The sequence below is a fragment of the Panthera leo genome, chromosome A1 (genome assembly GCF_018350215.1).
Source record: "Panthera leo isolate Ple1 chromosome A1, P.leo_Ple1_pat1.1, whole genome shotgun sequence".
NCBI lineage: Eukaryota > Metazoa > Chordata > Mammalia > Carnivora > Felidae > Panthera > Panthera leo.
Window position 1 is genome coordinate 132,816,856 of NC_056679.1, and position 288,358 is coordinate 133,105,213.

General features: G+C 37.2%; 2 protein-coding genes across 16 annotated transcripts; both read left to right on the plus strand.

Moving 5' to 3' along the window:
* The first annotated feature begins 43,232 nt into the window (after positions 1-43,232).
* On the plus strand, positions 43,233-172,143 carry ERBIN (erbb2 interacting protein). 11 transcript variants are annotated; one of them, XM_042940382.1, is made up of 27 exons: positions 43,233-43,728; positions 86,002-86,049; positions 90,769-90,966; positions 94,364-94,481; positions 109,659-109,737; positions 111,308-111,397; positions 113,447-113,503; positions 117,587-117,650; positions 121,155-121,229; positions 122,056-122,200; positions 123,699-123,771; positions 124,104-124,233; positions 124,540-124,655; positions 126,545-126,614; positions 134,221-134,320; positions 142,214-142,335; positions 142,961-143,134; positions 144,529-144,714; positions 151,903-152,017; positions 154,028-154,214; positions 156,215-157,763; positions 161,673-161,816; positions 164,500-164,619; positions 167,241-167,450; positions 168,533-168,625; positions 169,786-169,860; positions 170,647-172,143. In XM_042940382.1, exons 3-27 carry the CDS (start codon positions 90,778-90,780, stop codon positions 170,752-170,754), a joined length of 4,389 nt encoding a protein of 1,462 aa, XP_042796316.1. In that variant the 5' UTR covers positions 43,233-43,728; positions 86,002-86,049; positions 90,769-90,777; the 3' UTR covers positions 170,755-172,143. The 11 variants fall into 11 exon arrangements, with proteins under 11 accessions (XP_042796316.1, XP_042796324.1, XP_042796335.1 ...); XM_042940390.1 differs by having other exon boundaries at positions 167,322-167,450; XM_042940409.1 differs by lacking the exon at positions 43,233-43,728 and adding an exon at positions 82,471-82,543.
* Positions 172,144-219,360: 47,217 nt separating this feature from the next.
* Positions 219,361-265,887, plus strand: SREK1 (splicing regulatory glutamic acid and lysine rich protein 1). Of its 5 annotated transcripts, none has more exons than XM_042940419.1 (12): positions 219,361-219,629; positions 228,583-228,716; positions 234,259-234,374; positions 239,740-239,904; positions 240,046-240,224; positions 241,431-241,561; positions 242,440-242,554; positions 247,315-247,434; positions 247,809-248,177; positions 251,547-251,642; positions 262,486-262,627; positions 263,696-265,887. In XM_042940419.1, exons 1-12 carry the CDS (start codon positions 219,469-219,471, stop codon positions 263,843-263,845), a joined length of 1,878 nt encoding a protein of 625 aa, XP_042796353.1. In that variant the 5' UTR covers positions 219,361-219,468; the 3' UTR covers positions 263,846-265,887. The 5 variants fall into 5 exon arrangements, with proteins under 5 accessions (XP_042796353.1, XP_042796350.1, XP_042796365.1 ...); XM_042940416.1 differs by having other exon boundaries at positions 219,362-219,629; positions 262,483-262,627; XM_042940425.1 differs by lacking the exons at positions 219,361-219,629; positions 228,583-228,716 and adding exons at positions 231,175-231,305; positions 233,849-233,972 and having other exon boundaries at positions 262,483-262,627.
* Positions 265,888-288,358: the final 22,471 nt, after the last annotated feature.

Consider the following 288,358-nt stretch of genomic DNA (forward strand, 5'->3'; position numbering starts at 1 on the left):
GTATTGTAATGAATTATTAGAGAAACATATTATTGTCAGTTTGATAGTATGAAATAGATGTAATTACTGGAAAACTGAAAAGAATCTACAGAGGAATTATTAGAATTAATGTGAGAAAAAAAAAGAATTAATGTGAGAATTCAGTAAAATTGCTAGATAAAAATCAACATTTATTGTATTTCTGAACACCAGCAACAAGCTGTCGGGAAACACCATTTTACGATAGCAACAAGAACTATAAAGAACCCTGGCATAAATCTAACAAAACATATGCAAGACTTGTGTGGAGATAATTATAAACTTTATTGACAGCCATCAAAGAAGATTTCGGGGGCGCCTGGGTGGCTCAGTCAGTTAAGCATCCAACTTTGACTCAGGTCATGATCTCATAGTTGGGCTCCACATTGACGGAACTTGAGATTCTTTCTCCCTCTCTCTGCCCCTTCCACATGTGTTTTTCTCTCTCTTTCTCTCTAAAAATAAATAATAAACTTGAAAAAACAGAGTTCAATATCTGGAAAGAAATCACTTTTTTAGACGGGGATTCAGTATTTTTTTAAAGTTATTTATTTTTGTATTTATTTTGAGAGAGACAGAGACAGCGCAAGTAGGGAAAGGGCAGAGAGAGAGGGAGACAGAGAATTCCAAGCAGGCTCTGCACTGCCAGCTCAGAGCCCAACGTGGGGCTTGAAACCATGAACCCAAAGCTCCGGGAACATAACCTGAGCCAAATCCAAGAGTCAGACGCTTAACCGACTAAGCACTCAGACGTCCCAGGAAGACTCAGTATTTTTAGAAAACTCACAAAACAAGTCTGTAGCTACAGGAGAGGAACGGTGATTATGACAGTGTGGTATTGGTGGAAGAATAGGCAAAGAGACTGGTGGAACACAATGGAGAGCCCCCACACAATCAACACATTATGGAAAGTTGATTTCTGGCCGTGTCATGAAACCACTGAAGACGATTGTCTTGCCCAGAGTGATGCACTCTCCCTGCGGCCAATAAGTGGTCACGTGGGGCTGTACAGCCCTAGGCCCTGGCCCCGTGTGGACAACGAAGTGCCTCAGATTCAAAGCTCCCGGTGAGTGAGCTGAAGCTTTCCTTGCGATTTCATCACAGCCCACCTTCCTCCCCTGTTTAGCCCTGCTTCATCCCCTTCCTTTTCCCATGCACACTGTCTCAGAGTCTGCTTCCCCAGTGGAATATGAACCGGCATAAGCACTTTCCAAAACAGTTTGGAATTACTCGGTAAGGTGGAAGATGCATAAACCTTACAACTTAAATTCCAGTCCTAGGTATATACTCTAGAGACATTCTCACCCAAAAAATTTACAGCAGAGTTCTTCTTGGTGGAGAGAGATGATGATGTCATCGGGAAGGTTGCCATGTGGGCTTCTAAGGCAGAGCAAAGATTAAATTCACACAAACAAGGATGACATACAGAGGAGTGCTCCTATAAAATGAAGAGATGGAGAGCTGACTTGTCTCAGGGACCATTACTTTGTTTTCAAGTGCTGAGGGACGTGAGGGTGAGCTCCCTGGCAGTTAACAGAATCCAGAACAGTTGCACCGTCTCCAGAAGGGGAGTCTGGAAGTGGGTTTTGAAGCCTGCTTAAAGTTTGAACTAGTGGGAGGGAGGCTGAGGGGACAGGCTGAGGTAAGGGGGACAGTACCAGCACAGGCTCTCTAAGCTGGCCGAAGCACAAAGAGCCGAGGGTATAGTTAGAATTTTTGCTACATAGGGGCACCTGGGTGGTTCAGTCGGTTAAGCGTCCGACTTCGGGTCAGGTCATGATCTTACAGTTTTTGACAGTGCGGGGCCTGCTTGGGATTCTCTCTCCCTCTCTCTCTGCCCCTCTCCCGCTTGCTCTCTCTCTCTCTCTCTCTCTCTCTCTCTCTCTCTCCCCCCTCTCAATATAAATAAATAAGCTTAAGTAAAAAGAATTTTTGCCATGTAGAATGGGGCCAGATAATGGAATAGCTGGAAAGCCAATTAAAATGATGCATATTTGGTTCATTGGGAAGAAGAGCAGAGGAGGGGAATCCTGGAAGAGGTATTTCAGGAAGGGATTCCCGCACAGTTCCTGTTCCTGGGGGCAGGATTTTCACCTGTATGAACATGTGCTCTTGTCCCAACTGGGAAAAAAATGCTTGTAATAAATGGCAATGGTGAATAAGACCAGCAGCTAACTTGGAACAATGTCTTAACTTAATTAATTACCGGCATCTATTTGATTGTCCAGTTTGGTGCTGGTCTCTGACGAGCAGTGTGTTCTCAGAGGCAGCTGTTGTTTCTGACGGCGTTGTTGTCTTTGCATGCTAAAATGGTTAACGTTGTCCTTAAATGACTGCATGGAGAGCTGCTCTGTCTTTCTGATTACAATAGCATCTATGTCTGATCTTAGACAAGCCGCGCTTATATTCACGGATCTACTGATTGCAGTGGGAGAGTCCATCCTGCCATTCTGTTATGTGCACTGTGCCACTGACACATTATATTTTTCTCAAAGCTGAAAGCCATGAAGGTACTAGACAAGGTCTCACATCCTGAAAAGGTTCAATGTTGCTTTTGTTTCCAGCGCCTATTACCTCTTTGGAAGACGCTTGATTAAAATACAGTGTTACTGGGCCTAAGGTTTCAGGTTAATCCCTTGGTGAGAGTTAGTTTTCTTTAGTTTCTCTGGCTTCAGATGGTATTTCTAGTGATTGCTTTGGCTCCTTTCACAAAAATGGGGCCACACAACAATCCATCCCTGTAGTTTAATTCCACTGTAGTTTCTGGAGCTAATCCTCTTCTTAAACCAGGGAAATCACAGAACCTGGGCTGTTAGTTCCATGGTGTCCAGCAAAATAGTTGCTGTATCTGGTCCCCTTCAGTTACTGCAACTTCCAGACAGGATAGGACACTGGTCTTGCTTTTTGTGACCAAGTCTCTTTAGTCCTTGTAAGTAGCTAGTCTTATCTCTGTATATATCCCTTTCCTTTAGGGTTCCAGACTTTCCCACCTCACTCCCAAATCTCAGGAAATGCCCTCTACCCATCCTGAATGCCCCTGTATGGGACTGTGTTATGTACCACCATGTCCTCATGTCCTCCAACCACTAGAGAAAATGCAAAGCGACCCCTCCATACACCGTTTCCCAAGGAAGAGGAGCTCACAGGTAAACTGGCCAACATACTTGGGCTATATAACTTGCGTGGTGTGTGTGTGTGTGTGTGTGTGTGTGTGCACGCACCATGTGTGTGGTGGAAGGAAAGGAAAATGGGGTTAAAAACAAGTAAGTAAAATAAGTTTTTTTCTACTTCATTTTGAAGTGTAACATACATAAAGTATAGAAATTTTTAAAAAGTTTTTAATGTTTGTTTATTTTTGAGAGAGAGAGAGAGACAGAGTGCAAACAGGGGAGGGACAGAGAGAGGGACCCACAGAATCTGAAGCAGGCTCCAGGCTCTGAGCTGTCAGCAAAGAACCCAATGCCAGGATCAAACCCACGAACTATGAGCTGATGACCTGAGCCAAAGTCGGACACAACCAACTGAGCCACGCGGGTGCCCCCATAAAGTATAGAAATTTTAAATGTATACTTTCACGAATTTTTACATATTAGATACACTCAGGTCACTCCTATACAGATCAAGATACAGAACCTTCCTCACTGCCCAGAAAGAGGTCCTGAATCCCTTTCCAGGCAGTATCTACCACCCCCACAAGCCTGTACCCAGAAATAATTAGTATTCTGACATCTGTCACCATATGTTAGTTTTGCTGTTCTTGACCCTCATATAAATGGAGTAATACAGTATGTTCTTTTTGTTTCTGGCTTCTTTTGCTCATTGTTATGTCTGTAGTATTCATCCATGTTGTTAGTCTGTGTTCTTTTAATGGGTTCATTTCTGGGGGGTTTCTTGCCCCTTGGCTCATTTCACTATTGGAGTGTGAAACCAGTATTTAGTACTGGGGCTAGAGGAGAGAGCAGCTCAGAGGAGAAGCACTCTCTGTGGCTGCCACACAATCTACACAGCTGTAAGACATAAGGATCCGTGTAGGCTTTAAGACCAAAGCTTAATAGTGACCTTCCCAGAGCACTGCAGTGGACACCTGGATAGTGACCAAACTTTCCATCTTGCCTTGATTAGTGCTGTGTCCCATATATCTTTGGCATCTTCCTTATTATATTCCTCTGAAAACGATGCTTGCCTTGGGTTCTCCCCAATCATCTGATCTTCTGGGAAGGTCTGACTACAGATCCTGCTGATTCCTAACCCGTTCGCTGTTCTCATTCCTGACCAAAGAGTAAAAGAGTAGAGCTGGTTTAGGACAAATCCACTCTTATTCTTTAGCAGAGCAAGCCCTACTGAAGGGGGTGCTGTAGCATTCCTACCGTTGACAAAGGGCAGCTCATTAATTTAGCGTAAAATTTATTATCTCATTGATGTCAGCCCTTATCCTAGTCTTCCAAAAGATACATTAACTTTCTGACACTTTGTTCTTTTTCCGTGTGTAAGTAATTAATTGATATCCTGGTACAAAACTTTGTACCCCTTCTAGTCTATGCATTCAAACACTTAGTTTAATTTTTTTTTACATTTATTTATTTTGAGAGAGACCGAGATAGCGTGAGTGGGGGAGGGGCAGAGAGAGAGGGAGACAAAGAATCCCAAGCAGGCTCTGCACTGTCAGCGCAGACCCCCCATGCGGGGCTCAAACCTACAGACCTGTGAGATTGTGACCTGAGCCGAAATAAAGAGTCAGAGGCTTAACTGACTGAGACACCCAAGAGCCCTTTAAATACTTAGTTTAAATGTTAGGCTCTCATTTTATAAGAAAGGGCTGTGGATCCACTCTTTGTCTGCTCTCTGAACCCACATACCCCTCAAAGTAGAGAGAAGAAAAAGAGAACATGAGTCTTGTGGTGTCTCCCATTAATCCCTGAGTTCATCTTTGATACAATCTTCCTGGAGCTTTTACTGCAGAAACACTTCATTGTCACCTAATCACCTATTTTCTTTTCCCAGTAAATAACCTGCACTTTCTACTACTATCTTCTTCTGAAAAGGTTTGTGATTCCTTAGCTGCTTACCTATGGAGGAAAGTCAGGGTGTGGGGGTGGTTGGGGAGGGTTTGGTGGTGGGTATGTGTGTGCGTCTCCAATGAAACTCTAGTTATTGTTGGCTTTTATTACCACATTTCGAAGAATCCTTCACATTTCATTCTTGTCCAGGTACGGATGCTGTCACAGGTTTTAGAAAGAACTTGGCTGATCTACATCCAAGTTTTATTTGAGCCTCTGTCTTCCTCATAAGGTTAGCCTTCCTAGGATAGCGCTATGGCAGCTTCTCAGTAAGCGACAACTACACGTGTCAGCAGAGAGACACCGACACAGAGGATATTGACGAGTGTAGTTGACAGGACTCGTTCCCTCTTTACCCCTGCTTGGGGAACTAATTGCTGCTCTGCTGCTGGGACCCATTTACCACTTGATTCATAATCCCCCCAAAGGGAAAATAAATTGTGTGATCGGTAAGACTTTTCTTGACACAGAGTCAAATATAGAGGCTGGCCTGGTGAAGATCGTATTTTTTGTTTGTTTGTTTTATAAAGGGCTTAGAACTTCAAGAAGGAGTGAAACAAAAGCTCAAACCACATAGTTTGAGCACCCATGGTGTACCCGGGAATACAAAGGTTGCTGAGGAAAAGATCCCTGTTTTCACAACTGACGGACACGTTGGCATAAATGAGATGCACTAGATTTGATGTGGTAAGTGTGGTAATGAAAGGAGGAAACTTAGTGCTGTGCTGGCAGAGAGGTGAGGGTCAACTCAGCCTGGACAATCAGTAGACCCCACAGAGACATGGCTAACCAAAGAAATGGGCAGAGGGGCCTAAGTGACTCAGTCGGTTAAGCATCTGACTTCAGCTCAGGTCAAGATCTCGCCCTTACTGAGTGCAAGCCCCGCATCGGGCTCTGTGCTGACAGCTCAGAGCCTGGAGCCTGCTTCAGATTCTGTCTCCCTCTCTCTTCCCCTCCCCCATTCATGGTCGCTCACTCTCTCTCTCTCAAAAATAAACATTTTTAAAAATTTAAAAGGAAAGAAATGGGCAGACAGGAAAATTGACAAAAGCAGGATTCTCTGTAACCAATACTCAGTTTGTGTACTCTGAGAAGTGGACCATCAGACCTTACTGTTTGGGACATTTTCCAGGAGGGGAGAGAAAGAAGGATTGAGCAGAGGGGATGAGTCAAGTTGCAGTGCAAGCCTCGGCCAGTTCCTTGGGGAGCTCTAGAGCTTAAATATTCTCTCAGAGCTGTCCCACATGAGACCACATGAGCCAGGCCTTTATATCCTCGCCTCAGCCATTCACTGGGTATGGGCCACTCCAGAAGGATGTGACCTGGAGTGGCGTGGATTTCTGCAGCCCAGGCCATCCCTACAAGAACTGACAGCTGAAGGCTGTCTGTCAGTTGTATTCTCAGATGACCCCTTTGTGCTTCATGTATATCCCTCAGGCCTTTCTTCCTCAGAAGGGGAAGGCTAGCAAAACAAATTTTACCCGCTATTGCTGAGCCTAGTCGTGGGGCTGCAACTAATACTCAATGTATCTCTTCTTCACTAATGATTCTGGAATGCCCTCACCCTCAGCTGGCATCTGTGCTGGTTTGGGTGGTGTAGCTGGTGGCATGACCATTCCCAAGGGGAATCCTTCTCAGGCTACAGATCCTTACCTCATCTCTCTCATCTATTTCCACCGCTATTTGGCAAGGGCATAACAAGAGGTACCCAAGTAGATCACCGGAGTTCTACAACCTGTTCCTCCATGCCCCCATTGTGGAATAGTGGCGCTACCCCCTCTTGATGATCAGCGCCAATTATTCCTGCCTGAATAAAGACTCCTCTTCATGTTCGCTCGTCCCTTAACACAAGAAGCTTGAAATGCTCAGGGACAGCCTGCTTATAGTTTAATGGGGGTTCTTCTTGTTTTCCTTGGGGAAAAAGGTTTCCCTTTGGGGATTGGCATCCCTAACCCTGAAGACCCTAATGTAATGGAAATGGACAGCACAAATTCCCTAGGTGGATTACTGGAATGATGGTAAGTAGGATCATTCATGCTTTAACTTTTTGGCTCTCAGTCTCATGAATTTTATCTATTGGGGCACTGCATCCTGAAGGATGGTGCCTCATCCTTATAAACTATTGGCTCTGAGCTGGCACTTAAGCATGTCTTGAGCAAGCCGTTCCAAATCTCTATCTAGAGATCTCTATCTCTATCCAGATCTCTATCCAGAAAGCCAGTAGCTTCTGGTTGGCGTGGTATATGGTAAAGCCAGGGGAATCCCACGGTTATAGGTCCACTCTCACATTTCCTTTGCTGTGAAGTGGGTCCTCAGTGTGATGGCCGTTTTGTGGGATCCCATGTTAGTGGATCAAATGTTCTATAAGCTCTTAGAAAGTGATGCTAGGAGAGGCTCTGTAGACAAAAAAAAAAAAAAAAAAAAAAAAAAAAAAGCTAACATATAACCAGAATATTTGCATATTCTGTCAGAAAAAAAAATTAATGGAAGGATTCCATTGTATTCAATTCTTACCAAGGTGCTATTTGGTATCCCCTCTTTGGGAAATAATGCTGCAATAGTGGCTCAACATTGCTTTCGTTTGCTGACATGTTTCTCATGTGGCAGTGACACTCTTGATCAGATTCAGTAAATGACAGCCCATGCCATTGGGCTCATACACAGCCTCCATCTTTCTCTATGGCTCTGTCCATGTGCCCATGATGCCAGCACTGGTGTGGTCAATGACAGAGCCAAGTCGTTTCGTCTCTTTAGTTGTTTAGCAACTCTTTCATGGTGGTTTCTCCCTAGTAGGTGTTAATGCATGAAACAAAAATCTTCACATTCTATGCCAACTCTCATAGGTCCATCCACAAATATATATGCTCCTTAATGAGAAATCCTCTCACAGCACCAAAAAGCAATCATTTCCGTTTAACCTCTGGGAACTCATTATTCAGACTTTCCCAGTCTAACCTTCGTATAACTTTCCCCACAAGGACTACCACCCAACTGACAGCAGAACTCAGTGTCAAGATTCTTTTCAACCATTTTTAGAAAGAGACACCATTTAAGCTTGCTCTCCATAAAAGGGCAGTAATTTATTACTTCCACCTGTCTTCAAATATTCTAAGACTTCTGTCCCTGATGCTGTTTATCTTTGAGGAATGTTAGGCTGTGGTATAAAATTTGATGTTTAGAATGTGTAACTTGGCAAGGCAGGTGAAAGTTTTCTACCTTCAGGGATTAATATCCATTACAGGAAGGTGGATGCAAAACAAAGCGTTCTTATTCTGAGGGATGATTTTCATCATGAATTTTTAAGCCATTCAAAAAAATATTGTGAATTGACCCTTTAAATTTGGAAAAGATCTTTTACATTCTGTAACTATCTCTAACATTGAAAGATATTAAAATGTTGGTATTAAATTTCATTGCTGAAAGCATCTCCCCCCTTCGTTTTGTACATGAGCAAAGGATGAAATTATTTCTGACACCTACAATAAAAAGTATATTGTTGCTGAATAAAGGGTTGTTATTAGAAAGAAGTTACCCAACCAGTTAGGCCTGTGGCAGTTGCATAAACAAGGCCATGTTCCCTGTTAATGCTAGTATCGCACAAACACTGTGGGCTCACAGGTACACTAACCACAATCCAACTTGGTTTACAGGTTTATAAGGGTGTTTCTGCCTAGTGATCTTGTTCTGATGTACAACATGAAAGGTCTTGGCACTGCAAGAAGTCTTGGTCATCAACATCTCCCCATTTTAGCTACTCTCACCAATTCATCACACAATCATGAAGGCAAAAGACAGAATAGATGCAGAGGCAGTGACTATGGTTGTGGAGAAAATGTCCTGCACCAGGAATCGTAGACCACAGTTTTATTCCTGATTTTGTCTTTTAGACAAGCCAGTTAATATCTCTGAACTCAAATATACTCATCTGTAAAATGGGCTCATATTAATGATTGCAGAGTATCAGTCAGGGTCAAATGAGTTTTCACATATTCAGTGTAAAAGTTCAGTGTTACAGACCTTAAAACAAAGTTGTAAAGAACTTCCTGTGGTTGGTTCACTTCCTTCAAGGTTGGAGATATTGTAGAAGCATATTTTGGTTCCTTTGCATTTCATTTTTCCAGGATGCTTGGCTTTGGACCATGAGTCACCATTCTACCCCTCTTGTTTCTACCTGCCCTTTCCCCCTCTTTTTCCTCCTCGTTGGTTCTACATCCCATTCATAGCCATGAGAGAGTGAAGGAACGTCAGAGGAAACAAAAGAAAAGGCTCAGTTGAGTCAGGGAAGTACCTTGTCCTAGAGAAGTGTCTACGTGCTGTTCCATGGCTTTCTCCAAAAAATAATACATAGCTAGTACTCTACCTGTATTATATTCTTCCATGGTCTGCGGTTGTTAGAAGTGAAAATTCAGTGCATGAATGCACTTAACTGAAACCCACCTCACTGGACACTGATGAATGTAACTGGGGTATCAGTCCTTTGTCAAATCAAAGGAAAGAATTAAGCATCAATTCTCTGTTTAGTAGGCTTAGTTGAGGAGGAAACTGTTCTTCTTAACAGAAGATTTTCAGCTAATAAACGTGGAAGCAATGATAAGATTATAAAATAATCGTTTGAAACCACTGAAATAACTGATTCAGGCCAAAATCATCAGTGGTTGATAGCATTATTTTTTTTTAAGTTTATTTATTTTGAGAAAGAGAGAGAGCACGCATGGGAGGGGCAGGGAGACAGGGAGCAAGGGAATCCCAAGCAGGGTCTGCACTGTCAGTGCAGAATCAGATGTGGGGCTTGAACCTACCAACAGTGAGATCATGACATGAGCCAAAATCAAGAGTAGGTCACTTAACCAACGGAGACATCCAGATGCTAGATGATAGTATTATCAGAAAGGCTGACGGGGAACTTTACAGTGGAGGGGTCAGGCTGCCCCCATGTGAATCCTCTGATGATCTTAGCATCACCAAGACTGGAATGAACACACATTGTGGGCCTCCTCATACAGTGTAATCAGAAACTCACAGTGTCTCCTATGAAGTGTTCTTGCAATAATAACTTTTTAAAAAATGAACTTGAATATAATCAAGCCTCTAGAACTAACTTCCATTCATAGCAAATATGGGAGATAGAGAAATAAGTTAAATGATGCCACAAAGAAGCAAACAGATCATTTCAGGATGTGGGCATTCCGCAGGGCAGCTTACCTGGTTTCTGCAACTAGCCAAGACCAGTGGGTGGGGAAGAGGAAGCAGCTCCTCCAGGGAAGGCTGCACCACAGCCAGGTGCCACGTGTTCTGATTCTGATTGGAACAAATCAACTATGAAAACAGTTTTTTAAAAAATAATCTGAGATGGGGCACCTGGGTGGCTCAGTTGTTTAAAGCATCTGATCTTGATTTCCACTCAGGTCATGATCTCAATGTCATGGGTCTGAGCCCCATGTGAGGCTCTGTGCTAAGTGTGGAGCCTGCTTGGGATTCTCTCTCTCCCTCTCTCTTCCCCTCCCCCCACTCTCAAAATAAATAAATAAACATTTAAAAAATAATCTGACAAACTTTATTAAGGAGTGGATTTTAGATCCTATAAAGGCATTATTGTTAAAATTTTGACACAATGATGGCATTATGACTATGATTTAAAAGTTCCTATTTTTAGAGATTCATAGGTCAAGTGTGCAGGGATGAGATGACTTCATGTCTGAGATGTACTTTTTGAAAGTTCAGCAAGGGCAAAAACAGGGACAAATAAATGTTGCAAAATCTTTATAATTGTGTGATTATGATTATATGTAATTATAATCAGGATGATGGGTATATGGAGGTTTATTGTACTATTCTTGCTATGCTTATGTGTGTTTGGATTTTTTTACAGAAATTCCAAATGAGAAAGAGAAAGAAGGCAAAAAAACAAGGGCATATACTGATTTGGGAGGACATGTAAACACTGTAAAACCTAAGAACCAAAGTTTAGACAACTTTAACTTTTTATAGGAGCTCACAGGTTTTAAATATCCTATTATGGAGGAAAAATGTGTGTGTGTGTGTGTGTGTGTGTGTGTGTATGTGTGTTTATATTTCTAATTCCTTAAATAGCAAACGACAAATTTTCTCTCTCTCTATATATATATATATATAAATAATGCTTATTTATTTTATATATTATATTATATTATATATTATATTATAGTTATATTAAAATATTAAATATTAATCATTAATAACTAATGTTAAAATATTAAATATTAAATTATAATGTCAATATCACATGTTGTAATATTATTATATTATATAAAATATATTATATTATATAAAATATATTATATATAAATATTATATTTATATATAAAATATATTATATATACTATATATAATATATGTATAATGTTTATTTTATTTTTGAGAGAGAGAGAGAGAGAGCGTGAGCAGGGGAGGGGAAGAGATAGTGAGGGAGACAGAGAATCCCAGGCAGGATCAGAGCCCAATGTGGAGCTCAAACTCATGAACTGTGAGATCATGACCTGAGCCAAAACCAAGAGTCAGATGCTTAACCGACTAAGCCACCTGGGCACCCCGCGACAAATCTAGTCTTTAGCAAAACGATAAAGTTCCTATAGCCAGTACAGGTTCCGAGACAGACAACCCACATGCAATATATGAGATAAATATCTTAATCTCACTGCATTAAAAAAAAAGTCTTCATTTAAATTTTTAAAAAATATTTATTCATTTTTGAGAGACAGAGAAACAGAGCACAAGCAGGGGAGGGGCAGAGAGAAGAGGGAGACACAGAATCGGAAGCAGGCTCCAGGCTCTGAGCTATCAGCACAGCCTGATGTGGGGCTCAAACTCATGAACTATGAAATCATGACCTGAGTCAGACACTTAACCGACTGAGCCACCCAGGTGCTCCCCAAATGTCTTCGTTTAAAAATAACACTTAATAATTATTGCTGATGTAAACACCAAAACATAGACATATACCCTAGAACAGATGTGTTATTAGTTCACTGTAACTGTATACATGGAGATTCAAATGTACCAAACCAGACAAGAACTGGTTTGGTACCTTGCCCTGCATGACAAAATGCCAGATCCCTGGGAATTAGAAGACCTGAGAGTCATCCCTCCCCTGCTGCTGACGTGTTATATGACCTTGGGCATGTTCATTCACTTCTCTTGGCCTTGTTCCCCCTTCTACCGAATGTGCATAATACTTTCCATCCACTTACCTTGGGGAAATGGTGAGGACTAATGAGAAAACATCAGTGAAGTGCTTTGAGCTCCTTAGGAAAAAAAAATACTGTCTCAGTACTACAGTGTATGACGTTTTTATTTTGACAGAGAACCACATGAGGTTTCTGATTTGTAGATAACAAACCAAGCTTTATAATCATCAACAAACACCATGTAGATCACATTTCTTAACAAGGAATGCTGTCCAAATAACTTTTTAATTGAACCCAGTTTCAATTCACATTTAACCCTCATAGTTTCACTAGAAAGGCTGTGCAAATTGCAATTAAGCAGAGGTTTGCAGGATTTCAGCTATTCACTGAAAGGTCTGGAATGAAAGGTTTAAAAACCCTGAATTCTAGTTGGATGTGACTGTTATAAATTCTGATTTTAATTGAGATAACCACATGGGAACAGAATAGGTTAAAATTAGTAATTACTTTAATTTTAGTTCTTAAACAAAATTACTGTCTAATCCCCCATTGCATAGGAACAGTAAAAAAATTAAAATGTCCAGGGAATATTGATTCTTTCCCTAGATCACTGTCAGCAAGGTTATTTCTAAGCTCTTCCTCAATTAAGGAAATAGAATATACAAGAAATGCATTTTAATATATCAACAAATCATTCTGGGCATTGAAATGCTGAAAAGCACAAACACATGGTTTTAGTTTAAGCAGGAGAGGTTAAAACATAATTATAAAACATAGTTATTTCTTTCCCTTTTAACTCCTTCCTCCTCAGTTTATAAATTCAAGAATATTTAGACAAAGTCAATCACTTGCTTAGAACCCTCCAGTGGCTTCCCAGAGCACTGTTTATTAAACCCAAACTCCCGAGCAGCTTCTGCCCACTTCCTTCTTTTCGTCACAGCCATGCCTTCCCTGTTCACATGGCTTTTTCTTCTGTTCCTTGAACTTGCAAATTTATTCTTTGCCCTTGCTGTTCCTTCCAACAGGATTACTCTTCCTTCATTTCATTACATGCCTGCCTCCTTTTCACTATTCACACCGCAGCTCAAATGTTTCTTCTTGAAAGAGGCCTCCAGTGACCCCTATTGTAAGTAGCTACCTCCCTACCCCCACCCTCTATACATCACTCTCTTTTGGCATCATAACATTGATCGTTTTCTGATTTTATCTTCTTGATTTATTCGTTTGCTTGTTGTCTGACTCTTCTATTCAGCAGGGGTACTATCTCCTGCTCACCTCTGTTTCTGGCATATTAGCGTAGAAATATTGTAACTATTCAACCCATTCGTTCAAGAACTAACTTCCCGTGCCTGTTTTTCTGGAATCTAAGGTTGAAACTATCTAATCCCTAGAAGAGTACTCCAACAAGGAACAGAATAGCAAACTCACTTTGCCTAGGTTATAACCCATTTTATTTTTTTTTTTTATTTTTTTTTTTTTTTTATTTTTATTTTTTTTTCAACGTTTATTTATTTTTGGGACAGAGAGAGACAGAGCATGAACGGGGGAGGGACAGAGAGAGAGGGAGACACAGAATCGGAAACAGGCTCCAGGCTCTGAGCCATCAGCCCAGAGCCTGACGCGGGGCTCGAACTCACGGACCGTGAGATCGTGACCTGGCTGAAGTCGGACGCTTAACCGACTGCGCCACCCAGGCGCCCCAGGTTATAACCCATTTTAAAGATGAAATTGCTTCGGTTGGAATCAGCGATTAGAGGCTTTTTACAAGCTGCATGCCTCAGACTCTTGAGGAAACAGCTGGCTATAGTCAGTTTAATCTAGGCCGGGCCCTCTACCAAAAATCAGAGTGCTGGTTTTCTTTCCTTTTTTTTTTTTTTTAACGTGAATTTATTTTAGAGAGAGAGAGAGTGTGGGTGGGGGAGGGACAGAGAGAGAGAGGGAGACACAGAATCTGAAGCAGGCTCCAGGCTCTGAGCTGTCAGCACAGAGCCCCACACAGGGGTCAAGCCCACGAACTGTGAGATCATGACCTGAGCTGAAGTCAGACGTTTAACCGACTGAGCCAGGCGCCCCAATTTTCTTCAATCTGGCCCAGGTCTGCAGGTTTACATGCTACCCAAGCAATCAGAATAGCTCAAGCTTTATTTGCAAATGGTCTAGCCATCAGGAAACCTGTTACTTCTATAACTTGATTCATTGGTTCAACAAATCTTAATTGAGAATGTGCTGGTTCTAGAACTTTACTAGGTTCTTTACAAGACAAGGTCACTTCAAAAGAGATGTAAAAGTAAACAAGACATTGTATCTGTCCTTAGGGAGCTAACAATCTAACAAATAAATTAAAAAATTAAAACACAGGGGGAAGTGAGGCATGTAATGGGAATATAGCAAGGTCCCTTACTCAATCTAGGGCAAGAATGATGCTGGGAAGGCTTCCCAGGGAACATGCCACTTACAATGAGATCTGAGACTGAGTGTAGCTGATAACGAGTATCAGGTGATGCAGAGAAGCCAGAGTGTTCTAATGGGTGTAGTATATGCAAAGACCAGGAAATAATAGAGCACACAAAAAGAAGCTCATTGTGGCTACAAGATTTGGGGGAAGGGGAGGTGGGAGGAGCTGTAATATAGAAATGAGCAGGGACCAGATCATGAAAATCTTATAAAGCCAAGTTGAGAAATTTGGACTTAATTCCGAGGGCAGTGGACAACCAATACATTATTTGCAGCATGAGAGTGACATGATCAGATTTGTGTAGCTGATCACTCTAGCTACAAAGTGCAAATTGAATCTTCCAGGACAGAGACCAAAGGCAAGGAAATGATTTAGAATCTTTTTGCAGTAATTGAGGTGAGAAATGTTAGTGGTCTTTACTGTTAGTGGCAATGGTGATGATGAGAAGTGATTTTAGATATGTTTAGCAAGTAGAATTGACAAGACTTGGCATTTGGATATGGGGGATGATGAACAGGGATGGGTCAGAGATGACAGGTTGCTGGCTTGGGAAACTAGGCCAATAGTGGGGCCATTCACCCAGGTAGTAAATCAAATGAGAGAAGGGTATGGGAAGAAGTTAAGCTTTGAATTCCTAGCACTGAGTCGCTTCTAGTACATTTTTTCATTCATTCATTTATTTATTTTCAGAGAGAGAGAGAGAGAGAGAGACTGTGCACACACATATGTGCACAAGAGCAATGAGTCAGGGAGAGGCAGAGAGAGGGAGAGAGAAAATCCCAAGCAGTCTCCTCATTGTCGATGCAGAGCCCAATTCGGGGCTCCGTCTCACTAAGTGTGAGATCATGACCTGAGCCAAGATCAAGAGTTGGACACACAACTGACTGAGCCACCCAGGCACCTCACTTCTGGTACATTTACATGGAGATATTTAGCTGGCAGTTGGTCGTCTGAGATTCAGGAGGGAAGTCTGTCTGGGCAAGAGATGTCAAACTGGAAGCCACTAGCATCGAGGTGGTAACTGAAGCCATGAGAGTGGATAAGATCTACTGTTCTTCATGGGGTAGAGTGGAAAAAACAATCAGCTGATTTTTTAAAAAGCAATTGACTTTTTCAATGAGAATGGCTAGAAAAGAATAGAAATATGCTACCAGAAAGATTGAAGCAGTGTATCTTTACTGCTGCTAGAATTTAGAGGTTTCAGGGGCTCTTGCGTGGCTTGGTTGGTTAAGCGGCTGACTTCAGCACAGGTCATGATCTCATGGCTCATGAATTCGAGCCCAGCGTCAGTCTCTGTGCTGACAGCTCAGAGCCCGGAGCCTGCTTCAGATTCTGTGTCTCCCTCTCTCTCTGCCCCTTCCCTGCTCATGCTCTCTCTTTCAAAAATAAATAAACATTAAAAAAAAAAAAAGAATTTAGAGTCTTTTAAGTTCAAGGCTAAGTGCCCAAGATGGCTCAAAATTTTGAGTGACCAAGTAGTGAACAGGTGAGAAAATTGTCTTTTGGGGAAATTCTATATTACTGATTGAGGGAGCTGAAGCTTCTTGCCATGTTTCTTTTACCTAATGAGCTTTTTAGCAAGTGCTTTGAGATGTACAAATTTTTATTGTACTGGCTATTGCTTCCAGAGTTTTACCTCTGTCCATCTGCTTCCAAGAATTCAATGCCCCTGCAAACCAGTACAGCAGCTCTCAGGCAAACTGTCAAGAAATGAAGTTAACTTTGCTTTACCGGAAGGACAATTTTCCAAGATGGTTGTTCAAACTTTTATAAAGGAAAAAAGTGCATAAAATCTGGAGACTTTGTTTGGGTAAGAAATGCTACAGGAGAAAAGGCGTGGAAGGTAAAAATGGTTTTTGAACTGCTTTGTTGTTTTCTCAGGCATCACGAACATGAGAAGGAAGTAAGAGCATTTACGGAGTATCTAGTTTCTCTGCCATTACCTAATTTAAATGAATAGACACAAAATGTAGTACCATCTGCAGGCTGTTGGAAACTGATTTCTATCATATCCCATTTGTATCAGATGTGCGGTTATGTTAGGGGCCCTAATTCATGTTCTGAATATAACATACAAGTGCAGAATAAGACAAAAATTGGTAGCCACACAAGTCTGGGGACTGTGTAAGAGTTTTCTATAGAGTTACATCCAGAAAGAAGAATGACCTTCGACTGAAAAGACCAGAAGCAGAGCCATTAATACAGGTTCATATGGGGACAGTATATTGATTCATTTCATAAATTGAGAACTTAGAAACTTTAAGCATCTATGGGGCGCCTGGGTGGCTCAGTCGGTTAAGCGGCCGACTTTGGCTCAGGTCATGATCTCGCGGTCCATGAGTTCGAGCCCCGCGTCGGGCTGTGTGCTGATAGCTCAGCGCCTGGAGCCTGTTTCAGATTCTGCATCTCCCTCTCTCTGACCCTCCCCTGTTCATGCTCTGTCTCTCTCTGTCTCAAAAATAAATAAACGTTAAAAAAAAAAATTTAAAAAAAAAGAAAATTTAAGCATCTAGAAGAGAAGCAAAAGATACGTTAAATACATCAGACCTATTTTTAAAGTTTATTAATTTTTGTTAATTATATGAAAAATATAGCTCTACCTCTTGTAGAAACATAGGGAAAAAAATGAAAGAAAACAAAAACTAACCATAATCCAACATCCCATCAACCTTAATATTTTGCTGTGTTTCCTTCCATTCTTTTCTCCAAGTATGTGTATGTTTATGTGAGTATATGTGTATTTAAGACATAGTGTTTCATATTACAGCCTAGTTGACACTGTAGTGACTCTTAAGATTGTTGGTTATATCAAATTTCATATTTGCTTTTTCCCTGAAAAGGAAGAAAAATGTTTCAAATCTTAAAATTGAGGAACTATAGGGATTCCGGGCTGGCTCAGTCAGTGGAGCATGTGACTCTTGATCTTGGGTTGTAAGATCAAGCCCCATATTGGGTGTAGGGGTTACTTAAGAATAAAATCTTACAAAATGTGGTGCCTGGGTGGCTCAGTCAGTTAAGCATCCAACTCTTGATTTCAGCTCAGGTCGTGATCCCAGGTTCGTGGGATTGAGTCCCACATCAGGCTCCACACTGCGTGTGGAGCCTGCTTAAGATTCTCTCTCTCTGCCCCTCTGCCCCACTCGATCTCTCTCAAATACAAAATAAATAAAAATAAATAAATACAAGGGGCGCCTGGGTGACTCAGTCGGTTAGGCGTCTGACTTCGGCTCAGGTCATGATCTCACAGTCCATGGGTTCGAGCCCTGCGTCGGGCTCTGGGCTGATGGCTCAGAGCCTGGAGCCTGTTTCCGATTCTGTGTCTCCCTCTCTCTCTGCCCCTCCCCCGTTCATGCTCTGTCTCTCTCTGTCCCAAAAATAAATTAAAAAAAAAAAAAAGTTGAAAAAAAAAGTAAATAAATACAAAAAAATAATATTGTCCTATTTGGTAGTAAAGACTCGCCTGGCAGGAACCATGGAAAAGAGGGGGATCTTACCAGTTTAATTTACTAAACTGTGTTAATATAGTTTTGTTCATGAATATTGTCTTTATTGAATTCCTGGAAGGAAGGCATTAGAATACTTCCTTTGAGTTGAGGGTATGTTTATATCCAGGGCACACATTAATAAGACTGGCTCTGTGGTTAGAGAATTTTATAATATGAGAATACCGGGACATCTAATTTCTTTGATTAGGACTTTATTAAATTTTCTTGAAAGTCACCTTGCTTGCCGCCATTCTTTCTCTTACAGCTCCTGCCTCTGCACAAAATACTCTGAAACAACCTCTTTTCAGTTTATAGTATTTCATCCTCATAATAGCACATGCCTTTACCCCTGAATAAAATTGTATGAAATTCAATTCTTATAAAATCATTCGTTACAGTTTCTAATGTTTTAAGTTTTTTTGAAAAAGATGTTATGCTTTTTTTTTTTTTTTTGAGAGAGAGTGAGTGCAAGTGGGAGAGGGGCAGAGAGAGAGGGAGAGAGAATCCCAAGCAGACTCTGTGCTGTCAGTGCAGAGTCCGATGCAGGGCTCGAACTCACAAACCGTGAGATGGTGACTTGGACCAAAATCAAGCATCAGATACTTGATCTACTGAGCCACCCAGGTGCCCCAACATTTAAGAACTTTTTAGGAGCCTGTGACCTAAAGTGTTTTGTAAATACCATAAGAGGTAGATTAAGACTAACTCACCAATTGTTCTGCCACTGTCTCAAATTTCCTATCCTTTTACTCTTTGTTCAGTACACTTCTTGTTCTAGTCTAGTCAAACAGAAAACCCTTTACTATACCCATTATTCTCCTCTCTCCACCCCAGCTGCATTGTGTCAAACAGTCTTTCATTGTGTCCTGGAAAATCATTTCTATTTTATTCTTCAAAATATTTTAAAAACCAACCTCTTCTAAGAAAGGAACCCTAAAACACTCTAACCTTTGGAAATAATTTAAAGGGACTCCGAATGTTGTGGAATCCTGGTCTTTGTTTTCTTTTTGCCCTATTTCCCCTCAAATCTGAAGCCAACTCTTCCTATGCCTTTTTCAGTTTCAAAAGACAGTACATTCTTTGAGATCTTGCCTTTTGCAACAACCTGGATGAAACTCGAGTGTAATCATGCTAAGTGAAATAAGTCAGTCAGAGAAAGATAAATACCATATGACTTCACTTGAATGTGAAATTTGGGAAACAAAATAGATGAGCAAACAAAGAAAAAGAGACAAACAAAAAAACAGACTCTTGGGACGCCCGGGTGGCTCAGTCAGTTGAGCGTCCGACTCCGGCTCTGGTCACGATCTCACAGTTTGTGAGTTTGAGCCCCGCGTTGGGCTCTGTGCTGACGGCTCAGAGCCTGGAGCCTGCTTCGGATTCTGTGTCTCCCTCTCTCTCTCTGTCCCATCCCCACTCATGCTCTGTCTCTCTCTGTCTTAAAAATAAATAAAACATTAATTTTTTTTTTCTAAATCAGCCTCTTAAATGTCGAGAACAAATTAGTGGTTGCTAGGGAGTGGGGGGTTGGGGGTGTGGGGAGGGTTGAGACACATGAAGGGAAGCAAGAGGACACTTATCTTCATGAGCACTGAGAAATGTATAGAATTGTTGAGTCATTGTACATGTAAAACTAATGTAACATTGTATGTTTATTATGCCTTAACTTAAAAAAGAAAAGAAAAAAAATTCAGTACATTCTCTTCAGTGTGTAAACATGACTAACATAGATGCCTCTTTATGGTTAAGTTCTTCTTCCCATCAGATCTGAAGTGTCCCTTAAAGCTTCCATCCGTGTGTATTTCCTACTAATAAAATGAGATTAACTATTTCCTTATCTGCATAACAGCTGTTCAAATGCAGAACACAATTATGCCTACCGCATTTCCTTTTCTTGTCCATAATAAACTCCTCCAGTTTCTTCATTTTTTTCCGTTTGTAACATATTCTCTTTCAGTCCTTTGGCTAAGATCAAATGTGTACATGTGGTATGGTTTCCAAATATTTCATCAACTTGGTTGCCCTTAGCTTATCATTATCTGTCTTAACAAGGCTCATATCACCAAATATAAAATTCCATCTTAGAGTAAACTTTCCAAATTAGTAGGACCCAGAGCTTGACCCAGGCCAGGATTTTTAGGCTGGTTGTAGGAGTGGACCTTGCTGCTTGGGTCTGGGAGGTATAAGCAAAAAAATATTTGATGGCCGCTTCCAATTTTAGTGTGGACCAGAAGTAAGGGACAATTCAAAATGTCAAGTAAGGGGAGGGCAAAATTGGACCCGAAGCAAAACATTAGTCATCCAGAATGGTTAAATTGGAATGTTTTAATGTGTTCTTGTTAGTTGTCTCTATGGGGTAAAGCTTACATATTTCCAGGACAATAAAACACAAGAACACAGAGATAAGGAGCTGAATCGAGGCATCAGTCAAGGAGAGAGAAGTGAAAGATGCTAAGCTGTTTTGAACAGAGCTTGTATGGCTTTGAATGGGATATTCTGTGTTTATTAACAGCCTCAGATGGCTTTTGCCTTTTTAACTAGAGCATCACTCTGTGGGCTCAGCTGTGATTATGCTCAGGTCTCTCATATGAACTGTGGCCATTAACAGGACACAATTCTTCCCTTGTGTGATTTATTTTTTCCTTTAAATTCAGGAATTTCTATTTATCCCCATTAGAATTCCTTTTCTGAGCATTCTACCTGGTTTAGAGCTTAAGTGCTTTGATGTTGAACTGCCCGGGCTTGGAACTCAGTTCATCCATTTTCTAGCTATGATGTTGGGCAAACTGTTTTATCTTGTAAATATTTTCTTAAATAACACTTTTTTCTTACTAACCATATTGTCTCTAACTTAGTCTTACTAACCTTTGTCTCTAACTTAGTCATGTGACATCTCTCTTGCCAGGCATTGTGTTAGATACACAATAAATACCTTTTCTGGGGTGTTCATTGAATTGACTAATAAAATTGTTGCACACATTAGTTACAGTAGCTTCAAGAATCAACCCCTGGACACATCTCTTTTTTTTTTTTATGTTTATTTATTTTTGAGAGACAGAGAGAGAAGTCAGAGCACATGCAGGGGAGGGGCAGAGAGAGAGGGAGACACAGAATCTGAAGCAAGCTCCAGGCTCTGAGCTGTCAGCACAGAGCCCTATATGGAACTCAAAATCAAAAACTGCGATATCACGACCTGAGCTGAGGTTGGACACTTAACTGACTGAGCCACCCAGGCACCCCATGGACACATCTCTCAACTCTAACTTTTTCTTTAAGTGGGTAAGTAGATAGATACCTATTAATGAATATACGAAGATTATGATTGTTGAAACTGATACAAATACAAGTTAGTAAACTTTTCTCAATCCACAAGCACATCTGTTTAACTTTTTTGTTAAATGTTTCACGGTGACTGAGAACAAACTGAGGGTTGATGGGGGGTGGGAGGGAGGGGAGGGTGGGTGATGGGTATTGAGGAGGGCACCTTTTGGGATGAGCACTGGGTGTTGTATGGAAACCAATTTGACAGTAAACTTCATATATTGAAAAAAAAATGTTTCACGGTGGACACACAGCAGAGTTCAAGACCCAGTCAGTATCATTAACAGAAGAACAAGAAGAAATACAGTTAACATATGTATTCTCCTAAAGAATGTACCCTTTTCAGCCTGTATTTTTTTTCCCCAGAGAATCACTATTTTTAATAATTCTAACTGAAAATAACCCACCAGTAGAGAAATTAATTGTGGGATATTAACTTATTGGAATAATACATGGCAATAAAAACAAGAACAAATTACAGTCACACAGAACAACCTGGATGAGTCTCACCAAGTAATGCCAAGTGAGAGAAGCCAGACACGAAATAACACACATTCTATTATTCCACTTAAATAAAGTACAAAAACAGGCAAAAGTTATCAACGCTATTAGAAATCAGCCTAGTGACTATCCTTGAGGGAGTAGGTGGGTAGAAGGGGTTCTGTAGGGGTCTAGCCTGTATTTTGTACTTATTCATGTACCGTGCCGTTGTCAACACTTAAGATTTTCCGATAGAAATAGAGTTTTGTCTATAAACTACATACAAAACACATAAAAGAGGCTAAAACGTCCTTTGCCTAAATGCATCAGAAATGCTATGAAATACGTTTCAGTTAGAGGTGATTACTCCATCTTTCTGAAAATCTTTACTCATCAGGTCTATAGCTTCTCAGGCTCTGTGTGCTTGTTGGAATTTGGTTGCCTGACCCAAGCATCCAGCAGACTTTCTGCTAGACCAGCTGTCAATGAATGAAAAACAAGAAGCTCTCAACTGTACCGCGTGTGTTAGGTCATTCAGTTCTATAAAAGGAATGCTTGATTTGATCATCAGTGGCTGGGGTCTGGCAGCCGGAAGGTGACTGCAGCCATGTCCTGTATTTATATCAACCTCAATCACTCACTGTCTACCAACTGAGAAACTTGGTTCTAATAAGATGCTCTCAGCCTTATATTTGATTTCCATAAATTACTTGTTTATTATCTGCACTGCAGATAATGTGCAGTAAATTTTCTTCGTCCTGGGTCAGCTTCTTCTGGTGCTCTTTCACTCCACGTTCCCTACCGCCCAGCTGGGGTGTGCCAGCAGAAAAGTCACACTAACTTTAATATTGCTGTAAATCAGTGATTTTCAACTGGGACTGATTTTTGCCTCCCAGGGGACATTTTTGGTTGTCACAATTGACGCCTGGTGATAGAAGCCAGAGATGCTGGTGACATCCTACAATACAAAGGGTACCCACCACAAAAAGTGATCGGGTCTAAAATATCAGTAGTCTTAAAGCTGAGAAACCTTGGCCTACGTAAGGATAAAATAAGGAAGCAATTTACAATTAACATGTATATTTCAAGTTGAAATATGAGTGATTTGGGGGTCAGCTTCTGTTCTGGATTCTCTACTGCTTCTCTTCATGGACAAGATAGTGGACATCGAATATACATTCACTATTCCTTGCGCGTGTCTTTCACTGGTAAACACCCCTCATATAATAACACCCGTCATATAACTAATAAATAAAGTTTATTGTTTATTTTGAGAAAGAGAGAAAGAGAGAGAGAGAGAATGAGCAGGGCAGAAGCAGAGAGATAGGGAGAGAGAGAGAATCTCAAGCGGGCTCTGCACTGTGCGTGTGAAGCCGGATGCAGGGCTCGAACTCACGAACCACAAGATAATGACCTGAGCCGAAACCAAGAGTCACCCAATTGCCCTGACACTCCTTCTTTTTAAGTGGGAATGTCTAATGCTGGTCATTTGTACCATGGCTAAGGGAATATTTGTGGATGGTAGAAATTTATGTGAAGAAAGTTTTCATAGTCTTAACTACGAGTATGGAAAATATCTTCAATGTCAAACCTTTTGGACTCCAAGAGGTTTAAGCCTCAGGATTTTCTGGTTTCTGCATGTTCACCCAATTTTTATATATTCTTTCTATACCTCAAAGGCCTCTTTCATTATCCTCCTTTGACCCTGATTAACTGAGTTACTTGCCTGCTCAGACTTCAGTTCTGCACGACTGGCCAAATTCTTGGCGTGAAACTTGCTTTCTCATTCTCATCGTAAAAGTATTGTTAATATTGATAAATTTTAATTGCTTTTCACACTTCTTTCGAGAGTGGCCTTGTGATGCTCTTAAATTTACATTTGTCTCAACGGCTCTGCAAATAGCATTCTTTCTTTTACATGAAGAAATTACATTTTTATTTGGGAAAATTAAGTCAGTACAATGTGAAGTTAGAAGCAGGCTCCCTGTAGAGACACTTTTCATTTCGTGGCTCTTCATGTACACCTCAAACTCTCAGTAGCTTACTGCATCCTGAACTTGAGTCTTCAGTGTTTAGAGGGTCAGTTGAAAGGGCCCAAGAAATGTGCTCTTATTAATAGTCCCTCTAGGAGTGTGACCACATGTCTGGTTCAGAATTGAAATGCATAACAGCATCCAAAGGAATGGATTGATTCCAGGATTCTTGCAGGAGCTCTAAGCCATGCCAGAAGACCATAGTGGATCCAAATTCTACCAACTCTTAACCAAAACTCACTCCTGAGAACTTTGGAGTACAATCAAGAAATAAGGAGTGGGTCCAAGGAGCAGCAGGCTATGATAGGAATATACTAACAAAGCATATGTCAAGCTTCTAAATGAGAAGAATGTGAGAGGTGACTATGTTTCTTAAAGTCAGGCCTAACTTGGGGTGCCTGGGAGGCTCAGTCGATTAAGCTTCCGACCTCGGCTCAGGTCATGATCTCACAGTGCGTGAGTTCGAGCCCCACATCGGACTCTGTGCTGATAGCCCAGAGCCTCAAGCCTGCTTTAGATTCTGTATCTCCCTCTCTCTCTCCCCCTCTCCCACTTGCACTCTGTCTCCCTCTCTCTCAAAAATAAATAAACATTAAAATTAAAAAAAAAAAAAAAGTCAGGCCTAACTCAAACCCTGATCTTCTCCCCAGACCCTGGAGACTCCAAACTTGTGGGGTTTAGAAAGATAACTGTGTGATTTCCCCCCAGCATTTCCAGAAAGCTGCTGACCTCATCTTGGAAAAATGTGCTCAAAAGTCATCCTAACTTGCACCTTCCTGTTGACTCTGTCTCTAGCCGAAATTGAACAAATGTACCATAATCATCATTATTTGACGTGACCATTAAATCCATAAGAATAATAATCACAGGAACAATTTCCATGAAAATTGAATTAACCAATTATTAAACATAGCAGAAACATGCAAGTTTTAAAGTAAACATGGTGGGCATCTTAAGTAAGCTCATATCTGAAAAGTTCTGAAAGAATTTTTTATAACCACAAAGATGTTGTGTAACTGGTCCCTATATGGCAATACAGAGGCGGCATAGTCTAACTACTCTAACATGGTGGTTAAGAGCAATGATTTGGTGTCAGACAGACCATTGGTGAAATCCTGGGTTTGCTGCTTAGTAGCTGAGTGGTCTTAGACAAGTGACTTAAACTTTCTTAGCCTCAGTTTCTTCATATGAAAAATGGAGATAATAATGGTTCCTTATCTCATGGGCTTTTGGTAATATTAAATAATATCTTGTGTGTAAAATATTTATTCAATCCCCCAATAAATATTACTTTATATTTAATCTTTCTATGCAAGCAAGTAATAATGTTTTGGACATCTGTCTAAAGCACATAACTGAAGAGGTGCCTAGCTAGCTGAGTTGGTAGAGCATGTGATTTTTAATCTCGGGGTCCTGAGTTTGAGCCCCACAGTGGGGAGATTACTAGAAAAATAAAATAAAATAAACCAAAAAATATAACTGAAGTATGGCAAGATCATGGTACTTAGGGAATTTCATTTAATACTAGGGATAATTTGTAGGAACTTTTTCTACCTTCTTTATTTTTTAAAAAACGTTTATTTATTTATTTTGAGAGAGAGAGAGAGAGAGAGAGAGAGAGAGAAAATGTGAGCAGAGGAGGGGCAGAGAGAATCCCAAGCAGGATTCACACTGTCAGCATGGAGACCTACTCCCTACTCGGGGCTTGATCCCATGAACTGTGAGATCATGACCTGACCCAAAACCAAGAGTTGGAGCCCCCCTGGCCCCCCTACTTTTATTTTTTTATTGTGGCAAAATATACATAACAAAAAACTTACCATTTTAACTATTTTTAAGTGTGCAATTCACTAGTATCAAGTATGATCACAATGTAATGCAACCATCATCACTATCTATTTCCAGAACTTTTTCATCATCGCAAACAAAAATTCTATACTTATAACAATAATTCTGTTATTCATCTAGTCAATTTGAATGACTATTTTATTATTTTTCTATACAAAGAAGGCACATTTCCCTTTAATATTCCCTTTAATATTATGCAAGTATATCATAAATACAGAAGAAAATACAGATAAAAATTAAAAATTAAAATTAAATCATTTGAAATTTCATTCTTCACCAGTAAATACATTGATATTTTGGTATATCATATTGCTGCTTTTTGTCTTGAAAAATATATATATAATGGAAATATATATAATGGAATCCTATTGTGAATCTTATTTTCTTTTCTAAAAAGAATCTTTTAGGGGCATCTGGCTGGCTCAGTCTGTGAAGCATGCAACTACTATGTGTGTAAAAATTTACTTAAAAAATAATATCTTAAAGAAAAAAATATTTAAATTAGGTAAGCACATTTCAGTAGAAGTGGTAAATAACCATACAGGAGAGAGACAGAGAGTACTTCTGCGTTAGAAACAAGGCTTTGATGGTGGAGCCCCTGGTTGGCTCAGTTGATAGAACATGATCTCCTGGTGGTGCTTTTGGCCCATGTTGGGTGTGGTGCCTACTTTAACAAAAAAAAAAAAAAAAGGCTTAAAAAAATTTTTTAATGCTTATTTATTTATTTTTTTAATATGAAATTTATTGTCAAATTGGTTTCCATACAACACCCACTGCTCATCCCAACAGGTGCCCTCCTCAATGCCCATCACCCAGTTTCCCCTCCCTCCCACCCCCCATCAACCCTCAGTTTATTCTCAGTTTTTAAGAGTCTCTTATGGTTTGCCTCCCTCTCTGTAACTTCCCCCCCTCCCCTCCGCCATGCTCTTGTGTTAAGTTTCTCAGGATCCACATAAGAGTGAAAATATATGGTATCTGTCTTTCTCTGTATGACTTATTTCACTTACCATAACCCTCTCCAGTTCCATCCACGTTGTTACAAAAGGACATATTTCCTTCTTTCTCATTGCCAAGTAGTATTCCATTGTGTATATAAACCACAACTTCTTTATCCATTCATCAGTTGATGGACATTTAGGCTCTTTCCATAATTTGGCTATTGTTGAAAGTGCTGCTATAAACATTGGGGTACAAGTGCCCCTATGCATCAGCACTCCTGTACCCCTTGGGTAAATTCCTACCAAAAAAAAAAAAAAAGGCTTTGATGGGGAAGCAGTGAGGGGCAAAAGGCCAAAATGACTTGTTTTTATGACGACAGTTGCATCTGAACACTAATTCTTCCTTAATTCACAGCTGTCAGGATCCTAAGAATTACTGTAGCAATTCATCCTGAACCCTAATTGTCATCCCTCACACTCTCTCAAAATAACGTAAACAAATGAAAATCTTTTAAAAACATAACACTAAACCAAAACTAATAAAAAATGGCCATCTCAAAAAAGAAATAAACAGAGTGGTGGGGGAAAAAATGAAACAGCTTCTCTGAATGTATCTTGTTGTATATCATTTGACCACATAAAGTATATCAATGTTGCACATATTCAAAAAATTAAAAAAATGTTTTTAAAGCAATCTATAAAAATTAAAAACAGACTGAAACAAATGAAACTAACCTGAACTGAACTGAATGAATGAATTGAAACAAATGAACTTAATATCAAGTCCCTAACACAAAAGACACTAAACTAAACTAAAAAGATACAAAGAAAAGAATTATTTCAGGGGCACCTGGGTGGCTCAGTCAGTTAAGCTTCTGACTCTTGATTTCCACTCAGGTCATGATCTCACAGTTTATGACGCTGTTCCCCACATCAGGCTCTGCACTGACAGCATGGAACCTGCTTGGGACTCTCTCTCTCTCTCTCTCTCTCTCTCTCTCTCTCTCTCTCTCCCCCTCCCTCCCTCCCTTGCTTGTGCTCTATTTCTCTCTCTCAAAATAAATAAACATGAAAAAAAAAAGAAAATAATTATTTCAAGAGTATACCTTAACAGAACATATTCTAAGAACCAGTAGAAGTACAAAGAAATCATAAGCTGTATTCTGTATCTAATTCTTAGAGGGAATATTGATATTATTCTGGAACCATTTTAAACACACTATAGATTAATGCAAATAAGTAATTATGTTGATCTTAGGAAAAGATTTTCAGTGTAAGAGAAACATGTAGAAAATCAAAGAACTTAAGAAAAATCCTATGGGATTACATTGTTATAATGTTATAATGTTAACAATGTAACAATGTTAAATTTGAATTGGCTATACTATCAGCATTTTTTTCTTTTTCAAATTTACATGTTTCCTAGCACTATTTATTGAAAAGGTCTAGGAGCAGTGACATCCCAGTAGCGATGCTGAAATACTTGACTGTGGCAACAATCATCATTGAGTGAAACCATTAGTAGAAAGGCAGATGCGAACTTTACCATGAGGGATAATAAGGCTTTCGGCAAGATTGATCAATCTTAGCACCTTGGAAAGTGAAACAACAGATATTATGTGTCTCCTGATGTGATGCATTATGAAGCACACAGCACTTATGCATATCCCTGTGGGAGGGAAAATGCTGACCCTGAATCTAATCAATTCTTTTGATCCAACTTTCATTTACAGTAAATACAGGGGATAAAGGAGCAAGTTAAATGACACCACAAAAAAGCAAACATTCTTCAGACATTATCTGGTTTCTGCAACTAGTTAATGGGTTGGGGGTGGGGGGAAGGTCGGAGAAGTGACCTTTTTAGAAAAAAAGATGCTAACAGGCACGATAACTAAATGCTATATGTAGAGACATTGTTTGAATTCTTATTCTGAGAACTATAAAAACACACTTTTGATGCAATCAAACATTTTGATTATGGTCTGGATATTAGACGATGCCAGAGAATTATTGTTAATTTTGTTAAGGGTGATGATGACATTTCAGTTATGTAAGAAAATGTTTATTTTTGTAGATGTTCATACTGAAGTATCATATGATACTTGACATGACACAATGTCTGGGATGCAGGATAAAGTTTGATCGCAGAAAAAAAAGAGAGCAGATGAAGCAAATGTGGCAAAAGTTTTAATGTGTTGAATTTGGATAATATACATCAGAAACCATTGTATAGGCTCCCTACTCTGGAATATATTTGCAATTTTTCAATACAAAAATTTTTAAGTGAAAAACTATTTATATCTGTTCTGGTTACCACTGCTGTGTAACAGAGTACCCCAACATTTATTGGCTTAAATACAATAAAATATTGTATCTCATATTTTCTCTGGGTCAGAAGTTTGGGGAGGGCTTGCCATTGCAGTTCCAGCCCTTGTAATTTCTCGTGTGATTGTTGCTGCGGCTGTAACAGATATGGGGAGGGGTAGGGCAAGGTGGGAAGGGAGGCTGGAAGAACTTGAGACTGGCCAGTCAGCTTTCTCAATTGCCATATATAGTCACAGAGCCTTTCTGTGTGCTCTCGCCATGTAGGCTAATTTGACCTTTCTCATACACGATGGCCTCAGGGAAGACAGAATGTTTAGTTGGTAGCTGATGTCTTCAAAAGCGAATATTTCAGTGGACAAAGTAGGAGCGTGTTGCCTTTTGTGTCCTCACCTGGGAAATCACATAGTGTCATCTCTGTCCTCTATTAGTTGAAGCAGAATCAAAAGTTAGCCCATTTACAAGGACCGAGGTCAAAGACTGCCCTTTTGATGAGAGGAATATTAAAGGGCTTGTAGATATTTTTTTAACTGCCACACCATCCCATATATCTGATGAACAGTCCCCAACTCAAAAGATCACAAAAGAATTGGGGTGCCGGGGTGGCTCTGTCGGTCAAGAATCCCAACTCTTGACTTCGACTCAGGTCATGATCTCAGGGTTCATGAGTTCAAGCCCCTTGTCAGGCTCTGTGCTGGCAGTGTGGAGCCTGCTTGGGATTCTCTCTCTCTCCCTCTCTCTGTCCCTCACCCTCTCTTTTTCTTTCAAAATGAATAAATATACTTAAAAAAAAAAAAAAGAATTGATGGTCTTTTTGTAATGGTGACTACCAAGTGGGGCTTTCTGATTCCTAGAACCATGGAACAACTGATTCTTCTTGAAATTGCCATATAAATCATAGATTTATGTAAAGCTTCTTAACTTGATATCTCTTAAATTACATTATGAGATATGACATGTGAAATGCCCAGCCTAGTGCTGGGTCTGGAATAGACACTCTATAAATGTTGATATGTAATGCCTGTTTGAATTCCTAAAGAAATTGCTACTGTTGGCATGCACCATTAATAAATAGTAGTTGGTATAGCTTTGTGATTTTCTGAAAGGTCTGGCACTCTTACAATCAAAGAAGTGAACCTCTGTAGAAATTTATTCTAAAATGTTGCAGCTGGGCAATGGTTGGAGATAATAGGGAGTGAGTGTTGGGTAGGCCAGAATGCCTATTTTGTTTTTACTTTCCATCAGCTCTTGCTGTCCCCAGATTGCCTTTTTGAAAACTTTCCTGAGCAATAGAAAAACAGGAGCATCTCCCTTATATGAAGTATGAATGTGTCATGCCAAAGCTTTTTATAGAATACTAATGATGTTTAGGATCCAATCTGTTTTAAAATATTTCTGAGGATTAAGCAAAACATACACCAGATTTTCAAGTCTATAAGAAACTGCAGATTTTCTTTTTGAATCTTAAAAGTCAAAAAGAGAAGCTAAAATGATGATATTAGACACTAAAATTAAATTGTAATGTAAATTAGTGTCCAATTTCACAAGCTGATAGAAGTGTTAGTCAGATAGTTACTATAGTTATTCAAAGAAAAATACCTAATATTGTGTTTCCCTTAAAAGGAATTTATTATTTTCCTATTCTAATATTTTCTTTTCCTTTAAATTACAAGTCACATAAACAATGGGCTAATTATAAATTGTGAATATTCATTTGTTAAAACATTTTTATTGATATTACTATATTACTTGAGAACAATAAAATTACATTGTAGTGTTCAAACTCTTCACTAATATAGATTGCTTACCCTTCCAACAATTACGTAAAATTCAGTGCTTTCGCTTTTCCTGTTTAGCAGCCTCTACTTACCCAGGGATATTTGTGGAATTGATATTTAGTTCCACATAGCTTAGTCTAAGAGCTTAATAATTCCATGTTCTCAGTCAATTATGATATATCATAGGTCATAAAATTTCATTGGTTCAAAGGTTGTTGACTGAATTTATTTGTGATTTTTATATCATAGGAAAAAAACCCTCAAAAACTGTAAACAAATGAGGCTAGATTGGTTGAAAATTCTCTACATTTCCTGCAAAATGGCTTATTTACCTTCTAAATCATGTTCTATAAGCAAAATGCTTTTTTGTAGATGCCATGTCATTGAAATCAAGAGCAGGGATTTAAAAAAAAGAGAGAGGTACTACATATATATTCTTTATTACCTTCTTTGTGGAATATGTTCTGGCAAAATAGAAGGCATTACAGAAATCATTTGACTGAGGAAGAAATTCTACTCTGCACAAAACTCTCATTGATGTCAGTGGGAGTTCTGTGAATGGAACAAATGTTGAACTTGACCCCGTAATGTTTAAACTGCAATCCTCCCTGCTCTTGGCAGAGTCTGGCTTCCCACTGAAAGGCGTTGTAGTCTGTGCAGGGATTACACAGCGGGTTAATAGTCTAGTTTTTTGCTTCCTTTGGAGCAACAGATGAAACACATAATACCTTCCTTTAGGGCTATTACATACTTTTAAACACAAAGGACTTTAAATGAGGTGGTGTGAGAAAGTAAAAAGTAGAGTCTATGGATGGAAATTTATGTTGGTAATGATTTTTACATCACCTTCTCTAGTAGTGGCTCAGCAGCATCAATGAGTCATACATACATTAAAGAAAAAGAGAAGAACCTCAAGATATTAGACGCCATTTAGTATATCAGTATTGAAGCCAGGTTCACTCTGTTTTTGTTATACTGCATTAGACATCCGTGAAGAACAATTATCAGCCAGATTCCAATGCAAATGGTTTTTGGTAAAATGAGTTGGGATGGTTATAGATGAGGTTAAAAGAAAACATAGTATCAACACCTCAGAGGGAACTACTGCAGAACCGAATTGGAAGGGCTAATTTTTAATCCAGTCCCATGAATAAAGAAGATGTGACTCTAGTTGTCTATCTAGCATAGTCATAGCTACTACACAAAAATGAGCATTATGTTCTGAAGAAAAGGCCTTGAAACCACCTAGTCTCCACAGATATGCTCAGGGACTTGAATAACATCATTCCCGGGGCCCTATTTTTAGTAGTTTGTATTTGGTGGAATATTTTTTTTTTCGTTTTGTATACTTTGTAAGCCCTTTATTTTCTACGATGCATATTACATTGATTTTATAATAGAGAAACAAGAAGAAAAGAAAGGGACTAGCTTTTGTTTTAAAGGAACAGAGCAAGAAGACTAAGAAACAGGAAGTATTTCAAGTTGAAATTAAAACTGCTTTTGTTTTTATTCGACGGCAGGTTGAGAATTACAAAAAAGAAAAAAACCCCAACGATCAAAAGTGAGAATGTTGGCTTTATATACGGGTGTGAAAAAGCTACTGGTACAGGTGTTAAAAGTGGTTACAGGACAACACAGAATTTAATGGTTGCCATTTATGCTCTGGCTTCAGGTTGCTGGGTTCATATCCTAGCTCTACAAATTCCTACCTCGGTGATCTTGTATAGGCAGGTTATCTATTAACCGGCAGCATAACTTATTATGCTGATAAGAGGAGGAGGGAAGTCAGGGCTTGGGAGAAGTTCATGCAGGCCAGGTGGTGCTGCTTGGATCAGCTGTACAAGTCAGATATTTGCTTCCACGAGTAGCTAAGAAGGACACTTGGGAGGCATGAGCCTCAGGGTTCCGGGGCAATGTCAGAGTAGCCCTCTGTTCCATTGACCTAGGAGGTCCTGGTACAGCAGGACTCTGCTTCCTAGAGGTATCAGACTTACCCAGAAACTGGCCTCGAGTGGTTTTCTTTCTTTCTTTTTACGAATTCACAGGTATTATTATTATTTTTTTTATGGTATACATTTTGGGGGTTTCTTTGTTTTATTTGTAGTTTATCCTATGTCATTTCATCTTTTGGTTTTTTTACTTTTTCCCCTCATAGATATAGTGCATTGAAATCTATTTCATTTTCTGGCTTTTAGGAGGGTTTAAGTGTACATTTTTTCTACTTGCTCTTTTTAATGATTTTTTAAAATATGTATGTATGTATGTAAACTCTGCACCCCACATGGGGATCAAACTCATGACCCCAAGATATCAATAGTTGTATGCTCTACAAAGTGAGCCAGCTAGGCACCCCTCTTTTTAGTAATTTCTGACTCTCATTTTCTCTCTCCTTTCATCTGCTGTTTTTCTACAAACTTATTTCAATCCTTTAAAAATATTTTGCTTCACTTTCTCGTTTTAGATATGATCTCTATTTAAAAATTGTTTACAGCCTACTTTTTTCTCTTCTTGTCCTACCCAATCCCATTTTTTTTCCTGTATTGTCCTTGGAAAACTTGGCAGCTAGACCAAGGAGGTGTGAAGAGTAGAGAGAGTTGACATTAGTAATTGAGGCAGACTTTTTTCTGCCTCTTCCTCACACCCATGGTTACTCCTGCACTTTTACTCCTTAGATCCTTTCACAGGATTCTCCAGCCCTAACAGAATCTCAGTCTGTTAATTTCAGGGCCTTGAACTCATTACTTTTTGATTTGCTAGAACAATTTGCTACCATCTCACACTGTTCAGCACTTATTTGAGTACCCTAGTTCCTTAAAATCTATGATTTCCAAAGTATATAACCTTAATTTGAGCACAACGTGGCAAATGCGTATCTAGAGGCCTGGTGGGCTGACCTAGAGGAATGTGCCCAAAGAGGGGCCCACCAGCATATGCCCAGCCTGACCCTTCCCTATAGACATTCATGGAGAGCAGCACCACCAGGAACTGTATCTAGTTTCTGGGACATTATATAAGTCAATTAAATTTCAATTTAGCTGTCAGATAGTGGCTCACTTCCCTTCTGTCAAAGTCAGAAGATCATGCTTTGATATAACCCTCTGGGGTTCCTTTTGATCATTGAGAGATCTAAAAAGGAGCTACCACTCCAACTACAACAACAATAGAAGGGCACCTGGATGGCTCAGTTGGTTAAGTGTCTGACTTTGGCTCAGGTCATAAACTTATGACTTGTAGGTTCAAGCCCCGCATTGGTCTGCTAACAGCTCAGATTCTGCTTCAGATTCTGTGTCTCCCTCTCTCTCTGCCCCTCCCACACTCACCTGTCTCTGTCTCTCAAAAATAAATAAATGTTTACAAAAAATTAAAAATAAACAGTAGCAAAAGCTGGCTGGACTTTCAGTTATCTTGGTTTAAAAAATTTTTTTAATGTTAATTTTACTTTTGAGAGAAGGACAGAGACAGAGTGTAAGTGGGGAGGGGCAGAGAGAGAGAGGGGGACACAGAAGTCGAAGCAGGTTCCAGGCCCTGAGCTGTCAGCACAGGGCCCGATGCAAGGCTGGAACCCATGAATCATGAGATCATGACCTAAGCCAAAGTCAGATGCTTAACTGACTAAGCCATCCAGGCACCCCTATCTTGGTTTTTCAATGGGATTTTTCCTCACCTGATTTTTAAGGCCATTACATATTTCAAATGTTTATTGGCTCTTTGTATTATGTATGTGTGTGTGTGTGTGTGTGTGTATGAACTGCTGATTTATATCTTTTGTAAATACTTCTATTGGATTAATATTTTGTTCTGGATTTATAAGAGCCTTTTACGTATTATAAATATTAGCTATTGTTTCTGATATATTGTATCTTTTCTCAAACTGTCATTTACCTTTTAACTTTGTGTATAGTGTCTTTTGCCAACAGAAATTCTATAAACTTAAGTAGTTCTGTCAAATTTTTCTCTGGTGCTTTCTGGTTATTTCATGTTTGGGTTACTGTGCAGTGGCAATGTGGTATAAAAGAACACATATTGAGATGGGAGAGACTTAGGTTCTAATTATGGTTCTGCCTCTAACCAGTAGTATTGACTTTGGACAAGTCTTCAAATTTAAGTTCTCTCACCTATAAAATGCAGCTGGACTAGAAACCAGATGACCTCTTAAGGTCCCTTCATGCATATTCAAACACTACTGAAAACATTCAGATTCTAAAGTTCTAAAAGCTTATTATCTTTAAGTAGGCCAAAGATTCTCCCCCAAACTAACATTTCTGATTTGCCTAGCAACATTTCATGCTGTAAAATCTAGCCATGTCTGACCTAACAAAGCTGAATTTTGGACGTTTGAATTAATGACTTGAATTTTTATATAAAATTTGATGAGTTTATACCTACTCTTTTAGGTTATAGACTTTATAGAAAATAGAGACTGCATTTGATATGTACTCTAAAGTATGCATACTATATAGCCACTAAGTCAACGGACATAGAATATGGCTTATGATATTTTATTATAATAATAATGAAATGTGTTACCACTGATGGAACAGGAAAAAAAGATAGTTTCTTTAAAATTTTTTTAATATTTACTTATTCTTGAAAAAGAGACAGAGTGTGAGCAGGAGAGAGGCAGAGAGGAAGACACAGAATCAGAAACAGGCTCCAGGCTCTGAGCTGTTAGCACAGAGCTCCAAGCAGGGCTCAAATTCATGAACCATGAGACCATGATCTGAGCCGAAGTTGGACGCTTAACTGACTGAGCCACTCAGGCTCCCCAATAGTTTTTATTTATGTAATATTTATAGTGTGCTTTCATATGCATCATTTCATTGCTGCCCAAGATAACCCTATGAGGTAGATAAGAAAGGGCTTATCTTTCCCTGTTATAGATCATGAATTATTGCACAGAGATTAAATCATTTATCCAAGGTCATCAGCTACTAAATGCTAATGCCAGTGCCAGAACTTTTCTGAAAGATGGTAAGATTGATGACAAAGAACTTATTAGCTAAAGTTTCATTATGACAGAAGACAAAATAGAAATATGTATGAGATATGGTGGCTGGAAATTACATAGATGAAATAAAATATCAAGAATGAAAAAGAGGGGCACCTGGGTGGCTCAGTCAGTTAAGCGTCCAACTCTTGATTTCAGCTCAAGTCATGATCTCATGGTTCATGGCTTCAAGCCCTACGTCAGGCTCTGTGCTGACAGTGTAGAGCCTGCTTGGGATTCTCTGACTCCCTCTCTCCCTGCCCTTGAGGGGCACACACTCTCCCCCACCCCCCTCCCCCAAATAAATAAAAACATTTTAAAAAAGAATGAAAAAGAAAAAATACGTTGAAAATTATCACAAAATATTTGAAAACAATTTCTTCTCTACATATGTATTTCTTTTTTCTTAATGTTTATTTATTTTTGAGAGAGAGACAGAATGTGAGTGGGGGAGGGGCAGAGAGAGATGGAGACACAGAATTGGAAGCAGGCTCCAGGCTCCAAGCTGTCAGCACAGAGCCTGATGCAGGGCTCGAACTCACAAACCGTGAGACCAGGACCTGAGCCCAAGTCAAATGCTCACCCAATTGAGCCATCCAGCACACCCTACATATTTATTTCTATGCAAAGAATTACAAATCCTTTGGAAGGAAAGTGACATTTCTATTAATAGTTTGGCATGCTGTATAAGAAGGAAATATGAAAAATATACAATATAAAGTTTTGTATAAGAAAACAGAAGCCTTCAGAGCAAGTTTCCAGAGGTAGAAGGAAGACAAACTTAGCATCTATTTTCAAGGAAAACTGGAAGATTTAAAAACTAAGAAAACTAAAATACTATATGATTTATCTCATGGTTGGCATTAATTTAATGGCAGAAAAACAAAGGTAATGGGCTAGGGAGAACAAAAGTGAGAGGAAACATTTTAAAATGTTATTATTTAGATCAACATTTTTCAAGGCAAATTTGCAATCAATTCCCAGAAAGTACATTTCTTTCCAAAGGAAGAACATATGACTGTTAAAGTGTATCCAGAATTATTTTAGAAAATCCAATTGAGAAGTATCATTTTCCAAATACTGATTGAACCAGAGTTAAGTGAGATTTCTCCAGTATTCTGATTATGATATTATTGTCATGGACAATATAGAGATGATTTACTCTTACTTCGAAATAGGAATGATATGTCGCTTGGCTAACCTAGTTTTTATGTGACATAGTTGTCATTTAGAGCAGGGCATTTAGCATCTTACTGCATCCCCACTTGTGCTACATACTCATGTATTGGCCAATTTCATGTCATATATGATGCTAAACAGTTCTTCAAAAAAACAAAATACTACAGGGGTGCTGGTTGACTTAGTCAATTAGGCATCCAACTTTTGATTTTGACTCAGGTCAAGATCTCACTGTGCGAGAGATCAAGCCCCACGTTGGGCTCCATGATGATAGTGTGGACAGTGCTCGGGATCCTCTCTCTCTCTCTCTCTGTGCCCCGCCCCCCCCCCCCCCCCCCCGGCCATCTCACTCTCTATCTCTCTCAAAATAAATAAACTTTACTACAATTTTTTTTAATGTTTTTATTTATTTTTGAGAGAGAGAGAGAGAGAGAGAGCTCTCAGAACGTGAGCAGGGGAGGAGTAGAGAGAGAGAGGGAGACACAGAACCTGAAGCAGGCTCCAAGCTCCGAGCTGTCAGCATAGAGCCTGATGCGGGGCTCAAACCCATGAAATGTGAGATCATGACCTGAATCGAAGTTGGATGCTTACTTAACCAACTGAGCCACCCAGATGCCCCCGAATAAATAAACTTTAAAAAGGCTGTTTGACTGGCCTAGTAGGTTGAATGTCTGACTCTTGATTTCAGCTCAGGTCATGATCTCATGGTTTGTGAGTTCTAGCCCACCCTCAGGCTCCTCACTGACAGTGCAGATCCTACGTGGGATTCTGTCTCTCCCTCTGCCCCTCTCCTGCTCTCTCTCTGAAACAAATAAATAAACTTAAAACAAACAAGCAAATAAACACTACAGAAAAATGTAAAGTCAAGTGTGGGGTTGAGTAAGAAAACAGTTTTGTTTACCCAAAGAAAGGTAGTATTCTTAAGAGAAAGCCTGCATCGAAGGGCAATAAATAGCAGTATTTAAATGTTTCTTTTGTTGATTTAAAACTGTTATAATTTAGAAGGAAGTGTGCATATTGTAATATGATTGACATAGATTATGATTCATACCAGGGAGGATGTGACAGGAGAAGTGATCAGAAGGGAGTAGTCAAGTTGGAAGTGATAGGGTAGCTATTTGTTTTAGTTGGTCCTGGACAGTCCTGGTTTTACATCTGTTGTCTCTGTTTAATTGTTATTAATATCTGCTTTTTCTTTCCAAAGTATTTTAGTTTGAATGATACACTATATGGCCACCTTAGAAATGATGGAAGCATGGTACATATTATCAGTACATTTTAAAGTGTACTACGAATAATAGCTAACACTTCTATGTGCTAAGCACTTTATGACCATTGTCCTATGTAGTCCTCCCAATAATCTATGAGGCAGTTAGTATTATAGTCCCCATTGTAGAGGTGAGGAAGCTCAAGTTTATGTTTATAGGTGTTCAGGAACTTGCCCAAGGTCACTCAGTAGTCAAGTTTCTAGTATAAGCCATTTGTTTCAGAGGTCACACAAATAATCACCATTCATTATTTATTTTATTCCCACTTAAAAAAATCATAAGACATCTGAAAGAAATTTAATTTTGATAGGCTACAAAATGTATAGAATGGAAAAAAAGATTATTAAGCATATACTAGGGAAAAAACTTAAAAACTTTTCATAAAGGTTTTCACAAGAGGCACACTTATCTCTCAAAAATATTATTGAAAATATGTTGGAGGGGTGCCTGGGTGTCTCAGTAGGTAAGTGTCTGACTTCAGCTCAGGTCGCGATTTCACGGTTGGTGAGTTCAGGCCCCACATCGGGCTCTGTGCTGACAGCTCAGAGCCTGGAGCCTACTTTGGATTCTGTGTCTTCCTCTCTCTATGCCCCTTCCCCACTCAAGCACACGCGCGCGCGCACACACACACACACACACACACACACGCACACACACACACACACACTCTCTCTCTCTCTCTCTCAGAAATAAACAAACATTTAAAAAAATAATAAAAAAGAAAATATGTTGGAAAGGCATGCTATGGGAGGGATGATTCCATTCCTGAAGTATTATAAAATCTTTAATTTTGGTTCCTGTATGTATTACCTCTTTTGAACTCAAGTGTCCGTTTCCCACACACTTGCTACCCTAACCTCTGCCCTCTCTATCAAGAGGCAAAGATGGAAGTGAAAATAGGGAAGTCATTATAAAAATACATGTTATAATGTATTTTGAAAAACTTTTAGTGTTTTATTTTTGAGAGAGAGAGACCAAGCATGAGCAGGGGAGGGGCAGAGAGAGAGGAGACACAGAATCTGAAGCAGGCTCCTGGCTCTGAGCTGTCAGCACAGAGCGTGATGCAGGGGCTCGAACTCATAAACTGTGAGATCATGACCTGAGCCGAAGTCTGAGGCTCCACCAACTGAGCCACCCAGGCGCCCCTTAATGTATTTTGATCTAATTGATCTAATGCTTCTAGACTTTTAAAAAAATCTAACTCTATTCTAGTCCTCAGATTCATTTTCCCCAAATACTCCTGTGATAAAGACTCTGGTTTTAGGTAACCAGTTCTTCACTAGGTGTTGAGAAAGAAAGAAGAATGATCATCCTGAAGTTTGCTTTTCTTCTGCTTACTTTCTTTTTGCGCTGCTTCTGTGTAGCTGCTTGGTTGCCATGGGGGAAATGACAGATAGACCTTTTTTAAAACAGTGGATAGACTCTTTGCTGAGACTTCCCCCCCCCCCCCCCCCCCCGATGCTGTGTGCATTCCCTGGAATGCTTAAGACCTTAAGACTTTCCTTCAGATATGTGGCTTATCTCTAGCAGACAGTAATTCCTCTCCTAAGCCCAGCCATTGGGAAGGGGAATCCCAAGGAAAGAATTCCCTGCCCTTCATTAGAGAATTATTTAGAGAATCACAATGGGGAAGATGAAGCTATACTATCTACAGTTATTAGCTTCCTCTCTAAGGTAGTCCTGGAGTTTGTTTAATCATTACAGAATCACAGTTAGGCAGGCTTATTTAAGGAGGGGTTTTAGTTCTCCTTTTAATCATAATTGAAATGTTAAGTCCATCTTAGTTGAACTGTGGGAGGATTTTCAAAGGAAACTAACCTGTAAAGTACAGAACAAGAATGCCTTGTAATAAAAGAACAAATGGAAGATTTGGCTATATCTGTATGTGCTGCTCATATGAGTTAGAACTAAGTAGTCAGTGATGAGTAACAAAGATGAATCATTGTTTCTGATTATTGAATACCCTGATCATATAGCTGTCATTTCACCCTTCTATATGAGCACACAGAATTCCTGTTGAAAGTACTTTATAAAGGTATTATTAAAGAAATATTTGTCAAAATAGGTATTATCGATAAGTATATCCTGGCTCCCACCCTCTTAAGGTCAGTGTTTTCAGGGTCATTCCCACAGTACACATAGGACTTATTTAACAATCGAATGGGAGGCACTTTATTATCTATCTTCATATATTGCCCCATAGAATGAAACCACATTTCCCTCTCCTACCTTCTCAGCATCAGCATATGCTATCGCTATATTCTCTCCCATCAAAAGCTGCTTTGGGGAAACAATCTGATGAATTAGGTATAAATGACTAAGGCTTAAATATTACCTTTCCCAGGATTATGGCTTTGTGCTAGAGAAATAAACTCAAAGGGATTAAACACCAGTGGCAAAATTTTAGGTGAGTTGGAGAAGGGGTTTTTGTTATAGAAACTTTTCCAGCCTAAAATCAGTCAGATTGGTCCCCAGTAAGGATTTAAATGGGTGGTGGGGGGTGTGGAGGGAAGGCGAGGGACAAGGCAGGTCCTAACCTGGAGAGACTTGCCTGTTCCTACTATTTAGGTTTGGGAAGGGGTGGTGGTGGTTAGGCTTACATGAATCTACGATGCCACATTTACAGGGGTCTTGAACCAACCTGAGACTAAAGGCAACACTGGAATTCCAGATTCCAGTGGGTCTCATTTGGTATGGGAGATACTCTGCCCTGGGATGCTTTAGTAGAATGACCCTTTCAGTTCAGGGCTATACTACTGAGTTAGGTCTGACTCAAACCAGTTTTTGAAAAGGGAGTAGGAAATCCTTGTGACGATTAAAAATCATGTAAACAATACACCAAATTCAGATTTTACACAACAGCTAAGATTCATATTCACATAAGATGGCTTAACTAGCTTGGTGTTGCTATTACACCTGGCTGTCATTTCGTTTCCTAGTTTTAGTTAAATGCTCTTTTACCTCCAGCGCAGCACTAAGTCTGAACACTTTGATGCTACTTGGGGAAACTTCAACTTCTGCTCTACCTTAAAGAGCTACCTGTTAATTCCAGCAGTTCTGGAAGTAGTTAAAATGCTGTCACACTAACAGAATGTCTTGAACAGCTCTGTAGTTATTTCAAGCGTTTTCACTAGCCTACAACTCACTTTGGTAAATAATTCTTTGATGGACTTTATGAAGCCCTTCCTTTGGATGCAAGCCAAAAATTATCTATAGGGCATACAGTTCTTTCTTCAAACTTGGTAATAAATAATTATCTCTGGAACACAGACGGAAGAACTGAAGCGATGACTTCGGGGACACAGAGACTAATTACCATCATTGTACACAGTTAAGTACAGCAGAGACTGGGGGGCGGGGAATGGTTTGTTCCGTATCCATTACGTTCCTTCTCCAGTAAAGCAAGGCCGTCTTGTCTGTTAACATATTTAGAGCAGTAACTGCAAAAATGTGCAATGTTATGGTTGAAGCGTTTTATGCCATATGTGTTGATGGAATGCTTAAGAGTCTCTCTCTGCAATAAACGCAAACCCTGCCAGACTGAATTATTAGGGCCAGCGCAATTCAAGACTGCACCACCGAAACCGCTGAGGTTGGAAGCCTACGTCGCATTCGGAGTGTGTCCAACGCTTCCTCTAACAAAGGCACTATCTTGAGGCAATTTCGCGGGCCATTTTCCCCCTCCCAGCGCCAGCTTTGTCTCCTCGCCGGTGTGAGGCTGAGACTTGGAGAAGCCCCAGCTGCTTTACAGTGCGAGCAAGCTCTGAGCAAGGGCCAGCGTGGGAAGCTCCACCGAGCCGCCGCTGTGGTTTCCTGCAAACTGAGCGTGCCATTAGAGGAAGTTGGAGTGCTGCAGTTGAAAGACATACCTGCAGCCTTAAAATCGGGCTGGACTTGAACCCTACGCATCGACTACTGTCGTATAAAGGAAACTCAGTCGGCCGGGGACGTCGGAGGCCCGGGGGCTCTCAGTCTCCACCGCTGGTGGCGGAGGAGTCGGGGTCGGCGTCGCCAGCGTCCCCCCACCTCAGGAGGCTGGGGGCGGCAGGCAGGCCTCCCCGGGCCTGGGCCTGAGAGGGCCTGACGCCGCGCCTCGCACACGAACCCCCCTCGCCGCTGCCGCCGCCGCCGGCCCCTCCCCGCAAGGCCCCGGGCCCACCGCCCCCCGCCGCCCCCCGCCGCCCCCCGCCGCAGCCGCCGCCGACGTCTGCCCGCGCCGCCCCCGCGCGCGGTGACTGGCTCGCGCCGGCCTCCAGCCCGGCAGTTGGCGGTTGAGGCGAAGCCGGCGGGAGGCCGCCCCGCCCCCGCCAAGGAGCAGTCGCGCGCAGTCTCTTCCCCCTCACCGCTGGGGCGGTGGCGCTGTTGCCGCCGCGGCCTGTGAGGCAGTAACTCCCCTCCGCCCCAGCTCCCTTCCTCCTCCTTTCTCTCCTCTCTCTCCCTCCCCTCCCACCCCTCCCCTCCCCTCGCAGTCTCTCGCTCGAGTGAATGTGGCGCGGCGGCGCGGGACGCAGCCTCGGCCCCTGCCGCGGCCCCGCGAGCTCGTGAGGAGACCCAGCCGCCGCCTGCCCCCACCTCCTGCGCTTCCCCGGGGAGCCACCGTCGCCGGGGAAGAAGAACGAGGAGGGGAGCGAAGGGACGGCGGCGGGAAAACGGGAGAGGGAGGAGAAGAGGGTTCGAGGGCAAGTAGAAAAGGCGGGGAGGGACGGACGGAAGAACGGACGGCCCGACAGACTGCCCGGGGAGGGGGCCGCCTTCGAGCTTGCCCGGCCCCTCGGCTCCGGCCCCGGGCGGCCGCGGCGGCGACGGCGGCGGCGCGGGCGAAGGGCGCGGCAGGCTCTATCGAGACAATAACCCCACCGCCCGGCTCTGGGGGCGGCGGCGAGGAGGAGCTGGCGGCCTAGCGCGGCCGAGGCTCGCCCAGCGCCCCGGCGGCATCTTGGCCCCTGCCGGCCGGGTTCCGCCGCCGTCGGGTGTGCGGGGCGCGCCGGGTGCCCGGAGCCCGAGGCTCTCGGCTGAGGCCCCGTGCCCTCCCCCTCCCCGGCGCGCGCGGAGCTGGTTTTCCGGGTTCCCCTGGACCGAGCTGGATTCTGCTTCTGCGCCAAGGCAGGAAGTGAGTTTCGCACGGTAATTCCGGGCGGTGTCACGAGTGAAAAGTTTTTTTTCGGCGGAGATCCTAGTTGGGGCTGGGAAACTCCTGCATAACTCGAGACCAGGAAACCGGCGCGTTTCCCAACCCCCTCCAAAGCCACCTACTCGTCCTACTGCGGGAGGCCACTCCACATCCGCTCTCACCGGAGAGAGAAATTCGGCTGGATCCAAAGTGACTAATGAAGGGAAGGAAATCATGTCAGGCGAAGCCTTGAAAAAGCTGCCCTGAGACACTGCCCGACCGAAAGGTAATTTTCACGAAAAGCGTCTAAGAGTTAAAAAGCTCTTGGGCCGGGAAAGAGAGGATACTTTAGTGTTTCTCACTTCTTCCCAAGTTGCCCTAGATTAATCTTTTGTAGTGTCGGACTGGATAGTCTTTCAGGTGCTAAAGAGTAGAACTGATTTTTCCTCCTTTCTACCATCTGGTAGAAAGACTCTGGTTACTTTAGAAGAGATTGTAAGAATGTGGTGAGACGAAAAGTTTTGAGCAATCGGAAGAAAGAGTGCCTTTGTTCAGCACTAGGTCCAGAAGTTTTAGTTTCCTAGAACATACGCAATGTATAGTTTTTATTAAGTTGCTGAACCTGGCAACTTGTGTTTTGGAAAAAAGTTAGGTCTCTGCAGCGACGGATTTACTGTTGACGAGATGGCTGCCACATTTGTTTATCCTGCTACCGATTATTTGACTTCTGCGTTAATTATATATATAGTTGTTGTTGTTTTAGTTTCAGCCCTTAGAGATGTATTTGGTTGGATTTTGTAAACAAATGAACTTTGCTATTCTTTGTGTTTTTTTAGCTGGATAATGTATTTCTTCAGTAACTGGTTCCTTTCAGACACTTCCAGTCATATAATACTTGTTTGGTTAATTAATCGAAAGCAAGCGCCTGCGTAATTTTTCTTATAACTGACCTAAGTAGGAGTAGGGGAGAGTAGTTAAGTATTACGGATAGAGTTGTAATTAAAGAACAAAGTAGTTTGATCTGTTAGGGTTTCTCTGCAGTTAAGACCAGAACGTATAGAAAGGGAAGTAAAATGCTTAAAACGATTTTCATGAGAGTCATATTGATTGTAATAAACATCTGTCCTTTTTGAATAGTACAGTGTTTACATTTTGGTAGTGGCCCAAATGTTTTGGCCGGTTCTGCCTAGTAAGTGATAGGTACCTACTCTGGGGGCAGGAATTAGTGAAGCATGGGAGACATTCCGCCAGTCAGTTACAAACACTTCTAAACCAATCGGTAGTCTTTATAGATAAAAGGGAGTTTCTTCGCAACAAACACAATTGGCTTCTTTATTGGTGTTTTGTTAGGCTTAAATTTTGTTTTTCTCAGTACTTTTGTGGTAAAGGAGGTGTAATACTGTGCTTTTGAATAAATATTGAATACGTCTGGCATCCTGTTGGTAATTATATTTCAGCTATAAATTAATATCTAGTTTGCTCATGCTACCCCATGAAAAATAGTTGGCATTCTTTAGTTCAGAGAAAAGCTAGCTTTGGAGAGCAGGATCAAATAATTTCACAACTTGTTATTATGTTAAGTACATTTCAAAATGGGAGTCTTTTGACTATCTGTTAATATATATTGTGATTTTGTTCCCCCAGAGTGTAGTCTCTGGAGATCCTTTATAAAAATTGTTTGTTTGTTTTATTTATTTGTATTGGTAAGATTGTGAACCATCAGGTCATTCCTGTTAGGTCCAAGTAGCTTTATCAAGGAATTTAAAGTGTATAACTGATCTGCTTTGTAATTTTGGAACGTAATGTTAGGCAAGGAGAGAGGTTATTCTTGGGCATCTGAAAGAGCAGAAGAAAATAGATGGCATTGAACTTCATTTTCCTTATATGGCTTATCCTTGGCCTCAGAGCAACAGAGCCTTAATAGAGCAAGTCTTTTATAGAGAATTATCACTTTGTGAAGATGTTTCTCTGCATTAGTAAATTTTACAAGTGAAAAGTATAGTAGCACTTGGAAATGACTGCTTAAAACCCTGTTTTTAGATCAAGTTCTTGATTTTTTTTTTTTTTGAGGGATCAGAAGTAAGTTTAGATACAGACAGCACACTTTAAAAATGTGAAATGTTCACCTTTATAGAACCTTTGATTCCTTTTGTCCCATAAAGGCAAAATTTACTTTGTGGTTTACTGAGAATTTTGTTAGTTTAGTCCCGAATTAACTTAATGAATTTTAAGCTTTATGCTATTGTCAAAGTGTACATATTTTCAAATCCTTGTTTAAAATGTGATCATGGTGTGAAAAGAGGTTAAAGAAAGATGATAATCAGTTAAAATATTTTCAAGTGACCTTTCATTTTGAGTATTCTTCTTAGCATTCTATGGGTTTTCTTAGATTAAATTGGCAAATCTAGAGTACTTCCAAAGGTTTTGTTTACATTGCCCAAGATACATATTTCATGTCACTCTTTATGGAAGGTACTTAGGAGTTTTCAATAGTGATAACCTTAATCCTTCAACTAATTAATTCAAATAGTATGAAGTCCATCTGCTATTTGAGGTGAAACTATTGCACGCTTGTATGAAAAGCTTACAGTGGTTCAAATATGGAAACCAAATTTTTATTGCATGCTATTTCTTAATGAAGTGATAACTGTAGTTAGAGAAATTATACATATATCATTAATAAATGTCTAAATTTACTTTTAATTCAATAGTGATATTGAACTCTTTGTAGTAAATGATAACTTAAAGAAGCAATAATTTCAGAAAATTAGGTGCATATTTCAGTATTTATTTTAAATGTTTATAGGTAACATAATTTAGAGTCTAAGCTGTTTGGGTTTAGAATAGATTATGGCAGTGTTTACAAAGTATTTGGCTTTATGCAGTATTTTAGTGATGTTGGATAGCAAAGTAATTTTCTTTTTTGTGAGTGCTGTGTAGCCAGATTCTTTTTAAACATGCTTTGTTGCTTGCATTTTTCATTTTGACTCTTTCCATTGCCCATCTATTTCCCTGTTAGGTGCTTTTCTTCTAAAGAGGTCTTTCTCTTTTCCTTTCCTGACAACATTAATTGTACTTGTGCTTTGCTGTTCAAAATAGATGATTCAGTTTTTGCATGTACAGTTTGCTCTTGCCATAGAAATGTGTACATGAATTATGCTCTATAATACATACTTTTGAATTTTGTAAGGAAATAAGCTCAGCACTTCTGATCCCCTGACTCCACATTTTTTGTTTCTTTCTTGGTGCCTTTCATCACTAACTCTTGACCCCATGCTACACTCATTGTTCAGATTTACCTTTAGCTTTCTGCTCAGTCTTATGTTTCCTAATTGTAAAAAAGCTGTTATTACGCTTTCTTTTCTAATTTCTTTAGCTTCCTATTTTTCTGGTTCAGTTCTTTGACTTCCCCTATTTTTTCCATGTTCAGCTGTTGTTTTTTGATATGTTGTCCTTCTCCTGTTTTCTAAACTTGGAGTCCATACTCATCACCTAAGAAAACTGTTCACAATATAGTAGAAAAAAATTTATTCGGGGGCACCTGGGTAGATCTAGTTGCTTAAGCATCCTCTTGGTTTCTGCTCAGGTAATGATCTCAGGTTTAGTGAGTTCAGTTTCCGCCTCGGGCTCTGTGCTGACTGTGCAGAGCCTGCTTGGGATCCTCTCTCCTTCTCTCTGCCCCTCCCCTGCTTGTGTGCTCTTTCTTTCTCTCAAAATAAATTTAAAAACTTAAAAAAAAAAAAAAAGAGAAAAAATTTATATGCCCCATTTAATTATAAGTATCTCTTTTGCATTCCTATTCAGTTTACATGCCAGTGTTTTAACCTGATGCTCATTAATATATTTTGTTTTTATTTATGTTTACTGAACTCTTTTTTTGTTTGTTTTTTGAATACCCCTGGAGTTACCTGTTCAGATAACATCAGGTTAATGACTGTATTAAGACTCTGTACAAACCCCTATACCTTCTTGTTTGATTATGCTTTTGACCTCTTAAAACATACAAGCTTATATCTCTGTGTTTTTCTTCTCCGTTTTGTTCCTTTCCTTTCTGTCCTACCTCTCAAGTTAGATGTCTTTTCTGTCCTAAAATTTTGAAATTGCCTTCCTTTGTTTTTATGAAATAAGCACAGTGGAAATCTATCATCATTTAATTCTTGTCACTTTAAATTTTGTTCCAGGTACCATTGGTTGAAGCTTTATAAAGCTTGCAGGCTTTATAAATTATAGTATGTAAGACAATAGATTATCTAAAAATTAAGTTAGTAAACAACACTATCTAGAGATTATTCATGATTTTACATATATAGAATGTAGTATGAAAAAGTAGAAAATAAAAAGACAAGTAGTCAAAGTAGGTGTGGTAATATTTGGGGACATCAATTCTAGGGACATCTTTATTCAGAGCCCATTTTTGGTACGTAGTGAATGGTTTGCTGGCTTTTTGCTGTACTAGGAGTGAGAAAGGCAGCCTGTGAAATATGACCTTTGGTGTTATCCAGAGGAATATGAAAACGGAGAGAAGACTGAATAACTTAGGAAATAGGGTAGTCTCAGACAACTTGCTTTGGGACAGTGTGCCTTATACATTGCATTTGTCCTTTGGCAAATTCACTCTATTATAGCATAGTATAATTACAAATAATAGTAGTAGACCTAAGGCAACTGTTCCAAACTTTTTGTTCTTAGGATCCATTTATACTCTTACCAATTACTGAGAACTTCACTGAGCTTTGGTTTTTGTGGGTTATATTTATTTTATTTTCCATATTAGAAAATTTTAAATACCAGTTTGTTTAAAAACCATAAACCATTACTTGTTATGATGACATCAATTTAATAAAATAAAACAAAACTATTTTCCAAAACAAATCTTAAGCAAAAAGAGTGACACTGTTAAATATTTTTGTAAGTCTCTTAATGTCTGGTTAAGTAGAAAACAGCTTGATTCTCGTATCTACTTATATATTCAATCTTATAATATGTTGTTTTGGTTGAGGTATATGAAGAAAATCCAGCATTATACAGTTATGTGGTTGGAAAAGGAAGGAGTATTTTCATAGCCTTTTTAGATATGGTGGATATTCCTTGATACCACACCAAAATTTCTTAAAGGATAGCTTCAGTGCCCATTCTAACAGTATATCACTGAATTTTCCATATCTTGTTATCTGAAAATCCTTTGGTTTATCTTGCACTTTGAGTGAATCTTTTACCTGCTTATGATTTTGTGACGTTGTTTGAGAAATACTGGTTCATTGAGTTATATGTGTTCCAAATGTTGATGCATTTTACTAGGTAGTAACAAACAAAAGAAAAAAATTGTTAATATCCCCACTAATTCCATCAAAAAAGTCTAGTATTGTGAAGCTGTCAAGTTCAGGGTGACAGGTAAACATTTTCCACATTTCTAAATTTTCACTTGGAAGTTTGAATATTAATCATTGGTAACAGATACTGTTAGTGTGTTTCCCTTGAAGTTGCAGGCTTAGTTGGTTTATTTTTGAGAAAATGTCTTTCAGATTCCTAAGTCTACAAGCATAGTTTTGTCATTTGTTCTTTTAGGTCAAAATGGTGTTTCATGAGAAAAAGGCTAATTTAGCTCATAATTTGAAGTAATTATATAAGTGCTTTTCCTCAACATTGCCATTCCTTCACATAAAATGTGACAAAGACATCTATTAAATAGTTAAGATTTAATAAAATTATTATTTAAAAAAATTTTTTTTAACATTTATTTATTTTTTGAGAGACAGAGAGAGACAGAGCATGAGCAGGCGAGGGGCAGAGAGAGAGGGAGACACAGAATCTGAAGCAGGCTCCAGGCTCCGAGCTGTCAGCACAGAGCCTGACACGGGTCTCAAACCCACAAACTGTGAGTCCATGACCTGAGCCAAAGTCAGACGCTCGACTGACTGAGCCACCAAGGTGCCCCAATAAAATCATTATTTTTAATGTTTATTTTTTGAGAGAGAGGGAGACAGAGTGTGAGTGGGAAAGAGGCAGAGAGAGAAAAGGAGACAAAGAATCTGAAGTAGGCTTCAGGCTCTGAACTGTAAGCACAGAGCCCAATGCTGGGTTCCAACTCTTGAACTGTGAGGTCATGATCTGAGCTGAAGTCGGGCACTTAACCTGTTGAGTCACCCAGGCTCCCCAAAATTATTTTTCTTAAAGTTTATTTACTTATTTTGAGAGAGAGAGAGGAGAGGGCCAGAGAGAGAGGGAGAGAGAGAGAATCCTAAGCAGGCTCCACACTGTCAGTACAGAGCTCAAGGTGAGGCTGCAACTCATGTACAGTAAGATCATGACCTGAGTGGATATAAAGAGTCTGTCGCTTAACTGACTGAGCCACCCAGGTGCTCTGTAAAATTATTTTTTACTGCTTTATTAAAGATATTAATTGAAAGTGGCACTTAAAAAGAATCTGGAAATTGACTATAGAGAACAAACTGATAATACTGGAGGGGAGGTGTGGGTTAAACAGATGGTGGGTATTAAAGACGGCACTTGGGATGAGCACTGGGTGTTACAAGTAATGAATCACTAAATTCCACACCTAAAACTAATATTTAAAAAAAATTTTTTTTAATGTTTATTTATTTTTGAGAGAGAGAGAGAGAAAGAGACAGAGCACGAGCAGGGGAGAGGGAGACAGAATCCAAAACAGGCTCCAGGCTCTGAGCTGTCAGCACAGAGCCTGACGTGGGGCTTGAACTCACAAACTGTGAGATCATGACCTGAGCCGAAGCCAGACGCACAACCAACTGAGCCACCCAGGTGCCCCCTTAAAACTAATATTTTGCTGTATGTTAACTAGCTGGACTTTAAATAAAAACTTGGAAAAAAAAAGAACTCTGGGAGTATGAAGTATTGCTTGTATAGCTTGATGCCAGTGCCTTTTCACTAAGGTGCTAGCAATTTTGCCCACCATATTTTTGCACCATTGCTGTTGATATAATGGGAAAGGGCAAATGATGTTTCAGTATTATTATGAAAGTCGTTTTGATCTTGAAGACGCTTTGAAAGTGTCTTAGGACTTCCAAGGTCCGTGGAGCACACTTTGCACTTTGAAAACTTTAGGTGAATGTTGGGATTTATGGAGCTTTCATAACTTCTTTTGAGAGAGAGACAGAGAGAGAGAGAGAGAGAGAGAGAGAGAGAGAGAGAGAGTGTGTGTGTGTGTGTGTGTGTGTGTGTGTGTGTGTCTGTGTGCTGGTATTACATTCTGAAAGAATCCTGAGCCTTGATATTTTAGCTCATCAATTTGGTCTTCAGTTCTTTTCAATTACTTTATGTAGTGGGAAGAATAGAGATTCTGGGAACTCTTGCTTTTTCATAGGAGTTGATTTTTTCTTTGTAGTTTTGTTTTTGGTTTACTTGTAACCTGTTGAATCTCTGAGATAAAACTTTGTACGTGGTCTCTTTTTTTCCCCCTCTATTAACAGTATAGGAGATTTGATCTTTTTGTGCTTGGTATATCCATCCTGCTTCTGGTTTTTCCTAAAGTGTCAGAGTTTTCATTGTGGTTAAAGGTTTCTATTATGGTCCAGATTGCATGGTATTGGTCATTTCATGGTATTCCCCCAGCCCATGTAAATCCCTGTTATTCTGGCTTTGGTGTATTTATTTAGGTAATGGCTTTCTCCTTTAGGCTATGTGGGTAGCTTGTCCTCTTACACGTGTTTCCTGTCCCTCAGGGGGATAATATTCCACTGTTTTCACAATTATCCTGCCCAAGTGTCAGATCTCCCACAGTACAGAGAGCTTGCTGGAGGCCTTAACCATGCAGCTGTTCTTCTATGGTTTTATTACCTGGCTCACTGCCCAGGACACACTTCTCCTGATCCTTCTTGGTAAGGAAACTTACTCTTTTTGGAGATCCCTCTTTATGCTTCTTTTGTGTATGTGGTTCCTCATATGTGTTGTGTTCTGTTGTAATCTCCCCACCCCCATTCATTTTGGATTCTTTACAAATTCCATTCTATGTTATTATCTGTAGATATACCCCTCCCTGATACTGCTATAGATTTTTTGTAATTTTTCTTTCATATTTAAAAGTTTGGAATAATGACAAATATACAGAAAAGTTGGAAACATAATACAAAGAACTTTTGTGTTCCTGAACTGTATGACAGTAAGTTGCCTACCCAGTAGATAGTCTATTACCCCCTAATACTTTAATGTTTATTTTTTTTTACAAATAGGGACATTATGCTATGTAACAACATTATAACTATCAAAATTAGGAAGTTAACAAAGAATGCGTTACTAACAGCTAAATCTCACCAGTGTCCCTCTGTCTTTTAAAGCAAACAGATCCACTTTAGAATCTTGGATTACATTTAGTTGTGACGTCTTTTAATTTCTTTTAATCCAGTTTCTGTGTTTACTTTCAAGGATTTGGCACTTTTGAAGATTATAGATCTAGTTATTTTGTAGAGTCTGTGATGTCTTTATGATTAGATCTTTGATCAGATTTTCATTAGATCCTTGATTAAATTTATATATTTATGATCAGATCTTTGGCAGGGTTACCATGGAAGTGATGCTGTATTCTTCTCCTTGCCTTTTATCAGGTGGTAGGCAATTTCAGTTTTCCTGTTATTGATGATAGTCATTGATTATGTGATTATAGTTGTAATTACCAGATACCTCCTATGTCAAGGTATCCTTTCCTCATTTGTAATTAATAAATATTTGGGGGGGGTAGATACTTTGGAACTATGTAAACATTTTGTTTCTTATTTTTAACTTATTTATATCTACATGGATCATGGTTAGCTATTCCATTCTCTGGGTTATAATCCATTATCATTTATTTTGATACTCAAATTGTTCTTGATTTGTCTAGTGAGAACCCCTTCCAGCTGGTTTATTTTACTTTTTTCCTTGTTGTTAAACTTGCCTTCTTGAGTACTTCTTTGTATTTAGCATAATATGGTGTTCCAGAGTTACTGTTCAACTAGTGTCAGTTATTTTTAGGGGAAAATGGTACTTAGAAGCCAAGATCTTAGCAGTTCATTGCTCTTGGGGTGTTGCTGCCCTCAGGCCTTCTTTGTATATAAAGCTAGGGGATATTTTTTTCTTTTTTAAAGCTTATTTATTTATTTTGAGAGAGAGAGAGAGAGAGAGAGAGAGAGAGAGAGAGAGAGAGAAAGAATTCCAAGCGGGCTCTGCACTGTCAACGTGGAGCCTGATGCAGGCCTCGAACCCATGAACCGTGATATCATGACCTGAGTTGAAACCAAGAGTCGGATGCCCAGCCAACTGAGCCATGCAGGCGCTCCAGCTAAGGGATATTTTTATATGTACACACATATACATTCACATTTAGCATATATTTCTTTTTTTTTTTTTTTAAGTTTTATTTATTCATTTTGATAGAGAGGGTGTGAGCGAGGAAGGAGCAGAGAGAGGGAGAGGGAGAGCATCCCAAGCAGGCTCCGCACTCAGTACTGAGCCTGATATGGGGCTCAAATTCATAAACGGTGAGATCATGACCTGAGGTGAAATCAAGATTTGCCTGCTTAACTGACTGAGCCACCCAGGTACCCCACGAGTATATTTCAATAAATGTAAAATGATTTCTTAACAATACATCCAATTCTGATGCAATGCAACAGGGTTCATTTCTTGTGTTTTCCCTTTCCATAGTTGAATTTATCTTTGACACCGAGAACTAGTTTTGTTTCTATACTTTTTTTGATGAGGGAGATGAAGTAAACATTTATTCACACAGACATTTCAGATAGAAGCTCTGTGGTCAAATTAATTTTCAAAGTATTTCTAAAGGGATAAAATTCTAAAGTGTAGTATTTGTTACAATACATTTAGATGAAATATTTCATTCCTTAGTAATCCCAGGTTACTATGTGAAAAGTGGCTGGAAAGAGTCAGTCCTTTTAGTGTTTACCCTGGTATGTCCTTGTGGAGGTAATGTTGGAGCTCACTTTTAGTAGAGTACAGTGATTTTGATGTAACTGTGTTCCACATTGAGGTTGTATGGTTTGCATGATTCCAAAGTTTGATGCATGGATCTATCTTCTTGTTAATGATGTCCTTGGAATTTTGAACCTTAGACTAAATCTAGAGTCTGGAGGGATAGGTAGGGATCAGATTGTTTTGTTTGTATTAGGACCAATGCAAGAAACCTGTAATTTCCTTGCCAAGGCTATCACTTAGCCTAGAGTAAGTTGGTTTGACTTCCCCATCCCTGGAGATTTTGAAGTGATTTAAGAAGTATACTAGGATATCTTTTTGTGACTGCAATTAAGATTTACTCTTAGTCTTCTAGGAAAAGATAAGGATCCTGGCAGCAGCACATAAATTCTTTGGATGTCCTGTTAATCTCTGGGAACTTCAAAGATTTTGTTAATTATCCTGGGAGTAACTGCAGAATAACAGAAGCTGTGTATAGTAGACGCACTTTGATTTGTCAGAGATACTTGATATCAACATAGTGTCTTGTCTGCTCTTTTGAAAACCATCCCCAAGCCAGAAACCCTGGGAATTTTCTTCTTGACGTTAGTTACTGAAATCAGTACTACTTCTATCAGTTCTTTCCTTTAAGTATCTATAGAGTGAGATATTTTAAGGTAGGCTAGGAAGGCTGGTAAGGTACAAAGCAGTGAGAGGCTTTTGGTAGGCAAAGGGCTAAAAATTATGGTAAATTTTTTTCTGATAATAAAAATTCAAATACAGAACCATATAGCAAACCATAATCCCATCTTCTAGAGATACTCATATCAGTGTGTTATATGTTCTCTGAACACTTCTGTATGTATTCTACTGAGGCAGTGAGCATATATATATATATATACATATATATATATATATATGAGCATATATATATATATGTATATATATATATGTATTTTTAAATATAAATGGGAGAATGTATTTCATTTATGTGGAGCTATAGTACGCATATATATGTGTTAATTAGCATTAGGATTATTTCTGTGTTGTTATACATGACAGTACTGTACAGAGTATGTGTTCTCTGCGCATAAATGTTTGTACTTTTTTTAAAAAATTTTTTGGTAATGTTTATTTTTGAGACAGAGAGAGATAGAGCAAGAATGGAGGAGGGTCAGAGAGAGAGGGAGACACAGAATCAGAAGCAGGCTCCAGGCTCTGAGCTGTCAGCCAAGAGCCCGACGCGGGGCTCGAACTCACGGACTGTGAGATCATGACCGGAGCCGAAGTCGGACGCTTAACCGACTGAGCCACCCAAGCGCCCCTAAATGTTTGTGCTTTTATATGATTTTTTTTTTCTGTTGGATAAATACCCAAATTGCATTTGCTATGTGTGTACTTAAAATTGATTGATAGAGGGGCACCTGGGTGGCTCAGTCGGTTGAGCATCCGACTTTGGCTCAGGTCATGATCTCGCGGTGTGTGAGTTCGAGCCCCGCATCGGGCTCTGTGCTGACAGCTCAGAGCCTGAAGCCTGCTTCAGATTCTGTGTCTCTCTCTCTCTCTGCCCCTCCCCTGCTCATGCACTGTCTCTCTCTGTCTCAAAAATAAATAAAAACATTAAAAAAAATTAAAAAAAAAAAAATTGATTGATAGAAGCAAATTCCTTCTGAAGATTTTGTATCAATTTATATTTCCACCAATAGTATGTAAGAGTACCTTTCTATTTTTTTTATATTAAGTATAATTTATTGTCAGATTCGTTTCCATACAACACCCAGTGCTCATCCCAACAGGTACCCTCCTCAGTACCCATCACCCACTTTCCCCTCTCTCCCACCCCCCATCAACCCTCAGTTTGTTCTCTGTATTTAAGTCTCTTATGGTTTGCCTCCCTCTCTGTAACTCCCCCCCCCCCCCCGCCATGTTTCTCTGTTAAGTTTCTCAGGATCCACATATGAGTGAAAACATATGGTAACTGTCTTTCTCTGCCTGACTTGTTTCACTTAGCATAATACCCTCCAGTTCCATTCACGTTGCTGCAAATGGCATGATTTCATTCTTTCTCATTGCCAAATAGTATTCCATTGTATATATAAACCACAATTTCTTTATCCATTCATCAGTTGATGGATGTTTAGGCTCTTTGCATAATTTGGCTATTGTTGAGACTGCTGCTATAAACATTGGGGTACAAGTGCCCCTATGCATCAGTACTCCTGTATCCCTTGGGTAAATTCCTAGCAGTGCTATTGCTGGGTCATAGGGTAGGTCTATTTTTAATTTTTTGAGGAACCTCCACACTTCTCCAGAGCAGCTGCACCAGTTTGCATTTCCACCAACAGTGCAAGAGGGTTCCCGTTTCTCCACATCCTCTCCAGCCTCTATAGTCTCCTGATTTGTTCATTTTAGCCTAAGAATACCTTTCTAAGTCCATTCTTGAACAAATTGGATACTAGCTATCTTAAAATACTTGTGCAAATCTGAAACCGGTAATAAGAACACAGGCTTTGGAGTCAGATTGCCTAGTTTTAAATGTACTACTTACTAATTGTGATGTTGGCAAGTTCAGTATAAGAATTCTTTTAGGAATATTACATTTTTGTGTGCCTTTTGTGTTTCACGTGGATTTAGTTGGTTTGTTGCTTATATGCTTTAGTTATGGTGTTTGCCATATAGAAGTTTAAATTTCAGTGTAATCAAATTAGTCAATATTTATTTTGGGGTTTAATGATATTTTTGGAAAGGATGTGTGCCAAGATTATAAATATAATAACCTAAGTTTTGGCTTAATGAGTGAAATAATCATTTGGATTTATTCTTAACCATGTTTTTATCTAGTTATATCACCATTTGTTGGGTAAATCATCTTTTTAACTAAAGTTCTATCTTTATCAATAGTAAATTTCCACATATACTTATGTCAAGATTTTCTTTTTGTTGTCTTTTTTGTTATAATACACTGTTGTCTTGATTTTTTTCCTTCATTTTAGTATGCTTGATACCTGAAGGTGTTTTATCACAGTACTTTAAAATGAATTTTCCAGGTGCACTTGAATCTTTTTTACTAATTTCTAAATACTTGTTGGTGTGTTGATTGAAAGTACTTTAAATTCATAGATTAATTTAGGAAGTACAGTAACTTGTTTTGCGAGCATAATTCGTTCTGGAAACATGGCTGTAATCCAGAGCACTTGTATGTCAAAGCAAATGTCAAAAATCATTGGCTCAGTTGTGATCAAGTGACATTACTCATATTACAAGACATCACTCATTTATCAAGTTAAAATTTGATTTTAGCCTGCTCGTCTTTGGTACGCCTTGCGGAATACTCACAGAGCAAGTTACTCGCGATCCGAGGTTTTCCTGGAATTGATACCTCAGAAGTAGCATATCTCTTTATAGGAACATGTAAATTTTCCATTTATTTAATAGTTTATGCTCTTCACTGGCGATTATGATTTTCTTTCTTGTTCCATCCATGTTTTCTTTATTAGTAATATGTATTTCTTGTAATTATTAAAGAAGGTGTATATTTTTGCTGTGTTTATTTTCATAAACTTAAGGAAGAGTGAGAGCTGTTGCTGTTATGAATGGAGCTGTTTTATCAATTGTATTCTTATCTGGATATCTAAATGAAGGAGATTGATTTTTTTTTTCATATGTTATTACCTACTGTATTATCCTGAAGACTTTAAAAGAAATTGCTAATAGATTTTTAGTTGATGTACTTGGATCTTCCAGGTATATAATTATAGGTGTAATAGTAATAGTACTTTTTATTTTTTTTTTATTTTTTATTTTTTTAAACATTTATTTATTTTTGAGACAGAGAGAGACAGAGCATGAACAGGGGAGGGGCAGAGAGAGAGGGAGACACAGAATCTGAAACAGGCTCCAGGCTCTGAGCGGTCAGCACAGAGCCCAACGCGGGGCTCGAACTCACAGACCGTGAGATCATGACCTGAGCCGAAGTCGGACGCTTAACCCACCAAGCCACCCAGGCGCCCCAGTACTTTTTATTTTTAATGTAATTATAAATATATTACTTAAATTGTATATTCTCATATTTTTGTTATTTAATGTGTATACTAACAAGTAATTAATAGCCATCTATTTAACTACAAAATTCCTTTTTAAAAAAAGTTTTTATTTAAATTCTAGTTAACATACAGTGTAGTATTAGTTTCAGGTGTACAATGGGTGAGTCAACATTTCTATACATCACCCTGGGGTCATCACAGAAGTGCACTCCTTAATCCCTGTCACCTCTTTCACCCATCTCCCCACCCACCTTCCTTCTGGTGACTATCAGTTTGTTCTCTGTTAACTACACAATTCTTCCCTCAGTTTCCTTCCATTGTTTGAGACCATCCTCCAACATTAGGGTAACATTTAATCTTCAGTAATGGGATAGGGAATTTTTATTGCTGAACAGGAGCTTGTATTTAATCATACTGTATTTGTTTTATTAACATTTTTTGGCTGTGGGATTGGGAGGGAGAAAAACATAATCTGCTAAACTGAGTGTGATTGGTTAGAGAAGTAAAAATCCTTGGGTTGATTTAAGTAGAAGTTGGTGCCTTCTACTACTATTCGGCCCCTTAATTGCCTCTTGAATGTATTTTTATTAATACTAGAATGGCTTCTTGAACCTTCTTTTGTGTTTTTTAAGAGGTTTAGAAGTGAATTTTAATTCTTTTCCTTTTTTTTTGTTTTTTTAGAGAGGAGAAAGAGCATGGAAAGAAGGATAGAGGTGGGGCAGCAAGAAGAAGGGAGGAAGGGGGGAGGATATCATAAGCAGGCTTCATGCTCAGTGTGGATCCCACAACCCTGGGATCATGACCTGAGCAGAAATCAAGAGTCAGACACTCAACCAACTGAGCCATCCAGGTGTCCCCAATCTTCTTGTTTCTTAACTGCTTTTTGATTTGTCTCTGAAAAAAATAATACCAAACATTTTCCTTGAACTCTTAGTACTTAGTTTGATGCTCAGTAGTAATTATGTATATCATTAAATGACAGTTATTTTGGTCTTTTGATTATAATAGTAAATTCTCTACTTAGAGTAGTTTATACACACTAAATGTTGTTGTCACTTTACATGTTTCACTGGCCTGCACCTTATCCTTCCTTGTAATATAATTAATAGATAATTTGGTGTGAATGAAAGATATGTTCCCCAGAATGCTGATATTTTTCTTATATTCAATGGCTTTTGTCACTGAAAGTGACAAATTTAGAAAACAGTCTAGTTTCCATAACTATCCTACTTTTTTTTTTTTAATGTTTATTTTTGAGAGAGGGAGAGAAACAAGATTGTGGGCCGAGGAGGGGCAGAGAGAGAGGGGGACACAGAATCGGAAGCAGGCTCCAGGCTCTGAGCTGTCATCACAGAGCCGGATGTGGGGCTTGAACCCAAGACCTGTGAGGTTATGACCTGAGCCAAAGTAATACACTCAACCACTCAACCGAGTGAGCCACCCAGGTGCCCCTACGTTTGTTTTTTGTTTTTTGTTTTTTTTTTTTTTTTAACTTAACAGAAGAGGAAACTATTGACCCAGATGGGGAAGTGAAATCCTAGAGGTCATTTAGTTTGTTAGTGATATAAATGAGGTTAGAAAAATAAATCCAGATTTCCTGATTATATTGGTTTTTCCTTTACACAAATACTTTCTTAGGAATTTTCTGAAGTATACATTTTCTGTAGAATAGCACTTTGTTTTGTGCCACATGTTTGTTTTTTGCCTTTTAATTTTCATTCTTCCCCAGCTTTATTGAATTACTGACATAAAACCTTGTGTAAGTGTATGGTATACAGTGTGTTGATCTAATAAATGTATATTGCAGTATGATTGCCTCCCCTGTTAGCTAACACCTTCATCACATCTAAGTACATAATTACTTTTTCTCTTAGCAACTTTCAATTTTATAACATAGTGTTGTTAACTATAATCAGTCACAATGCTGTGCATTAGATCCCCAGAACTATAGTTTTTTGTTGTTTTTTTTTTTTTTCTCCTCAGAACTATACTTCTAGGGGTACCTGGGTGGCTTAGTCAGTTAAGTGTCTGACTCTTGATCTCATCTCAGGTCATGATGTCAGGGTCATGAGTTTAAGACCCATATTGGGTTCTGCACTGGGCATGGAGCCTACTTAAAAAAAAAAAAAAAGAACCATACTTGTAACTGGAAGCTAGAATAGCAATAGTTTCCAAATATTTTTAATAGATATCATAGAAAACCAAGCTATGAATTCACATAAATGATGAAACCTTGAACTAATACACCCTTTTTTCCCTATCTTTGGCAGATGCCAGTTTGTTATAGATGATCATTTTTAAATTTAGAAATAACTGGAATACAACTCAGTTTACAAAAAATAAGTAAACATCTATATTTGAGCCAAGGAGATCCATGGAAAGGTTTTTGATAATCCAGTATGTAACTGAAGGAAAGGTGCAAAATAGTAAATAAAAATCACATGCATTTCTACCTCTGTGGGATAATCACTATTAATATTTTGTTGTGTTTATTTCTAGTCTTTTCTTGAGCTTGTGTATTTGTGCATGAGATGATATGCTTTTTGTTTAAAAGAAACAAAAACTGTTCCTAACTTTGTGCTCTTTTTATTACAAGCAATTTTGTTTTATGTTTGATGAAATTTTATATATTTGACATTCCCATCCATTTTTTTCATAGCATGGTATTTAACACACAATGAATATATTCTTGGTGTCTATTAATTTATATGTAGTTATCATACTGAGAATGGTATTTACTTTAGTATATGTGCTGCCGAAGCGAGCACAAGAATGGTATTTACTTTAAAAAGACAAGACAAATGCTAGTTTATTTTTTCTCCACTTTTTAAACTACTATTTTCTGCCATGCATCGGATACATAGTATTATTGGGCACTTTCTTCAGAGTAGTGTTTAATTCTTTGAACTATGTATGAAGTAAAGAGGTTTCACTGTACCCATTTACAGAGCACAGTTTCTTCCTGTACTACAGTGTCTCACCTGTCAAGTCTACTTCCCATGTCAGAGCAGGGACTTGAGACAGATATTTGGAGGACCATATGGCATCTAAAACAACATTTAAGCACCTAACTTGTGCTAAGAACTGTCCTAGGCTCAGGGGAGAAGACAAGGAACAAATAAATATATTGTCTTCCTTAATTATATTCCTAGTCTGTAAATAGCCCTACCTTTATTTTGATAAATAAAGAAACTGAGGTACATAGGGATTTTTTGGCCAGGATCCATTGTTCTTTTCAGTGTCTTTACTTAAGCATTTAGTTTGCTATGTAACTTTCTAGCATTTTTTGTTTGATCGGTGATTGTTTTATTTTAAGTAATCTTTTTACCCAATGTGGGGCTCGATCTCAACCCCAAAATTAGAAGACGCATAATTTACTGACTGAGCCAGCCAGACGCCCCAATTGGAGATCTTTTCAGCTAACAAATACAAGGTCAGTCTTTTTAATGGTTTTTCCTTTTTTTTTTTATTTTTGAGAGAGAGAGAGAGACAGTATGGTCAGGGGAAGGACAGAGAGAGAGGGAGACACAGAATCTGAAGCAGGTTCCAAGCTCCAAACTGTCAGCACAGAGCCCTATGTGGGGTTCAAACCCACGAACCATGAGATCATGGCCCTAGCCGAAATTGGACGCTTAACCAACTGAACCACTCAGGTACCCCCTTGTGTGTTCAATTTGACTGTTATGTTTAATAGTCCTTCTTAAATATAAGATTTGAGGTAACTTTTAATACGATGTGAATGTTATAATTTTTAGAAAATCATGGAAACCATGGAAAGAAATAAGGAAATTAATAGTTTTAAAGTAATATAGTATGATTAGTCTGATAGACCAGATGTGGCTGTGCTTCCTGGGAGCCAAGGTTCTCATTACCCTAAATAAAGAAATGTATCACAAGTTCTCCAGAGGAGACAAAAGATTTTCCTGGCAATTCTAAATGATTTCTGAAATCTGAATTCCCTTATGTAAGAGCTGTTGAGTAACAAATGGGCAATATTGTTGGTGACAGTTAAGTAGCTCATATTCTATGGCTCTCAGGCTCTTTTTCATAATGATTTATTTTATTTTATTTTTTTTAATTTTTAAAAGTTTATTTTTGAGAGTGCAAGAGAACCTGCTCATGCGCAAGGAAGAGAGGGGCAGAGAGGTGCACAGAAGTTCTGAAGAGGGCTCTGTACTGACAGCAGTGGCCCTGACATGGGGCTCGAACTCATGAACCATGAGATAATGACCTGAGCCAAAGTCAGACGCTCAAATCAACTGAGTTACCCAGTCGCCCCTGATATAGTTCATTAATTTTTTTAAATAATTTTTTTAATAAAGAGAAGGGTATAACATATAAAAAGCTCAGTGAAGATGGCTTATATATAAGGATAGGCTGATGTAATTCAAAATAATTTTTTTTTCTACTTTAACTTAATCTAAGGGTAAAATAAACATGGATACCCCTCCACTTATCATTGTTCTAATTTGGACTTTTGCTAGCTGGATAGCAGATTATTTCAGGATTTTGTTTTCTAATGAAGGAATAGCATATCAATTCAATTTCACTTATTGGTGCACTGGAAATCACTTGAGGAAGTGGTATGTTTATTTTCATATTATGAAAGTTGAGAAGTATTTATGTCTGAAAGAAGGCTATTACTTCTCTACAAAGTGTTCTTGGCCATTATAAAGGAGGCACGTTTAAATCTGCTCCTGGCACGTAATGTAGATGCTTTACTGAGACCACTAAAACACCAAAGAATATGATACAGATGATTTTAGCTTAAGAGGTTTTCAGTTTTTCCATTAGTATAACCAGTCACATGTTTGCTATTAAAAAATGCTCATAGTCCCAGGAAATGTCAGATTTTGAGCTGCATGGTGTGCCAATTTGCTTGACTGAGTTGGCTTTGAAAAGAAAAACTTGGGGCGCCTGGGTGGCTCAGTCGGTTAGGCGTCCGACTTCAGCTCAGGTCATGACCTCACAGTTTGTGGGTTTGAGCCCCGCTTTGGGCTCTGTGCTGACAGCTGTGTGTCTCCCTCTCTCTGCCCCTCCCCCACTTGCACTCTGTCTCTCTCTCAAAAACAAATAAAACATTGAAAAAATGTAAAAAATGAATAAGTAGAAAGAAAAAAAAGAGAGAGAAAGAAAGAAAAAAAGAAAAAGAGAAAAACTGTTAGAGGCGCCTGGGTGGCTCAGTTGGTTAAGCGTCCGACTGTGGTTTAGGTCTTGATCTCGTGGTTCGTGAATTCAGGGCCCCACGTCAGGCTCTGTGCTGACAGTTCAGGGGCTCCATCTGAGGACCGCAAGATCATGACCTGAGCCAGTTATCAAGAATTGGATGCTTAACCAACTGAGCAACCCAGGTACCCCATAGAGTGAGGTATTATTTAACACTGAATGATTGCATGTTGTAATATGAATGTCACTGACAGAAATTGTAATTTTTCCAGTTAAAGTATAGCCATTCCTTTTTCCATAAGAAGTATCAGGACTAGCTGTCCTTTTTTAAAATAGACTTGATTTTCCAGACGAATTTTAGGTTCACAGTAAAATGGAGCATAAGGATACAGAGATTTTCCCATATACCCCTTGTCCCCATACATGCACAGTGTCTCCCATTACCAGCATTCGCCACCAGAGTAGTTACGTTAATTACAGTTGATGAACCTACAGTGACATACAATTATCACCCAAAGTTGATGGTTTATTTTAGGGTTCATTCTAGGTGTCTTACATTCTGTGAATTTGAACAAATGTATGATGACATGCCCATCATTAGAGTATCAGACTGGACAGTTCCATTGCCCTAAAAATCCTCTCTATTTCTGTCTCATCAGCCACCTCCCACCTTCAACCCCTGGAAAGCTCAAAAGTTTTGCTTTTTTCAGTATATCATATAGTTGTACTTTTGTATATATGTATATATAGGCTTTTCAGAATGACTTCTTTTACTTTGCAATATGCATTTACAATTCTTCCATGACTTTTCATGGCTTGATAGCATTTCTTCTTAACTCAGAATAATCCGTTTACTGAATGCACCAGTTTATTTATCCATTTACCTATTGAAGTAGGTCTTCGTCGCTTCCAAGTAATGACCGTTAGGAATAATGCTGCTATAGACATCTGTGTGCAGGTTTTTCTGTGGTCCTGTTTTCACCTCCTTTGGGCAAATACCAAGGAGCACAACTGCTGGATCATGTGTAAGAGTATGTTTAGTTTTGTAAAAAAACCTCCAAACTGTCTGCCAAAGTGTCTGTACAGTTTTGCGTTCCCACCAGCACCGAATGAGTTTCACATCCTTGGTAGCTTTTGGTGTTGTCAGCCTTCCGGATTTTGGCCACTCTAATAGTTTGCAGTGGTATGTCATTGTTTTAATTTGTGTTACCCTGATAACTTATGACATGGAGCACCTTTTCTTATGCTTATTGGCCATCTGTATTTCTTCTTTAGTGAGGTAAGTATTAAGATCTTTGACCTATTTTTAAATTGGATTGGTTTTCTTATTGTTGAGTTTTCAGAGTTCTTTGTGTATGTTGGGTAACAGTTCTTTATTAGATGTGTCTTTGCAAATCTTCTCATTCTGTGGACATGGTCTTTTGCAGAGTAGAAGTTTATGATTTTCATGAAGTCTTACTTATCAATTATTTCTTTCATGAATCTTGCTTTTTCTTTTTTTATTTATTTTGAGAGAGAGTGTGAGAGTGAGAGAGCAGGGGGAGGTCAGAGAGAGGGAGAGACAAAGGGTTCACACATCAGTGCAAAGCCTGACACTGAGCTTGAACTCATGAACCGTGAGATCATGACCTGAGCCGAGATCCAGAGTTGGATGTTTAACTCTCTGAGCCACCCAGGCGCCCCTCATGAATCTTGCTTTTGGTATTACATCTAAAAAATCCTTACCATAAACAGAGTCCTTTAAGTTTTGTGCTGCCTTATCTTCTAGGAATTTTATTGTTTGTGTTTTACATTTAGGCCTATGATTCTTTTTTTAAAAATTTTTTTACATTTATTTATTTTTGATAGAGAGAGAGCACAAATGGGGGAGGGGCAGAGAGAGAGGGAGACACAGAATCCAAAGCAGGCTGCAGGCTGTCAGCACAGAGCCCGACGCAGGGCTTGAACTCACAAACTGCAAGATTGTGACCAGAGCCGAAGTTGGACGCTTCACTGACTGAGCCACCCAGGCGCCCCTAGGCCTATGATTCTTTTTTTTTTTTAATGTTTTTATTTATTTTTGAGACACAGATAGACAGAGCATGAATGGAGGAGGGGTAGAGAGAGGGAGAGTAGAGAATTTGAAGCAGGGTCTAGGCTCCATGCTGTCAGCACAGAGCCTGACACGGGGCTTGAACTCACAAATCATGAGATCATGACCTGAGCCGAAATTGGACACTTAACCAACTGAGCCACCCAGGCACCCCTAGGCCTATGATTCATTTTGAGATAATTTTTGTGATGGATGATACAAGGTCTATGTCTAGATTCATTTTTTTGCTTTTGGTTTCCAGTTGTTCTGGCACCATTTGTTGGAAAGACTGTGTTTGCTCCATTCACTTGTTTTTAGGGCTGTATTTTTAAAATTGCACAAAGATATTTTATGGATTTGTGTTTGCTTTTTCTCAGAGAAAGAGTCATTATGAATTGATAAGTTATTCCAAAGGTGTCAGCGATGTCATTTTTTCCTATCATCTATTTTGACATAAACAGGATATTTGAATTGAAATTTTAGAATGGTTTCTACCCATAGGACATGCATGATATTTTATTAAAGAAGACTCCCAAGTCCATATGCATATAGGTGTTTTTTCAACAGGAACATTAAAAGTGTAATTTATTATCATGTCAGTCCTTGGCATTTGTGGACCTTCATTGTCCTTTCAGTGACTGAATCATTGATGTCATGTAATACTCTTTTACTTGGAGTCTTTTTTAAGTAATCTCTCCATCCAGCATGGGGCTTGAACTCATGACTCTGATATCAAGAGTCTCATGCTTTACCTACTGAGCATATGAAATATCTAATTTGGAGGGGTCTCAGAGTTCATTGTATGTGAATGAACTGGGCATAAAACACTGGCACTTCTTAACTGCTCTAGCAATAATATTTTTTTGCTTCCTTTTCCACAGAGAATTTTAAAGAAATTTATTATTTGGGGAACCTGGGTGCCTCAGTCAGTTAAGCATCTGGCTATTTTTTTTTTATTTTTTTATTTTTTTAATGTTTATTTCTGAGAGAGAGAGAGAGAGAGAGAGAGACAGACAGACAGACAGACCTTGAGCAGTGGCGGGGCAGAGAGAGAGGGAGACACAGAATCTGAAGCAGGTTCCAGGCTCCAAGCTATCAGCAGGGATCCTGATGTGAGGCTCGAACCCACAAACTATGAGATCGTGACCTGAGCCTAAGTCACACACTTAACCGACTGAACCACCCAGGTGCCCCTACCATCTGACTCTTAATTTTGCCTGAGGTCATGACCTCACAGTTCATGAGATCAAGCCCATGTCAGGCTCTGTGCTGACAGTGTAGATGGAGCTTGCTTGGGATTCTCTCTCCCTCTTTGTTTCTGCCCCCCTCCCTGCTTGCACACTCTCTCAAAATTAATAAACTTAAAAAAATTGTTACTTAACAGAACTTTCAGAAGTAATGTTTGAAAAATCAAGGCTGTTTTCCACACATTATAAATTAGATAAGTCCAGGAGGACATAAGTATATGCGGGAAATTTCTACACAGAGTGTGTACAGTGAGTAAAGACATGGGACTATGGAGCCAGCAGGGCTGAGCTCAAGGACTGTTTATGACCACGTTCTTAATACAACCTAATTAAGCAACATCGGTTCCTCATCTGAGAAATGGGGATAAAATTAGAACCTCCTTTACAGGATTATTCTGAGAAATAAATGAGATTACACATATAAGCATTTAACAGAATACCTGGCACTGAATAGCTATCACTAAATGCCCATTTTTCTTGTTATTTTCTATCATCAAGTAGTGGGACTTAATCCCCAAACTTTAATTTAAATTCTGACTTGTAAACATAGATATTTCTCATAACCTTAGAAATAACAGTAGTTAGAAATTTTCAGTTTCACTTTGGTTAAATGGAATAGTTTATAAAAGTTGGCAATACAACAAGATAATGTTGTAAATTGTACATTCTCTACAATAGTGATTACTTGCTAACCTTTGGGATTCCTTCAAAGCCTAAATAAACATCATTCTCCTACAAAATAACAACAAAGGAAATAGTTTTCGGGCATCCAGACATCATCTTAATAAAATGTTTATTTTTTGCTTTCTAGCAAATTCTTAATGGTTGCCCTTTAGTGTGTGTGTTTTTTTTTTTTTTAATGTATATTTATTTTGAGAGGGAGCGAGAGAGAGCGCACACGTGTGTGCGCTCGAGCGCTGGGGAGGGGCAGAGAGAGAGAGGAAGTTGGAGAATCCCAAGCAGGGTCTGCATTGTCAGAGCAGAGCCTGATGCAACTTTGAACTTAAAAACCGTGAGATTATGACCTGAGCCAAAATCGAGAGTCAGATGCTTAACTGATGGAGCCACCCAGGCACCCTAGTCTTACTTTCTAAATTGAATTTGTCTTGTATCCCCTATTATGTTTCTAAGCCCTTTGTGGTTGGAAAACTACATATTATCCTCACAATACCTTTGTAGTAAGGCATTCAGTAAATAGGGAACTAAATGATGTGGTTAAAAAAAGAAGAAAAAGCAGTGTTTGAGTAATAGAGTGTAAAATTTTCCTTTTATTCTTTTCTATAGGTATGATGCTATTTTACTTAAAAAAAAAAATAGGTAAATCTTTAGGGGTGCCTGGCTGGCTCAGTAGGAAGAGCATAGGACTCTTGACCTCAGGGTTGTGAGTTCAGTCCCCATGTTGGGTGTAGTGATTACTTATTTAAATAAATAAAAATTTTAAAGTAATAGATGAGCCTTTAGCCCTAAGGCATGTTTGGGATGATTTAATAGAGTTGCAGATCTTACAACCACAATATTAATCTGAATCCTAACAATTTTGTCAAGTGGTGGTATTTTTAAGTTTTACTGAAAAGTGTTAATAATTAAGCTGTAAAAATTTTCTGTAACAAGTGTTGAGAGTGATCTGGTTTTCTGTCGTTGAAAGGTTTGTGATGTTTATAATCCTACCCAAACTAAGTTAACCCCAAAGCAAACACAGCTTTACAGAAAAATGGGGGTCTAAATTGGCCTCTTGTTTTTGTTTTGCTGATTGTTACTTTTTGCTGTTCTTTGCTTGTGGTTTCTTGCCTTGAACCCAGGAAAAAATATGAGGAAATTCCCCTTAGGAAGTTAGGGCCTTGTCTTCATCATTTGAATTTGCATTTTAATAGAAGTTGGTTTTAGAGGGTCCAGAATGTATAACTAAGGGTGGAATTTCAAGCATTGTGGCATTCATGATCAGGATTCTCAAATAAGGTCATGTTTTTCAACAGGTTTAGTTTAGTTTCTAGGGCAGTGTACACACTGCATAAAAACAAATTTTATTTATAGACCTTTTCATTTAAAATACCACATAGAGAACCAAAGAAGTAATTAGTATGTTGAAGTGGCAGGTGGAATGAGGAGTCTGTGGTAAGGTCAAAGATCTTTCTGAGCAAAGGATTTAATTCGATAGTAAAATTATACAAAGCTAAGTTGGGATTAGATTATGGAATTTTGGGTGTAAGTAATTTTTCTTAAATTTTTAAAAGGAGAAGGGAGGTGGTAAATAATCTTAAGGAAAAAGTCAGGTGCTACTGAAATCAGTTTGGAATCTGTTGCATTAGTATGTAATAATGGCATTAACTGGTGTCGTATTTTTTTATAAGATATTTTTCTATTGAATTATAAGTCATACAGTAAAATTCACCTGCTTAAAGTGTAATTCAGTAGTTCTTAGTATATATTATTATAATATAATATATTATTACATTCTTCATATATTTATAAGGCTCTGTAACCATCATCACTATCTAATTCCAAAACATCTCATCACCCTAAAAAACCCTGTACCCATTGGTAATTGTTCTTGTTGCCTGCTAGCCCTAGACCCTGGCAACCATTAATCTTTCTGTTTGTATGAATTTGTCTGTTCAGGACGTTTCATAAAAATGGAATCATACTATATGTGGCCTTTTGTGTTTGGATTTTTTACTATAGCATAATGTTTCCAAAGTTCATCCATGTTCTATCTTTATCAGTAGTTAATCTCTTTTGAAAGCTGAATAATACTCCATTGTGTGGATAGACAACATTTTGTTTATCCATTCATGAGTTGATGAGTATTCAATTGTTTCCATTTATTGGCCACTATGGATAATGCTGCAATGAACTTTATAGGTTTTTCTGCCAGTGCATGTTTTCACTTCTCTTGGTTATATGCCTGTGAATTGAATTGATGGGTCATATGGTAACTATGTTTAACTTTTTGGAGGAACTGCCAAACTTTTTTTCCAAAGTGACAGTACCAATTTACATTTCCATCTGTGATGTATGAGGGTTCCAATTTCTCCACATCTTCCCTGTCACTTGTTATTTCCTGTCTTTTTGATTATAGCCATCCTTAGTAGATGTAAAAATTTATTTCATTGTGGTTTTGATTTGTGTTTCTTTAATGACTGATAACGTTGAGCCTCATTTCATTTGCTTATTGACCATTAGTAAATCTTTGAAGAAATGACTATTCAAATCCTTTGCCCTTTTAAGTTTTGTTGTCTTTTTTTTGTTGTAAGAGTTCTTTATGTATTCTGGATACAAGTCCCTTATCAGATATGTGATTACAAATATTTTCCCTCATTTTGTGTAGGCTGTCTTTTTCACTTACTTGATAGTGTTGATGTTCTTTTAAATTTTAACAGTAATGTTTCTAGTATGTATTTTCATGAACATGACTCAGATGTTTGTTTTTTTATTAAGGAAATATCCTGTTTCTAGTTTACTAAGATTTTTGTCAAGAGTGAATGTTGTCTTTTATTGGATTCCCTTTTGGCATTGTCAAGAAGAAGATCCATTTTCCCCCCGTTCATCTGTTTGTGTGTTGTTACCGTTAATAGATTTTTTTTTTTTCTCTTGGCATTCTTAGAATTAATTTTCCTTAGTCATGTTTAGTATTACTGCTGAATTAGGATTTTTTGAAGTATTTTTGCTTATAAATGGTATATTAATGCAGTGTGCTAACTTTGATATGTATTGGTATCAAAATTCTGTTGAATTTATAATATGAACTGAGAACTATTTTAGATTTCTGATGAGTCCTGAGCCTTGTGATCATATTCCATTCCTTGTAAGTTTGCAAGTGCTTGGGTGTTCTTTTAGAGTCATATTGATAAACCCTTAAATTTCATCCATGATTTTCTATTTCCTGAGACTGTTTTATAACTTATGTGTATATGTTTGTGTGTGTTTTATATATATATATAAAATTTTGTTTTAGAGAGAGTGCACCTGCAAGCAGGGGAGAGGGGCAGAGAGAGAGAGAGAGAGAGAGAGAGAGAGAGGGAGAATGCCAAGCAGGCTCCAAGCTTAGCACAGAGCCTGACATGGGGCTCAATCCCATGACCCTACGATCATGACCTGAGCTGAAACCAATAGTCGATGCTCAACCGACTGAGCCACCCAGGTGCCCCTATGATTTATGTTTTTGTAAAAAGTCATGCAAAATTTATGGGTGCCTGGGTGGCTCAGTCAGTTAAGCAAGCGTGTGTCTTCGGCTCGAGTCATGATCTTGCAGTTTGTGAGTTCAAGCCCCGTGTTGGGCTTTGGGCTGACTGCCCAGAGCCTGGAACCTGCTTCAGATTCTGTGTCTCCCTCTCTATCTGCCCCTCCCCTGCTCACACTATCTGTCTCTCAAAAATCAATAAACGTTAAAAAAAATTTAAAAAAACAGTCATGCAAAATTTAAGACATCACTATATATTTATATAGTTAATTAACTTATTTATTTTATTTTATTTTATTTTATTTTATTTTATTTTATTTTATTTTATTTTATTTTATTTTATTTTAAAGTAATCTCTACACCCAACATGGGGCTCAAACTCATAAGCCTGAGATCAAGAGTTGCCCGCTCCACTGACTGATCCAGCCAGACACCCCAGTAATTAATTTTTTAAAATACTTACTGTTTTGCAATATATGATAAACATTTATTCCAAAATACAAACATAATTTTTATTTGTGCTATTATATTCCCATTCTTATTCCTACTGCTGTGTTTTGTATCTTTAGACTTGCTGGGAAATTGTCTTATTTTTAATGTTTATATTCTGTTCTAGCTGACTCTTGAACAACATGGGGTTTGGGAGTGCTAACTCCTACACAGTCAAAAATTGAAGTATAACTTTTGAGTCCCTATTAACAAATAGTTTGTATATATATATATTACATATCGTGTTCTTTTTTTTTTTTTTTTTTTTTTTTTTTCAACGTTTTTTATTTATTTTTGGGACAGAGAGAGACAGAGCATGAACGGGGGAGGGGCAGAGAGAGAGGGAGACACAGAATCGGAAACAGGCTCCAGGCTCCGAGCCATCAGCCCAGAGCCTGACGCGGGGCTCGAACTCACGGACCGCGAGATCGTGACCTGGCTGAAGTCGGACGCTTAACCGACTGCGCCACCCAGGCGCCCCACATATCGTGTTCTTATAATGAAGTAAGCTATAGAACAGAAAATGTTATTAAGAAAATCATAAGGTAGGAATGCAAGCTGGTGCAGCCACTCTGGAAAACAGTATGGAGGTTCCTCAAAAAACTAAAAATAGAACTACCTAAAGACCCAGTAATTGCACTACTAGGCATTTATCCAAGGGATACAGTTGTGCTGTTTCAAAGGGACACAGTCATCCCCGTGTTTATAGCAGCACTCTCAATAATAGCCAAAGTATGCAAATAGCCTAAATGTCCATCGATGGATGAATGGCTAAAGAAGATGTGGTGTATATATATATATATATATATATATATATATATATGTGTGTGTGTGTGTATGTGTATATGTGTGTGTATATATATATATATATATATATATATATATATGTATATATACATATACACACACACACATACATACAATGGAGTATTACTCAGCAATCAAAAAGAATGAAATCTTTCTATTTGCAACTACATGGATGGAACTGGAGGGTATTATGCTAAGTGAAATTAGTCAGAGAAAGACAAAAATCATATGACTTCACTCATATGAGGACTTTAAGAGACAAAATAGATGAACATAAAGGAAGGGAAACAAAAATAATATAAAAACAGGGAAGGGGACAAAACAGAAGAGACTCAAATATGGAGAACAAACTGAGGGTTACTAAAGGGGTTGTGGGAGGGAGGATGGCTAAATGGGTAAGTGGCACTAAGGAATCTACTCCTGAAATCATTGTTGTACTATATGCTAACTAATTTGGATTTAAATTTTAAAAAATAAAAAATAAAATTAAAAAAAAATTATAAGGAAGAGGGAGGGGTGTCTGGGTGGCTCAGTCAGTTGAACATCTGACTTTGGCTCGGATTATGATCTCATGGTTTGTGAGTTTGAGCCCCACATTGGGCTTACTGCTGTTAGTGCAGAACCCGCTTTGGATCCTCTGTCTCCCTGTTTCTACTCATCCCCTGTTTGCGTTTGCTCTCTCTCTCTGTCTCTCTCAACAAATAAACATTAAAAAAAAACCATAAGGACGGATTTCAAGCTGTATTACAAAGCTGTAATCATGAAGACAGTATGGTACTGGCACAAAAACAGACACTCAGATCAATGGAACAGAATAGAGAACCCAGAAATGGACCCACAAACGTATGGCCAACTAATCTTTGACAAAGCACGAAAAACTATTCAATGGAATATGGTGCTGGGAAAACTGAACAGCGATATGCAGAAGAATGAACCTGGACCACTGTCTTACACCATGCACAAAAATAAACTCAAAATGAATGAAAGACCTAAATATAAGACAGGAAGCCATCAAAATCCTTGAGAAGAAAGCGGTCAGAAACCTCTTTGACCTCTGCCACAGCAACTTCTTATTCAACATGTCTCTGGAGGCAAGGGAAACAAAAGCAAAAATGAAGGTCCCAATAGGGACCTCATCGAAATAAAAAGCTTCTGCACAGTGAAGGAAACGATCAGCAAAAGTAAAAGGCAACCAACAGAATGGGAGAAGATATTTGCAAACGACATATCAGATAAAGGGTTAGTATCCAAAATCTATAAAGAACTTATCAAACTCAACACCCGAAAAACAAATAATCCAGTGAAGAAATGGGCAAAAGACATGAACAGACACTTTTCCGAAGACAACATCCAGATGGCCAACTGACACAAGAAAAAATGCTCAGCATCACTCATCATCAGGGAAATACAAATCAAAACCACAATAAGATACCACCTCACACCTGTCAGAATAGCTAATGTTAACAACTCAGGCAACAACAGATGTTGGTGAGGATGCAGAGAAAGAGGATCTCTTTTGTACTGCTGGTGGGAATGCAAACTGGTGCAGCCACTCTGGAAAACAGTATGGAGGTTCCTCAAAAAATAAAAAATAGAACTACCTTACGACCCAGCAATTGCACTACTAGGTATTTATCCAAGGGATACAGGTATGCTGTTTCGAAAGGACACATGCACCCCCATATTTATAGCAGCACTATCAACAATAGCCAAAGTATGAAAAGAGCCCAAATGTCCATCGATGGATGAATGGATAAAGAAGATATGGTGTGTGTATACACATACACACACACACACACACACACACACACACACACACACACACACAATGGAGTATTACTTGGCAATCAAAAAATGAAATCTTGCCATATGCAAGTATGTGGTTCAAACTAGAGGGTATTATGCTAAGTGAAATTAGACAAATATAATATGACTTCACTCACATGAGTACTTTAAGATACAAAACAGATGAACCTAAGAGAAGGAAAAATATATAAAGACAGGGAAGGGGACAAAACATAAAGAGTCTCTTAAATATGGAGAACAAACTGAGGGTTACTGGAGGGGCTGTGGGAGAGGAGATGGACTAAATGGGTAAGGGGCATTAAGGAATCTACTCCTGAAATCATTGTTGCACTATATGCTCTCTAACTTGGATGTAAATTTAAAAAATAAGTTAAATTTAAAAAGATCATAAGGAAGAGAGGAAAATACATTTATAGCCCTTTACTGTATTTGTAAAAAAAAAAAAAAAATCCACTTGAATGTGTGCAATCCAAGAACAGAACCAGCTCTTGGATTCATTCATCGTTTTTACTCTTTTCTAAATGATTAATTCTTGCTTTTTTCTTTATTTTCCTCCACTAAATGGAGACCTATAACAGGGAGTTGGATATGCAAGTCTGGGGTGGATGTGGGTGATCTATCTGCAGTGTTAGGCTCTTCTGGTGTCCAGCATCACATCTTCTTGGCTCACCTCTTGTTTTAACTGTAGGTGCAAGAAACAGTACCATAAAAGTTGCCTTCAGATGCCCTTCCCAGTGAAAGTAAGCCCCAGTGATTTCTCTGCTTTGGGAGGCCAGCTGAACCAGAAAGCAAGTATGGGCTGGTAGCCAGTGAAAGTTAATGTCCACAGAGGCAACCCTTAATCATTGGGAAACAGGAGTAATTGGATAACAACTTGTCTTTCATCCTATAGGCAGACAATTCTGAGAGATTGCCTGTGTGTTTCTCAAGAAGTTTAAGTAGAATGGATCCCTGTCGTCCTTTGGAATGACTTTGACAATATACCATCCCTTATATTGGCTTTTCCTCCATCTCTGCTTTACTCTTCCTGCTCCCTCAGGTCATTACCTGGACAGACTACCTGTACTTAAGTCCTTATCTAAGCCTTTGCTTTTGGGAGAAACCAAACTAGGACAGGTATCATTCAGGTACTTAGCATTTAAAGAGTTGATACAATTTCAAGACTTGAAAATGGATGATCCTCAAGGCTATGGGTATGGGGAAGAGGACCACGATCTGTGTTGTCTGCCATTACAATGTGTTAAGTGATTGGCAGAAAGAGGAGCAACTAGCAAAGGAGACTAAGGCATAACTAGTGTAGGAACAAAATTTAGGGCATGTGATATCTTGGAAACTAAGAAAATATGTAAAGTAGTGGGGAATGGTGCTGCTAATGAAATGAGTCAAGTGAGATGTGAACTTAGAATTATATTGAATTTTGGCAATATGTAGGCCATTGATGAACTAGGAAGAATAGTTTCCATTGAAGTGATGGGGACAAAACTGTGATTGGTGTGGGTTTGAGGACAAATGACGAAGGGGTGCCTAGATAGCCCAGTTAGTTAGGTGTCTAACTTTAGCTCAGGTCATGATCTCATGGTTTGTGAGTTTGAGCCCCTAATTGACGCCCCAGCGGCCCCTGGATTCCGGATGCTCTCTTTCTCCCTCTCATAGGTTGGTAGCTGGAGAGGTATCTTGAGGGAGAGTTTTTTTTAAGATGGGAGGAGAATTGCACCTACTTGGTATAGCATATTGCTGCACATGGTCAAAATCAATTATTCCTTTAGAATACTTTAGAGAAGTAGAATTCTCTTTTGTTCATTTGACTATTTTGTTCATTTCCCAGCAGGGCTTGCCAGACGATGCTTAATGAGTTCAAGGAGGAAAAGAAGTCGTTATTAGCAGTAATTAGCAGAAACTAAGGAGATCTGGTGTTAGTTTTGCGTGGAGATGAATACTGGGAAGTAAAAAGAAATAAGGGAATACACACAAGGAAGTTAATCCACCCACAAGACTGTGTTATAGGGAAGAGTTGAAGATCCAGTCAGGACTGTAATGAGAAAGCTATTTCTAGGTTCAGAATAAGGTCAAGATTTACTTTACCTACCACAACAAACATTGTGAATACACGTTTTTGATACATTTTTCCCCAAGTGTCTTTTTTGTACAGCTTTTATTGACCTATTGAAAATTACAGAAACCACTCTAATGTCAGAAACAATGGAAATTAACTCAAAGACCTCCAGTATTCTTTTTCTGCACAATTTCATTTTCCCAGAGTTTGATTATGAGCCATATTGAGCTGCGTTCTTTCCTCTTTCTTCCTGTGCTTACTCTTTCTGATCATAGAATGATGTAATGTTAGCCTTTCAGAGTTAAGTAAACCAATTCTATTGGGGTGTTTGCATTGTAGTATTATTTCTAATTGTGGAACAAAAGACTTTTTTTTTGGTAAAAATAACTAGTCCCTCTTCTTCCATAAATTAATGTTATTTTTCCTAAATTGAGATGGAGGAGAATTCTGAAGATTTTTCTTCTACCATGACCAAGTTTCCTTGACAAAGGAGTGAGTCAGGCTGGATATCTTCCTTGGGACTCTTTTTTTCTATAAATAAAACAGTTTCATCTACCCTGGAAATGCCCTGATATTTCTGCTTCTCATTAGGCTATCAGAGGACAAGAAAACCTTTGGTTCCGTGGTAAGAATAAGAAAAGCCTGAAAAGAAAGGAATCATGCTTTTAAAAAAAGAGGGTAGCAGACATCAGTGGAATTAAGGAATCCTTAGTGAACTGAATTCCAGAGATAATGAACCTCTCCTAGGTGAATCAAGAGTACACCAACTTCCCTGCCTGGCTACATGTGCCTGGTATCAGTATAGGTCATGCCATAAATGGAAAGACTGAAGGAATGAGGATAACTAATCAATTTTTGAATGACATGTGGACTTTGGAGAAGGGATAAGAATCTGATGGAGCCCCAAAGGCAAAATAAATCATTAAGGCTGATAAATTCTATCTGCCTTGAATTTTGTCTTGAAGCAGCAGTAAAGGAGGGGTTGAACGGCTTAGAGAAAGGTGTAGTCCTGAAAATTTAATGAGGATATTGACTTGTGGGACTTTGAGTTGTGGAACTCTTGAGCTGTGGGACTCTGCTGGATTTGAATCTAAAGGTAAACTAAATGAAAAAATACCTGGAACTGCATCCCAAATTCCTTATACCACAGATTGACAAGATAAAAAATTTGGCTGTGTTTGGGATAGAGAAGTTGTAAGTTGAACTGATCACAGATGAATTCAATCTAAATAAAGTTGCAGCCAGTTTCAGCTCAAATTGATTTCTACTAGTAAAATGAATTATCAGTCATCTATCCGGAGAGAAGATTGTAGACTCTCTGGGAAAACAGGAAGACTTAACAAAAAAGTATTGTGCTTAATTCTCAACTTTAGTCTTACAGCGTCTAGGATACTATGAAAAATTATGAAACATACAAAGAAACAGGAAAATGTGATTATATAATTAAGAGAAAATAGTTAACAAAAGCAAACTTACAGATGACCCAGTTATTAGAATTAAGAGACAAGGATTTTAAGGCAATTTGCAGGATATGAGGGATTGGGTATTTCAGGAGAGTAATGGGCAACCTGACAGCCAAATGCACATTCTAAGAACTGAAAAATGCAGTATCTTAGAAAAAACTTGCTTAAAAAGGCTTACCAGCAAATTTGTAGTAAGAAACAGACTGAAGGAATTGGTGTGTGAATAAATATGAAATTCTGTTTTCTAGTTTTTAAATTTATATAAATAACAGTTGATAGTGTAAAGCAAAAAATATTATAAGATTTATAATATGTAGAAGTAAAATGTATGGCAATAGCTTAAAATATGGAAGAAAATAAATGTAAGTATAAATTTCTTCGATCATATGTGAAGTGGCATAACATTTGAATATGGACTATATGAATTAAGAGTGCACTCTGTATATTCCTAGAGGAACCAGAAAAAATTACAACAAAAAGGCCATAAAATGAGATAGAATGGGGGACAATAGCGTTATTTGAACTCAGGAAAAAAGAGGAACAAAGAACAAATAGAAAATAGAAATAATCTTAAATTAAGACATATCAGTAATTATATTAAGTATAAACTGTCTAAGCCTGCCATCAAATCATAAAAATTGTCAGATTGGATAAAATAGTAAGACCTACTAGCTGTATGCTTCATACAAGTGGACACTTTAAATATAAAGACAAACTTGGTTAAAAGTAATAGATGGGAAAAGATAAACCACATTAATATTTACCAAAAGAAAGCTCCTATGGCTATAGTTATACGAAGCAAAATATATTTCAAGGCAAGGATTGTTAGCAGAGAAAAAGAACATCTTTCAATGATAAAAGGATCCATTTATCAAGAAGATAGAACCCTAAACATGTATTCACTCTATATAACAGGGCTTCAAAATACATGAGATAAAAATTGACAGTAATAAAAGGAGAAATAGACTTATTTACATTGATAGAGATTTTAGTACTTTCAATATTTAGTAGGAAAAGAATGCTACAAATTGGTAAGGGTATAGAAGATTTGAACACCACTATCAACCAATTTCACCTAATCAACATTTATAAAGCATTATACCCAAGAGATGCAGAATGTGACTTTCAGGCACACATGAAACACTCACCAAGATAGATTTTTTTGTGGGGCTGTCTGAAAGCTTCAGAATACTGCAAAGATTAGAAACTCTAGGTTCTCTGACTATAATGGAATTAAATTTGAAATCAGAAACAAAATAAGGTTTAGTAGATCTCCACATATTGAATTAAGATGATTCTGAATAACCCATGGGTAAAATAATAAATCAAATGGAAAAATCGAAAGCATTTTAAATTAACAAAGCATCAAAATTTATGAAGTATAGCTCAAGAGAATTTGTATCTTTAAATCTTTAAGAAAAAAGTATTAGAATCATTTATTTAATCTTTACCTGAAGACACAGAAAAAAGAGACAAATTCAAAATAAATAAAAGGCAGAAAACATAGAAAAAAATGAAATGTGTGAAATAGAAAACTTACCTTAAGAAAATGAACAAAGTGCTGGGGCGCCTGGGTGGCTCAGTCAGTTGAGCGTCCGACTTTGGCTCAGGTCATGATCTCACAGTTTGTGGGTTTGAGCCCGGCATCCGGCTCTGCTGACAGCTCAGAGCCTGGAGCCTGCTTTGGATTCTGTGTCTAACCTCTCTCTCTGCCCTTCCCCCACTCATGCTCTGTCTCTCTCTCAAAGATAAACATTGGAAAATTTAAAAAAAGAAAATGAACAAAGTGTAAAGTTTCCTCTTTGAGAAAAACCAATATAGTTGATAAACTTATGAAGATTGGTGGCTTAAAAAATCAGCCATTTATGTTCTCTTGAATTTGTGAATCAGCATTGTGGTCTTTTATCCCGTGCTGCTTTATAACATCATGTTCTCAGGGCAACATTCAAAGAAGGTAAAAGTAGACGTTTTAAATCTTGAGGCATAGGTACTGTTATTTGCCTAACAAACTGCCATATAAGCAAGTCACAAGGTCAGTCTGAATTCAAGGAATGGGGAAATGGACTCAGTCTTTGATCTTGGGTGGTATAGAACACTGTGGCCATGTTTCTTAACTAATGTGGTTAAGTAAGAAAACAGTGAAGGGTCTAGATTTTACCTTGTTTACAAGCTAGTATGTTAACCTATCAGAAGACAAAAGACCTCTAGATCAGAGACAAATAATTTATTACTCACTACAAAAGCAGGGACCAGGGCATATCTTGTGTCAATTACCTGAGTCTTAATCTTCACATGGCTACACAGTGAGGGTCAGATGATTCCTGTAGGAGCAGTACTGTGCATTGCAGGAGAGGAAGCCCAAATTGGGAAACTCTGATCTTACATAGTACCACTGATGATGAGTCTGGTCCTTTCCTCTGAAAGTAAGAGACAAAAACCTTATCTTTAATCTGGAATTTAAGCAAATCTCAAGAGAGGAAATTGGGCTGTCTTAATGTTGCTAAGCATTATTATCTTAGAATGTTTCTTTATACAAGCATATTAAATTGGCTGTAAATGACATTGCTCAAAGAACCCAGACCATGCAGAAATGTGAGATGTTCAAGGGGAGTTGTTTTCCAACACAGTGCACAATAATTTACTTTCCTCCCATATGCAAAATTTGATCACTCTCTTCTCCAAAAGTTTTATCGCATGAGGTTGTCAGGGCTTGCATTCCAGTGTCTTACCATCTAAATAAGGTCTAAGTATATATGAGGCTCTGCTATGCTATTTGTAATTACAGAAGGGCAAAACAAAAATACAATGAGATACGGCTATGCACCCGATTACATAGGTTAAAATTAAGAAAGACATAGTATCAAGTGTTGTTGAAAATGTAACCAAAACTCAGGGAGTGTTAAATGATAAAACCACTTTTTTGTAAAACAACTTAAAAAAAAATACATATAATTAAATAAAGACTATGACCCAGCAATTTTGCTTCCATGTATTTATCCATGAGAACCAAAGGCTACATTCTTATAATACTTGTACACAAATGTTAAGGCAGTCTTATTCAGGACAGGTTGACTTGCCTAGGGTGTTGATGGGAACCAGCTGAGGCGATGGAAGGATTTTATGTATGTATGTGTGTATGTATGTATGTATGTATGTATATAGTTAACTTTTTGACCCCCTTTACCGATTTCTCCCAACCCCCTCCCCCACCTCTGGCAACCACCAATCTGTTTTCTACATATAGGAGTTTTTTTTGTTTGTTTTTATTTGGTTTTAGATTCCACATATAAGAGAGATCAAATGGTATTTGTTTTTCTCTGTCTGACTTATTTAACTTAGCCTAATGTCCTCAAGATCCATCCATCCAAGTTATTGCAAATTGGCAAGATCTCACTTCTTTTTTATGGCTGAGTAATATGCATGTATCTGCGCCTGCATGTGCTGCAGTGAACATGGGTGTGAATAAATCTTTATGAGTTAGTGTTTTTGTTTTCTTCAGGTAAATACCCGCACATGGAATTGCTGGATCATATGACCGGATCACTTTTTTTTTTTTGAGGGACCTTCATACTGTTTTCTATAGTAGCTGTGCCAATTTACATTCTCATTAAAAGTACAGAAGGGTTCCCTTTTCTCCAAGTCCTTACCAATACTTGTTACTTCTTGTCTTTTTGATAATATCCATTCTAAAAGGTGAGAGGTGATAATCTTATGATGTACAAATAGTTTCTCTGATGATTAGTGATGTTGAACATCTTTTCCTGTATCTGTTGGCCATCTGTATGGTTTTTTTTGAAAAGCATTTGTTCAGACCTTCTGCCCATTTTTAATTGGATTTTTTTTTTTGTCATTTAAGTATAGAAGTTCTGTATTTTGAATACTAGCCTCTTACCAGATATATGGCTTGCATATATTTTCTTCTCTTCTATAGGTTACCTTTTCATTCTGTTGATGGTTTCTTTTGCTGTGCTAGAGACTTTTTAGTATGATGTAGTCCTACTTATGTTTGCTTTTGTTGCTTTTGGTGTCAGGTTAAAAAAATCATCACCAAGTCAAGAAGCTTACCTACCTGTGTTTTCTTCTAGGAGTTTTATGGTTTTAGGTCTTATGTTTAAGTCTTTAATCCCAATTTGAGTTAATTTTTATGTACAATGTTAAGATAGTGGTCAAGTTTCATTCTTTTGCATGTGACTGTCCAGTTTTGTCCCCACTCTCATTTATTGAAGGGACTGTATATTCTTGGCTCCTTTGTTGTAAATTAATTGACTGTGTATGAATGGATATATTTTTGAGTGTTCTGTTCCATTGGTCTCTCTGTTTTTATGGCATTATGTTGTTTTAATAACTGTAGCTCTATAGCTTTGTAATATACTTTGAAATCACAACTATGATGCTGCTACCTTTGTTCTTTCACAAAATTACTTTGGCTCTTTGGAGTTTGTTTTCTTGTTTTGTGTGCTATCGTACAAATTTTAGGATTATGCTAATTTTTTGAAAAATGCCATTGGGATTTTGATAGAGATTGCATAGAATCTTTAGATTGCTGGGGCGCCTGGGTGGCTCAGTCAGTTGAGCATCCGACTTGGGCTCAGGTCATGATCTCACGGTCCGTGAGTTCAAGCCCCGCGTCGGGCTCTGTGCTGACAGCTCGGAGCCTGGAGCCTGCTTCGGATTCTGTGTCTCCCTCTCTCTGACCCTCCCCCATTCATGCTCTGTCTCTCTCTGTCTCAAAAATAAATAAACATTAAAAAAAAAAAAAAAAGAATCTTTAGATTGCTTTGGATAGTATGGACATTGTACTCCTACTGATTCTTCTAGTTTATGAGTATGGAATAGCTTTTCATTTATTTGTGTCTTTAATTTCTTTCATTAATGTTTTAGAATTTTCAATATTCAGATCTTTCACCTTCATTAACTTTATTCCTAGGTATTTTATTCTTAGATACAATTGTAAATGGGATTGTTGTCTTTTTTTTTTTCTGAAAATTTCTTATTAGAAATTCAACTGATTTTTGTATCCTGCAACCTTACTGAATTCACTTAATTAGGTTTAATAGTTTTTTGATGAAGTCTTTAGGGTTTTTGTATATACTATTATGTCATTTGCAAATAGTGACATTTTTACTTTTTGCTTTCCAGTTTGGATGCCTTTTATTTCTTTTTCTTGCCTGATTGCTGTAGCTAGGACTAGATAGCTTCACTGGTGAATTCTATCAAATATTCAAAGAAGCATTAATACCTATCCTTTTCAAACTCTTCCAGAGAATATAAGGGGAGGGAAGTCTTACAGACTTACTTTATGAGGCTTTCATTGCCTTTATACCAAAGCCAGAGAAAGATGCCAAAAGAAAAGAAAATCAAAGGGCTATATTCCTGATGAACATAGATGTAAAAATCCTCGAGAAAATATTAGTAAACTGAATTGAGCAATACATTAAAAGGATCATACACTATGATCAAGTGAGGTTTATTCTAGGGAAGTAAAGATGGGTCAACGTCCTTAAATCAGTCCGTGTGATGTATTATATTAACAAAATGAAGGGTAAAAATCATAATGATCATCTTAGTAAATGTGGAAAAAACATTTGACAAAAATTCAACATCCAGTTATGGTAAAAATTCTCAACAAAGTGAGTATAAAAGGAACATACCTCAATATAATAAAGGCCATATATGACAAGCCCACAGCTGACATTCTACTCGGTGAAAAGCTGAAAATCTTTCTTCTAAGATTAGGAATGAAACAAGGATACCCACTCTTGCCCCTTTTTTTTTCACCATAGTATTTGATTTTACATCTTCATTGCTGTTGGTTACATGGATGTATACAGTTTCCAGACTATAAGGATCTATTTCATTATGTAAGTAATATGTAGAAATGTAAAAATGGAAATTTTTGCAAATGTGGACCTCTTTAGTAACTTCTATTTGTATGTCTACTACTATTATGTATGTAATATTTTTTAAAAACATGTTGAGGCTAACCGTCATTTGATATGAAAATTGGATTAGTAGTGCTGATATTGAAGAAACTCATATTTCTACTAGATTAGAATCAGGCCAGTAAAGTTCAGACATTGATGTTGGTCTTATAGCCATAAGTGAAACTTAGCTATTTGATCAGACTCCTTTCTCATTTCCTGCTGTATGTTGTAGGCATAGCACATTTTATACATTCAGTTATTGATTTTTTCCTTCAGGATCAAATGTTCTTAATAGCATTTATACTTTTTTCATTGAATAAGTTTCTTACCTTTTTTTTTTCTTTCTTATCACTATTTTCATTGTTTACTATTCATGTACTTACCCATAATGAGTTAATAGTGTCCTTTATAAAATTGCCTCAGAACTAAGGACAAGTATACCAAATATAAATTAGCAAACAACTGTGATAGCCATGATTAAACTAAAATGATCTTATACAACCACTAAGTGTCAACTAATAGCTGTGGGCATGCCTGAGGACCCTTTGTTCTACATTTTAACTTTTGAACTCATTTAGAAAGATTAGTCCAACATTGAAATTTCTGTCAAATCTAGTTAGATATATTGTGTGATCTCTTCAAATCAATAGGAAAATATAGTGTACTGTATTTTTAAAAACTTTTATAGTGACTTCACTTTTCATTCTTTACAGTAATCCAAGCTAAGAGTTTGTCAAAATAATAGCAGAGAATGGAGAGGGAGAAAAGATGGTGGTTTGAGCATAGATGAAATAAGATTGAGCATGTGTTTATAATTGTTGAGAATGTTGGAGAAAAAGAAGTACATCTGCACTTTAAAATAAAGAATCTTAAGTTTTATATCTAATCTCCAAAATAAGAATCTCTTGAAAGAAGTTATAATAATCTATATTTTTGAAAAATACCCTATGTGTGTTTTATTTGGCTAGTTATACCATTGCACCCAAGGTCTGTTTTGTTTTCTTTTCTTTTCCTCCTCATGAGCAGTTTCTTTATTGGTGGGAGATCTTGCTATGACAATCTATGAATTGTTGCCCAAATCTCTTTATAAAAATTTACCAGTGGGCTCTTAAAAAGAAGCTGCCTGAGTGGCTCACTCAGTTAAGTGTCTATCTCTTGATTTCAGCTCAGGTCATGATCTCATGGTTTGGGAGACGAAGCCCCATATCAGTCTCTGAGCTGACAACGCAGAGTTTGTTTGGGATTCTGTCTCCCACTCTATCTGCTCACCATCCCTCCGCCCCCATCTCCTTCTCTCTCTCTCTCTCTTCTGTCTCTCTTTCTCTCTCTCAAAATAACATTTTTAAAAAATTTACCAGTGGGCTCTTCTAATTAGATTATTCCAATTGCTTACAAATCAGCTGTTGTGACTCCTGATTCACATTCTACTCTCGCTACTGCTCTATTTTTCTAATGTCCTTTTAGCCAAAGTACCCGAATTATCTGTATTTGTTATGTCAGGTTATCCTCTTTTTTCTTCATTAACCTCCAACATTATTTTGTTTCCACCACTCCATAATAAATGATCTTGTCAAGATGACCACTGACTTACTTTAATACACAATGACAGTTCTTTTTTTTCTTAAAAAAAAAAAATTTTTTTTTTTACATTTATTTATTTTTGATAGAGACACAGCACAAGTGGGGGAGGGGGCAGAGAAAGAAGGAGACACAGAATCCGAAGCAGGCTCCAGGTTCCGAGCTGTGAACACACAGCCTGACACAGGGCTCGAGCTCATGAACTGTGAGATCATGACCTGAGCCGAAGTCGGACACTTAAACGACTCAGCCACCCAGGCGCCCCCACAGTGACAGTTCTTAAATTCTGATTAACATAGTTGATAACTTCTTTCATCTTGAAACATTTTTTTTTCTCACTTTGCCTTTAGGATATTACTTGGACTCATTGCTTCTCTTCAGTGTCTTTTGCTTGTTCTATCTCTCCTTTCTGATCTCTTATTTTTGTAATATTTCAGGGCTTAATCATTGGCCCTATTCTCTTTTTTGTCTGTGCTCATGCTCTTGATGCTTTCATCTAAATTCATTGCTTTAAATATCATCTGTAGGCAGATGACTTCCAAATTTATATTCTCAGTTTGGATCTGTCCCCACATCTCTGAATGCCCATATTCAGCTGCTTACTAAGGATCCCACTAGGACATCTTTCAGGTATTTTAAACTAACATTTCTAAACACAGATATCTCATCTAGGCTCTCTCCAAACTGCTCTTGCATATAGTGTTATTCTGGTTCAGCTTATTGGCAATTCTGTTCTACCAGACTGTCACATATGTAGGAGTATGTTGAATGACAAATTTAGTGACCATCTTTGCTTGCTATACACAAAGGTATTTTTTGTAGCATGTGTTACAAGTAGAATTTGTGGTGAAGTTTAAACAACTAAGTAGTACTAAACCATTTAGCATGGGGGAAAATAGCCCAATAAATTTAGGGTGACTCTAAAATTTTGGAACACAAATTTATGAATATTACCAAATTTTTAATAGAAAGGTTATGATGTATTTTTGTTAATGTTACTGTTTCAAGTTCAGGCTGTTTCACTTTGTAATGTATTGGCTGTACATGCAGAAAACTTCACAATGGCTTAAGAAAGTGGGGGATTTAGTTTTCTTACATATCAAGACATTCAGAAGTAGGCAGTAGTTAACATTGGTCCAGCTTGTTTTGTCTTTCTACTTTGCCAGGCTTATTAGCTGGTTTCTAATACTCACACTTGTTAACTTATGGTCATAGGATTATGGTTGCAGCAGTAGACATGTTTACATCTGTCCCAGGATAAGGAAAACAAATGTCTGCCCGTAACCAACCTCATTCCATCCCCAAAGCAGACTTCATATGTCACTGATCTCAACCATGTCATCTAACCCCTGTGTACCCTTTTTGGAAGGCTCAGTTGTGGATATTTAGCTGGGTCCATTACCACCATGAACAAAGTAAAATTTCTGGAAAGGAAGGAATAGAATCTGATCAGCATTTAGCATTTTATGCCTCCCAAAACAATCAAAAACTACTAAATTAAAATATAATTGGTAATTAGAATTTGTTTTGCTTAGAAAAAAATTATTATTTTTCAGTAGGTTCAAATAAATGGGATTTTAATGGTAGATAGGCATTTGGTATTTGATAAACGTAAGGGCTTGCCATAGTTGACAAATGTATTAAAAATCAGTGGTTAAGAAGCTACTTTTGTATTTAGAAGATAGCAAATTTGTTTGTTTACACTGGTGAATTTTTGATAATTTTAACTTACATTTTGAGGCAAATTAGAAGAGATGATCCTTAAAATCATAAAGATCTATTTTTATTGTTAATTTTGTTTCTTTTCGTTTCCATAGAATGTTGGCTCAATTAAGAAACATCAGAGAGAGAACTTCAACCCAGTGGTAAGTAGCTTTAATTTCTTTTGTTAGTCTTATTCTTTTGTTTGTATTATTATTATGACTTTTTTTCTTGGTTGGCTTCTCTTTCTGCATTTGATTAGAATATTTTTTATGTGTCCCAGGTTAAGTCTGGTTTATAAAGTGGCTCTTACTTACCATTACATTAAAATTCTTATGAACATTCCCCAAGTTGATCACTTCCTTTTCAAACCTGACCAGGCTTTCTTCCTTTGGTTTACTTCCTAATAGTATCGTGTAAGGGAGGATCTCTTTCGTTGTTACTATTCATTTATTTCTTTCATATGGTATTTTACTCCTGTGCCCTCAATAATTAAGGTCCCTTTCCTTTCTTAACAATCAGCAGTTTTAGTCTGCTAAATTAGGGTCCATTTTTGTATTGGCTTGAGGCCCCCTGAATTTAAGGTCTAAACTGCTTTCTTCGTAGCCTCTGTCAACAAGAGGTTTTTACTTAAGATGTAACCTTTTTCCTAAAGCATCTGATCTTCGTTTTTTTTTTTTAATAGTTTTTTAAAATTTATTAATTTTGAGAGAGTCAGAGATAGCGTGAGTAGGGGAGGGGCAGAGAGAGAAAATCCCAAGCAGGCTCCGCGCTGCCAGCACAGAGCCCAATGTGGGGCTCAAACTCACTAACTGAGATGATGAAGTGAGCCGAAACTAAGAGTCGGAGCCTTAACTAACTGAGTCACCCAAGTGCCCCTAATCTTCCTTTTCTGAATTCATTTTCTCTTCTGATATGTTTTAGAATTTCTGACTATCTGTCTGCAACATGATCTATGGTTAGCACTACAGAAGAACCTTGGATGTTGTTTTACCTTCGTTAACCTTTACTCTGGGGGTGCCTGAATGGCTCATTCGGTTGAACATCTGACTCTCGATTTTGACTCAGGTCATAATCTCTGGATGGTGAGATCAAGCCCGCTTTGGACTCAGTGCTGAATGTGGAGCCTGCTTGGGATTCTTTCTCTCCCTCTCTTTGCCCCTCCCTATCTCGTGTACACATGCTGGTGCTCTCTCTCTCAAAATAAATAAGCAATAAAAAGAACACATTCTGTCTTGTAAATTGTCTTGTGCTTCAAGTGTGCTGCACGCATGACAACATCTCAAATAAATACGTTCTTTTAAGTTACATATATTTGGTAATAAACATTTCATGCCCAGTTATAGTCCCAAATCCATTATGATTTCTGGGATTTTTAGGCCCTATCTTCCAAGTTTTGGGGTACTATCATATTATATAAATAAAAGCATATAGTAGTTGTAATATGGTGAACCAGAGCAATAGTTTCAAACATTGAACCAACATTGCCCCATCGAACTTTCTGCACTAATAGAAATGTTCTCAATCTTCTTTTACTGAGTATAGTATCCACTAGCCACATGTGGCTGTTGAACTTTTAAAATGTGCGTAGTGTGACTGATAAAAGAGGATTTTAACTTTATTTGATTTAACTTGAATTTTAAGGTTAAAATGGCTATGTGTCCAGTGGCTACCATATTGGAAAGAGCAGATTGAATTCCCCATTGTTCTTAAGTGTCGTCTTAACTCATTATCAGTTGAAATCTTAGAATCCCTGCAGCAAGAAATTTCATATTCATTTTTGGAATCTTTTATTTTTGCTATCCCATAAACACACAAGTATAAGCTAAATTCCCCTTTAGCAATGAAATTCTCATTAGGTCAATAAAACTGCTTATTCTTGGCAGTAAAACACACCTTCATATAAACATAGATTATTAATAAGCACTCAGTAAACTTTTCTGGATATTTCTTTGTTGACAAAATTTTTTTTGTATTGAAGTATAATGGACATGTAACATTATATTCATTTCAGGTGTACAACATGATTCAGTATATGTATATATTGCTAAATGTCCACCACAATAAATCTAATTAATTAACATTCATTACCATGTGTAGTTACAAATTTTTTTCTTACAATGAGAAATTTTTTTTAGAATTTTTTTTAAGTTTATTCATTTATTATTTCTGAGAGAGAGAGAGAGGGAGAGGGAGAAAGAGAGAGAGAGAGTGCACAAGCAGGATGGGGCAGAAAGAGAGGGAGACACAGAATCCAAAGCAGGCTCCAGGCTCTGAGCTATCAGCATAGAGCCCAAAGAGGGGCTCCAACCCACAGACTGTGAGTTCATGACCTAAGCCGAAGTTGGATGCCTGATTGTGCTACCCAGGCACCCCTCCATGAGAACTTTCAAGATCTCTCTCAGCAGTTTTCAAATATGCAGTACAGTATTATTATTAATTACAGTCACCATGCTGTATGTTATATTCCCATGAGACAAAGATATTATGTAGTAGAAACTTTTGTTTAACACCATAGTGTAGGGGAGGAAAACTTTTTCTTTGACTCTTTTAGGGTCTTTGGCTGGGTCTAAAAAGTAAACTTACAAAGACAGATTAACAGGAGAAAGCATGCAAATTTATTTAATGCAAGTGTTTTAATTTTTTTTTTAATGTTTTTTGTATTTTTGAGAGAGAAAGAGAGAGACAGCATGAGTGGGGGAATGGCACAGAGAGAGGGAGACACAGATTCTGAAACAGGCTCCAGGCTCTGAGCTGTCAGCACAGAGCCTGACATGGGGCTTGAACTCACTTGGCTAGGTCATGACCTGAAGCAAAAGTCAGATGCTTAACTGACTGAACCACCTGGGTGCCCCTATTTAATGCAAGTTTTAAGTGGCACAGGAGCCTTCATAACTAGTAAGGACCTAAAGAAACCATTAAAACTTAATATTTTTATACTACATTTGTTGAAGAGTGTAGAGTTGTGTAGAAGTATGATAGGTCAGAGTATGAGGTAAGTGTAGTAAAGTGGGGGAAATTTAGTAAAGCCCGTTTTTTAGGACTTTTCTCCATTCTTCAGAGATGGGGCTGCTATTTTCCTCCAGGTATAAGGAAGGCCCCTGTCACATAAGGATTTTATGATCTGTTTCAGGAGAGAAGTGTAAGGGTAAGCTAGCATGACCTTCCTGCTTCTGCTGTTTTCTCAGACTCTTTAAGTGTAAAATATTCAGTATGTCAAGGTGCCATACCTTGGAGTGTTGTGTTCTGAGCTCCATCAGTATTTTGTTTTTGTAAACTATGAAGAAGTGCGTAATAAAGTCCTATTGATATTTTAATCATTTCGAGAAGCTGAGTTCAAGTGTATCATTATATATTGAGAAGCAGTCTAATGTAATAAGAGCATAGAATCAGTTTTATTATGGAAAAATAGGGATTATAGTATATGTGTTGGAAAGGTATAGCAGGTTGAAATGAGAATATACATATATTTTACCTAAAGAACTTAGCACAGTGCCTGGCATATAAATTGACTAAGAATAGTCATATTTTTTAAAAGATTGCAGGTGAAACACTTATTGTTGTAAAACATTTTAAGAATATCATGTAATTTGAAATAGAACTGTTAGAAGCAGTGCCTAGCTGAGCCATATTGAAACCTGAGGCAAAATAGGGGTGTCTGCGTGGCTCAGTTGGTTAAGCATCCGATTTCAGCTCAGGTCATGATCTTATGGTTCATGGATTCGAGCCCCGACTGGGGCTCTGTGCTGAACTCAGAGCCTGGAGCCTACTTTGGATTCTGTTACCCTCTGCCCCTCCTCTGCTTGCACTCTGTCTTTCTCTCTCAAAAATAAATAAACATTAAAAAAAAAATAAAAAAATAAAAAAACCTAAGCCAAAATAAAAAAGTTTGTAATACCAATCCTGTGTTTATTTTAAAAATAGTCATTTTGTTCATAAACAGATCATTTTTCAGTGATTTTAATTAAATAATACATTAAAATTTTTAATTTGATTACTGCATTGTTTTGGTGCTTCTTATATTTTGTGCTTGAGGTAATTGCTTCACTGGTTTCAACCTAGTCTTGGCCCTGGTTAGAAGTAATCTATTACTCTAATAGTCATCTGTTCAAAGCAAGAATTTATCATTTTACAAAGAATTGATTACTGATTGGCAGTCAATCTTATTTATTGAAGTAGGTTTTCTTTGGTAATATAATCTTAGACCAGTTGGAATTAACCTATGTGTACACACTGTATTTTTAATAAAATTAGCCTAGAAAATTTTCACTAATTCAGAATTAAACCTTTCCCCCATTTAGTTTGAAACAGTGAGATTGGTATACACTTTAATGAAGCCAGTTTATTCTCTAATGTGTAACCTTACACAAATATAAGACTTTTAAGTTCTTTAGAAAAATTAAAAGGCCAATATTTAATTGGAACAAAATAAATGTGGCATGTACTGGAATTTTGATGTGGAAGATCAAAACTCAAAACTTCCTACTTCCTACTCAAAACTGCATAGAGTCAAATTCTTAATTAAAAAATAGCTCTTACCTTAATTAAAAAATAGCTCTTAGGGAAATCTTTTTGTTGTATTAGGATTTTCTAGTTGAGTATAAGCAAGACTCGTCAAGCATGGTTCTTACAGAAGCATATAAGTGGTTATTTAACAGGTCATTTTTTTAAAGTAGGAAAGTACTTGAGTTCATTTGAAATTCAGTATATAAATATATATAAATTTAGATAGTAAAACAATGTTAAATATATTCCATTGGATGTGTGTAAAGGAGAAGATACTTTGATATATAAATTGTGATAAATGAATTAGAATTATTTGTTTTGAAAAATTGTTGGCTATAATATGTATAACTAAATTTATTTTTATTTGAATATTGCAGTGTCTAAAAATGACTACAAAACGAAGTTTGTTTGTGCGGTTGGTACCATGTCGGTGTCTACGAGGGGAAGAGGAGACTGTAACTACCCTTGATTATTCTCATTGCAGTTTGGAACAGGTTCCCAAAGAGATTTTTACTTTTGAGAAAACTTTGGAGGAACTCTATTTAGATGCTAATCAGATTGAAGAGCTTCCAAAGGTATGTTAATACTATCTTTTAAGAATTACCTTTGGTTTGGGGTGCCTGGGTGGCTCAGTTGGTCAAGTGCATGACTTCAGCTCTGATCATGATCTCACAGTTCCTGGCTTCAAGCCCCACAACCAGCTCTGTGTGCTGACAGCTCAGAGCCTGGAGCCTGCTTCAGATTCTGTGTCTCCTTCTCTCTCTGCCCCTCCCCTACTCGCATTCTGTCTCTCTCTCAAAAATAAACATTAAAAAAAATTTAAAAAAAAGAATTGCCTGTGGTTATTTTTATGCATAGAATATAATATTCCCATTGTTGCCATAATGCTGCCAATATATATGTGTTTCCATTGTTTTCTTTGTTTCTTATCTTTTTTTCTGGTTTAATTTTATCTTAGGGTATGCAACACAATTAAGAATTTTGTAAAATAGAATTTTAAACTTTGTGTCTTCAAGCCAGTTGCTTGAATATTTAAGTAAATAATTAAAATTTTATGTTTAATTTCAGTTTTTTATAGCCAGCGAGAGAGAGTAAGACTATACGGTTTTGGCAGCCAGTAGATTTAGCTGGACAAATCATTAAAATTAATGTTTTCTTTTTGTAGTTTTTATCAGACATTGGTCTATATTATTGCGATTGAGAATAAATTGTCCTTTTGGTTGTCATATAATATTTTTTGTTATTAAACAGTTTTTTAGACATATTATTCCTTTTGCGACTTAAATTTTTTTTTTAAGTTTATTTATTTTGCGAGGAAAATATGAATGGGGTGGGGAAGGGAAGGAAGAGAGAGAATCCCAAACAAGCCAATGTCACAAACCGAGATCATGACCTGATCTGAAATAAATGGAAGGAAAAATAAGATAAAAACAGAGAGGGAGGCAAACCATGAGACACTTAAATACAGAGAACAAACTGAGGGTTGCTCACGAGGTGTTGGATGGGGGGATGGGCTAAATGGGTGATGGGCATTAAGGAGAACACTTGTTGGGATGAGCACTGGGGGTTGTATGTAAGTGACGAATCATTAAATTCTACTCCAGAAGCCATTATTACACTCTATGTTAACTAACTTATATTAAAAAAAAAAAAAAAAAAAAGAGTCGGTTGTATAGCCAACTCAGCCACCCAGGTGCCCGAGAACTTAACTTTTCTGAAATGTAAGAATAACTAGAGGGAGAAAGTTGGTTTGTTGCCATGAAACATCTGTCCTCTCACATTATCAAAATTTTTCAGTGGCTACTTGTTTTCCCTTAAATCCTAATCCCTCTTCATTCTCAACTCAGTTTCTTGTTTATTATGGAAAAACTGCAATAGATTTAATTGTTAGAATGTTTTACTACCCAAACAGTAGTGTTTATCACAACTGTGTAGAGAGGCACTGATGGTTCATAAATATGTGTGGCATTTCCAAAAAGCAAACTATGATTTGCACTGGCAGATTTAGAAGATAAAAATAGAAGACACCCAGTGAAATTATAATTTTTTTTATTACATTTCTTTATTTTTGAGAGGCAGAGAGAGACAGAGCATGAGTGGGGGGAGGGGCAGATAGAGAGGGAGACACAGAATCTGAAGCAGGCTCCAGACTCTGAGCTGTCAGCCCAGAGCCCGACACAGGGCTCCAACTCACGAACCATGAGATCATGACCTGAGCTGAAGTCGGACACTCAACCAACTGAGCCACCCAGGCACCCCTGAAATTATAATTTTTAAATGAATGGTGAATAATTTTTTAATTTAAGTGTTTTATGCAATAAATAGGACATACTTCTACTAAAAATTATTATTTCCTGAAGTCCGAATTTCATCTGGCAACCCTAACTTGAAATAGAATAGAAAGTAGAGTGTGTTGCATGTGTCCATTGTTGCATGAAATATTTGTGTTAAATGTCTCTGTGTGTACATACTGGATGGCAGTCCTTTGAAAAAGGCTTTTCTTTCGGTGGCCACTAGTAAAAATATTTTGAAAGCTAGTGCCATCCAAGGTTGTCTTATAAAGAAATCTGTGTATGGCTAAGGATAAAATATTAAAGATTGCAGTTTTATGTTTATAAATTACTTCCCTAGGTTGTAATAAGGTGCTTTGTAAATTATTTTTTCCTTATATAGTTCTTTAGAAAATAATTTATCTTCCTTTTGTTATTTTGGAAAACTTGAAAGTCTAAGAGTAGTCTCTTTCTGTAATAAGTACTAGTAGGGTCTCAGTCTGAGGATTGAGGGGAAAAGAGAGGCTTGCTGTGAAAGTGCAAATAACTGAACCACTTAAGCATAACTTACCATTTTTAGAAGAATGCTCTTCTCAAATAGGGCTTATTCAGTGCCATCCTGATTAACAGTTTTTTGTTTGTTTTTCTAAACACTTTAACATTTTAAAAACAGTTGTAGGTTCACAGCAAAATCGAGATTTCTCATATACCTACACTGTTCCCACACATGCATAGCCTCCAGCATTGTCAACATACTCTAGCAGAGTGGTGCTTACATTAAAATTGAACCTATGTTGAAAAATTATAATCACCCACAGTCCATAGTTTGCAGTATGGTTCTACATTTATGGGTTTGGACAAATGTATAATGAAATGTTTCCATGATTGTGGTATCATACAGAGTATTTTCATTGCCCTAAAAATTCTCTGTGCTCCGTATAGTCTGTAGTTTTTTGGTATGGAAGTTAGAAGTGACCCATTTACCTACACTTCTGGTTGAATATATTTTATTTAAAATATATTTTATTTAAATAAATATATTATATTTTAATGTATTATTGTGATTTTAGCATAATAGGATTATTGTTCCCTTATTTTTTTGTTTTCCCAAATCAGAACTGTGTTTTTGTTTTTTAGCTTTGTTTGTTTGTTTTTGTTTTTATGAGAGAGGGAAAGAGAGAATTCCAAGCAGGTTCCATGCTGTCAGCACAGGGCCCAACTTGGGGCTCGATCTCACAAACCATGAGATCATAACCTGAGCTGAAATCAAAAGTTAGGTGCTTAACCAACTGAACCATGCAAGTGCCCCTATTTTGAATCATTTTAAATCCATTGTACTTACTTGAATTTAATTTTTATAAACTTTCGTTTTGGAATAAGGATGTTTGAAATACAAGTTTCAAACTTTAGCTTATTTAATAGCCACTTATTCTTTACTACTTCAACCAAGAATACAACCATATAATTGTTCTTATTAAGTGCATTTTGCTTAGGGCCGAAGTGTGAATATGTAAATGATTGAGTAGTTCAGTTGTGTTCAGATCTATAATAGCAGGAAACAATTAGAGATCTTTCTTGGTATTTATGTAGATACAATTCATTCAGTTTTAGTTACACTAATATTTTTTTGTATAAATGTTAATAAATAAAATATTTAAGGAAACTTAAATAATCAAAAACTTTTCTTTCCTTGTTTCAATAGCAACTTTTTAACTGTCAGTCTCTACATAAACTGAGTTTGCCAGACAATGATTTAACAACATTACCAGCATCTATTGCAAATCTCATTAATCTCAGGGAACTGGATGTCAGCAAGAATGGTAAGATTTCCCCCCCGCCCCGACTTATGTGGGGACACGTTATTTTGTTAAGATTTCTATTGTGTGTTAACAAACAAAAATATAAAATTTAAAAGTATTATTGTATTAGCTTCTGTATATATATAACTTACGTATATGATAGCTTAAAGCACTATGGAGAATAAATGTAAAAAATTTTAAATGACCTTTTAATTAAAATGTTATGGATACATGCATGTACATATTTATATATCTTTACCTTTATATATTTATAAATATTCACTGTCCTTTTGTTTGTAATGATGAGAAACTACTAACAACTGTAGTGTTCATTGTTCATGACACTGTTTGGTACAGTCATAGAGTGGAATCTAATGTAGCTCTATCAATACGGACATGAAATATTTACGGTATAGTCTTAACTGTTTAAAAAAATGTTGTGCAACATTAGAAATGAATTGAGCATCTTTAAATCTTTATTGAGAGACCAGTTTTTGCCAAGTACTTTATTAGGACCTAGGATTACATTTAATGATGAGAAATAAAAGGACATGGTGACTATTCTCCTGCTGCATACAGTTTTGGTTTAGTACGTTTAGTTTGATATAGACTGAAAACATCGGGGAAAATACATTCCAAAATGTTAAGTGCTTATCTTGTCTGAGAGAGACAAGTAGATACTTGAAAATTTTAGAATGAGCATGTATTTATTACATAATTACAAAAACAAATCACAAGACAGTAAATGTTAAATGGTCTGTCAAAAGATAAGACTTCAACAAACACTAAATACCAAGTCATATTCATATAATTCTTTGTAACATTTGGAGAAAATCTTTATAAACGAGGTCCAAAAGTTAGTGCAGTAGCACCAGTAAATGCCTAGCAATCCTATTCCATAGCTCTTGGTTGCAGAGTTACTTTTTGTCTTGATGATATGAATAGCCAGGAGTAATCTTTCCAACATATCAATTCCACGTTTTAGGACTCATTATGAAAACCACATTAGGACCGATTAAAAAGTTCATCCTCTTTTCACAATTAACAGTTAACTTGGAATTAATTAACGATGGTGTCTACCCATTGCCATAAAAAAAATACTTAAAAGTCAATAAATACATTTACTGCATGCCTTGATTTGCTAAGCCCTAATTATCTTAGTTGTGGGCATTCCATATCAAATAATTGTATATTTTGTAGGAAAATCATCAAATCTATACCTTTTTAAAGATTAAATCCTTTTTAAGGAGGTATAATGTGTCCATATGCACTCTAGATTCAGGTTCAGGTTACAGTGGTTAGTGCTCTACTGGGTTTCAATTGTCAATAGCCAATAAATTTTAAGTTTAAAAGTTTTAATTTTTTTTATTTAATTTTTTTTAATGAAATTTATTGTCAAATTGGTTTCCATACAACACACAGTGCTCATCCCAAAAAATACCCTCTTCAATACCCATCACCCACCCTCCCCTCCCTCCCACCCTCCCCCATCAACCCTTAGTTCTCAGTTTTTAAGGGTCTCTTATGCTTTGGCTCTCTCCCACTCTAACCTCTCTTTTTTTTCCTTCCCCTCCCCCTCCCCCATGGGTTTCTGTTAAGTTTCTCATGATCCACATAAAAAAGTTTTAATTTTTAAGATTGTTATTGAATCATTTAACTTTATGGTTAAATTTTTCTGTTATATGAAAAAAAATCTGTGTTTTAAAAAAAAAATTTTTTTTTAAATGTTTATTTATTTTTGAGAGAGACAGAGACAGGATGTGAGTGGGTTAGGGGCAGAGAGAGAGGGAGACACAGAATCCGAAGCAGGCTCCAGGCTCTGAGCTGTCAGCACAGAGCCTGACGCAGACCTCAAACTCACCATCTGTGAGATCATGACCTGAGCCGAAGTCAGACACTCAACTGGCTGAGTCACCCAGGTGCCTCGAAAAAATGTGTTTTAAATAAAAATTTAGAATTTTTCCTTTAGATTGGATTCATTTATATCCTGTTTTTCTTCAATTTATTTCAAAAATTTCGTAGTCAAAATAAAAGCCTACGTAAGAATTGACAGAACGCTCATGGTTTCACCCACCATTAGCATTTTGCCATATTTGCTTTCTTTCTTTTTTAAAAATATGAATTTTTGAATTTAATGTTCAAGGAAAAGATATATTGTTGCTTATATAAAATTTCTTTTTAGTAAACTTACTTAACATTTTAGGTTGCAGACATGAACTTTACCATTAAATACTGGAAGTAGCATTTGTCAACAACTTGGAAATCCTTACATATAACCATAATATCATTATCACTTCCAAGAAATTTGACATTACATTTTCCCTCTTGCCTAAAAATGCCCCTTTTAGCTATTTCCTCCCCCACCTCCAAAGTTAAAGATCACATAGCGTTCAGTTGTGTCTCTTTGATCTTTTAAAATCAGGAATAGTTTGCCCATGTTTTTGTGTTTTTCATGACGTTGCCATTTTGAAGAGTTTAGGTCAGTTGGTTTTTAATTTGTGTGACTTTTCCCATCATGGTTATATTTAGGTTAAATAGATTTTCTCAGCTTGAAACTTCTCTTTAAGGGCAGTTTGAAATTAGTTTCAATTCCTGGTGCTTAGTAGAATGACAAGTATTGCCTGATAAATTTCAAAGTAAATGAACTTAATCCATTGCCTTTGTAGCTCTCCATATGCTGATAGTTAAGTCAGCTCCATAGTAGTATAGAATTGTGACAGTAGAAGTCATTAAATGTAACCTCCATTCTAAAGGGCTATGTTTTCTACTTTTTGATCTTTTTAAATGGGAGATGTTAAGGTATAAGGAAAGAGACCTGAGTATTACTAATACAATTGTATGCACCTGGGAAAGGCTGGTAAATTGATGCCACAGTCATGGTATGAAAATATAGTTGGCTTGGGGCGCCTGTGTGACTCAGTTGGTTAAGCGTCCGACTTAGGCTCAGATCATGCCCTTGTGGTCTCTGGGCTCAAGCCCCACGTGCTGAGCTATCATGCTGAGCTATCAGCACAGAGCCTGAGCCTGCTTGGATTCTGTGTCTCCCTCTCTCTCTGCCCCTCCCCTGCTCTCTCTCTCAAAATTAAATGTTAAAAAAATTAAAAAGAAAATATTACTTGGCTCAGTAATGAACATATACCTCCTGAAAATGCATTAACCCCAGGTTTATTACTCTGAATTGAGAATGGTGTGATTATGGTCCTGCAGAGTCCTTAAATCATTATTTAATTTAACTTAATATAATTTAATTTAATTTTTTTTTTTTTTTTAATTTTTTTTTTTCAACGTTTTTTTTTATTTATTTTTGGGACAGAGAGAGACAGAGCATGAACGGGGGAGGGGCAGAGAGAGAGGGAGACACAGAATCGGAAACAGGCTCCAGGCTCCGAGCCATCAGCCCAGAGCCTGACGCGGGGCTCGAACTCACGGACCGCGAGATCGTGACCTGGCTGAAGTCGGACGCTTAACCGACTGCGCCACCCAGGCGCCCCTAATTTAATTTAATTTAATCCTGTTTTATTTTATGTTATTTTTAAATGTTTTTTTATTATTTATTTTTGAGAGAGAGAGACAGATCATGAGTGGGGGAGGGTCAGGACGAGAGGGAGACACAGAATCTGAAGAAGCTCCAGGCTCTGAGCTGTCAGCACAGAGCCCAATGCAGGGCTCGAACTCACAAACGGTGGGATCATGACATGAGCCAAAGTTGGACACTTAATGGACTGGGCCACCCAGGTGCCCCTTAAATCAGTGTTTTAGACTTTTGTGCAACTTTTAAAAGTAATGTGTTTGAGTTATGGCAACCCATTGGACTGTAGTCTTTCTCTCTCCCTCCCTCTCTCTCTCTCCCTCTCTCTCTCTCTCTCTCTCTCTCTCTCTCTCTCTCTCCCTCTCTCTCTCTCTCTCTCTCTCAATGTTTATTTATTTATTTTGAGAGAAACAGGGAGGGACAGAGAGAACAAGAGAGAATCCCATGCAGGCTCCACGCTGTCAGTGCAGAGCCTGACATGGGGCCTGATCCCACAAACTGCTAGATCATGACCTAAGCTGAAATTGGATGTTCAACCAAGTGAGCCACCCAGGCACCCCCCCTTTCTTTTTTTCAGCCGTTTCTTGCTGCTTATATTGAAAACCTGTTTTATACAATTCCATCATCTTGTGAGTGTTCTTTTTATGAGTAAAGTCATATGACTTTGTGAATCTTCCTTTTATGACTAAAGTTTTGGTTTATTGTTAGCTTTTTAAAGAAAGTAAAAGCTCACCAAGCTGCTATCCCAAGTCATTGCAAATAGCAACTAGTGTTCGAGAAGTTCTTATCTCTTGTGTTCAAATGGCCTTTCCTTCTTGAGAAGACTAATGGTGATGATGATTAAAATATTCTGCCAGAGTAATTGATTGGGGATGCTGGTTGGGAAGGGGAGATAAAAGAAATGAAGACTGCCTACTTGTTAATTCATCTGTTTGAGCACATGGAATAGAAAGCCAGAAAATTGTAAGAAAACCAGAGAAACCAGAAAGAGTAGTTCAGATCTTTCTGATACGGGAATGCTAGAGAGGTTAAATAAGGCCTTTCTTTTTAATTGAGTCCAAAAGCCCAGGAAGAATGAATTGAAAGTTCATGGTGAAAACAGAAAGCAGTTCATTGAACCTGAGAAAATATGATTGGGGACCAACTGCTGGCAAAGGTTCTTCACTTTAAGTTCAGAGAAGTTAAATTGATGATGAGGAAAATTACCGATGTCTTGGGAAGTCATTTTAAGATAAAAAAAAGAAGAAAAACCATGTGTTAAACTAACCTGGAACTTAAAAATATTTAGACCAGTGATCACTTGTCATTGCCAAGTATGTTAATGATGTAGACTGTAACTGGGGGTGCACTCACTGTGCCTTACCATGGGCCTTATCACTCATGTTATATACCTTGTCAAATCATACATCTATTATCCCTTGATCGTATAATTATTTGAGTTTGCAGTTCCTGGTTTTGACTGTTTTGAATGGAACTCCCTATTATATTCTGTGCTATTTATTACCATAGCATTTCAAGTGCAGGAACATTAAGGAGCCACTATTAACTTATATTCTGTAATTAGGACATTGGAATATTGATGCCCTTTCAGCAGAGATCACCAGAAACTGACCTGTGGTTGAACAGTTTGGGTTTCTTACTTGATGCAGTGAGTAAAAACCCATACTGTGGGAATCTAAGTGGTGTCTCAAGGTATTAAAAATAAAGACTTATTACAGGATTTGAGCTTTTCTTTGGTGATTTGGGGGAGGGTTTAGAATATGAGGTTTTACTCTGGACACAATGCTGTCAAGAAGTAGAGGTAGCTCTATAATTGGGAATTAGAATAAATTTACCTGTTAGGGAGGGCATATTACAGCAAGGCTAAAATTGTAATTGGTAAAGAAACAGCAGTCACTCAACAGTTGGGAGAAGGGGTTGTTTGATATTTTGTGTTTTGGACAATGTTCATATTTGTTCAGATGTAATTACATTTGATTGTGTTTGTTCAGACATGATGATGGTTGACCCTTGAACGATGTAGGAGTTAGGAGCACCAACCCCGTACACTGTTGAAAATCTGTGTATAACTTTTGGTTCCCCTCAAACTTAACTATGCTAGTAGTCTACTACTGACAAGAAGCCTTACCCCTAACATATATTATGTATGTATAATAAACATAACATACAACATATTTTGTATATGTCTTATATAATGTATTATTACAATAAAGTTAGTGAAAAAATGTTATTAAGAAAGTCATAAGAGAAAACACATTTACAGTACTGTAAGAAACATCCTTGTATAAGTGGACCTGCGCCATTCAAACCCATGTTGTTTGAAGGTTAACTGTACAAATTTGCTGTTGTCTTGATCTTTCATGGTCATAGAGTGGCCTGGTCTGATGTTGATACTCTTTGAAATTAGTTTAACAAGAGAATACCAAGACCTCTCTTTGAATGCCAAGTAGATGGTTCATAGTAAGACACAGGACTAGCTCATAGTACCAGGCCAGCTCCTAGATGTCAGGAGGTATATGCTCTGTCCCAGCAGTAGAGAAAGAGTTCTTCTGTAACCAAGCAATAGTAAGATAAAGAGGACAGCCACATTTTGTAACATCTAATCTAGTGTTTTCCATTTACTAAGTTTGAGCAACAGAGTCAAATTCTTATAAAAAGGGTATATGACAAAGAAGGAGCAGTATTCAACTGGAAATGAAAAAGGAACAGATATTTGAAATTGTTAGAGAATTAAGAAGTAACTCATGATAAAATTCAGGTTCTGCATACTTTAAAGATAAAATGAGCCATCTTTGAAGACTGGCTAACATAAGCTTTGAGAGTAGGCCTCCTTGAGACAGTGACATGAGCAAGGACCTGAGAAGTTAGCCATGTAGGTATGTAAGGTAAGAAGTACCAGAAAGGGAACAGCCAGTGTAAAGTTTGTAAGGTGCAAGTGTCCATAATATGTATGGGAAACAGAAGGCCAGGGTAGCTAAAAGATAGTAAGCAAGATGGGAGAGCGAGAAGAGTAGTGGTCAGAGAGTGAGAGCCTTGTAGGTAATAGTATGTTCTTTGACATTTACTCTCAGTGATATGGAATCATTTGGAAAGCTTTGAGCAGATCAATCAGAGCATGATCTGATTTGTATTTTAAAGATTTATGCTGGTCATGTGTGGAAACATTGTGGGTACAAGGGTGAAAAGTAACCAGTTGGGATGTTATCTCTGATGATAGTGATAGAAGCAGTGAAATGTGGACAGACTCTAGATGTTTTGAAGGTTGAGTCGACAAGATTTTAAGATGGATTGCATGTGGAACCCAAGATAAGAGGTGAAGATGACCTCAGTGGTATTGATCTATGCAAGTGGAAGGATAGAGGTGCTGACAGTCGAAAAGGGGTCATCTGTGGGAGTTGCAGTTTTTAGTGGAAAAAATCAGGTCATTTTCGGACACGTTTTATTTGAATTAAGATACCTAGTTATTCACAGGGGTCAGGAGTTCTCAGTCAAGAGGGAACTGTGCTAGCTCTTCATATATGGGAGTTGTCAGCACAGACATGGTATATACAGCTGGAGATTAGAAATAGTAGCCAAGGCCTTGTGTGTGAAAGACAAGACACCCAAAGAATGACCCCTGGGGGGCAACCCAACATTAAGAGACCTAGAAAAAGAGAGGAAAGGTGCAAAAGATCCTGCGAAGGAAGACTCCTGAGGAAGGAAGTAAACTGGTGGGGTGAAAACTTTTTTTTTTTTTTTTTTGGCTCAGTTTTAGCTTCTCAAGAAAAGGGACCTTGTCATGGTATCTACAGTCTTTAGCATAGTGTCTTACACTGTGTGCAGTTGGTACATATTTGCTGAATAATACAAAGTATAGGTAATTTCAGTGTTGCCCATGTTTTGTTTGAGATACCTAAGCAGTATGTAAAAGGCATTTGAAAATTCTTTTTTGAAGTTAAGGAGAGGGCAGGGAACCAGAGATACAGATTTGGAACCTGTAGGGATTGAAGTCATAGTAAATACAATGCTAGCAATTTATACAAGTAGAAAAGTATTTCAAAAGTATTTCAAAAGTAATTGTTTATGGAAAAATTATTACTATGTATCTGAAAGCTGAAGATGATTTAGAATTACTAATTTCATAGATAAGGATTGGTTACTTTTTATAAACCTCAAGCTATGGAATAAAGTACTTTAAATTTTTAAAAATATAAAATATGTGTTTATTTGTGGAAGATGATAAAAACATTACTTTTCCATGAAATATTAAAATTATAGAAATCTAATATAGAACTCTTGAAATTATTCTTTCTCCACATAAAAGTTTAGATCAGTAGAACATACCAAATTAATTGGTCTTTTTTCTCCTTAGTAGACTTGATCATGTACCAAAAATATTATAGCTCTTGGATAATATCTTTTATATAGACAATTTCATGACACTTTAAGGACTTAAAAAGGCCAAAGAAATGAGATATTTAGCTAAGTTTTCAAATGAAGTGGGTGCTAATGAAAACTGTGGAATGCCCTTCCCCTGCCACTCCTCTAAATGTGGAATGTTTTATTTTAAAAATAAGTATTTGATAAGAATAATAAAAGTATCCCCCAAGTGGGATGCTCTGCAGATATTCAAAGCTACTTCAGTATTTGAAAATGAATTCATATAATTCACCACATCAATAGCCATATAATTAACTCAGTAATTGCATTCCTTGGTGTTTACAGAAGAGAAATGAAATGTATGTTTATGGAGTGAATTGTTTTAACAGATGTTCATTGCACCTTTTTCATAATATTCCAAACCCTTTGTCTTTTTTGCTCTTTTCTTCCGTGTCTCCCATTTCTGGCCCCTGAGCACTGCATCTACCTTGGAAGCCCTGCTGCCACCCCCATACGATTTTTTTTTTTGAAAATTTTATTTTTTATATTATTTTTTAAATTTACATCCAAGTTAGTTAGCATATAGTCAATTTTTTTTTAATGTTTGTTTATTTTTGAGAGCAAGAGCAAGAGCTAGCACTGCAAGTTGGGGAGGGGCAGAGAGAGAGGGAGACCGAGGATCTGAAGTGGACTCTGTGCTGACTTTAGCACTGAACCATGAGATCATGACCTGAGCCAAAGTCGGATGCTTAACCAACTGAGCCACCCAGGCACCCCCAAGTTTTTTAAAGTATAAAGTCATTTTAGCAAAGGGGTACTGTTTTAATCTATTAAAGTGCTTTTAATGTGTCCTCAACAGAATTACCACTTGAGACAAATTATTTGTCTCACATTATTTAAAGGACTGATAATTTAACTTCTAAAGAACATGATTCAGTAACCTTAAATATTTTGTTGTTGTTGTTGCTTGAGAGAGAGAGAGAGAGAGAGAGAGAGCGAGCTCAAGCCAGGAGGCGCAGAGGGAGAGGGACAGAAAGATTCTCAGTACAGAGCCCAGACTCGGGGCTCAATGTCAGGACTGTGAGATCAGGACCTGAGCCAAAATCAACCTGAGCCAAAATTCAGGAGTTGGGACGCCCAACTCTCTGAACCACCCAGGTACTCCTTACATATTTTGTATGTAAATGAATGAGAGAAAAGAAGGAAGAAAATTAGTGTAAAAAAATAGGGATGTTATGGGTAGTAAGTCAAATTTAGCAAATGTTTGTTGTGCAAAAAGGTAAAATATACTAAATAGTTATAAGTGTTTTGAATAGAAAATCTAAGCAACATGAATAAAACCTCTTAGCAGTAACAGAAGAAACACAGATACTATTAATTCATTGTATACATACACTAAAATGTATAATTGAGGTGTTAAATTTCTAGGTAAAAGGGATGCTTTGTAGATCAGTATTTCCAATTTGTGACTTCAAATAGGGTTAAGTTTTTATTTAGCCATTAAGAAAATTCTTGTCCAAAGGGGCGCCTGGGTGGCTCAGTCGGTTGAGCGCCGACTTCGGCTCAGGTCACGATCTCACGGTCCGTGAGTTCGAGCCCCGCATCGGGCCCCTGTGCTGACAGCTCAGAGCCCGGAGCCTGTTTCAGATTCTGTGTCTCCCTCTCTCTGACCCTCCCCCATTCATGCTCTGTCTCTCTCTGTCTCAAAAATAAATAAACGTTAAAAAAAAAAAAATTTAAAAAAAAAAAAAAGAAGGAAAATTCTTGTCCCCCATTATCTCCAAAAGCAACATCTCTCACATTCCTATTGCTACCATTTTATTAAAAAGTAACTTTTCACTCAAAAGAAAAAGAGTGAATAGTATAAAGCCACTAAATTTTATTTTTTTAAATTTTTTTTTTTCAACGTTTTTTATTTATTTTTGGGACAGAGAGAGACAGAGCATGAACGGGGGAGGGGCAGAGAGAGAGGGAGACACAGAATCGGAAACAGGCTCCAGGCTCCGAGCCATCAGCCCAGAGCCTGACGCGGGGCTCGAACTCACGGACCGCGAGATCGTGACCTGGCTGAAGTCGGACGCTTAACCGACTGCGCCACCCAGGCGCCCCAAAGCCACTAAATTTTAAAACTTAGATGAAATGAAAAATAAATTTCCAGAGTCAACTCAAGAAGCAGAAAACTTGAAAAGACCAGTGAATACAGTATTAAATTGGGTAGTCAGAAAAACCACCAAGCCTACTTTTAAGAGCAAGTTTGACTAAACCTTCATGGAATTTGGATAATCACTTATTTATAAAAAACTATCATGTAGATTAGGGTAATGGGGGAAAGTAAACAACTCTATAAGGGTAAAATATACTTTGATAACAAAACTAGATAAAGACTGTTTGGGGCACCTGGGTGGCTCAGTTGGTTAAGTATCCAACTCTTGATCTTGGCTCAGGTCTTCATCTCGGGGTTATGAGTTCAAGCCCCACATTGGGCTCCATGCTGGGCATGAAGCCTACATATGTAACGTACATGCATACATAACAAAAGTATTAAAAAAAATGGACCATTTAAATTGCAATGCTGGAAATCCTATGCTGGGATGACAGGAATCACTCTGCCATAGATCTCATCCTCCATCAGGCTAGCCCAAGTGATCCCAGCCGTGTTCTCACAGAGCAATAAGATGAGTCTGAGAGGTAGTGGAAATTATCCAGAACTTATTTAAACCCTTGATTTCATCCACTCTGTTAAAGCTGTTCACTCTGTCAACTCTGTCTGTTCACTCTGTGTTCACTCTGTCAAAGCTGAACACATGGCTGAGCCCAGAATCAGGAATAGGGAAATTATACTTAATATTTTGATGGAAAAAGTTGAAACACCACATTGTAGAGAGTGAGATAGGGAGCAAATCCATCAGTGCAATCAATCTATCACACATATCTAGAAATGAACTTTACAGAAAATGGGCTGTACAATCTAAATGGAAGAAAAGCATAAAACTATGGAATAGATCAGTAGAAGGATCTAAAAGAAAAGATTGTCTAGAAACATAACCATGAGAGAATTTGGAATATGACAGAGGTGCCTCTAGAAATCAGTGGAATAAGGAAAACAACTATTTTGTAAGCATTAGAACAATGTTTTGTTTTGAATGTTTATTTTTGAGAGAGTGAGTGGGGGATGGGGACTCAGCTCCTTGCTGACAGCAGTGAGCCCAATGCAGGGCTCCAAGTCAAGAACCACGAAATTGTGACACAAGCCAAAAGTCTGTTGCTCAAATGACTGAGCCACCCAGGTGCATCTGGAACAATGTTTTTATATGAGAAATAGAACAAACAAAGGTATTCTTCATAGTATGTGCTAAAATAAATTGCAAAATGAATTAAGGCTAATAGTACAAGAAACAAGTTACGATTAACAGAAAATGTAGGAGAGTATTTTTATGACTTCGAGATAGAAAAGATAACTCGTTCAAGATATAAGAAGCATAGTAGTAAGAGAATGAAATTTCAATATGACAAAATAGGTAAATAAAAACACATGACAATGTGTGAGAAAAACTTGCTGTACTGATATTTCTAAAGAATGGTTACAGTCAATAATGAAAAGATAATCCAGTAGAAAAATGTGTAGTAGACAAGGTGTTCAAGAAGAAAGAACAAATGATCACTAAACACATGAAAAGGTATTGGGCATCATTAGAAGTACTAGAAAGTACATAGTACATACTAGAAAGTATATTCAGTATCACTAGAAAATATCAAGAACATACCTAGCTTTAATTTAAATTTAAATTTATATTATTGCTGGTGAGGTTCAACCCCTTACATTGGCATTTAAAGATAATAGTGGATGTCAACAAGAATATGTATAAATAGGGGCACCTGGGTGGCTTATTTGGTTAAGCACCCAACTCTTTTGATTTTGGCTTGGGTCATCATCTTGCAGTTTGTGAGTTTGAGCCCCGCTTCAGGCTCCACGATGGTGGCATGGAGCCTGCTTGGGTTCTTCTCTCTCTTCCTCTCTTCCTCTCTGCCCCTCCCCTCTTGTGCTTGCACAGGTATTCTCTCTCTCTCTCTCAAAAATAAGTTAATGAACTTTAAAACAAAAATAGAATATGTATAGATGCTGTGGTATGAAACTTGGCATTGCCACCCTGGAGAGGAGTTTGGAAGTATCTGGTGACATTGATAACTGCCATGTCCAATTCAAGTAGTAAAAAAAGAGAAAGCAAAGGTTCTCCCTTCAAAACCCAAGAGCTCACTTTATGTTAGCCAATTTGACAATATATTAACAAAAACAAAAAAAGAGCATGTATTTTTAGTGGTAGGCTGGTAAATAAACTTCTAAAGATAGATAAATACATGTTAGCCTGTTTGAAATTGTCTGTATATTCTCAGTTTTGTTGATTTTTTTTTTTCATTCTTTTTTTTCTCCCGTGTTTCAGATTGGCTAATTTTTGTTGCCATGACTTCTGGCTCACTGAAATTTTCTCCTACAGTGTCTAGTCTTTTTTTCTTTTTTAAAATATGTTTATTTTTGAGAGAGCGTGAGAGGGAGGGTGGGAGATGGGGGACAGAAGAGAGAGAGAGAGAGAGAGAGAGAGAGAGAGAGAGAGAATGAGAATCTGAAGCAGGCTCTGGGCTCCAAGTTATGAGCACAGAGCCCGACACGGGGCTCGAACCAACAAACCTCGAGATCGTGACCTGAGCTGAAGTCAGATGCTTAACTGCTTAATTGACTGAGCCAACCAGGCACCCTGTGTAATCTTCTTTTAATCCTGTCCTGTGGATTTTTCATTTAGATAGTATATTTTTCATTTGTGAAGTTTCTGTTTATTTCTTAAATAATGTACCATTTTGGGGCACCTGCGTGGTTCGGTTGGTTAAGCGTCTGACTTTAGTTCAGGTCATGATCTCGCAGTTCATGAGTTCAAGCCTCGCGTCGGGCTCCGTGCTGACAGCTTGGGGCCTGGAGCCAGCTTCTGATTCTGTGTCTCCCTCTCTCTCTCTCTGCCCCTCCACCACTCACTCTCTGTCTCTCTCTCTCAAGAATAAATAAAGATTAAAAATAAAAAATAGATAATGTTCCATTTTTCCCCCTTTAAGAATAGTAACTGTTTTGAAGTCCTTTTGTGTCTGAGTCTGTTTTTAGTAACTGAGCAGTCGTAATCTTTTATAGTGAAACATTTCAAGCATTCACAAAAGTAGAATAATAGAATAAGCCTGTATACCTATCAATTTCAGCATTATCAGTATCTTAAATACCTCCTACTCTACCTCCATCCATACCTCCTATTTTGCCATCTCTGATTGTTTGAAAGCAAATCGTGGATAACCTTTTTCATACATAAGTGTGTCAAGATGAAATCACTCTATTGCCATACTTAAACCCAGCTAACAGTAATTCCTTAATATCATAAGATATCCATCATTGCTTATATTTGCTGATTTGGAGATTTACATGAACTCTATAAATTTCAGCAAGAGTAAAAGTTCCTAAAACTGAAATTGAGAAAATGAATTATTTTGACTGTTAGAGAAATTGAATTTGTAATAAAAACAATGGTACTAAAACCTTCCCGTAGGAATCATTGAGCCCAGATTTCTTTAATTGAAATTTTTATTGAGATAATTGTAAATGCATGTACAGTTCTAAGAATTATAGAGTAATCCTATGTACTTGTTACCTAGTTTCCCCAATGGTAACTTTTTGTAATATTCTAGAACAAGATAGATACTGACATTGATACAGTCTCCCAGTTATACTCTTGGGTCTCTTACCTGAGTAGCTCTCAATCTTCCTTTTGTCTTTTTTGACTTTGATAGTTTTAAAGTTAGTTGCCAGTTCCACAGTGGAATTTCCCTAAATTTGGATTTGTTTGATGTTTGCTTATGATTAACTTCATGTTACATATTTTTGGCAAGAATATGAGAGTAATGATATTGCATCTTCTCAGTGCATCTTAGATTAGGTGCCACATGATGATGTTGGTAACTAGTGATGCTAACTTTGAAGCAGTTTAGGACGGTGCCTGTGAGATTTCTTCACTATAATTGCTCTATTCCTTTTATGATTAGTAAGTATCTTTTTTGGAGAAACTTTGAGACTATATTAATATCCAATTTTTCATCAATATTTTACCCACTAATATTATATGAATTTTGACTGGACAGTTATTACTGCACTATTTGCCAGTTGGTGATTTTGTGCCATTCATATTTCATCGCCTGAAATCCTGTGTTTGGCACTGTGGTAAACTTGCTTACTTAGAATGATATAGTGACGAGGATGTGTGGGTGGCTCAGTTGGTTAAGCATCTGACTTTGGCTCGGGTCACGATCTCACAGTTCATGGGTTCGAGCCCTGTGTCAGTCTCTGTGTTGCCAGCTCAGAGCCTGCAGCTTGCTTCGGATTCTGTGCCTCCTTTTCTCTGTGTTCCTACCCTGCTCACACTCTGTCTCTCTCTCCAAAACAAATAAACATTAAAAAAAATTTTTAAAAAAGAATGATACAGTGATGAAGTTGAAAGAAGTTTAAATGATCTTTTAGTGTCAACCATGTGGAATAATCATACTGTGTCTTTACAGGAATGAATCTTACAAGCAGAGTTTTTGGAATATTTGAAAAAGATTTCACATTCTTTTAGTTTGGATTACAACATTGCTACTTAAAGTTTGTGGGTTATTGTTCACAAATTATTGTTAATATATTTTTGCAGAGGTAGTTTGTGAAAATAAGTGTAAGTGCTTAGAAAGCTTACTGTAATTTGGCTTGTCACAACATTTGTATGATATTTTACAGAAATTTTGCTCAGCACCTGCCTTCTGGCATATCTGCTGTCATATCAAACATAGATTTTTTTTTTTAACCTCTTCTGTCTTCAGCTTTGTTTTCAGTTTTGTCCTTACATATATACATATGTTAGGGGCCACCTTAGTTTGGAGCCCAGCATTAAAAAAAGTAATGCATCTTTGTACAGCAGAAAAGTAGGTAGATTGCTAAGTGTTCTGCATTTTGTATCCTTTACATCATCAAATAGAGAAGGTATTAACTAATTTTCAGAAGAACTCAAGGAAGAAAAGGCAGGTAAAATTAGTAATTGACAGTTATAAAGAGGCACATGAAAAAAGATGAAGAGAAAAGAGAAATCGTTGTAGAGGTAGTTCTGTTAGATTGATGTTGGTGTCAATTTATCTAGATCCTACTTAGTTGGTAAATTTTGAATCTGGAAGGTATATGGTAATTTTATGTTATTATTTTATCTTTTATAAAAGATCCTTTTAATTTGATTATTGATTATCTGTTCATTTTCTAGGAATACAGGAATTTCCAGAAAATATAAAAAATTGTAAAGTTTTGACAGTTGTGGAGGCCAGTGTAAACCCTATTTCCAAGTAAGTTCTCAGTTGAGTTATAAGTTACTTTTGTGAATAAAACATCTATGAGATAGTAGTAGAAAATTGCTTTCTATATTTTAATGATTAGTTGATATCAGCCTTAAATCTGTACAAAATTTTAATGTTAGATTAAAAAGAAACCTCTTAAGTATTTTTTCTAAACCCATATTTTACAAAAGTAAATTAGACATCCAAACAGATAACGCAGGTGTTTTGTTCCAGGTCTCGCAGATAGTTTGTATCAGAAACGAGGCTAGAATCCAGGTCTCCTTGTTCAGTGATATTTGCACAATGTAAGAATATCTTCACTTGCAAATCAGCTGTGCAGCACATTAAAACTTTCGAAAATAATAAAAGACAGTTGAAAGATCAAGAAGGTAAAAACAACAACAACAACAAAACCATGTGATTGGTTGCACCGTATACCAGAGGTCATAAATATTCTTTTATGATGGTAGTGGCTATAAATAGAACGCTTTCCTGACACCAAAACTGTTAAATTTTGCAAAAATGGAATGGTGAAACAAAAGATGAATAGAGCATAGCTTAATATAGCTAAGTCGAACACTAAAACCAACTTTCATGTATTATAGTACTGTATTTAATGAGTTTTTCTGAACAGTGATGCTTCATTTGCTGTGGTAGATGAAGGAGTGTGATGTAGGAGAGAAACAAGATCAGTCAAAGACTCTGGGATGTCTCACTGCAAGAGAATTTTGTACTTGTTAAAATCCAGGAAAAACATGTACAGATGATGTTTCATCTTTAGCTGAAAATATTCCTCTAGCATCCAGTTATAGATCTGTAGTTTGTTTTGCAAACCAGAGGAAATAAAGGTAAAGTTAATACGTACATAGATTCTCAGATGGCCTTAGGATTTTATTTAGCTTTTTAAAATTATTTCTTTTCATTTGCTTATTATAAAATTAGGCACTCTTTTTGTGATTGTTTAAGGGCCTGATGTTGAAATTGAAAATAATCTCAACTAGTGGTTCTCAAATGGGAATGATTTTGCCCCTAAGGATCATTTAGCAAATTCTGGAGACAATTTTGGTTTCTACAACATGTGGGGGGTAGGTGGTGCTCCTGGCTTCTAATGGCTGAAGGCCAGGGTTGCTGCTAAACATAACTACAGTGCAGAAGACAGCCTCCCCACTACAAAGAATTATCCAGCCCCAAAAGTCAAAACTGTCAAGGTTTGGAATTCCTTATCTAATCCTTTGGACTGATGTTAGATAAGGCAGATTTCAGTAGTGTCTGCTGATGTCATAGTTATGTACTAAATACATTTCTCTGTATTTTGGCTCATTCAGACTTGATCTTTGAATTCACATTTTATCTTCTTGAGATAAATACTGTTTCATTTCCTTTTTACAAAGAGATGAAATTATAAACATTGAAAGAGACAAATTATTACAAAAGGGAAATGTTTGAGGATCCCTCATAAAAGTAAAAAGGTGCCTATTATGTGTTAAGAGCATGTGCTGGGTAGACACATTCTTAGATTCAGTAAGAGACTGAAATTCTGTGTATTAATTTAACTTAAATTCTGATATATTTTATATAGGCTTCCTGATGGATTTTCTCAGCTGTTAAACCTAACCCAGCTATATCTAAATGATGCTTTCCTTGAGTTCTTGCCAGCTAATTTCGGCAGGTAAATTACAGTTTCTTCTGAAACCTTTTCTTGTTAACTCTTACAAAGTTTACAAAACAAGTTGCTTCAGTTATACTATTAATTACACTTTCATAGGCTCTTCTTTTGTAATTATTTTCAAGCATTGTGGTTTTTATAGTTTTTTCAGAACTTGTTATTTTGTCTTTGAATTTATTTTCCCAAGTAAATTATAAGCAGTGAATATTGAGAAGAAAAGGCAATGTAAGTCTTGAATTGGTATTTATTTAAAATATGCAAAAATGGTTTAAATGTGGGTAATTTCTGTATATTTGAGATACAGAATGCTTTATTCTTAGCATTTATCACATCTGAAAATGATCTGATTATTGATTTATATGTTTTCTCCATTGGACTCAGAGTTCTGGAGAAAAGAAAGTGTGTTTCCGGGGTCTACCCCATTACACACCTCTACCAATATCTGAACATGCATTTCTTCTTGTCATTATAGTCTCTGAGTAATTTTTCTTAATGAAAAGACAAATCAGTGAGTGAATGAATAATAGGTATCAAATTATTACTGTTTTTATTTTTATTTTTTTTAATGTCTATTTATTTATTGAAAGAGTGAAAGAGAGAACATGTGAGCATGGGAAGGCAGAGAGAGAGGGGGAGAGAATCCCAAGCAGGCTGTCGTGGTGTCAGCTCAGAGCCTGATGCAGGACTCAATTTCACGAACCATGAGATCATGACCTGAGTCAAAATCCAGAGTCGGATGCTTCACCAGCCAAGCCACCCAAGAGCCCCAGAATTATTACTGTTTTTAAACTAATTACTAGAGAAAGTGCTGTTCAGTGGCACGTTAATTTTATCTTTTAGTCTATAAATAAAGACAGTACGGTATGATCTCACTTATGTGTGGAATCTTAAAAAAAAAAACAAAACAAAAGTTGAGCTTCTTAGATGCAGAGAGAACAGATTGGTGGTTGCCATTGGGTGAGAGTGGGCAAAATTGGTAAAGGTGGTCAAAAAGTACCAGTTATAAAATAAATAAATTACGAGTATATATGTATAGCATGGTGGCTATAGTTAACAATACTGAATTGCATATTTGGAAGTTGCTAAGAGAATAGATCTCAGAAGTTCTCATCATAAGAAAAAAAATTTTGTAACTATGGTGATCGATGTTAACTATACTTACTGTGGTGATCATTTCACACTATATACAAATATCACATCATTATGTTGTATACCTGAAACTAATAATGTCATATGTCAACTATATTTCAATTAAGAAAAAATGAATTCTGGGCATTGTGGTCCAGTGACTGTTTTGTAGGAGCTATGTTATCATGCTACATATATTTATATACAAACACCTATATGCATGTATGTATATATGTAATATGCGTATACATTATATATGTAAATATATAAAAATTAGTGTGCTTGATTCCTTTTCTGTGTCTGGCTTTTGGACCACTTTTTAAAAAAATATTTTTGACACATAGTATAAGTTTAAGGTATACAAATGTGTTAAGGTATACAAAGGCATGCAGTGTATACAGAGGTATACAATGTTTTAAGGTATACAAATATAAACAAATATGTTGATTTGATACATTTATATTTTGTAATATGATTAACATTGTGGTATTAGCTAGCACCTCTGGACTGCCTAATCTGCTCATTTTCCCTCTAATTTTATTGGAATGTGCATCACTGAACAGCCAGAGGATTTCTCCTTTTTTATATCACCTTACATTACATTCTTTTATTCTTTTTTCTCTCAGAGCCAGACTCTGCAGATGAATTATTGTTCTCTAATCTACTACCGGCTAATAATTTGGGAAGGCATTTTCACAGAAAATGCTGTAGGATTTATATTTAAGTACATTATGTGCTTTAAGTATGTAGAAGTGTTTAAGTCTCCCCCTCCCCCACTAATACTGAGGAGCAGAAATCGTCTTTTCTTACTTTATAATTACACAATAAATATTGGTTGCTTTGAAACTGTAGGGCATGACATTACATCATAATTAAATTCATTGTCTTTGTCATAGATTGTTGATTTGTTGTTTTGTTTTGCAGATTAACTAAACTCCAGATACTAGAACTTAGAGAAAACCAGTTGAAAATGTTGCCAAAGTAAGTAAAGGTGTTATCCTTTCTAAAATAAGAATTTTTTAAGTAATTCTTAAAGATTTTATTTTTGAAGATTTTTAAGTAATCTCTACACCTGATGAGAGGCTTGAATTTACAACCCCCTAGAGCAGAAGTCACATGCCCTACTAACTGAGCCAGCCAGGCACCCCAAAATTTTGAATTCTTACATCCTTAGAGAAATGTTAACTTTGTAATACCTAAAATATGAGTGAAAATTATTTTAAAAGGCTGACATTTGTGGTCATATTTTAATTAGTAGTGTTGAATATAAAACTTTTGCAGCTGTTGGTATTTTGTAGTGATTTCATAGCTTTCTGGAACTCTGTCTTGTGTTACAAATATGAAAATAATATGTATATAAAGCCCACCTGAGTCCCCAATATAGGTCCCAGTTCATATACTAGAGCTCTCATATATAGGACTCGTTAGTGAGATCGATAGGGTCTTCATGTGAAGTCGAGTAACTATAATTTCTAAGAATTTGTCTGGTTTTGTAGTCTGTTGTAAATTAGAAGTGGGATGGAGGGCCCCCTACTGGTAAGCTAACATCAGAAGAGATGGCCATCCAAGAGCAAATAAGATAAAAAACTAAAACAGATCTACAGACTCAAGATGCCCTGTAGTCTATGTTCATTTAGGAGTACCTTAAAACTCACTGAATTCATTGCTACATTCTTAAAGTGTAAGCATTGGCAAAATACAGTCTTGTTAAATCTGGCCCACTGTTTATTTTTGTCAGTAAAGTTTCACTGGAAACACATTCATTTATGAACCGCTTATGGGTTCTTTTGCTCTCTAATGTTAGAGTCAGGTAGCTGTGACAGAGACTGTATACAAAGTATAAATTATTTACTTTCTGATCCTTTATAGAAAATGTTGCCGACTTCTATTGTGATTGAACTGTCAAGAGTTAATTGTTACCTCTTCTTTGGCATCTTATTTATATGTTATGAAATTTACCACATAATTCTTTTTTTATATATACATTTTACTCCCATTTTACCTGACCAACTAATATGCACGTACACATGTACTTGTAACCTTCCCCCCATGAATGTACGTCTTTGAGGACACAGAGCATATCTCGTTTTGATTCCCAGAAGACATTATGTATTAACTGAGTCATTGTTCAGCGCACGAATGATTGGAGCTTGTAGTGATGGTTGTGAGTATAAATTAAAATGGAAATTAACCATATTAAATTCAAAAAGGTTTAAGTATTTTACAGATGGGATACTGGCATTGATGTCTCATTAGTTCAAAACCTGACTGCTAAGAGATTCAAATATGATGTAAATTGGGGCACCTGCGTGGCTTAGTCAATTAAGCATCTGACTTTTGATCTTAGGATGTGAGTTCAAGCCCCACGTTGGGCTCTCTGCTGGGCGTGAAGCCTACTTAAAAAAAAAAAAAGTAGGGGCTCCTGAGTGGCTCAGTTGGTTAAGCGTCTGACTTCAGCTAAGGTCATCATCTCACGGCTTGTGAGTCCTGCTTTGGGCTCTCAGCTGTCAGCAGGGGGGGCCCACTTGGGATCCTCTGTCCATCTCTCTCTCTGCCCCTCCTCCGTCCTTTTTCTGTCTCTCAAAAATAAATAAAACTTGAAAACAAAGATGTAAATTGTTTACTCAACTAGCTAAGCTTACAATTAATATGGTTTATCTGATATCATACTTTTAACTCATTTTATCGCCCTATTTAACTTGAAATTGGGCTCTGTCTAATGTATTTTAAAATATAATTCTTACCTACTTTCTTCTTAAGACTCATGATTAACACTTTTGAGACCTCACAAACTATAAAAAGACTGTAGTTTTTGCATGTTACAAAAGTAGTATGCATTCACGTTTATGTGAATGAACCTTCTTATGATCAAAGATTAGTACATGGAAAAGCTGTTTTAGATATGTAGCTAAGTGAAATTTAATATCCTCTTCATACTGGAGGGCATGGGACCAAGCACACAAAAGATGGGCATTTTTCCTCTGTGACATGAGAAGAAATGGTAAAAGGGAGTCAAATACAAAGGAATGTTTAGAAGTACACAGGAAGAAATTTGAGGGGTATTGTTTTTAGTTTATCCTTGAAGAAAGAAGCTGGATCTTAAATGAAAAGACTTGAAAGTGAAAACATAAAATTTTGTCTTAGATAGACTTGAGGTGTCTAAGTAGGATCAAAGTTGCCAATAATGCAAGTTGAGATGGAGATGCTTCTAGGATTTTACACTCTATTTCCTTGTTTTGTTTTTATTTGTTTTGAGAAAGAAAGAGAATCTTAAACAGGCTCCACCTCCAAGTGCAGACCCAGACATGGGGCTTGATCTCACATATGGTGAGATCGAGACCTGAGCTGAAATCAGGAAGAGTCGGATCAGACGCTTAACCGACTAAGCCACCCCGACACCCCTATATTTCCTTCTTAATTACGTGCATGTGTTGTTCCCATTTTTGTAAATCACTTTTAAAACCTCAATTTCTAAAGCTATCATTCGTAATTGAGTTTTTCCAGTGTGCTACTTTTCTTTTTTGTACTCTTGTATTACTTACCCTGTTGATGTAGTGTTTAACTGCTGTGTGTGGATTTGCTGTGTTCTTTTGTCATTTTAAGAATATTGAATTAAGAAAAATAAGATTGTTCTGTTTCAGTCTTCACCTCCTTCCTCAAAGACCTCTCTACTTTTCTCAAATGTTTACCTAGTATGATATTATGGACCTAAGAGTTTAATATCATAGCATCTAATCTTTCTTCAGAAGGATCCTGGATACACGTTTTGCTTTGTTACAAAGCAAACTAGAACTGACTTAGAGATTTTCTGGACAAAGATCTGAGTAAGGGAAGTAGAATTATAGTATTTATAGTACCCGAGACTAGGCCCTTAATAAATCTATGTTAAATAAAGCAGCTTTGAGAAAATCTGGTGTGAAGTAATTTAAATTAAAGGAATGTTGATAGAATGGCACATTTAAAATGGAAGGGTTGGGGAAAATTTGCGTCCTCTAATGTTAGGTCAGTAACATAGTGTCATTACATTTATGTGTGGTCTTAAGTTTGTTAGTTTTTTCACCAAAAAGCCAGAGAAATGTTTTAAGTGAATTTTATTTTGCTTTTTCTAATTTGTTAAATTCCCAGCGAAGATAAAAATAGTCTGTTGTTTTGTGTTGTGATTTAAGGAGGCTGTTGCTTTTTAATGATGTTAATTTTTATATTAATACATTGATAATATGATAATAACTGTATTTTGCTTTCATTTTGTCATATCCAAAAAAAATCATAACACAGAGTTCTTTATCTGGGTAGCTAGTAGTACCTCAATCTGTCAAATGCTAGGTTTCTCTAAAAAGACTAACTTAAGAGTATAAATATGTACTTGAATTAATTAGTTAAGGTTTTTAAAATGCCATTTTGATGGAGACAGAAAACTACAACTTAGTTTATTATGAATTAGTTTTTGTACATTTCTCAAGTCTCTATAATTTCAGAAAAATATTGATATTAAGTTGGAAGTTAAAAATAGTGTATTCTGGCTTTAATTTAAAATAAATTTCAGCTACTCATATTTGTGATTCTTATAAAACTTTATTTTGAGTTGTATTGAATTTAATTTGAAAATATGGGGAGGAATGTCATATTTACTGTTCTTAGAATTTTGAATATTAATTTTCAGAATCAGCTCTATTGAAGGTTTATAAATATATGACAAGGCTTGAAAGAAGATAATAATAACTATGTAGCTGCCAGTCTATTAGTTGACTTATATGAAAATTTTTTCTGTGAAAAAAATGAAAGCCAGTTACTCACATTCTGGTCTACAGGGTTTAAACTTACTGCAGTTACTTATGAATAGAAATGAAAACCTGGTGAGAAGCCAAAATTAGAGAATAATTTAAAACTTGCTTTGTTTAGAAATTAATTATAGATGACTTTTCTGAGAAATTGTTTTTATTTTCTCAATATGTGAAAGCCTATACATAAGGTATTACATAAGAACATTTAACACATTAATTTTGAAAGCTTCCAAGTAATTGATATTTTTGTATACTTAATTCTTCATTAATCCCTTGTACATAGAACCATGAATAGACTGACCCAACTGGAAAGATTGGATTTGGGAAGTAATGAATTCACAGAAGTGGTAAGTTCACACCAGTCTCTATCCATAAGTCTTATATTTGAGAACATGTGAAAATTAATGTATTTATTTCTTCGTATTTTTTTGGTTTATTTGTTTATTTTTGAGAGAGAGAGAGAGAGAGGAAGAGAGAGAATCTCATGCAGGCTCCATGCTGTCAATGCAGAGCCTGACATGGGGCTCAATCCCATGAAACATGAGATTATGACCTGAGCCAAAATCAAGAGTCAGACATTTAACCAACTGAGCCAGCCACTCAGGTGCCCCTTTTTTTGAAAATTTTTAAATGTTTATTTTTGAGAGAGAGAGAGAGAGAGAGAAACAGACAGAGTATGAGTCGGGAGGGGCAGAGAGAGAGGGAGACACAGACTCTGAAGCAAGTTCCAGACAGCTTTGTGAGCTGTCAGCACAGAGCCTGATGTGGGGATTGAACCCCTGAACAGTGAGATCATGACTTGAGCCGAAGTCGGACGCTTAAATGACTGAGCCACTGAGACGCCCCTATTTCTTTGCGTTTTTAAGTATAAAATAGGGTAAAGATATACACATATTTTTAAGAGAAAAGATATGAAAATTCTTAACAGGGAAGAGTAACCAAACAGATAGAAGTAGCTGATAGTAGTGAGAATAAAACGTGAAAAAAAAAAAGGGAAACCCATGGAAAAGATAACTAAAAGTTTTTAGGCACACTAAGTAGACAATGTGAGAGATTATAAGGAAAAAACAAAGTTATATCAGCCTAGAATATATCAGAAAAAATATTTCTGCCCCTCCCTCTTCTTGCCCTCTGTCTCTCAAAAATGAATAAACATTAAAAAATCTTAAAAAAAAAAAAAAGTATTTCTAAGTCAAAATTAACTCCCTAAGGGTATTGGTCAGAAATTTATTCAATGATAAAATATTTTTCTATAATTTTACTGAATAGCTAAAGGAAAAACATTGAGTGAAACAATTTTTGAGTTTGGAATTAGACTTCTGAATTGTTTTTGCTTTGTATGCAAAATGTGCTATAATATGGAATCAGAAAGGAAAGGAGTATGTAAGTAGATTTTTGTCCTTAGTTCTCCAAAAGAACTCAGAAAATAAGCTAGATATTTTTTTGGAAAGGAATTCGTGGATCTAAATATCATTAAAATTTTTACATTATGTTTGTTTCTTTCTTAAAATTATGGTTGATTTCAAATGACAATCTTTTTTTAATTCTAGTATAATTAACATGGAGCGTTAACATTAGTTTTAGATGTATCATATAGTGTGATTCAGCAACTCTGTACATTGCTCAGTGCTCATTAAGAGCACTCATAATCCCTTTCACCTGTTTCACCCATCTGCACATCCACTTCCATCAGTTTGTTCTCTATAGTTGAGATTCTGATTCTGGATTTGTCTCTTTTTTTTTTTCTTTGCTCATTTGATTTGTTTCTTAAATTCCACATGTAAGTGAAGTCATGTGGTATTTGTCTTTGTCTGACAGACTTATTTTGCTTAGCATTATGTTCTAGAGCTATTCATGTTGTTGCAGATAGCAAGATCTCATTCTTTTTTATGTCTGAATAATGTTCCATTGTATCTGTATACACATTTTCTTTATCCGTTCGTCTATCGATGGACACTTGGGTTGTTCCATATTTTGGCTATCGTAAATAATGCTGTCATAAACATAGGGGTACATATATCTTTTCGAATTAGTGTTTTTATGATCTTTGAGTAAATACCCAGTGGTGAAATTGCTGAATCATAGTTTTAATTTGTTAAGGTATCTGCATACTTTAAGGTTTTCCACGATGGCTGTACCACTTTGCATTCCCACCAGCAGTATAAGAGGGTTCCTTTTTTTCCACATCTTCACCAAAACTTGTTTCTTGTCTTGTTGATTTTAGCCATTCTGACAGGTGTGAGGTGATTTTTTTTTGTGGGTTTTGATTTGTATTTCCCTGATGATGAGTGGCATTGAGCGTCTTTTCATGTGTCTTGTCAAATGATAATCTTAAAAACAAGAATTTCTCAATATTGTCAGCTTCATGATTACCCTATATAGGTTATTGTATTATATACATTTGTTCACCTATTAGTTAACTTTCAATGTCAGTGGGAGAGCATGGTTGTTTTGGATACTTCATTTATTTTCTGAAATACTCTTTCATATTCTTTATTTTATTTATTTATTTATTTTTTTAATGTTTTATTTATTTTTGAGACAGAAAGAGACAGAGCATGAACGGGGGAAGGGCAGAGAGAGAGGGAGACACAGAATCGAAAGCAGGCTCCAGGCTCTGAGCCATCAGCCCAGAGCCCAACGCGGGGCTCGAACTCGCGGACCGCGAGATCGTGACCTGAGCTGAAGTCGGACGCTTAACCGACTGAGCCACCCAGGCGCCCCTGTTTTATTTTAATTGAAGATGGCTTATGATGGGTTTTATTGTGTGTTGGTAGAAGTTTTTACTTCTTTTGAGAAAAATACATATTCTATGCTTCCTAACTTATTAAACTTAACATTTTTATATGTATTAATCTATTTCCACATTAACTATTTGAAAAATCTTCATTGTTAATTCTGTGAATCAACAACTTTCCAATTCATTAATTTTTGTACATTTTGATATCCAGCATTATACATTTTTTTAAAACTTACCCTTAGAATGGTAACAGATAAAGCACAGAAGAATATTTCTCTTTATCCAAGTTACACTTAGAATTCTTACCTGTATTTTTACATTAGCAGTGAATCTGAACAACATGACTTTTACATATTAATTGTGTTATTATGTTGATTAGATATGATGGTACTCTCTGCCATCACAGTGTTAATGACTCGACACAGGTTTGTGTGGTGACAGAAATACCTTTGAAGAATGCATTCAACAGAGCCTGCAAGGGCAAAATGCCCAAGATCAAGTTTTGTCTCAATACCAAGAAGGCCCACTGCAACCCTCTCATTAATTTTTTGGTTGTTAACCACATACTACAAACAATATTTCACTTTGTAATTGCTGGAAGTTCAAAATAACAGAATATGTGTGCCATGTGATTATGCCTTGGTTTACTTACCTTTCCTTTTTTATTGGACATTTAAGATTTTTTTTTTCTTTATTTTCCTCTCTCTTAGTCATCAGGGAGTATCTTTGTGGTTTTCATAAAAGGCTAAATCTTTTTACAGATAATAATTAAGGGTATCTTTATCATACTCTTAAAAGCAATGGATCTTATTTTTATTTCTTTATTAATTTTATAAATACTCAAGCCTATTGTGTAATCAAAAGCTTAAATGAGTTTTATGCATTCTACTCTTCTGGAATGCCTATCTTTGAGTTCTTTTTTAGTAATATCACTGTAATAACTGTTATGTAGTGGAAAGTCTCGAATCTTGGCTTTGCTCCCCACCCCCCAGTTATTTATTTAATGTTTTAAAGTAGAAGTCATCATTAGAAGTTCCCTAGAGCTTCTTTTGCCAAATAAAAACTTTCAAGTAAAGTATTGAACCTCTTCACCCCCTTCTTATCCAAACAGCCTGAAGTACTTGAGCAACTAAGTGGATTGAAAGAATTTTGGATGGATGGTAATAGACTGACTTTTATCCCAGGGGTATGTATATCAAACTTTAAATGGATTCTCTTATTGCTATCTGTCCTTTGCAGTTTTATGAATTGTACATTTTCAGATTACTATTAAATAGAAGTAAATTACTTTTTTTTTTTTTTTTTTTACTATTAATACATCCTTGATTAAAATCAGATACTTCCCATAGTAAACTTTTATAATATAATCGCTTTTTAATATCCTGGACTGTATCCTTCTCTGTGGTTGCAATTGAGTTTATATCCTAATTCGTTTTGTCCAGAGAATTGTTAAGTAGGGTATTTTCCACATAGTTTGTGTCTTATCAGCTGATGTTTTGCTTATTCCCATACCTGAAGAACATGAGATTGCCTATATGTCCTATTGCCCTAGTCATTGGTGACAGCTGAGTTCCCAAAGAAAAGTATAAGTTCATTGTCTCTCTGCTAGGCTCTTAGCAGGAGCTCTTAGCTTTATTACTGAATACATTACTTATGGCATTTTTTAAAAATTTGTTTATTTATTTTGAGAGACAGAGCGTGTGAGCAGAGGAGGAACAGAGAGAAAGGGAGAGAGAGAATCCCAAGGAGGCTCTGCGCTGTCAGCACAGAGCCAGACATGGGTCTCAATCTCACAGACTGTAGAGATCATGACCTGAGCTGAAATCAAGAGTCAGATGTTTAATTGACTGAGCCACCCAGGCACCCCTACTCATGGCATTTGCTAAAAAATTAAATGTTTTCTCTCATATAAATGTGTAGTAATGAATTATAACTTGGTATTGAGTCTATTACCTAAACTTGGCATAAATAAGCTTAATAGAGTCATTAGATTTCCCATTTTTTACTTCTAGTTTATTGGTAGTTTGAAACAGCTCACATATTTGGATGTTTCTAAGAATAATATTGAAATGATTGAAGAAGGAATTTCAGCATGTGAAAACCTTCAGGACCTCCTGTTATCAAGCAATTCACTTCAACAACTGCCTGAGACTATTGGTTTGTATTGCTTTCTAATTCATATAATTAGTTTTTACTAATGTGAACTTTCAGAAATACCCTTTTTGTCATTGCTTGACTCAAAGTTTTCATATATCAAATTTCATTTGTGATGAGCTAGTTTTTATTTTTTTTAGGTTTATTTATTTATTTAGTTTTTTGAAAGAGATAGAGCTCATGTGGGAGGGGCAGGAAGAGAATCCCAAACAGGCTCCATACTATCAGCACAGAGCTGTATGTGGGGCTCAAAACTCACAAAATGTGAGATCATGACCTGAGCCAAAATCAAGAGTCACATGCTCAACCAACTGTGAGCCACCCAGGGACCCTCGTTTTGAGCTAATTTTCTTCTACTGCCAGTCACGAATCTTTTTTTTTTTTTAATTTTTTTTTTTTTAATGTTTTATTTATTTTTGAGACAGAGAGAGACAGAACGTGAGCAGGGGAGGGGCAGAGAGAGAGGGAGACACAGAATCTGAAACAGGCTCCAGGCTCTGAGCCGTCAGCACAGAGCCGGACGCGGGGCTTGAACTCACGGACCGTGAGATCATGACCTGAGCCGAAGTCGGACCCTTAACTGACTGAGCCACCCACGCGCCCCTACCAGTCACGAATCTTATATGAATTTTTTCTTCATGTGATCACTTACACATTTTACTTCTTAGTTGACATTACTGCATTTTTCTTTACGGAAATGTCATTTTTATCACTCTAATAAAATTTAAATTCTTTAAGAAGAGGTTAAGTTATCGAAACTTTGTTTAAATTCTAATCATAACCCTCATCTAGTAACTTTTTTTTAGTCTTCCTTCATTTTAGGCTCACAGATGAAAAAACAAACCAGTTTAGCAAATCCTATGAGAGCCTACGTATGTGTAGTTGCTTGTAGTCTGATGATGCTTCAAGGAAATTGAATTAGTTTAAAGAACCAAAAACGTAAACCTTGCCATCTTCATGATGTTTAAACATAGGAACCAAAAAATATTTATACATATTTATCAGGTTATGTAGTTGTTTTGGCTCATGTTACATTTTGCAAATTCTGCTATGATTTATTCGCCACTTTTAATTCCACACTCGGTTCTTATTGTTTTAGTATTTAGAGTACATAGAATAGTTTGTTATACACTTACTGTTTCCTTTTTGTTTGTACTCACTTGTGCCATGCCATTGTTTTAAGGAGCAGGGCTACAACTGTGAACAAACAGACAGAAGTCCCTACACTTAATGAAGCTTACATTTTAGCGGGAGTAAAATAAATACATACTAATGTTAAAAGGTGATATATAGGTGAAAATTGAAAATATAGGGTAAGGGAGTACAGAGTTATGAGATTAGGAGTGAGGAGATGAGATTAGGTTGATTTCTTTTTTAGATAAGTTGACTAAGAAAGTTCTACATGATTCCTGTCAAATGTAATATATGCTCACATTAACTGTTGATTGACTTGCTTCTAGTTCCAGCTGGAAAATTGAATATTATTTCTTCCCTCAAATAGGTTCATTGAAGAATGTAACAACTCTTAAAATAGATGAAAATCAGTTAATGTATCTGCCAGACTCTATAGGAGGGTAAGATTTTTCTGAATCACTAGAAGACTTGGCTTTCATTCAGCTTTATATATTTATGTTTATATGTATATTATATATATGTTTCAGCCATATATATTTTCAGATAAATGGAAAAGTAGCATCTAAGGGAGATTCCTTAAGCATTTAAATAAGTAATTGGTTACAGGTTGGATAGATTTAAAGCAAAGATAGACCTACTTTAATAAGTTTAGTGGAGATAGAGTTTTGCTAGATTTGTTAAAGTCAAGTTCAAATGTTTATATATTCTAAAGTTTTGGATTATATATAGGAAACTTTTAAAAAATAATGTATGTCGTTTATTTTAACTAAAGGTTAGTATCAATAGAAGAACTGGATTGTAGCTTCAATGAAGTTGAAGCTTTGCCTTCATCTGTTGGACAGCTTACTAATATAAGAACCTTTGCTGCAGATCATAATTACTTACAACAGTTACCCCCAGAGGTACAATATTTTAAATTTGCCTTGAATTTTTTTTCATATTATTTATTATGGCTATCCAGTGGGGTTTTTTCTGTTTTCTTTCAGAAATAATTATGTAACTAAGTTATTTATTTTCTGAATAATAATGAGCTATACTGTTTTACAGAGATACCAACTTTTCTTTATATGTGAAAATTAATAAATAAAAATATGATTCCTTTTATAAATGAGAAAAATGTTTTCATAACTTTGGAAAATTGTATTTTACCTATGTCTGTTAAGCAGTAGGCCAGAATTTTGATCCCCAATTTTATGTTTCTCTTTCAGATTGGAAGCTGGAAAAATATAACTGTGCTATTTCTCCATTCCAATAAACTTGAGACACTTCCAGAGGAAATGGGTGATATGCAAAAATTAAAAGTCATCAATTTAAGTGACAATAGGTTTGTAATGCTGTTGGTTTATAGAAGACACTGAATGGATGAAATTAAAGTTTCATTATATGATAGAAAATCAAATGCATGTTTTTCTTTTCAACTTCTTTTTGGTTTTTAAATAGAATTTTCATTTGAAAGAATGACCTAATTTTACCTGTGGTTTTATACTGTGGTTATTTGTTGCAGTTCATTTTGTGTCAACTTCAGCCATATAACTTGCAAGTTTAGCTCTACATCTTTCCTTATAGTCACCTTTTAAAAAATTTTTGTTTTTAATGTTTATTTATTTTTGAGAGAGAGAGACAGAGCGTGAGCAGGGTAGGGGCAGAGAGAGGGAGACACAGAATCTAAAACAGCCCCAGGCTCTGAGCTGTCAGCACAGAGACTGATTGGGGCTTGAACCCACAAACTGTGAGACCATGACCTGAGCAAAAGTTGGACACTCAACCGACTGAGCCACCTAGGCGCCCCTCTTACTGTCACCTTTTTTATCCCTAAAGTCAGATCTTCACCTTAATACTGCTGCTGAATGGCACAGCTTTTAATCTGATCTGCTTCCTGTGCTTTTCTGAGCAGAGATGTGATTAGGCACCTATTCACATAGCTCGGGAAACACAGTCAAGGTGCAGAGTAAATAGATCACTAGAGCTGCTAAATTGGAATAATTTTTAAGTTAAGAACAGATTGTCTGTCATTTTTCTTGAAGTAAAGGTCCTAATAATGATAAAAGAATGGTTGTAGAGGGGTTTTACATTTTGCTTTCATAGTATCTTACAAAGCATTCAAAACAACACTGTGAAATAGTACGATACATACTGTCATTTTATGAGAAGAAAATTAAAACTTGAATTTAAGATGACTCACTTAGCTTGTAAAGTAGAGCTTTAATATAAGCCCAGTTTTCTGACTAATTAGCATACTCAGACTGTTCCATTTTATTTAAGAATAACCACTGCTTTAAAAAAAAAAAAAATCAGGGGCGCCTGGGTGGCTCAGTCGGTTAAGCGTCCGACTTCGGCTCAAGTCATGATCTCACGGTCCGTGAGTTCGAGCCCTGCGTTGGGCTCTGTGCTGCCAGCTCAGAGCCTGGAGCCTGCTTCAGATTCTGTGTCTCCCTGTCTCTCTGACCCTCCCCTGTTCATGCTCTGTCTCTGTCTCAAAAATAAACAAACATTAAAAAAAAAATTAAAAAAGAAAAAAAAATCATTCCTGATTTCTGCCTATACTTTGTACCCCAAAGCTAGAGCCATAGGTTCCAGCAAATTGCCTTGGAAGATAGGCATAGCAGAGCAGATAGGCATAATAAGATAGAAGGTTTAAATAGATATTCTGTTTTAAATAGGGTGCTATTTTAATTTGGCATTTTAATGAGTTCTTCATATTACTTTGTTTTTTACTCATTACAGTGTTTTAATAGTCTTTGGAATATGAAAGTTCTGGCTCATAATGAAACCCAGAACAGTGCTTTTTTTTTTTTTTTTTTTTTTTTTATTAACAAACTATCACTAAGGCTTCCTATAATAATTTGTTCTTTTAAGTATAAATAAAATATCCAGAGCAGTTTCATGAGACATTGCCTAATGTGTTCTTGTCTTTACATTAAAGTAGGGATAGTTAACATTTTTTCTTAGCAGATAATTTTTTTTGAGATTATTAAATTATTCATTTTTCCCCTAGCTGAATTGATTGAAGAATTATATTTTTAAATGAATTCTTATAAAATAATATTTTGTATTATAACTTATGTCAAAGACCTATATTGGCTTCTCTACTAAATTAAATATTTTTCTGTTTTCATATTCAATAATATAAAATTGTTTAGAAGACCATTAGATTTTGCTCTTATATTTTAACATTTCTTATTTTACTTTTGTTTGTATTTTTTGTATTCACAGATTAAAGAATTTGCCCTTTAGCTTTACAAAACTTCAGCAGTTGACTGCTATGTGGCTCTCAGATAATCAGGTAGGCATTCTGAGTTTGTATGTTACTGCAATTCCAATTGTGTATATGATTATGCATAATAATTTATGTAGGCTCATTTAAGAGCAGTTATACTCTGGTATACATTTTAAAATGTATGTAAGGAAAAATGAAAATATTTAGATACAGATAATTTATGTGCAATTTGTGTAGATTGAAAACAGTAAATCCTGTTGGACTGTCTAATTTTTGCTGAATCTGTAAAAAGATAAAAAGAAATCAGATTCAATACTGTCTCACTTTTTGAAGGTTTTATAGTGATCCTCTTGAGTATACGTGTAGAGATTTGATAATGAAGTTTCACACACCTTAAAGAAGTGTTTCTAAGGAATTAAAAGTTATTTCCTGGACTTGGATAGATAAACATTTTTTGAAGGCTTACCATAGTCCATGAACTGCTCTGGGAACTTGAGATACATTGATGAAGCAAATAGAATATTCTTATATTCTCATTGAGCTTACATTTTCAAGGGAGATAGAAACAAGTAATTATGTAATAGTATGTCAGAGCTACAAAGAAAAACAGAACCAGAGACGTTAGAAAAGTAGCAGGGCAAGAGTAAACATCCTATTTTAAATAGGATGATTTAGGAAGTGTCTCTCTTTGAGGAAGAGGACCAGTAGAGCAGACAGGCACATGAAATTAGGAGTGAACCATACATAGACTGGGACAGTGAGTTGGTAGAAGAGGTGCATTTAAATAATTTTAAGAGTGCAAGTCTTAATATTCGAATGAGCTTGGTGTAACTGAGGAATAGATAAAGCACTCAGGGCTGGAATAAAGTGAGTAAGGAAGAGAATTGAGTAAGATTAGATCAGATAGGAAAACTGGCACTGTAGATCACATATGACCTTGTAGGCCATGCTAATGAATTGGGGTTTTACTCTGACTTAGATAGAAATCTGCTGAAGTACTTCATGCTAGGGAATGGCAAGATGTGATGTACATTTTTAAAAGATTATTTTGACACTTATGTGAGAAACAGTCTGTGGGTGCTTAGGGTGAGAGTGGAATATCCTATATTGCAAGGAGAAAGTTCAATAAAGAGGCTTTTGTAGTAGTTTAGAAGGAGGTATTGCTGGGCTTCAACTATTGAGTGGAGACGATGAGAAGGAATGTAGGAACATCAGGCCAGTAGTTGACTGTCAAGTATACTGGCTGGAGATAAAATATGGGAGTCAACATTGTACAAAAGAAGGATTTAACACCACGGAAGTGCATGAAATTACTAGGGAGAGAGGATGGAGAAGAAAAGGTCAAAGATTGAGCTCAGGAATGAGAGGGGCCCCAAAAGGAGAATAAGAAGAACCAGCCAATCAGGAGGGTGTGTTATCTAGAGAGCCATCTGAAGGAAGATCAACTGCCACAGATTGTTACTGGTGGGTCCCGTAGATGAGACTTGTAATTGACCACGAGGTTTGTCAAGTCAGAATTAGTTACTGACCTTGAGAAGAGTACATAGTTTTAGCAGAATAGTGGGGATGAAATACTAACTTAAGTGTATGTAATGCATGGGAGGCAGGAAGGTCATGACTGTGGATTTACCCTAGTACTGTGGCTCAGTTCCCATTTGGACAGTTGATGGATGTATCTCTCTGTATTTGCCTTGGTTTTAGAATTAAATGTTAGCATTTTATCCTTGCAAATAGTAGCTATAATTCACCTGTGAAAAACATTGGAAAAATGTATTTTGAGTTTAATTTGAAATGTCTTAGGATTCGCAGTGTAGATGTTAGAAACGTTGTACTTCAAATGATAAGAAATCTCCTGTATAATGTCACCAAAATAATAGATTGTAGGTCCTAAACAAAATAAGGGTTAACTTACTATCTGTAAGTATGAGGAAATCTTTTTTCCGTATCTATTCTCAGCTATGTCTTACTGTTTTGTTTTGTTTTGTTTTAGCAAGGCAGAGAACCCTTTTAATAAATTAATCCTTAGCATTTGACTTTGAGCAATACCTTATAATAATCGATCTGTATATTTTCCCAAGGTTTGGATACATGAGTCTCATAAGATATTCTTAAGTTCCATAGTTGAATTTGCTCAGGAGACTGTGTTATATCCTTCTTTTGGATTATATTAACAACTCTTACATGTTACTAGAGTAAAGAAACCCACTTGGCTATATTTCAAGATTCTGCAAACTTCTTAACCAAGACCTCTTTTCTTACCTCTCATTACTGAACTAAAAGCCTTAAATTGTCAATCCGTGCTTCAGAATCAGATTGTAGTATTTACTTGTTCTACAAGTTAGGGTAGGAAATACTAAAATGATGATACCTTTGCTTCTATTACAGCTTAAACACAGTGATTACTTCATCATCATTAAATGTGTCAGTTCATGTATATGTAGAACTCCTATTTCTAATCCCTCTTACTTGAGTATTTAATGTGAAATGTTATGAAATTTTGCATCTGGATTCACAGAACATTGCTGGGCTCTGGCTTATGCCAGTTAGTTATTATACTATAAATGAGACATGGCTCCTGGTCTTGAGGACTCTTGAGACTTTTTTAGTATAATAGCGCTATTTTAGGTAATGAATACCAGCAAGGTATGTTAGACAACTCATTTTAGTGAAATTATCTGGTATCTAAGACAGTTTTTCATATTTGCAATGTTCTCTCATTATCATCTCCTTGTTCCCCGTCTGTTAATTACTTATAAAAAATAAAAATTGTAGTGATGAGGGGTTTTGTGTTTTTCTCAAAGTTTGACAGAATAATAAAGTAATAAATCATGAAGCATCCTGTGTAAGCCATATTACCTCCCTTACAATATGAAGTAGTCATTTTGCTGTGGGAGTACAAATTATAGGGGAGAAGGTATGTAAAAGTAGTCTGATTATGAATTATCAGAATAAATTGCTCTTGAATATTTCACTGACCATGTAGCACCTTGGTAGGACTGGGCTTCAGGTTCAAAAAAGAGTTTAACTTGGGGATGTAAAGGCAGGTTTTCCAGAGGAGGAGATTCCTGCAATGACTAATTCTCAAAATAATCACAGGATTTAAACAAAGAAAGGGGAAGAATATTCTGGTTAGAAGGAATATTATAAACCTGAGCACTTTTTGATGAAGAAGTCTAGTGTACTAGGTAACTATACAAGTGGTTCATTGTGACTAGAGCATAACCTTTGAGATGGAAGAGTAGCAAATGAGGCCAAAGAGATAAACAGGTCATGGAAGATCTTATATTTCAAGAGGAACTTGCGTTGTATTTCAAGAATGGTAAATAGATGTTTTTTTTTAATCTTGCATGTTAACTCTGATAAATTATGAGTGACTTCTGAAAGATTGTTTTAAGGATTTGGAAGTCTTATTCAGGCTCTGTGGAAAATTGCCGTGATTAGGGTGTCTCTGTAATTTATTGTCCATGTTATTGAAAAGGGGCTTTACAATAATTGTGTCAAAACTGCATGTGTAAAATGTGAATGTCTCAGGCAAACTGGGTGTTTGGTCATCATAGTCCTAATCAGTTATTCATATAATTCAGTTTAAGAGGAAGAAGTGATCCTGTGATACATGTCAACCCTACTGTAGTTGATGGTGAACCATTATAACATATAAACAAGCAAGTAGTAAGATCAGATTGATATTTTGGAATGTTTTTTTGGGCTGCGTTGTGAAAGGTGGATTTAACTAGGAATGGTGGTGCCAAGTGTGAAGGCAGGAGAGACTGGTTGGAGGGCGTTTCTATTGCCATACTCAAGGCAATAGAAAATGCTGGCTTGAAGTAAGATAATGACAGTGGGGCCAAAGAAGAGCTGGTATATTTAGGGCATAACTTAAAAGGTCACATCAATGGAGTATGTGAAAAATGCATGTGTGTGAGAAGAAAGGCAGTAAAAGCAAAGATGAGCTTCAGAGATGTGGCTGAAGTGACAAGATGGAAATCGATAAAATTACCAAGATGAGGAACTGCAACAGAAAGAAAAATGTTTATGGGAGGATATTAAGTTCCAGTCAGGCATGTTTATTTTTTGGATAGGCATGTTGAGGACAGTTCTAGTGGCCATGATTCTCTGCCCCCCTTCTTCCCCCTGCCGCCTCGACTGTTTTAGACTGTCGTTTCTCTGCTGTTGGTTTCCCCATTCTTTTAATTTCTAACCTCCTTGGACTTCTCAGAATTGTTCCTGAAGGCATGATTTCCTTTTTCCCAGGATCATTATAGATTTTGTTTGTTTCTTTAAAAAAAATTTTTAGGGGCGCCTGGGTGGTTCTGTCGGTTAAGCATACGACTTTGGCTCCGGTCATGATCTCACGGTTTGTGAGTTTGAGCCCTGCATCGGGCTCTGTGCTGACAGCTCAGAGCCTGGAGCCTGCTTCAGATTCTGTGTCTCCCTCTCTGTCTGTCCACTCCCCTGGCTCACACTCTGTCTCTCTCTTCCTCAAAAATAAACTAAACATTTAAAAAAATAATAAATATTTTTAATGTTTATTTATTTTTGAGAGTGAGAAAGACAGCCCATAAGTGCGGGACTTTTTTTATCCACATAGAATAAATTCTATGAATTTATTTATTTAAATGTTCAGGATGGATGAATCCCAAGCAATACTAACATTTAAGTGGCAGATGGATTAATAAGCTTAGAGTGGCCATAGAGGTAGAAGAAAAACTATATGATAGTGGATTCAAGTTAAGGATGAAGCAGATAGCTTAAGGGAAGAAGCTGTAAGGGGATAAATGCTATTGAGGTGTCAATTCAAATTGATCTCACACACAATTTAAAGAATAAGTAAATGAGAAAATTGCACCATACAATAGTTGATTAAGCTTTTAAAAAGATTGGATAAGAAAGGAGAGGGGTGGAACATAAAGAAATTGGTAGCTAGAGGCACATAAGAAGGAATTCTTTAAGCATTTTTATAGGTTGTTGCGAGGAGACTGTGGAGAATTAGATTAAGGATATGAGAAGAAGTTGGATAACTGGTGTGTAACCGACAGAATTTAAAACTGTGGCAGGGATTCTTGTCCTTTTGAAAGCAGCCTGGTCTGAAGTTTGTGAGAGGCAGAGCTAATGTATATGTTGAAATTCTTAGAATGTAGCAGGTTCCAAGCAGATTTTATATCCTATTTTTGTTCTTTAAAAAAATCTTTGAGAAAATAGTATCTTCAGAATATAATTCAGAATATAATTTAGGAAACATAGAAGGATTTTTAGGCACCATTGAGAATCCCTGTTGAAGTTGGTTACCACAGATCTGTAGTTAGATTAATTTGCTCATTGGGTAATATAGAGAAAGCACACGGTTGGAATGATTCTGGGTTGCAGCTTTGCCAAGCCAGGTGTAAAGAGAAAGACAATGCAACAAGGTGGTCCTCGTAATTGGCACGAAAGTATTTATAATGAGGTCTGGTGAGGTACAAAAAGAAAGCAAATAAAAGAAAGAATTATGGTGATCAAGTTGAAAGTTCAAGGGAGTGTCAATTTTGGTGAGCTTGACTAGCAAATTTTGTGGAAACAGTGGAGAGAGAGCAGACGTGGTGTCTCTGTTACCATCCTCTACTGCTTGTCCTTGTGCTTGACCGCTCCTCTGTTTCCTTTTCAGGAATTTTTCTTCTGCCAGTCTTAGATATTGGTGCCCCATATGGTACTCAAGACTCATCTTGAGTTTCTTTCCATATACTTAACTCTAGGAAAGATGCAATTACTATCTATATGCCGTTATTCCTAACAGTATCCTCAGCTCTCAGTTCTCTTTCCTTTACTGTACACTCATTTTCTACTTAACATTGCCACCCAGATGTCTCAAATTCAACCAGTCTAAAAGTGAACGTGCTATCCTCTGCTCCCAATCTTTTTCTTTTCCTGGGTTCCCTAGATTAGTAAAAAGTACTTGCTAGAGACAGACTTGGGAGTATAACTCTTAACTACTGTTAATCACCGAAGTCTATTTAGTCTTAACTCTTATATATCTCAGGTGTTTTTCTGCTTTGCTTTATCCCTCCTTTCACTTCCCTTAAATATAATCATCTTAAATATAGTGTATCATCTCCAGTACAGTAGGCACCAGTGTCATATGTCTGGTCCAAATTGAGATGTGCTCTAAGTGTAAAATATATTCTGGATTTTGTATATTTCATATAAACAAAGAAAATAAAATACCACATTAACAATTTTTGATCATATAACAGAATTCTATTTTGAACATAGAAGATATGTTAAATTTAATGTATTATCAAAATTTAACTCATTTTTGCTTTTTAGAAACATGTGGCTGCTAAAAATTTGTAAATTATCTATGGTTCTCATCTTCATCTTACTCTTGTTGACTTGGACTACTGAGATATGAAATAGATCTCTGCCTCCAGTGTTGCCACCACCTCCAATCTCAAACCACCCTAATTTCATTCTGAACCACACTGCAACTCAAGTGATCCTATTATCTGGTTCCAGCACTAACCAGGAGATCAGTGGATATTAGGAAAGGATGTAGAATGGCAGAGGCAGAGTTCAGAATGGTAGAGGCAGAATTTAATGTCCCTCAAAAGAACAGGTATTTATACTTGAAGAGAGAAGAGTGATGATCTCACAGCATTTATAAGCGCTAAATTTACCTACCTCCTGACGTAGGGTTTATGATCTTTGAGAGAATAACCCTATTTTTGAGAAGAGTACAGGGAAGTACTGTCCTAGGGAAGGAATAGATCTGCCATATCTGTTATCTGAGGAGGTCAAGGAAAGTTTTCAGTGAAGATGTTTGAGATGCAGGGCAATTTGTTTATTGTGGAACAAGTTGAGGGCCATGGAGGAAATGTTTGAATGGGAGTAAGATCACAGGATACATTAGCTAGCTGCAAGGTTTTCACAAGAGTCAGTCTAAAGAATTAATTGATAGGTTGGCACGTGAGGGAGAGATTGGGTAGTTTCCTGCCTGTCTGGAGTCAGCCAGGGCATGGATTGATAGGATTTTAGGTTAATAGACTGGCCAAAGTTATTAGTTTTATTAAGAATAATTTGAAAACACTTCATAACCAATTAGGAGAGAAGTTTTAAAAAATGTCCAAAAAAAAGTTTTATAGTTCCACCATTGAGTAAGTAAATTTGTGGTATCATTACTGGAGATAGGAGACATGGGAGAAGAGAGAACCAGGTTACAACTTAATGTTTGTTATAAGTACTCTTTTTTCAGCTAGAATTAACTGTGGGTAACTATTCTAAACCTTCTAAACCATTTCTATAAAAGCCTCTTCCCAAAGGGGGAAAGATAATGTAAAGGAGGCACAATAACATAAAATCCAAAAGCTTGTTTTATAGCTTTATTAAATCACTGTGATAAGTAATTACTGGACTGTGGATACACTTAGTATATGAGATCTTTTAAAATTGTATTGACAATCAGTGATAATTGCAATTCAGTGTGAGTTTTGTTTTATACTAAAACTAAATGATATTTTGTAGATTTTTATAAGGTTTCAAATCATTGCTTAAAGTGTTACTATGTATATATAAGCTTGTTTTTGTAATCTACACATTGATACTTTATAGAAAAAAATGGTGAGTACTTATTCAGAGGAATTGCTGGATATGTATTTGCTTTAGGATTATTAAAAGTTAAACATTTATTTTCTTTCCCTAGTCCAAACCCCTGATACCTCTTCAAAAAGAGACTGATTCAGAGACCCAGAAAATGGTGCTTACTAACTACATGTTCCCTCAGCAGCCAAGGACTGAGGATGGTAGGAGTTTAAAATCTCTTTTCTTTTGGGGCACCTGGGTGGCTCAGTCTAGTGAACGCCTGACTGTTGATTTCGGCTCAGGTCATGATCCCGGGGTTGTGGGGTTGAGTCCCAGGTTGGGCTTTGTGCTGAGGCTGGAGCCTGCTTGGGGGGTCTCGGTGTCTGTCTGTCTCTCTCTCTCTCTCTCTCTCTCTCTGTCCCTCCCCCCCTCCCCCTCCCTTTCCCTTTCCCCCGCCCCCCCCCAGCCCTCTCCCTCTGCTTCTCTCCCTAGCTCATGTAGTCTCTCTGAAAATGAGAAAATAAGTATGTCAGGGCTATAGGTAGTTGAATTTGGAGGTACATGTAGACCATATGCTTTCTTAAATGATTTCTTGAAATTAAACAGTCAACTTCATTTGTTATAGATCTCTCTATTCTTTGCTAAATGTCAGGAATGCATGTTAAATGTAATTAGGACTGTTGAACCAGGAACTGTTTTGTTCACTTGTTTTGTTGTAGACTAAATACTATCTTTGGGTCTACATACCAGATAAGGATAATATGTAGAATTCTGCATAAAGTGTTGTTTCTAAGTTCTTAGGTTTTGCCTAGAAAGGGGAACATACCCTTTTCTATTGACCATACATGTTTTTTCAACAGTTTTGGTATGAAAGCCTTTTAGACTAAGGAGCAGATTGGTTCCAATACATGTTGTTTTGGGGTGGTGGTAGAGTTCAGAGCTGATGGCCAAGAAAGAATTCTTAAAGACATCTTTGGTGTAAAAAGGTGATTTTATTAAAGCATGGAGACAGGACCCATGGACAGAAAAGCTGCACTGGGGTTGTGAGGAGTGACTGATTATATACCCTCAGGTTGGTGGGGGTTAGGGACAGTGGCAGTCTCTAAGGAATTTTGGAAACAAGGTTTGAGGACCTCTAGGGGCTAGGTGTTAGGAAAACGTCATTTACATTTAGTAAAACCGTAGTCATGAGACCCTTCAAATGTATATCAGGGACCATATGCTTGGAGTATTATTGCCAACGTATACTTGGGGGCTGAAGACAAAGGAGGTTTGCAAAGGAATTTTTAAGTGTTTAAGGAGACTCAAAGGATCTCAGGGGTCAGGATAATGTTAGGCCAGGATTCCCTCTTGCCCCTAGCAAAGTGTCATCATTGAGGCAGCTGAGCTCGTAGATGAAGGTCAGTCTGCCTGTTTCATGGACTTGTCAGTGGGCTGTAGGTATTAAGGGAATTTAATTTTTCATTTGCCTTAGTTTTCCCACATCACCATGGCAAGCACTTAAACCCCTTTCCTTTGTTCTTGAGCACCTAGGAGTGTCTAAGAAATATCACCCATACACCTGGGGAAGGGGAGGGGTGCTAGCTTGGGCACCCCTTTGAAAAGCAAACTTGTACAAAGCAAACTTTGCACTCAGTTTGCCTTCTGGTCCCTCATCATGTGTGTAAAGTATATATTATGTTACACTTACTAATATAATTTTTATGGGGCGCCTGGGTGGCTCAGTCAGTTAAATGTCCAACTTTGGCTCAGGTCATGATCTCACGGTTCATGGGTTCGAGCCCCGCACCAGGCTCTGTGCTGACAGCTCAGAGCCTGGACTGGGCTTTGGATTCTGTGTCTCCCTTTCACTCTGCTCCTCCCTCACGCTCTGTCTCTCTCTCTCTCAAAAATAAATAAACATTAAAAAAAATTTTTTTAAAGAATATTTTTATATGTATATTTTTCTGACACCAGTGAAAATATTTATGGCTCAAAGTTATTTAGAAATTAACTCTTAATACATAAAAACACTGAAGAAAAAATCTAAATTGATCATTAATTTTAATTTATAAATATACCAGAGGCAAGTTAAATAATTCTGGAGCTTCAGTTTCCTTACCTTGAAATAATGATAATAGTATCAGTTTTGCAGGGTTTTTGTACAGATGAGAAGCACTGAATGTAAAGTGCTTAGTTAGCACTATGGCAGAATCGCATTGGTTATTATTATTCTTACATTGTTTTGGCAGGTTTAGCAAACAGTTAAGAAATACTTAAATAGATTAAAAAGTAAAATCATTCAATTTCCATTATTAGTGATAAATAATTGGAGAACTCATTTATCTATGTTCATTATTTCTTGTTCTTTGCAGGAAGGAATAAAAGACTTGCTTTGATAAGTTATTTCATGGGAATATTAAATGAGGTTTATTTGGGTAAAGCAAAACTATTTAGCTTTTGAATTGAATTAAAAGTTAAGACTTGTGAGATGTTAGATGTGAATAGTTTACTTCATTGGGAATCTATAATGCTTAGAGAATAGGTTTGTAAGCACAAGCTCTCTTCCATATATTTAAATCAACCCCTAATTTCCATATTTAGCAATATAATTTGGAAACATGTATCCATAATAAAATAATAGTATATTTAATTTTAGGCATTCGATGGTGAAGTATTATTTTATGCAAGTACTCTATATGTACATTAGAAGTTAATGAGTTCAGGGGCACCTGGATGTCTCAGTCAGTTCAAGTGTCTGATTTCAGCTCTGGTCATGATCTCATGGTTCATGGGTTTGAGCCCACATTGGGGTCTGTGGCTGACAGCTCAGAGCTTGGAGCCTGCTTCAGATTCTGTGCCCCCTCTCTCTCTGCCCCTCCCCCGCTCACGCTCTGTCTTTCTCAAAAATAAATAAATGTTTTAAAAAAATTCTTTTTTTTTAAAGAAGTTAAGTTCAAGGACACCTGGCTGGCTTAGTCAGTAGAGCATGCAACTCTTGATCTCAGGGTTGTGAATTTAGGCTCCACATTGGGCATAGAGATTACCAAAAAAAAGTAAAAAAAAAAAGAAAGAAATTAAAAAATTCAAAATAGATATACCAGTAACTCTGGCTTATGCCCGATTTTGCATTGTGGGGAATTATACTGAATGTTTGGATACATCAGTAGGTGTTTTTTTCTTCGTTTGCCATAGTCACTGGAATTCATGTCTCAATTTCCAATTTTATCTCTGAAGTTGATTTCTGGATATTAGAAATTAGTAAGAGTGAGTATCGCTATAAATAGTATTGCTGCCAGCCAGACATAATATATTATAATAGTTGTTCTTTTATGTGGGAAGATAGAATGTAAATACTTAAAATATTTGTGAGGAAAAGGAAGAATAAATTCTTAGTGTAAGAAGAGACATTAATGTCCTTCCTGTTGATGGGGCAGCAAATTATTTAAGTAAAGGACAATTTAATACATATAGGCTTCATAGACCATAGGTTTCTGTGATAGCTGCTTGATGCTGCCTGTTTAGTGCAAAAAACAGTCACAGACAATATGTAAACAAATGAGCATAGGTGTGTTCTAATAAGATTTTATTTATGGACAGAAATTTAGATTTCATGTAATTTTCACGTATTATGAAAAATTTTTTTATGTTTTGGGTTTTTTCCCCCCAGTATTTAAAAAATTTAAAACTATTGTTAGGTGTAGACCATACAAAAACAGTAAGTGGGCCAGATTTAATAGCTTTCTGTCCCTGGGGGCACCTGGGTGGCTCAGCTGATTAAGCGACTTCAGCTTAGGTCATGATCTCATGGTCCGTGAGTTCAAGCCCCGCATCGGGCTCTGTGCTGTCAATTCAGAGCCTGGAGCTTGCTTCAGATTCTGTCTCCCTCTCTCTCTGCCCCTCCCCCACTCACTCTCTGTCTCTATCAAAAAATGAATAAACGGTTAAAACAAAAGCTTAATAGCTTTCTGTCCCTGTCTTAAACGATAGGAACAACACATTGGGAAAATTTGTTTTTATTCTCATTTGCTACTTTTACTTTAGAAAAATAATAAAAACTGGTAATTATTAAAAATCAAATACAGATATTATTCTGAAGGAAGATTCTCAACAAAATTATTTTTTCCTTTGTGAAGAAACCAAGTCTGTAAAGGACATATTTAATCTTTGATATTATTATATTCATGTGGTATTAGTGCTTTCCCTCTTTGCTTTTGTCACTGCCATATAGAGACCTGAGAATGTTTTATTTTGCTTTCATTTTAACGCACACTCAAATAACCATACATGATTCCAACAATGAATAAAACTACTCAACAGCTTATATCTTTTTATTTGAATAATGAACTAAAGTATTAAATACATAATGTGAGGTATTGTTGAAGACCCCCTTCCAGGGAACAACCAGATAAATATCTTTTGTCATAACACTTTTTGTTCCAGTCAGAGTGATTGACACACTGTGGCCCATGGGCCATGTCTGGCCTGCTACCTGTTTTTGTGTGGCCCACAAGGTAAGAATAGTTTTTACAGGTGACTCTTTGCATCAGTTTGATGATAGCCAGCACCAGTTAAGCAAAATGTTACTCCTAACAGCGAGACCTTCAGTCTTCTCATTGGTAGAACTATAATACAATAATGGTACTCAGTTATTAGTACATATATCTTAAATTTGTTAGAAATCTTGTGGAAATTTGATTTCTTTCCTAAGCACCTACCATAGTGTCTTCACATTGGTCTCTGGGCTCACAAAGCTAACCATATTTATTATCTGACCACTTAACAGAAGTTTGGTGACTGCTGCTTAGAACTGTTCTAATCATGGGTGTACTCATGCTTTGATTTCTCTTATTGTCTTCTGTTTTCATGATTCAGATTTACCTGGCCTTCTCTCATTTCTGTCATTTCAATTTATCCTCTTACTGTTTCTTTTTAAAAGAGGTCATAGTTCAGTTAAGAAATTTATTTCTGATACAAAGAGTAGAAGTAGCAAAATAAAATCTTGCCACTTTGAATTTTTGATTTGAGAGATGTGTTTTAGAATGGAAGAGTCTTAAAAGGACAGGTCTGAGATAAACTTAGAATGTTTAAGTCCTCGTAGAGTTTACGTGTTCTTAAAGTATTTCCATATAGCACTGTAACATACTGCACTTACAATACCAAATCAGAAACTACATTGACATGGCCAACTGGGTGGATTTCTTTTCAAATGCAGGAAAAGCTTTTTCCTTTATGACTTTGCCTCAAAGAAATAAACAAGTCAGAAAACACAGTGTTCTTGACTTGGAGTTTTATATACTTTAAGAGGAATAGATGCTTTGTTCACATTTAATTCATTCAATTTTTTTTAATGTTTATTTATTTTTGAGAGAGACAGAGACAGAATGTGAGTGGGTTAGGGGCAGAGAGAGAGGAAGAAACAGAATCCCAGGCAAGCTTCAGGCTCTGAACTGTGAGCACAGAGCCCGATGCGGGACTCGAACTCACGAGCTGTGAGATCATGACCTGAGCTGAAGTCGGACGCTCAACCGACTGAGCCACCCAGGTGCCCCAAATTCATTCAATTTTTATTGAACACCTGTGTTAGATCTAAGCAGTGTGTTAAATCTGAATATTTAAAAAGAAAAATCCATGCTTTCAAGAAGCTCGTGTTCTGGGGCACCTGGCTGGCTCAGTTGGTAGAGCACACAACTCTTGATCTCAGGGTTGTGAGTTCAAGCTTCATAATGGGTGTACAGATTACTTAAAAATAAAATCTTAAAAAAAAAAAAAAAAGAAGCTCATGTTGTAGAGGGGGGATAATGATGGGTGAATTTGAAAGAGAAGGCCTGGTATTTTGGGCCTACTTAGAGGAATCATTGTTGAATGGGAAGTATGCATCCATATAACAGTTTGTAGCTGGGGGAAGCAGGTTGTTGCAGGTGTGGGGGCATTTATCAGTTTGAGGCTTTTGATTGCTTTTCTTTACTCACTGATCTCAAAGAAAAAATTGCCTCTAGAGGTTGAGGGAAGGACCTTTGAGGTAAGTGACTTATAGTGGGAGAAAAGACCAACTAGAAATAAATAGAATTCCTGGGCGGCGCTGAAGATGGAGCAAAGATGAGGGGATACCATGAGTATGTAATGGTTCTAAACAACAAGGTGATGTCACTCTTCTCTGGTAGAAGTCAGCAGTCCAAAACAAAGAAGATGATTGAAGTAACACATTATGGGTTTTGTTGAATAGGTATTACCTAAGGAAAAGGGGCAAGAAATGTGAGAGTGGTTAAAATAATATATCATGAAATCTAAGCTGAATAGAAAAGAAAGTAAAACCTAGAGTGATTTTACAGGGAGAGTAAGAAATGAGAATAAGGAACTCAAAGTTTATGAACAATAATAGGGAAGTGAGTGATTTGAAAGGACAAGTGTGTAGTGGTCAAGGAGGAGGAAGAGTTACAGAAGCCTAGGTCTTGAGTGTGACCATGGTTAGGAATCACATTGGTGAAATGCAGGTGGATATTGGAATGAGGAAATTGAGGAACTATGAAATTGTAGTGTTGAAGTGGGGAGGGGGGTGGTCTTCACACATTGTTATCATTCAGGATATTGGCAGGTTTTAAGTGGAGAGAAAGACTGTAGGCAAACACTAGAATCTTCCATGATTATGCCAGGGTGATCAGTCTTAGTGGCTAAAATACAGAGTCTAAAATACAGAGAAAGTGATAGTATCACCTGATACCCTGAATCTCAAAAGATGTGAGATTTATACTAAAGGGTAGAAAGTGTAAGTGACCAGAAGTTGGCAAGAATGAAAGGCATGGTGAAAGTTACTTATCTTAAGGTTCTGAAAAAGTTCTAGCGTAAGATTACTTTGGCATGATGTAAAAACAGTTAAGGGATTTCTGGCCTAGGCTGGTGATTAAAATTGCTGCCTGGAAGTAGGTTGTTGCAGACTGCTTGGGTTGGCTTACCTTCCCAAGTCTACAACAGAAATCTATAGATATTCCTAGGAATTTGAATCACATTCCACAAACAAACAAAAACTAACTTTCTGATTCATTAGCTGTTGAGCAATGCCACAAAGTAATTAAAGAAAAAATTCTCGAACCAGGTGATGAAAACAAGGAAAAGCTGAAGACAAAAACTTGATTCCAATTGTTCATATTTGGTTTTGTGGTATTTAGTTTGGATATGAAATTAAAGTATGGTAAGAAGCCCAAAATAAGGACTAAAAATTAACGGTGTTTATGCTACTTTTGCATAAGTGTTCAAACTGACCACATATGGGTATTCCAGGAATTTCATTTTTTTCTGTTCACTAATTTTAGGTGCTTTTAATTCCTTTTGAGTAGGTATAGTCATTTTCTTTTAATTGGCAGAAAACAATTTGTAATTTGATCTTGTATTGCACAAACTTCTGTATGGTGATATATAATAGACAAATGGATTAATTTTTAAGCCTTAGATCTGTCTTAGTTGCCTAATTGAAAAACTGTAACAGCTGTTAAATCTTTACCTTTAATTGTATGTTGCATAGGAGGATATATAGTGTTGAGCTTATATTAGATTTTTAATTTTCCTTGCATTTTGATATAGAAAATATCTTGTAAGCACTTTACTTAAGTAAAGCTATATAAAGTATAATGTTTAATGCAAGGATGTAATTACAAGGCTTCAGGGTAATCTTTTTAACTCAAAATAACTCACTTTGTCTTCACCTTCCTTTCCCCCATACATAATGAACAATATTGGAATTGGGAAGATTATTCTGAATGCAAAAACTTGGATGAAATAATTTATATATTACCATGTGGTATATGTATTGCTGAAGTGAGCACTGTTACCATGCTCTTTTTTGTAGGAAACTGCACACAGTCACCTTTCTACCCCGTTGTAATTGTTAGATTCTTATCAGGAACCCTTCTGGTAACAAGACACATTACCTTTAAGGAAGAAAAGATACATGATGAATATTGTAAAGAAATACTAGAATCACAGCCTACTTCTTAATGTAGCATTTAATGCTGGTGGCGTTGACCAGTCTTAACTTAATGAATGTCATTCCTAAAGAAAGTTATAAACAAGTAGTAGCTTTTCATAATACTGTAAAATATAGTGGATTTTGTTTTTGTTTTTTGTTTGTTTTCCTCTAGTTATGTTCATATCAGATAATGAAAGTTTTAATCCTTCATTGTGGGAGGAACAGAGGAAACAGCGCGCTCAAGTGGCATTTGATTGTGATGAAGACAAAGATGAAAGGGAAGCACCTCCCCGGGTGAGTCCTGAAGAGAAAAACCTGATTGTTTTTCCCTCTTCCCTTTTTTTAATGATTTATTATTTACTTATATTCTAGAGATAAAGAATTCTGTTTTGAACAATTTTTTCTTTATGAGATTGAGAGTGTGGCAGTGACAAGTAGTGAATAATACATTTCCAAGTTACTCATGAATGTAATTATTTTTACCTTATGTAAACTAGCTGAATCCCAGAAAATGACATTAGGCTGACTTTGGAAGTACTTGGTTCTTGGCATATAAGATGTATATAATTATAGGAGGTTTATATGTGTCTGGGTAAATACCAGAAAACAACTGTTTGAAAGCCTAGCGATGGTATTGGCAATATCCACACCATAAATCTTAAAATGGAATATATTTAAGTCTGCTAAAAAAAAAAAAGTTTCAAAACATTAGTTAAATCTGTAACTATAAATTCTTTTACTATTGATAAAACCATGCTTTTATTGTGTCTAAAATGCTTTCAATGGCCTATCCTCTGTTTTTAAAGCTACCCCAGGAGCCAGATAACCAATGTAATTAAGTTGCATTGTAGATTAAATTTTGAGGTTGATGTTAAAATATTTATCCATATTTCAAATTTAATTTATTTTATTTCCCTAGGAGGGAAATTTAAAGAGATATCCAACACCATACCCAGATGAGCTTAAGAATATGGTCAAAACTGTTCAAACCATTGTACATAGATTAAAAGATGAAGAGACTTATGAAGATTCTGGAAAAGATTTGAAACCACATGAAGATCAGCAAGTTGTAAATAATGATGTGGGTGTGAAGGTTAGAAAACTCATTTTAAATTTTTTTTTTTTTAATTTGTTTTTAGAGATAGAACAGGAGCAGGGGAGAGGGGAAGAAGGAGGGAGAAAGAATCTTCAACAGGCTCCACGCTCAGTACGGAGCCTGACATGGGGCTCGATCCCACGACCCCAGGATCATGACCTGACTTGAAACCAAGAGTCTGACCCTCGACCAACTGAGCCACCCAGGCACCCCAGAAAACTCATTTTAAAGAAATTGACTAGGGGCATCTGGGTGGTTCATTCAGTCGAGCGACCGACTCTTGATTTCAGCTCAGGGTCGTCATCTCTGATCATGGGATTGAACCCCACGTCGGGCTCTACACTGACAACACAGAGCCTACTTGGGATTCTCTCCCTCCCTCTCTCTCTCTGCCTCTCCCCTGCTCTCATTCTCTCTCTCCCTCTCTCTTTTTCTCTTTCAAAATAAGTAAGTAAACTGAAAAATTAAAAATAAAAGTATTGACTAAAACTTATTTCAAGCACTTTAAAACTTTAATAATTTATATAATGGTTCTTTTTGTATACACTATAATGTCCTCCCAGATTTAGGCTGTTCCCGGCTATTTGAAGTAAGAGCTGGAATAATTAGCAAACTCTCTAATTGCTATTCTTACCACTTCAGTATGGTTATAGGCTTTCCAGATGGGCAGGATAGCATCAACATAACTTTTAAAAAATCTTGTCTGAATAAAAATAAGATAACGAATATCCTTAAATTTATTGTTATGGAAATACTGTTTTTCCCCTGAGAACATTGACCCACCCTACCCAATTCTAATTTTAAATGTAATTGCTATGACAGACCATGGTACTTTCCTTGGGATGTTTCAGAAACCTAGACAAATCCTTAAAGTGTGTGTTCCTTTAATGGGCTTTTCTTTCCCACATTATATCACAGAAACAAAAGTTTTCCCACATCACTAGAGTTGCTATATATTCTACATTCAGCAGAAAACAATCTAACCATCTTGATTTTGACCTTGCTGAGCTAAATGACTCACTCATGAACACCAGCTTTGCAGCCTTTGAGATGAAATGTAGCCTCAGCTAAATTGTAGAGTTTAATGTGGTTCATGAAACTTTGGGGACCCCCTGCTCCCCAAATGCACATTTATCTGTAAGTGCTGCAGATTTCCATGTTTAAAGTTTCCTTGATTTATTCAGAATAGGAAGATGTTAAAATATTTATTTTTTTAATAATCTCTACGCCCACTGTGCATCTCACACCCACAACCCCGAGATCAAGAGTCACACTCTCTTCCTACTTAGCCAGCCAGGAGCTCCTACTTTTAAATTCTAATATGAACTGTAGTAAAAAAATAGATACAAAACTTTAAGGAATATGAATTCTTTATCTTTTCTTTTACTTAGACTTCAGAAAGTACCACTCCAGTGAGAATCAAAGCTGATGAAAGAGAAAAGTATATGATAGGAAACTCTCCACAGAAGACCAGTGAATCTGAAGCTGAGATTAGCCCTGGAAGTCTACCAGTGACTGCAAACACGAAAGCTTCTGAGAACTTGAAGCATATTGTTAATCATGATGATGTTTTTGAGGTATGGCTTTGTGATTATTCTCTGGAACAATTAGTTGTTAACAACTGTAAGAATTTAGTATTTCATTGTTGCTAACTAAAGATAGAAGAAAACTGATACTGAAAACAAAATATGCTAACTCATTTGCCATAAAGAAATCTCATGATGTGTGCTATAGTATCTCTCATTTATTACTTTGAACTTAAAATTTTCTACCTGCATTGCACTCAGATGTTTACTATGTAAATTAGATCGTGGTGGTTCTATTCTAATTCGTTAAAAACATAATAGCAGTTGCTTAACAATGAAACTTAACAATGAAAAGGTTACCATTGGTGTATTTAAATTATTTCACTCGTTAAGCATTTATCATTGTTTAATTGTGAAGCATTTTTTTTCTTGAATGTCTGCGATTTTTAAAATTTCAGTATAGTTAGCATACAGTGTTATATTAGCTAAAGGTGTACAATATCAAAAAAAAATTTTTTTTAAATAAAAGGGACCCGGGGCACCTGTGTGGCTTAGTCAGTTGAGCGTCCGACTCTTAATTTCGACTCAGGTTATGATCTCACACTTCATGTGTTCAAGCCTCACATCGGGCTCTGTGCTGCAGCATAAAGTCTGCTTGGGATTCTCTCTCCCTCTCTCTCTCTAACCCTCCCCTGCTTGCACTCTCTCTCTCAAATGAATATTTTAAAAAGATAAAAGAGGGGCGCCTGGATGGCTTAGTCAGGCGTCAGACTTAGGCTCAAATCATGATCTCACGATTCGTGGGTTCGAGCCCCACATCGGGCTCTGTGCCTGACAGCTTGGAGCCTGGAGCCTGCTTTGGATTCTGTGTCTCCCTCTCTCTCTGTTCCTCCCCTGCTCTCACTCTGTCTCTCTCTCTCTCTCTCTCTCAAAAATAAATAAAGATTAAAAAAAATTTTTTTAAGATGAAAGAGACTAATATAAAAAAATAAAGTGTACAATATGGTGATTCAACACTTCCATACACTATCTGGTGCTCATTATAACAAGTGCTCTCCTTAATCCCCATCACCTATTTCACCCATCCCTCCTTTGACCTCCCTTCTGGTAACCATCAGTTTGTTCTCTGTAGTTGAGAGTCTGATTCTCAATTTCTTTTTTTTCCTTTGTTCTGTTTCTTAAATTCCATTTATGAGTGAAGTCATATGATATTTGTCTTTCTCTGACTTATTTCACTTAAAATTAATACTCTCTAGGTCCATCCATGTTGTTGCAAATAGCAAGATCTCTTTCTTTTTTCTGTCTAATATTCTGTTGTGTGTATATCTACTTCTTTATCCATTCATCTATCTACAGACACTTGGGCTACTTCCATATTTTGGCTTTTATAAATAATGCCAAAAACATAGGGGTGTATATATCTTTTCAAATTAGTGTTCTCATAGTCTTTGGGTAAATACCCAGTAGTGAAATTACGGGATCATATAGTAATTCTATTTTTAATTTTGGGGGGAACTTCCATATTGTTCTCCACAATGACCGTATCAGTTTGCATTCCCAACAGCAGTGCAAGAGGGTTCCTTTTTCTCCCCATCCTCACCAATACTTGTTTCTTGCTTTTGATTTTAGCCATTCTGACAGGTGTGGTGATACTCCATTGTGGTTTTGATTTTGCATTTCCCTGATGAAGAGTGATATTGAGCATCTTTTCATGTGTCTGTTGGCCATCTGTATGACCTCTTTGGAGAAATGTCTTTTAATGTTGTCTGCCTATTTTTTTTAATGTTTTTTTTTTTTTTTTAATGTTTATTTATCTTTGGGAGAGAGAGAGACAGAGTACAAGTAGGGGATGAACAGAGAGAAAGGGAGACACAGAATCCTAAGCAGGTTCCAGGCTCTCAGTTGTCAGCACAGAGCCCGATGCAGGGCTTGAACTCATGAACCACAAGATCATAACCTGAGCCAAAGTCACACGCTTAACTGACTGAGCCACCCAGGCGCCCCTCTGCCCATTTTTTAATCGGATTATTTGGGGGTTTTTTGGTGTTGAGTTGTGTACATTTTTATATATTTTGGATACTAACCGTTTATCAGATGTTCATTTGCAAATATCTTCTTTCATTCAGTAGGTTGTCTTTTAGTTTTATTATTTGCTTTGCAGAAGCTTTTTATTTTGATGTAGTCCTAATGGTTTATTTTTGCTTTTGTTTCTCTTGCCTCCAGAGACATTATCTAGAAAAATGTTGCTATGGCCAATCTCAGAGAAATTACTGCCTTTGTTCTCTCCTAGGATTTCTCACATTTAGGTCCTTAATCCATTTTGAGTTTATTTCTGTGTATGGTTTAAGGAAGTGATCCAGTGTCATTGTTTTGCATGTTGAAGTCTACTTTTCCCAACACCATTTGTTCAAGAGACATTCTTTTTCCCATTGGATATTCTTTCTTGCTTTGTTGAGGATTAATTGACTATATGACTGGGTTTATTGCTGGGTTCTTTTCTCTTCCGTTGATCTATGTTTCTGTTTTTGTGCCAATATCATACTGTTTTGATTACTGCAGCTTTGTGGTATATCTTGAATTCTGGGATTATTCTACTTCCAGTTTTGTTCTTCTTTATTTTATTTTGTTTGCTTTGTTTTAAGTAGGTCCCATGCCCAGCGTGGGGCTTGAATTCCCAACCCTGAGATCAGGAGTCACATGCTCTATCACCTGAGTCAGCCAGGTGCCCCCATTCTTCTTTTTCAAGATTGCTTTGGCTACTTTGGGGTCTTTGAGGGTTCCATACAAATTTTAGGATTATTTGTTCTAGTTCTTTATAAACTGCTATTAGTATTTTGATATTGATTACATTAAATCTACAGACTGCTTTGGGTACCATGGACATTTTAACAATATTTGTCCTTCCAATCCATGAGCATGGAATATCTTTCCATTTGTTTGTGTCATCTTGTTTCTTTCATCAGTGTTTTGCAGTTTTTAGAGTTAACCTCCTTGGTTAAGTTTATTCTTAGGTATTTTATTATTTTTGGAGCAATTGTAAATGGGATTATTTTCTTAATTTCTCTTTCTACTTCATTTTTAGTGTATAGAAATGCAATGGATTTCTGTATATTGATTTTATATCCTGTGGCTTTCTGAATTCATTTATCAGTTCTAGTTTTTTGGTGGAGTCTGAGACTTTAAAGAGTCTTCTGGTGGATCAATAAAAGCTGTGACTTTTTTTTTTAACAGCTTTATTGAGGTATAACTCACATACTATATAATTCACCGATTTAAATACAGGGTACTATTCAGTGACTATTGGTATACTAGAAGTTGTCCATCCTTCACTACATTACTTGTGGAACATTTGTTATCCCAGAAAGAAATCCAATACTTCTTAGCCATTTCCCCACAACTTCTCTGTACCCCTGAGTCCTAGACATCTTATCTACTTTATCTGCCTCTGTAGATTTGGCTGTTGTTGGCATTTTATATTAATGATGTAATCATATGATAGCTGGTCTTTTGTAACTTTTCTTTAACTTAGTATTTTAGATATCCATATTATAACATGTATCAATACTGTTTTATTGTATTGGTTCATTTTTTTATGTATCAGTTCACTTTTATGTCAGTAATACTCCATTGTAATTGTTAACAATGGATATTTTGGTTATTTCCACATTTTGGCAATAGTGCATAAAGCTATTGTGAATATTTGTGTACAAATTTTTGTGTCGGTATATATTTTCTTTTTTGTTAGACATATGCCTAAGAGTAGAATTGTTGAATCGTATGGTTACTCTGTGTTTACCCATGTGAGAAACTGCCAGTTTTTCATAAGCGGCCACACCTTTTGTTTGTTTGCATTCCCCTCATACGCTGGTGGAAGTCATGTAAAACAGTAAAGCTCTAACTTTACAAAATAAAATTCTGGAGGGTTTTTGATTTATAGCTACATTGTCCACTATGTATCCGCTAGTTATAAGTGGCTATTTAAGTAAATAAAGAACTTTGCTTCTTAGTTTTACTAGCCTACATTTTAAGTGGTCAATAGCCACATGTCTAGCTAGTTAGTGTTTACCAAGTTGAACTGCACAGATAGAGCATTTCTGTCATTATAGAAAGTTCTGTTGGAGAATAATATACAAATAGTGATACTGTGGGTTTATAATAGCCTCTTTATTCCTGAAAATTTAAATGCATTCAAAGCACATCTGTCTTCAGGGTTATCCTTTGAGCTAGTATTTACTACAAGAAAGAAACTTCATGGTTTGTAAATGTATTTTGAATGGATCACATCTTTCAGTACACTTATTATATACATTGAACCTAATATAACAAAGTCTGTGAAAAGGTTATAAGGTTTGTCCCAGTGTACTTAATACTTCATTTAGTATAATTCTGTGTGTAAGGCATTGTGTTTGGAGCTTTGGTGGCAGAATGGATAAATGGGTATATAGAATATAATTAGGGTTAGACAATGCTGAGTGTATAAGAAAAATACTAAGTAATAAAAATATTAAGTGCTACATAAATTTAGAAAAGAGATACTTTCTGGCTAGGAACAACCAAGAATGCTTTAGGGTGAAGGAAGTATTTAACCTATACCTTGGAATAGTTCATCTAACAGAAATAGGAGAACTGAATAAAGTATGAAAGGAATAATGGTAGCATAAGAGTGGTGTTTGAGAAATATAGAAAAGAACATGTTTCATCTAGCTGAGCATATCAGGGTGGTAGAATGAAACAAAATTAGTACAGTAGATTGGGTCCTGATGATGAGGCTCTTGAAAGCCATGCTATGAATTGTTGTATAGTCTTTGAGGAGTCATGAAGGCCTTTTAGCAGAGCATTACTTGTGATCTATGTATTAGGGTTATCTGGCAACAGCTACTGAATTCTCCCAAGTTTGAAGGCTTTTTGAATAATAATAGTAGACAATGTGGACTGGAACTTAGTTGTCCAAATGTAAGAGATTTAGTATGGAAATATTCCTGACTGTAAGGAATGAGGCAGAGGGGACAGTCACATAACCATGTTTGAATGGATGATGATGCCATCAACTGAAGTGGGGTGTTAAAAGAACAAACAGGCTTAGAAGGTCTAGTTTGTTTTTGGATATGTGGAATTTGAACACTTAACAGGTATCTTTAGCTTAGAAGAGAAACGAAAACGGGATTATAAATCAAATTATCTACATTACACATAATCGTTGAAGAAAATGCAATATCCAAGGGGAAAGAGTAAGAAAGGCAAAAATAAATGCTAACTGCAGGAGGATTCATTGATTTGAGCACAAAAGACAGAAAGGTAGGAGGACATCTAGGAGGCTACAGCTCCCAGACACCCAGGTGTAGTATAATTCATGAAGAAGGAAGTCTGCTCAGCAGTTGAAAGTACTGCACATGTCAAAGATTAGGACAGACCATTTGCCCTTCTTTCTTTTGCTCTCTCGTTTTTTGCATTCATTTTATCATTAAGTCCTGTTAGTGCCAAAATTTCTTTCAAATTCTTTATTTCTTTATCAGCTGTCATCACTGCCATTGGCTAAGGACAGATCAAGTTTTTTCATTAGGACTGTTAGGATAGCTAGATCCCTTTCTGCCGGTTTCTTTCTCTTCCCATATATTCTTAATACCAGAGTTACCATTTTATTTATGTATTTTTTAAATGTTTATATATTTTTGAGAGATAGAGCATGAGTGGGGGAGGGGCAGAGAGAGGGAGACAGAATCCAACACAGGCTCCAGGTTCTGAGCTGTCAGCACAGAGCCCAAACCTGACACAGGGCTTGAACCCATGAACTGTGGGATCATGACTTGAGCCGAAGTCAGACGCCCAACTGGCTGAGCCACCCAGGTGCCCCCAGAGTTACCATTTTAAAAGATAATCTCATGTTGCGAGTTCCTGGTTTGGCAACGTCCAATAATGACCAACACATAATTTCCTACTCAGTCCAACCTGACTTTTCTGTCTCCTGCCAGTTATCTGAGCTCCAACTACATGGAGTTGACATGCTTTACATACCTTCTCTTATTTCCATGCTTTCCTCTGTTCAGAAGTCATTCCTGTCTTACCTCACCCTTCACTTCTCTTACTTCCACTTTTACTTTGTCTGGCTATTCTAATTAGAAGTCTCTTTCCATTGTAGTACAGTCCTACAAATGGGATTTGGCAAACTATGTATGGCCTGTGGCCTATATCTGGCCCACTGCCTGTCTTTTATATGGCTTGCAAGCTAAGGACAGCTTTTATGTTATTAAAGGGTTGAATAAAAATCAAAAGAATATTTCACAACATGTGAAAAATTAGGTGAAATTCAGTTTTTCTGGCACAAAACCACAGTCATTTGTTTACATGTTGTCTGTGGCAAAGTTGTGCTACAGTGACAGAGTTGGGTAGTTGAAGAGACCTTTAGGGCCCTTGAAGTGTAACATATTTATGATCTGGCATTTTTACTGAAATAGTTTGCTGACCCTGGTCCATGTCTTTATTATGTCACTTGTGAGTACCTAAAAGTCTTAGTACTTTTAACAGAACAGTTTTTAAGAATTTTTATTTATTTTCATCCTTAACTATGAATAATTTAACGTGCAAAAGATTTGTTTTTATATAGAGAGTATGCGCATTGTTAAAATATTTGTATAAATGTTTGTTCACTACCAGGTCCTCCTCCCTCCCCTGCACCCCCTTTCACTTAGTAGCACTCAGTGGCAGATAATCTGGGATAGTTGCCAAATATTAGAGAAAAATTCATGGAGATTAATAAAAAATTCTGTCTTCAAATTGGGCAAAAATTGCCATGAATTCATTTTAATAGAAGAATACCTCAGTCCTTCTGATTCCTTGGAACCTGATAATTTTAGAATAAATTTGAGAATTCGGAAGGGACTTTTTTTGGAGCACCTTCGCTAAACAAGTTTTTCTAAGACAGGGATTATGTTTTATTCATTTTTGTATTTGTAGCACTTGACATAGTAACAGCACATAGTAATCATTAATACACTTGAATTAAGGCCTACCACGGAATTTTATCCCATAGCCATTCGACATATTGTTAATAATTACCATAGTTTTATTGCCATATCTTGAAAAATTTAAATCATATACTAGTTTTAGTCAATATTACCATAAAAAAGTTTCATCCATGTTCTAAATATTATTTTCTCTTTGAAGTTCTTATGAGTTAATATGTATTCATTTAAAGAAACCAAAATTTATTTAAATATTTTCTTTCTTTTTTCTTTACATTAGGAATCTGAAGAACTTTCATCTGATGAAGAGATGAAAATGGCAGAGATGCGACCACCGTTAATTGAAAGCTCTATTAACCAGCCAAAAGTTGTAGCTCTTAGTAATAACAAAAAAGGTTAGATATTGAAAGTGCTAGGAATAGAAATGGGCTGGATTTATCAAATTTATAAATTTTTTTGAAATAAATTTCACTAAATATCATTGTTACTTAAAACACTTTTTAGAAACAATTTTTAAAACATGCTTTTTTAAAAGTTCTATTCCTAATCTTCCTAGTTTTTAAAGAAGAATATTGTTAGATTTTTTTTCTCTTCCCTCATACATGTTTACTTATAAGGTCATGGGCTTCACAGGCACACAAAACTGGATTATGATTCCATTTCTGCCACTTACTTGCCATGTAATCCTTGAGCTACTTAATTTTATCCATATGAAGTTACCTGACTTGACATACGCTGAGGCTGATGAAGGACTTTATGAGTATCAGATGTACTAGATTATTCATTGTACTCAGATCTAGCATTGTATCTGATGTAGAATAGCTGCTTATTGTTATTTTTCTGTCTAGAACTCTTTTTTAAACCATTCTCACACCATAGCCATTTTTCACATAACATAGAATCTCAGGCCCTTCTTAGAAATGAAAGGGAATTTGAAGGGTATCTATCCTTTCCTTTCATCCTTGTCTCACTCCTCCCCATAAGTGCCTGAACTGGTCTGTAGTATCTTTACCAAATATTTATCCAGCCTTTGCCTTTATGGCATTAATGAAACTTACTATCCAGCTGGCCCTTAGATAGTTTAGGTTTCATGATAATAGTGGTAGTGATATTTGAATACTTACTAGTTGCTGCTTATTACTATGCTAAATATTTTACATATTACTTTCTAACTGTCACAATGAGGTAGAAGAAGAGGAATATGTCTAGGAAAGAACTTACCTGCCATCTTGTTTAACGATATTTTAAAAATTAAAAACCCAGCACCCAAATACCTTAAAATTGAAGATCCTGAGCCCTATGTACTATTACTGCCAACTGTAAACACAAATTCAGACTAATTGAACTGTGCTCCTTTTGGAACAAAAAAAATATTTTTAATTCATACAATCTCCTATTTCTGTGTCTATATATACAATTTCTATGATTTGGATAGAATTGCATTAGTTAAAAACAGCCTTTAGGGTTGTAAAAATACTGTTATTATCTTCTTTTGTTTTGTTTTTAAGTAAGCTCTGTGCCCACCTTGGAGCTTGAAGTCCTGACCCTGAGTTCCACAGTCGCATGCTCCACCAACTGAGCCAGCCAAGTGCCCAAGTTATTATCTTTTCATTATTACTTAAAAAAAAAAATAATACTTTTTAATAGTACCTGTCTATAATGGAGTATAAATATTGTCTATTTCTGTTTATATAAAAAACAAAAGCCATTTCATATATTGATAGTTTATTTTTCATATGCAGTTCTTTGAAATGGCTTAAAAACAGGAAAAGAGAGCTGACCTTGTGAAAACTCCTTGATTGGTAATTTTTTTTAATTGACTGTATTGCTCATTTTTATTTTCAGGATAGATCAAAACAGTTGCATACATGTATGAAATAATTTCTTCCCCAGATAAATTTACCTAAGCTGTGAACTATACTATTTATTCTTTATTATTATGACCTTTTAAAGTAATGAATGTGGGGGCACCTGGCTGGCTTAGTCAATAGGGCATGCAACTCTTGATCTCTGGGTTGTGAGTTCAAGCCTCACATTGGGCATAGAGCCTACTTTCAAAAGACAATTGTAACTGAGTGGAAGAGCCATAGTCACTAAAATTAATTGATGTCCTTAGAAAAACATTGTGTAATATCATCTTGCCAGTAGTAAAAACTAAATCAAATTCTCGGTAACCTTAACATATGTTATATTTGTCAAAAACTAATGGTATTATGAGTTTTAAATTCTTTAATCTTTGTGTGTATTAGGACTAAATTTTCAAAAGTGGCTTTGGTTGTCTTTTTATCCATATAATTTTTTATGTATTTGAACCAGTACAATATAAATGCCATTTGTCTTCACTTCAAAGTATTAAACACAAATTCTTAGTGACTTTATCAACGGCTTAAGTTTTTTTGTTTCAGATGATACAAAGGATACAGATTCTTTATCAGATGAAGTTACACACAATAGCAATCAGAATAACAGCAACTGTTCTTCTCCATCTCGGATGTCTGATTCAGTTTCTCTTAATACTGATAGTAGTCAAGATACCTCACTCTGCTCTCCAATGAAACAAACCCATATTGGTGGTATTAATTCCAAAATCAGGTTTGTGACATCTTAACAGAATAATTTTTTTTGTACAATAGAGATAATAAGGCAAATCAATATATGGACTAAAACCAAAGATTTCACAAATTAATATTATAGAAGTAGATCAGGTAGTGTATGGTTTCGTCCCCATTTTATTACTAATTACTTAACTTTTCTACATTTCCATTTTAAATTAGTTTTTTAAATGGGGAAGAAGAAGGGACCAGGCTGGCTCTGTCCGAACAGTTTGTGACTCTTGATCGTTGGGTTCTGGGTTCAAGCCTCACATGGGTGTAGGGATTACTAAAAAAATAAACTTTTAAAAATATAAATGGGGAAGAAAAGATTTAAAATATCCTAATTCTCCTCATTAAAAAGTTGAACACTTTTATGATATTTTTAGGTATTACAACATAAATAGCTTGTTTGGAGTAATTCAAGTTGAAATAGGTATTTTTTAGATACTCTTTTTTGGGGAGTGTCATTAAAGAGCATTCAGTACTTTTAATTACTTCTGTATCTTTGACTTAGACTTAAATTTGTAGGTCAGACTCTGAAACAAGACTTAATTCCTACAGGCTGAAATTAGCTGAAGTTTAAAACATCTATTATTTGAGCTCTCAATATATTTGGCTATCAAAATAAGACTGTTGTTTTACTTTCATGTTATAATATATCAGCTAGGTGCTTATTAGAAAGATTTGGGTTTCTACTGAACCCACAGCTAATTGTGTAGATACTGTTGACTACTTTTTAGAGGCAAATGATTCTTAAATTCCAGGCATCTTAAGTCAAATTTTGTATTTATTGATTTGAATTGTTGTAAAAGGAAAATGAATTTTATGTCTCAAAATGAGTTTAGCCGTTATGTAGTTGTAATTATGATTATTTATATGTTTTCTGAATTTGAGACTAAAACCTAGTGGTAAAATAATAATTTTTATAACCTCTTAGATGTTAAAATAATGAGTAATTTCTTGAATAATAAAATGTTACTGATATTTTGTTGGGAATTACTTGAGTATTTTATAAATCATGTTTTTTATGTAATGAAATAAAGGCTAAGAAAGGGATATATCCACAACTTTCTTTGTTGTATTTCTAGTAATATAGTCTATTACCTAATGGGAAGATGAATACTGAAGAATACTTGTTGAAACATAACTTGCATATTTATACAAAATGACACAAATGTTTTCATATTTGTGTGAAATAGATTTATTTATTTCTACCAAGTAGAAATAAAATGTTTTCTGTAATCTTGGAAGAGCACATTTATAAATATTTGCCAAATAAAATGAAGTCATTTAGACATCATTAGATTTAGTTTTGCTTTTGATCTTCAAATTATTTTTTCAGTGTTGCATTTTTTATTTTCTTTTTTTAAATCAACATACAGTAAAATTGACTTTTTGTTGAGTTCTACAAGTTTTGTTTTTAGTATTGTTGATTGTCTTTACATTTTGTAGATCTTTGAGTAATTGTTTATTTCTTACCTTTTTATAATGTATTTATGTATTTGAATCTAATAATTACTTAGTTAATGATTAACTATAGTTAATAATTATTAGTAATTATTATTAACTGTAGTTAATGTAAGGTTTCAGAATTATTTGTAAAAATGTTTTGTGCTCTTCACTCAACACTTGAAGTCATTGGCTTTCCATGTATCTACCTATCTTTCAAGAATTTCATGTTTTAGCATTCGTGAAAATGTGGATAAGTCCATTTTTCTTCACCATTTAGCCTTATTAATCTATATTGTGGCAAAGTGATTGGTATTATTGATTGTGAATTTTAATTAATGTTTTACTTGTCTCCATTTAATGTAAATCTACATTACTTTATTATTCGATAATATTTTAAAATAACATACTTGCTAATAAATGACTTTCGTCTTTGACTCTCATCAGCTCTTTTAACTTTGTGTAGCTACACATTAATTAGTTATTAATGTTTTTGTTACTAAGAAACTGGGCTTTATGATGTTTATGATAACATTATCTTTGTTTTAGGCAAGAAGATGAAAATTTTAACAGCCTTTTACAAAATGGAGATGTTTTAAATCATTCAACAGAAGAAAACTACCAGGTTCATGATAAAAAAGATTTTAACTTACCTGAATATGATTTGAATATTGAAGAGCGATTAGTTCTTATTGAGAAAGGTGTTGACTCAACAGCCACATCTGATGAATCTCACAAATTAGACCATATCAATATGAATCTTAATAAACTTGTAACTAATGATACATTTCAACCAGAAATAGTAGTGGAAAGATCCAAGACACAAGATATAGTGCTTGGAACGGACTTTTTAAGCATTAATGCTAAAGGAGAAGCTGAGCACTTGGAAAATGGAAATAAGTATCCTAATCTGGAATGTGTAAATAAGGCAAATGGACATCCTGAGGACACTCCACAATCCCCTAGGAGGACTGAACCACATGACACTGATTCGTCTGTTGATATGGGTATTTCCAAAAGCACTGAAGATCTCTCCCCTCAGAGAAGTGGGCCAATTGGATCTGTTGTGAAATCTCATAGTATAACTAATATGGAGACTGGAGGACTAAAAATCTATGACATTGTTAGTGATAATGGACCACAGCAACCAAGTACAACAGTTAAAGTAACATCTACTGTTGATGGAAAAAATATTGTCAGGAGCAAGTCTGCTACACTTTTGTATGATCAACCATTGCAAGTATTTACTGGTTCTTCTTCATCTTCTGATTTAATATCAGGTACAAAGGCAATTTTCAAGTTTGACTCAAATCATAATCCTGAAGAGCCAAATATAATAAGAGGCTCCACAATAAGTGGCCCACAATCTACACCTCAAATATATGGTCCTCCACAATATAATATTCAATACAGTAGCAGTGCTGCTGTCAAGGACACTATGTGGCACAGCAAACAAAATCCCCAGATAGATCATGTCAGTTTTCCTCCTCAGCGCCTTCCTAGATCAGAGAGCACAGAAAATCACGGTTACGCTAAACATTCTGCCAATATGAATTTCTCTAACCATAACAACGTTCGAGCTAGTACTGGATACCATTTACATCAGAGAATGGGCCCAGGAAGACATGGGGAAGTGTGGGCCATCTCACCAAATGAACGACTCATTCCTGGAGCAACTCGAACTACGATTCAGCGACAAAGTAGTGTGTCCTCTACAGCTTCTGTAAATCTTGGTGAGTCAGGTCCCACAAGGCGGGCCCAAATTCCAGAAGGAGATTATTTGTCGTACAGAGAGTTACATTCAGTGGGAAGAACTCCAGTGATGTCAGGATCACAGAGACCTCTTTCTGCACGAACATACAGCATCGATGGTCCAAATGCATCAAGGCCTCAGAGTGCTCGACCCTCCATTAGTGAAATACCAGAGAGAACTATGTCAGTTAGTGATTTTAATTATTCACGGACTAGTCCTTCAAAAAGACCAAATGCAAGAGTTAGTTCTGAGCATTCTTTATTAGATCCTCCAGGAAAAAGTAAAGTTCCTCATGACTGGCGAGAGCAAGTACTACGACACATCGAGGCCAAAAAATTAGAAAAGGTAATTAAATATGAATTTTTCATTTTCCTCTCTATGAATTTATTTTTCTTAAAAATATTTGGTATTCTTTGTTTTTTAAACAAGGTGATACAAGATGCTCTGAATTACTGAATACATACTTAACATTTGAGGAGTTTTTTCTTAGTGTTTACAATAGAGTCTAAGTTTAGACTTAGCCGGACTCAAAAACAACTGAGATGGTAGTGTATGCTTCTTTTCTGCCTCTTATTCCCCAGTGTTTTCTAATGATCTTAAATTCATTGCCTGTGTTTATGTGTGTATCTCTTTTAGATTCTGCCACACATACTTTAAATAATACATGTGTATACATGTGTACCTCCTTTTAGCAGTTTTTGACCTCCTGCTCTCGTCTATTAATTATTGTTGGTTATGTAAATATGTGTATAAAAATAGAACTATATAGTTAGAAAAATAACAAGAAATATAAATATTTCATCTAAGATTTTTTTTTCCCAGAGAATGTTAAAAGACTAACACTGTCACTGACATAGATGTCTTCTGGCACGGCATTTATTCTTGACTTTTTTGAACTGCATTTCTGACTTCTCTGATCTCAAGTGTCTGTCACTCTAATGAAGTTTAGAAATGATTGGTAAAACAACTTAGGCATCTCTTCAGTTTAACTTCACATGTAGATGTCATTTTTTTGAAAGGAGTTAAAATTTTTTAAAATTATATAAAACTGATAAATTAGTGTCACAGTTCTTTGGCTTTGGCTCAAGTGTATGGGGCACATTTTTAAAGATTTAATTTCATATCTCTCAGTAGTTTTTACCCAAGAATTTTGTTATCTCTGTTTATTAAATATGTTTTTTAAAACAGCTAAATGTATACAACCTCAATTAGTCATTTAAAAAAGTTCCCTAGGTCTAATTTTTTTAGAAGTAAACCCATAAAATATGATTAGTATCGTATATCAATTCACATTAAACTTCTGCCTGTAATTATTAGCTCTTTCCAGTGCTGTCTTCCCAACTTTAAGTAGCTGTGCATCTAATGGTCTTAGGCAACCTCATTCTCTTCCATTTTGTTTCAGTATAACTGTATAAATTGTTGGTTCTTTGGACTTGTGTGCCTTTTCTAAGGAATTTGGAAATTTCTTAAGCAGAGGAATACCACAGCTGTTTTATAAGTAAACTTCTGGAGATAATATGGAATTGGAAGGAGGGAGGGCTATAGTTTTTTGTTGTTGTTTTGTTTTGTTTTTTTTGAGAAGGAAGAGACTACAGTTAAGTTGATTGAGCTATGAGGCTATCTAGTGGTCCAGAAAATAAATGAGAAATGTTTCGGAGGAACTGAGACAAAGGCAAGAATTCAAGACACCGTTTTGAAACACACTTTATAATATCTGACTCGTGATTGGAATATTCCTCTAATAATAAGTCTTTGAGGAAAAGGGAGTAAGCTTGAGTGGTGCCTTGAATGACTGGTTGTTGGGATTGCCAAAATAGAGAAGGAATAACAGATTTGGATAAAGAGATGAGTCTGGTTATCATTATATTCTATAGAGTTGACATGTCAGGAGCTATTCTCCCATTACTGTCTGACGGAGATATACCTAGACTTTAGTCATCAGGAAGCAGGTAGCAGCTACCCCATTGTTCATTGTACCTCTCTGCTTTTTATATTTAGAAATTTGCTGTACAATTACTTGAGGAGTACATGCCAGTAGTTTCCCACTTGTGCCCACTGGTAATTTAGAAGTGAAAATTAGCCCAAGGAAACTAAGAAAAGCCTTGTGAGGACACAGAGCAACATGATTTAGACCAAACACTTGAAAGCTTTGGTTGAAAATGGTGGAGGGTGATGGAAAATCTCTTTTGCTCCTCTGCAATTCCTCTTCCTCCCCCAAATTTAATTCTGATGGCAGGTAGACATTTGAAAAATTTCCCCAGGGAATTTCACAATGCCCAACCCTCCCTTTGGAGGTAAGTCCCCAAATCATAAGTTGCTACTTTGCCCAGCTTATTTGTTTAGCATTAATACAATAATTAGATAAGTTAAAGCTTACTTGGTTTTTTAAACCTTGTTGTAGTAACTTTCCTTCCTGTCCCTGCAACAAAACTGTACCTGGAACCCAAACATGTGATTATATTTCACCTCATTCTTCTCAAGACTTGTTTAATTAAACTCATGATTCTTATAAGAAGCACTCAACCAGAATATGATTAATGTAACATGAAAATTGACACATTCATTTGCTTTTATACAGCTATTAGCCTGTAATGAACATCAGTGTCCAGGACATATTCCTTAACTGAGCTCTGCACAATGTGTTATGTTGTAACAGGATGCAGTTTTATATGGACGTCTGTGTACAACCCTGAATTACAAACCAGATGTGTTCTGAGCTTCAGCCTTCTTAGTCAGTGAAATATTTACAAAAACCTTACATATGTTCAAAGACAACAGAAAAGGCTTTGATTCCTGGATTTACATATCATTAAAAAGGGTCATTTGGGCCATTCAAGTTAAGAACATATTAAAATTGTGTGTAACACATGAGTATGTGTTGTTTATGTTGGGGCGGGGGTGTTAGTGTGTGTAATTTCTTTAGTTTTACATTCTAATCAAATGTTTATGGAACCTCTGAATTGCCACTGCCAAATCCTTATTGTTTGTGAAATGGTCTGGGAAAGTATAGTTGTGGCCTCTTAAGTTTAGCTTTTTCTTTACTCATTACTTTGGAATCCACAAAATAACTAAGAGTGCATTGTAATTTTATAGATCTCTTTCATTCTCGAAGGCCATTTTAATGTTTCTTGATATTAGAGATCAACTTCATTATCTGGAGAAGGTATATAGGTTCTCTGAGAGTAATATAGAAATGCTTGTAAGCTTACAAGCTTGTAATGACAACATACACATATAATGCTTACAAGCATTTCTATACTTCTTGATAAGCAAGCCGTGCTCAAAGTGTGGTTACTCTCAATTTAACCATAAGACCATCCAATATTCAGGGACATAAGTAAAAGCATCCACATGAAAAAACAGCATTTAACAGCTCTAGGAGTAAACAAGCAGGAACAATGAAAATCAGGCATTGTGTTTATTGAGGTACATTTTTTAGGCAGCTCTGGGATTAGTGATTGGGCATTCATGTAAACTCAGTCTGCATGAAGATTCCATCAGTGATTCTTCAAGTTTAAGCAGCAAATGCCACTGCTAACTCCTAAAATCTTAAGTATCTATTTATTTGAATGGGAAATTTTTTTTACAAGTACATTTTCTAGGGGTTTTTTTCTTCTGGTAATTTGAGAGCGGGAAGAGCCTTGTAAATGCTATATACTAAAACTTTGTGTTATATACTAAAACTATGTTAACCTTTTTTCTAATGTAAGACATGTTTCTAAATGTAGAAGGTAATTTTTTTTTAGAGAAGGTAATGGCCAAAAAAAAAGAGAAAGAAAGAAAGAAAGAAATTGCAATGGCCAAAAGCCAAGTGTTTTTTGCCGATAATATTTTGTGCTTTGTACGTATGTTTAAACTTAAGCTGAGAAATCAGCTTGTATTCTTATAGAACTACACATATATACATACATTTAAGTTTGACATCAATTCCTGTTTTCTGATAAACTTCCAATAAGATGTATTAGGAGTAAAGGAAATAATTGCATTGTAAAAGACACTATATGTTTGTACTTTCTTTAGCGTTTAAACATGTGAATGGTTGGATTTACATGTACTTTATGTGTATATGTGTATGTTGTCATGTAAATAATATGGTAAATAGTGCCAATTTCTTGCAGTGGCACTGAAAATTCAGTGCATGATATTCCCTGTGTGGTATTGGGGTTACTTATAAATACGTCTATGTACATAACATGTCTTGTGAATTTTGCATGCTACACTAATCTCTGTTAAATCTATCCCCTCTTTATTCAGAGCATGCTGTCAAGGTCCTTTAATTCCAATTTTACTGCTGTAAGCAACTTTCACTATGGCAGCTCTAGGGATCTGCATGGCAGCCAAGGCAGCCTTGCCTTGAGTGTTGCAGACGGAAGAGGTTCTGGTGGGCACATTTTTCGAGTGAGTACCTGTAGTAGACCAGTACTTTTAGTACACAGAAGAGAAAAAAAGACCCCACATTTTAATGCTTTCATGTTTTTAGACAATACGTTTTTACTGTGGGTTAGATACTTTGATAACCTTCTGGTTCTTCCATGGCTTAGTTCTAAAACTTTCTGCAAAGCCGATTTAGTATTTATCTCTCAAGTTTCTCTGGCCATCAGCTAAGGATGTAGTCTGCTCTTGTTTATGTAAATAGGGATGAGCAATAGGAATAACTGAGAGTTGTTTTTTTTTTTCTACTTATTATGCTTTACGGTGTTTTCTCTTAATAAAATTAACTAACTCTCTCTAAATCAAGGTTTAAGGCTATGCTGTATATAGTACACAGTGGGGTTGTGGGGAAGAATAATTTTTACTTTAGTGATTGAGAATTGGCAGATGAAAAGCACTGCCTGGAAGTAAGTTTAATCACAGTTTGCTAGATAGGATTAAATGTGAGACTGGAGAAATTCTAAGAAATACCAATGAAAAGGCAAAAGCCAAATTCTTTTATTAATGGTTAATAGTCATTAACGGTTTTTTATTTATTTATTTATTTATTTATTTATTTATTTATTGAGAAAGAGAGAGAATCCCAAGCAGACTCCTCCTCACTCAATGCAGAGCCTGACACGGGGCTCAATCCCATAAACCATGAGATCAAGACCTGAGCTGAGATTAAGAGTTGGATGTTTAACCGACTGAGCCAACCAAGCTCCCCAATGGCATATTCTTTTAATGAAAGTTAAGGGTAAGGGTTAAGAATGGCAGAGAAGGAGAAAGAACAGAACAGCTCTGGCCTGGCTCTATTTTAAGATTTTTCTCTTAATAACAACGTGAGGTGTAATATGTCCTCAAAATAAATACTTCCTTCTCCCCCTTTCCTTTCATTCCAACAAGATTTTTCTCCTTTTTACAGCCTTACTTGTCTCCTCCCCACAGTTTTATTTCCATGTTTACTCTGATTACTTCTGGGTCCTTTGCTTTTTCCTGAGGGTCCCCATCCTCTTTTTAGTACATAGCTGGCTTTGCTCTGTTGTGTTCTAAGGCAAGAGCAGTCTCCTGGATTCACTCCGCTGTGGCTGGGCTTCACTCTTCTTGCTCTGCCCTCTGTCATCTGCCACCACTTGGATTCCATGTTAGAGTGATAGCAATTGTTTTGTAATTTATCCCTTTGAAATGGAGAGAGAAGGGTGATAGCTCTTGAGCCCAGCATTTCTGGTACTCTTTCCAACTGAAGCCAAAGAATGGACACAAGAGGCTTTTATCAACTCAGGGGTTATCCTTATAGTCATCTGGAACAGTTATTCTTTCCAAATTCTTGTACAGTAATATTTTTTGCTTGTTATTCTTACATTCAGAGCCTTTGAGTCTATTGCATTTTACTTTTTCATTCATAATATATAGTTGTTCTTTTAAAGAGCTGAATAGACTGGAGTTTAAACTTGCAGCTATGACCTAAGTTGATTACTGTGGGTTCTGAGAGCACATCTCAGAAATGAGGAAGGAAGGCAAAATATTCATTGCATAAATACACAAAATTAGATCAAACCAAATCTAAAAATGCTAATCCATGCTTTGAATGAGCAACTAACTACACATGATAGCTCTGTTGCAGATAAAGTTTATAAGATTAAATTACAAGCCCTTAGGTTTTTATGTATCCTGTGGTATATCATAATGAAGTAGATTTCAGATTATTTTTCAGTATGATGATGTAGTTTACATACCTGTGTTGCTAGCCACATACTGTTTTGAAAGTTACAATAGTGCTATTTATCACAATCCCTTTAGTTTTCAACAATATAGCTGGGTATATTTAGAACTAGATTAAAATGAAAAGTACAGGCATCTTTCTTCCCAGCATGTTTGTAAAAAATATTCAGAGATAATGAAATAACTGAGTCTGCTTTTTTCTCTAAACCTATCATTGAGGTAAACTAGAAGGATATTATTGGTCATATAAAAATATGAACTCTAGTTAATTTTAAGTGTTTCACCAAACCATTGGTTTTGAAAATACTGAGCTAATACTATGATACAATTAAGTTAAAGTGAATTTTATGAGACTATATATTTATTAATACTGTTTATCATTAAAAAGAAGATCCCAGGTGGCACTGTGCTGTTAAAAGAATAGCAGTTAATTTTTTTTCCAAAAAACCCAAAAACCTTTATATATACTCAACAAGAGATTGTTTTAGTTGCTCTTAAAATTTGGGACTCTTAACTTTGATTAATAACTACATCAACCTAGCACAGTATTGCTAGCTTCACAATAATTTCACAGTATTGAAAGCTAGGTATTACTGTAAATATAACAGAAAGCATTATGAAGAAATAGCTTAACAGTGTATGTTAAAAGTACTAATAATTTTTACAGTTTTGTTGAGATGTAATTGACATATTAGTCCAAAGTATATATCATAATAATTTGATATATGTATATATTGTGAAATGAATGCCACAACAAATTTAGTTAATGTCCATCGTCAAGGTACTGATATTAATGGCAGTTATGATGGTGATGTTTATTGGGTTCTTCATCTTTCCATGATCTTGTAATATTTTTTCCTAATCTCCTTTCACGTGTCATCATCATTTTGATTTTACATCTTAAAGAACATTGTTTGTTTACTTTTTATTTTCCCCTCATTTGAAGCATCCCCAGACATCCTGTCCAGGAGATCCTTGTCAAGATGATCTATTCATTTCAGGACAGCCGAACTACTCATCAGCTACACTTAGTCACAAAGATGTTCCTCCAGACAGCTTGATAAAAGTAGGTGCTCAGGAAATAAATGAACACATCTCTTTGAACTTACTCTGTTTTACAGATTTTAAACTGGAAATATCATGTATGCTTTAACAATGAAAATAATTTTTTGAGGACTTTTCCTCCTTGATTAGTAAAGATTTTTTTTAAAAACTAATTTAGAAATATGAAATATATTTTTGCCCTGTTATTTCCTGGTTTAGTCCATGATTTTTTTTCCACACTGGAGAATCATTTTATTGTTTTTGATTTCTCTACTATCACCTACTTACCTTATTGTTTGAGTCAGAGGCTCTTTGCATTCCTGTTTGAGTCAGAGGCTTTTTGGTATTGGAGAATTAAAGATGAACCTGTCTTAAATTCCTCACTTGAGGATATTTTATCATTACTAAAGACATTTTAAAATTCTTTAAATGTAATTAAAAATCACCTTGAAAGCGTTTTGTATGTGATAAATGATGATTGTATTCTTAATACTTTTGTTACTAAAGCATCACTTACTCACAGATTTTACTTTTCTGTCACCCAATACCAGATAGTTAACTCTTTTCTTTAATATTCTCGCTCAGCTATTCTTTCTCTTAACTAATTCCATATCCCTTGTATAACGAGATACAATTATGAAGCATACTTATGTATTATATAAAAACTTTTGCATTGTTCTTGAGAGTAGGAACCCAGACATATAGCATAAATTCATACATATCTATTTATTTTACCTTTTTTTTCTTTTTCTTTTAATTGAGCTATGTTAACCAGTTTCTTTTTCTTTTTAATATCAATTTTGTATTCTAGGTTACTGGGTTTGTTTTCATACTTTTATTCTCCTGAGCCATCTGCTAATGATAGCTTATTTTATTCCATGGGTATGTTTAACATTGATGTAAAGTGTCAGGCACAACCAAGAATCTAGGTGTCTAGAAGTCTGAAGCATGGGTCAGAAGTAATTACTGTTTGGAATATTTTCCTTAGGAGAAAGGTATTGAATCTGCACATAGGAATAAATGGTATAAATGTGGAGAAAAGCAAGAGCTATGTGCTGAGTTGTGTATAAGTAATAAAATAACAGCACAAGCATTTAAATACTCCTGGGCAGATGAATTGCTTCAAATCTACAGAGTTCAAGTAGTAAGCAACCACAATTTAAAACGAAAAGATATAAAGATAATAAAATACCTCATTCTCTTTTTCTCCAACCAGTGTAAGATTTGTCATAGAGTAATATCATCTTTGTGCTCTGTTATAAAACCCCCATATAAGTTTCCAAACTTGAGAAATAACCAAGTTCTCAAATATAACACAGTGAAAAGCTAACTTTTTTTTAAAGTAAAAATCTTCACCAAAAGGGAAGCTTCTTTGTTTCCTTCAGCAAGGTTGATGTAAAAAGAGCATGTAGTTCTGAAACAATTGCCATAATCTTTTCCCAAACTTTTCTACTTTGGAATAATTTTAGGAGAATGGGGCTCAGTATTTATCTCATAGTTTTTCTATAATTCACTTGTGGATGAGATCACCTTTTTATTAATAGTCAACAATGAAATTTTAAATGATTGAATAGCTTAAAAGTATTTCCTCTTATATACAAAAATCTCTTTATATGCAAATATTTATAATACAAATAAATGTAAACTTATTTTTCAGATAGATTTCTCATACTGGGGCACCTGGGTGGCTCAGTCGGTTAAGCGTCCAGATCTTGATTTCCCCTCAGGTCATGATCTCACAGTATGTGAGATTGAGCCCCACGTTGGGCTGTGCTCTGACAATGGGCCTGCTTGGGATTGCTTCTCTCCCACTCTCTCTGCCCCTCCCTGCTCACACTCTTGCTTGCTCTCTCTCAAAATAAATAAAAAATTCCTCATGCCGACATAACAGCCACATTTCCACAAAGGTGGCTTTAAGTCTAAAACTCAGATTCATTCATTCTGAACAATGAGAAGCATTAAAACAAGGATAATTCTTTAACAAAATAATCACCTCAGATTTTTTTGCGTAGCTTGTGAAGAGTAAAACAGAATGTCCAGGCTTAATTTTTGTGGTTAATATTTTATGGAACTAACATTTAGAGAGTTTAAAAATTGCTAACTGGTACACACACACACAAGGAATAAATTTGCTTTTTACTATATTTGTATTTGTTAATTCTGGAAAGAAAGGAATAAAAGTAGAAAATATACTCAGAATAGTAAAAAAATCCTACCACAAAACTTGTTACTTCTGTTCAGAAGAAACATGAAAAAAATGCATCTTCTATGTGTGTGTGAGATGGGAAAATTTACCCTTTTACTGGGCTTAAATTTTAAAATTTTGACATAATCACTGTTTGCTGTTATTGTAAGAAAAAACAGGTCCATGCATACCAAATAGAAAAGCAAATAATTTTATGATAACTTATTTGAAACTTTAAAGAGTGAGAATCTGTCTGCCAAGGACTCAGGCAAGTTTAGAATTCATAGCTTTTTTTCTTTTAAAAGTGTAAAATTAGAAAGAATAGTGTAAGTGTCTTGATAATGTATGATTTAGAATGTTATACTCTAGTGCTTTTGTAATACTCCAAGAAGAAAATCCAACTATTTGTAATAAGACATTATTATTGGTCATTTTAAGACACTTCGTGTTTTTCTTAGATGCCTTTGAGTAATGGACAGATGGGCCAGACCCTCAGGCCTCAGGCAAATTATAGTCAAATACATCACCCCCTTCCTCAGGCTTCTGTGGCAAGGCATCCCTCTAGAGAACAACTAATTGATTACTTGATGCTGAAGGTGGCCCACCAGCCTCCATATACACAGCCCCATTGTTCTCCTAGACAAGGCCATGAACTGGCAAGGCAAGAGGTAAGAACAATCAAGAATACTTGAAATATGAAACTAAGCTCTTAATGTACTTTATAGGTTATTTAATTATTAGCAATAAATCCGTGTAGAATTTTAACATAGTTTTTACCATTTTGTTTAAAGGTGTGGTTTCATGTTAAGTTAATAAGGTGTCAGACTTTGTATTTAACTTGACTCTATGATCTCCCATGTTCTGATTAATTGACATAGCATTTAGTGTTTTGGATGTGATTATTTTTTTTCCTAAGGTGGTTGCGTATCCAAAACCTTTTGATGATATTCCAGTAATCAGACCTTCAGGAATATGAATAATAGACCATGAAACTTGACTGGCATGTTATGGTTTCCTATTGTTAATTGACACAGAGAGTTTGAAATTTGACCATAGTCTCCAAACTACTTCAAGAATTAAATCTTACAAAGTAGTATTTAAAAGGTGGCTAATCATACATTTGTATATTTGGATAGTTTATTGATAAAATAATACTATTAGAAACATAGGTAGAGAACAAATGCTTTATTCCTTTTGCTTTAGTCTCTGGGGAAAGGGAGGGTTTTGCAACAAGTTTAGTTCTTGATCTTTTTTTATAACGTGGTTATAAAAAATATTATCAATTGATCATCAATCCTAACATCTTGTGAGCATAGAAACAGATTCAGGAAATGAATCCAACAACCACACAGGGATTTTTAAATATCTTCTGAAACACCCAGTACACAGAGATACTATGTAATTTAGATATTTTACAGATGGAAACTGATCCTAAAATACATGTTTTGTTTGTATGCTCTATATCATCAAAATTCATGATATTAAAAAAAAAAAAAAAACCCACAGGGTCAACATTAATCAATTGCCTGTCCTTGTAAAACAGCAATAGTTTAAGTTAGGAGCTGTGCTTTATAATCTCAGCTGTGCCTTTAACTCACTAACTCATTAACATGATATTCCATGTTGTAGTTTCCCTTTATCTGCCTGAATGTTTATTTTAGATGAATCTTTATGTATTTTACCAATAGTTAAATACTGTGCGTAGCTTTTTCTGAGATAGTGGTAATAGTTTATTTTCATATTAATTTAGATCCGAGTGAGAGTTGAAAAGGATCCAGAACTTGGATTCAGCATATCAGGAGGTGTTGGGGGCAGAGGAAATCCATTCAGACCCGAAGACGATGTGAGTTTGTTTGTATGTCTTTGAGATATCCATAAGGATTTATTCACTAACATAGTGCTCTTATACATAAGTGAAAATCTAACAGATACTTTTATAAATCGAGAAAACACATCACCTTTTTTATTACTCTCTTTATTCATCTTTTTGTCTTGAAATACCACTTCATATGAATTGTTTGAGGAAAGCAAATTAAACCCCCAATTTTATTTTATTTTTTTCCTGGTGATTTTATTTATTTATTTATTTATTTATTTATTTATTTATTTATTTATTTTAATATGAAATTTATTGTCAGATTGGTTTCCATACAACACCCAGTGCTCATCCCAACAGGTGCCCTTCTCAGTGCCCATCACCCACTTTCCCCCTCCCTCCCACCCCCCATCAACCCTCAGTTTATTCTCAGTTTTTAAGAGTCTCTTATGGTTTGCCTCCCTCCCTCTCTCTTTTTTTTTCCTCCCCCTCCCCCATGGTCCTCTGTTAAGTTTCTCAGGATCCATATAAGAGTGAAAACATATGGTATCTGTCTTTCTCTGTGTGACTTATTTCACTTAGCATCACACTCTCCAGTTCCATCCACATTGCTACAAAAGGCCATATTTCAATCTTTCTCATTGCCAAGTAGTATTCCATTGTGTGTATAAACCACAATTTTTTTATCCATTCATCAGTAGATGGACATTTAGGCTCTTTCCATAATTTGGCTATTGTTGAAAGTGCTGCTATAAACATTGGGGTACAAGTGCCCCTATGCATCAGCACTCCTGTATCCCTTGGGTAAAGTCATAGGAGTGCTATTGCTGGGTCATAGGGTAGATCTATTTTTATTTTTTGAGGAACCTCCACACTGTTTTCCAGAGCTAAACCCCCCAATTTTAAATGTCCATTATATTATGAAGTGATTTTTAAATTTTGTTATTGCTTTTCTGCACATCTGTAGAAATAATTCCATCACTTTAATGAAAATCACTATACTCAAGTCAGAATTATCAGCACCAAAAAAAACATTGGGCTGTGACAATATTCAGAGAAAACCGGGAGAAAAATTGTACTGTAATTCAAGTGTTTGCATACTGTTAAAGAAAAATTGTTCCTTGTTACTCTGTTATTTATGCATCCTGTTTTCCATTAAATGTTTATCTTTTTTGTTGTTGCTGAAGGGTATATTTGTAACAAGGGTACAGCCTGAAGGACCAGCATCAAAATTATTACAGCCAGGTGATAAAATTATTCAGGTAAATAAGATACATCTTTTTATTATTTTCTTAGTTTTTCACTTTATAACATCTTCCTCATCAAGGAATTATTAAATGCCAGATTTTGAAAATAACTCTTTTGTGAAGTTTATTATTAAATATTTGTGGGTGAAAAACAGTGGCATTTCTTATAAGCTACTCTCTATTATTTTCATCATTTAAAATATTTCTTCCTTGTACGTTGCAAAATCATATGGATATTTTTGAATACATGTTTGATATTTCCTAGCATTTTGTTTAAGTTTAGGAATACTAACTTCTTTAAAATAGGTTGAAAGAATCTTTTTGTTACAAGAATTAAAGAATTTAGTTCATTTGAAGCACTTGGAACTGTGTGTCTGGTATATAGTAAGACCTCAATAAATGTTAGGCCTAAATTATAAGAAATGTAGTGTTTATTGATGGCCCAAGGCAATATGAAGAGTAGGCCTTGCCCTCTGCTATCCTTGCATCTCGGTTGCCTCATTTATATATTAGCACATACACATAACACCTGTCTGACACTGTGTCTTAGACAAGTGCTTCCTAACATTGGATTGCTACATAAGAATCATCTGAAGACGAGGTTCCTGAGTCCCACCTTCAGAGATTTTATTTCCATAGATGTGGGGTAGGGCCCAGGAGTCTACATGTTATTTTAAATTGCCAAAATAATTCTTATTTTCTGCCAGGTTTGTGGACTACCCAGCAGAAATTTAAGTGCACAGATGCAAATACATTATTATTAAATGTTTTTCTGAAAGATATTTTTCTTCTTTCTTCTAGGCCAATGGCTACAGTTTTATCAATATTGAACATGGACAAGCAGTATCTTTGCTAAAAACTTTCCAGAACACAGTAGAGCTCATCATTGTACGAGAGGTTTCCTCATAAGGAATGTGGACAAAAAGAGGGGGAAGGCAGCAAGATTTATTGGAAGATATTTGCAGGGGAAATTAATATTTTGACTATTTTTATATGTAAAGAAGAACTCAAAAATTATGTTCAAATTTGTACATTAATGAAATCATGGAACTCGTGGTTAGAGGGAAAGAACCACTGTACAGTATATAGGGGAGACTGTTGAATTCATACCATATAAAACTTCTTGTTAGGTTTTTAAACATAGCAATCAAGGCTACAAAAACAAACATATGTTGTTTTTGTATAGATAGTAGGTTTATTTTTGGATTTCATACACATGACTGAACTCTGTGCAAGGCTCTAGTTAGCCTTGATTGTAGCCCAGAGACAGATGGCAGAGCTCTCTGTCTCATAGCTTTTATGCCCTTATTTTTATTCAACTCATATTAATGTTTTTCTGCTGAAACTACTTTTTTTTAATGTGGGCAAGAGATTTGAAGTGTTGGTTTTTGCTATGTGCATATTGAATTGAAGAGTGAGTAGGTGAAGGTGGTGCTGGTGGGTTCACTTTCCAAGGCCAGATTAAAACCATCAATTCCTATAAAAATCTGGAAGCAAAGATTGAAAAAAACAGCTGTTAATGTGTTTTTATTAATAGAATAATGCAATAAAAATGTAATGTCTTTTTAAAGAAATAAAAAAGACGATAATTGCATTTTACGAGCTCTACAGGATCTGTTCTTGTTCTAGCCATTGACAATGCATTTGCTACCGGTGATTCAATTTTTAATTTTTTAGTCACAGGAAATTTTTAACTCTACTGTAGATGCCTGTCCATGCATTTCTTGTGATATGGATATCCTTTGATTTTTTTGCAAATGGTGATGTTTTATAATTAGTACTCCGTTTTAATCTTAATTTATAATTTTTATTTTAAGCAGCAAATGAAACTAAAATGGCCAGTTTTGAGATTGTGTTGCTGTAACACAAAACGTAAGCATATTTAGGAAAGTCTCTCGATCTTGTTTGGTCTCACATTGCCTTGGTAAAGTAAAAGGAAACAGTACGCATGGAGCTAGGAAACCAAAGCAAGTTTGTGAAATTGGCACAGTGATAGAGAATTGCTGTGGAGAGTTGTAGAGCAAAGGGATGGGTCTCTGAGGCCTTCCAGTGTGTCACGGTATTCAAATAAAGGGCTGTTCCTACAGGTAACATTAAATGTGAACTCGACACTTCAGAGTCTTTAAAGGGTTTCTAAGTGTATCAGTGTAATAGAATAGTGTTTTACCACCAGCTGCCTTTGTTCCTCGTTAGTGTAACAAATATTTCATAGATGTCATTAATTTGTTTATCCAAACCATTAATTTTATTTGTTTTTGTTCTGTCTGTGTAATTAAATAAAATTTTAGTAACATGAAATGGTAAGAATTAATGCATGGTTATTTGGACCAGAAAAAAGTGCCACAGAAGACCAATAACTGTTTTTAGTCAAGGCTAGTCTGGAGCCTTTCATTAGAGCAATATTCAGTTATTGCGATTCATTTTTAATTACTAAGAAATATAATTTTGGAATTTTTAATCTGTTATGCTTTGTTCTTCAACCTTGTTTTAATTAAGACTTTTATAGGACTAGCAAAAATGGCAATTTACATTATTTTTGCAAAAAAGGTTGGACTTGTTGTTTTCTTGCTAGTCAGAGAAAATAGGCAGTAATTTTGAAAAGATGTGAACTGAAATATTGCACTTCTTTCAAGATGTTATCAATTGGTTATTGTACTGTATAGTTTTAATATTGATTGAAACCCTTTAACAACTCTTTGTAAATTTTAACTCATTTTAGTTGTTTTTCAGTACTATTTACATAGGAATTGATTTTTATGGATATAGTAGAAGAAATGTGCTGTATTTTGATAAAATTCATTTATTGTATGTGTGTTGTAATCTCTAAAAAAAAATAATGACAAACAGCTTCTTTAAGACAAGCCTCAGTGTTCCCTTTATTCATAGTTTATTGTAAAATATTTTGGCACGTCATTTTTTGTTGATCTCAAATTTTCAGTCACATGCCTCGATGCTCCCTTTATTCATAGTTTTATTGTAAAATATTTTGGCACATTATTTTTTTGTTGATCTCAAATTTTCAGTCATATTCTACTATTAATAAGGAATACATGAAATAGGTATAATCGTGACATTTTCAACTAGTTTATCTTGAATCAGATACATGGACTATAATTTTGGAAAAGGAAATAAGCCACAAAGAACCTTAAGTTAATTGTCTGCATATTATACTGATTTACTACATGTGCAGCAAGTGTTAAATGCACTAGTATTTTATTCTCCTCTTGTTAATTAAAAAAATTTTTTACTGCTCTTATAACACTAAGTTCAGTGAGAAAGTTAGTTACAAAGGAGTAACATGGTACAGTATATAACAAAAAAATAGCAAAAATGTTTTGCACTTAATAGCCATAATTTTCTTCTAAAATATTGGAAAATTAAAATGAAGTAAGAACTCTTTGTTAGAATTTTTGTTTTGGTAATGATAAGTTTTCAAAATCTGAATAGAAGGTTAAATATTCTGAGGAAACAACATTTTTATTTTACATATTGTTGAGTAATTTGTAGTCACAACCCATACCCTTAACTGACCTTATTTAAATATTATGTAGCAAACCATCAAAACCAAAACTGTCTTATTTTTAGTGACAGCGTTTAAAATTTACCACCCTACAGGTGCCTGGGTGGCTCAGTCGGTTGAGCGTCTGACTTCGGATTGGGTCATGACCTCACAGTTTGTGGGTTTGATCCCCACGTCGGGCTCTGTGCTGACAGCTTGGAGCCTGGAGCCTGCTTCGGATTCTGTGTCTTCCTCTCTCTCTGCCCCTTCCCTGCTCATGATCTGTATTTCTCTGTCTCTCAAAAATAAATAAATGTTAAAAAAAAAAAAAAAAACTTTAAAATTGACCACCCTAAGATTTTAAACTGTTAAAAGTTGTATGTTCAGAGTAATATATTCTGTACAGAATTGTTTACACAAACCGAAGTTTTATGCTGATGCATTAGAGAATCATCAGTTCATCTAAATCCATGAAATTCTAAAATTTCCTACACATTTATTGTGTAAATATTTTTCTGACCTCTTTGGACTTAAGTTGTGTATATACTTCAAAAATTCTTTAAACACAAGCATTGCCATAAACAGAACTAAACTTCTAAGTATTAATTTGTTGTGCTTAAAAAGAAATCCCATTAGCAGCCATGTAATATTTTTATCAGTCAGCATTTATAAAACATTACAAATTTTTTTGTGCATATTTAGATTGCTTGAAGTAACGTAGTGAATAGGTAATAAACTAATTCTGTTTATAGTTGTTTGATTTATTTTTTGAAATTCAGGGTGAGAAGAATTGTCATAGAAAGATATACATCTGTTTTTGTTTTTTGTTGTTTTTTTGGCTATTTAAACCCTTGCATTTCTGGGTATGGAGGAAATGTAATTTACTTTAAACTACTGTTTTTTTACTTCTAAAGGAAGCCCCTGGAATGGGAAATGTTTTCCAGTTCAAGATTGGTGACCAGTCATATCTATTTGAAAGGGTATTTTTTTCATTCCTTTTGTTGAAATTCATATTAGCTTATTCTTTTGGTGTGTAGTAATAAATTTCTTATGAAATAGACATTGAAATTAAAATAGTTTTGTGTTTCATCAAAAGCATTAATGAATACATGTAATTGATGTACAAGGGGCCAACAAGATACCACTTTTATTTTTATTTTTTTAATGTTTGTTTTTTAGAGAGAGTATGTGAGCAGGGGAGGGGCAGAGAGACAGGGGCATAGAGGATCCGAATCAGGCCCTGCACAGACAGCAGCAAGCCCAATGCAGGACTTGAACTCATGAACCGTGAGATCATGACCTGAGCTGAAGAAATCAGATGCTCAACCGACTGAGCCACCCATGTGCCCTGATACCACTTTTCTTTTAAAGAATAATCTAAATTGTATGGGCAGCCTGCTCCAACCTTTAGGGATTCCCTTTGTTTCTTTTGTTCCTCTCTCCCTTCCTTTCTTCCTTCCAGCTCCATGCCCAACATAGGGCTCAAACTCACAACGCTGAGATCAATAGTCTCATGCTCTACTGACTGAGCCAGCCAAGTGCCCACCCCCTGTTTCTTAATAGTTCAAAAAAGTTGTCCATTTTATACCTAAAGCTGCAGTTTCTTTACCTCTGCAGAATTTTTAATCCCAGGGTGTAGTAGGCATAGTCCATTACAGTTTGGGGAAATTTTTAAGACAATGCTATCATCTTTATTTTAGAACCATGCATTCTTTGTGAAGCAATTTGCATTCTAAACTGAGAAAAAATTTTTAGGAAAAAAGATCTCAGTAGAATCTCCTCACATTTTATTTTAGACAACAATTTAAGGTATTTCTAAAACCTTTCTATAGGATGGTTGGGAAAAGGGCTGAAAAAGAAATAATCCTGTTGATAATAATTGCCTTTTCAAATGTAACAATTAGAGACATGATCTCCCTTGGGATTTCATGTGGCCGTGTAGCTTCTTAACCAGCCCCTTAATCCAATCACAGAATGAAATATGAAAAGCTCACATATCACCAGTAAAGGAAAAAGTCCATACTATAATATTATAGTCCCTGTCCCCGCCATGATTCATTATTTTCCATGAAAAATTGTTAAGTCTATACACATTTTTCCTGAACCAATGTTCCTTAAATCTAATCAAGCCAATTTTGTTCCCTGCAAACCACAGCTCTAGAAGGATCTCTTTTTGGGGCGCCTGGGTGACTCGGGCCATGATCTCACTCTTCGTGAGTTAGAGCCCACTTCAGATCCTCTGTTCCCCTGTTTCTCTCCCTGTCCCCTGCTTGCCCCCCCCAAAAAAAAATAAATAAAACTTTAAAAAAAGAATAGAATGATCACTTTTTTCTTTAATGTGTTCTTTCCAACTAACTTCCTTGTCAGAAAACCTAAAGAAAAATAAGCATTGAAGAAATGGAAGAAAATGCAGAGATCATGGATATTTAAGATGGATGATTGGAAGTCTCATCTTCACTGAAGGCAAAACTTAATACTCAGAACTAATGCTATCCCAAAATGGATATTAAAACATCTTTCACATTTGAATCATCCTTCAAAAGCACTTTCGTTTTCCCAAGAATAGGAGGAAACATGTACAGGCTTAGCTGTCAGAAAGTAAATTAATTGTTCAAGGTTGTACCCTGGTGCATGCTTCAAGCTCCTCCTTCCATCCACATCCCTAGAAGTGACAGAAAAGACTATTATTTCATACTATGATAGGTAAAAGTATTGTTTCATCTCCACAGTTTGGGGAAATAAAGGAGAGCACTTGTTACATAAATTTTAAGGAATTCTTTGAAATCCTAGGGCAGAAAGGACCAGAGAACTCTACAATGAAAGGTGAATTTGGTCTCAGGGATGCTTCAAAAGTAGACACAGCATAAAAGATAAAGAATTCTAGATAATGGGGTACTGCATCATTAGAAATTGTTTATAATAATCACCTTTTTAATACCAAAGAGTAGGCAAAAGGTGATATATGGCTCAAGGCATGAGCAATGAGTTATTATATTAGAAACGAAAACCAGTATGGGCTATTTTGAGGTAGCATGGCTTACCCAGTGTTGTATCCTTCCTTTTGCCTATCGTTGGGGCAAATAGTTTGCAGTAAGCCAATAACATTCTCAGACAAGTTTATACTAAGATGAGAACATTTACTGAACATTTAAAGAAGGGCAACACCATGAAGAGAGTCCCCAAAGAGTACCAATATTTAAAGAAATAAAAAAAAAAAATTATTTATTTTGAAAGAGACACAGCACAAGCCGGGGAGGGGCAGAGAGAGGGAGAGAGAATCCCAAGCAGGTGCCACGCTGCCATCGCAGAGCCTGACGTGGGGCTCAAATCCATGAACCGTGAGATAAGACCTGAGCTGAAATCAAGAGTTGGACTCGACTGACTGAGCCACTCAGGTGCCCCAAGAAACCAGAATTTTAAAATAGTGTCTTCTCCCGGGTAAATGAGTATATTGAATTTGCAAGATCAACTCTTAGGGAAGCATTTAAGTATCTTCATAATACAAAGTAGAATTTGTCACAAATTCAGTAGTTGTGCTGAGGATTAAGAAGGATACCCCTAAAGAGCAAATCTCCCAAGTTCTTAGGAATTGGATTCTATGGAATGTAATGCAAATTAACCACAAAATAGTGTGAAATGAGATGTGAAAGAAGTTTTGTGTTCCAACATGATTCTAATAGTTCAAAGGGAGAAAGAAGGGTATGGATACACAAGAAAAAAACACCATCTCAAGAAAATGTCCTAAACCTGAAGCATAGCATGGGTCCTCAGACAAAATGGGTCTATTCATGGCCAATCAAAAACTATAAACATGCACACACTTCAGATATGTCTATATGAAGTTTCAGATCAGGTATGTGGAACATTTTTAAAAGTTCCAGAAGAAACATCTTACGTACCACAATGTGAAGGCAGTAACTTGCAAAGTGAACAAAATCAGAACTTTAATCACCCACTTTGGATGCAAGAATTTGTAAAGTTGTTCAAGTCAGAGGGCAAAATAAGGACATTTTTCAGATCAAGGTGTCAAAATTAACCTCCCACAGAGCCTCTCCAAAACATGTACCAAGGAATATATTTGAACAACATGAGAAATCTCAAAAGTAGATTTGAGGTCCAAGAAATAATGACCAAAACCAGATGTAGTGGAGCTAAAGTAGTGTAATTAGTGCTGATCATGGACTTCAAGCTGTATTACAAAGTTGTAATCATGAAGACAGTATGGTACTGGCACAAAAACAGACACTCAGATCAATGGAACAGAATAGAGAACCCAGAAATGGACCCACAAACGTATGGCCAACTAATCTTCAACAAAGCAGGAAAGAATATCCAGTGGAATAAAGACAGTCTTTTCAGCAAATGGTGTTGGGAAAACTGGACAGTGACATACAGAAAAGTGAACCTGGACCGCTTTCTTACACCATACACAATAGTAAACTCAAAATGGATGAAAGACCTAAAGTAAGGAAGCCATCAAAATCCTTGAGAAAGCAGGCAAAAACCTCTTTGATCTTGGCCGCAGCAACTTTTCACTCAACACATCTCCAAAGGCAAGGGAAACAAAAGCAAAAATGAACTATTGGGACCTCATCAAAATAAAAAGCTTCTGCACAGCAAAGGAAACAATCAGCAAAACTAAAAGGCAACCAGCGGAATGGGAGAAGATACTTGCAAATGACATATCAGATAAAGAGTTAGTATCCAGAATCTATAGAGAACTTACCAAACTCAACACCCAAAAAACAAATAATCCATTGAAGAAATGGGCAAAAGACATGAATAAATACTTCTCCAAAGAAGACATCCAGATGGCCAACTGACATATGAAAAAATGCTCCACATCACTCATCATCAGGGAAATACAAATCAAAACTACAATGAGATACCACCTTGCACCTGTCAGAATGGCTAACATTAACAACTCAGGCAACAACAGATGTTGACGAGGATGCAAAGAAAGAGGATCTCTTTTGCACTGTTGGTGGGAATGCAAGCTGGTGCAGCCACTCTGGAAAACAGTATGGAGGTTTCTCAAAAAGCTAAAAATAGAACTACCCTACGACCCAGCAATTGCACTACTAGGCATTTATCCACAGGATACAGGTGTGCTGTTTCAAAAGGACATAAGCACCTCAATATTTATACCAGCACTATCAACAATAGCCAAAGTATGGAAAGAGCCCAAATATCCATCGATGGATGAATGGATAAAGAAGAAGTGGTATACACACACACACACACACACACACACACACACACACACACAATGGAGTATTACTCAGCAATCAAAAAGAAGGAAATCTTGCCATTTGCAACTACGTGGATGGAACTGGAGGGTATTATGCTAAGCGAAATTAGTCAGAGAAAGACAAATATCATGACTTCACTCATATGAAGACTTTCAGAGACAAAACAGATGAACATAAGGGAAGGGAAACAAAAATAATATAAAAACAGGGAGGGGGACAAAACATAAGAGACTCTTAAATATGGAAAACAGAGGCTTACTGGAGGGGTTGTGGGAGGGGGGATGGGCTAAATGGGTAAGGGGCATTAAGGAATCTACTCCTGAAATCATTGTTGAACTATATGCTAACTAATTTGGATGTAAATTTAAAAAAATTAAAAAATATATGATGTATATATATATAATGGAGTATTACTCAACAATCAAAAAGAAAGAAATCTTGCCATTCACAACTACGTGGATGGAACTAGAGGGCATTATGCTAAGTGAAATTGAGAAAGACAAATATCATATGACTTAACTCATGTGAGGATTTTACGATACAAAACAGATGAACCTAAGGGAAGGGAAGCAAAAATAAAAAACAGGGAGAGGGACAAAACATAAGAGACTCTTAAATATGGAGAACAAGCAGGGTTATTGGAGGGGTTGTGGGAGGGGGATGGCCTATATGGGCAAGGGGCATTAAGAAATATACTCCTGAAATCATTGTTCCACTATATGCTAACTAATTTGGATGTAAATTAAAAAATAAAGTAAATGGTAAAAAAATTAATTAAAAGTTAAAAAAATTAGTGCTGATCATAAATACGAATGAGGATGTAAAAAAACAAAAGTGAATATAAAGTAGTAGATGATGTCTACAAGTGAGGATTATACTTTTTCTAAAAGAAATTATGCATGGGGTGCCTGGCTGGCTCAGTTGGGTGAGCCTCACGTTGGGTTTAGAGTACTTTGGAAAAAAAAAAGAAACTCTCCATTAATTGGTTAACTTTGGTTAATTAATTAGTTAATTTTAAATTCTTATACTAAAGTCTAAGTTGGAATTTATAGGGTGAATAATGATTATAAAAATAGTGTTGGTATCTTATTTAATAAATGCAATAGGCTGTATAGATTTTTTTTTACAAGAATAGATTTTTTTACACGAATGTATATACATGTATATATAAAGGCGTGAATTGACTGCATTTGACTCAGCAGTTTTTCTAGTGATGAATACCTATGATTATTCTACTTCACTCCCTGCTTTCATAAACACCACAGTGGTGAGTACCCTCATTCATGTTATTTTTTGAACCTGTGTGAAAATTTCATGCCTAGGAGTACAATTGCTAGGTCAAAGATACTATTAATTTCACAAAGTACTACTGAAGTACTTCCCAGGAGGTCTGCACCAGTTTACACTCTTACTAGGTAGACATGGATCTCATTCTCCACGTATTTGCAAACAGTTTTATGTGACTTCAAGTTTTGCTTGTTTAATGAATAACGTATCTTGACATTAGTTTACTTTCCATTCCTTTGATTACTAGTGTCTGACAAGTACATACACTTGTTAGCCCATAAGGTTTACTATTGTGTAATTTCCTATTCCCATCCCCTATTTTTCTGATTTTTCAAGACTGATTTGTACAAGTTTCTTGTCCAGAGATACTACTCTTCTGTCGTTTTAGTCATTTTCCCAGAGCACAATCTGTTTACTTTTGTTTATGATATCCTTTGTTTAAAAATTTTTTTTAACATAAATGAAGATAAATCTATCATGTATGCTTCATTGTTCTTAAGTCTTCCCCATTCCTGAGTCAAAAAATTATTTTCCACATTCACTCCTATTAGCTGGATATATTTACTTAGGTTTAGTAGGTATATTTGTATCCAATGTATTAGGTATATTTATTTCGGTTTTAATCCATCTAGAGCCCACCATTGTATGTGATGCAAAGTTGGGATCAAACTCCATGTTTTCACTGCAAGGTCAAACATGTCTACTTTTTTCTATTGGTCTGTGATGCAATGTTGATTATAGCAAGTACCTATGCAAACATGCTTGAGCTTTCTGTAGTGTTCTTTGGTCTATTTTTATGTTCCTATGTTTGTATCATTTTTTTCCAGCAAATTTGGACGTTTTATAATAAACACCTAAACATCAGTTCTTCCATTAACATTTTTCTATATTTGCTTTTATATACTATGTTACTTTTATAACTAAAAGTTTATATATCCTAATATCTTAAAGCAGTGATTCTCACCAGGAGGACTTGTTGGGTCTCATCCACCAGGCTTTTGATTAAGTAACTCTGTGCCCAAGAATTTCTATTTCTATTTGCTTGCTGTTTATGGTTTGGGGATAATACTTAGAGAATTGTTGTCTTAAAGGGTAAGTGTTCTCTCTTTGTTCCTGTTTTCATAACTGGTTTAGGCATATGTAGATTTTTTATTTTTTCATGTACACTTAAGAGTAAATTTATTGGCATTGGTTGTTCTAGTCATAATGGATTTATCTTCCCTCTTCAAACGACCAAAAACAGACAAAATATATGAAATACTGATTTTCAAAATACTGGACATCAGGCAGTGAAGGACAGTGATACCTGAAGGATGGCGGTAAAAAGAGGTGAACTTCATGAATGCCCCAGTTTCCCACCCCAGAATTTCCAGGCCATGGAGCATAGAAGGGGAATCCAGGCAAGGCTGGCAAACTCCCTAAATTGAGGAGGTGGAGCTAAGACTCTAGGCAAACCAAAGGAGGTACAGTCCACCAGGCAAAAGGACAGGAGAGAGCTGCACAGAACTGGAGAGATCTGCATGGGATCCCCTTCATGAATTCAGCTGAGTCCTGATCAGCATATGTGTGAGGAAAGTCCTCAGGGCAGAGTAAAGAACTACCCAAAAGGATTTGAGTTGACAGTGACCTACACTTGCAGGTAAGAGTGCACTGTGTTCATACAGGGTGAGTAAAAATGCCCATTTTTATCAGCAACTGTGGAAATCCTTATGATTCACAGGCATCAGGTAGAGTATACAGAAGGCATTGGTAATGAGGAATCTTTAGCCTTAGATTAGAGACAACTCCAGTACCACCGGTATTGACTATTTTCCATAGTGGTATGCTTTGATTCTGTTCTTTTAATCTTTTGTGAATCTACTGTGGGTTTTTGCTTTGTAATTACCATGAGACTTGCATAAAGCATCTTATATACAGTCTTCTTTAAGCTGATAACAACTTTAGTGGAAAATTCACGAATGTGTGGACATTAAACAGCATACTCTTGATAACTAATGAGTCAAGGAAGACACCAAAATGGAAAAAATAAGAATATGCTGAAATTCTAGAAGCATCCCCACTAAACAAGAAAAGGAAGATTTTCATCATTATCACTACTTGACAATATAGTGAAATTCTAACTAAGGTAACATTAAATAAAGTAATAAATAAATAAAATATGGTATAGGGGTGCCTGGGTGGCTCAGTTGTTTAAGTGTTTGACTTTGGCTCAGGTCATGACCTCGAAGTTCTTGGGTTTGAGCCCCGCGTCAGGCTCTGTGCTGACAGCTCAGAGCCTAGAGCCTGCTTTGGATTCTGTGTCTCTGTCACTCTCTCTCTCTCTCTCTCTCTCTCTCTCTCTCTCTCTCAAAAAATAAATAAAAGAAAATAAAAATGTTTTAAGGTTTAAATCATATGAAATGCTTTCTCTGACCACAATGGAATCAAACTAGAAATTACTAGCAGAAGGAAAATAGGAAAATCTATAAATATGTTGAACATAAACAATGTATTTTTAAATTAAAAAAGAGGCAAAAATAAATCACAAAGAAATGTAGAAAACATGTGAAGATAAGTGAAAATGAAAACAACATACAAAAACTTTTGAGATATAGCAAAATCAGTACTAAAAGGGAAGGTCATAATGGTAAGTTCTCAAAGCTCTCAAGTCAACACTCTAACATACACCTCAAGGGACTAGAAAAAGAACAAACTAAATGCAGAATTAGCAGCAGATAAAAAGAGTAAAGATTACATCAGAGATGGATGAAATAAAGAATAGAAAAACAAAGAGACATTACAACTGGTAACTACCCAACAAACTGGACAACCTGGAAGAAATGGATAAGTTCCTAGAAACAACCTTTGAAGACTGAATCAAGACAAACAAAATCTGAATAGACCTATAACTTGTAAGGGGAATGAATAATCAAAAACCTCCCATCAAAGTAAAGTCCAGGGCCAGATGGTTTCACTGAAGAATTCTACAAAACATTTAGATAGAAACTAATGCCAATCCTTCTCAAACTCTTCCAATAATTGAAGAGGATAGAATGCTTCCAAACTCAGTCTATGAGGCTAACATCACCCTTATACCAAAAACAGACAAAGACATCGTAAGAAAAAACTACAGACCAATATCCCTGATGAACACTGATTCAAAAACCCTAAACAAAATACTAGGAAACTAAATTCAATAACATATGTAGGGATTAAGCACCATGACAGGCGGGATTTATATCTGGAATGAATGATGGTTATATATATGAAAATACTCAGTGGATTATACTATATTAACAAAAATAAACCAAAACCACAGGATCATCTCAAAAGATGCAGAAAAGCATTTGATAAAATTCAGCACCCTTTTATGATAAAAACATTCAGCAAACTAGGAACAGAAAGGAACTACCTCAACACAATAAAAGCCATATATGAAAAGCCCATAGGTAACGTTGTACTCAGTGGTAAAAGACTGAGAGGTTTTTATCTAAGTTTAGGAGCAAGATAAGGATGAACATTCTCACCACTACTATTCAACATAGTACTAGAAGTTCTAGCCAGAGCAATTAGAGAAGAAAAAGATGTAAAAGTCATTCAAATTAGAAAAGAAAAGTAATCTCTTAGCAGATGACACAATCTTATTTCTTGAAAACCCTGAAGATTACACACACACACACACACACACACACACACATACACACACACACAGCTATTACAACTAACAATTTTAGTAAAGTTACAGGATCCAAAAATCAATTTTATTTACTAATGCATCCAAAAGGATAAAGCACTTAGGAATAAACTCAACTAAGGATGTGAAAGACCTGTACATGAAAAAGAACAAGATATTGCTGAAAGAAATTTTTAAAAAGATACAAATAAATGGAATACACCAAACTGGATAACCTGTGCTTGTGACTTGGAAGATGTCCTCTTGTTAAAATGATCATACTGCCCAAAACAATGTACAGACTCAATGCAGTCTTTGTCAAAATCTCAAAGGTATATTTCACAGAAATAGGAAAAACCATCCTAAAATTCATAGGGGATCTCAAGGGACCCTGAATAGCAGAAACAACCTTGAAGAAGAAGAACAAAGTTGGAGACCTCGGACATCTTCATTTTAAAACATACTACAAAGCAGGAAAAATTAAGACAGTACAGTACTGACATAATGACAGATGTATAAACCAATGGCGGAGAATAGAAAGTCCAAAAATAAACACTTGCTTATATGGCCAAATAATTTTTGATAAGAGTGCCAAGACTACACATGGGAAAAGGAGAATCTCATGCAAACAAATGATGCTGGAACATTTACCTTACACTAAATACAAAAACTAACTCAGAATGAGTTAGAGACCTAAATGTAAGAGTTACAACTGTAAAATGACTAGGAGAAAACATGGGGAAAACCAGATTTTCCAAACATTAGATTTGGCAATGATTTCTTGCATGTGACACCAAAAGCACAGCTAACAAAAAATAGACAAATGGGACTACCTCAAAACTAAAAAATTCTGCACATCAAAGGAAACAACAAAGTGAAAAGGCAACAAAGTGAAACGCGGCAGGGGAGAAAATGATTGCAAACCACATATGTGACAAGGGGTTAATATCTATAATATACAGGGAACTTATAAACCATCAATTAAAAAAAACTTGATTAAAAAATGCTCAAAGGACTTGAATAGACATTTCTCCAAAGAAGATATGCAAATAGCTGTCAAGAGTTTAAGTTGCTTCATGGGTATTTCTGCCTCAGTATCTATTTTGTGTAGCAAAGAAATCTACAGGGACCTTAATCTGATATCAGCTCCCTTATGTAAGTACATGTCCTAGAGAGAAGCCACACAGTCACAGCAAATTTAAGTCCTGGTGTCAATGCCCCAACAGCCCTTTTGTTCAACAATTTTCCCTGCCTCCCAGTGCCTGTATGCCTTATGGGTACCTTAGATAAAAACCTGTGGGGCTTACCAAAACTCCACTCTTGTAGTTTGGCCCAAGCCCAGGACCCCCAAAGCACTCCCCACTGTAGTGCCTCAGGTTCTGCTTCTTTTTCTACTCTCTGCCTTGACCTCCCTGTGTAGCCTCTCAAGGCATGCAGTATACTTCCTCCAGAACTTGTGAGTAATAAAATTCTCAGTATACTTCCTCCAGAACTTGTGAGTAATAAAGTTCTCAATTTCAATTTCTCTTGTGATCTCTTGTTAAACTTCAACTCACTATTCTGTGCTCCACTTAAAAATGTTAACTTAGGGGCTCCTGGGTGGCTCAGTCAGCGTCAGTAAGCGTCTGACTTTGGCTCAAGTCATGATCTCATGGTTCGTGGGTTTGAGCCCCACGTCGGGCTCTGTGCTGACAGCATGGAGCCTGGAGCCTGCTTTGGATTCTGTGTCTCCCTCTCTCTACCCCTCCGTCCCTCGTGGTTTCTCTGTCTCTCTCTTTGTCTCTCTCAAAAATAAGTAAACATTAAAAAAAAAAGTTAGAAATAGAACTACCCTGCAATCTAGCAATTGCACTACTAGGTATTTACCCAAAGAATACAAAGATACTAATTCAAAGGGGTACATGTACCCCAGTGTTTATAAGAGTATTATCCACAGTAGCCAAATTATGGAAACACCCCAAGTGTCCATCCACTGAAGAATGGATAAAGAAGATGTGGTATATATGTACAATGGTATAACAGCCATCAAAAAGAATGAAATCTTGCTATTTGCAACAACACAGATGGATCTAGACAGTATTATGCTAAGTGAAATAAGTCAGTCAGAGAAAGACATCACTTCTAGGCCTTTTGGCTAAGATCAAGGGTAATCACTCAGAAAGACAAATACCATATGATTTCACTCATGTGGAATTTAATGTTTATTTTTTTAACTTGTTTTATTTTTTATTTTTTAAAATTTACATCCAAATTAGTTAGCATATGGTGAAACAATGATTTCAGGAGTAGATTCCTTAGTGCCCCTTACCCATTTATCCCATCCCCTCTCCCACAGCCCCTCCAGTAACCCTCAGTTTGTTCTCCATATTTATGAGTCTCTTATGTTTTGTCCCCCTCCCTGTTTTTATATTATTTTTGTTTCCCTTCCCTTAAGTTCATCTGTTTTGTCTCTGAAAGTCCTCATGTGAGTGAAGTCATATGATTTTTGTCTTTCTCTGACTGACTAATTTCTCTTAGCATAATACCCTCCAGTTCCATCCACATAGTTGCAAATGGCAAGATTTCATTCTTTTTGATTGCTGAGTAATACTCCATTGTATGTATATATATACCATATCTTCTTTATCCATTCATCCATCGATGGACATTTGGGCTCTTTCCATACTTTGGCTATTGTTGATAGTGCTGGTATAAATATTGAGGTGCATATGTCCCTTTGAAACAGCACACCTGTATCCCGTGGATAAATGCCTAGTAGTGCAATTGCTGGGTCGTAGGGTAGTTCTATTTTTAGCTTTTTGAGAAACCTCCATACTGTTTTCCAGAGTGGCTGCACCAGCTTGCATTCCCATGTTTATTTATTTTTGAGAGACAGAGAGAGAGTTTGAGCAGAGGAAGGGCAGAGAGAGAGGGAGACACAGAATCTGAAGCAGGCTCCAGTCTCCAGGCTCCAAGCTGTCAGAACAGACACAGGGCTCGAACTAACAAATCGTGAGATCATGACCTGAGCCGAAGTCGGATGTTTAACCGACTGAACCACCCAGGTGCCTCACGAGAGCCTCACATTTAGATATGACCTTATTGTCTCTGTCATGTAGATCCTGTTTGAATGGCAGGCACCTGTGAGATTTAGTCACATTTCAGAGGAAATCCCAGGTTGATATTATTACTGTCAGTATCCTCTCTCCTGACACCCACAGATCCACCTCTGCAAAAAAAGTCAACTTCTGTCTCCAGCTACTCCTCCTCCTGCATTTTTTTCATTCACTACCACTATGGGTATGACATAAGCTACCCAACTGTCCCCACCCAAGCTGTCTTGAATTCCAGATCTACTAGTTAGCTAGGACTGGTTGTGTGAACTTAGAGAAGTTCTTTAACATTTCTGTGCCTCATTTCCCAGTCTGGGGAATAGGGATAGTAATAGTGACTAGTAAATAAATTAATGGATGACAATACACACTCGAGTTATAGAAAAGAAGTGTAAAAAAAAGCATAAATACAAAAAAAGAAAACTTGCCTTTCATAATGTATTTTCTTTTTCTTTTTTTTTTAATTTTTTTTAACATTTATTTATTTTTGAGACAGAGAGAGACAGAGCATGAATGGGGGAGGGTCAGAGAGAGAGGGAGACACAGAATCCGAAACAGGCTCCAGGCTCTGAGCTGTCAGCACAGAGCCCAATGTGGGGCTTGAACTCACGGACTGTGAGATCATGACCTGAGCTGAAGTCGGACGCTTAACCAACTGAGCCACCCAGGCGCCCTGTATTTTCTTTTTTTAATTAATTTTTTAATGTTTCTTTTTTGAGAGAGACAGAGCGTGAGCAGGGGAGCTGGAGAAATAGAGAGGGAGACACAGAATCTGAAAAAGACTCCAGGCTCTGAGTTGCCAGCACAGAGCCTGACATGGGGCTCAAACCCACAAACTGCAAGATCACGACCGAGTGATCTTAACCAACTGAGCCACCCAGGCGCCCCTCATACTGTATTTTCATGGCTAGGATCAGAGAGGGAGGGATAATAAAGTAGAGGAGGTACAGAATTAAGGACATATTTTGAGAGAGAGATAGGCAGGCAGACAGACACCAGGCCGTCTCTAAATGACCTGAAGCAAGAAAGATGTTCTCCTGTTGAGCCTGAAGAAGCAACCGTATTGTGAAGTGCCTATGGAGAGAGGCAACCTCTAAGAGCTGAGGGCTTCAGTTCTACAACCGCCAGGAGATGAATTCTGCTAACAACCTGAATGTGCCTGAAAGAGGACCCCAAGTACCAGATGAGATTGCAGTCCAGCTGTGCTCAGTGCTGCCTGTGGATCCCTGAGCAGAGGTCCCATCCAAGCCATGCATGGGCTCCTGACCTCCAGGAACTTTGAGATAGTATATGTGTCAAGTTTTGAACTGCTAATTTTGTAGTCATGGCAGTAGAAATTGGATGCAACAAGCAGAGTTCATTTTCTACTTTTGCTCCCCCTGATTCCTATAATTCTCCCCAATAGAGCTGGATCAGAACCTATCCAAGAGCCAAAAACTTTGGCCTTGGCTTTGTCCCTAGAACATTTCCAAAGTCCCTCTCCTAGACCCCGTTCCACTCCCTTGGATCAGACCCCCTTGATTAATATTGGCCCTAGTGGGACTTGGTAGATTTGGTAATAGGGAGAATACCCTACTGTCTGCCGTCAGACAGGAGAGCATCCAGAATGTCATCTGGAAAGGCTTGGTGACAAGAAGGACCGTTGATATCATGCAAAAGATTTTATTCCAAGAGCAATAGTGACATAAATGATTTGATTTGAACTTTAAAAAGATCACTATGTTGCATGTAAAATAGATGGGGTAGTGGTGGCTGGGCTTAGGGAAAAGAAGCTTAGAGTTAGTACATGGTTAGAAGGTTCTTGTAAAACCCAGAATAGAGATAACATTGGCACCAGCCAAGGTGCTGAAAAAGGAAGTTTAGGGAAGGAAATGTATACCTAGGACATACTTAAGAAATCCCAGGATAATAAGATGCAGATGGTGGGGAGGGGGCAGTTAGGAGGCATGAAGGGTGACTTCCAGGTTCTGGCTGTTCTTGGAAGACAGGTAGTGATGCCACTAATTGAAACCAGGAATAATACGGTTGCCTGGGTGGTTCAGTTGGTTAAGCATCTGACTCTTGGTTTTGGCTCAGGTCCTGATCTCATGGCTTGTGAGTTTGAGCCCGTGTTGGGCTCTGTGCTTACAGTGTGGAGCCTACTTGGGATTCTCTCTTTCTCCCTCTCTGTGTGCCCCTCCCCTGCTCTCTCTCTGTCAAAATAAATAAATAAAATTAATAAAAAAAGAAATCAGGATTAATAAATTCAGATTCGCACTTGCTTAGTTTGGAGCATTTAGAAATATCCACCTGGTACTCAGGGGAAAGTAAGGGGAGAAAAAGAAAGATTCGGAAGCCTTCCTTTTAATGATAAAAAATAAATAAAGTAATAATAAACAGTAAATAAAGTCATGACGATAACTGGGTACAAGGATATAGTCTTCATCATGCCCTTTCTGAACGCTGAACTTTGCTGTTCTTTGATATTTAAAACTTATTCAGTTTATAACTTACGGCAACAATTTATTTATTATTATATTGTCATGTGTGTTTGGTTTTTTTAGTCTCATTTCTGAAATTATTGGAAACTCCTCGAAGGAAGATCTTTCATATCCACTCTGATGTGCTGGGTATCCAGTAAGTGCTCAATCTAGGGTAAAGGATCGTTTCTTTCCATAGAGTGGAATTTTATACTTCATCCACATGAAGAGAGTCAGACAGAGGGAGAGGGAAAGAGGGAGGGCAAGAAGAGGTCAGATATATAAGGAAGTTTGTGTAGGGTCTGTTAGGCCATTGTAAGGATCACTTTGGTTTTTACTCTGAGAGAGAGATTATAAAAACAAATTGATAAATGCCATGGGGAGAGATACAGGAGGAACAGGGGAATTCACAGAAAGCCCCATGCTGATTTGCAGTCTAATCAGCTTTGAAAACAAAAGGTTTGTTATGTACATATTAAAGCAGTCAACAGTTAAGTTCAATAAATATTTGTGGGTGACGAATAAATTATGCTTGTGCTGTTCAGATGGTGACATAGTATCATACAAATAGCAACATTTCACATTAGCAATATTTCCAGGCAAGCACATACATGCGTTGAAAAACTGACATCAGCCAACTGTCAAAAGTGAATCCTAAATTGGCTGCTTGGCCCCATAGGAGGTTATAATGAAGCCGTTCATGGCTTTAAGAAAAAGTAGTGAAGATGTCTTCTGACTGGCAAATCCTGGATGGCACTTCTTTAATTGATTGAGGTATTATCAGCACCGTATGCTAGAACATTAGCCAGCTCCTGCTGCCGACAGTCAGGCTTCCCTGCTCTATGCCAAAAATCCCATCTGCTCTCTATCCTCAGTTTCTTCACAACCCAACAGCATGTTCATTATCTTTAGGGACAAAAGCAAAAACACTGCTACTTCAATCATCCTGCTCATGGTTTTAAAATGAATTGGATGTAACTGGTTACATTTCAAATACTATTTATTGATCTATCAAATCAGAAAATAGAACATCAGCTTTTCTACTTCAATATTTATGAAATCTTCCTTGCTTCCATGTTAGGAAAATGGTACACAGTTGTACATAATCTTACATTTCTAAATATAGTTATTTGTGCTATAGTTTTGTATACATATATGCTACTAGCCAGTTAAGAATTTCTTTTATCAAGTGTTTATTATAAAATGTATTGGCAAAGCCAATTTGTACTGAAACTTTTAAATTATTTTTTAATTAAAAAATGTTTATTTTCGAGAGACAGAGTGTGAGTGGGGGAGGGGCAAAGGGAGAGGGAGACACGGAATCTGAAGCAGGCTCCAGGCTCTGAGCTGTCAGCCCAGAGCCTGACACAGGGCTTGAACCCACAAGCCATGAGATCATGACCTGAGCAGAAGTCAGATGCCTAACTGACTGAGCCACCCAGTCACCCCTGTATTGAAATTCTTAAAAAGAGGGAAGGATTCTGCTGGAATAGTACATCAGAAAAAAATCAAACATTTCTTTATTTGTATTTAATAGTCCCTGGGCATTTTTAATTTTGGTCAAAAACAAAACCAGAAGGGCACCTGGGTGGCTCAGCCGGTTGAGCGTCTGGCTTCAGATCAGGTCATGATCTCTGGTTGGTGAGTTCGAGCCCCGAGTCGGGCTCTGTGCTGACAGCTCAGAACCTGGAGCCCGTTTCGGATTCTGTGTCTCCCTCTCTCTGCCCCTCCCCTCCTCATGCTCTGCCTCTCTCTGTCTCAAAAATAAATAAAAACATTAAAAAAAAAACCAAAACAAGAAAAATTTCTAAATTGTTCCATCACTCTGAAAAACCAGAAAAAAGAATCTCTCTATAACTGTAAGAAATAATCTGGATATTATTTAATTACAGACAATTTCTATATGGGTATATTATCTAGTTTGCTTTACACTCTGCTAAATATGAAACAAACATGGTACAAATTAAAATATTGATTTTTGAATTGGTTGTCATCAGACACAAATGGGATTACTGGTGTCACTGAGCCTTAGCAGTTATTTTGGTGTTCATGGAAGTACTATATGTTAAAGCAAAAAACTGGTAGCAACCCAAATAAGCAATAGTATGAGAATAATTAATTAAAGCAGGTCCTTGGTCTACTGTATAAATTTTAAATGATAATTAGAAATATAGGAAGACAACACAAAAACTGATTATAATAAACATAATGTTAAGTGGGAAAGGCAATTTATAAAAATACATGGGGGTGTCTGGGTGGCTCTGTTGGGTTAATCGTCCAACTTCCACTCAGGTCATGATCTCACCGTTGGTGAGTTCAAGCCCTGCATCGGGCTCTGTGCTGACAGCTCAGAGCCTGAAGCCTGCTTTGGATTCTCTCTCTCTCTCTCTCTCTCTCTCTCTCTCTCTCCCTCCCCCCTCCCCCACTCAATCTCTGTGCCTCTCTCTCTCTCTCAAAAATAAACATTAAAAAATTAAAAAAATATATATGTACATTATGATTGCCACTCCAGAAGTGTTATATAAAGACTGGAGTGGTAGGGGCACCTGGGTGGCTCAGTCGGGTGGGCGTCTGACTTCAGCTCAGGTCATGATTTCACCATCTGTGGGTTCGAGCCCCACATCGGGCTCTGTGCTGACCGCTCAGAGCCTGGAGTCTGCTTTGGATTCTGTGTCTCCCTCTCTCTCTGCCCCTCCCCCGCTCATGCTCTGTCTCTGAAAAATGAATAAATGTTAAAAAAATTTTTTTTTAAGACTGGAGTGATAGCTTTATGGATTGTGTTGGCCTTATTATCAAAACTTGCTGTAATTGCTATGTTGTCTGTCTAATTTTTAAGGGAAAAAGTGAACTTGGGTCAGTCATTATCAAATATGATAGTAAATATTTGACCACCAGCAACTCATGGATAAGTTTGAAAGCAGACATTGGACAAATGGTGATGCAGGAGAGCCCAACTGCATCCTTCCCTAAAGATCAACAATTAGACAGCTATTTGTGAACAAAAAAACAGCTCTGGAGACTACTTTAGAAATTTTAGCAACACAGTGGACCAAAAGACCTAAGAATAACTGCATAAGAAGAGGAAGACAGCTTCATTTTTCCTGCATCATCCCATTCCCCAAATCAGCATTTCTGATGCCAAGAGGGAATTTCCTAGCCTTTAAGAGTTCCTCTCACCTGGAAAGGAAGAGTGGAGTGAGCAACCAGCTTCCTCAGTCTTTGGGGCAGTGCATGAAGGTCCCGCTTTGGTTTCAGTCCTCCTAGATGGGCAAAGCTGAGTCGTAAAGCTGGCTAGAAGCAAGGAAGCAAAACAGTTGCTCCCAGTAGCAGGAGTCATTGTGGTTCACAGCCTGCTCTGCTGACAAACCCTGTATATTTTGTATATTTTGAGCATATTTTGCCCCTGAAGAAACTAACAACCAGTGTGTTCACTGGAAACACCCTGCAGATTTTACTATCTTTTGCCCCACAGGTAGTTTTTATACCAGCTGTCTGATACTCTCCCCTCTCTGTACCCCTTTCACAGCCTGGGAACCACAGTGGCAATGAGCTCAGGACCCTGCAGCTTTACAAGTGAAGACACAAGCCTAGCCACTGGCAGCTGACACCTATTACCCATGCACCTGCTTGAGTCTAGCCCCTCCAGCTTTGCACTGGCATGCTGCTGACCTGACATCTGTCACCAGCCTCCATTGCAGTGTGTGTGCCCAAGGGAAGACTGTGCAGACAAGAAACTGCACATCAATAACCAGGGCACTGACAGTTGCTTGTGGGTCTGGATCAGGCCCTGATTTCTGTCACTGGCCTGCATCACCATGTTTGTCTACAGCTGTCCCCTCCGGCTGTATACTTACACACCTCTGACCCAACCCTTGTAACTGGCCTCCACTACAATGTGCAAACCCAAGGGAGGTTGTGCAGCTATAGGAAACCATGCTGACAGACAGGGCCCCTGCAGCTTCCAGTGAGTCTGTAGTTGGCCCTTGGCGCTTGTTGCTTACCCTAGCCATCACCATTATGTGTGTGTGTCTACAACAGGCCCTTGCCACTACATAGGCACCTGCAGCTGGCACATGCAGCCAAGTATATGTATACCACTAGTTCTGGCCACCAGTGCTGCTTGCCCTGGTCCATAGTCACTGGACCTGGAGGCATTGCTAAAGACCACAACAGCCCTTGTAGCTACTTATAGACCCCCCACAGTGCTCACCAAGGACCACACAGTTGCTGTGGATCCCAGCAGCCTGAGCCAAAAAGACATGCCCCCTGCTGTCCCTCAGACCCAGTGCCACCACATATCTGTGCATTTGGAACTCTGTGCTTCAGATCCAGGGTGATAACATTCTTCAGCATGCTGTCACCCACTGGTGAAAGTCTTCTTTTACTCAAGTTAGTCCATAAAGTCTAGAAAAAGTAATAGCTTTTTCTTTTTTTTTTTTTTTTTTAATTTTTTTTTTTTTTTAACGTTTATTTATTTTCGAGACAGAAAGAGACAGAGCATGAACAGGGGAGAGGCAGAGAGAGAGGGAGACACAGAATCTGAAACAGGCTCCAGGCTCTGAGCTGTCAGCACAGAGCCCGATGCGGGGCTCGAACTCACGGACCCTGAGATCATGACCTGAGCCGAAGTCGGACGCTTAACCGACCGAGCCACCCAGGCGCCCCAGTAATAGCTTTTTCAACACACAGACAGCTGCACAACATTTTGAGTATGTCATGGATCATGTAGAATTAGGGAAACATAACTCCACTAAAGGAATACAGTATGCCTCCAGCAACTGGCCCCAAAGAAATGGAGATATAGAAACTGTCAAAGAATTCAAAATAATTGTTCTAAAGAGCTGCAAAAGAACACAAATAAAAAGTTAACAATATCAGGAAAGCCAAGCGAGAACAAAATGAGAAGTTCAACAAAGAGATAGAACATAAAGTAGAACCAAACAGAAATTTTGAGACTGAAGAACTCAATGCCTAACCTGGAAAATTCAATAGAGAGCTTCAACATTAGTCTTTTTTTTTTTTTTCAATTTTTTGATGTTTATTTATTTTGAGAGAGAGAGAGACAGAGTGTGAATCGGGGAGGAGCATCGAGAGAGGAAGATGCAAAATCTGAAGCAGGCTCCAGGCTCTGAGCTGTCAGCACAGAGCCCAATGTGGGGCTCACACCCATGAACTCAGATCATGAACTGAGCTGAAGTCAGATGCTTACCAGACTGAGCCACTCAAGTGCCCTTAGAGCTTCAACATTAGTATTAAGTCAGAAGAAAGAATGGTTGAGCTAAAAGACAGATCGATTGCAAGTATCCAATCAGGGGAGCAAATAAACAAAAAAAATGAAAATGAATGAAGAAAGCCTATAGGACATATCGGGATACCATCAAGAGAACCACTGTACATATCACTGGAATCTGAGAAGGACAAGACAGGGAGAAAAAGGTAGAAAGCTTATGTACAGAAATAATGGCTGAGGACTGCCCAAACCCAGAAGAGATTGGAACATCCGAGTTTGTGAAGTTAATAGATTACCCTAAAATGTCAATCTAATCACCTTTCACACATTTTAATAAAGCTGTCCAAAGTCAAAGACTGAGAATTCTAAAAGCAGCAAGAGAAAAAAAAAAAAGATCTCATACAAGGAAATCCCTATAAGGCAATCAGTAAACTTCTCAGCAGAGATATTGCAGGTCAGGAGACAGATGACATACTCAAAATGTTGAAAGAAAAAACCTGCCTACCAAGAATACTTTACTCAGCAAGGCTTGCCCTTCAGAGGTGAAGTAAAGGTAAATAATTTCCAAAACAAACAGAAGCTGAAGTTCACTACCACTAGACCTGCCTTGCAAAACAAGCTGAAGGAGTTTCTCAAGTTGAATGAAAGGATACTACTTAGTAACATGAAAACATATGAAAATATACAACACACTGGTAAGGGTAAGCGTATAGTCGGATTCAGAATACTCCTATACAGTTAACTACTTAACTCTACTTAACTCTTAACTATGTTAACTACTTAACTCCAGTATAAAGACTAAAAGACCCAAGTATTAAAAATAGCTATACCTGCAACAATTTCTTAATGTCATATTGTGTAACACTGTCTATAATGTTATATTGTTATACAGTATAAAAGGAGGTGAATTGTGCATCAAACTCATAAAAGAAGGGGAGTAAAAGCGTAGAAGTTTCATATGCAATCGAAGTTAAATTGTTGTCAGTGTGAAATAAACTGTTACAAATATAAGATGTTTTATTGTAAACCTCATGGTAACCACAAAGCAAAAACTATAGTAGATTCCAAATATAAAGTGAAAGGGAACAAGTATGTCACTATCAATTTGTGAAGGAAGGGAGCAAAAGAGGAAGAAAAGAATAAGGAAACTACAAAACAGCAAGAAAACACAAAGATGGCATTACTGAGTCCTTACCCATTAATAATCACCTTAAATGTCAATAGATTGAATTCTCCAATCAAAACACATAGAGCAGCTGGATGGGTGAAAAAAATAAGACCCAATCATATACTGTTTGGAAAAGACTCACTTCAGCTTTAATGACACACATAGGCTCAAGGTGAAGGGATGGAAAGACATATGCCATGCAGGTGAAAACCAAAGGAGAGTAAGGTAACTATGCTTATATCAGACAAAATAGACTATAGGCCAAAAATGGTAACAAGAGACAAAGAAGTTTTTTTTTTTTAATTTTTTAAAACGTTTATTTATTTTTGAAAGAGAGAGAGAGAGGCAGAGTACGAGCGAGGAAGGGGCAGAGTGAGAGGGAGGCACAGAATCCAAAGCAGGCTCCAGCCTCTGAGCTGTCAGCACAGAGCCCAACATGGGGCTCGAAATCACGAACCATGAGATCATGATCTGAGCCGAAGTCGGATGCCCAACTGACTGAGCCACCCAGGCGCCCTGAGACAAAGAAGATATTTATATAATGGTATAAAGATAAATTCATCTAGAAGATACAAAATCATAAGTATATATGTACACAACATAAGAGCTTTTAAATATATAAAGCAAATACTGACAGATCTGATGGGAGAAATAGATCATAATAAAACAACAGTAGGGGACGTCAACACCTCACTTTTAACAATGGATAGATCGTCCAGACAGAAATCAACAGGGAAATGTTGGACTTAGACCATACTTTAGAGAAAGTGGACGTAATAGACACACACCATCCTATAACAGAAGAATACACATTCTTCTCAAGTACATATGAAACATTCTCTAGGAGACATCATAAACAACGGCACAAAACAATCTTAGCAAATTTAAGAAGATTGAAACCATACAGAGTATTTTTTCTGAATACAATGGTATGAAACTAGAAATCAATACAAGGAGGAAAACTAGAAAATTCACAAATGTGTAGACATTAAACAACACTTACCTGAACTAATGGGTCAAGGGAGACACTGAAAAGAAAAGTTAAAAATCACTTGAAAAAACAAAAATGTAGAAACAACACACAGAACCTATGGGATGCTGCAAAAGCTGTTCTAAGTGGGAAGTTTTCTAGTGCTAAATACCCACATTAAGAAAAAATAAAGGGGCACCTGAGTGGCTCAGTCAGTTAAGCATCTGACTTTAGCTCAGGTCAGAATCTCATGGCTCATTGAGTTTGAGCCCCACATTGGGCTTTCTGCTGACAGCACAGAACCTGTTTCAGATGCTCTATCCCCCTCTCTCTGCCCTTCCCCCACTTTCTCTCTACCCCACCCAAAAATAAATGAATGAATTAATTAAAGATGTCAAATAAACAACCTAACTTTATACACCAAAATGCTAGCAAAAGAACAAACTAAACCTAAAGTTAGCAGAAGGAAGGATATAAAAAAGATGAGACAGGAAATAAATGAAATAGAGACCCCCCCAAAAAAACCCAAAAAACAGAAAAAAAAGAAAAGATCACTTAAACTACAGGCTGTTTGTTTTTTAAAGATAAACAAAATTTACAACCTTTAGCTAGACTAAGAAAAAAAGAGAGAAAACTCCAATAAATCAAATCAGAAATGAAAGAGGAGATATTACAACTGATATCAAAGAAATACAAAGGATCCTAAGAGACTAGAATGAACAATTATGGCTCAGTTGGTTAGGCGTCTGACTTCAGCTCAGATCATGATCTCACGGTTCATGAGTTTGAGCCCTGCGTTGGGCTCTGTGCTGTCAGCACAGAGCTGCTTTAGATCCTCTGTCCCCCTCTCACTCTGTCCCTCCCTCGCTTTCTCTCTCTCTCATAAATAAATAAATAAATAAATAAATAAATAAATAAAAGATGTCAAATGACCAAACTTTACACACCAGAGCCTGGAGCCTGCCTCAGATGCTGTGTCTCTGCCTCTTTCTGCCCCTCTCCTGCTCAGGATCTGTCTCTGTCTCTCAAAAATGGATAAACATTAAAAACAAAATTTGGGGCACCTGAATGGCTCAGTAGGTTGAGCGTCCGATTTTGGCTCAGGTCATGATCTCACAGTTTGTGATTTTGAGCCCCGTGTCCAGCTCTGTGCTGACAGCTCAGAGCCTGGAGCCTGATTCAGATTCTGTGTCTCCTTCTCTCGCTGCCCCTCCCCCACTTGCAGTCTGCCTCTCTCTGTCTCTCAAAACTAAATAAAATGTAAAAAAAATAAAATGAATTAAAAAAAAAACAAATGATAACCTGGGAAAAAACAGATACACTTTTGGAAACATATAACCTACCAAGACTAAATCAGAAAGAAGTAGAACGTCTGGACTGACCTATAACTAGGAAAGAGATTGACTCGGTAATCCAAAACCTCCCGTGTACTACATAAAGCCCAGACCAAGTGATTTCACTGAAAAATTCTACCAAACATTTAAAGAAGAATTAATATCGATCCTTCTCAACCTATTTCAAAAAATTGAAGACAGAGCACTCTCAAACTCATTTTGCAATGACAGCAATACCCTGCTACCAAAACCAGACAAGGATACCACAGGACAAGAAAATTATAGGCCAATATCCCTCATGAACATAGATGCAGAAATTCTCAAAAAAAAAAAATATCAGAAAACTGAGTTCAATAACACATTAAGAGATCCTATATCATGAGCAAATGGGATTTATCCCTGGGATGTAAAAATGGTTTAACATATGCAAACCAAAAATGATACACCACATTAGCAGAATGAAAGATGATTTTTTGGATGTGATGCTTAAAGCACAAGCAACAAATAGAAAATACAAAAGTGGGACTATTTCCAGTGAAAAAGCTTTTGCACAGCCAAAGAAATAATCAATAAAATGAAAAGGCAGCCTATATAATGGGAGGAAATATTTGTAAATCATATATCTGATAAGAGGCTAATATCCAAAGTACATAGGGAATTCAAGCAACTCAACAGCAAAAACAAACCAACAAACAAACAAAAAACACAATCTGTTTAAAAAATGTGCCCAGGAACTAAATTGATATTTTCCCAAAGAAGAAATACAAATGTCCAACAGGTACATAAAAAGGTGCTTTACTTCAATAATCTTTGGGAAAAGGCAAATCACCACCACAATGTGATGCTACCTCACACCTGTCAGAATGGCTGTCATTAGGGGTGCCTCAGTGGCTCAGTCGGTTAAGCACCCTAGTTTGGCTCAGGTCATGATCTCATGTTCATGGGTTTGAGCCCTGTGTGAGGCTCTGTGCTGACAGCTCAGAGCCTGGAGCCTGCTTCAGATTCTGTGTCTCCCTCTCTTTACCCCTTCCCAGCTTGCACTCTGTCTCTCTGTCTTTCTCAAAAATAAATAAACATTAAAAAATTATAAAAAAAAAAAAAAGAAAGGCTGTCACTAACAAGACAAGAGAGAACTAGCATTGGTGAGGATGTGGAGAAAAGGGAAACTTGTGCCTTTTTGGTGGGGATGCAAAACGGTGCAGCTACAGTGGAAAACAGTATGGAGAGTCCTTAAAAAGTTAAAAATAGAATTACCATATGATTCAACAATTCCACTCCTGGGTATGGCCCCCGCTAAAAATGAAATCAGGATCTCGAGAAGATATCTGCATTCCCACGTTTATTGCAGCATTATTCACAACAACCAAGGTATGGAAACAACCTACGTGTTAGCGGATAAATGGATGAAGATGTGAGGTACGTGTATATAATTCAGCCATGAGAAAGAAGGAAACCCTTCAATTTGTGACAATATGGAAGGACCTTGAGGGCATCATCCAAGTGAAAGAAGACAGATAGAGACAGACAACTACTATATGATTTCATTTACATGTAGAATCTAAAACAGCCAAACACTTAGAAACAGAAAGTATGAGCAGTGGTTACCACGGGCTGAGGGGGTGTGGGAAATGGGGAGATGTTGATGAAAGGGCATAAACTTCCATTTATCAGCTGAATAGCTTGTGGGGACCCTATGTACAGCATGGTGATTATAGTTAATTATACTGTATTATAAACTTGGAAGTTGCCAAGATTCTTTTTAATGTTAAATTCAAATCTATTTTCTGATAATATGAAAAAGTAATCCTTGAAAATCAGAACACTTAATAGGAAAGAGCATACTAACTTAGATGTTAAACATCTATATGCAATAACCATTGTGAAGCTTGACAAACATGCACGCTCACAACATGCAATTATTAAAAAAAACAAAACAAAAATAAAAGCAGACATTGCATATAAATGAGAACCACATATGATATTTAAGGTAGCTCTTTTGAAAAGGACTGAAATATTTCCATAAAAAGCTTTGAATTTATGCAGGAAAGGAATTTTCCCTACTAAATGGTTTTTCTTACTTTCTCCAATATTCTTCATATTTTTAGTTTATCTGTAAGTTAATCAATATATCCATTTTGAAATTCAACTCGATCATCTGGGATGTTTACACAAACACCCACTGTGTCACGACATATGGTGACCTTTGGTTTATTATAGACTAATTATAAGCCTGAAGGGGTTCTGCCATATGCCATTGAAAGTTGTTTTTCCATAGATTTCCACTAGATCACAGGTCCTGTCTGACCTGACTGTTTGTTCCAGAGGCAGTTTCTAAACTAAAACAAAAAAAAGTAATTTAATTTGGTTTAAGATCTTTGAACTCAGCTAAATACTAAACTGATTCTGAGACGTCTCAGGTTGGATACCTGTGTGGTAAATCAAAACGTGGCTCTAGTTCATCTGTGACACAGTGATCAGCACGTGTGCCTGGTAGTCATACTGTTGCAAGTGTCCAGAGCACATGGAGTCTATTTTGGTCTCTATTTTTTTTTTTTAATTTTTTTTTAACGTTTATTTATTTTTGAGACAGAGAGAGACAGAGCATGAATGGGGGAGGAGCAGAGAGAGAGGGAGACACAGAATCGGAAGCAGGCTCCAGGCTCTGAGCCATCAGCCCAGAGCCCGACGCGGGGCTCGAACTCATGGACCGTGAGATCATGACCTGAGCCGAAGTCGGCCGCTCAACCGACTGAGCCACCCAGGCGCCCCATGGTCTCTATTTTTTTCGTTCTCAGTTTAATAATCCAGTAATGAGAGAGACGTTGACTACCACTTACTGGTGTATCATTGGTAAAACATTTTCCAAGTGTTCCTTCCTCACAGTTGTTCACTTTGGTAGATGATTTTTCAGATGTAACAAATCTATCTTCTTAGCAAAATATTGTTAAACAAATGTACTGAGTGATAAATGGTGAGTCCCTTAAGATCAGAGACTTAGCTCATTCATTTTTTGTTTCTTGTTGGCAGGATAGCAAAAGATTTGAAAACTGAACTATAACAAAAACTGCCACCCCCAGAGGGATAAACAACCTGGATGGCTATAAAGCAGCCTACCAGAGGTTTTGAAAACTGAACTCATATCGGAACCGTGACTGATACAAAGTGAGACAGAGTTGAAGTCCAAACAAGGATATGTATATGTAGGTATGTAAAGACATCCTTCAAATGGTTTTATCAGGATCTGAGCTCTCACACTGCAGTATTCAAAATATCTAGGATACAACCCAAGAGTACTTGAGGTTACAGGCTGAATATTTATGTCCCCCCACAAATTTATATGTTGAAATCTTAACTCCCAAGGTGATGGTGTCAGAAAGTGGGTCCTTTAGGAGGTAATGCTCTCATAAAAGAGGCTGCAGAACACTCCCTTGTCCCCATTTGCTATGTGAAGACATAGTGAGGAGAGGGGGCATCTGTGAACCAGGCCCATGAAGGAGACCTTCCCCATCCACCAAACCTGTGGGCAATTGGATAAATTATTTTTCTGTCATCAAGTCTTTCCTTTGGTACCTTATTCTGCATTGAGGGAGCATTTTTATTTCAAATGTTGTATTTTCAGTTCCAAAATGTCTGTTTTGTTCTATGTTTTGGTCCCTATTTTTCTGCTAAGAACTTCTATCTTTTGATTCATTTCAACAGTGCTAACCTTTAACTCATGGCACATAGTTACAATAGCTGCTTTATTTATTTAAAAAGATTTTATTTTTAAGTAATCTCTACACCCACCAAGGGGCTCAAATTTACAACCCTGAGATCAAGAATCGCAGCTATACAACTGAATCAGTCATGTGCCCCCCTCTGTATATTTTTAAAATATTGAAGGTGTGTTATTTTTGTAAATTAGATTTTAAAAAACGTTTCTTTATTGATTTTGAGAGACAGAGAGAGAGGGAGAGCATGTGTGCAGGGGAGAGGTAGAGAGGGAGAGAGACAATCCCAAGCAGGCTCCACAGTCAACTCGGAGCCCCGCTGTGGGGCTCGGTCCCACAACCAGGAGATCATGACCTGAGCTGAAATCAAGAGTCAGACACTTAACCAACTGAGCCACCCAGGTGCCCCTTTTTGTAATTAGGTTTTGTAAATGTTACTTTCAGAGAGGAAAAAAAAAAAAAATCACTGCTCTTTTCCTATTTCTCAACTCCTTATATATAACTCTCAGTTAACTCAATGCTAAAAATAATCAGGTCTTAATTAAACTCAGGTCTGAAAGCCTCACAGTCATTTTCTGTTTCCAGGATTATTCGCTTGGTTTTCTTTGCTTCAAACAAATACATTCTTGTCTCTAGAGGTAGAGAAATAAGTCTGATTTATCAAAAAGTATAGCTCCATGTAGAGTTTAAAGAGAAGTCCACGTGAAATTTATTTTGCAAATTCTGATTTTAATTCAAATTTTCTAATTCAAGACCTCAGATATATGTGGGAGGCCCACCACATTCAGATGTTAATCTAGATATTCCTCACTGAATCCAGTTCTGAACATGTGTTCTATGTAAACCAATAAATTATATGAACATGTAGGAAGCTTGGTATTTAAATAAATCATATAGTAAAGATCCCTTTTGTCACTTAAAAATCATTCTTAATTTATCTTGTTTTTAAAGTAGAAGTTTAGTTTGCTCCTTTGGTTTTAGGTAAAGCACAACATAACTGAATGATATTTTGATGTTTTAAAATTAGATACCCTTTGTGACACTTGGCTTATTTTCTCAATTTTTTTTTTTTACTTTTGAAAAATAAAGCCTAGAAGAAAATTGAAAACCTAGTACCATGAACACCTGTATTCTTTTTACTTCATTTCCCCAATTTGTTATTCACTTAATTTTAACTGTAAGACTAAATCACTCCGTTCTCTCAGCTCTGTTTTATATTGCTTCTTGTTTTCCTGTTTCTCCAAATACAAAACCAGGAAAATCAGGAAGGAGATTTCAGTTTGGGGAGGAAAGATGATTAATTTGTTTTATCTAATTAATGCAATTTCATGTAGATAGAGGTCCAAAAAACTCATTAAAAAAATTCAGTTCTCATGGGGTGCATGGGTGGTTCAGTTGGTTAAGCGTTTGACTTCTGCTCAGGTCACGATCTCATGGTTTGTGGGTTAGAGCCCTGCATCAGGCTCTGTGCTGATGAATCAGAGCCTGGAGCCTGCTTCAGATTCTGTGTCTTCCTCTCTCTCTCTCTGACCTTCCCAGCTCACACTCTGTCTCTGTCTCCCTCAAAAATAAATAAATGTTAAAAAAAAATCCAGTTATCAAATGTTATTTAGCCATAAAAAGAAGGGAATCTTGTGACAAGATTTATGATAACATGGATGGACCTTGAAGGAAAAGACAAATATATATATGATTCTTTTTTTTTAACTTCTTTAAATGTGTACTTATTTTTGAGGGAGGGAGAGAGAGCCTTTGTGTGTGCATAAGTGGGGAAGGGGCAAAGAGAGAGGGGCTAGAAGATCTGAAGTGGCGTTTGCATACTGACAGCAGAGGGCCCAATGTGGGGATCAAACTCACAATGTGGGAGATCATGACCTGAGCTAAAGTCTAATGCTTGACCTACTGAGCCACCTAGGCACTCTTGTTTGATCTCACTTACCTGTGGAATCTAAAGAAAAACAAAAACAAAACCATACAACCCCCACAAAACCTCATTCATAGAGAACAAACTGGTGGTTGCCAGAAGGAGGGGGGTAGGGTGGGCAAAATAGGTGAAGGGGATCAAAAAGGTACACATTTCCGGTAATAAAATAAAGAAGTTACAGGGATGTAATGTACAGCATGATGACAATAGTTAACAATACTGTATTGCATATTTGGAAGTTGCTAAGGGAGGTCTTAAAAGTTCTCATCATAAGAAAAAATGTGTAACTATGATGATGGGTGTTAACGTATTGTGATTATCATTTCACAATACACACAAATATTGAATAATTATGTTATACACATGAAACTAATATAATGTTCTGTGTCAGTTATACCTTCACAAAAAAATAAATCAGTAAGCTAAATCTAATTCAACCAGTAGAGTATATTAAAGAAAATGCAGTCTCTATTAAATACAGAAACTTTAAGAAGTTTTTTTTACCTTTAAACATAAAGAAATTAGTTATTAGTTTTGTCTCCAGGGTGAATGAGAGCAAAAGGGGGGAAAGTGACTATCATGAAACTGAATGCAAATATTGTGAGCCCTTGGTGAGTTTCCCATTGTATCTGCAGTTCTGCCAGCCTCCCAGTCCCTGCCAATCCATGAAGTCCCCCAGAGAGAGACTTCCAGGGAACAAGTTTGGACAGATGTATATATACTGGTATTTACTGATACTTTGCTCTAGGCTAGTTGAACTAGACTGAAGTAAGAATCAACTGGACCACCTATTCAAAAAAAATCAACTGAACCCACCTCTAGCAATGCTTCTCCTTGAGGGCAGAGTGAAGAGCTTTAAGCATTTCATAGTGAAAAGTTCTGCTTTAATTTTTATTCTTCTGTTAAGTCGTTAAGAAGAACAACTAGGTCTACATAGTCAACCAGGGCAAGAGTGTAAAATTTCTGCTTGTTTTTTTCTAAATGCTTATTTGTGTATTTTGAGAAAGAGAGAGAGAGAGAGAGCGAGCCAGGGAGGCCGAGAGAGAGGGAGAGAATTCCAAGCAGGCTCTGGCTGTCAGTGCAGAGCTGAACATGAGACTTGATCCCACAAACTGTGAGATCATGACTTGAGCTGAAACCAAGAGTCAGACACTTAACCAGCTGAGCCACCCAGGTGCCCCTAAAATGTCAGCTCCTAAAATTTGCAAATATTTCTATGAAGCTTTGTGGGAATTAATTAGATAAGAATGTTTATTCTTTAGATGTTTCAGTGAATGTTTCTTTGATGTTACCTCCCAAACTTCCTGAAATAGGTCACGAAAAGCTTTTTCTTCAGTTTGTTTCAGTTTATTAGAAGACCATGCTCTATACCAGGCTAAGAAGTCATCCCTATTGTATCTTGCATATTGTATATACAATATTGTATCTTGCATATTTATATACAGTGAGGACTACAGTGAGCAGAATTCTCTGACACCCATTTGCATGTATAGCATGACTGAAAAATAAACATGTACTGTTTTTATTTAAAAAATATGGAGTGCCTGCATGGTGCAGTCGTTTAAGCATCAGACTCTTGATTTTGGCTCAGGTTATGATCTCAAAGTTCCATGGGATGGAGCCCATATCAGGCTCTGGGCTGGTGGCAGGGAGGCTGCTTGGGATTCTCTCTCCCACTCTCTCTCTGCCCGCCCCCCCTACCCCCAACTTGTATGGTGTATGCTCATGCACTTGGGCTCTCTTTCTCTCTCAAAAATAAATGGATAGACATTAAAAAAAAAAAAAATGAAGCTTAAAAAAAAATCCTGTCTCTTTATATATATATATATATATATATATATATATATATATATATACACTTTACTTTGAAATACTTTTGTTAAAACCTATTAGGCACCTGGTTGAGTGTTAGGCCAAGAACCTTGTGAATCAAACAGTACAATATGTTCTCCCATGAAAGTTCTCCCATGAGACTGCGTGGCTGGGAAATAGGAATTGGGAGAGATTTTTAACCCTTTTGTAACTTTTGAATTTTGAATTACATGCATGTATTCAAACATTTTTTTTAATCAAAATAAAAAAGTATAGGTGATCCCCTGCTTAAGGTTTTTTTTCTAAAACACTATGGTTTAGGGGTGCTTGGGTGGCTCAGTTGTTTGAGCCTTTGACTCTTTTTCGGCTCAGGTCGTGATCCCAGGATTGTAGGATGGAGCCCCAAGTTGGGCTCCATGCTAAGCGTGGAGTCTACTTAAGATCCTCTCTGTCTCTGTCTCTGTCTCTTTCTCTCTCTCTCTCTCTCCCCCACTCTACCCAGCCCTCTCCCCATGTTCTCTTTTTCTAAGTAAAAAAAAAAAATTATGAAAAAATGATAAAACACTATGGTTTAATGAATAAAGGAAATAACTAGGTATTTGAAAAACCATGTTTAAGTCTTGGTGAGCCTTTTTTTTTTTTTTTTTTTAAGTCTGTTTGTTTGTTTATGTAATCTCTACACCCAATGTTTAGGCTCAAACTTACAACCACATGGATCAGAGATCCAGAGTCATATGCTCCTCTGACTGAGCCAGTCGGGTGCCCCATTGATAATGCTTTTTTTTTTTTTTCTTAACACTCGTTTTTTATGCTCCAGTTTAGCCTTCATTAAAATTTCTACTTCATGAGCGGCATCTGTGGCTCATGTCATCTGTGACTCAGTCACTTAAGCATTCGACTTTGGCTCAGGTCATGATCTCACAGTTCTTGAGTTGGAGCCCTGCTTTGGGCTCTATGCTATCAATCCACAGAGCCTTCTTGGAATTCTCTCTCTCTCAATCTCTCTCTCTCTGTCTCTCTACCCTTCTCTACTCTCTCTCTCAAAAGTTCTACTTCATGCATTTCTGAAAAAGAATAAATAAGATAAAATTGTTGAAAGTTCAATTTACACTGAAAAGCATTATGCACAGTTAAGCCATTGCTGAGGAGTGTCAGGGACTGAATGTTCATGTCCCCCACACCCCAAATTTATGTGTTGAAATCCTAGCCCTCATTGTGGTGGTATTGGGATGTGGGCCTTTGGGAGGTGCTTAGGTCATGATTGGAGCCCTCATGAATAGGTTTATAAAAGGGACCCCAGGGATTTCTCTTGTCCCTTGCATCATGTGAGGACTCAGGAAGAACATGGTCATCTAGAACTCAGGAAGCAGGTCTTCACTAGACACTGAATCTGCCGGCACCTTAATCTTGGACTTCTCAACTTCCAGAACTGTGAGAAATAACTTGGTTGTTTAAGCCACTCAGTCTATGGTGTTTTGTTATAATAGTTCAACAGACTAAGACAAAGGACAATGTAGAGAAGTAAGAAAAGCTTTGGAGTCAAGCATACTGGAATCATCACTCATCGGGTAGGTGATTCTGGACAAGTGTCAGTCTCCAGAATGAAATTCACTGGAATGTCATCATGTGGGTAGGGCTTTTTTCTTCATTATGGTGCCCTCAGCACCTAGAATAGCATCTGACACAAAGTACTCAACAAATGTGTTTTGTGTAGATCTCTCTGTGCTTTAGTTCCTTTGTGTGTAAATTATGGAAAATATGGTCTGTAATGAGAGAAATTTTTAGAGCTTGGCCATGTGGCTGCTACCTCCTTAGGAGCCTCACAGTAATGACAGTTGTTTATCATGAAATTATTCCCAGAGGTGAATGAATGTCCATTTCAAAGTGTACTGGCAGGGGCTTCTGGCCCTTGTGGGGTAAAGTGGCTGGCAAGTGCTCTTTCCCAGAAACAACTAAACTGGTCAGAACCAGCCATTTCAGAGCTCTGGAAAATTGACTAAAGGCAAACCAATCAAGAAGTGCTTATTAATGAAAAACTGCTGAATTGTAAGAGCAGTGTGGAGTCTGTGGGGTTCTTGCCCGGGGCTGTTCCCATTCCCATCCCACCTCTTGCTTCAATGACGTGGATATTCTACCGGACTAGAGCTGGCTGTGGAAAGCAGCAGCTTTACTGACAGACTGATGATTTGTATCAAGAGCAGAAAATATAACCCAGTAGTGTGGTCAGCAGAAGTGGCGAATCTAGTAAGAAATGAATGGGCATAGTCTACCATTCTGCTAATCTTAGGTTATAGCGCTAGTTGGAGAAGTAGCCAGCAAGAAACATAGCAGGGACATAGCATAGCATCCCAGAAATAACAGAGACATAGAGAGGCTACAAAAGCTCTTCACACATCTCTGGCTGCCTGAGGGGCTGCAAGCAGATTCAGGGGAGACCTGAGAGAGTCTGGCGAGAACTAAAAGTTGACCAAGACTCAAACAATTCCTGAATTTTGAATGTGCTCATAAACCCGCAAATCCATTGGCAAGGGTTGGAAATCTTACTGGTTTGAAGTGTTTTAGCACAGCCTTGGGCCAATCAGCAGCTGACTATCAGGCAATACACACAGAGGAGGGACACCTAGCAAGCAATTCAAAATATAAAAGTAAGAATTGAAAACCAAAAATACCGAGCAGGGACATTAATGGCCACACACCACAGGAGAGACGTTTGATTGTCTCTTGGCTAGAAATTCACCCTGGATTATTAGCTCTGTGGAAAAGAATACTATTGTTTAAATATTATTTAAATTGAGGCTTTTAAATAGTTTTTCTTGGCCAGATGGCACAACATTAAACTCGTTTAGTAGAGAGCAATGAATAATCACTACAACAGGAAAGGATTTGATTTCCCTTGCTGATTTCCCCTGTCTTTACGCACAGCTCCTGTAGCATACATGGTTCACCATGGTTCAGCTCCTACCATGTGCATGGTTGCTCTCTACCATGGATAGCTTCTCCACTACTAGGATCCTGCAATAGCGTGTTACATAAGCATCTTGGATATCAGTGCCGTCAACTAACCTGACCTAAGTGACATTTACAGACCACTGCACACAACTGTCGCAGAATACACATTTTTTTTTCAAGTGCACAAAGAACAATTTCCAGGACAGAACATATGTTAGGCCATAAAACATGTCTCAGTAAATGTAAAAGAATTGAAATTATTTGCAGCAAGTTTTCCAACCACAACAATTAAATTATAAATCAATAACAAAAAGAAATTTGGATTTGTAGCATAGTGCTTCTGGTGAGACATTTAGCTCTGAATAGTTTTTCTGAACTCTGTAAAAAGAATATTCCCCACAGTGCTTAGAGTAAAGTTTACAGCATTAAATGGTAGTGTTAGAAAACAAAGTCTCAAATCAATAATGTAAGCTTCCTCTTTAAGAAACCAGAAAAGAAGAGCAGATTTACCTCAAAGCAGGCAGAAGCAAGGAAATGATAAAAAATCAGAGTCGAAATGTATAAAACAGAAACAAAATAGAGAAAAATCAATAAAACTCAAAGATGCTTCTTTGAAAAGATCAACAAAATTAACAAGGCTTTAAGCTAGACGGACCAGGAAAAATGAGAAGGCATAAATTATCAGGATTGAAAGAGAATATTAGTACTGATCTTTCAGAAATTGAAAGGATAATAAGGACTATCTGAACATCTTTTGGTAAACAAATGATAAAAACTTAGATGAAATGGACAAATTCCCAAAAAGACAAAAACTTCCATAATTATTTTAAGAGGTAGAAAATCTGAATAGAGTGTAAGAAATACAAATTTAGCTTGGTGATAAAAAATATTCCCATAAAGAAAATCTCATACTAATGTAACATTGTATTTTTTAAAAATGTTTATTTATTTTTGAGAGAGAAAGAGACAGAGTGTGAGCCAGGGAGGGGCAGAGAGAGAGGGGTAACACAGAATCTGAAGCAAGTTCCAGGCTCTCAGCTGTCAGCACAGAGCCTGATGCAGGGCTCAGACTCATGAACTGTGAGATCATGACCTGAGCCAAAGTTGGACGCTTAACCTCCTGAGCCACCCATGTGCCCCTGTAACACTGTATGTTAACTCTACTTCAGTAGGAAAGAAGAAAGAAAGAAAGAAAGGAAGAAAGAAAGAAAGAAAGTCCCAAGGACAAATGGCTTCACAGGTAAATTCTAATTAAAGAAGAAAGAGTATCATTCCTACAAAACTCCTTTGCAAAACAGAGGAAGAAGGAACACTTCTTAACTCACTCAGTGAAACCAGTATTATCTTGACATCAAAGCCAGCCAGATAAATGTTGTGAAAAAAGTAACTATAAACTATAGTTTATAAACCATAAAACTCATAAAACTATGAACCAAAATCCCTCATAAAAATAAATAAAAAAATCCTTAACAAAATATTAGCAAGCCAAATCTAGCAACATATAAAAAGGATGACCCAACATGACCAAATCGAATTTATCCCAGAAATATCACAATCATCTCCAAACATGCAGAAAAAGCATTTAAAAAAATCTAACATCCGTTCATGATGAAAATTCTCAATAGTACAGAACTGTAATGGAACTTTCCTCACCCAATAGAGTCTCTTCAAAAACCCTGCAGCTAGGGGCGCCTGGGTGGCTCAGTTGGTTAAGTATCCGACTTCGACTCAGGTCATGATCTCATGGTTTATGAGTGTAAGCCTCGTTTCAGCTTCTGTGCTGACCACTCAGAGCCTGGAGCCTGCTTTGGATTCTGTGTCTCCCTCTCTCTCTGACCCTACCCCACTTGTGCTCTGTTGCTCTGTCTCTCTCTCTCTCTCTCCCTCAAAAATAAATAAACATTTTTTTAAAAAGTCTTCTTATAAAAAAAAAAAAAACCTGCAGCTAACCTCATACTTAATGGTGAATGACTGATCACTTCTTCCAAGGATCAGGAATAAGACAAGGATGTCTGTTTTCATCAATTCTATTAAACATTGTACTGGAGGCTCTAGTCAGGGCATTTAGAAAAGAAAAAATAAAGACATATCTATTAGAAGGAAAAAAAAGCAACAAAATTGCTCTTATATGCAGATGACATGATCTTGTATAAAGAAAATTGAAAGTAATCAACAAAAAACCTACCAGAACTAGTTTAGCAAGGTCTCAAGATACAAGATCAATGTTTAAAAATAATCTTATTTCTACGTACTAGCAAAGAATAGTTCAAAAATGAAATTAAGGGGGCGCCTGGGTGGCTCAGTCGGCTGAGCATCCAACTTCAGCTCAGGTCACGATCTTGCAGTTCGTGGGTTCGAGCCCCACGTCGGGCTCTGTGCTGACAGCTCAGAACCTGGAGCCTGTTTCAGATTCTGTGTCTCCCTCTCTCTCTGACCCTCCCCCAATCATGCTCTATCTCTCTCTTTCTCAAAAATAAATAAACGTTAAAAAAAAAAAAAAAGAAATTAAGAAAACCATCCTAGGGGCGCCTGGGTGGCTCAGTCAGTTGAGCGACCAACTTCAGCTCAGGTCATGATCTCACGATTTGTGAGTTCGAGCCCTGCGTCGGGCTCTGTGCTGACAGCTCAGAGCCTGGAGCCTGCTTCTGATTCTTTGTCTCCCTCTCTCTCTGTCTCTCCCCTGCTCATGCTCTGTCTCTGTCTCAGAAATAAATAAATATTAAAAAAAAATTAAAAAAAAAGAAAACCATCCTATTTCCAGTAACACCAAAAAGAGTAAAATACTTTGAAATACATTTTAAAAGAAGTGCAAAAACACTACAAAACACTACTGAGAACGTAGTGAAGATTTTTTAAAATGTTTATTTATTTTTGAGAGAGAGAGAGAGAGCAGTGGAGGGTCAGAGAGAGGGGGATAGAGGATTTGAAGTGGGCTCCGTGTTGACAGCAGTGAGTCTGATGCAGGGCTCGAACTCACGAACCGTGAGATCATGACCTGAGCCAAAGTCAGATGCTCAACCAACTGAGACACCCAGACACCCCAAAAGTAATGAAGATCTAAATAAACAGAGAGAAATTCTAGACTCAAAATTGACATATAGAGACAATGCAATCCTTATCACAATCCCAGCAGGTTTCTATTTTGTTTTTTGTTTTTGTAGAAATATATAAGCTGATCCTAAAGTTTACAAGGGAGCAAAAGGGACCTAGAATAGTTAAAAGACTTTTGGAAAAGAAGAACAGAGTTGGATGGCTCACACTACTCAATTTCAAAACATATTATGAATACAGTAAGTAAGACAGTATGGTATTAGTGTAAGGATAGATATGTAGATGAGTAGACCAGAATTTATAGTTCAGAAATCAATCCTTCAACTTACAGTCAATTGAATTTTGACAAAGGGGCTCAGATAATGCAATGGGGAATATATAGTCCTTTCATTAATTGGTGCTGAAACAATTTGGTATCATATGAAGAAGAAGAAGGAGGAAGGCAAGGAGGAGGCAGAGGAGAAACAACACAACAACAACAACAACAGCAACAACGAACCTTACGTCACACAACACATAAAATTTAACTAAGGATGGATCAGAAACCTAAATGTAAGAGATAAAACTAAAAGTTTCCAGAAGAAACACAGGGGAAAACCTTGTGGGGCGCCTGGCTGCCTCCATCGGTAGAGCATTTGACTCTTGATCTTGGTGGGGGGAGAGAGGGTGGGAATGAGTTCAAGTCCCATAGTGGACCTAAAGCCTACTTAAAAAGAAAAGAAAAGAAAAGAAAGGAAAAAAGAAAAAGAAAGGGGGCGCCTGGGTGGCTCAGTCAGTTAAGCATCCAACTTTGGCTCAGGTCACAATCTCACAGTTTGTGGGTTTAGGCCCCATGTCGGGTTCTGTGCTGACAGCTCAGAGCCTGGAGCCTGCTTCAGATTCTCTCCCTCTCTCTCTGCCCCACCCCCTACTTGCGCTCTGTCTCTCTCTCTCAAAAGTAAATAAAACATTAAAAAAAGAAAAGAAGAGAAAAAAAAGAAAAGAAAAGAAAAAAAGAAAAGGAAAGAAAGAAAAGGAAAGAAAATCTTTGTGACTTCGGGTTAGGCAAAGATTTCTTAGATGTGATAATGAAAACACAATCCATCAAAGAAAACATTGATAATTTGGAGTTCATCAAAATAAAAAACTTAAACTCTTTAAAAGACACTATTAAGGGGCGCCTGGGTGGCTCTGTCGGTTGAGCGGCCGACTTTGGCTCAGGTCACGATCTCGCGGTCTGTGAGTTCAAGCCCCACGTCGGGCTCTGTGCTGACAGCTCGGAGCCTGGAGCCTGTTTCCGATTCTGTGTCTCCCTCTCTCTGACCCTCCCCCGTTCATGCTCTGTCTCTCTCTGTCTCAAAAATAAATAAACATTAAAAAAAAATTTAAAAGACACTATTAAAAAATGGAAAGACAAGTTACAGATGAAAAAATATTTGTGAGTCATATGTCTGATAATAGATTTGTATCCAGAATCGTAAAGAACTCCTTTAATTCTATGAAAAGAGACAGACAACTTCATTAGAAAATGACAAAAGAGGGGCGCCTGGGTGGCTCAGTCAGTTAAGCACTTGACTCTTGATCCTGGCTCAGGTCATGATCTCATGGTTCAAGAGACTGAGTCCTGTGTTGGGCTCCATGCTGACAGCATGGGGCTTGCTTGAGAGTCTCTCTCTTCTCTCTCTCTCTCTCTCTTTCTCTCTGCCTGTCTCTCAAATTAAATAAATAACTGTAAAAAATGCCAAAAGATTTGAATATTTAAACAGACGTATCATCAGAGAAGATATATGAAAGGCTAATTAGCACATGGTAAGTTGTTCAACTTTATTAGTCATTAGAGCAGTCAAAATTAAAGCCATGAGGAGATACCAGTACATGCCAACTAGAATGGCTGTAATCAAAAAGGATGACAATATTAAGTGTTGATAAAGATGGAGACCATCTGTAACTCTCACTTATTGTTGATGGGAATGTAAAATGGTATATATAGCCCCTTTGGGAAAACAGTTTACCAGTTTCTTAAAAAGTCAAACAAACTTACCATATGACCCAGTGATTCTACTCCTAGATATCTACCCAAAAGAAATTAGACCTGTATATGAATGTATATTAGACCTGTATATGAATAATAACATTATTCATTATAGCCCTACCTGGAAACAACCCAAATGTCCATTAGCTGTTGAACAAATCAACAAAACTTTGAATATTCATACCACACTCTACCATTTGGCACTAAAAAGGAATGAAACTACTGATATAGGCATGCTTCTTCTATATGCATGAACCCTGAAAACATTAGGCTTGATGGAAGTTAGACACTCAAGATTATGTATATATCACTACATTCATATACAATTTTCAAAAAGCCAAATGCATCGAAACAGAAAGCAGATTAGTGATTGCCAAGAACTGGGGAATCACTGGAATTGATTTACCTTTTTGGCAACACACTTGAAATGATTTATGAATGTCTCCTGCTAATGTTTCCAGAACTCCCCTGGTCACTTCCTTTCCTAAGATTTCTATGTGTAATTCTTTCCAAAATTCCATTAAGTATCTTAGTTGTCTTCTCACACATTTTTGGATTCATTTAGGGTAGCCAACATCTGTTGTACTTATGTCCTAGTCATACTTCTAGGATTAGGTTGTGCCATCATTTCTTGGGCTTTATGAAGTAAACTTGCCATCGTTCCTTTCTGATTAAGCTATCTAGAGTAATTTCTTAGTAGTTAAAAAAAAAAGTTTATGCCAAATGATATGTTTTCAAAATCAGTCCACTAGAGACATGATGAACGAATCAAGAGTTCTGGATTCTGAAAGAAGAAGGTGATGTGGTTACACACAGGAAAGACTAAGAGTTTCTGCTATTATTTCTGGAAGAGTCCTATTTCAAGACACACTACACACAGGAACACATATGTGCACACACACAGTGCACTCATGCATGCAAAGCTCTCGCTCCGTTTCTGAGTCTCTCTAGTTATTAACCTTCCTCCCAGTGCTTTCTCGCTGTGTTCAGTCTACAGTCAGCGCTCCTCCTTCAAAGACAGGGCTACTTCTAGACCTTTCTTTACTTGAAATTACCTCTAAATTATTCTCTGTCAAAGTTTCCTTTAAAATTCCATAGAGCAGATTCACTGAAGATCTCCTTTGTTCAAAAAGCCAAACAAGACCAGAGGCAGCCCAGCCTCTTGTAAGTACGATCCACAGTCATCTCCATAGCTTCACAGATCCAACATTTTCTTCCACAGGCTGAACTTCCCAACCTATTCCTCCACAGTCCAGCTCTGGGTTCTGAATCCAAGAAATGCATATAACTTTAATGTCAATCTTCCTTTTTTTTGTTGTTCACTTATTTACTGGAGTTTATCTTTCTTATTTTTGGTTTCTGGTTTCCTCTTATGGTCCTCGGCCTGATTGTGAGGAGACTTCTCTGCCCTGAAACTTCGTCACTGATTGTCTCACTGCTTTAGAAGTTGTCGGGTCAGTAAGCAGATGAAACCAAGAGGCCTAAGTGATAAAGAAATATCTGCAAAAGGGGGCAACGAGAGTGGTTACAGAGGTTGGAGACAGAGCATGGTATAAAGGTCGAATTTCTTTTTTTTTCCCCCCAAAGTTGATTTATTTACTTTGACAGAGAGAGAGGGAGAGAGAGAGAGAGCACACATGCACTTGAGTGAGTGCGTGCAGGGGAGAGGCAGAGAGAAAGGGAGAGAGAGAGAATCCCTAGCAGGCTCTGTGCTGCCAGTGGGGAGCTTGACATGGGGCTCGAACCTACAAACTGTGAGATCATGGCTTGAGCTGAAATCAAGAGTCAGACACGTAGCTGACTGAGCCATCCAGTCACCCCAAGGTTGGCTTTCTAAAATGCATGTAAAAATGCCCCCAGGGTGGAACAGTTTGTCATTGGCCAAAGTGACAGGGCCATGCCAGGCCCAGGGGTGGGAAGTTTTGCAGGAAGATTTACAGAGGAATTAAGGGAAGTGATGTCATGGCCTTTGCTTCTCTAAACTGGTTCCTATAGCTTTAGTCTCAATAGTCACGTTATATTTACCAATGGGCAGATTTTTATCCCTGATTTTGTCGTCTTACAGAATTTGATACTTTTCGTCATTCTTTCCTCACTCTTCACTTTTTCCTTATTAGAATTTTTTCCTCCCTTAACTTTTATGACTGTCCTCCCTCCTGGTTTTCCTCCTAGCTTTTGTTTGTTTTTGGCTAGTGTTTTAATCCCTTTAACGTTGCCCACTGCACTTCTGCTACACATGTGCTGCTACTTTCAAGCTTAAATCACATACTGTATCTTAGTTCTAGATATTTTCTCTAAATTTCATTTCAGAAACTTGTCCATAATGGATCTCAATATTCTTTGCTCCTTCCTATCGCAGTTGCCCTTCCTTCCTATTTTTGGCCCTAAATTATGGCACTTGTACACAATCCCCCAGGCCAGGAACAAATTCCTCCCTTTGCTTTACCATCAACAGTAGATAGTAAATGTACTAAGTATTGCTTTTAAGACCTTCTAAATCAGGGGCTCTCAAAGTGGGGTTCTCAGATCACCACCAGCAGCAGCAGCAGCACTTGGGAACTTGTCAGAAATTAAAATTTTCAGGCCCCACTCTGGTCGTGCTCAGGATGAAGGCAGAGGTCTGTTTTAACATGCCCTCTGAGTGCCTTTGATGTACACTGAAGTCTGAGGACTGCTTTTCTAAACTTGGAATTGTTAATCCTAGGGATCCATGTTGGGCTTCAGGAGGACCAAAAAACATCTGTAATTGTACCTAAAACTGAGTGTATTTCCATATATATATATTTCCAAGTGGATGATTTTTATTCCTTTTACTTTTTTTTTTTTAATGTTTATTTTTGACAGAGACAGAGTGTGAGCGGCAGAGGGGCAGAGAGAGAAGGAGACACAGAATCCTAAGCAGGCTCCAGATTCCCGATCTGTCAGCAGAGAGGGTTTGAACTCATGGGGACCGGACTGCAAGATCATGACCTGAGCCAAAATTAGACACTTAACCAACAGAGTCACCCAGGCACCCCACTTCCTTTTACTTTTAAATGGGTTCAATGCTTCCCAAATTTGGGACTGTTCTTTGCTTTCCTTTAATACCACCACTTATCCTTTGATCTAGTTCTTTTGCCTTTAGTCTCCACCCTTTTCAATGGATCTTCATGTTGCAGTGACAATGATCATTCTAAAACCTGAACCTGAACCTGCTCAAAGGTCTTCAACGACTCTCAATAGCATATAAAGTGTATAATAAAAAAACCTCTTAGCATGACAAATAGCACCTTTCATCAAAGCTTATTCTTTTCCATGCATCTGAATATTCTGGACCTCACTTGGGCCCTCATACCTCCCTGCATTTGTATATTCTGCATACTCAGTCTATCGACTTCCCTTCAATGCCCCACCCCTCCCCCACCCCCTTCCTTAGCCTACCTAATTCCTGTTTAAGATTCAGAACAAGGAATCTCTTTTCTGGGAAGTCTTCCATTAGGACTAAGTTTAAGTGGCCCTCCTACATGCTCCCAATTTTTGTCTGAGCTTATCCCTCTGGTAGTAGGTCTCAAACATTCATTTAAGACCCCTATACACTCTCAGAAATTATTGAGGAATTTACCACTTTAGAAATTAAATCTGAGAAACTTATTTTAAAACATTTAAAAACACTCATAAACCGATGTATGTTATTTTTTAAAAATATTTCAAACATTTATTTATTTTTGAGAGATAGAGCACAAGCGAGCGAGGGGCACAGAGAGAGGGAGACACAGGATTTGAAGCAGGCTCCAGGCTCTGAGTTGTCAGCACAGAGCCGGACATGGGCCTTGAAGCCACAAACTGTGAGATCATGGCCTGAGCCAAAGTCGGATGCCCAACTGACTGAGCCACCCAGGCACCCCAAACCATTGTATGTTAATGTAAATGATACATTTTTATGATAAAATGATACTTTGCAAAAAAGAATTTGAGAAAAGTGGCATTGTTTTACATTTTTCAAACCTCTTTAATGTTTGGCTTAATAGAAGACAGCTGGATTCTCCTATTCATGCATTCAATCTGTTGTGATATATTTTGGTTGAAACATACGAAGAAAATCTGGTCTCACTCAGATAAGGAGTTGGAAAAGGGAAAACTATTTTCATAGGCTTTCTAGATAATTCTAGATATTCTTCTTTGATATCACACCAAAGTTGACATATGGCAGTTTCTTAAGAGTGCAGTTGCAATGTGGACTGAGTCTGAAACTGTATCAATTAACTTTGTATTCTGCTACATTAAAATGCATAGATCTATTTTCGACTTTGATGACTCATTTTGATTTTGTAATAGCATGCACTGGTTATTCTGAAAATAGTTGTTCATTGAGTTGTAGAGATCTTCCAAATGTTCACATATTTCATTATATAATGTCGAAAAATACATGTGTTAATATCACTAGTATTTTTTAACAGAAAAGACTTTACTGTAAAGTGGTAATTTAAGGGGGTGTACACAGGATGTATACAGGTTTTACACAATTTGTATTTCTGTGTGATTACTCAATCACACAAGTGCTTTTTTTGGAGACAACTCTTACTTACCGGGGCATGCAGTGTTAAATACCATTTCTTCACGCACATTAGAAAGACGCATATGCTAGGGTGAAGATTTAATGAAATTAATAATTTTTACTGCTTTGTCAAGGACACTCAGTTTATTTAAACAATCTTTTTTTGTTAATGTTTATTTTTGAGCGAGAGAGAGAGAGAGAGAGAGAGAGAGAGAGAGAGAGAGTCAAGAGCTCAAGCCCCGGGGCAGGGCTGAGAGAGAAGCAGACACAGAATCTGAGGCAGGTTCCAGGCTCTGAGCTGCCAGCACAGAGCCTGCTGTGGGGCTGGAACTCACACACCACAAGATCATGACCTGAGCAAAAGTCAGGGGCTCATCCGACTGAGCCATCCAGGTGCCCCCACTTAAAGATTCTTAAATTTTGTATGCTACCATTGCAAGGAAGTGAAACATACAAAATATACTACTCTTGGTGCATTTTGGTGCCACTGCCTCGATTCCTGCTAAGTTGCCAGCGGTTTAACCTTGTATTGCTTTTACATCCTCAGTGCAAGTGTCAACGAAGTGAAAAAGGTCAACAGAGTCTTAGCATTATATTGTAAATTGTTTTGACCTTGCGGACCCACTGAAAGGGCCTTGACCTCAGGTTTCTGGGGATGGCATTTTGGGAGCAGCTGCCTTCGTTTCACATACTTGGTCGTCCCTCATTAGGTTGCAAGTTCCATGTGGACTGTCCGTAACTGTCTTTTACGTGCCCTTGTCTAACAGTGTCTGGTATGTAATGCTCAATAAATATTAATGTTTAATATTAAATTAAATTAAATTAAAAATTTATTATTAATTATTATATAATTATAATATATAATAATATATATAATATATTATATATAATAATATATTATAATATATAATAATATAATAATATATTATATATAATAATATAATAATAATTATTAATTATTATTATTAAATTAAATTAAATTAAAAAATTAAATATTGTAAATAAATAAATATCTGCGAAATGAGCGAATAAATGGCAAGTTATAAACAACCACTGCAGAGCCTTCATCTTACTTCCTCCTTTAATTCAATCGGAACTTAAAGGTTGTGTAAATTTTTCCAAGTTGTTTTTAATTAGGACGCCGGCCAATGTTTTCAACAGTTGGGCGGTTTCAATAGTTGGGGCGGGGAAGCCGCCTGTACGTGATCATGACCGGCGATAGTTTAGCCAAGCATTAATCTGTGATGCCCGAGAGGCATTCCTCCTTCACCGCCCCAGACCGGCAGGCCAGGCCTCTTGGTTCCCCAGTTCTACCTACGGTTAAAGACGGGAAAGACCTGGGTCTCCCCAATTACGCGAGCACAGAAATGTATTCAGTTGAAGCGAGGGGGGATGGGGAAACCCATAAAAATTCTGACGAAGACAAGACTAACAGGAGCTATGGCCTCGGGCACCCGGGAGCCCCAGGCTACAGCCTCCGCCGACCCGCCGGGTTGCCGGGGCGACGCTTCCGGCAGGCGCGCGCAGCCCTGGGAGCAGAGGAGTTGCGGAATGGGTGGCTAGACCTGCCCGCCTCCGTGAATTCGCCAGCGGGAGCGCGCGCGCGGCCGCGCGTACTTCGCTTTCCCGGCTCCGTCGCTGACGCGTCGTAGACGTTGGGGAGCGGGAGACAGCAGCAAGCGGGTCGGGATGAACCCCGGCGGCGGCTTCGGGTTGGCTTTAGGCTTCGGCCTCACCCCTACGGCGGTGATTCAGGTGACCAATCTGTCGTCGGCGGTGACCAGCGAGCAGATGCGTACGCTTTTTTCCTTCGTAGGAGAAATAGAGGAGCTGCGGCTCTACCCCCCGGAGTAAGTGCTCGAGCTTGGCTGGGGGAGGGGCGCGGGCGCCATAGAGACCTCGGGCACCGAGGCGTGGGGGAGAGCGCGGACGGGGGCGCGCCGTGCCCGTCACGTGATCTCCCGGGCTTACCTTGGTGCCCATGTTTGATTAGGGCACCCCGGCGCTGGGGCCCTGCGGTTCTGCTCTCCTTGTTAGTCTGATTTTGGGGGTTAACCTCTGCACCGAACCGTTACTGAGAATGTAGAGAAGTTGTTTATTTTCGTGCCTCCCCGATTTGTGGTCTCCGCTGGGTCCTCGTATTCAGTGTCTCTCCTTTTTCCTTTTTCTTCCCGAACTTAAGATGGCCGCAGGTGGGCCCGGAATAGTCCTCATGGCAAACGCCTGTTAGCGTTCTTGTAATGTAAAAATCGCGGAGACCGCGCGGGACGAACTGTCCCACTTGTTAGGGCTTTAGTGTCAGGCCGTTGTGCTGATTAGAAAGCCTGCGGTTGATGACAACTTGGAATTAGGGCTACCATTTGTTCTCTGGGGTGGTGTTCACAAATTCAGCATCTTCTTGTCTAATCTGACCGAGCCCATCCATGTTGTTAAAGATCATGTCTTTTCGCCCTTTTGGCAGCGGATTAAAATTTCCGCTTTGAAGGTCACACTGTCCTAAGCCCTTCAGAGAAAGTATTAGTCGGTGAAGGATTATCCCTGGTGTATGCTCTAAAAGTCTAGATCTTTATTGGCATTTAGAGCTTGCGGCCAATTCCCAAGTATGTATTTTGAAGTAAGATTTCCCTTGTATAGTACTGTGTACTCACAAAATTTGTAAGGGTTTACGGGTTCACATTCTTACACGCATAAACTTTTTTTTTTTTTTAATGGTAGAGCTTAGAATTTTAAAATAGTATTTTCTTCATTGTTTCAAAATCCTTTGAAGGAAGGGCTAGTAGTTGCCCAGGATTTCTTTCTTTCAAAAAAATTGGCTTTGACTTTTTCGTTCATTTCATAATGATGCACGTAGACCTATTTTTCTTTCGGTTTCTATGTGTAAGTATATCGCATAGCTACGGTATAAGATATTAGTAAAAGTTGGTATTTGGATTTAAATTTAAATTTTACTTTTTAAAGTTACTCTCTTTTTGTTTTGAAATATTTAATGCAAACTAAAAAGTTGAACGAATAACACCCACGTTTCCTTTACCTGTATTCTTTCTTTACCAGTTGATTTTTTTCTCTGTCTCCCCCTCTAGCTATCTGCACCCTCTACACTTCCTCTTTCTTCCCATCTTTTTCAAAGTAGTTGCAGACCGCATGATTATTTTTTTCTCAACACTTAAGTCTCTCTCTTCAGAACAGGTACATTCTCCTACATTACCACAATACTATTAACGTGTCTAAGAAATTTAACATTGGTATATATAACAAGGAGTTCATATTTAAATTTAACCAATTATTATAATCATTTTTTTTCTTTTTCTTTTTTTGGTCTAGAATATAATCGGAAACCACCACTGCATTTAGTTGCTACCTCCTTTAATCTAGAACAGTCCCCTGTTGCTTTTAAAAAATATTCCGTAACAGTGATATTTTGTTTTGTAGTTTGTTTTGTAGAATGATGCATAATCTGGGTTTATATAGATTGTTTCAGATTAGATTGTTTATATTGATTAGATTCAGATAATACATTTTTTGTTCAAGAATACTTCATCATAAGTGCATGCACATACATATTTATTGACTAGCTGTGGCATATATGGCTTGAATATCTTATTTAGCTTTTGAAAATGATTTCTGCTATCTCTTCATTTAAGCATTCAGAACATTTCTTAATAACTGAGAAGTACTTGGAGGAGTGCTGTAGCCTTAGGAGTTGGATTCGAGCACTAAAATTTTGTACATGAACCCTTGCAAACTAACCTTGCTTTCAAGGTTGTGGTAATAAGTTGTCTCATAGGTAGAAGAAGTAGTTCACAATGCCAACATAGGATCACTTTCATTGTTAAAACCAGGGTTAGGGTGGCAATATGCTGCCAGTTATAATGTGACCTTAGTAATGGGCTGTTTATTGAAATTAGATTTTCATTACTTGGAGTTTAAAAGTCAAAAAGAATAAAAAGCTTTTAAACATAGTGGAGTTAGTGTGTCACAAACTGTGATACATTTTGCAAAATTGTAACCTAAATATGACACATATGGGCCAGGAAAAATTCCTCAGTTTTTCCTTAAGTGCAGTCCCTTCCTGCTTTTCAAAAATATTGCCATGATTTAACAGTGTGTTTTCTGCTCTATAATGAAGTTGTCATAACCTAGTCTTTATATTAAAGATATATTTGTAGATTTGAGCTAAAATGGATAACATTGCAATAGTAGTAGTATTGAAGACAGATATGATTGTTTTGCAGTCTCTTGGAAACTGTATTTTATGATTAATGTTTGGAAGCTGAGTTAGTATTTAATTTGTTTTAAATTTGGAAATATATTTCTTTAATAGAATGGGAAAATTAATTCTCATTAACATTTTAAGAATTAAGTTGCTAATATGACAATTCAGATTTTAAATCTAACTTTTTTGGAATGAGGCAGTGATTCAGTTTTTTAATTTTTAAACATTGAGAATTAGTGTAAATATTCATTGTACATCTTTAAAATTCTCAATTGTGATCCTTTTTTGTGCAGCCGGCTGATAAATATCCAGAATTTTTTTTTAGCTTGTTGCACAACAAATGAATATCATGTCATGAACACCTTTTTATGGCAGTAAAAAATTTTTTTGTAGTTTTTTTTCAGTAACCTTTTTTTTTATTAGGTATAACATACATACAGAAAAGTGAATGGATAAACATGCAGCTTGATGAATTTTCACAAAGCGAACATACCTGTGTAATCAGCATCCACATCAGGCTTATCTGCACCCTAGAAGTTTCCCATTGTCCCCTCCAAGTGACTAACCCCCAAAGGGTAATCCTATCCTGATTTTCAACACCATTTCTAACAACGTCAACACCTATGTTGATTTTTTTGCTTACTGGTTTTCTTCACTTCTGTGGTCTTCAAAAATAGTAAAAAGCAAGGGAAAATGTGTTAACTACTTAACTTAGTTAAAAAAAAAATAGAATCAGTATAGTCATTTTATGAGACATAGAGAAAAAGAAACACCACTTAAGATCTTGCCATCCTATCAAAACCTCTCTTCATTTCCATGTATTTGCCTGCAATCCTTTTTATATGTGCTTATTTTAATGTAGTGTAATAGAATGATTTATACACTGATAGTAAACTTTTTCATTCAGTGTGTAATAAGCATTTTTCATATTATTGTGTCTTATTTATAGTAATAACATTTTAAAGTCTGTAATTATGTCTTGTGTGTTTTTGAAATTCTATCACTGGATATATTGGTCACTTTTTTGGTGTTTTGAGTTTGTGGATTTTAGCTAGAAATGTGTATTTTTGATTGTCCACAGTGATTGGAGTGCCTTCTGGCATTTGATGGGCAAGTGTCAGTAATTCATAAGAAAATCTTAACATAAGGAAAAATTGTGCCATCCAAAGTACTGCTGTAGTCCTACTGGGAAATCCTGTTATAAATTATGTGTCAGTTAATATTTTTATATATAAGTCCGTGTACTTTGTCCATGCTTTGGATTATATCCTTTTTGATCTAACAATACTGGGTATATTACACCACATTGACTTTTAAAAAATTGTAGAGTGCCATTACCTGTTTAATGAAAAATAAAATAACCAGTTAGGGCCCACAAAATTTGATGCTCAAAAAAGTTGGTTCTGTAATTTCTGCATTAAACTCCTAGTCAGAAATTTCTGATTTTTTGGAAAAATGATTGTAGAAAGTTTTGCATTTGAAAAAAGAAACAAAATTGGATTCAGCAAGTGAGGTTAAAGTAAAAACTTCTATACATGGATACTGGTACTTTGTTCAGAAGCATACACTTAGAACAAATGGAATATGTAACATCCTTTTAAACATTAAAAATTAATTAAATTTAAGCTTGGGTGACTTGGTTAAGTGTCCGACTCTTGTTTTCAGCTCAGGTCATGATCCTAGGGTCGTGGGATCGAACCCTCAGAGGCTTTATTGTCCCTAGTTCTCTCTCTCTCCCTCAAATTAAAAAAAAATTTTTTTTTAATTAAATAAAATTAAAATTCTAGGTCCAAATTACATTTATCTATTTATTTTTGTAAAGTTTATTTATTTTTGAGAGAGAAAGAGCACGTGCAAGCAAGTGGGGTAAGAGCAGAGAGAGAAGGAGACTGGAGACGGAGAATCCCAAGCAAGTTCGGTGCTGTCAGCACTGTCCAATGCTGGGCTCTGAACTCATCAACTGTGAGATCATGACCTGAGCCAAAATCAGGAGTTGGATGTTTAGCCAACTGAGTCACTCTGGAGCCTCCAAAATTACGTTTAAAAATAATAATTCTATTTAATTAAAAAACTAAGTCTATTTAAAAGTTTACATTTATTAGAATGAAAGATATAATTATAAAAATTGGAAACAATGACTTATAAATACACATTTGTTGAGAAATTCATCATGTGTATTTAGACTTGCCACTGTATTGTATTTTAGATTATAATGTTCAAAATTAAAGTGTTAACTGTAAGCTGAACTTTATTTTGTATTTTTAGAAAGGTAATTGGAGATGAAGATACAGAGAATTTCTTAGAGCACTGTGTAAACCATACCTAGGTATCCACATTCCTATGATAATATTGGGTCAGAACAGATCAACCTTTTCAACCCACTTCCTGGGCTTCTCAAATCTTGGTAATGGTAGCCTATCCTAACGTGTAGTTGCTTTGCTAACCAGTGTCCTATTTCCTACTCCTCTGGATGTTTTAAATTTGAAGCGATGTGGTTTTAAGTAGGAGTATCGGAAAGTGCGTTTTTAGTTTTCAACAGTGACCATTTAGGTTTCCATTCTCTCATAAAAGGACCTGTCAGTTTAGGCATGTCATCTCACTGGCAGTTTGTTAGGCTTTTGCAGATTTCAGTGCTAAAAGAGAGTGTGCTTGTAATTGCTAGGGCTTTAGTAGCTCATTGTAATTATATTGTTTTGTGTGTGTGTGTGTGTGGGGGGGTGGTTTGCAAAAGACAGAAACACTGCTACCCAGTCTGGCTCAAGAAGAGGTAAAATTATTAAAAAGATGGATATATCTCTAAATTAAAATAAGTAGGCCTCATGGCAACTGGGACTGGGAACCAGAAAGATACCAGCATCCAAGGTGATTATCTGCCTCTTCTCACAGGCTTTATTGTCCGCTCAGTTTGTTTCTGTGTATCTGCTCTGTTTTCTTTGCGGACTTATTTTGTACTTGGTCATCTGGCATCTGGCCCAAGCCCTGACTCTAAGTGACTTTTCATCCCAAGAGAGAGAATCTCATTGTTGCAAGTTCATTTGATCAAGCCATCCAAATGATAAGCTATTGGTTAGCCAGTGAAATGGGCCTTTGTGTCATGTGACTAATCAACTGTGACTAGAGGCCTCCCAAAATCTGATGAGGGTTTCATCTAAGGAAACTGCTAAGGCCTGTGCTGAAAGTGTATAGAATGTCTTGGTAGCACATATAAGGGGGGGTGGGGGGGCACCTACTTAATCACTTTGTTATCTTAAAATGGCTTTCCAGAAGATTTGTAAACTTGAGCCTTGAATAAAAGTGAAATTACCATTCAAAAAGGAGAGGTAGAATATCATAGGCAAATGGAACAACACGTGCAAAGATGGCCCAGATATTCAGAATGTGTTCTGGAAACCACACATATTTCTAATGCCTGGATTTTGGGGTGAATTTATATGATAAAGCAATAACAGAAGCATGTCTTTGAGGAAATTTAAGCAGTGTGGAATGACATGACAAAATTTAGGGTTTAGAAAGATCACTCTGGCAGCTTTTGTGAAGACCATTATTAAGTAGTTCAGATTGGAGTCATTGTGATTTTTTTAGGAGCCATTGTAATAATCTGGGTGAGAAATGATGAGGGCCTGAATTAAGGCCTTGATAATGACAGTGTTAAAGGGATTAATGTGTACAAATATATGGGATGCAGTCTTCACAGGACTTTATGAAGAAGATGAAGAAGAATGAGGGTCAAGTATGGAAACAACCCCCAAATCTCAGTAGTTTTGTAAAAACAGCTTATTTTTAATGCTAAGCTTGCAGAGTAGGGAACTCTATTCATTGTGGTTGCTCACTCTGAGATGAAGCTGATGTAGCAGCCACCCATTTCTTGAATGTGGCTGGTCACTGTGGCAGAGGAAAAGAGCCAAGCGGTGGCCCTTAAAGCTCCTGAATGTCGATTCTGCTCATATTTAATTGGCCAAAACAAGTTGCATAGCCACACTTAACTTCAGGGAACAAAGACATGGATTTTTACCATGTAGTCAGAAGAGATTTGGAAATGTTTAGGGAACTGTACTAATGATGGTTACATTTAGTGACTCCAGATTCATAACATGGGTAATACAGTGATGTTTTTAACTGAGAGATGAAGTATAGGACAGGGACCAGGATTGGTGAGAAAGAGGGATGATGAATTTATTTTAGACCCAGTAAGTTTTGGGGGATGGGCCCTGTGACCATCACTGTGCAGTATTCCAGCAAGCACCTAGATCTGGGAGTCTAAAGCTCAAGAAAAGCTTCATTTGGAGATTGGGTAATGTAAAGGTGAGTTAAATCTAGAGGTGAATGTTTTTACCTCAGTGACAAATTCATAAAGTGCTGGTCTTAGTTGTTTGGAGGTTGGGGTAGTCATTGTTGGAGAGTGCCTGTGGAAGCCTGAATTGGATAGGCTTAGATAGGAGTGAATTGGGTTGGGTTGGGTGAGAAAGAGGTAGTTTGATTTTGTTAACTTGTATTACCCTGTTTATGTCAATAGTATAAATAGTTTCAAGTTCTAAATGCAAATGTGTTATCACAGTATTTTATTAATAGCATTAATATGTATGTTTAACCATTGTCAAGATGGATATGTTGCTTTATGTAAAAGATTTTTTTTTAATTTTGAAAACGGCTTCTATTTGTGGAATTGCTAATTAAATAGTACATTAAGATGCTTTAAAATTCTATATTAGTTGAATGAATAAGGTTGCATGAGATTTGGATTTAGATGATTAGACTTAGACTGAAGTCCCATTTTTGCCGTTTACTCAGGTTAGGATTATGGTCAACTTCTGTGATCTCTTTTGTAAAGTAAATGCCTTACTGCACAACGCAAATATATTTTTCAAATGGTCTATTTGTTTATTTTTTAATGTTTATTTATTTTTGAGAGAGAGAGACACACACAATGCAAGTGCAGGAGGGACAGAGAGAGAGAGACAGAGTCTGAAGCAGGCCCCAGGCTCTGAGCTGTCACCACAGAGCCTGATGTGGGGCTCAAACCCACGGGATGTGAGATCATGACCTGGGCTGAAGTCGGATGCTTAACCGACTGAGCCACCCAGGAGCCCCTGGTCTCTCCTGTTTTAGTGTGAAATATCTTAATGCTTTAAAGGACTGTATATATTATATATTAGGTATATATTTAGCTTTGGTGGCTTTTGTCCTTGCTAAAGACAGTTTTAGACTTTAATTGAACATAATCGTGGACAGATTGACAAAATGATCATCACTGAGATATTTTGGAATCTAAAAAGATGGATTCATATTCTGGAAAAACTGCTTTCATCTGGGCTGTGTCTGGTTTGCCAGACTGAACTGAATCTGATAGGATTTAGAAGGGTCTATGCTTTTCTGGGTATAAAATATGTAAAATTTTGTTTGAAAAATCTTTTGTCTGGAAAATCGCAATGCTGCCTAGGATAAAGCAGTGTAGTATATGCAAAACACCTTAATTTTCATACCATGATGTCTGTCTGTAAGATTCTGGTGAAGTTTTTAGTTAAAAGGGTTGGAAATGGTTACAAAATTTGAAGTCTTGAGGATTGGGGCTTCTATAAAGTGATTGTGCCTATTGATGATGTACTGGTTGAACATTTTTGGATTAAATCAACTGTTTTCATGTTTCACTCTGATTAAGTACTCATTAATTTACATGTCAAGTTTTTACCGATGAGGTGATAGGCCTTCCTAAATTGCTGTCAGCCTTTGCAGGCAAATTACCATTAAAAGACTAAATTTTGCCTGGTGCAGCCACTCCAGACAGCAGTATGGAGTTTCCTCAAAAAGTTAAAAATAGAACTTCCCTACCATCCAGCAGTTGCACTACTAGGTATTTACCCAAAGAATACAAAAATACTGATTCAGAGGGGGTACATGCACCTCGATGTTTATAGCCAAATTACGGAGATAGCACAAATGTCCCATCGACTGGTGAATGGACAAAGAAGACACACACACACACACACACACACACACACACACACACACACAGTGGAATATTACTCGGCATAAGAAAGAATGAAATCTTGCCATTTGCAATGAAACGGATGGAGCTAAAGAGTCTTATGCTGGGCGTATTAAGTCAGAGAAAGACAAATACTTTGTGATTTCACTCATATGTGGAATTTAAGAAACAGAACAAATGAGCAAAGGGAAAAAGAGACAAACCAGGAAACAGACTCTTAACTACAGAGAACAAACTAATGGTTACCAGAGGGGCTGTGGGTGAGGGGATGGGTTAAATAGGTGATGGGGATTAAGGAGTGCACTTGCTGTGATGGGCACTACCAGGTGATGTATGGAAGTGTTGAATCACTATATTGTAAACTTGAAACTAGTACTACACTGTATGTTTACTGGAATTTGAATAAAAACTTTAAAAAGGCTAAGTTTTCATGTCTTAATGAAGACAGTAATGAAAGACATTTTCATGTCTTAATGATTCTTAGCAGTCACAATTCTTGTCTTGATTATGTAAGACTGTGTAAAGATCTGAGAAAGAAATTTCAAATGAAAATGACAAAATCAGCCAAATGTTTATTAGTCCAATTGTTTTTCTTTTTATTTTGCAGCAACACACCTCTTGCTTTTTCTTCCAAAGTATGTTATGTTAAGTTTCGTGACCCATCAAGTGTTGGCGTGGCCCAGCATCTAACTAACACGGTTTTTATTGACAGAGCTCTGATAGTTGTACCTTGTGCAGAAGGTTGGTATCTTATTTGTTTTTTTTTCTATTATTGTAATCTCTGTCCTGTGTGTTACTACCTTTGGCTTTCCTAGAAATTGGTAGGTAGATAGTACTCTGTTGTGTGTGTGTGCGTGTGTGTATGAATGAAATTTGGAGAAGGGAAAATTTTTACCTAATAATAAAATATATTAAAATGGTTGACTTATTACTTTTATATGCTTGAGATTTAATAGCCAAACATTTAAAAATTTCATGAATTACTTGGCTTCTCTGGTTTGCTTTTGTTTTTTGTAGTTAATTTGCAAGTTGTAAACGAAGGTTTCTGAAATTAAAATATTAGGGTGGTAGGGGAAATTATTTTTAATATGTAAATAAGTGAGCATTTGCCCCTATATATACAATATTAATTGTATTACATAAATAAAAGCTATGCATTTTGCCAAATTGGGGATAAATGGTATTTGTAAGAAAAATATTCATAATTTAATCTCTGACGTATCCTCGTAAGGTAATTCACCTTGTTACTGGGACCATTATTTTATATTCAGTGTGACTGCTGTGCAACTGAAATTTATGTTTTTATTTTAATGGCTTGCTTTTCTTGGAGGGTAGGTTGGGTAATTGAAGAAAAATAATGGAAAGTAATTTTCCAAGGCCTCCATCAAGGAAATAGATGTTGAAGATGGGAACAAGGCCAAAGCCTTACAGAGCTAATTATTACTAATACTTATTTTTTAGTAACTTCTATTTACAGAGTCATTCACATATAATAGGCTGTGTTGAATTTGACAGTTCTAGTGTGTGATTAACTTTTATTCAGAGTACAGATTATGGCATGTGTACATGGATTTTAGAATAGGTTATTATAATTTAAATGTCTTTAAAACTTGTTTTCACTAGCGGATGGTAAATGTTTTACAACATAAAAAATTTACCTGGAACAATTTAATGAACTTTCATATGTCATGTTTTAAAAACAACCTCTTTTAGAAACCAGGTTAATATTAAAATAACCTAGTATATGGTAAACATTGCTGTGCTTCGAAAGTTTTATACTTATTTCAGAATGCCTATTCTGGGATGTCAAAAACATTATAGTTAGATAGAGTGAGTTCCATTCTGTTGGTTTTGAAGTCCCAGAATAGCACATTCTGTATTTTTTCAGATAAATTTGAAAGTCTTTTCCCATGCCTGGGGGTTAGAATGGAGTAGGGGGAATAAAATGGGTTAAAGGTAATTATTTGCTGAATCCCCATCCTTACCTGTTGATCTGTAAGTGGACCGTGAGCCCACAGTTGGAGAGCAAGGTGAGAAAGCTGGTAATGGTTTAGTTGTGCATATCAAGTTCCTATCAGTTTCATGCCAGGTAAACTGCACGGGGAAAAAAGAAATTAGTATATTAATTGGGAATATTAATCATATCTGAAAATTATGCCATCACCAGCACAGGACCTTGTATTATGTTAGCTCATTACTGAATTGGAAGGAAGAATACTTACCAGTGTTGCTTCGTTGGAACCTTGCTATATTCCATTGATTTTTTTCATCTATTTGAGAAGCCCAGACCGTTATTTGTCATAAGTTTTCAAGGTTATGGGTGTGTAAGAGGTTCCCTTTTTTTGTTTGTTTTGCTTAATAAAGATTAATAAATACAAATTTATTATAATAGCCCTTGAGTATTACTAGTGTTGCCATTTTGAGACCATTTCACTGGTTTTGAGCATGAAAGTTTAGTTGTATTTTAGAGCACTGACTGATAAAATAATTGGTATTAGAGAAGCATTCAGATACACATTTTTCACTAGTTTAAATACCACAGAATGACTTTATAGAAACTGAACTATGTTACAGTGAGCTGTCAAAGATCTGATTATGTGCTGCAAGCAAAGTTATGATGTATTGTTATACTAAAAGAGTAGCAAAGTGAGTTTGAAGTAAACCAAAGTGAAGAGTTCCCGTGGAGTAAGTTCTCTTAGAGGAGATGGGTGCTGTAAACATTCTTGTGTCAAACTTTACTGACTGCATTCTTTCTTTGATGTTACAGAAACAGCATTATGAAAGAAACGAGAAAACCATAGAAACAGTTTTAAGAAAATTTTTTCAGTTTCTTTGAATTTGCTGTTTTTGTAATGCAGACAGTTTTGTAACAAGCTCCTAAAGCTGTATAAGTAATGTTTGGTGTGTAAGTTTCATACAGAGTAAGCATTAACTATTGTTAATGAAACATGCCATTTCAAAATAAAATATACTTTCATTATACTTGTCCAAATATGACCTTTTTGTTGTTGCGTGCATCTCAGATTTCTTTTTTATAAATGTTAACACTTAGAAAAAGATAAGGTCAAACATAACAAGGGTGTCAAGCCTAATCATCAGTCGTAACTTTATGTCCACATTTTCTGGTAGATGGATTTTGACTATTAATTTGGTTTTGTATGTTTTCTCTATGTGATATTTGTGCATTATTAGATGACTAGACTGGCCAAGGCAGACCTGTTACACTTGCCTGAGTTAGGCATTGTTTGCCATGCCACTAAACCTGCCGTCAAGTGAAACCTTCATTGGGGAAATGAGATCGGAGTCTGAACCGCAGAAGATGGACGCCCTGTCTCTGTTTTTTATTGTTTTACTTTAATTTCATTTCTTTTTCTTTATTTTGTCCCTTTTTTTTGTTTTTGTTTTTGTTTTTGTTTTTGTTTTTGTTTTGTTAAATCTCTTTCACTTTAACTTGTGAGCTGGTTTTCCAGTTCTTTGTAAATGGTATTCCATTAAGGGTTCATAACATTGCTTTGCAGATTATATTGGGAGATGATTAGCAGAGCTCAAGCTTACGATAAAGTAAATTTTCATAGTAAACTAGGATACAGTGTTGAAGCTCAGTGAGTCTTAATTGGTGTTATAGACTGCACAGGTACATTTTGTTCTCAAAACACTAAAACACTGGTAGAATTGTTAGGAACATTTTGTGATCTCATTGCAACATTTTTGCAGTTTTTCTCCCAAATCTACATCTTTCATAAAAACCAACTGATAGCCTTTAATTTTCATCCTTCCCCCTAGAATTTTAAGCATACAAAATCCTCAAGGAAAATAAGTAAATTTCTTAGAAAATAACTTAATTCCTTGACTTATAAAGACTTTTACTTGCCTGCATGGGGAATGGATATTTGAGAAGCTTGAAAACTTACTTTCATGTATGTTTCTCTGCTTGAATTTTTTGAAAAATTTTCATATGTTACCAGCTTCTAAATGGAATCTGAGGATTAGGATTAGTACTTAATTTTAATACCGTGAGAGCTCTTTTTCCTCTCAGTTGTCTTTGAGGAGTATAGTTTGGGAAAAATGCTAAATGCTTGTTTGCTTTATACTTTTATATACTCTGATAGTATTTGGAAGGTAATTTTGATAGAATTCTGTCTTGGAAGTTAAGCAATGGGACTTTTTTCTTCAAGGATCTTTAATGGTAATTAGAATTAAAACATGTGCCTATTTATGGTTAGACTTAATATTTATAGTAGTTTATTACTACTGTGATAGGCAGGGAGAGTCAGACAACCTATTGATAAGTGAGTCTTTGTAATATTAAGTATTCAACTTTTAGCCTGTGTTGAATACGTTGTGTAGTTTTACTACACTGTCTTGTAGACACTTATGCTTATTTAATTGACAAGTAATTCTAAATTGGGAACATTAACAGATTGAAACTGTTTATTTGTTTTTTGGGTGCACACGTTAGGGTAATGAAGCATAAGATTTACACTGTGGAACCTCAATTGATTTATCAAGATGTGTTCAGGTTTTATAAGCATTTGAAAAATAATACGTAAAATGGGTCCGATAGTAATATAAATAGCTTAGTATATATGTGGGTATACAGATACGTGTATTAATACCAATAACATAAAATAAATTCTTGTTATTTCATGTCTTCAGTAAGGCCTACCTACATTTTATTTATATTTATGCATGTTTAAAAAATTCTTTGCTTGTGCAGAATTTACATGAAATAAAAAGATAACTGTTTTTGAAATTAGTACATTAATGGAGACTTACATGTTGCAAAATTTAGGGAAAAGGCGTTTGTTAAAGCTAATCAAATGTAATTTTTCTGTTATAACAAAGGTGTAACCATTATTTAAAGCAAAATTTAAAAGCTGTCTTGAATTCGATCCATGTTTAGAGGTATATGCAGATAATATTGTTTAGAGATTTATCCTGCACATCTGGTTGTTTTAAATAGAATTTCTTCCTCTAAAATCCAGCATGGTGCTTTTGAAACGTACTCCATATGCTATTTCCAATTTAGTGTGACTCTGTACACTGTGTTTTAAATTATTTTTGAAGACTCCATAATGGAAGTGTATAGCCAACTACCACATAATTATAAGTAGTTCTTCTAAAATTGATATCTGTAGTCAGATTTTTAAGAACTATTTTAGTGGGGGCGGTAAGAGAGAGGACACAGTGGGAAAACGTGTGAAAGTTGCAGTTCTTATCAAAATTAATTGGTTAGAATTTAATAGTTAAATACAGCAAATTGAACTTATTTTAGAGTAGATTTTTCATTAATTGTAGGGATTTTTTTCTTAGTGTCTAAGAATATTTTAGTGTTTTTGTTGTTTTTTTTATTAGGCAGTTAAGATACTTAGAAGCAAGACATTTAGGCATTAACCACCCCTCTTCAGACAAGGATACATAAATTGGTTCTAAAAGTCAGGAGTTTAAGAAGTTTCCTGAGACTAGGGAACTTTTATTGTTAGGAATTCTCAAAAATTTTAAGTTTCCCAAGGCATATTCTTTGAAATTGGATTCTTTTAGGCGTCTCTGACCTAGTTGGTGAGATGTCTTCTTAACTGGATGGGTGTAGGCTTCCTTTTAAATTGAAGCTGATTGCTTGCAGTAGGCTTTTGTTTTTTTCTGTCTACTTGAAAGTGAATGGAATTTATTGGGAGGTTATTAAAATTGTTTGCATCACCAGTAGGTAGGTTTAGTAACCAGGATAGGGGCACCCATTAAGGAACAAATTTCAATTCGCACATATTTGTTTTTCCTTTTCTTTTTTTTGACTAATTTGGTTATTTGCCATTTCTGGGGATTAAACTTTAAAAAATGTTCTTCTTTTCTGTATCTGATGTTCTGTGTGCTATTAGTGATGCAGCCAACACGAACGGTTGTCATGTGTAACACAACTTTCGATCACCGCGAAAACACCGTCCTGGGAAAGCGTCCATGCTTGATATCGTTTGGTTCATGAACATTAAGTTTCCAGTACAGGTGACCCATAGCTCAAAGTGTTAAATAATTGTCTACATTATTCAATTTTTAAAATAATATTCCATTATTGAGATTGTTAGTCTTTGAAGTTTTGCTCACTTTTATTTTTCCTAGTAGAGCAGGATAAAAGGAAAGACTTAAGTTCTTATTTATTTCTTTATACAGATCTGATAGATAGATTCATTTATTATTATTATTTTTTAAGTGCAAGGGTAATTGTAAAGTCATAGTGTAAAGTTTGTGTGGTGTTTCTGCTTTCCATAATGTTTGGAACTTGCCTCTGCAGGTAAAATTCCAGAGGAATCCAAAGCTCTCTCTTTATTGGCTCCTGCTCCAACCATGACAAGTCTCATGCCTGGTGCAGGCTTGCTTCCCATTCCGACCCCAAATCCCTTGACTACAGTAAGTATTACACACCCTTTTTTGAAACGGATTTATGTTTACTTGTGTAATTAGCTGAATAAAGAGCTTAGAAAATTATTTCTGTTTAAAACTTTTTTTAAATGAAAAGGATTCAGAATGTCTACTTAAACCACCCCCCCCCCCCCCCCCCCCCCCCGTTATCACTGACAATTTAAACTGACTTTCGGAATTACTTCTGAAGTAATTGGCATTCATTTAAATTTGAGAACTAAATAGATTATTCATTAGAAAATCAGTTATTGACACTTAGCATTTTAGATCACATGGGGAATTGGAAAATCTAGGTAACTGTATTCCCCATTTCATGAAGACTAAATCTATTAAAGTAAAATAAAATGACCCATAGCTTTGTAACAGGAAAAAAACCTCTGAGAAACATTTGTCTGATATTGAGAAAATGTAACAAGATAAAAACATGGCAGAAATATTTTTTTCATTAACTGTGTACAATTAAATAGGAATTTATTACTGTTTTTGTAATTTCTAGGAGGGGTTAAAAAAGATTTTGCTGCTACTGGGCTCTTGGTTTTTTGTTTTTGTTTTTGTTTTTAGAGTGAGAGAAAGAGAACATGTGCATGAGGGTGGGAGACAGTGCAGAGGGCGAGAGAGAGAAAATCTCCAGAAGGCTCCATGCTCAGCACAGGGCTTGATTCCACTACCCTGGAATCGTGACCTAAGCCTAAATCAAGGCTCACTTGCTCAACCAACTGAACCACCCAGGTGCTCCTGGGCTCTTGGTTTTTATGTAAAAGATTCCAGTCATATTTAATTTAAAGAAGGGTCATTTTTCTTCAAAAATTAATGGAAGCCAAAATATAAAATTCACCTTAATTGCAAGTTGTATCTTAGCTTTGTGGTTTTAGATTATTAGGGGATGAACTAATACTAGCTTTATGATAGTAATTTTTTTTTAAATACTTCTTTTCTTTCTTATTTTTAAAATTTTGAGTAATCACTTCACCCAGCGTGGGGCTTGAACTCACAACCCAGAGATCAAGAGTTGCATACTCCACCAACTGAACTACAAACCGCCCCCCCCCCCATCTCTTTTTAAAGTAAGCTTTGCCCCTGTTGTGCTTGAACTCATGACGTGGAGATCAAGGGTAGCAGGCTCTACTGACTATATCAACTAGGTGTCTTGGGATGGTAGTTTGTTTACTCAGGTTATAAAAGTGGTCTCTGAAACTTTGAAATGCACAATTTTAGTTCTTGTTTGCATAAGATTGTTCTGCTGGAGACCTGCATTGTGATCCGTGGTGGGAAAATGCTTTTTTTTAAAAAAATGTTTATTTATTTTTGGGAGGGAGAGAGACAGAGCATGAGCAGGGGAGGGGCATAGAGAGAGGGAGACACAGAATCCGAAGCAGGCTCCAGGCTCTGAGCTGTCAGCACAGAGCCCGATGCGGGGCTCAAACCCACACACTATGAGATCATGATCTGAGCCAGTCAGATGCTTAACTGTCTGAGCCACCCAGACACCCAGGAAAATGCTTTTTTTAAAAAAAAAAAAAAATTTTTTTTTAAACATTTATTCATTTTTGAGAGGCAGAGAGAAACAGAGCATGAGCGGGGAAGGGGCAGAGAGAGAAGGAGACACAGAATCCGAAGCAGGCTCCAGGTTCTGAGCGGTCAGCACAGAGCCCAATGCGGGGCTCTAACTCACGAACTGCGAGATCATGACCTGAGCCGAAGTCAGACGGTCAACCAACTGAGCCACCCAGGCGCCCCCTGGGAAAATGCTTTTTAATAGAACATCTGATCATTTGAGTTGGGCTTTTTAGAAATTTTCTAGAAAATTTTAATTTGGTTATTTTGTGGTATATTTTACCATATAAATTTCCGGATCATTACCTTTTTCTCAGACAATATTGTCTTCTTATCTTGAAAATTCTTAGGGTTTATTTAGCAATAGCCTAAAGTTTTTATTTAATTTGTTGCCTTGAGAGGAAATGGTTTTCTCTTATTTCAGCTGTAGATATCTATTACTTTGAAATTTAGTTTATGAAGAACATATTGAGTGAGAAAACAGGGAAGTGGCCCATTATGACTTGGTGCTTGCTTACCTCGCTGACTTTTTTTTCTACCTGTTTTCCTGGCTTACTTTATATTGGCCATATTAGTTTTGTTGTTTCTTGGACGTTACAAGCATAATTTTGCCTTAGGACTTTTGTACTTCTGTATTCATCTCTGCCTAGAATATTTCGTCTTCAGGGAGACCATAGTTTCTATGTCAGAAAGCAAAAGTGTTACATCAGGAATCTAGATCATCTTTACCCCATCAAAGACCAAAAGGGTAAATACTTCGGTTTCTTAGACCAGAGCTGGAAAGTAGACTAATAAAAAGAAGGGTAATTTTATTGTTACAGAGCATCCACATTCAACAGAACTTTCTGCTGTGCTGGAAATGCCTGTATCTGTACTATTGAATGTGGTAGCCACTAGTAACATGGGGTTGTTGAGCACTTGAATCGTGGCTCTTGTGACTGAGGCTCTGAATTTTAATTAAAATTCAAACAGCTGTGTGTGATTAGTGACAACCCTATTAAATAGCATAGGTATATGCAGAATGGTATAGTAAAAAGAGACAGAAAAATGTTCCTAAAGAACTGAATGATCTTTAAATTTGAGAAACAAAGGGGTTGGATTAGATGCTTTGGAAAAGCCCATTCCAAGTCTTTGTATATAGTGTCCCAGTGGAGAAAATTTGCAGATCAAGGAGATTGACAACTGGAAAGGCCTGTTTAATGCTTTAAATCCATGCAAAACTAATAAATAATAAGACCCATATTTGTTATTTAACTTAATGGGATGTAGTAATTCTTTTGCACAGTAAAACAAATTTAATGTTATGCTCAAACATCTTTGTACCTTATACAATAGAAGACAAGGGGTGAGGGGAAAAAAGGAGTGTCAGTACAGAAGCAAACATGGAGAAAAACTAGGCTCAGATGGTGGTAGTCTTGATTCATAGAGATCACTCACTCACTCTGAACTAAGATATTTTGTACAACTTTATGATAACTTGAAATGGTAATGCTGAGCAATAAATCTAACATCTGTTAGCAAGATACCACAGATTATAGTATGTGCTACGAAGAACAAAACAGTGATGTTGTAGAGAGTAAATGAAGCTTTATATAAAGTCAGGGAAAGCCTCTTAGAGGGGATCAGTGACATGATGCCTGAAGGATTTGACTGGCAGAAGCTGGGAGAAGAGTGTTTTGGCAGAAGGAATGCCAAATGAAATGCATCAGGTGGGAAAAACTTGTGTTTTCAATGAATAAATAGAATGGCAGTCCGTATAGCTGAAGCTTTGTAAATGGGGGTGGTGGAAGTATGTGTTGTGAGATTTTGGAGAGAGAGATAGGGTACTGATTATAGGGCTTTTTGGCCATGGAAAGGAGTTTGAATTTTATTCTAAAGATAATTAGAAGCCATTGGTTAGTTTTAAGCAGGGTAAGACATGACTTTGACATGTTTTAAGAAGATGATACACAGGCCACTTGACAAGTGTAAGTGATAATTGTTTCATCAACTTACATTTTCACCTTTAGGAAGTCTTGTTCTTTGGTATTTGCTTAATCTTAGTTTGTAACAATATACAGTCAGTGCTCAAAATTTTCTTAAATTGCATAAATGGAAAGTTGTAGTGTTTTTTTCCCCCTTGAAATGTCTTCGCATTTTTCTGCAGAATTTTCCATTTTCAAACTTTGGGATCTTTTCTTTTCTAATTTAAGTTCACATTAAAAACATGTTCCTTGGGGCACCTGGGTGGCTCAGTTGATTAAGTGTACCACTCTTCGTTTCAGCTCAGGTATGATTCTGCAGTTTCGTGAGTTCAGGCCCCGTATTGGGCTCTGTGCTGGCAACATGGAGCCTGCTTGGGATTCTCGCTCTCTGCCCCTCCCCCATTCACGCTGTCTCTGTATCTCAAATAAATTTAAAAAAACTTCCTTAATGCTTGAACTAAAAACTGAATTTAATTATGTTACGAAAGATCATCCAAAGGTTTTTTTCTGTTCCTACCAGAGTATAAGTAAGTTTAATATTTTCAATTTCTTTTCTTAGGTAAACTTTGTACCTGTTTTAGTTTTAGTCTGTATATAGTGGTTCCCTGCCTTTACCACTTGGTAGCTCAATAGCTTTGGGAAAATCATTAACTTCTGTAAGTCCTTTTCTTTGTGAAATTGGCATAATATTCATATCTATCTTCTAGGGTTAGCAAAAGTTAGGAGCCATGATTATTAACTATTAGGAACTTAGTCACTGTTGCTGAATGCCCAGCATGCACTTGATTCTCAATATTTGTGAATTCTGTGCTTGTGAATTCACCAACTAGCTAAAATATGTTTGAAACCTCAAAATCAGTACATGGCGGAACATTGCTTGATATGTTCATTTTCAGCTAAGTTCAAACAGCAGTATCCTGCCTTCTTGTCTTACCTGTAATGCTGTAATATTTTTTGTGTATTTTTTTTGCTGATTTTGCTTTTTAAGCTAGTACCCAAGTATTGAAGTGCTGTCTCATGTTCCTGAGGGGCTGGGAGGCTGTGATGGGCCTTACGGAGAAAACCCAGGCATTAGATAAGGTTCATTGAAGCACTGGTTGATAGTGCTTCTGGCTGTGAGTTCAATGTTAATGAATCAGCATTATATATTACATTAGGTGTCTTTAACTAGAAACACATAAAACAAGATAATGCAGTTATTGGTGATGAAACTGTGACCAGAAGCTCTCAGGAACCTAGCCCTGTATTTTCCCTAGGAGTGATAACATATTCAATAATCCAGTTCATGGCAACTTCATAGTACATAACTACTGTGAAAATGAGAATTGACTGTTCATTTTTAGTCTCAAGTTTGAAAGTATTTAAAATACCCAGATAAGAATTATGTTGTATTTCTGGGGTGTTTTGGTGGCTCGGTCAGTTAAGTGTCTGGCTTTGGCTCAGGTCATGATCTTGTGGTTAATGAGTTTGAGCCCCACGTCAGGCTCTGTACCCACAGCTCAGAGCCTGCAGCCTGCTTTGGAGTGTGTGTCTCCCTCTCTCTCTCTCTGCCCTTCCCTGATTGCAATCTGTCTCTCTCTCTCTCTCAAAAATAAATAAACATTAAAGACATTTTTATGTCTTTAAAAAAAAGAATTAGGTTACATTTCTAATTGTACATAGAACTTCTGTGACCTCACTTTCAATAATTTAGACACACACCTGGACTCCCTAGTCACTTTCCATTCTTGTTGAGTTGATTGTTTCTTTTTAAGATTAAAGAGTGGTAATGTTTGATGCTAATAGAAAATATGTGTGATTTTTTTTTTTTTGTTTGTTTGTTTGTTTTTTTGTAGTTGGGTGTTTCCCTTAGCAGTTTGGGAGCTATACCAGCAGCAGCACTAGACCCCAACATTGCAACACTTGGAGAGATACCACAGCCACCGCTTATGGGAAATGTGGATCCTTCCAAAATTGATGAAATTAGGAGAACAGTCTACGTTGGCAATTTGAATTCCCAGGTAACTAATTTAAGAAGAAAGTGAGTGGTAGGACCTCTTAATCTTTTCCCATTCTTAAAAGTCCTACCGATTGATAAAATAATATTTACCTAATTTTTAAAAAAGAGTATACTTTATTAAAGCGTGACTTTGTTTCTTCAGACAACGACAGCTGATCAACTTCTTGAATTTTTTAAACAAGTTGGAGAAGTGAAGTTTGTGCGGATGGCAGGTGATGAGACTCAGCCAACTCGGTTTGCTTTTGTGGAATTTGCAGACCAAAATTCTGTACCAAGGGCCCTTGCTTTTAATGGAGTTATGTTTGGAGACAGGCCACTGAAGTAAGAAACCCTAAACAAAGAAATTTTAATGATTTTGGAAAAACTTAAAGTATTGCTGATATAATTAAGGCCTTTTTTTTTTCTTTTTAATAGTAATTGGCAATTTGTGGAAAGGAAGACTTTGTGTTAAGTATAAATGAAATACATGGGTTACTTACCATTTTAGTCTTTAAAGTTATATTTCACAATGTCTTATTTTCTATTTTATAAGATCTGATTTGATGTTAACATTATTTATATGCTTCGTGTAATGATTGTAGGTCTTTTTCTATAAGCTATAATAAGATTGGTTTTGCTTTATAACTAGACTTACAGATGATTTAACATAGAGTTGAACTTAGAGTAATACAGTAATGAGAATTTTGGTAAGTCCAAGATCCCATGAAGAAAATAGTATTAAATATTTAGAAATGCTTTAAATCATACATTTTGAGTTTTAATATTTTCTGATATTCTTGTTTGCAAAATGAAAAATTGGTGTAGACTTTACATGTTCAAGACCAGAAATTCTATTTCATGCAGATTATTGAGGCAACAGTTTTATCTGAACTTCGTAGGTAATTGCATTAGTTATACAGCTTGATCACGATTCAGGTATGAAAGGATAAAAATCTCTTTCTAGTGAATGCTTGTCTTCTCAATGTGAAAGGGGTAAAGTGAGACTCACCAAATTCATTTATGTGCATCAGAGAAACCACTGTAACCTGCTAGGGAAGAGTTTTATCAGGTGCTTCCCACGTTCAAAGTTATAGCTGACTCACCCATGGTTCACAGTTGATTAAAATTGTGCACATAATACACAGCTTCCCCTTCAACCTCCTGGGGTGCAGAGCTATCAACAAAATCTTGTAAGACGAGAAATGATTCATTTTAATATTGGTGTTAGCATTTTAATTTATTATAATTCTAAGTTGTGTGGAAAAGCACTTGTCCTGGTATATTGAAGTTGTTAAAGAAATCAACTAGGGTTCAGTTTTTCCTTCTTTTTTTCCTTGCTTTTGACTTTGTTAGCAAGAGGTAAGGATGGGTGATAACGAGAAGAATTATGGTTTTGATGTTGGTTTTGGTTATTCTGTATTTAACTGTATTGTTCTTAGTGTGCTTTCAAGCTGTCCTCACATGTAAATCTTTGTATCATGTAAACATTTGTTTTATGTTTTGTAAAATATGGTGTGTATTTGTGATATGCTAATATTTTTAATTTAGAATTAATCACTCCAACAATGCAATAGTAAAACCCCCTGAGATGACACCTCAGGCTGCAGCTAAGGAGTTAGAAGAAGTAATGAAGCGAGTGCGAGAGGCTCAGTCATTTATCTCAGCAGCCATTGAACCAGGTAAGGCAATAGTGTTGTTACATAGGTCACACTTTAAGATCAGAGAATCGTAGAACTGGAAGGAATTTTAGAAATTATCTTGGTTAGTCCCTTCATTTTACAAGAAGACTGAAACTCGAGAAAGAGTAAGTGACTTACTAGTGCCTAAGGTCAAAGAACTGCTTAGCCCAAACGTGTTTTCCCTTGATACTGAATTTTAAGGCACATTAGCTTGAGTTAATCAGTTCTTTATATTTTCATAGCACAGTTAGTGCTCAAAACTGATTTACTTAAAGCAAGGTATAAATGTTATTGTGAAGCTAAAAACAAGAACAAATACACTTAAAATGTTCTAATTGAGAAGATTCACTTTCCTTCAAAGTTTTAATTTTAAAAATAGGAAAGAGAACCCATGATTCAGAAAAAACACAGGGACTGTTTTAGCAAGATAAAAAGGAACACCTACTGAGACTTTATGTTGCTTTTACTAAAAGTTAAAAATCCAAGCAAAAATGTGTAGGTGGTTTACAGTTGAGCACATTTTCTAAATTAGCACTCAGAATTTAAGCTTCACTCTAGCAAAATAAATGGAGAGAAGATTTACAGTCACTGTCCTAGGAATTACAGACATGTTATAATCGTACGTTATGGCAGCAACAAAATACTACGAACAGCTGTTTATAATCATCTGGTTTATATGTACTGCTGCAGGGTGGCTGCACTCAACGAGTTTATGCAATGACTTTCTTGGATGTTTCTGAAGGATAATTGCACAGGAGGAGGATGTACAGAGAGTAGGCCCCTTGCACTATATGTGGTACATTCCACTTGTGCCTGATTATTAACTGGGATCTTTAATTGTTCTGAGCTTACACTGCAAAGTGGTTTTTTCCTCCCAGAGTCTGGAAAGAGCAATGAAAGAAAAGGCGGTCGATCTCGTTCCCACACTCGCTCAAAATCCAGGTCTAGTTCAAAATCCCATTCTAGACGAAAAAGATCACAGTCAAAACACAGGTGAGAACTTCTGCTATCATCTTACAAAGTTTTGTTGTCTTGTATTTAAAATAGTTAAGATTTTCTGAGTTTTTCTTTAAATATCAGAATTTAGAAACTTCAGCGGAGTTCAGGAATTATGGTTCCAATTAAATGTTTCTTTAATTATAATACTGTAGTTAAGAATGAAATTTTATCTAATCAGTGTATAATTTTTATGATCTCAACTAATTTTCAGTTTTAGAAGTTGGTTTTCTTTTGTAAGGTGCTCTAATCCTGAATTTTCTACGACTAGACCAGCCTTCATACAGAACCGGCAGAAACTTTTCATTCTTTTTATTGAGAAAAGGGAACTCCACCCAACCCCCTGTCTTCTCAAGGCTTGGGGTATAGAACTTCAGATCTTGGTTTCCAGTAGTTACCTATCTCTGGTCCCATGCGTCAAATGGGGTGCTTCACATTTTTGGTAACACTGATGGTAAGAGCCTTCTGCACCCACTTTGGGAGCTGAAACACAGGAGTAACTTGGCAGCTGTAGCTCCAGCTGTTATGCTTCAACTCTGTTTCTTTTCTATTTATCTTACTTTTTGTTTTTGATGTTTCTTTATTTTGAGAGAGAGAATGTGTGCGTGTGAGTAGGGAGGCATAGAGAGAAAGAAGAATCCCAAGCAGGCCCTGCGCTGTCAGTGGGTAGCGCATAGAGTGGTTTGATCCCACAACCGTGAGCTCATGACCTGAGCCAAAATCAAGGGTTGGATGTTTAACTGACTGAGCCACCCAGCTGTCCGTATTTATCTTACTTTTGAGTACAGTTCTATCCTTTTAATTTTCTTTATTAAAAAAAATTCTGTTTCATTGTATTTAGTCCAGAGTGGACCTCAGAATGTACTCATAACTTGTGACAGCATCTTGATTGGAAGTGTCCTAAAGAATCGTGGCCAAAGTGATAACTTCTATTGTCTTCTTTAAGATACGGAGGGAGGTGATATTGAAATGTGAAATCGTATATAATGGATCCTAATTACGTGTTATATGTGCGTGCATGCTGCAGTCTAAAGAGAAGGGGTAGAGGAAGGTGTGTGTGTGTCTGTGCTGTGGTATTAGAGGAGGAGGAGGGCTCAAGGGGAAGGAAAAAAGGAAACCAGTATGTGGTATGTTGAACCTCATTAGCAAGCTCAGTTTAGTCTGTTTTTCTACAATACCAAGGAAATTAAAGCAATGAAATGGAAAAAAAAATACGATGTTCTTTGTTTGACTCTAGTGAACTATTCTTCTAGCTATTTACTCGTATATACTTTTCTGTTATTAGTTTGTAAAATCTTGTTGGGGATATGGTTTTACTGTTTCCCTTCAAGGCCTTTCAGCAAGGCAAGTTCAGATCCAAGTGAAGGAAGTTGTGTCACGTACAAGAAACAAGGCAGTGCCACAGGAGCCAGAGTTGGAGAAGGAAAGTGGTACAGAAACAGTGGTACTAGGTTGTGGATATTTCTGCAGGTTGACAGGCTGTGATGAAGGTAAAGGAGTTACAGGAAATACAGAATTGAGCTGAAGAGTAATTACTTTTTTTCTGAAGAAAAAAAGAGACCCAAGACCTGAATCTCATTTTGTGTTGATGACAAGAGGTGTGCTCCAAGTCTGATACCTTCATGGTTTTCTAAGGTTGGAAAAAAGCAAAACTTGATTAACATTTGTTTCCTTGATGAGGTCTGTGAATTCAGATTTATCTGTTGGAGTATATTATTTAATTCTGTTTTAAGGTGCTTGGTCTTATTTTAGGTTAGGTATATTTGGATATTTTCCCTTTCCAAGGGTTAGTGGGAGAAGGATTATTCAGTCTAAAATGAAATTTATGAAATAAATATTTAAAGTAATTTGTTAATTGTTCTTAATTCGTGAGAATGCTTTCCTGTAGGTCTGACTACATAGCAATAGAAATTGCTTGGGGTTTTTTTTGTATTTTTTTAAATGTTTATTTTTGAGAGAGAGAGAGTGGGGGGAGGGGCAGAGAGAGAGGGAGACACAGAATTTGAAGCAGACTCCAGGCTCTGAGCTGTCAGCACAGAGCCCAATGTGGGGCTTGAACTCAGGAGCTGTGAGATGGTGATCTGAGTCAAAGTCGGATGCTTAACCTACTGAGCCACCCTGAATTACTGGGTAATTTCAGGTGTTCCAGAAATTGCTTGTTCTTGACATATACATGCACATATATATATACACCTACCACTCACATAGATTTATTTTATAAATTTGTACTATTTTTATATATGTAGAATCACATGTGACCTTTACTGAGCTCATAAAGAAATACAAAAGAAGATAGGTTCTTTTTAAGGGGACAAAAAAAAATTCCTTACTCAGAAACATTTGACTTAGGGATCTTGATATGGAGGAACCTACTCCTGTTGCCACTTCCCTGGTAGGGGAGGAGGGGGATGGTAGGCATTTCTTGGCTTCCCCTCCCCTGCTAGTTGGATTTGATACCAACCTCAGCTCTGGCTCTCCCCCACTAAACTTAAACTTAATAGTGTGAGTTTAGAATCCTTTGCTTTTGAAGGCCTACCCTCTTCCACTTTCTCAGCATTCTCAGATGCTTCTAGAGCCTTCCTCCCCACCAACACCCCTGCGCCCCCATCCTTTCCCTGTTCCTTCCCCTTTTATAATAGGAGGTAGGAAGGAGTTTTTTGTCACTTTGACCTTCATGAGTAACCTTGACAGACCAGCATGGGAACTCTTAAGACATTTTATAGTATTTTAATGGGAAACAGCGGACTTAGAGTTGAACTTTGATGAGACATAATGGTAAGTTGCCCTGTATTTGCAGTTTAATTATAAATGCAGTTTTGTATTTTATGCTAAAATAAGATCTCCTAATGATCACTGAAGTTTTTATCTGTGGTTAGATTAGATTTGCTTTTGACTTGAAGCTTTTAGCGATCCTAATCAGAACACTTCTTGTAGGTGACTAGTGGGTGAGATAGGGACTTGAAAGTATTTAATGTCAAAATTAAAATACTACAGTAATTACTCTTGGGACTTTCAAACTCTGAGGACCATAGGGTAAGATATGAAGCCACGTGAACAGTGTTTTTTAAATTAATTTTTACTTACTAAGGCCACACCTAATTTTTTAAAAGGTGTTTCTTTGTTTAAGGTTGGAAAGCAGTGTTGGAGGAAAACAAAATTACTATGTATATTTTCAGTAAGATTAACTAGAACAGAAATGTTAAGACTTTCAATTAAGTATATAGAAGCAAAGGCATTATAAAATATTACCATTATGTGGATTCCTATAAATGGATTAAAAAAGTTTTCAGTTTTGCCTTAATATCTAGTACTTGACTATTAGTAATAAAGATGTCTACAAATTGTGACTTACCTTCTTGTATCAAAAATGTGGTATGAAGATGAACATATAATTTTAAAGCAATATAATAGATGAGCAATTCAGTTGAGAATTAGCTATTAGAAAACAAATTTTAACTAACTGAAAAATGTGTTTAAAAAACAAGATTTCATTAATGGAAAATAGGAGATTTTTCTGGTTTTTTAGCATACCACAAACATTTAACTGTATGTATTTTATAGATCTTTGTTTTTAATTCCTGAAAACATGACTATCAAGATGAATTTTAATTGTATAAAGCATATTTGTGGAAGTTTATATGATGTCCTTGGAATATATAAAGATAGAAAGTTTTCACTTATGTTAATTATTAATAGTGATGTTATTGAGCGTTAAGGATCTTAAGCATTTACTCTGTGCCAGACTGCTAGGCAGTCTTCCGTGTATCATCTGACTCAGTCCTCATGACAGCCATAGGTGATGTAGGTATGATTTTGACTTCTAACTTTATAGACGAAGAAACTAGGCTTAGAGAGGGTAATGACTAGCCGGAGTTCTCAGAGCCAGCTAGTGTGTGGCACAGCTGTGTCAGAGCCGGATTGTTTCACTCCAAAGCTGGTGAGTCTTATCACTTTGTTATTTAAGTCGTGTGCATTCAGTTTTGTTATATTTTAATACATAGTTGCTAAGATATGACATTATGAGAAAAGTCACGTCACATAAGTAAGATTTCAGTGGGAAGAAGGGACCTAGAGAATTTCAGAATTGGAGTAAGAGTTAATTATTTTTCCTTCAAGAATTCCAGTAATAAAGGTTTCTTTTAATAGCTGTGTTTATGTAGTTATAAAATCAAGGTCTTGCGAATCCAACATTTAATTATATATAGCTTTAACTCATGAGTGATGTTTACTTTCCTGTCACACTAGCAGCATAATTAGTACTGTGCATCCTTAATACATTCTTAGTATATGTTATGACAAACCTTTCACAGCCATTTAGAGAAACCATTCAGGCATACAACCACTGTTTCTTGTCGGACTTTAACCACAAGCTGTCCTGTTCCATGTAAGTCAAGAGTTAAATTTAATTTATGCTATAAAAACTTGTTCTGTGAGAGCAGTCCTATAATAATTGATATGTAATAATTAGCAAAGGAAAGCCAAAAGCCACACTTGGATATACCAGCTTCAGTCTGACATAGAATAGAACTTAATTTCTTTCTCTGTCTCTGTGTTCTGGATAATGAACTATTTGGTAAAGTTGCCAATAAATAATTTATTTCAAATAATCTAAAACATTTCATAATAGAGAATTTTAAAATACCGATAGATACTGTTGGGATTGGTTTAAAATTTTTCTTACCTGAAAGACATCTTTAATTTTTAAAAACAAATTCTAAGAGTAAGTTTTGACGTTCCAACAACTTGTTTTTCTTTAGGAGTAGATCCCATAATAGATCACGTTCAAGACAAAAAGACAGACGTAGGTCTAAGAGCCCACATAAAAAGCGCTCTAAATCAAGGGAGAGACGGAAGTCACGGAGTCGTTCACGTTCACGGTGAGTTTTGGGGAAGTTAGTGTTAATTTTTTTATGGCTTCATTTGTTAAAAAATTACTGTGGTTTAGGTTTTTAATGGGAGACATGCAACTTATTTCTGATTGTTTTAGTAGTGATTAATATTGATTGCCATTGATTTGAGTCTAATGATCAGAATGACTCTTGAGGTTTCTAAAATACTTAATTGAGCCTGATAATTGTTTCATTTAGCAGCTTCATGTGCACCTGGGTTATATAGAAATTATTATGTAATGTATTCTAAGCTAGTATAAATTGTTTTGTGTTGATAATTGTTGAGGACAGAGAGGGAGGTCCTTTTTGGGGAGTAGAGTAATTTTAGTTGTGAATTTATTTATTTATTTTTGTTTTTAAAGGGACAAGAGAAAAGACACCCGAGAAAAGATCAAGGAAAAGGAAAGAGTGAAAGAAAAAGATAGAGAAAAGGAAAGGGAAAAAGAGAGAGACAGGGAGAAGGAACGTGAAAAAGAAAAGGAACGGGGTAAAAACAAAGATAAAGACCGGGAAAAGGACCGGGATAAAGACAAGGAAAAAGACAGAGAGAGAGAGCGGGAAAAAGAGCATGAAAAGGAGCGAGACAAGGAAAAGGAAAAGGAGCAGGACAAAGAAAAGGAACGGGACAAGGACAGATCCAAAGAGATAGATGAGAAAAGAAAGAAGGATAAAAAATCCAGAACACCACCCAGAAGTTACAATGCATCAAGAAGATCTCGTAGTTCCAGCAGGTTTGATAATGCTTAAAATTTTTACTGGTGACAAATGAAAACGTAAATTATTCCATGCAAGAGAAAACAGTCCAGTAATACGAGAACATTTCCTTCTAATTGCAGAGTAAACATTTCTCTTTTAGAGCATTTGCCACAGTGTTGAATCTGTGAGGAGGAAGATACGATAATCGGGCAAAATGATCTGAAAAGTTTTAACTGTTGTTTGTAATCCACTGTTTTAACCCTGGTGGTGGCAGTGGCTGCTATTGCTTATTTTCTTGGAGGATGAGGTAGCAAGGGCGAGTTTTTTCTTTCTTTCTTTTTCTTTTTCTTTCTTTCTTTCTTTTCTTTCTTTCAAATAGGGAAGAATCGATCTCAGACTTCTATATTTCTTTGGAATGATATGGTAAATTTAATATGAAAAATGATTACTAAAATTGCAATTTTAGTCCTTTTTGTCTTTTTAATTTTTACTGCTCTCTTTTCTTGAGTGACTGCATGATGTTTAAATTTTGGTTTTCGTTTATCTGTCAATTTTAAGGTTTTGCTTTTTTCTTAGAGATTGTTCCCTCTATTAATAAGTACACTGCCACCAGGTGGCAGCAGGTTGCCATAGTAACAGCTGCAAAAAAGAGGACCTTCCTTGATTCAAGATTATCTAAACCTGTATCCATTACTCCAGAGGATACCATAACTGATAAACGGAGGTTCCTAACTTGTGTTAAGCTAGATATTAAAAATACATGTGTTAGCCAGTGTTATGTATACTTTAAATGTGGTTTTGCATAGAAAATAATTGGAGATGAATGTATATTTCCTGTTTTTATTAACTTTAGGCTGTTCTTAATACCAGTCTTTGGTTAGGTAATACAAGATAATTGCAGGCATTTATTGAATGCCTTACCATATACCAGATTTTGTGTCAGCACAGTTTGTCATGACCTACCTTATTTAATCTTCACAGTCTGTGAAAAGACTGTTACTATCATGGTTTCAAAATATGAAGAAATTGAAGCTTAGGGGAAATTCTCCATCTGCTCTGCACTTTCATATTAGAAGTACAGTAGCTCTTTTCTCTTCTTTTTAGGAGGTTAAGTTTAGTTGAGAGTTCTATAACCAGTACTTGGTACCTGCTTTTAAAAACTGCCTCAGAAGGATGAAGTTGAGAGCAGCAGTCTATGTTCAAATGGGGCTTATAATAGATGGCTGCCATATTTTGGCACACTGGACCTCTAACTGAAGAATAACTTGGCCTCATTGCTGTGGATACCAGTTGAGCCTCACAACTGCCGCTCCACTGCACAGTGATTTTATTGTCACATATTCTGTCGTGTTTATGTGGTCATTTAGTCACTGCCCTTTGTAACACAAATACTGTTTTGATTCCTTTTAAATTCAGTTGCATTTACTTTTTTGTTGACTTTGAAATGTTTAATTTTTTCAGGGGCCATTTTAAGTTGCTTGACATTCAAGAAAGTTCAGATATTCACATTCCTTCTTAAATATATTCTTAACTAGCCACTGGGGCCTGGAGAATAAACGCTGACTGACATCCGTTTCTAAAGGTTCAGAAGTGTGGAATGTTTCATGCTTTCACAAGAGCTTGGCGAAGAGTTACAGTTTGTTAGCTTTTAGCGTTTTTCTGTTTCTCATGTGCTCTGAATTGTTGAGTACACAGGAAACATTTTAACTGCTCAGAAAAAGAGTGTGCTTGGTATTTTTATTTTCAAGATTGTCCCCTAATCTGCATTTTTTAAAAAAATTTTGATGTTTTAGCAGAAAATATTTATTGACACTGGGTTTGTGTGAGAGACTGTACTTGGTGCTTTACAAGTATTATCCTAAATCCTCATCACAGCACCACAAGGCATGAGTTATTAACTCCGTTTTCCAGTTGGAAAAATTGAGACTCAGATTATGTAATATGACCCTAGTTATGCAGCTGATAAGGTGTGGAACCAAAGTTTCAATCTAAGTCTAACCAACTACAGTTACTCAAACTACAGCTGACTGCTTTTTTCTCAACAAATTGACACTCTAGATTGCTGTCTTTCCAGCCTTAGCTCTCAATGACATCAGGTATTAGTCATTAGATGTCCACCTGTACATAGTGCTTCTTGAGTGAAGACTTAAACTGGTCAGAGTAGAATCATTTTGTGTAAACAAGTAAGATACACTGACATTCTCATGCTGTGAGATAAGTACCTCCCGTACTTGTGCTGAGCTGTTAAGACATGGCATTAACTGAATGGAATATCGTTACCTAATTTTCACTTTAGTCAGGACGTGTAATTTTGGGGCATCATGGAACTAAAATTGGGTAATGGATGAGAGAGCCTTAGGTAGAATTGGAATTGTGTTTCCAAAGGTCTTGAGGTTTTTTTTAAACATCTGTATCTACCATATCTGAGCATTATCTAGTTTTTTTTATATTTTATAATGATAGATGTTGGCAAAATGTTTTATTAGCCTAGAATCTTCTTGCTGAAGTGGTATGGAGGACTTGAATTCTAGGGGATTTGGTTCTTTCACCTATATGGCCTAATAGTCAGGGCTTCTTGTGAGATAGGTCGTTAGACATATTAATTGTAATTAGTATGTTCCCCTATCTTATCCCCTGAATTATGGACATCTTGAAATTCATTGTTTCTCATTTGGCCAGGTTTTCAATGAAGTAATTTTGAATATGCATCATTTGCTAACAAGTTAAGCAAAATAGTTTTTAATAATACTAAACAATGTTAATCAAGGTAGTAATTTTTTATTTCATATTTAAACCCCAGGCTTTAACTGTTTTACTTTTGTCCTAGCAACTTGTGCACTCAGTTTTAAATGAATAGAGTAATAAAATGGTAGGAAGTTGGAGGGTAAAACAATTTCTCTGTAAAGGGAATTAATGTAAATACTTTTTTAGAGACATTCTAAATGCTCAGATCTGATAAGTTCACTTTTTACAAGCCAACTTAATCTTTTAGTTCTTGAAAAGGGCCTATTACCTTGTTAAGAAATAATCCACAGTGGGGCAGCGAGGAGCTAGAAGCATGACAGAGGATCTGGATACATAAAAAATGTTTTAGATGCTGAGGAAGAACCTATTTGAGAGAATCAGAAACATCTAATATTCTTTCTATTTAGGAAATTATTGTTCACATAAACCAGATGAAAAGGTCTTCTACCTTTTCTATTATGAAATCTTAGAACGTATTTTCCATGTCTATAAAATTGCTCAGAATTTGACCTGCACTGAAATGAGATAACATGAGTTTAAACTAACCTTTTAAGAATACTGTTCACTTGAGAGCATTAAGGATTCTTTTGCTTTTGTATATTTGAATTGTCCTGTATTTAAATTGCTATATTTTTAAATGACATATTTTCATCTTTCAGGGAAAGGCGTAGGAGGAGAAGCAGGAGTTCTTCCAGATCACCAAGAACATCAAAAACTGTAAAAAGGAAATCTTCTAGGTCTCCATCCCCTAGGGGGTAGGTTGAAAGCATGTGCTAAATCCAAGGACTGAAGTGGGGGAAGAGAAATTTTCTTTTTAATCTATTTTTAAACTTGATTTATTTATTTTTATTTTTTTTAATGTTTTATTTATTTTTGAGAGAGACAGAGTGTGAGTGGGGGAGGGGCAGAGAGAGAGAGAGGGAGACACAGAATCCAAAGCAGGCTCCAGGTTCTGAGCTGTCAGCACAGAGCCTGACGTGGGGCTCGAACCCGCGAGCTGTGAGTTCATGACCTGAGCTGAAGTTGGACACTCAACTGACTGAGCCACCCAGGTGCCCCTGTTTTTATTTTTTTAAGGCTTATTTATAGAGAAAGAACATTAGCAGGTGGGGGGCAGAGAGAGGGAGAAAGACAACAGGAACAGGGGAGGGCACAGAGGGAGAGAAAGAGAACACAGGCAAGGGAGGGACAGAGAGTGGGGGGGGTGCAGAGAGAATCCCAAGCAGACCCCATGTGGGGCTCAAACCCACAAACCTTGATGAGATCATGACCTGAGCTGAAATCAAGAGTCGAATGTTTAACCAACTGAGCCACCCAGGTGCCCCCATTTTTAAACTTTCTATTTTGAATGAGTAATGTTTTATACATTTTCATGTTTCAGAAATCACAACAGTATAAAAAGTTATACATCAATAGGTCTTAACTTCACGTTTGCACTCATCTACTCTCTCCCCATAAGTAATGACTTCACTTTTTTGTATTGTAGATCCTTTCAGTTTTGTGTATAGGTATACAGTATGGAAATAGTTTTTTTCCATATTTCTTTCATAAAAGGTAGTACAAAATACACACTGTCGCTCCCTTGCTTTTTGTTACCCAACTACCTGGAGATCTTTACATATTCATCGGAATGTTGCTTTGTTCTTTTTAACAACTGCGTGGACTCCAACTATGTGGCAGTAACGTGGTTTTATTTAACCATCCTGTGGTAGAATGGGTTTTCTTAATTTTCCTATTGTAAATGATACAGTACTGTAATGAATAGCTTTGAACTTACTTTGTCCTGTGCAGGTGCATGGGAAAATTCCAGAAGTGGTATTATTGTGTCCGAGATGAGGCATGTTTGATTTTGAGGAGCATTTCTGTGCTGCCTTCCAAAAGGATTGGCAGCAGTTTGCACTTTAACCGGCTGTGTATGAGAGTACCTGTTTTCCTATAGCTACAACATACTATATTATTAAAGTTGTGGATTTTTGTCTGGCAGATAGATGAGAAACGGTACCAGTATCTAGTAATTCTAGTTGCATGTCTTTTAAGAGTGAAGGTGACCATGTCTTTATATATTTGAAGGCCATTTTTATTTCCTGTGAGTTGTTTGTGTACGTAGGCCGTTTTTCTATGGGATCTGGTTTTTGTTTGTTTTCAAAATTTTCTTATTTCCAGAGCTGTTTTTTGTGTTCTTTTTTTTTCTTCTTTTTTTTTAGCTCTACCCCCATTGTGAGGCTTCGACTCCTGGCCCCTGAGATCAAGGGATGCTCTTCTGACTGAGCCAGCCAGGTGCCCCTGTATTAGGGAGATTATTCCTTAGTAATTTGATACCAGGTCTCATTCCTAGTTTGTCATTTGTTATCAGAAATTACTTACGAGACTTGATTATACAAGTTCTTGATTTTTTTTTAAGTTTATTTTGATAGAGCGTGTGAGCACGAGTGGAGGAGGGGAAGAGAGAGAGGGAGACCAGAGAGAATTCCAAACAGGTTCCGCGCTCAGCACAGAGCCTGACTCGGGGCTCAAACTCAGTAACTATGAGATCTTGACCTGAGCCAGAATCAAGAGTCGGATGTGTAATTGACTGAGCCACCCAAGTGCTTAAAGTTTTTGATTTTTATATGATTTCTCAAGTTTTTTCTTTTTTTTCTATTTTTAAAAAATGTTTATTTATTTTTGAGGGGGGGGGGAAGGAGGGAGGGAGGGAGGGAGGGAGGGAGAAAGAGGTTTGAAGCAGGCTCCATGCTGACAGCAGAGAGCCTGATGTGGGGCTTGAACTCACAAGCTGCGAGATCATAACCTGAGCTGAGGTTGGACGCTTAACTGACTGAGCTACCCAGGCGCTCCCCCCACTGCCCCGCCCCAACCTTTTTTTAAAGTAAACTCTGTACCTAGCGTGGGGCTCAAAACTCAAAACCCGGAGATTGAGAGTTGCATGTTTTACTCACTGAGCCAGACAGTGCCCCTCAAGTGTTTGCTTTTATGACTTCTGGATTTTGAGTTATAAAGTTAGAAAGGTCTTTTCTAGAGAATCCCCGCCCCCAATTGTTCCTTTTCATACTTTATGGTTTTAGTTTTTGCATTCAGGTAAGGTTTCCTATTGATCAATACCATTTCTTAAAAACTCAGCTTTTCTTTTTTTTTTCTTTGTTTTTTTAATGTTTGTTTATCTTGAGAGAAAGCGTGCATGTGTGTGAGCTGGGGGAAGGACAGAGGGGGGAGAGAGAATCCCAAGCAGGCTCCATGCTGTCAGCACTGAGCCCGATGTGTAGCTTGATCTCAACACAGGACTGGGCTGGATCTCATGAACCGTGAGGTCATAACCTGAATGGAAATCAAGAGTTGGATGCTAAACTGGCTGAGCCTACCAGGTGCTCCAAAAACTTAAATTTTCCAACACTAATTTGATATGTTGCCTTTTCAGGTACTGAGTGTTTCTATTTGTGTTTGGGTCTGTTTCTGGGCCTTCTCTGGAGTGGTTTGATGATTCATGCCAGTGCCCCATGATTTTTATTATTTGGTTTGTGTAATATTTTTTTAACATTTAGTAGGGTCGATTCTCCTCCACACTTCTGCTGTTTTTTTGAGCTTTCTTGACCATTCTTGTGTGTTTTTCCATTTGAACATAAGAGTCAGTTGTTGAGGTTCTAAAAGTAAACTCTGGTGATGATGTGAATTATAGTTGCATTAAATTTCTTTCTTCCTTCCTTCCTTCTTTTCTTTTCTTTTCTTTTCTTTCTCATATTTGTTACTTTTTTCTTCCCAGTTACTTAAATTCAATTTAGTTAACACTTAGTGTATTGGTTTCAGGAATAGAATTTAGTGATTCATTACTTACATACCATGCTCAGTGCTCATCACAAGTGCCCTCCTTATGCCTATCATCCATTTAGCCCATCCCCCACCCACCTTGCTTATCAACCCTCAGTTTGTTTTCTGTCTTTAAAAGAGTCTCTCTTGGGGCGCCTGGGTGGCTCAGTCGGTTAGGCGTCCAACTTCGGCTCAGGTCATGATCTCACGGTCCACGAGTTTGAGCCCTGCGTCGGGCTCTGTGCTGACAGCTCAGAGCCTGGAGCCCGTTTCAGATTCTGTGTCTCCCTCTCTCTCTGCCCCTCCCCTGTTCATGCTCCGTCTCTCTCTGTCTCAAAAATAAATAAACGTTAAAAAAAAAAAAAAAAAAGAGTCTCTTATGGGGGTGCCTAGGTGGCTCAATTGGTCAAGCATCCAACTTTAGCTCAGGTCATGATCTCATGGTTCATGAGTTTGAGTCCCACATTATACTCTATACTGACTGTGGAATGTGCTTGGGATTCTCACTCTACCCTTTCTCTTTGCCCCTCCCTCACACTCACACTTTCTCTCTCCCTCCCTCTCTCTCTCTCTCTCTCTCTCTCCAAATAAACAAATAAACTTAAAAAAAAAGTTAAAAAAAATTTAATCATTAAAAAAACTCTCCTGGTTTGCCTCCCTTTGTATTATTATTTTTCCATCCTTCCCCCATGTTCATCTTTTTGTTTCTTAGATTCTACATATGACTGAAATCATATGGTACTTGTCTTTCTCTGACTTATTTCGCTTCGTGTAATACACTCTAGTTTACTCCGTCCACGTCATTGCAAGTGGCAAGATTTTATTCTTTTTGATCGCTGATTGTATATATATGCCACATCTTTATCCATTTATCAGTCGATGGACGTTTGGACTCTTTCCATAATTTGGCTGTTGTTGGTAATGCTGCTGTAAACATTGGGGTGCATGTGCTCATTTGAATCAACATTTTTGTATCCTTTGGGTAAGTAAATACCTAGTAGTCCAATTGCTTGGTCACAGGGTAGTTTATTTTTAACTTTGTGAAGAACTTCCATACTATCTGAGTAGCTGCACCAGTTTGCATTCCCACCAGCAGTGTAAGAGGGTTTCCCTTTCTGCACATCCTTGCCAATATCTGTTGTGTCCTGAGTTGTTAATTTTAGCCATTCTGACAGATGTGAGGTGGTGTCTCATTATGGTTTTGATCTAAATTTCCCTGGTGATAAGTGATGTTCAGCATTTTTTTCATGTGTCTGTTAGGCATTTGTATGTCTTCTTTGGAGAATCTTCTTTGATAAGTTATCAGTTCTTTATAGATTTTGGATACTAGCCCTTTATTTAATATGTCATTTGCAAATATCTTCTCCCATTTTGTCAGTTGCCTCTTAGTTTTGTTGATGGTTTTCTTCGCTATGCAGAAGCTTTTTATTTGATGAGGTCAATCATCAAAAGTCAGCACTGAGCCCGATGTGTAGCTTGATCTCAACACAGGACTGGGCTGGATCTCGTGAACCGTGAGGTCATAACCTGAGTGGAAATCAGAAGTTAGATGCCTAACCCACTGAACCAATTGTTCATTTTTGCTTCTGTTTCCTTTGTCTCTGGAGACATGTTAAGTAACACCTTGCTACAGCCGAGGTCAGAGAGGTTTGCTTCCTGTGTTCTCTTCTAGGATTTTGTTCCTGTGTTACATTTAGGTCTTGGGTCCATTTTGAATTTATTTTTGTGTGTGGTGTAAGAAAGTGGTCTAGGTTCATTCTTCTGCTTGTTGCTGTCCAGTTTTCCCAGCACCATTTGTTAAAGAGCTTCTTTTTTTTCCATCAGATATTTTTCCCTGCTTTGTTGAAGATTAGTTGACCATATAGTTTTGGGTCCATTTGTGGGTTCTTTATTTTGTTCCATTGATCTGTATGTCTCTTTTTATGCGAGTACCATACTGTCCTGATAATTACAGCTTTGTAATACAAGTTGTGGTCTGGAATTGTGGTGCCTCCTGCTTTGTTTTTCCTTTTCTTTCTTTCTTTTTTTTAAAAAAAATTTTAATGTTTATTTATTTTTGAGAGCGGGAGAGAGCACTAGCCGGGAAGGGACAGAGAGAGACGGCTCCAAAGCAGGCTCTGCTGTCAGCACAGAACCTGATGTGGGGCTTGAACTCATGCACTGTGAGATCATGACCTGAGCAGAAGTCAGATGCCTAACCCACTGAACCACCCAGACGCCTCTTTTTTTTCTTTTTCTTTTTAAAAAAGTTTGTTTGTTTATTTATTTATTGAAAGAGAGAATCTCAAGTAGGCTCCATGCTGTCAGCACCGAGCCCAGTATGGGCCTCGATCACCACCTGAACCAAAACTAAGAGTCAGAAGCTTAACTGCCTGAGCCACCCAGGCACCCCTTGCTTTTCTTTTTCAATATTACTTTGGCTGTTTAGGGTCTTACCAGGTTTCATACAAATTTTAGAATTATTTGTTCTAGCTCTGTGAAAAATGCTGGCGTTATTTTGATAGGGATTGCATTGAATGTGTAGGTTGGTTTGGGTAATACAGATATTTTAACAGTATTTGCTCTTCCAATCCATGAGCATGGAGTATTTTTCCACTCCTTTGTGTCGTCTTCATCTTTTTTCATAAGTGTTCTGTAGTTTTTAGAGTACAGATCTTTGACTTCTTTGGTTAGGTTTATTCCTAGGTATCTTAAGGTTTTTGGTGCAGTCGTAAATGTCATCTACTCCTTGATTTCTCTTTCTCTTGCTTCATTATTGGTGTATAGAAATGCAGCATTTCTGTTTGTTGATTTTATATCCCGCGACATTGCTGAATTCGTGTTTTGGCAGAGTCTTTCTGGTTTTCTACATAGCGTATCATGTTGTTTGTCAAGAGTGAAAGTTTGACTTCCTCCTTGCTGATGTGGATGCATTTTATTTCTTTTTGTTGTCTGATTGCTGAGGCTAGGACTTCAAGTACTATGTTGAACAACAGTGGTGAGAGTGGACATCCCTGTGTGTTCCTGACCTTAGGGGAAAAGCACTTAGTTTTCCCCATTGAGGATGGTATTAGCTGTGGGTCTATATGACTTTTGTGATGTTGAGGTATGTTCCTTCTATCTCTACTTTCTTGAGGGTTTTTATCAGGAAAGAATGCTGTATTTTGTTAAATACTTTTTTTTGTATATTTTGAGATGATTGTATGGTCGTTATCCTTTTATTTATGTGGTGTATCACATTGATTGATTTGTGGATATTAAACCACCACTGCAGCCCAGGAATAAATCCCACTTGATTGTGGTGAATAATTCTCTTAATGTATTGTTGGATTCGATTTGGTAGTATCTTTTTGAGAATTTTTGCATCGATGTTCATCAGGGATATTGCTCTAATTCTCCTTTTTAGTGGGCAACAGTTGGATTAACTTTATTAACTTAGAAGAAATTTATAGATTTATTAATAAATAAAGCCTTACGATGGTGAGTCTATCCAGGAACATGGTATGTATTTCTACTTATTTAAATCCTTTTTTTTTTTTTAATTTTTTAAATTTTATTTTTAAGATAGAGCAAGCAGGGGAAGGGCAGAAAGAGAGGAGGACAGAGGATCCAAAGCAGGTTAGGTGCTCACAGCACAGAACCTGATGCGGGGCTTGAACTCCGGAACCGAACCATGAGATCATGACCTCATCTGATGTCGGACGCTTACCTGACTGAGCCACCCAGGCGACACTAAATCGTCCTTAGTATTTTTTAGGAGTGCTTCAGTGTTCGTGTCATACAGATTTTATGCACCTTCTGTGTTAATGAGGTCTTTTGTTGTTAATGAGGTCTTTTCTTTCATTATGTCCTCTAATTGGATGTTTTGTGCAAATGAAGGTTATTGATTTCTGTATATTTATTTTTCATCCCATCACCTTAATAATTGGTCAGAGTTTTTCAGTTGGTTTTCTGTGGTTTTCTTGGTATGGAACAGAGAAATTGACAAACTTTGCCAGAGTGTGAAGAGGGGCATGTTTCTCAGCAGGTGTCTTGTGTTTATTTGCTTGTGGGTTATTGTTTTTAGGTGAGAATAATGGAAAGCATAGGATACTATAGTTGTGGGTCATATAAATGTATTTTTAATACTTTGCTCATATAAATTAAAACTTTACTATTATGAACTCAAATAAGACAAAAAGATGGGTTCACAAAGTCATTCCCTCCTCATTTCTTCTACCTTGCGTCCTATCCACCTTCTGTAAGTGATCCATTGTTTTTATCCTTGTGTTTCTTTTGCAAAATTAAGTAGATCTATCTTAGGATTTCTCCTTCAGAATAGACAGCATATACAATATATATACTGTGTGTGAGTGTGACTGTATGTAGCCCCACTTAAACTTTGGGTGTGTGTTTTTTTTTAATTGAGAAATAACCCAAATATCATAAAATTCACTTGTTTAAATGTGCAATTCATTGGTTTTTAGTTAGGCTCACAGTAGTGTCCATGACTAGTCTGACTTCTGTGTCTGTGGATTTGCCAGGTCTGGACATTTCATATATGGACTCATGCAGTACATGTAGTGTTTTGTTTCTGGCTTCTTTGACTAAATGTAATGTTTTCAAGGTTCATGTTTTACCTTGTATCAATACTTCTTTCCATATGTGAGCAATATTCCATTGTGTGGATGAAGCTGTGTTTTATTTATCCATTCTTTAGTTGATGAACTTCTTCGTATTGTTTCTGTGTTTTAGCTGTTAAGAGTAGCTGCTATGGGGGCGCCTGGGTGGCCCAGTCGGTTGAGTGTCTGACTTCAGCTCAGGTCATGATTTCGCAGTTTGTGAGTTCAAGCCCTGCGTCGGGCTCTGTGCTGACAGCTCAGAGTCTGGAGCCTGCTTCAGATTCAATGTCTCCTCCTCTTTGCCCCTCCCATGCTCATTCTCTGTCTCTCAATAATAAACGTTAAGAAAAAAAAAAAAGCTGCTATGAACATTCATGTACAAGTTTTTGTGTGGATATATGGTTGCATTTCTCTGGGATACCTGTCTGGGAGCGGTAATTGCTGAATCCTGTGGTACTCTCTCATTATCTTGTTGAGTAACTGCCAGACTGTTTTCACACATTTACCTTCCCAACAGCGATGTGCAAGGGCTCCAGTTTCTCCACGTATTCACCAACACTTGTTATTGTCTGCTTCTGATTATAGTCATTCTACAAGAGTGTAGTAGCATCTCATTGTGGTTTTGATTTGCATTTTTCTAATGAATGGTGATGTTGAGCATCTTCTTGTGTGCTTAATTGACCATCTCTACCTTTGGAGACCTGTCTTTGCAAGCTTTTTGCCCATTTCATATTGGGTTATTTGTATTATTTATTTATTTTTTTTTAGTGTTTTATTTATTTTTGAGAGAGAGAGACAATGTGAGTGGGAGAGTGCCAGAGAGAGAGAGAGAGAGACACAGAATCCGAAGCAGGCTCCAGGCTCTAATTGTAGTTCTTTAAATTCATTTCTCCTATACCAGATAAATGATTTGCAGATATTTCCCCTATTTTGTGGGTTGTCTTTTCACATGCCTAAAGTTTGTAATTTTGATGAAGACAGATTTATCTATTTTTTCCTTTTGTTGTCTTTGCTTCTGGTGTCATGTCCAAGCAATCACTGCCAAATCCAGTGTCATGAAGATTTTCTCCTATGTTTTCATCCAAGAGTTTTACGGTTTTAGCATCTACATTTAGGTGTTTGATCCAAGCTTTTTGAGTCAAAAAAACTTTGACTCAGGTTTTTAATATAGTATAAGATAATGGTCCATCCTCGTTCTTAATGCAGGAGGATATCCATATCCAGTTTTCCCAGTACCATTTGTTGAAAAGATTGTCCTTTCCCCATTAAATGGGTTTGGCATCTATGTCAGAAATCATTTGAGCCGTATATGTGGAAGTTTATTTCTGGAGTTTCTGCTGTATTCCATGGGTTTATTTTCAGTCCTTATGTAATACTACACTGCTTTGGTTACTGTACCTTTTGTGTAGTAGGTTTTGAAGTTCGGAAAAGCTTTGACCTTTGTTCTTTTTAAGATCGTTTTGTTGATTTGATGTCCTTTAAGATAGTACATGAATTTTAGGATGGGTTTTTCTATTTCTGGTAACAACAGCAATGGGATTTTGATAGGGGTTGCATTGAATCTGTAGGTGGCTTTGGACACTGTTGTCATCTTAACAGTATTTAAATCTTCCAGTCCATAAACATGGGTATTTATTTATTTGTCTTCATTTCTTTCAGCACATTTTTTGCCTTCTTGGTTCAATTTATTCCTAAGAATTTTATGCAGTTTGATGTGGTTGTTCCTTTGACATTTAAGAATTATGTAGAAAGATATACTATGTGGAGTTGCACACATATATTTTATTGTACCTGAAGTTTTAGTTATGGTTAAAAATCTTTCTTTTTGGGGCGCCTGGGTGGCTCAGTCAGTTGAGTGTCCAGCTTCGGCTCAGGTCATGATCTCACAGTTTGTGAGTTCGAGCCCCGTGTCGGGCTCTGAGCTGACAGCTCAGAGCCTGGAGCCTGTTTCGGATTCTGTGTCTCCCTCTGTCTCTGCTCCTCCCCCACTCGTGCTCTGTCTCTCTCTCTCTCTCTCTCAAAAATAAATAAAACATTAAAAAAAAAAAAATCTTTACCCAGTTAGTAAAGAAGTTCACCCATGTTTTCTTCTAGCAGCTGCATTTTATTTTAAAAATTTAGGTCTCTGATCCATTTGGACTTATTTATATATTATGGAATGAGAGGAGATGTAGATCCAGTTTTAGCACTTACCAGATAATAATCCAATTGTCTCCAAACCTTTTACTGACAAAAGATCATCTTTTCTTCAATGATTTGAGATGCCACCCTTGTTAAATTAAATTTTCGTATGTATTTAGATCTATTTGCTAAGTATCTTTGTTTTCCTGGTCTTTGTCTTTATTTTTATTTATTTATTTTTTAAAGTTTATTTATTTATTTCAAGGGAGAGAGGGGGGCACAGGGGGCGGGGGGAGAGAATCCCAAGCAGGCTCTGCACTGCCAGCACAGAACCCGATGCAGGGCTTGAACTCATAAACTGTAAAGTCATGACCTGAGCCGAAATCAAGAGTCAGGCACTCAGCCAACTGAGCCACCCAGGCGCCCCCTGTTTGTCTTTATTTTTAAACTATTCATAGTTAGGAGAAAAAAGCTTAGAGTTCCCTATTAAGATTGATATTTTAAAGTAGAAGGTATTATACCTCTGCTCTGAGTTTTTTTTTTTTCTAATTCTAAAGGTATATTATTTTTATACATGGAACTTGTTCCTTTAGTCTTCTTTTAACTTTCATCTTGAATCGGTGGGTGTCCTTTTAATGGTGAATGATGAGGGCAGTGCACAGTAGGTTGTTTGAAGTCTGAAGTTTTGCTAGTAGTCATTCAACCCTCCATGGGAGCTACCTCTAATTCTTTATCCTTTTCATTCCTGTCTGTTGATTCATTTTTTTGCTTTGAAAAAGTAGGTAAAAAAACCACTATATTTTGTTTTATTTTAATCTCATTATGGCAGATAAATTAATCTTGAACTAAGAAATTGAAAAAACTAAATTGTGTTTTATGTGAACACATGGTGGCCTCTGTGTATCTTTAAAAAGCTAATTGGGGTATGGGGTGGAGTAGGTGGGGTTATAACATCCGTTTGTATTACTTGGTCAAACCAGGTTACTGATACGCCTATTTACAACGTATTAGTGTTAGATAAGGCTGTTTTGTCAACAGCATGGTAGGTCTTTAATTTCTTAGACATTCACTGGCATATATTCTCAATATTCTATAGCAGAAATAAGAAGGATAAAAAGAGAGAAAAAGAAAGGGACCACATCAGTGAAAGAAGAGAGAGAGAACGTTCAACCTCTACAAGAAAGAGTTCTAATGACCGAGATGGAAAGGAAAAGTTGGAGAAGAATAATACTTCACTTAAAGTAAGGAACAGTCATTCAGTGTTTAGGCTTTGAATAATTAATAATTGATATTGTTATTTTTATACAGAACTAGTTTCAGGCCAAAAACTTCTTGAGAGCTATAGTATCTTGTATGTTTTTGGTATTCTTTAATGTTCAATTGATAACTTTTTTAAGCTGAAGTTTTGAAGGGATGAGGTACGAGCTAACTGAAACTCAGACAAATGCATTCCTTATTTTAGAGAGTCCTAGACTGGCATACAAAAAGACTGTCTATAGGTAACGTAGATTTGATTTTTTATATAAGGTTTCTGATTGGGGCCATTTTCCTCAGAATATATCTGTTTCCTGTGAAATACATTTGTTTCAGCAAATTTGACAAAACTTTTTTCATCATTGGTTTTATAATGTATACTGAAATTAGGTTTGTTGAATTAGAATAATCAATGGAAAAGCAAATTCTACCAAGTTGGTTTTGTGGATAAATATTTAACTACTTGTGAATTACATTAATTCTTTTGTTATACCAGTAAGTGTATTTGTATTTGGAAATGAATTATGAGCTCTGGAGCTTTCATGTTCTGGTTTTATTTACGCTTATATTCATAGAGATTTAGTATCATTGTCAAAAATATTGATACCGTCTCTTGAGCATCACCGTGTGTCAGGCACTGTTCCACATGTTCTCACGTAATTCTCCTTTAACTAAGGGCAGAATTGGACTGTTCTTAAGCAGTCTTTGCTAGGATGAATTGTGATTTCCTTTTCTACAGTCTCTGAATTTTGCTTCTTTGGTATGCAGATTACAAATCTATCCTGGCATCTTTGGCACCTATTTAACTCTTTCAACAGATCTGTCCCACTTTTTCAATTAAGTAACATTTTTTGAACACTTAAACTTTCTCAACTATTTTATTCTAATTTACAATTTCCAGAGGACATATTGATACATGTTTGTGTATCTTATTTATCTGAAAAGATAATGGGAGAAAATACTGTTTTATTAAGCTCACTGAAGTACATATACTTTAGCCATAACCAGATGTAATAGCAGACAATATTAAGTGTACAACTTAATATTCATTGTAGGAGAAGGAACACAATAAAGAACCAGATTCAAGTGTGGGCAAAGAAGTAGATGACAAGGATGCACCAAGGACTGAGGAAAACAAAGTCCAGCAAAATGGGAATTGTCAGCCAAATGAAGAAAACCTCTCTACCAAAACAGAAGCAGTGTAGGACTGACAGATGCACCTCTAAACACACGCTGGAATAAAATCCAAAGCTATTAATTCTTCCAACAAGATGTTATACAGTGAAGAAATCCAGTTGAGTATGAAGATATGAACTAACAGCTTTTCTAGTTGTTAGGTGACTTTGTGGCCATCTTGTTACTGAGTAAGAAAATAAAGCATGGACATCGTGAAAATAACAGGTGTTACCCAAACTCCTCATCTTCTAGAATTTGTGCATTTCCATGGTGGCTGACACACTTGTCATGTGGTTTGTTAGTGTTTGCCAAGAACCATTGCAAATAAATGGGACGTCAAAGATCCAAATTTGTACTGTCCACAGAGACTGGAGATAAGCATTGGAGGCTCTTTTAAAAAATGGTTGTTACTGAATTTTGTATTGTTTTACTTTTTTTTTTTTTTTTTTTAATTTCAGTATATACAGATTTGATGATGTGCTTGAAATCGGTGCAAATATATACACACCCTTGTAAGTGCAGAGTATGTAAGAAGTTTTAACATTTACTTCACAGGATTTACGGTGGTTGTGTTAAATTCTCACTATTGTGTTTTCTTTTGCTCACTGTTTAGGACAACAGTTTTTTGTTAAAATAGTTTTACAGACTAAAATTGCTTAAATAAGTGGATTAACAAACAACTGACAATGCATGCTACTGTTCTCTTTCAAAAGGAAGAGCAACTGTATTGAATACTAATAATAATGGATTAGTATTCAGCGTTTAGAATCATTGGGTCTCCTCACAAAGTAAGCATTTCCTTTTGAACTTTTGTTGACATTTCCAAGCTTATTATGAATAATATTGCAGTGTGTGTTGTCAGCTGTAGGTGGCAAAGGTGCCATTATAAAAAGAAAACTGGGTTTTCAAAACGGGCTATGGGAGCACAAGCTGAAGCTTTAGTGCCTTCTACAATGTGGTATACTGTTTTCTAGAATTTTATATGTGCTAGTCATTCTCAATTCATACGGAACTTAGATGGATATTTCATTCACTCCCATAGAGAAAGTGTCCAAAATAGTGTGTCAGAGAAGAGCTTCTTACATAGCTCACCTAACATGAGGGAAGTCCTGCTTTTAAGAATGACTTCAGAGCTTAAAACAACAATGCAGTTTTGGGACCATCAGTTTTATACTGTGATAATTGAATATGAAGCATGTTCTTACTTTACTTAAATCAGAGCGAACACTTTCGTTGTCTCCATTGGATGGCCTTAATTATTACCTCTTAATCATCTTCTCGTAAGTGATGTGCAGAAATTATATGTAAAAGAGAACACGTGAGATTATTTGTTTTAAGGATATGTTTACTTGAGTTTAAAATATAGGTCATCCGTTACTCTTAGGCTCACTTTTTGCAGGAAGTATGCAAGTAGTAAAATGACAACATTGCTAATATTTTCCCCAAAGCCATAACTCATAATTTCAGAAATCTTTTCATTATTGTTATATTCCCCCAAAAGTTATACCTTTCAATTAGCATGTTATTAAAAAAAATCAAGTATAATTATTTTAATGCAATCTAATACAATCAAATTACTCCGTTGCCTTACCTCATGGGAAGAGTTACTTATAGATTTAAAAAGCTGAGTAGCACATCAGTTACTTGGTTTCAACTTGAGTTTTCTTTTAATGTTCATACTATTGAAACTTAAGTATTTGATAGAAAATGGAAAGAATTGCCCTTATTGCAAGTAATGAAGCCTGGTTTGATTATGAAGCTGCTTAATTACTCTTCATGTGTTCAGAATTACTGTGTTTTTTTTCCTTTTTGTCACCGTGTACATTAAAATTTTTGAAAATGCTTTACTATGTAAAGTATAGATGGTCATTTTAATCGTTCAACCACATACGGTTGGCTGGTAAACAGCTTATTCTGATACAAGAATGCTTGGGTGCATATGGAAAGATTGTGAGTGTGTGTCCTGCATCAACAGCTGTCTTATTTATAATATGTAGTAGAATAGAGCAAATGTTTGAATCTTTGTTATTTTTAGTACCATTTCTCTAATAAAGCTAAGTATTTTAGAGGAGAGTATTTGTTTATGCATTTCGAAACAGCATCTTAGTTTATCATGTCTGTCTTGTTTTAGTTGGCATAGAAATTGTTTCAACGTGGAGAAAACATGTTTGTGTGGTGTTTTGAGTTATTTCTTGTACTCTGGACTCAATGTTTCCTTTGTTGGCAGTTAATATAATTAGGTTCCTGCTACTAATTATTTTTCTTGCTGATGATATTCAGTTAAAATAATACTTCTTTTGAAAGACACTGATTTGTAAAAGGAGGACATGAATAGGAATATAGGAGATCCAGAGAGAATGAAACATGTTCTTAAATGTGTTTATGGAAGCAAAGTTTTCTAGGGTCTGGAGGTATTGGAGTGAGTGTGTGTGAGAGAGAGAGATTGAGAGAGAGAGAGAGAGGGAGAGGGAGAGAGGGATAGGTTTTCTTTTCTTTGTTCACTTATAGGAGCCTGGTAGGTTTCCATTTATTTGTTACTTTCTTTCAAGGTATTTTGTTTTTTCTTTAAGACTATTCTTTTTCATCCCAGGTAGATGTCAGGAAAACTTGAGGTAAGGCCAAGAAGACAGTAATTTTATACTTGATCCCTTTTTTAATTACGTTTTTTTTTAGCTTGATTACACAGAGAGTACATTCTGTTCCTTAATTGTGGTTGCTATTTATCATTCTAGACAAATTCTGTTGATCCTCCTGTTTCTTTTCGCAGTGCATGATGAATTATTTATATTAAGGTGGACCTTTATAATGTGACCAGTTTTATGTGTGAAAACAAGTATAAATCCTTAACTTCTGCAGTTGCCTCTGTATTTCTCCATCTAGTCTAATTTATAATTGCAAACACTAGTCAACTTGTGATTTTTAGAATTCTTACATTCAATAGTTTCAATCTATGCCATGTTGATCTTCAGAAGTGTCAGAGGCTTAAATTTTGACATGCTTAAAAGAAAAATTCAAGTTTAGAATCCTTTCTTGTCAAGAAAGTAACTTCATTTGTGATATTATTTGCAGGACCTCATTCATTGCTATATATATGTTGCTATCTTTATCTTAAAACTTTAAAAAGTCTTTAAATCAGCCCTGAAGATACTATTTAATTTTAAGAATTACAATATGTAGTAATAGGCCGTTAATCATTTAAAAAAATCTATTAGAAGTAATATGATTTGATAAAATCATATTTTTATGATTAGTCTTTTTAGTGGTTGACTTAGCTATTAGTATGAATCCTTTTGGAAGGATGCATTAAATAACATTTCAGTGCATTATTTCTTACATTTTCACTAAAAGATAGTATCTGATTTTAACGGACTGGGTTATGAAGTAGAGCCGTGTCCACAAAGTATGTTCCTTATATGTTTAACTATTTTTTCTTTTCACTACCTACATACTTAGTATCCTCACGTTTATTTAGGTAGTGTAATAATTCATTTAAAATGGTTTATTTTCAAATTTCAAAAGTTAGGGCTCTTAAAAGGGCTAAATTAGATTTCTGGAAGCAGTAGCAAGTATAGTGTAATATAAAGTCTTTTAAAATAAAATTGACTTCCTTACCTAATTTTGGGTCTGTGGGTGAGTTTTTCTTAAATACGCTCTTATTGGTGATTTTGCCTGAAGATTGATACCTTATTTTAAAAACAAAAGCTAAAGCTATTGATGGTTTTTTGGTCCATATTCAGTTAGGTTGGTAGTAAGTAATAATTACATTTCTTTCCATTCTATTTTAAGGTATTTTTGTATTTCCTAGCAAGTAATTTATCATAATAATTAGTTTATATCTAAGATAACATTTCTTGATATATTGTTTTTAAACACAGGGTTTTAGTTTGTTTCCTGATTTTTAAATTAACTTTGTATGTAGCTAACATTTTAATTTTGAAAATTGCCAACTTGTGGGAAACTTCACATATTTTACTGCTAAAATTTATTTCCCTGGGATTGGAATGGAATAGTAGTTCTCTCCATTCTTAACTTTCTTTTGCTAGATAATTTCTTGACTCTATGTGCAAGTTCAAATTTATGAAAATCATGCTGAAAGAATTAGAATTGAAGAGATGGAGTTCCATCAACTTGAGGCAGCGTGGTAGGCAACAAATGGTTGGGGGGGCAATCTGCAGAACTCCCTGATTTCCACAGAAGATTACATCTGGGTGTATTGTGTCGTTGTATAGGTAGTTCAGTTTAATAGTTAAATATTCTTCTTAATCTTACAGTAGTGTTCTTTACATGATGCTATGGGTTATCAAGGGAAGAGTTTAACATGTAAACATAAGATGCTGCATAGGTCGTGTATATTTATGTGAGTAGGGCTACTTCTAAGTGGTACTAGTAAAGATTTATCAAATGATGCTGCTATTGTGTTGCTATATTTTTAATAAAATGAAAATCTTAAAATCTCACCACTGTTGAGTAGTAATTTCACTTATTTCTGAGACATTTATTTACCTATTTATGACTTATTTTTTATAACTGAAAGGTGGTAATGGGCTCTTCTAGGGGTGTGTCGTATCTTTCTGGTTTTGGTTTATAAGTGTTGTGCTAGCCCAACAGGATGATGTGGAAAATGTTCCCTCATCTTCAGTTCTCTGAAGGACTTTGTATCAAATTGTCATTACTTCTTCCATAAATGTTAGGTAGAATTTCACAGTAAAGCTAACCTGAGTCTGGAATTTCCTTCTCACATTACAAATCAATTTGAAAAGTATATTTAGGATTATTTATGTTTTTTCTTCTTCTTCTTCTTCTTTTTTTTTTTTTTTTTTTAAATTTTTTTTTTTCAACGTTTTTTATTTATTTTTGGGACAGAGAGAGACAGAGCATGAACGGGGGAGGGGCAGAGAGAGAGGGAGACACAGAATCGGAAACAGGCTCCAGGCTCCGAGCCATCAGCCCAGAGCCTGACGCGGGGCTCGAACTCACGGACCGCGAGATCGTGACCTGGCTGAAGTCGGACGCTTAACCGACTGCGCCACCCAGGCGCCCCTCTTCTTCTTCTTCTTGAGTAAGCTTTGGTGTTTGTGCATCTTCAAAGGCATTTGTTGTCCAGTCTATTCCAAGTCTGTTCTAACTTGTCAAATCTATTGGCATAAAGTTCATGGAATCTCATTCCTAATATTGTTAATATGTTTTTTTTTAATCCGTTTATTGATTTAAAATAAGTCAGATTTTGCTTTCATCAGATTTCCTCTGTTGTTTTTCTTTTTATTTCACTGATTTCTGCTCTTTGTTATTTCTTCTGCTTATTTCAGAATTTATGTATTTCTTCTGCTTATTTCAGAATTATTTATTTATTTATTGCTCTTTCCTAAGTTTAAGTTTTTTTAAGTTTTTTTTTTTTTTTTTTTTTTTTTAAGAGAGAGCATGAGCAGGGGAGGGGCAGAGAGAGAGAGAGAGAGAGAGAGAGAGAGCGAGAGAGGAGACAGAATCTAAAGCAGGCTCCAGGCTCTGAGCTGTCAGCACAGAGCCCAACACGGGGCTCAAACTCAAGGACTGAGATCATGACCTGAGCTGAAATTGGATGCTTAACTGACCGAGCCACCCAGGTGCCTCAATAACTTGTGGTTTTTAGGTGGTTTTAGGTTTTATTGTGTGTGAATTGTAATTTGTCATAGTCTAGTTTAAATTTTTTTTTTTTTAACGTTTATTTATTTTTGAGACAGAGCATGAACGGGGGAGGGTCAGAGAGAGTGGGAGACACAGAATCTGAAACAGGCTCCAGGCTCTGAGCTGTCAGCACAGAGCCCGACGCGGGGCTCGAACTCACGGACCGCGAGATCACGACCTGAGCTGAAGTCGGCCACTTAACCGACTGAGCCACCCAGGCACCCCAATGTCCTAGTCTAGTTTAAAGTGTGAGCTCTTTTTCTAGTTTAAAGTGTGAGCTGGAGTCACTGACTTGAGACCTTCTTTTCTGATATAGGTATTTTAATGCTGTGAATTTCCCTCTAAGTACTGCTTAGGTACATTCAACAAATTTTGACATAGTGTGTCTTTGTTTTTGTTCAATTCAGAACACTTAATTTCCCATTTGGCGTTGTCTTTGATCCATGGGTTATTTTCAATGTGTGTTCAAATATTTGGGCATTTCCACGGATCTTTGTTAGTGACTCCTAACTTAATTCCATTTTGGTTAGTAAATAGTTTGTATGATTTGATTCCTTTTAAATTTTCTAAGACTTTCTTTATGGCTTACAGCGTATCTTCTTAAGTGTTCCATATGCACTTGTTAAGAATGTATCATATGATTCTTTTTGAGTGAAATAATCTAATGCCAGTTAGGTCATGTTGACTGATGGTTTTGTTGTTCTTATCTTCTATGTCCTTACTGATTTTCTGTCGTTGCTAATTTTTAAGGTCGGGGTCTTGAAATTCCTTGATAGATTGTGGATTTTGTCTTTTTTTTTTTAGTTCTTTCATGTAGTTCTTTCTGATTTTGCTTTTGTATTTTGAAACTCTTAAGAGCTCATGAATGTTTGGGATTGTTAATGTGCTCATGTTGAATTGACATATCATTATTTAGTTGTCCTTTTATTCCTGGTAATATTCTTTGCTTCAAAATCTTCTTGTTAGGTTAATCCTAGCAGGAATTTTTTAAAAATTTCACATTAGCATAGTATTATCTTTTCCTATCCTTTTACTCCAGACCTGTTTGTGTTTATATATTTTAAGTGTGCATTTTGTGGGCAGCATAGATTTTGGTTTTGCCTTTTTATTTAAAAAAAAAAAAAATTCTTTTAAATGTTTATTTTATTTTTAGAGAGATGGAGGGAGGGAGAGAGTGGGGGAGGAGCACACAGAGGGAGACACAGAATCCGAAGCAGGCTCCAGGCTCCAAGCCATCAGCACAGAGCCCGACGCGGGGCTCAAACCCATGAACCGTGAGATCATGCCCTAAGCTGAAGTTGGACACTTAACCGACTGAGCCACCCAGGCACCGTTTGCCTTTTTCTTTTTTAATCCAGTCTCCCTATGCCTTAGTTGGGAGTGTTCAAACCAGTTGCATTCAATGTGAATATTGGTGTCATTATAATTAAATCTACCATCTTAAGTTTTTGTCCCCCTTTTTATCTGCCTTCTTTTGGACTACTTGAATATTTGTTATTACTCCATTTCATCCTTTTTGTTGTCTTCTTAGCTACAGTAACTTGTGATTTCTTTAAATAATTTTTTTTAATGTTTATTTTAGAGAGAGAGAGAGAGACAGAATCTGAAGTAGGCTTCAGGCTCTGAGCTGTTAGCACAGAGCCTGACTCAGGGCTCAAACTGATGAAGGGTGAGATCACAACCTGAGTTGAAGTCAGACGCTTAACCAACCGAGCCACCCAGGTGCCTCAATAACTTGTGATTTTTAGGTGGTTTTAGGATTTATTGTGTGTGAATTGTAATTTGTCATAGTCTATTCTTAAGTAATATGCCACTTCATTTATAGTGTAAGAACTTTGCAATAATGCTTTTCTATTTTTCCTACTTGCAGTTTGTGCTTTTTTTGTTAGGCATTTTACTTCATACATGTGTTAAAGTCCCCACAATACACTGTTAACAAGTTTTGATTAAACAATTTTAAAGAGATTTTGAAGAAGGGAAAAGTCTCAGATATTTACCTATCTACTTAGAATTTATGGTGTTCTTCATTTCTTTGTGTAGATCCAGGGTTCTACTTGGTACTGTTTTCCTTCTGCCTGGGACGTCTTTTAACATTTCTTACAGTTCAGGTCCGCTGGTAATGGATTCTCTCACCTTTTTCAGGCTGAAGTTTTTATTTCAACTTAATATTTTAAAAGATATTTTTGCTGGGTATCGACTTCTACAGTGACTGTTTTTTCCTTTTCACTTTCCACTGTCCACTGGTTTACTTTGTTTGCAGCAAGAGCTCTACTATTGTTATTGTTCCTCTACCCAGAAAGTAGCCTTTTTCTTGTGATCACTTTTTTTTTTATGCAGTTTATTTTCAAGTAATCTCTACACCCATTGTGGGATTGAACTCAGGATCCTGACATCAAGCATCACATGCTCTTCTGACTGAGCCAGCAGGTGTCCCTTCCTGTGACCACCTTTGGGATTTTCGCCTTTCATTGGTTTTAATCAGTTTATATGCCTTGGTATTGTTTTTTTTTATGTTTAAGTGCTTGCGGTTCCTTGTGCTTCTTGGGTCTGCATGTTTTGAGTTTTAAGTTTGGAAAATTTTTAATCATTTCTTCAAAAACGATTTCTTTCTCCTCCCCTCTTTGTAGTCTCCTATTAATGTCTGTTGTCCCGTGAAGTTGTCCCACTGCTTGCATCAGTCTTTTTTTTCAGCTGTGTGTGTGTGTGTGAGAAGAGAGAGAGAGAGAGAGACTTTGGATACTTCTATTGCTATATCTCTTGCTATATATTTTCTGTAGAGTCGAATCTGTTCATTTTATCTAAGTATATCTATTTTAAAATAACCTCAAGCAACTTTATATCTTCCATGTCTCTTCTACATATTTAAATGTAATTTAAGCATATGAAAGTGGAAGTCTGCTGTTACCCTTTCTAACCTTATTTGGCTCCATACTTTTTACTGATTCTGTCTATTATTCTCTACAAAAAATTTTGATCAGAGTCTTGGAAAAGATCCATGCAGGTGATGGGTCCTGAAGCTTAAACTTTATTATTTTCACAGTAAATCCATCTTAGGGCCTATTTAAGAAAAGAGGAAGGACAAGATCTCAAATGGAGGTTTCATTCCAGCCTCATTAGACTGTGCCATGTGCAACGTGGCCAGTGACACCCGATTAAGGAAATAGTATTTACAAAGAGTTATTATTTCTTGATGGATCATAAAAGCTCATTTGCTTAAAGGTTCAGTGATGCCACTCAGCCAGGAGCTTGGACCCAGTGGACCTCCTGTGCTCCAGGGTCAGGCAGCCTGGTCTACCAATAGCCCCAGGAACACCCTGGGGGTTGGGGCATCGTAGAAGTCTCACTTTACAAGTACCACATGAGCTGAATCTGTGGTACATGTTTTTGTTTTTCTTGTCCTAATTTCAAGCGCCTACTAGCTTCATGGTGTAAGAACAAGCTAATGTCAGAAACTTGAGTAGAGGTTAATCTGAATACATCTTAATCAGGGTAATGTGATTATAAAACATTACAAAACTAACCATGTAAGGTACAACCAGCAACTCAGATTGTTGGCATGATAGAGTATGGCGATAGAAGCACCACTAGAATTTTGAAATTCTACAGCCAGTCTGTTTGATTTCAGAGTTCTCTAGGTTCCTATGTGTGTAGGCTCTATCCGTTCTTAAGAATAAGTGATAGTAAACAGTGAGCAGTTAATAGCAATAATAATTATATTCTGAAACTGCTTTCTCTGAAACAAGGAATCTGGCAGCTTCTTACAGAAACTTTGAAATCCAGGGAGGTTGTTCAGGGCTGCTGCTGCTGTGAGCCTCTTTGTTGCCTTTGTTTGAATTAGGAAAAGGTGCTGCTTCTGGGTGATGTAAACTCATGGACGCTTGGCTTGGCAAATGGGGCTCAGATGAGTTCAGCCTCCCTTGTTTCTGAGACTGGGCATTCCTGTGCAATAAACAGACTACACAATTGTCTGTGAGGCACCAGTGACTGGAGGTGGCTCCAACAAGTCTCCCTGCAGCCACAACATCTGGCTGGCTTGTTCGGCAGGTAGAGGCACTGAGATCAGCGAGACATTTCTTGGTGTAAAAAAGGATAAAAGCCTGACTGTGAAATCCTGAGCCAATATAAATGTGCTGCAGAGGAATAAGAAAAGGTTCACATATAACACTATTTTAGAGCTTGAAAGGATTTGGGAAATGATATGGTTCTTCCTTTCTTGCTCTTTAATGGATGGGAATCCCAAAGCTCAGAGGAAATGAGTAGCCCCACGTTGACCGGTACAAAGTAGCAGAGTCTGGCCAGGGCCATCAGCAATTTCCTATCCTATCCAATGTTTAATTACTATTTTTAATGGTACATTAAAACCCATCTCAAAAATGCAGATAAAAAGATAAGTTTTCTGATTCAATGAGTAAAACTCCCAAACATCATCATATACAGTATTTGGAAAAACACAGTTTTCATTTCCGTAAAATCATGGCTTCTGGCAGTAATAATTCCATTACTCTTGATGAACCAACTGAGACTTCCGAGTTAATGCAATTTGTGTTCGAAGATGTCCTAAAAGGCTGATGTAACTTCATTATCCGCGCATGACTGTTAAAAGTACTACCGCTGTTAAGCAATGAGAACGTCTTCTAACATGACTGTAATAGGATTTTCTGTTCTTTCAGGTCAGGTGGCAAAAGTTTAATGAGCAATTTAATTGCTTGAAGAATTCAATATGTCTTATTTTTTGCTTCAGGGGTTGGGTAACATTGGTTCAGATGAGATATGAGAGTTTTTACCTTCGGGGAAGAAAACCGCCTTAGAAATCATGTCTAGGTTTTCCAGATCCTATATTGGGCCTAACTTCACTCCTTACTAATTACTCTTCATAAAATCTACAAAACTTGGAGCTACATTTCATTTTAAAAATTACTCACTTTAGTCGAGTGAGAGTCAACCACCACAAACTGGGTGGCTTAAGACAACAGGAAACCATCCTCTCAGAGCTCTAGTTCAGAGGCCAAGGGTCTGAGACCAAGGTGTTCTCAGCACCATGCTCCCTCTGAAGGCTCCAGGGGAGAATCTGTCCCAGGCCTTTCTTTTAGCTTCTGGTGCTGCTGGCAATCCTGGACTTCCTTGGCTGATCGATACGTCACTCCAGGCTCTGTTCCGTTGTCATATGGCATTCTCCCTCTAAGTGCCCTGAGTCTCCTCTTTTAAGGACACTAGTCCCATTGGATTAAGCGTCCTGATTAGTCCAGTATGACCTCATCTTAACTAATTATATCTTCAGCAACCCTATGTGTGACTAAGGTCACATCCACAGGGGTTAGGAAATGAACATATCTTTTGGGGGGGATATAATTCTACATACTACAGCATGCAACCTTACTCCTATGAATACAAAAACACTAAGTAGTTATTAATTACCTTTCTGTGGGGCTCTTTGAGTCAGGTGAAGGTGGGGTGTGAGGAGTCCTCTTTTACATCAATCATTCTTGTCCTCACAAAGCTTATGGAAAAACTGATGATAAATAAATCACTTACGTATATAAGTCATAGTAGGTATTCATCAGAAAAAAAATAGATCTGTATAGGACACAGTTCACATAATGTGGTCAGGGGAGGCCTGAGGATATACATGTGAACTGGAAAAGGTTGAAATGAGCCAGTGATGGGAAAGGCAAGGAGAAAAACGTTCCAGGTGGAGGCAACAGCAAATACTAAGGCTCCAGGATGGGAAAGAGCTCAAAACTCCAGGTCCTGAAGGAACAAAGAGGGGAGATGAGAGAAGAGGAGATCGAAGATGTAGGCGGGGTCTTAACCTGATGGGTGATACCTGCCTCCCCAGTTTTTTTGTCCGCAACACTGCAGCTTAGAAATATGGGTACATAGATGTATATGTACACACGCACACACACACAAGTGTATGGTAAAAAGAAGTTTTTAGTTACATTTTGGAGATGGCGTCTCAGGATGCTAATGTATCATTTTAAAGCCATGAGAAATAGGTGAGATTTGAGGAAAGAGAGTAAAGGAGGAGAGTGGGAGCAAGCCTTAAACTGAGGCCAAACCAGGCAATCACTAAGTGTGTTAGTCACATTATTTTGTGCCTACCAGAGCGCACAGCGCCAATGCTACAGGGTGTAGTGAGCCGAGACTTGGCATCCCAGCAGAGCAGCATGTGAATTCTAACCCTGATTTGTCCTAGCTGTGTGACTGGAGCAAGTCCTTAATCTCTCTGAACCGCTGTTTCCATATCTTTAAAGTGGGATCAGTATTACCTACTTCACAGAGTAGGTTGTAGGTAGGCTTCACTCAGTACTTGTTGGTTTCCTTTCCCTTTCCCCCTGGGCATGTATTTCAGGGCTTGGACGATGGGGGAAGCAGAGAGGGCAAAAGAAAAAGGTGCTTTAAAGCAACTTGAACTTATTTAGTGCCTTGCTTAACGCCATACAAATATCACATTATATATGATGTAGATATATAATTTAGTAGGTTGAGGGCTTCTTCTGTTGAGGAAATATGTGTTCCTTTGAATCGGGAGACCCCAATCTGTTGCCACGTGGGCCAGTCTCCTTTTCTGTATGCCATATGCCTGCTGGCATTCTTTTAAAAAAAAAAATTTTTTTTAATGTTTATTTCTGAGACAGAGAATGAGCGGGGGAGGGGCAGAGAGAGAGAGGGAGACACAGAACCCAAAGCAAGCTCCAGGCTCCGAGCTGTCAGCACAGAGCCCGACGTAGGGCTCAAACTCACAAACCATGAGATCATGACCTGAACCAAAGTCGGTTGCTCAACCAACTGAGCCATCCAGGTGCCCGTATGCATTTTCATTTTATTGTGAGCTCTTTTTTTATTAAAAAAATTTTTTTAATGTTTTTATTTTTGAGGGAGAGGGACACAAAGTGAGAGCAGGGGAGGGGCAGAGAGAGAGGGAGACACAGAATCTGAAGCAGGCTCCAGGCTCTGAGCTGTCAGCACAGAGCCCGAAGTGGGGCTTGAACCCCTGAATTATGAAATCATGACCTGAGCCAAAGTATGACACTTAACCCACTGAGCCACCCAGGTGCCCCAGAGATAAGCTATTTCAAAGGGTAAGTGGCTAGTGTAAACAAGGGCACCAGGAGCTGATTCTGGAATTTTCCTCTTTTCTCCTGAGTTTCAGTAATCCAAAGTGTCTCCTAAAAATCCATCTTGCAGGCCCAGGATGATGTCTTCGGATGTTAAGCTGCTGAAATCAAAACCACAGAGATTATCAGTTAAATAAAAGCAAGTTTCCTCTGCTTGTTTCAAGCTGAATAGCTCTCAACCCAGTGTGCCTCCTGTGAGTGTGTACGTGTGTGCGTGCGTGTGTGCTGAAGGGCTTCTCTGAGGTAAAGTGAAGTTCATGAGCCGAGACGGAGCTGAGCTGTCCAAATTGGTTTCAGCTGAGGGCCTTTGTTAGTGGAGGCCACGCTCCTGCTATCCGTCTTGTTATTTTTTTCATTTTCTCTCTGAATTCATTTCTTGAGCTTGGGGCCTCAAAAATAACAAGCTTTTAAAATGACTGAGTATGCTCTCAGGCTCCACAGAGCCCAGCACCGCCTGCTTTGTGAAGCAGGACTCTGGGTCCTGTTTTCCAGACAAGTCCAGTAGAACAGTGGGAGGGACCCATGTCTGTTAGCGCTCTCAGCTGGAGGAGGAGGGAAATGAAGGTCAGGAGGGCAGGAAAGGCGTAGGGAAATGCTCATAAGTAATGCCTAAATTCTCAAGCATTGTCTTTATTATTTATTTATTTATTCAACATTTATTCATTTTTTGAGAGAGAAAGAGCACAAGCAGGGAGGGGCAGACAGAGAGGCAGACACAGAAGCAGAAGCAGACTCCAGGCTCCAAGCTGTCAGCTCAGAGCCCGATGTGGGGCTCGAACTCACAAACCGTGAGATTATGACCTGAGCTGAAGTCGGTCGCTCAACTGACTGAGCCATCCAGTCTCCCGTCAAGCGTTCTTGAGCAGTCTTCACATTGTACTGAAGTTTGAAATTGCTGGGCACATGCCTTTTGGTAATGGATTCCTCTTAGGTTCTTGCTCATTCTCTCTGGAACCACGGGATAGGCACCTGTGGGAAACTGCCAGACACTCAGCCAGGCATGGCCTCCTAAGAGGGTTTTGTCTTCCTTAAGGTCTGCCCCACCACAATTTGCTCTAGACCAGAGTCAGAGTCAGAGTGAAGCACAGCCCCAGGGCGCAGAGGAAATATCGCCCTTGCGCAAACAATTGCCGCAACAAGGTCCTGAAGTGTCTGGATCTGGGTGCTGTGTGTGGACAGAGTGTGAAGGGTTGAACTGGGGCTGGGGAAAAATTACTGATGGGGGAGCCTCTTCTGGCAAAGATATCTAGGCGAGTCTCGGTGGGCTGCTGGCTTGCTCTTTTGTTTTTTTCTCACCTTTAATTTTTATTTCTTTTAATTTGGAGAGACAGAGAGAGAGCGCACGCAAATGGGGGAAAGGGGCAAAGGGAGAGAGAGACTCTCAAGCAGGCTCCATGCTTAGCGGTGCTCCATCCCACGACTCTGGGATCATGACCTGTGCCAAAATCAAGAGTTGGATGCTCAACTGATTGAGCCACCCCGGCGCCCCATGGCTCGCTTTTTAAGACAAGGACAGAGTGGTGGCCTACGGTTAACCAGCTGCAAAGCAGAGCTGCCTGAGCAGAGTTGAGCAGAGTGCTGAGCAAGGGCTCCAGAGTTCGGGGGCCAGGGGTGTTAGAAGGGATTTATTTGGTGAGGCCAGAGGACGTGCCCCCAACTATGTTCCTTGAGAGAACTCAAGAGCACGCCCTTCACCAAGCTGATGAAGGCATGTGCTGGGGAGGAGGGGCTGGGCATTCCTGAGAAGCTCAGGGAAGGCTGCAGGTGACCTGCTTCCACCAAACTGGCCCCTCCAGTATCACTGGGGATGACAGAGTCACCAAATGGCAGACGTGAAGTGGATGGAACTAACCTAATAGGCAGGGGAAAGTCAACGCTGGTTTATAATGATAAAGACCATAGAGAGGTGCTTTAACACCCAAGGGTCGAAGTTATAAAGTGAATGTTCTCTTCTTTCTCTGCAAATCACTGTTGACAGTCTGGTGCTTGTGCTTCCGTGACAACCTGGAGGAAGCTGGCTTGTGGAGGGAGTAAGTGAGGCCGACACCCATTGGTGAGTACAGCTGAGGGAAGGGGACAGAGACAAATGGAAGGTATTTTTAGTGCTTAGGTCCAATCATACCTGAGGCTGGCAGCAGCCCTGGGAGTTCCAGTTATGAGAGCCGATGAAGTCCCTTCATTTGTGACTCAGCTAATTTGAATTCAGTTTCAGCTCCTTTCATTGGAAGAGTCCCCTCCTGATGCAGGCCATATCCATCTTTACATCCCACGTTCCCTTCTCCTTCTTTCTTTCTTTCTTTCTTTTTAAATGTTTATTTATTTTGAGAGAGAGAGAGAGACAGCGTGAGTGGAGGAGGGACACAGAGAGAGACACAGAATCCGAAGCAGGCTCCAGGTTCTGAGCTGTCAGCACAGAGCCCAATGCAGGGCTTGAACCCACAAACTGTGAGATCATGACCTGATCCAAAGTCGGATGCTTAACCGACAGAGCCACCGAGGCGTCCCTCTCCTTTAAATATATACCCTGGGGGTGCCTGGGTGGCTCAGTCGGTTAAGCATCCGACTGCAGCTTTGGTCATGATCTCATGCTTCCTGGGTTCCAGTTCTGCATCAGACTCCCCGCTCTCAGTGCAGAACCCACTTTAGATCCTCTGTCCCCTCTCTCTGCCCTTCCCCCACTTTCTCTCTCTCTCTCTCTCAAATAACATATATATATATATATATATATATATATATATATATATATATATATACATACATACATACATACATACATATACCCTGTGTGTTCTAGGCACACCCTGCTCCCCACGACTTGGCCCCTTTCCTGTGTCCTTGCCTTCTCAACGTGGAATATTATCTGCTCCCCATCCTCTCCGATCCCATTTCTCCAAGTCCAAATCCACTTCCACAGTGCCCAACGCAATGGGTCTCCTCCATGAAAAGTTCTCTCAGATATTGTCTTAAGCTGCGTGGCCTGCTATAACAAAATATCACAGACTGGGTGACTTATAAAAACAGAAATTTGGGGCGCCTGGGTGGCTCAGTCAGTTAAGCGTCCAACTCTTGGTTTCAGCTCAGGTCATGATCTCGTTCATGAGTTCAAGCCCCACATTGTGCACTGTGTGTGGAGCCTACTTGGGATTCTCTCCCTCCCTCTCTCTCTACCCCTCCCCTGCTTTCTCTCTCTCTCTCTCTCTCTCTCTCTCTCTCTCTCAAAATAAGTAAATAAACATTAAAAAAAAAAACCCTAGAAATTTATTTCTCACAGTTCTAGAGGCTAGGAAGTCCAAGATCAAGGTGCTGACATGGGCTGTTATAGGCTCTCTTCCCAGTTCCTAACTGATACCTTCTCATTGTATCTTTACTTGGTAGAAGAGGCTGGGGTCTCTCTGCAGCCTGATTTAAAAGGGCGATAATCCCACTTAGGAGCGCGCCACCCTTATGGCTTAAGTCCCACCACCTAATACCATCATCTTTGTGGGATAGGATTTCAACATAGGAATTGGGATGGGCACATTCAGAGCACAGTAGATATTATAGTTAAATGGTTAGATACTGTTCCTTTCTGTGGGCTCTGCAGCTTGGTCTAAAACATTTCAAAGTAACAAGCACGTATGGTGATCAGAGAGCTGTGGTCTTTCAGAAGTGGATACACTGTGCTCTGGCAGGACCTGCCCACAGAGCCCCAAGACGAAACAAGCATCACACCATTTATCATAAAAATTGATTTTTCTCCACAATGTATTGCTAAGATATATCCATCTTACTTTGAACTTGGAATGTGCTGCAGCACAAAAATCACAATAAGCATTTAGCAGCAAGGTCAGTCGAAGGTATTGATGCTCAGAAACATAAATTGTTTCACTCTGATCTTAGAATCAAGAATGGTTCTTGGTTTGCACAAAACTCTCTCCAGGTTTGCACAAAACTCTCTCCAACTATCTCAGCCTTTTTGTTGAACATTATTTGGGAGGAGGCTTAAGGGCCATAGTCAAGACCCACGAGTTCACAAACCTTTTTTTACTGGCTTGTACTAATTTTGGATTCATGAGTTGAACTCAATATCAAAATATAGCAAACCAGCCCAGTTTTGTCAGCTATAGAATTAGAATATTCAAGAAGAGGCACGAGGGCGCCTGGGTGGCTGGGTTGGGCATCTGACTCTTGGTTTCAGCTCAGGTCATGATCTCGCAGTTTATGAATTTGAGCCCCCCGTTGGGCTTTGTGCCCCTGGAGCCTGCTTCGGATTCTGTGTCTCCCTCTCTCTCTGCCCCTCCCCCGCTTGCACTCTGTCTCTCTCTCAAAAATAAATAAACATTAAACAAAATCTTAAAAAAAAAAAGAGTTGGTTGCTTAATCGCCTGAGCCATCCAGGTGCCCCAATGATGTTCTTATTCTAATATCACCACCACACAAGTCCCTTTACCTTCCTCCCCCTGTGCTGTAATGATCTATATGACATCTGCATCCAACAAAATCTCATCAGACAATGTTACAATTTTTGTGTTCAACTGCCATATATATTTTAAAGAACTCAAGAGGAGAATAATAGTCTATTATATTTGCCATCTTGTTTCCATTCCTTTGTTTCCTTTTGGTATTATTTCCCCACTGTTTGAACAACTTAATGAATTCTCTTAGTTTCTCTTAGTGTGAGAATGCCTTCTCTCCTGAGAGATGTTACCCTGGATATAGAATCCTGACAGTTCTAGCGGCATCTGGGTGGCTCAGTTGGTTAAGTGTCTGACTTTGGCTCAGGTCATGATCTCATGCTTCATGAGTTCAGGCCCCACCTTGGGCTCCAAGCTGACAGCATGGAGCCTGCTTGGGATTCTCTCTCTTTCTCTCTCTCTCTGCCCCTCCCGTGTTCTGTCTCTCTCAAAATAAATTAAAAAGAAAAAAAACTTAAAAAAAATCTATAGATATAAAAAAAGAACCCTGATGGTTTTTTTCTTTCAGACTTCCAAAATATTGCCCTCTTCTTTCCAGTCTCCAGGGCCTCGGAGAAGTCTGCACTTACTCAAGACATTTTCTTTGCCTTTAGTTTCCAGCAGCTTGATTATGATGCGTCTGGCTGGTTTTTTCGGGTTCATCCCATTGGAGTTGCTGACCTTCTTGAATCGGTAGGTTTGTGTCTTTCACCAAATTCAGGAAATGTTCAGCTATTGTTTCTTCAAAAAAAATTCTTTTATAGCCTACTCTATTCCTCTCCTCCTGTGACTCTGATGACATGAATGCTTTTAGACCTTTTGGTATTCCGTCTTTTATTCTCTTTGTTGCTCTAATTGTATAATTTCTACTGGCATGTTCTTACGTGCACTGGCCCTTTCCTCTGTCATCTCCATTCTGCCAATAAACCCATTCCATGAGTTTGTTTGTTTGAGATTTTCCATTTGGCTCTTCTTCCTGTCTTCTATTTCTTTGCTGATACTTTTGTTCATTTCAAGAATGCTCATCCTCCTGGGTGCAGGAATTCTGTGATAGCTGTTGTAAAGTCTAAATCGGATAATTCCAACGTCTATTTTGTTTTTGTTTTTGTTTTGGTATTGAGTTGTATGAGTTCTTTCTATATTTTGGATGTTATCCCCTTATTAAAGATATCATTTGTTGGGGCACCTGGGTGGTTCGGTTGGTTAAGCATCCGGCTCTTGGTTTCGGCTCAGGTCATGATCTCTTGGGTTCAAGCCCCGCATCGGGTTCAGCGCTGACAGTGTAGAGCCTGCTTGGGATTCTCTGTGCCCCCTTCTCTGCTCCTCCCCCACTCACACACACACTCTCTCTCTTTCAAAAATAAATAAATAAAGTAAACAAAAAAGATACCATTGGCAAATGTCTTCTCCCCTTCAGTAGGTTGCCTTTCCATTTTGTTGATGGCTTCCTTCCCTGCACACAAAAGCTTTTTAGTTCGATGTAGTCCCTAGTCTGACGAGATGGATCCTGAAAAGTGTTGGTAAGGCTGATGTCCAAGAGATTACAGGCTGCAAGTTCTCAAGCAGCATTTTGTGGGATGTGGTTTCAATGCCGGTTCATTTTCAAACCTTTGCAGGGCTATTTAGATCTGTCCCGTGTGTGTGCCATCAGCCTGACACTTGGGTGGTGGTTTATCTCATAGCGCAGCTCTCCAAGTCGTTGTTATGCTGGTTAGGATTAAGTCCGTGCATGGGCAGCTTGGCAGTAAGTGCAGGGGTCATCAAGAGCTCGATGGGACTGATTTTCCAAGCTCCTTTCTCTCTGTGACTTCTTCAGTTCTTGCCAGTCCCCCGGGGAGTCTTCTATCTGCTACTTCCCACAGAAAGCTGTGGCTTTATTTACCTTGCTCTAAGTGCATGCCCCCAAGTGTGTTAGCCTAATAGACTGAGCACTGAGTAGAGACACAAGAGATAAAAAAACAATGGAATCTGCTCTGTTCGTTTGGGAATACAGCTCTCTGATTACAGAAGAAGTTTCTCCCCCAGAGTTTTAGGTGTCTGCAGACTGCTTTTGCCAATACTGTCGCTACCAAGAGACTCCATTTACTGCTCCTAGAGCCGGCTGTCTGCTGGATGGACTGTGGCTCCTCCTCCGGCAACCCCCACCCCCCCCCACACCTCCGCATGCAGGCAAGGGCATGCAGGAGTGAAGCCAAATGGTAAGCTCTCTGCTGGTTCAGGGATTCTTCAAAGGCTGATCTTCTTCCCCAGCCCTCCTGCTACTCTATCAGATCGCTGGGACTGGAGTTATGTCCAGGTTTAGTAACTGCATTCTGTGGGGGAGAGACAGGGGTGGACCGCCTATCCCATTTATCCCAGATCTGCAACCCTACTATTCAGAGATAGTAGGGTGTTTTCTTTGTGTGTTTTCTTTGTGAACATACACACGAAATTGGAACCACACCCTGTGTATAGTTTAGTAGTTTAGTTTTTACAATATCATTGTGAGACTTTCCCCAAATATTAACATAGGAGTAAAATATTTTAAATCTGATTTCAAAGTGTTATGTACTTATTGTTGAAATACTGGGTAAAGGAGAAAATCATAAACAATAAAATAAAAAGGATGTGCAGTCCCACCACCAGAAAGAACTGTGAACATTTTGATGTATGCCCTTCCAGGCTTCTAAATACTTTCTGGATATAAATTAATGTACAAACTACTTTGAGACTTTTTTTTGAACTTGCTAACACTGTGAATATTTTCCATACTAATTAATAATCTTCTTCAGCACATTTTGAAGGGCTGTGTTGTAATCCATTACATGGATGTACCAGAATATATCCTAATGTATTTAAATAACCAGAATTCGTTGTAAATTTAAGTTGATCATACTTTTTCTTAGCATTCATAGAAATGACTCTTTTTGTGCATCTCTGTTTTTGTCCTTAGGATAAATCCTAGCATATTATTTCTAGGCCAGACGTTTTACACATGTTGCCAAGTTGTCCTTGGAAGAGATCATACCTATTTAGAATATTAACATACCCCTACACTTATGCCAAATTAGTTATCACCATTTAAATATATATTCTAGGGGTGCCTGGGTGATTCAGCTGGTTGAGCGCTGACTTTGGCTCTGGTCATGATATCACAATTCTTGGGTTTGAGCCCTGCATTGGGCTCTGTGCTGACAGCTCAGAGCCTGGAGCCTGCTTCAGAATCTGTGCCTCCCTCTCTCTCTGCCCTTCCCCTGCTCCTGCTCTGTCTCTGTCTCTCTCAAAAAAAATAAAATAAAAAAATAAAAATAAATATAATACATATATATTCTAATTTGATAGGTTAACATAGGCTATTAATCAATTCCATTTCATTACTATTTTGTGTATACTATTGAAAATATTTTATGATTGAATAATATTTCACAATGTGATGGAACATTCTTTTATAATTGGACATTTTTTTGTAATATTCTACATAATTGTCCCACAAATTTGTGTCTCTATCTTTATCGGTAACATTGGTGTTATCTAATGTTGGTATATTTGTATCTGTCATCTACCTAGCGTAGCTTTTCCTATAGCTCTCTTTACTGTAGATTTACTGAATGAGCTTATTGGGTCAAAGATTATTCAATTTTTCCCTTTTACATATGTAAATATATATATATATATATATGAGAGTAAAATGTTATTATTTTATATATAATATATAATATATATAAAAAGAGAGAAAGAGAAGCTGGGGGAGTGAGAAAAAGAGAAAGAGAGAAGCCTGGAGGCTATTTCTTTTTAAAATTTTTTTTAAACGTTTATTTATTTTTGAGAGAGAGAGAGTACAAGCAGGGGAGGGGCAGAGAGAGAGGGAGACACAGAATCCAAAGCAGGCTCCAGGCTCTGAGCTGTCAGCATAGATACCAACACGGGGCTCGAATCCAAGAACTGTGAGATCATGACTTGAGCTGAAGTCAGATGCTCAACCCACTGAGCCACCCAGGCGCCCCAAGGCTATTTCAAAATCTAGCCTTGGGCATGGTGTCTTGGGTCATTACAGTAGCAGTGGCTTCAGGGAGAGAAGAATGTAGGTGTGTCTGGAATATAGAGCCCATATGATTTCCCCATACACCGGATGTGGGGGTGGTGAGTCAGTCTCCACAGGGTGGACAGAGAGACCTTTCTACAGTGTAAATTTCAAGAGTAAACAGCCTAAAACCCTTCAAGAGCTCCGCCTCATTCACCAAGAATAAATGTCAAGGTTAAACTTTAACAGAAACATTCTGGGCCCTCCATAATCCAGCCCGAAGCTGTTGTCATCTCACCATTTTGTGTTTTACACCCTAGTCACAATCAAACATTGACCTCTCCCCTGTCTCTCTACACCCTGTATGAGGCAGCGCCTGCATTTTTTTCCTTCTAAAGTCTTTCCCAATTCTTGGTATGTTAGTTTCCTGTTCCTCCTGAGGAAACTGACACAAATCTTGTGGTTTAAAACAACAGAAATGTGTCCTCTCGTGGTTCTGGAGGCCAGTCCTAATCAAGGTGTTGGCAGGGCTTTGCTCCCTCTGGGGGTTCAGGGGGTGGGGGTGGGAGGACTTTTCCTTCACTTTCTAACTTTTAGTGACTCTCGCTGTTCCAAGGCTGGGTGCCTCATCCAATTTCCTCTGTCCTCACTTGGCCTTCTTTTCTGTGTGTGACAAATCTCCCTCTGCCTCCTTTTTACAAGGATGCTTATGATCAGAGTTTGGGCACAGTAGGATAATCCAGGGTAATCCCCCACATCCAGATCCTTAACTCAATCCCATCTTTGAAGACCCTTCTTCCTTATAAGGTGGCATTTCCAGGTCTCAGGGGTTGGGGCCTGCCATCTTTGAATAGCCATTGGCTACACTTGTTGGAGGCCCTTAGTGAGGTGAGTTCTGGCACGGAGTTCCTTCCTCTGCAGCACTTACTCGCTCTTATGACCCGTTTTCCAGCGGGTGTTCGGACACAGGTGTTCCCTCTACACTTCGCTCCTCAAAACCGGGTATCGTGCCCAATTACCGATCACTGTTTTTCTCATCACAGCTGATGGTCAGGGCACAGTGATGGGTGAGTGAACGAAGATTCATGCAGCAGGGTCTGTAACTGCTATGTGCTCTTGAGACTTAATCATCTTAGGAAAATTAAAGTAGGATTGGATTCCTCAGACATCTGCTCAGTGGCTTTCCTGTTTTCTTTTCATGTCCAGCTGTTGTATTAGATTATCTCCACTCAACAAACCTGCTCAGTCTGGCCTTGGGCCCAGTTATAGCCCTTGATAAACATAGCTATTGCTGGATAGAAGGAGAATATATGTTGTCCTTTAACTGGTATATGGAATCTAGAATTTAGTACTTTTTTTAAATTAAAAAATATTTATTTATTTTTGAGAGAGAGAGAGAGAGAGAGAGAGAGAGAGAGAGTCGAAGTGCAAGTGTGGGAGGGGTAGACAAAGAGGGAGACACAGAATCTGAAGCAAACTCCAGGCTCAGAGCTGGAACTCATGAATTGTGAGATCATGACCTGAGCTGAAGTCAGATGCTTAACCGACTGAGCCACTCAGGCACCCCTAGAATTTAGTATCTTTGAGGTTATCCGGGGTGCTAAGGAGGCTGGTCATGGTGCCTATTTAGAACATCAGATCTCAAGATTATATGTGAGGGTAGCAGGACATCCCAACAATGACCCTTCCTGTGTTATGTAGGTAATCATGGTATTGTGTCAGAAGGCAAGTAGGCCTGTTAGGACATTACTTGGAAGTTACTTTGACCTTGCTTATAAAAAAATCTGTGCATTCTTCTATTTGTGTTAGGATTTAGCTGGGGCATTGGCTTACATGGTGTGTCACATGAGGTCAAAATAATCTCCCAAGTTTCTACTTGCCAAATTGTTTCTGATTTTATTTACATTTCCCAGGACTTAGTCACACATGGCTACGAGGAGAATAGGTTCTTGTGGCTAAAAAGCGAATCAGTGTCATTCTTTTGCAACAGGTTTTGTCAGCCCCCAAAAGGCACAGTATTTGATTTTCTTCCTTGAAAATTAGTTTCCTATCCTTTTCTCTCTCTGTTCCTTCGATTATTGTGAGCGATATTTGCAGACAACAGTGCCCTACTTTGCTATATTTAAGTAAGTCAAATTTATTATTGACCTATTTTGACACAGACCAGACACACTTCAACATGACGCTAGTTGAAAGCATATGTTTTTAAGATCCCTATGGGGCAAACTGCATCACATTTTAAAATTCTTGAGCAAAGTCTGGGTAAATGGAATGATAAATTTCCCCAGCTGTTACAGAAATGCAATGATTTGTATTAAGAATCTGCCTGAATGCAGAGTCCTGAATGAACTCTGTCTTTTTACTTATGTCCTTCTTTGTGTACTTGCAGCTTGTCCCCAGTGCCCCTTAGGCAGCCCAAGCCCAAGGAACCCGGATCTCACTTTTATCAATGAGAAAATCCTAAATGTGTTGACAATGAGACATCCGGTAGAGAAATTGAAATTGAAGAGGAGAGGGGAAATGGAGGAGAGCTGTAGGAAAGCTCTTTCAGCTGGGTTCACCTGGGTCCCTTTAAACTTGCTGTCACTTCTGACATTTTTGCAGTGACTGTCACTAAAACAGGCATCATGGGCTGTGCTCTGCCTCTTGCTGTGTGTGAAAGGGCGGGGAAGGGCAGGAAAGCAGCGGGCTCAGTCGGAGGAGGGGGCAGGGCGGGGAGGAGCTGGGTAACAAAGAGCTGCCTGAGAGCCCAGGGCACCCAGGTGGTTTGGCAGTAAACAAGGGCCTGCTGTTGGCATGTATTCGCTGGGATCCTCTGCTGTTACCGCCGGGTAGTGGCGCTCATTGCCTGCAGGTGCCTTTAGAGCCTCCCCCACACCCCCACGGAGGCTGGGCCTCTCAGACCTGCCAGCACTGCAGGCTCTTACCTGGCTCCCAGCACTCGCCCAGCCAGGCCCTCCTCAGGGGAGCTCTGTGGTGGGTTAAAATGAGGAATTTCTCCAGTGAGACGTTTGCATTTATTTTATTTTTTAATTATTTATTTATTTTTTAAATTTATTTTTCCTAATATGAAATTTATTGTCAAATTGGTTCCTATACAAAACCCAGTGCTCATCCCAACAGGTGCCCTCCTCAATGCCCATCATCCACCGCGCCCTCCCTCCCACCGCCTATCAACCCTCAGTTTGTTCTCAGTTTTCAAGAGTCTCTCATGCTTTGGCTCTCTCCCACTCTAACCTCTTTTTTTTTTTTTTTCCTTCCCCTCCCCCATGGGTTTCTGTTAAGTTCTCAGGATCCACATAAGAGTGAAACTATATGGTATCTGTCTTT

Bases quoted from the DNA above. Each gene is read 5' to 3' on its own strand.
- ERBIN (XM_042940382.1), top strand. From the start codon at position 90,778: ATGACTACAAAACGAAGTTTGTTTGTGCGGTTGGTACCATGTCGGTGT. The intron at 90,967-94,363 runs GTATGTTAATAC...TTGTTTCAATAG, and splicing joins AGATTGAAGAGCTTCCAAAG to CAACTTTTTAACTGTCAGTC. The intron at 144,715-151,902 runs GTATGGCTTTGT...TCTTTACATTAG, and splicing joins ATCATGATGATGTTTTTGAG to GAATCTGAAGAACTTTCATC.
- SREK1 (XM_042940416.1), top strand. From the start codon at position 219,469: ATGAACCCCGGCGGCGGCTTCGGGTTGGCTTTAGGCTTCGGCCTCACC. The intron at 248,178-251,546 runs GTTTGATAATGC...TTCATCTTTCAG, and splicing joins AGATCTCGTAGTTCCAGCAG to GGAAAGGCGTAGGAGGAGAA. The intron at 262,628-263,695 runs GTAAGGAACAGT...TATTCATTGTAG, and splicing joins AGAATAATACTTCACTTAAA to GAGAAGGAACACAATAAAGA.